The sequence below is a fragment of the Mytilus edulis genome, chromosome 4 (assembly GCF_963676685.1).
Source record: "Mytilus edulis chromosome 4, xbMytEdul2.2, whole genome shotgun sequence".
Taxonomy (NCBI): Eukaryota; Metazoa; Mollusca; class Bivalvia; order Mytilida; family Mytilidae; genus Mytilus; species Mytilus edulis.
The window spans coordinates 54,119,171-54,407,528 of NC_092347.1; the positions used below are offsets into that span (position 1 = coordinate 54,119,171).

Below are 288,358 nucleotides of genomic sequence, written 5' to 3' on the forward strand. Positions count from 1 at the left end.
AACTATAAATTAATATCATCTTTAAATACCGACTCTTTCCTGTTGCAATTTTTCAGAATTTAATCTTGATAAAGAAAGAAGATGTGGTATGATTGCCAATGAGAGACAACTCTCCGCAAGAGACCAAAATGACACAGAAACTAACAATTATAGGTAACCGTACGGCCTTCAACAATGAGCAAAGTCCAAACCCCATGGCATTTTTAAATCAAAACCAAAAGTTTGCTCTCCGCAGAGTGAATACTGCTTTTAAAAGTCCCATTTTAACATAAATAAAGCCTCTGTTTTTTTTCAAACTATTCCAGGAAAAAACAGATCTTATTGCCTATCGAATATAAACAAAGTTTGAAGAAAAACTGTAATGACGGAATAATACCCACGTGTTAAAACCAGGCCCAAGCCATGAGTGGTGTGGTGTCCTCCCTCCTCTTCATCTGTGCAAGCCGGCCACGTAGAGGCTGTCTACCTGCAACAAAAAACTATAAATTAATATCATCTTTAAATACTGACTCTTTCCTGTTGCAATTTTTCAGAATTTAATCTTGATAAAGAAAGAAGATGTGGTATGATTGCCAATGAGAGACAACTCTCCGCAAGAGACTAAAATGACACAGAAACTAACAATTATAGGTAACCGTACGGCCTTCAACAATGAGCAAAGTCCAAACCCCATGGCATTTTTAAATCAAAACCAAAAGTTTGCTCTCCGCAGAGTGAATACTGCTTTTAAAAGTCCCATTTTAACATAAATAAAGCCTCTGTTTTTTTTCAAACTATTCCAGGAAAAAACAGATCTTATTGCCTATCGAATATAAACAAAGTTTGAAGAAAAACTGTAATGACGGAATAATACCCACGTGTTAAAACCAGGCCCAAGCCATGAGTGGTGTGGTGTCCTCCCTCCTCTTCATCTGTGCAGGCCGGCCACGTAGAGGCTGTCTACCTGCAACAAAAAACTATAAATTAATATCATCTTTAAATACTGACTCTTTCCTGTTGCAATTTTTCAGAATTTAATCTTGATAAAGAAAGAAGATGTGGTATGATTGCTAATGAGAGACAACTCTCCGCAAGAGACCAAAATGACACAGAAACTTTTATTATAGGTAACCGTACGGCCTTCAACAATGAGCAAAGTCCAAACCCCATGGCATTTTTAAATCAAAACCAAAAGTTTGCTCTCCGCAGAGTGAATACTGCTTTTAAAAGTCCCATTTTAACATAAATAAAGCCTCTGTTTTTTTTCAAACTATTCCAGAAAAAAACAGATCTTATTGCCTATCGAATATAAACAAAGTTTGAAGAAAAACTGTAATGACGGAATAATACCCACGTGTTAAAACCCTGCCCAAGCAATGAGTGGTGTCCTCCTCTTCATCTGTGTAGGCGGGCCACGTAGAGGCTGTCTACCTGCAACAAAAAACTATAAATTAATATCATCTTTAAATACAGACTCCTGTTGCAATTTTTCAGAATTTAATCTTGATAAAGAAAGAAGATGTGGTATGATTGCCAATGAGACAACTCTCCACAAGAGACCAAAATGACACAGAAATTAACAATTATTGGTAAACTTTAATAATAAGCAAAGCCCATACTGAATGTGACTTTGTCATTTTTAAATTGAAACTCAAGTTTGCTCTCTGCAGTGGTCTGCTTTCACAAGTCCCAATTTAACATGAAGCAGTTTTTTTCCAAAACTGTTCAGAAAAATATTGATCTTAATGTCTATCAAATAGAAACATAGTTTTAAGAAAAACTGCAAAAAAATACATACAGGTTGACTGACTCCTCCTTTCTGCCATGAATCCATCTTCTTCAGTCCAAAGTGGCAACATATATTAAAGAAAAGGCTGTATCTTTAACAAAAGCTATAAATAATTATCAACTTTAAATAGACACTGATTGGTGTTGCAATTTTCCGATTTAAAAAAAATTAATTTTAAATTAGAGCCAATTATGAAAATCTATATTGGTGCACCAGCCATTAGCCTTGCTATCAAATGTTAACAAAATGGTAAATATTTCATTGAAATTTTTTCTATACAATTTCAACGAGCAAACTCATTTATACTCAGGAGAAACTATAAGTCTTGGGTCGAGGTCAATCCAAATTTAAAGGCATGATCATTAATCAATGCAATTATCAAAAACATGATTTCATCATAACACATCAATAAAGAGGTCAATAATGAATATGCTTTTTGAAGGAGCTAGTTCCAGTGGTCCCTAGTCCCATTCAACTTGGATATTTTGTCCAGGTGTAGTGTCTTCAGTCCACATGCAGTGTTTTGGTCTTCAGTCCAAGTGCAGTGTTTTGGTCTTCAGTCCATGTGCAGTGTTTTGGTCTTCAGTCCAAGTGCAGTGTTTTGGTCTTCAGTCCAAGTGCAGTGTTTTGGTCTTCAGTCCAAGTGCAGTGTTTTTGTCTTCAGTCCAAGTGCAGTGTTTTGGTCTTCAGTCCAAGTGCAAGTGCAGTGTTTGTCTTCAGTACATGTACAGGTGCAGTCTTTATGCAATATATAGTATATACAGAGTAGAGATGAGTTTAATTATTTTCAATCAATATTTTCTTCACAAGTTAGTAAAATATATTACATTGTAATATATGGTCTATGACGTAGGATACACTAAGAAGTTAGTGTGCTTATAGGGAGGGATCCATGCTATTCCAATGTTTCGTTTAAAAAATTTGGCATCCAACATCATAACCAGTTATAAAAAAAATGAAAAAGTTATCTTTAATTGACGTAAGCATGGCTATGGTTAATGTTATATAGGAAAAGTTTTGAATTTCTTTAAGTTATGTTATCACTTTATAGAAATGCTGAAAAGAAAAAATATTTATTAGAATTTTGTATGAAGAAACAAGATTAAGAGAAGGTCTACACATAAATTAGCTCATTGAAATAAATATCTTAAATACCTAAATAATTATGATCAAAAATAATTCTAACTAGTTTTAAATGTTTTATAATTGATAATTTATAGTTTTATGTAAAACCAAATCATGAAAATTCAAGTCAGCTGACTTTGGATAAAACAATTATCAATGTTTATCATAAAAATCAATAACCTCAATGTGATTAGAGTTATCTCCCATTGAATACTGGTCTAAACTTCATGAAAACAACCACCTTTAGCTTTTAAAAAATGTCTTGTCTTTCAGTTCATAGTGATTAAAAACTTGAATATCCCTTATTTAAGTATTTTGTGATAAGTCATCTTTCCTTTCTGAATAAACATGCTAGCTCACAGATATATCAAAAAAACAACTTCTCTGGTTTAGGTCTAACTGATAGAATCTTAATAAAGCAATCTTACATATCAATGTCCCCCATATGAAATGTATTTATCAAAGTTGTACAAAATGGAACATGTAAAATGTTGTTTGTTTATAGTTAACATGTGTTTGGTTAAAGGGGCACTAGCTGTCAAATTCATGGTCACCGATTTGACTCAAATTCTCATATTTGATTTATAACAATGTAAAACATTTATCCAAACTATCAAAAGTTTAAAATAAACAGTTTACAGAGCATGGGGTAGATAATATATATGTTCGTTTCGTGTGTATTTAAGTCCAGACGCCATCTAATTAACTATCGATTTGACCTCAGATGACCATATAAGCGATGTAAACATAAATAAAGATATGAATAGATTAAACCAACACGTGCAATTGGATTTTTATAGGTCTGTTTGATTTTAAAAATAGATGTTTCTCATTGTTTTTAACCGTATAAGAATGATTTCATGTGCATCGAATTAGTAATCAAATGATTGACCGTAGTTTCACTTCCATTGTTGACATTCTTTTTCTTTAAATAACCAGTACACGTACAATGCATGCGTTGCCAATCTCTAGCTAGGGGTTAAATTGAAGTTCACATGAATACGAATTTAAAGAGGTCGACTCATTCACTTGCAAGTGAATTACTAATTATCAATTTTTCTTAGCGTAATTTGACAAAATTGAACCTTTTTGGCTGCAAAAAGCGAATTGTTATTTCACTATTTCCCTTTTATTATTGATTGAACAGAAAAAAATCAAACTTCAGATTTTTTATATATCTCGTAGCTAGTGCCCCTTTAATTATAGTAAGGTCAGTTCAATTGGAATATTGAGTTCATGCACAAGTGAACTCAGGTGGTTTAAAGTCATTTGAGCCATTGCAGTCAAAGTGTACATGTGGTAGCATTTTTCAAATTAAATAATATTATTAATCATATTATTTATTTTCAGATTTGTGGACCACAAGTATGGGGAAACCAGTACAAGCGGCTTAATAGCTTTATATATATATATATGAACTTTCAACAATATTATACTCATATTTATAATAAAATGTGCGCTTGTCTCTGCAAGTGGCGTCTCCCATGCAAGAGTTTGTGGTTATTTGATAAATATTTTATGTTCGTTTGAGTTTATGAATTAGAATTTAAGATCAATAGCTTATGGCATAGTTTTATCTGTTTAATATTGAAAACCAATTAAAGATTTGGAGTCTGCACAAAGGAAAGAAAAATGACTGACTAAATGGTTAAAACCTATGTAGCATGGGGTGTGATAATAATAAGATTTTTTGTGTGAACCCCTAAGGTTCAAGCATATTTATAAGTTAGAAATATAGTCTATGGAGGAATATTCGAAACCTTAATTATTGTTCGTTCGGAACATTTATTCTTCTTATCTGTTTTAGCTTCCTGTAATTAAGAGCACCTTAAAAATTGGCAATAAAGAAATTTATACAGATCACTTTATATCTGCTACATGTATATGGTAATGAATGATATAGTTGATAATCTATATAGAAAAAAAATAGATTCCCATACATATAATTCTTAAAGAATAATAAAGATTCAAAACATGGACAAATGTACCTCAGTCTTTCAAAAATTCTTTAAATTAATCTAGAAATAATAAACATGATAAATGAGGCATTGTGAAATGGTCAACCAATAGGAGACATTAATTGATGTTCCTTACGACTGATCATCAATAAGTGTAATTCTCCAACAAGACCCATTGAGAGATTACATGATCTAATATACAATAATTTTTGCATCTGTCTGTCTTATTAATAAATATGTGAGATAGGTTCAAATGCAAAGAAAACATTTTAAAAAAACCACAAAAAATAGACATGTCACATGATAATAATCAAACAGAAAAACAGGCTCCTGATATGACAGGATATTAAGTATTCATTGTGTGTTAATTTGTGTTTTTTTTATTGAGTAAAGCCTTCCAATTGATATTTTCTAGTGTGTCTTTCTATGTTGTGATGTTGTACTATTGTTTCAGAAAAGGGAGAAGGTTTGGCACCATTAAAATGTTTAACCCTGCTGCAAATGATAGCACCTGTCCTAAATCAGGAATCTGATGTAAAGTGGTTGTCATCCATACATGTTTCTCGTTTTTTTATATAGATTAGACCCTTGGTTTTCCTGTTTGAATGGTTTTACACTTGTAATTTTATGGACCCTTAATAGCTTGCTGTTCGGTGTGAGCCAATACTCTGTGTTGAAGGGAATCAAGGTGTAATATTACCTCTACCAATAAACACCATAGAAGTGTCATCCATTGGTAGTAGTTTGACTATTCAAACTGCTAAAAATGAAAGCTAACACCATCCAGAAACGAACTAATGAAATAAACACATCCCTTATCTCCCTTCTTCATATTTAACACCACTCTCGACATGCCATAATTATCCTGATTTACAATAAAAAGAAAATGTTAGCCTCCACACACATGGTAATGAAATTACTGAGATTTAATTTACAATTCAGTTAAAATAATTAGCAAAAGAAAGTTCTAAGGTTCACGTATTGACTTTTTTTTTTTAAAGGCAACTTGTCAAATCATTTATCATAAATAAAAAGCTGACTATACCTAGGGCTACCATAATCTGGCTCTCCAAAATACATCTCATTTCCAAGTAAGGTGACTGCAGGTTTTAGTCATATCATATTCAAGAACTGAAATGAGATGAACAACATAGGTCAATAAAGTAAAATCAAAGCACCAAAGGGTGCTATAGGCAGTTAATCAAAAACCCAAAGGCAAACTTGGCCACGTTCAGATGAATAGGGTAAAGAATAAGTCAAAATATTTATCTCAGGCATTGTTCTCAGCTATTTCTAAAGTATCAAATAATGCTTGTACAGTAATGTTTATGTTATGCAATCCTACCACTTTCAAAAGTTATTTCCAATTTATATTGATAAAGATTCAATGTCTGAGATTATACACATACACTGTCCTATGTTAGGGGAGAGTTTTGTGCCAGTTAAGATGTTTAAGTCGCCACATTCTGTATGTACCTGTCCATAGTGAGGACCCACTAATGCGGTGATTGTTGCTGTATATCACATTTATTTTTCATAATTGTTTTGTACATTTTTTTAAATTTTATTAATTTCTTGTGTATACTTCTGATTTTAGTATGATGTCCAAGTTATTGTAAATGCTCTTTTGTTCCGACGTTGGAAAGTTCCAGGCGGAAAGAACTAACTAGCCGAAAAGTTCTCCAGAACTTATTAACTACATTGTAGTTACTTTGTTCTTCGTCTGGTTTAAAAGTTCCACCTGAACAAGTGACTAGTTGAAATAGTTTACATTTTGTAATAAGAGAGAATTTAACATTACTAAAAATAACTTTTTTTTCAAGTAGTCACTGAACAATGAAAATGAGGTCAAAGACATTGGACATGTGACTGGGGGAAACTTTGTGACATGAGGCATCTATATACAGAGTATGAAGCATACAGGTCTTCCACCTTCTAAAATATAAAGCTTTTAAGAAGCTAGCTAATGCCCCCCGTGGCCCCTGGATCACTATCCCTATGTCAAGCTTTCTGCAACAAAAATCGCAGGCTCAACAAAAATCAATTGAAAAAGGCTCAACTCATCAGATGGACAAAAATACAAATGGATGTGGCCGGGTACTTGTACATCCCAACAACAAAAAGACACTAGGAACAGATCTGAGAGTACTCACAGTTAACTGACAGCTAGTTCAAAGCCACTAACAACTAATAAAAAAATCATGCATCTAAGACTAAATTATCAATCTGCGCACATCCATTAGTGTAAAGACGTCATTAACAGTCAAGAGAAATAAAACATGACCTTGTGCAATGCCAAGATACAGGTATTGACAGATTGTAGATCCATTAATGTGTATATATATGTATATAACCATGGAAGTATTATATTGACAGGAACTAGTACAACCCGACTTCAAACAATTCATCTGCGAAGGCCGGGCGCAATTTAAAGACTTGTTAATTAGCATGAAACATAGAACATTTTTTACACACCAGCACATGGCGCCCTACAATATTGTCATCCTCGGTTGCTTTCGTGATTACAGAAATAAACGAAGAAATCGAAAGTTGTGATATATTTTTAGGAAACAGCAATTGGCAAACCTCGGCAGATTCTGTTTCCCTACATCAGCATGTGTGTGCCAATAGAGTGATTGATGGATTAATGCAAGTCATCATTTACTCTATAGAAAAACACAGACAATGGAAATTTGTACCAAATTTATTGAATAAATAAATTGGGATATACCATTTTCATGACTGTAATGTGGGTCATTTAGACACACTCAAGTGTAAACAAACTGTGTGGCATGATTCTGTATAATAAAGTATCATAAAATTGAGCTGTTTTCATTAAGAAACACATACAAACATATATATACGTTTATCATACAACTCAAAATGTTAACAACCAAACAACCCCTAAAATACACAAATAAAATTGTTATTGAATACACGGTTTCCGCTGAGTTTGTCAGTTGGTATGACTGACATTAGATAAAATAAAAATAGATATGTCAGTTGATAAAATATTCAATAGTTTTTTGTTGGTTGAAATGTCTGAAATGTGATGGGATTATGCAGCACATGTATCCAGTGTACATGGATTCGCTGTACCCTTGCAGTCAATCAAGGGGTGCGTCTAAATTGGCGGAATCTCGAGTACATACAATGCCTTCACCAGTAAGTTCACTGGCTCAGTTTAGAATATAGACTAAAGTTGAGACTTAATGTGTACAAACCTGACATCTAACTGTGTTGTAGAAAATGTGATCATCAACAATTTATTTCACAATATATATGCATTAATCCAAATTCACATCCATTCGTACGGTCTCAATAGAAGAATTTCCCGCGGAAATGTCATGTGATATAAACATTGAATTGTCCACACCGATACACGAAATACGTAGAAAAAGAATTGTGGACACAGCAATAAGATCAGATTTAAGACCCTCATGAGCTCGGTGTTAATTAAAAAATAAGTAAAAATCAATTATTTAATAAATTTGCTCGATTAACCTTAATTTTTGAAGTTTAAAATTTGCGTCTATCGAGTGAACCTTTAGTCTTTAGTCCTTAGAAGTGTCAACTTGACACTATAATCTCTATCTGTAATTTAGATCACTCTGGTAATTTTATGTCGCTATTGTATAAAACTCATTAGTACATTTGTGGCACTGCAGAAAGAAAAAAAATCCTTAGGGCGCACTACGTTTGCGCGCATTTGGGGATTAAATATTTACGTTATAAATAATTGAACAAATTAATAAATAATAAGTATTATGACCTGTATTATATTTTACCTGAGTTTATCTGTCAAAAAATGCGCGCAAATGTAAGCAAAAGCTGCGCGCAAACGTAATGATTTTTGCGCGCAAATGTAATGGTAATGCGCGCAAACGTAATGCACCGATTCCTTAAACGCCAACATAATTTTAAAGGTAAGTTTCGGTAGATCAAAGGATGTTGGCTTTCAAGGGATAAACCGGCCTGTATGTTTTTCTTGACCCATATTTCTAATTAACTTTAAGTTTTCAGTGTTCAATGGTCTATCGTTTGCAGTTATGTGTCTTATCTGTACCCGGGTTTGTCTTTTTTTATTTATTGTCCTACTTTATGACTATAGTCTAAGTGTTGATTTTCGTTTGAAAATCTAGAAATTTTGTTTTAAGCTTGCGTTTATTATACCTTTCGTCTACTAGTAATTAAAAAAAAAACTTCGAATCATTAAATTGTAAGAATATTTGAAATTACGGCTATGGCATCAAATCATTTGGAAAAAAAAACACAATGTATTGCAATATGACCTTTTGCATTGAAGGATTAAACTTGCATTAAGTCGTGTGCAGACCCTTTATACGGTAATAGAAACTAAAGGAGTATTGAGTAAACTTGCAGACGGGACTTAATCGAACACAAACCTAATACTAGTACATAGAAAAATAAAAATTTTCAATGGTCAGGTTTTTTTTCCTGCTCTTCATCTTGATAGTCGCTGGAGTGTCTTCAACACGAAAGAACCATTAATACCATAAAACAAAGCCAAGATGGTCCCTATATATATATATACTTAAAGTAATACTTCAATACTTCCGGCACTGTCACAAGGACGTATAACTAACAATACTGTAAACCAACTTATTTTCGTTAGTTATACGTCCTTGACTGTCACTATATGAAAATGTTGTCCTAAAAAATCACCAAAGTCTAAACATAATACAAGACAAGAACAGACTGATTTGGTATTAATGATTTTGAGGAAAACGATTTTTGCCTTATCCTACATATCGGTCTTTTGAGTTTCTCCCTAAAACCTAAATATCTTAAATCATATTGATTCTATATAATTTGCTTTGAGACCAGAACATTGTTGAAAATAGCTAAAAATTAAATACTTTTCAGAGTAAGAAAGAGTCTGGGAAACGCTCAAAATGCACGATTTAGCTTCTTTTTTTTTTGGATCGAGCTTCTTGGGGCCTTGAACGAATATATTTTGCCTCACTTGTAAAAGAGTCTAGTGATGTTTGTATTTATCAAAGTTGTAGTAAAAATCAGGCCGAAGGTATACATTTTTTAATCGTTTACATTTTTATAATTAGTATTCGTTATCATGTGATTTTGCTCGTTGTTGAAGGTCGGATAAAGGTTTTAAATCAAATTTTTATGGACTTTGATCCACTTTTTAGCTTCCACCTGACGTGCCATATAAGCTGTTGGTATGCTGTTGCACCTACCGCACGTAAACTTTCACATTTTCATCGTCTTTTTGAAATATTTTACCCAATAATACGTGATAAGATTATTATCCTAGTAACCAATGTATTGAACATAAGTTCAAAAAATTCCTCAATACTATATTCATTTTGTGTGTCAATATTTTTTAGGCAAAACAAAACAAAACTGCAAAAAAATCGAACACAAGAGAGATTTTTTTCTTCAAATGTCATGATTATCTGTCCATTTCTAGATCTATGCTTAGTATTTATTTCACTGAGATGACATGGTTTTCACACCCTGGTGACCCTGCTGTTTTTCATAATTATATTCATATACATATAAAAATAAACAAAATGAAGGAAGCTGTATAGGTCAAATTCTTATCATTTGCTGATAAATGTTGCTGGACCAAGTTTCGTGATCTAATATGAATTTTCTGAAAAATACAAGGTAGATAGACATTGGCCTGTTGAATGTTTTACTCGGTAACTCACTCACTGATCCTCTTCGTGCCTGTCAGCACATAAGGCCTCAACCAGTACGGGTCACATTTGCCTGTCTTTTGCCTTCTTCACGATCTCCTTCCATGTTTTCCCAAAAGTGTTTCATCTCTGGTAAGTTTTGCTCTAGCTGCTTGAACTTTTGCGATAAAAACAAAAATTCGAACATACAGTAGCAAATTTACCTGACGATATCTGGATATGGGTATTTAGTCGGATCTTAACACGTACTTGTGATTTGTTTAAAACCGGTTTTAACGAAAAAATGTCAAAATGTTCAGAACTTAATTAAATCTGTTTTTGGGTAAGATGGTGCAAGCATACGATTTTTATTGCGTCTTACACTTTGAGAAGCGAATTATCTTTAGCTACTTTATATATATATATTGTGTAAAAACGTTGATTATGAGCTATGAAAGTCAAGTGGCTCAAGCATTTTACTTTTTTTTTTTTCAAATTCAAAGTTTTATTGCCATATAAACTTTACAGTTTGTGACATAATGTAACAACAACAAAAACAAATAAAGACAATAACTAAGTAACTCAATATATATACACAAATTCAGGTAAATATTAAAGGGTTCCTTGTCCTCAGTTCCATTGACTTTTTTATAAAGGATCCTAGTTTATTCACTTGTGTTGGTGTTGATGGGTTAAGTATATATATAACTTTGTCATTGTCAGTGAGATTAGCAAATAAATTACTTTCTCTGTTAATGCAATCAAAATATGTTAATCTAATATTTGAATTATGAGAACAATTTATTAAGAAATGTTTCTCATCATCTAGTACTTTGCATTTTTTGCAAAGTCTCTCTTCGCGAGGAATTTTACTGAGGAAGTTTTTAAAAAAAATGCAAAGAAATATTTTAACAGTGGGTTAGATTTCATTAGTCTTTACTATCTATAGATTAACAACTTTTGGTTATATTTATAATTTAGAATCATCATTGAAGGTGGGGCGCGATTGCACAGTTAATTAATTATATTGATGTGTCATTTGTATGCAAGAGTGACATTTCGTTGTATTATGTGCCAATTCGAAAAAGTTATACGAGTATTCTCTCCCTTTAACAGGTTCATTATTTTATAATTAAGTTTAGGTTTCTTATATAAATTTGAATAGTTACAAAATGTATCAATTCAATATAATTCAGTTATTGTTATTGGTGTATCAAAAACATTGATGTACGAATATAATTTCATAAATTTGAAACGTTTAAAATGATTACATACCAATATAAAGAACCGTTCATCATTTTTAAAAAAGACTATGATTTAAATTAGTATTTATTATCTTCCCTTCATGATAGATTGATTAGGAAATGAACCAGACTTATCTAAAGATAATCACAGAGAGGGACTAGCAAGCAATTTTTAAATGTAGCTTATTTAACGATAAAACAACTTTCCACTATAAACAAATGTTACTTTATACAAATATAAGGACCTTGTTAGCTAAATCTACAAATTTTATTAGATATTATGAATGTTTATTATAATAGATTAATATGCTACATACAGTGGTCATATTTGTTGATTAATCTTGAAAATGCAATTGGTAACATTTGTTCAAGTAATTTCAGAGAAGATCTTTTTTTTTGATAACGGACGCCAAGTCAATACATGAAGCTATAACTCACACGGCCCCTCAACACAGGTGAGGTTATAGCGAAACGGGTTGATAACCAGTTGATATTAAACCAGTTTTAGTAATAAAAGTTTGTATATTGGAATCGTTTTAAACTGTTATGGCCAAAAGTTTCAGAGACATTCTCTGTATTAAAGACCAAACAGCATATTCATTTCTACCAGTGATTTTTCCTTAAAATATTGTGTGAAGGTATTTCATGATTTTAGGAACAAAATATGACGAAAAAAATTGGGGGTCACCGACTTAGTTTTGTCGCTATAGCAACCTCAGTTTCGTGTTTTTCCGAATATTAACATAATATGTGCTTGTTATATAAACTCTCCAAAAAATACTTTATATCAAACCTACAAGCATAATTCTTGTTTCACGTTAAACAGTAGATTTGTATCTATCAAATACAGGTTCAAGAGTTTTATTTTTTTATCTTTAAAAATATGATTTATTTCATTCCCGCCAAAAATAAAACGTAAAAATGAAAAACGTTTCCAGTTTTAAAAAATATCTACCAGTGATTTCGTCATAATAATTTCAAGAAGGAAAGTGCCATGTGTACTCTATCAGATCTTACGATGTTGTTGCCTCACAATATTAACCTCCAGAAACACCATCCGTCGGAATAGACAATTGTTTAAAATAACCTTTCACGCCGCTTTTGTTAGGAAAGTCTGTTTTTGTCCTATGCCCCTCATTACAAATTATTGAAAATAAAAAAAAGAGATGAAAGATGGCACTGGCTAACTACAGAGTGTTTGACTATATCAGACTAGATGTGTGTGCATGGTTTTTTTTCGCGTCAATTTCAGAAGTTTGCCGTATCGAACTCATTACTTCCTCACGTGTTTTGAATAAACGAGACAGTAAATATAAAATACAAAAAGTTTTCAATTCAAAAATTTATTTAGAAATAATTTGTCTGTTGAAAACTACGAAGTAAGATTTCTCCAACAGGATAAACTATACACATGGAAAAAAGTATTGCAACGCCTAATTGAAATTGAAATTAAAAAAACACTCTTTATTTTTTTGTGATATAATTTGGTAAAATAGAAGTAATTAAACATTATTTAAGTATCACCTGAGTTTAATCAATAAATATCGACTCGATAAGTTTTTATCTGCACATGCAGCTACTGTACCCGTAAACAGCAAAACAGCTGTTTTTATCCTCATTGTTTTCAACACTTTAAATAACCAAGTTTTTTAAGTTATGTGATTGACACCTTGTAATGAGTCCTTGACAACTTTTAACTGCAGCAAGATGGCATATTATCAGCATAACAGAAGCAGGGATGTCGTTGTAACAACTGAACGTATTGTTGGTCATCACCATTCCACTATAAGTCGTTTTGAGAATAAAAATCAGGCAATAAACGCTGTTAAAGACCTTCCGAGATAATGAAGACCCCCTATACCATTTGCTAGGGAAAATCAAGCATAATGAAGGTTGGTCAGAAGGAAACCCATTGTATACAAGACAATCCTAAGAGAGTGGTGGCCATCCAGGAAGCTTTTAACAAGAACTGTTCGAGATCGACTCATCGCTACTGGTTATCGTGCGATAAGACCATTTCGGAGACCTTTGCTAACGAACAGACACACAGGTTTCCGTATCCAATGTAGTGCAGAGCGCGCCAAAGTTGGAAATTAGCATCGTGGAGGAAGATCCAATGTTCAAATGGAATTCGGTGCATCTTCCTTGGCCCGATCGTAGCCCGGATTTGAACCATATCGAGCATATTTGGGACACTATTTGGCGGAAAGTGCGCGAAAGGACACCCCAGTTCAAACACATCATGAAATAAACAATGCCCTTCATCAGAAATGGTTGCTGCTACCTTAGCAACAAATTAGTCGATTTATGGAAGCAATCAGAAGACGTTTAGATGCGGTTATCCGTTTGAATGGAGGCTGTGCACAAAGTACTAGTTCTTTGGCGTATAACGATCAACCATGATGTGAACAGTCATCTGAAGATTAATTTTGAAATGTCTGACATTGCAAAGTTCGACTACAGTAAAAGTTGTAAAATGCATTTTTTTGTACAAATAACACTTCATTTTGTTATTAAAATTGTGGTTATATAAATCATTTTTTTTTTCAAACATTTTTTGTTCGTTTCAATGCCAATGTTATCATAAACTATGTTTCAATAATATTATACACATATTTTATTATATTTCATCCAAAAAAAGAGGCTGATATTCAAGTTTTAAAAAATCAAGGTGTTGCAATACTTTTTTCCATGTGTATATTATAAATCTAAATTGCTAAGTTTGGAAATTAAAACAAAGACAAGGTTGTCGCCGACATTGAAAATCGAAATTTGTTTTCAATCTTTCCGTTCATAGTTGTAACTAAATGAAAGGGAGAGACTTTATGTTGGATATTATTCTTGGCGTAATTGTTTTTGTCATAAGTTAAATTTAAAACAATTTAGTTTTAAACACGAACAAATTTTAATTTTAATTCATATTCGCTGAGTATTAATTTTGTCATACAGCTAATTTCCTTATGTATGTAGGGTGAAACTTTGGTTGGCTTCCTTGCTTTGTTTGTATAAATGTTTATTCAAGCTTTGTAATTAAGATTGACATCTTCATATATAGGTATGTAAACCTGTAGATATGATATTTAAATTCAATTGGACATTATCAAAATATGATTGTACAAAATATACAAACAAAGCAAGCAAACTAACCAAAGTGTTGATCTACATACATTAGGAAATTAGCTGTAAGCTGAAGCGAAATGATTATCATTTCTTCTTGAGACAATTTGAAATGAAACAAATGACAAACAACAATGACCCTTTAACATAATTTTATTTTTATTCTAAGATTTTGTCAAATAAGCAGTATAAATAAATTTTAACTTCATTGCAAGATTGGACGTTATTGTACTAGAGTCATCCAGATTTCAGTTACATGCATACGTTGCCAGTATGTCAAAACTTCTAGGAATAATTTTTTATCGGCCTGACCTTCTGAATACACAATTTATTGAAATTTTTGAAAAATTGACATTAAAATAAGAAGGATCAGATCATAGGGAACATGTGTACTAAGTTTTAAGTTGATAGGACTTCAACTTCATCAAAAACTACCTTGAACAAAAACTTTAACCTTAAGGACGGACGGACGAACGAACGGACAAACGGACGCACAGACCAGAAAACATAAATTGGACATAAAAATAACTTTTACAATTCTAATTATCCCGGTAACCTGTACACAATCGGCGCAAATAAAAGACAAAATCTGCACGTGACAGAATAAAAAAAAAATGAAATGCAGATCGGCGCAAATAAGTCGAGATCAAAATTTATATTTCATTATTTTTATTAGAACGAAGGTTAAATATAATGTAGTATCTTTTGTGTCCATTTGTGTTAAATTGCCACAAGATATCAGCGCAACGCTTAATTCCTCTTTTCTTGGGAGACGTATTTTTAAGCGTACACCATGTTGGAATCAGTGAAAACGCGAAATAGGACGTTATAATTTGACGTTTTTTATTGCTATAAACAACGTCATAGAGCTTTTAAGTCACTACCAAGTTGCGTTAGTTGATGCGCATAAACAATAGGCTGTTTGGTCTTTAAACATTGCATACTAATATTATTGGCTAAATAAGATTTTGCAAGCATAGATAACTGTGCATCTAATCAGCACGACTTTATCAGATGACAATACCAAAAATACTAACAAGTTGCTTTCTTTAAAAAAAGAATTGCAATCGTAAACCCAAAAGCTTAATTGTTTAATAAAGATGTGTTGTTTTATATTAATTTTGTTGTATAAGATTTAGAAACTGACAGTTATTGTTTACTTACTGTAACTTCTGTTCAAAATTGGATTAAATATTCTTGTTAAAAGAATATTTTTTTTCATCTCCTCTCTCCCGAAAGACAACATGCTTAGTCACCCACCGGATGTTCCATTCATTTTTAGATAAGATTTAGTTTTAAGACTAAAGTTCAATTGCAAATGTGAAGAAACCTAATAAATTAATCATGATTATTTGTTTATTTAGCCAGTTTGAAAATAGTTAAAAATTCTAAGCTGCACTTTTTTTGGACAATCCCCAACTAAAAGACGTTTTTTGAAGACGTACCAAACTGGTTTATATCTATATATGTATATTAAGGGTTTATATACATATAACTACTCTTAATATCATAACAAAAATGTCAAATCTGCAAATTGCGAAAGTTAATTTTTGTGTTTTCCTAGCCAAAATACTTATACATAATTTCATTTAATGTTTTCATTTTTAAATATTGGTGTTTTTTTGGTTTTTTTTTCATTGGCTATTATATAAACGATATTTCTGATTAATCAATAAATACTATGGCAACAAACTCAAACCAAGCTTTTGGAGTGAAACAGTATAAGTTATGAACTTTTCCCAACAAATCTCACTTTTTTATTTCTAGCTTATTCTTTTGTAAATTAGCTCTAACAAAAAGAAGCTGTATCTTTGTTGTTTTTAGGCGGCTGGGCGATAGAAACTGAGAAGGAAGCAGCAACGAAAAGGGCCAATGAGTATACATGCAGTTCATGTCCAGTATGTTATTTAAAAAAACAAGTTTTTCAATCGCCTGTCCGTTGAATAAGGATATTAATTTTCATTTTAAGAAAAATAATTTGTACTAAGATGTTTTTTTAATGGTTGTGTTTTTTATTTTATTTTGCTCATAACAATTCGTCCTAATTGTTCGCCAAACACGCTGTGGCTTCTGTCAACTATACCCTCTAACTTGACTTATGAATACAGATTTGCCGCAACTTCTTATTAATGAATCGACGGAATTCCCAAAACTTCCTTTATAAGACTTATAGGACGCAAAGCTGTGTATCTGCTTCATTATGTTTTAACTAGGTTTATTTGGGGAGGGGTCCCTCATGACAAAAACAAAATAATGTTTTTACCATTTATAACTGTATTTGTGGAGACGGTAGTAGACACAGGTCGGTATCCCTTTGACCCCCCCCCCCCCTCCCCCCACCCCCTAAAAAAAAAAAGCAACAACAAAAGAGAAGACAAACGGATCTCTGACTTGATAAGGTATTCATCACTAAATAAGTACGTAAACAATATAGCTTATTTTTTTAAAACCATATACCGGTAGTAATTACAATAGTTTTCGATGGAAAACATTGAGAAATATATCAAACCCCATATTTTGTTTATCGCAATGACCATATTTTTTTTAAAGATTGAGGGAGTCAGTGTTCTTGAGTCGTTTTACATGGATCTGTAGAATAATTTTGAGGATATAGTCTAACGCGTATTCATCAATCAACTGTATTGATATGACATAATTTTGCATTTAATTGGCCAGACGCTTAAAATATTTCACTGATTTAACACACTCAAAATTTGCCTTTTAAATTTCGTCTAATTTCCATTGATAAAAAAAAATGGACATATGCGACGGTATGATTGCAAAGATAAAACTATCTAATAGAGTTCAAATGAAGTGGAGGTGAACAATTACTGGCAACCGTATGGCCGTATTTAATTCTGTTAAGAATTTAAAAGCTGCTTAATTAAATTGACTACGCTCTATTTTTTATTTCGCTAAAATGGCAAAAATTTAATATCATACAAACGCCTTATCTATTCTCTGACAGTCTCTTAAAATTTTATCTCATATTGGAGCACAGATTGTACCTCAGAAAAATTTACACGTCACCTTCTTTAAATTAACTACTGATGCAGGATATCTGTGACAAAATATACAAGTATTATAGTCCCAAAGAATATCAAATATACATATAGTCTCGATAAACACTTATCCCCTCAACAATGGTACGTTTGATTCTAATCAAAATAAATACGCATATATGCACGGTAAATATTATTAGCTTGGGTATTTCATCCAGGTGCAAGGAAGTATTCAAATGCTCATTAACGTAGCTTGCGTCATAATTAATTTCGCATCATATGTAACATATCTCTATAGCAACCTAAAGATGCTAATGCTTATTCAACAGGTCAAATAATAATCTATTGCGCATGTTTATGACGGGTGGCCATAGAAAAACAGATGTATTCCGAATAACATCCGGTGTTCCGAAAGACTACGGACATCGTCCAATATACTCTGAGGGTTTACGCAAAAATCCAGGCTAAAATAAGACTTACACATAGTTATATACTTTAATTCTGTCATGGATCCACGATATCGCAGGTGTGTTCCTTTTTTTTTTTTATTTTAAAAGGGCACTATAGCTACGAGATATTTAAAAAATCAAATATATTATTTTTTTTGCTCAATCATTAATGAAATGCAAATAGTGAAATAATAATTTGCTTTTAGCAGCCAGTATGGTTCAATTTTGTCAAAATAAGCAAAATAACATTGATTATGAATTATTCACTTGCAAGTGAATAGACGTATTTAAACTTGTATGCAAATTTGTCCGCCAATACTTAAAATCACACAGGTTCCTGTAAACTTTGACATCATAATTTAAAATATTTGACGTCACAATTTAAAAGTGATCGTTGCTTGAAGTCAAAAAGTGATTCGGAGTAGATCTAAAGTCATTTGGAGGCAAGATTCAGCTAAATACCAAAAGTGTAAATACGTTTATAATTCACCCTAATTGAATCAGTATTGATGTGAACTTCAATTTAACCCCTTAATTTGAGATGGATAACACGTGAATTGTGTATTTTATAGTTATTTAAAAGATAAGAATGTCAACATTGAAAGTGAAACAAAGGCAAATCATTCAATCCCTAAAAATCATTCTTATTCAGGTAAAAACGATTGTAAACATTTATTTTTCATCTAGAATATGGAATTAAATAGACCTAGAATAATCCAACAGCACGAGTTTGCTTAATCTATTTATATCTATATTTATGTTTAAATCGCTTATCTGGTCATTGGATGACATTAGATGTCAACTCGATAATTAATTAGATGGCATGTAGACAAAAATACACACGAAATGAAGCTACGTATTTTCATGCCAGTGCCCTGTTTATTGTTTATTTTAGACTTATAATAGTTTGGATAAATGTTTTACATCGTTATAAATCAAATATGAGAATTTTATTAAAATTGGTGAATATGAATTTGACAGCTAGTGCCCCTTTAAAAGAAAAGCGTAAATGTAAAATTGAAACTAGTACTTTTTTCTTTAATATGAAAGCTAAAATAAAGCGTTAACATTTAAATTGATTCTAGTACTTTTTTCTTTGATAGGAAGACTAAAATATATTTCTTAAATGAAGAGCATATAATATATACACATAAGAAAAGCATACAAACCCATAAAAAATATCGACATTCTGATTAAAACTTTAAATAAAAATATTATTTTAGTTTTGAAATAAAAAGTAACACCAAACAACTTCAAACTGCTTGGCGAGCGTTACAAAACCAGTGCATTGCTTTTTTTTTAAATTTTCTTCTGAGTCTAGCACTAGAAAGATGCTGCCACTGCAGACATGAAATGAACACAACACTTGTTTCTTTTGCGTCTGCATCACTTTTGCAGACTGAAATGCATATATATATATATATATTCCATATTCTAGATGAAAAATAATGAAAAATATATATATTAGTATTCAGCATTCATAAAACTCATAAAAAAAATGCTGTCAATAGCTAGATTTCTATGCATTGTGGATACAATATATTTTGTTTAAATCTTTTTAACATTTGTCTATTTTTCATGATTTTTTTAATCATGTTTCCTCAGTTACACATAGTTGTCGTATTCAAAGTGCTTTGAAACCTGCTGTAGCTTTTCATATCTGTAAGAAATTATAAAAAATCGAAACTGCAGTACCCATCTTGCAGAAATGTAGAATAGCTCCTTTATGAAGAGGACATAGTGGTAGTCTAAACAAAATTGCAGTAATATGATGCTTGGCGTTCCATTTTCAAGGCATTTACAACTATCTACCAAAGTTTGTCTATGTTTTATATACCATGCCGACTCTAAATAAAGCTTATTTATTTATATTATTTTATTATTATTGTTCAGATCAAGTGGATTTTAAATAATACGAGATGTGTCAAAGAGACACGAATGGCCCCGTCTCAAACAGTTGAAAAATCTGCAATTTCAATAACACATGTGGACACAAACATGATGGTAGTCTCACATTGATATGTTCATAATTATAAATTAACTGTTAACAAAACTCAGCTCAAAATGCTGAAAAAAAGTCTGTATAACTGTGATTTTCAACAATTTTCAAAATTTTGGCAAAAATTAATGGATCAGAACAAAACTTAAACTTGATCTGTAACTTCTCATGAGTAACTCACATACCAAAAATCAGCCCAATATCTGAAAGCATTTAGAAAAAAATTCTGTATAACTATGATTTTCAACAATTTATCAAAGTTCAAAGCCCGTAATTTCGGCAAACATTAGCGGAGCAGAACGAAACCACCACTTGATCTGTATCTCATCATGGTTATCTCACATACTAAAAATCAGCCCAATATCTGAAGGCGTTTAGAAAAAAAGTCCGTATAACTGTGATTTTCAACAATTTATGAAAGTCCAAAGCCCGTAATTTTAGCAAAAATTAGCAGAGAAGAACAAAATTTAAACTTGATCTGTAACTCATCATGCTTAACTCACATACCAAAAATCAGTCCAATATCTGAAGAAGTTTAGAAAAAAACTGCGTATGATGGTTTGTTTCGGAATGACGGAATTTTGGACTTTCAGACAAGGGTAAAACTATATGGCACCGACAACTTTGTTGCAGGGCCATAAACATGAAAAACCAAACTGGTCAATGATCATTTTGGTGATGCAATTAAACAGGCAACTGCAACATATGTGTATGACAACGATATACGAATAATAAAATTAACGGTACCAATTTTCTTGCACCAGATGCGCATTTCGACAATACATGTCTCTTCAGTGATGCTCGTGGCCAAAATATTTGAAATCCAAATCTTATATAAAAGATGAAGAGCTATAATCCAAAAGGTCCAAAAAGTATAGCCAAATCCGTGAAAGGAATCAGAGCTTTGCATGAGGGAGATACATTCCTTAATTTATAATAATTTCTATCATTTTGTAACAGCAAATTTTAATAACACAAAAAAATCCGTATTTTCATGCCAGTACCGAAGTACTGGCTACTGGGCTGGTGATACCCTCGGGGACTAATAGTCCACCAGCAGAGGCATCGACCCAGTGGTAGTAATAAAATTAACGGTACCAATTTTCTTGCACCAGATGCGCATTTCGACAATACATGTCTCTTCAGTGATGCTCGTGGCCAAAATATTTGAAATAAGCTGTACATACAGATAGTTAAACTAGATGTGTCAAAGCGACACGAATGGCCCTGTCCCAAAAAGTTGAAAAATCTGCAATTTAAATAACACATGTGGACACAAACATTATGGTAGTCTCACATATCTAAAGTCATCTCAAAATCTGGAGGCGTATAGAAAAAAAGTCTGTATAACTGTGATTTTCAACAATTTATCAAAGTCCAAAGCCCATAATTGTGGCAAAAATTAGTGGAGCGGAACAAAACTTAAACTTGATCAGAAATTTCACATACCAAAAATCAGCCCAACATCTGAAGGCATTTAGAAAAAAAGTCCGTATAACTGTGATTTTCAACAATTTATGAAAGTCCAAAGCCCGTAATTTTAGCAAAAATTAGCAGAGAAGAACAAAATTTAAACTTGATCTGTAACTCATCATGCTTAACTCACATACCAAAAATCAGTCCAATATCTGAAGAAGTTTAGAAAAAAACTGCGTATGATGGTTTGTTTCGGAATGACGGAATTTTGGACTTTCAGACAAGGGTAAAACTATATGGCACCGACAACTTTGTTGCAGGGCCATAAACATGAAAAACCAAACTGGTCAATGATCATTTTGGTGATGCAATTAAACAGGCAACTGCAACATATGTGTATGACAACGATATACGAATAATAAAATTAACGGTACCAATTTTCTTGCACCAGATGCGCATTTCGACAATACATGTCTCTTCAGTGATGCTCGTGGCCAAAATATTTGAAATCCAAATCTTATATAAAAGATGAAGAGCTATAATCCAAAAGGTCCAAAAAGTATAGCCAAATCCGTGAAAGGAATCAGAGCTTTGCATGAGGGAGATACATTCCTTAATTTATAATAATTTCTATCATTTTGTAACAGCAAATTTTAATAACACAAAAAAATCCGTATTTTCATGCCAGTACCGAAGTACTGGCTACTGGGCTGGTGATACCCTCGGGGACTAATAGTCCACCAGCAGAGGCATCGACCCAGTGGTAGTAATAAAATTAACGGTACCAATTTTCTTGCACCAGATGCGCATTTCGACAATACATGTCTCTTCAGTGATGCTCGTGGCCAAAATATTTGAAATAAGCTGTACATACAGATAGTTAAACTAGATGTGTCAAAGCGACACGAATGGCCCTGTCCCAAAAAGTTGAAAAATCTGCAATTTAAATAACACATGTGGACACAAACATTATGGTAGTCTCACATATCTAAAGTCATCTCAAAATCTGGAGGCGTATAGAAAAAAAGTCTGTATAACTGTGATTTTCAACAATTTATCAAAGTCCAAAGCCCATAATTGTGGCAAAAATTAGTGGAGCGGAACAAAACTTAAACTTGATCAGAAATTTCACATACCAAAAATCAGCCCAACATCTGAAGGCATTTAGAAAAAAAGTCTGTATAAATGTGATTTTCAACAATTTATCAAAGTCCAAAGCCGTAATTTCGACAAAAATTAGCAGATGGAAAGAAACTTCAACTTGATCTGTAACACATCATGGTTAACTCACATACAAAAAATCAGCCCAACATCTGAAGGTGTTTAGAAATACAATCCATATAATGGTTTGTTGCGGAATGACGAAATGACGGAATTTTGGAATTACGGAATTCATAATTACGGAATTTAGGAATTTCGGAATAGGGTAAAACTATATGGCACCGACAACTTTGTTGTGGGCAATGTCGTTTTTATGTATGTTCCAATTAGGTAGCCGTGGCTCTCTCTTGCTTCTTGTCGTCGTTCACCACTTGGGACTTAGAAAAAAAAGTGATATGTATGTTCCAATTATTCATTTATCTAAAGTGACTGTACTATAAGATTCCATCTATTCAGTACTGAATATGTGGATCCTTTCACAAATGCAGGTGGTTTTAACAGCCATGAACAATATTGAAAACAACTGGTGCTCAACTACGTCTGAAGAATCGTCATTTAGGAAAACATTTCAATATTTCAGCAAAAGTCTTTCCCAAAGTCATCAAAACATTACTTGATAATCATTTGGTCAAATATGCAGATACACTCAAATTATTACATTGAGATAACTACTATGCTATTCATTGTAAAGTTACCTCTGTTATGTTTCAAGTACTACATTCAACTTGACTAGAACCATCTTTTTATGTATAAGAACCTTTAATTGTATGCCAGGACCAGTAAAGGAGGTAATAAATGACAAAATGTACAGTTTACATTGGTTGCTTATGTATGATCTCATTATCCATTTATCTACTATGACTATACTATTATGGTACTTATATATAATAATATAAGTACTGTTTATACAAACAGACTTTCCAGCTTACACTTAATAATTAATGTGATAATAAAGATGCTGACATTATGGATACATTTAATTAACATACACATACCACTTGGTATATCTTGAGGTTAAATCCCTGGCATTTGACACTTTGTAGTTACAACTGGAATCTCACTAGGAGGCACACTTTAATCTTTTCTTAATCAGATACATGTCATAAACAATCACTGTTGGTGAGGAAATGCAGATTATGATACCAGATCTTATAAAAATTAATTACACAACAATTAGTATATTATCTAAAGGTCAGTGAGGCCAGACTCCTCCAACTGTTAATTGGTGTACCCTATCTGTGTGTGAAGCCATATGCATGGTCTTTGTATAATCACTTTCTTGGTTCATAGCAGGCTTGACTAGTTGATATAGTTTTACAGTGCTATTATTTAATTTACCGCCCACCATCCACCTTCCTAACACCTTCAATAATGTGTCCTGACAAGGGAAACATCTCAGTTTTTACTAGTGATATATATTTTATTTTATTAATTTCAATTCCTTGATGGAATTTTATCACTGGTTATTTCTAAAATTTCATTCATCCCCAAGCATTTTGGGGGAAAATTTTATCAAATTTATTCCAGCGCCAGTTTGATAGACCCCTGCTACTCTACTAGCACATGGGCTATCCCCATGCAGACCTTGCACACACCGGCTGCAGATGAGACGCCTAGTCTCATCACCTAAGTGGAGAACCCTCGCTTCACATTCCCGGCTGGCGTATTGTCGGGCAGGCAGGTTCTTCCTCACACTGGAGGCTGCAAGCTGACTTGCTCAGGCAGGAACTCAAAATTGTCTTGTATGCTGAGTGTTTCCCTATGGCCAAAACCAGATTAATTAATTGTTTTTTATAATAAAATTATTATTCATTCTAATATATCTTTCTGCTTTAAGCCAGTATGATTTGCTAAAACCATGTTTTTGGTTTACACACAGATATCCCTTATGTTACATTTGGTATTGTTTTTCGGAGCTGGTATTTGCTCAATTACAAGGATGAGATCTAGACTTAATTGAGATTTGCTCTATTATGAGAGTATCACTTTGAGTAAGTGTTTTGATCACTGACATTAGAGGCATAGACAAGGAGTATTGGCAAACCACTCACTCCAACAACTATACAAATAATACAACATCATACTTAAAGTACAGAAACAATATTCCACTTTATGAGACTCAATAAATATACAACATTACACTGAGAAAAATAAATATGAGACTACAGAAAAGAATAACAATATAAGTCAACAGAATACAAACTTGGCTCGTTTGTACAAATATACATATATGTAAAACAACAATATAAGGTCAATGTCAGAATTTTTTAATTTTTTTTCATATTTGAAAAGAAACTATAGAAGAAATGGTAATTACACCTAGCCCTTTCAACTTTTCTAAGCCTCATTCATTTTTCTGAAATTGATCAGAAAATTTATTATTATTTTCTTAGCCTTCCTATCATGCCTAAAAGATTGAATATAAATATAAAGATGCTTTCTATGACACCTTCATACATGATGTACTTTGGATATAAATATAAAGGTGATTCTATGACAACCTCATACATGGTGTACATTGGATATAAATATAAAGGTGCCTTCTATGACACCTTTATACATGGTGTACATTGGATATAAATATAAAGATGCATTCTATGACATCTTTATACATTTTGTACATTGGATATAAATATAAAGGTGCATTCTATGACACCTTTATACATGATGTACATTGGATATAAATATAAAGGTGCATTCTATCACACCTTTATACATGGTGTACATTGGATATAAATATATAGAGGTGCATTTTATGACACCTTTATACATGGTGTTCATTGGATATAAATATAAAGGTGCATTCTATGACACCTTCATACATGATGTACATTGGATATAAATATAAGGGTGCATTCTATGACACCCTTATATATGGTGTACATTGGATATAAAGATATAAGTGCTTTCTATGACACCTTCATACATGGTGTACATTGGATATAAATATAAAGGTGACTTCTATAACACCTTTATACATGGTGTACATTGGATATAAATATAAAGATGCATTCTATGACACCTTTATACATTTTGTACATTGGATATAAATATAAAGGTGCATTCTATGAAACCTTCATACATGGTGTATATTGGATATACATTTTTAAATATAAAGGTGCATTCTATGACACCTTTATACACTTTGTACATTGGATATAAATATAAAGGTGCATTCTATGAAACCTTCATACATGGTGTATATTGGATATAAATATAAAGGTGCATTCTATGAAACCTTCATACATGGTGTATATTGGATATAAATATAAAGGTGCATTCTATGACACCTTCATACATGGATAGATGGACAAATGCAAAATAAGTTTTGGCAATATTATGTGAAAAGAAAAAAGAGTTAATTTCTTTTAAGTATTATTATTCTATCACAGTTTGGTTTACATCATTATTACAAAATTTAAAATTGTCAAATTCAAATAGTTTAATCAGTTCCAATCACGTCTGATCTACATCAATTGTAAGATCTACTTTGGTCATGTCTGTAGGCACCGTCATACCACCACCTCGTAAACCTGCCAGGAATACTGTAGGCTGAGGTACATTTGTGTAGGAATCTGTCTTGGTCTGTGTTGTATGATCTCTGAAAGAAGAAAAAGAGGAATGTTGTCAATGATAATTTATCCCAAAAATGAAACAAAATCAAATGTACTGAATGAATGAAATACTTTGACTCAATATTTAAAAGAAATCTACTACTACCATTTTCTTTTGGAAAGGGTTCTCAAATTTATAAATTAATTTTTTTTTTATAAACTCGTATTATCATTATAGTAAGGTATTATTTTTCTCTTTTTTCTCTGACTTCAATAGAAAACCTTTTTGCTACAATTTAGCAATATATGTTCCAAAATCAAGAAATAGACAAGCTTTTTAAAATCGAAAGGGTAGTAATATTACATTGCAAAAGTTTGCATTTGCATAGCTTTGTCAAAAACATTTTGTGGTTTATTAACATTTAAATAATATTTTTACTTGTTTATTAGACTTCAATACTGTGAATTTTACTTACCACTATCAGATTTTTTAATGATAAAATATTGGCTAAAAACTAAGAAAGAAGCATTTTTATTCTTATGTTTGCATATATATACATACTTTGGAGGCCAGACTTGAATGGCTGTGTCTCTTCTCATATTACTCAGATTGGTTTGTACAGAGTGGGTAATTCTTGTTCTTAAGTTAGCCTGAAATTAAACAAACCAAAATGATAATAACATTTTTGGTGTATATTGTAATGTCCTTTTTGGGTTTTATTGTGCGGTTTGGTTGTCATTGTAACGAAGGATACCCTGTAACACTGTTGACACAAATGTACATATGTACCCAATCTTTGATATATAAAATTATAGCATGTTGTATTTCAGCTAAAACCAACATAAAATGTACCAAAAACTACTAGAGTTCATTTGGGGAAAGACTGTATGGAACCTCTAGTGTTTGGTTGGTGTGCTTGGTGTTCTACTGTCTCACTGAACTTTGCCTTACATATTCTTTTTTCTTGTGTAAATTATTTGAAGATCATAGGACAATGAAAATATTGTTATATTTAGAATTTGTACTGTTTTATGCTTATGATTTTGTCCTCACCAGTTTAATTGCTTTCCGTCGAAGCTCCCATTCATTCCATTCATAAGATTTGACAATATTTGTCTCCATGAAATGTGTATCTGTCTGTGTGCCACTGTCACACTTGGTGATGGGTTTCTCTATCATCCGACCAGCATCTTTGCCCTAAATAAAACAAGGAATATTACATGATTTTAACAGTTAACATTTTCTTTCTTTGAGTTATATGACATAAGGTATAGATCTTTGTTTAGAAAAGGTAAAATTAGGAATCAAGATCAATTTTTAAATCAGATTTGGTTGACCTAATAGATACCAGATACTTTTTCAGGAAGTCATACCTTCAACAGTCTGTTAACATTGACATTTAACTAATACTGTAGCTTTTTACTATACTATATTATAAAAATATTAATATTCGCAAACTATTTAGGTCACAGAAATTCCAAAATATGGCATCAGTAAGGAGAGTTGTACAAATAATGTGAATACACAGAACTCCATCCAAATCATCTTTAGTTTAAAGTATTCATCTTTTTCTATTTTATATGTACTAACAATATTCCATTTTTCTATAATTTCGATTAAAATGTGCCAAAATCTGAGTAAATATAGGTCGAATGCCCCAAATAAACATTCCCTGATTGGTTGAAGCACTGTGGTGTCGATGTAAAGCATAGCAAGCCTTGATGTAAAGCACACGCTTCACAGGAATAAGGACAGCTTTACAAATAATGTGAATACACAGACCCTCAATCCAATTCATGTATTGCTGAAACTAATCAAGTGTTCATCATTTTCTATTTTGATTCTGCTAACAACATTCCATTTTTCTATAATTCCGATTTAAATATGTGAAACCCCGCAATAAAAATAGATGGCCTCAATGGTAAAAGCAACGCTAAAAATATCCGTTAATATGTTAACATCTTGAACTTCAACCCGGGGTTCAAAGGGGTTAATAAACCAATTCACAAATAGAGATCTCCTTGCGCTCAAATGTAATCCTTAGTGAAGTATACAGGCAACTTCGTTTACAGAAATATATACACACTTTATCAGTAATATATATTGTCATGCTTCTGCATATTCACGTATTTTTATGCTGAACTTTAGTCAAATTTAATTCTATACAAATTATGTTACGTAAAGCAATAGGAGTAAAAATATTTTAGCGCCAATTTAACCAGCTTCATAGCCATCATCAAAATTATCTATCGTTTCATTTACATAGGGTTTATTAATATAGAGTAATTTTGGTAAGTAATTGGCTTATTAATTATAAGGTTCTAGAGATGTGCTTCTCTAGACAATTTTGACGGTCAGTTTAATCCCATTTATCTCAATATTATCCCCGATGACAGAAATGTCAACCCGACCTATTCGTGTCAAAAGGAAAAATCTAATCTATTTGATGGACTATAAATTTCTTCTAAAACTGCAAATTGTGACGTCAGTGCACCTTCACGTGACATTATTATTTGTAAACAAACCAGATCCTCATGTAACAAGTGTCTGAATTATACATTCAAAGTGTAATCAATCTTCCAATCACTATTTTATGTTTTTTTTTGTGTCTGTTTTTAGGTTTGCAGCTGATCAGTAGTCGAAGTAAATTAGACATAGTGTCATTGCTCCTGTTCTGAGTTGTGATTTTTTATATAGAATAAGAAGGCAAGTCTGAATAAGTCATTATTTAAGAGGGATCGGAGGGGTCCTGATCCTGAAATCCTGGGCTTAAAAACATGAAATCCAAAGTCCTGAATTTAAAAAATTTCAAATTCAGACATCCCAAAATTAAAAAAAGACATCCCGGATTCTGAAAGGGTCAATAGTACATGGGTTTAAGGTGAGGTTTGTACGCATGAAATCTCTAGTCTAAAAAAGCCAGTTATAGAACGATAAACAGATGAGCATCTGTCTAGGGCCAAGTAAGTGAGGGGGAAAAGCCAGTATTAGTACTATTACGCAAAAAGATAAACAGATGCATAGACAGACCCAGGAGGTGGGAAGTAAATGGCCCAAATTTTAAATTTCAATGCTACAAGATAAAAAATGTTTATATTTACATCCCAATTATGTGAAAATAAGGGATTTTGGCGAAATTTTACAAAATCGGCAGGATTTCAGACAAATTTAAGATCAGGAAACATAGAGCACACTGCTGTCGACAACTAACTATTCAAGTCAGACATGTAAAATGTCATTACAAACATTATTGTCAAAGATCTTTTTTGTCGACGTATGCGCTCTAATTGTTTCCTGTCCAAATATTCAATGGAAATTTGCCCATTTTCATTGTATTTTAGAGGAAAATCAAAATGAGTGCTATTTGTGATGTCATGAATAAAACGCGGGAACGTAAATATGCAACAAAAACTTATTTTCTATCTAGTCACTCATGTATTAACTATTATTTATAATGATATTGGTCAGTTAATCCCAATTGGATATTTAAGCTAAATAAAGGGCCTATTTAAGGGCCTTATTAAACCTACTCCTTTAGTTGATTATATAGGAAATCAACGAAGCATGACAGGAGTGGGCAACCTTCTGGTCAGTCAGAGGCCCCACCCCTTTATGAAAAGTTCTGGATCCACCATTGAGATTTGCAGGTTTTCTTTGTAAAAACACCTTAAAATATCACCAACTCTGACTTAGTACACAATTTGATTCATTTTAGCTCATTAGCTGGGCTCACTTGCTAAAAATTTTCATTACGGTTTACTGACAAATATTTTATGATATTCATGTGTAGAAAAGCCAATTATCTATACATGTGTGTGAGGAGTAGTTATCAAGCTTGCTTTCGTCTGTAAAAAAATGTCATAGGCCAAGTTAGGGAGGTGAAAAAGCCAGTATTAACAAAACGATAAACAGATAATCAGGTTCGTATAGATTCCTTAAAATATCCCCCACTGAGGACACAATTTGATTCACATTAGCTCATTAGCTGCACTCACTCGCCATTAAGTTCATTGCAGCTCACTGGCTTATATGTAAAAAAGCTGATAACATGTACATATATGAGGGTGGTAATGCCCTTTACTGTCAGGCATCAAACGGTCATTCTCGCATACCTTTAGTTTCAAATTGGTTAAAATTTACTTGTGATTAGTCAAGATATCCTTAAGGTGATTTGTCACATGTCTCAAATAATTATCATTACTGTTATTTTTGGAAAACAAATAGCGTGATTCGTCAAATTCAGCTGATTTTTTTATCGTCTGAAAAAAAGTGTACATTTTATCGTCATGTCTACAAATTACACTTAACTTCATTTGGCAAGAATATGTCAATAAGGTACCCCCATTACTACCCTTATACATGTACATGTATATGGTCAGATCATGTTTTCGTATGTCATATGAATTTGTACTTTGCATGCCTTTTCAAATGAAATTGTGACACCAGAATGCATTCTTAATTGCACAATAACCGATGAGAAGAGGATACATATGTCAACCAAAATTTTGCAGCCACGTCAAAATGTGTGAGGACACCCTATCAAGCTTGCATTCATGTTGTGTTTAAACTGTTTTAGGAAGCTGAAAAATACCAACAATAGAACAATAAATAGATAATCGATATTATAAAATATCAATGCGTTGAAAAGCTAAAGATCTACATACATGTATATACATAAATATGTCAACCATAAAATACAACTGATTTAATTTACACCACAACTGTTGGAAAAAACCTTTATGTCTATATAACTTATCTCATTCTAGTCCATTCAACTGAATCTGTGTAAATTTCATGAATTCTTTAATAACATGTATAATCATGGACTATTCCTTAAAGCATTATCTGTTAAATTAGCCATTTAGGGGTCTTTTGCATTTAAAGTTCAGTTTTAGTGGGTTTATTTTGAGAAAAAGAACTCAATTTCCAGATGAAAGTTTACATTTTCTTTATATTTTGTTGTGTCAAAATGACCTAAATATAAAGGACAGTACTGTAAATTCAGAAATTAATGCGAGGTTTTTATTATTGCGAAAAATGCGACTGAGTTGTAAACGCAATAATTTGAACTCGCATTTAGAAATATTTTATATGAATTTAACAGGATTTTTTTCAAAATCGTAAAAATTAAAATCGCATTTAAGTCTAAAATGACAAAATAGCAATAATAAATGCACGCAATAATTTCTGAATTTACAGTATAAAGACCCAAAAATGGTATATTACATTCTACACATGAGATTTTAGCTGGAAAGACTCAGCCATTCATTGGCGTATTTAACCATTGCAACTTTTTAATTTGATCTCCTCCACTAATTAAAGTCATTTAAGTAGAATGTTTAATGTAGGTTTGTCCACATTTTGGAATATATTAATATATACATGTATAGAAATGATGTTGAGTCTGTTCTTAGATGCCTGAGATAGACTTCAATATTTATAATTTATTGAAAATAAATGGAATTATCTTTCAGAAAATTTTTATTCTATGGTAATGTATCCCCCCCCCCCCCCCTTTATAAGATGAAAAGGTTACATTTTCCCCTTATCCCCTTATTTCAAAACCGAAGCTGGAATGTAGTGTCCATACTAGCCCCAACTGTTTAGGGTATGACCTCTGCTGTCGTATAAAGCTGCACCCTGTAGAGCAACTGGTTGTAACATGTACAACAATCAAACATCAACCCACATCAAACTGAATGTAATTGAAAGACACCTAGAGGTCAATATACAGTCTCGAACAGAAGACAAAAAAAAAGGAAAAATATAGTGAATTTTAGAGAATTTATATTATTACATGTACATGCATTTGAAATATTTAAGATATATTGTTTCAATTTTTTTAGTTTTAGGTTCCTCCTAGCTACCATTTTAGAAAACTTGGATTTCAATGCTAGCCTATTAGAGTGATATTTGATTTTCATTGGTTGTAGATATAAAATCTTATTTTGTCATGAAGTCAGAGTTGAAAATGACTTGGGGAATGAAGATGTAGTTAAGACCGAATGTCAGTTTTAGTCATATATGTACTTTAAAATTTTAGTCTTACAATCATGTGTACATATATCACTGATTCAGTGGCAATGGTTAACAGACACTGACAAGTCTTAGATAACATTTTATAGTTTTGAATGTTTCTTCATCAGTTGACTAAAATTAGGAGGAGGTGTGTTCTTATTTCCAACAGAGGGGCACTCAACCTATATCAATTTGTGCATGAAACAAACTGATAGTTGCTAGATACTGAATTAGTATACCCCAATAAAGTTTTAACCTGTGCATATATACTTAAAATACATTAAAAAAAATCATGTCTTTTTCAGGACTTCTGAATCCAACCATGTAGTATGGAGTGTTATTGAGATATGGTTTTGGTCGATGGATGTTCATGAAGGACCTGTAGTACAAAGTATATCACTGGATTTAGCTCTTTGTCAAAGTGTATTATTAAAGGACTTTGCTTTGAGCTCAGTTCATTGTTATGCAACTCATTTTTTGTGAAATAAAGATTTCACAGACAACTCTCATGTACAAGGATTTGTCAAAGTAGTATCACCTCTATGTACAATGTAAGTATTAGGGAGATAAAAGCATTCTATTTCGATTTGAACCAAACATTATATGTCCATTGACCAAATTTAAAAAAAAAAAAAAAATTGCAGGACAATGCTACTCCCGCTACTAGCAATATGATGCTAGGTTGTTTGAATACATCTGTACTGGATACTGATGACTCAGTCCTGAGTGTAAATGGTCCTTCAATTATGTTATAAAAAATTATAAGGCCTATCTAGCCTGATCGATTTCTAAAACTATATTTAATCATACATGTTCAACATTTTTCATTCATTTGTTTATTTCTTAATTTGTGTGAATTAACATTGTTACAGTAAATGTTAATTACTACACTTTCATACCATAACAAATACTGTATTGGTACATGTATCACTTATATTTGTATACATATAACAAAAAACAAGAGTGCACACTCTGAAATGTCTCGCCTTCTATAAAATTGAGAATGGAAATGGGGAATGTGCCAAAGAGACAACAACCCGACCATAGAAAAAAACAACAGCAGAAGGTCACCAACAGGTCTTCAATGTAGCGAGAAATTCCCGCACCTGGAGGCGTCCTTCAGATGGCCCCTAAACAAATATATACTAGTTCAGTGATAATGAACGCCATACTAATTTCCAAATTGTACACAAGAAACTAAAATTAAAATAATACAAGACTAACAAAGGCCAGAGGCTCCTGACTTGGGACAGGTGCAAAAATGTGGCGGGGTTAAACATGTTTGTGAGATCTCAACCCTCCCCCTATACCTCTAGCCAATGTAGAAAAGTAAACGCATAACAATACGCACATTAAAATTCAGTTCAGGAGAAGTCCGAGTCTGATGTCAGAAGATGTAACCAAAGAAAATAAACAAAATGACAATAATACATAAATAACAACAGACTACTAGCAGTTAACTGACATGCCAGCTCCCGACTTCAATCAAACTGACTGAAAGATTATGATTTCATCATATGAACATCAGGCACAATCCTTCCCGTTAGGGGTTTAGTATCATACCATCATAACATATATGAGAAGAACATAACCCGTGTCATGCCAACAACTGGTTTTTGAATAAATGTGTTTAGTTCCGATGCAAAGACCCTATAAGTAAATCAATATTAACGCCAAAATATGCAATCTTTAATGACCTGACAACAGTATCGTAACTATATCCCTTCTTAATAAGTCTATTCAAAGGTTTTGTTAGTTTTTGAGGTGAATACTGACACCTTTGTGCTTTATAAAGAATATTTCCATAAAAAATTGGATGTGAAATACCTGAACGTATAAGAAGTCTGCATGTTGAGCTATATTTACGAATGATGCCCTTATACCGATGATAAAATTTAGTAAATGTTTTGACTAGTTTGTGATATCGAAAACCCTGGTGTAATAATTTTTCAGTAATACATAAATTTCTCTCGTTAAAATCTAAAACATTGTTACATACACGAGTGAATCGTACAAGTTGAGATATATAAACACCGTAAGATGGTGACAAGGGAACGTCACCATCTAAAAATGGATAATTAACGATAGGAAATGAAAAATCATCTCTTTTCTCATAAATTTTAGTATGAAGTCGTCATTATTGAGAGCCAAAATATCATCCAAATATCTAAAAGTATTATTAAATTTGTTTATCAGATGTTGTTTCGATGGGTCTTTGCTTATTTTTGTCATAAATTGTAACTCATAGCAATACAAAAACAGGTCCGCAATATTAGTGAATAAGTGGTGCACAGTTAGTCCCCATTGGAATTCTGATAATCTGACGATATACGGAATCCCCAAAGCGAACAAAAATGTTATCTAGTAAAAATTCAAGGGCATATATAGTATCAAAGCATGTCCAATGGACATAGTTTTTTTGCTTATTGCTACTAAAAAATGACCTAACAGAGTTTGAACATATATATTCACATTCTGATTTTTTAAATGCCCATTTAATTAGGTGTGTGGTTTTTTTCTAATGAGAATGTGAGGCAATGTGGTATACAGGGTATAAAAATCAAAACTTTGAACAGATTCAAAATCACCAATATAAGCATGCAATTTATCAAGTACTTCCAGCAAGTTCTTGACACTCCAAAAGTAATTAATTCCACTATTTTCGAAGGCCTTATTTGAACAATTTATTATCAGGTTTTTAATTGTACCAAGTGTGCTGGTAAGAAGAATAGACAATTTAGTAGTGGAACAATGGCTTAAAGACAAAATAAATCTGTATTTGTAAGATGTTTTGTGTAGCTTTGGAAGCCAATACATAGTTGGGACTTTCATTGTACATGTATTTGGCTCTGCTTGTAAAGCGGTAGCTAATAGTTTATGGTTGTTACAGATATCATTTTCTGAAAATGGAGTCAGTTGGAATGTTGGTGAATTGGTGATTTCTTTTTTCAGAACCTCAATGTAAAATTTACGTCAAACAATAATAACATTTTAGCAGCTTTATCGGCCGGCACAAAAACAAATTTCTTGGCTAGTTCTTTTAGTTTATGTTTGATACGAGAAATAGGTTTATTGTGGTTATTGTTAATAGTAAAATGTTCTTTAAAATGTTGGATACGTATATCAACTATCTTCATTACAGAATTAAAAAAAGAGTCCAAAGATTTTTTGTCAACTTTTTCCCCGTTTTATCCATTTCATACAGTAAGTATGGAGTGAGTCGTGGATGATATTACGACACTCATTCCAATTAATAATTGACGGGGGACGATATTTAGGTCCTTTACTGAGGAATGATTTTAACTCTCGGTCTTGAACGATGTTAAGATCTCCTGTTAAAACATGGGAAATGGGTCCATAAATATATTCGGAGGTACTACAATTACATGAAGTAGGTGTATTTTCACAGATATTAACATCTTTACACAATTGACTATAATTAAACACAAATTTCCGGGTAGATTTCTTGTAAATATAACAAATAAGAGGTAGCTCAGTATTGTCAAAATATCCAGGAATTTGTTCTTTAACAGAATGGTCGTTAAATATACCGGCAATATTTACAAAATCAAAACCTTTATTGACATAATTTATTTTAATAAAATGTTTTTTATGATCTTCAGGGCGATCAATTTTGGGAAATAGTTTAGAATAACAATATGCCATAATAATTTGAACAATTTCATACTTAGGACTGCTATATGAAATTGTGTTGCAATCCTCCAAAATTTTATTTAACTTATTAACCGGTAATGAACAGAGTTTTGTTAATAGATAATGTCTGCCGTTGTTTTTTGAAATAGAAATTAGGTCCGAAATATTGGTATGATTGGTCCGAAATTTTCTCTGATCGGATTTGTTCTACGACTGTGAGAACGGTTTTTACGAACAGTTTTAGAAACTATATCCAAAATGTTAACGGAATTGGTTCTAGATATATTACCAATTCCCATGATATTATCATTAAGACCGAAAGGGTAAACTGTCTGTAATTTTTTAATCCAATTTAATTCAATTATTTATCGTGATCGTACAAACTTTGAATGAGATTCACCAGGCTGCTTATTTACTACTTCTAAAGGTTGAACTGCTAAATATTTAAAAGGATGGTTGTGCTTCTTAAAGTGGTGGTAAATGATACTTTTGAATTTATTGGGTCTTTACTTATCATTGTTATTATGTTGATAGTCCTAAGTACAACTGTCACATAAACTTAACATTAACCAAGATAACTAAACAAAGACCAATGAACCTTGAAAATGAGGTCAAGGTTAGATGAACCATGCCAGGCAGACATGTACAGCTAACAATGCTTCTTTACAACATATATAGTTGACCTATTACTTATAGTTTAAGAAAAAATAGACCAAAACACAAAAACTTAACACTGTGAAATGAACCGTGAAAATGAGGTCACAGTCAAATAAAACCTGTGCAACTGATATAAAGATCATAAAATATTTCCATACACCAAATATAGTTGACCTATGGCATATAGTATTAGATAAAAAAACCAAAACTCAAAAACTTAACTTTGACCACTGAACCATGAAAATGAGATTTTATCATTTTTTTTCGCATAAATTTCGTATAATAGTCAAATTTTTTTCTCAATCGGTCAGTGTTGTTGTGAAAATATTGCAGTTACTTAAAGTTCTTGTTTTGAAGCCGAAGATTAAAAATTGTCACCTGTTTGTCAACAATTTCAACAAAGCATGGATATTGAGCACATGTTTAACATGTACAATCAGATAATAGTTTATTTTAAGGACTACCATGGGTATTGCGATCTCCGGATTTTTACAAGATGGGTCACACGAAGGTCACTTTGCATATGGAAAATATGTCGGGGGAATTGCTTCCTGGAAAGGAAGCAATGAAAATAAAAGTAAACTTCTTCTTAATATGAACAAATTAAAGAATTTTCTTCAGAAAAAAGTATATGTACATAAGTTTTATAATGAAAACTATCCGTTGAGTTATAAAAAACATATGCATTATTTTTTTTTAATTTGAGGTTTCTTATGACTTTAAGTAGATGTTGATAATATTCACTTGACATGCTTGAAATTCTATCAAATTACTTAGGGAGCAGTTATGAGTCTTTGAAGCATGCTCACAAAGGTTCTTTTGGTGAAATCATTTTCATATTGGTCAAAATTTGTATTTGCTTCAACCAGCTTTGGAGGAGATATAATCAAAGAATTGATAAAAATCAGCACAGAAATTTACTTCCTAGCTCATCTGGCCCCAAGCATCATGTCAGGCATTGTCATTATTAAAAACCAATAAATGTATTCTAATCTGAGGAACAATTCGACATTTTAACAAATAATTTTACTGATACTGACGATCCACCACAAAGTAATATAAATAGAACCATACAAATAGTAAGCAAATACATATAAAAAAGATGTGGTATGATTGCCAATGAGACAATTCTCCACAAGAGACCAAATCGACACAGAAATTAACAACTACAATGAGCAAAGCCAATACCACATAATCAGCTATATAAAAAGGCCCTGAAATAACAATGTAAAACAATTCAAATGAGAAAACTAATGGCCTTATTTATGTAAAAGGAATATGTAACACATAAACAAACGACAACCACTGATTACAGGATCTAGATATCATCTCCCATTTAGAAAAAAAAAACACATGAAAAAATGCACCTATTATGTTTTGCTCTCCTAGCTACAAAATGTATCCAAAATCAAAGATGTAGAACTTATTCTATTGTAATCATTTGGTAACTAATGCAATTACTGTCTCCTCCATGCCCATCTTGATCATAAAAAAAAAATTTAAATAAATAACACTCCTAATGCTCAGATTGGTTGTCGTCGTGCAACACAGTTAATAACACCATATAGGAAAAACATAGAACTCCTTTCGTCATAAGACACTGTCCAAACATACTATCCACACTCATCTGTGTCCACACTTGTTTAATGATCAAAATATTTATTATAAATTAAATTTTGGTGATTGTATCCCTTGATATTTTTTAAGGTTTAGAGTTGAAAGCTACTTAATAATTTATGAAACTTTCCTTTGAAATATGAATATTAGTTAAACTATTAATGTCATTCAGATTGACAAAATCTTGTGATTTTTTTTTTATCTCAATAGAAATACTTATCTTAACAAGTGTTGATGTGGTAATTTGATTATCATATAAGTATTACTATCATAACTTATACCTGTGAGTAAGGTGTTATACTGGCAAATTGTGTATGAAGTTCTAATAGCTGTATTAATTCTGGACTTCTTTTGGCACCTTCAGCTACCAGACGAATAAATCTAAAACAGATTTGTTACATGTAAATGACTTGTTTGATACAAGTCATTTAAAAGATTTAATCATAGATTCAAACAATATCCTGAATATGGATATTTCACATTTGACTAATTTTCTTGGAAGAAATTTACAGTATTTTGATTTATAACCAGGAGCAAACTCATTTAGCATATCTGGTGTTTGACTTTTGAGAAGAAATATATGTATTCGTATTAATGTATTTTTCAAAATAATGGCCACTATGATTTAAAATTAAAAAAAAATAAAATCAATCTTTAGTTATGTAGCGTATTTACCTGACAGGATCAGGATATAGGTATTTAGTCGGAGTTTAACATGTACTTGTGATTTGTTTATAACTGGTATTGTTAAAGGTAAATAAACTATGTCGAAATGTTCAGGACTTAATTAAACTGGGTAAGTTGATGCAAGCATACGATTTTTATTGCGTCTTACACTTTGAGAAGCAAATAATCTTTAACTACTTTATTAAAATATTGTGTACAAACGTTAATTATGTTCTATGAAAGTCAAGTGGCTTGAGCATTTTTCTGAGTAAGTTTTAAAAAATTTCAAAGAAATATATTTTACATTGGGTTAGCTTACATTAGTTTTCACTATCTATAGATTAACAACTTTTGGTTATATTTATAATTTAGAATCTTCATTGAAGGTGGAGCATGAATGCACAGTTAATTAATTATATGTATGTGCCATTTGTATGCTGAAGAGTGACATTCCTTTGTATTATGCTTAGATTCGAAAAAATGTGGGATGGTCTCCCTTTAAAACGTTCATTATTTTATAATTAAGTATAAGTTAATGATTTAATTTTGAATAATTACAAAATGTATCAATTCAATAGATTTCAGTTTTTGTTATGGGTGTATCAAAGACATTGAATATAATTTCATAAATTTGTAGCAAATTTGAAGCGTTTAAAATAATTACATACCAATATAAAGAACCGTTCATCATTATTGAAAAAGACTATAAATGAAAGTTGAAATAATTATAGATGGATAGGGAAATTAACAAGAGTTATAACTCGAATAATTCAAGCCCTTTCCGTGTCCGATTTTTTCCCACACGAGGGCTTGAACTCCTTGTGATCATTGGCCGCGTCGCCTGCTCTCTGTGAGAGAGAGCCAATCAGCGGCGATCAGGATATGAGCCTGCGCAACTCTCTTAAAATTGTCTTACCAAACACATGTGTTCAATTAACACAAATCCGATAATAATTAATTAACATCAATTAACATCAGTTTACATCATTTATCATCAATTAACATCCGAAACTCCTCCTTCTTTAGCTGCCAATTTAAATCAAAATTCCCATATTGCAAAGCGGTGTGAATTTTCCGGTTGACGGTCTTGATCGAGGAAGACGTTCAGGCGTTTATGTAGCCTTCGTAGATCAGCGGAATATAACGACAGAATTATTAATCGGGTTACCAGAGTTATGAAGTATTAATCACAGAGAGTGACTAGCAAGCAATTTTTAATTTAGCATATCTAAGGTTAAAACACTTTTCCAGATAAACGAATGTTACTTTATACAAATATAAGGACTTTGTTAGCTAAATTTACAAATTTTATTAGATATTATTTATTTTTATTACAATAGATAAACATGCTAAGTTATTGTATGTTAGCTTTATACCTAAATAAAATGAACTGAAAGTTGATATTGTATTGTAAAACTTACTATAGTGCCTAACAAGATTTTGTGAGGTAGACGAAATTGACTTTAAAAAGATCGTATTGACTTTTGATGTCCAAAAATAGGCAGATCGGACATATTTTGACTTCATATACCTACTACTTAAGTTTGGGAGTTATTGTAATTAACATATTCCAATGAGACTGAATAATGCTTTTTTTTGTTATGATAAATAATAACTATACCTGCCGTAGCTGTGCGTAAAATGTATTTCGGCATTTCTCTTAAGAAAATGACTTGTTTAATGGAACAAAACGTCTTATTTGTAAACTTTCTCTTTTATCTCCACAATAGGCTTTTAAAAAATAATCTATCAACTGTGTAGTCGGAAAATTTTGTGAAAATAGAAGAAGTGGCAATTCTTACCTTTCATACCTTAACTTTCATTGATAAAACATAATATTGACTCGTCCAGTGTCCAGTTTGAAGGTCATTTTAGTTACCGTACACATGCATGCACGTTCTTATTATCAATAGTCATGTATGAAAAGAATAAACAAGTTTGAAGGTAAACTAATTACAAGTTAATCCAATCAAATTGCGTACGAATTAATAACAATGACCAGTCCACATCATAAACAATAATAGGGGTAAACTGGGTAGGGAGAAAATGTCAGATATTTTAAGTTCATTATTTTGCAATAACGAATAAAAATTTGTAAACCAAAAGATTTGCTATAATTCCATAAACATGTCGTTCTGTATTGGTATAGTTTTTGGATCTTTTATTTGCGTATTTAAGGCTGTAAAAAGTTTGGGCTTCAAAAGTCAACATAATTATTGACTTTATACAGAAAATTCGCCTTTTTAAAACATTGAATGTTTCAAAAATAATACGCGACAACAAAGTAAAATCATTTTCTAAAACACTGCAAAAATAATCATACAGATTGATGCAGTGGTATTGTCATAAATTGCGTTGGAGTGAACAGTGGTACAGCAAACGTCGAATTCCCTCACACAATGTTATCACACACTATAAAATTCATGTTTTCTAATACTAGTAATAGTAAATATGATATGCTTTGTAACTAAATAATTAAATGATTCATGGTAAAATATGACTGAGAATAACTATTACTATGACATAAAATGTAACATAATAAAATTTACCCATCTGGATTTTGTGAAAATTCTGTTGCTGCTTGTTTACTGCTGAATCCATAATAATGATCTTTGTATCTAAGTACACCAATATCAGGGTTGCTAGGTAACAGTAATCTGTCAAACTTAGCTAAAGCCCAAGCACAGTAACCCTGTTTATAAATAAAACATAATAATGACCTTTGTATCAAAGACAATTAACCCTTAGACTGCTACGCGCGACTATTGTCGTTCCGATAAAGCAGTCCGCTACTGCTACGCGCGACTATAGTCGTTTTCCGTAACTCGTTTGTTTACACAGTTACCATGGAATGGGCGGGTCAATATTCATGAGATTGCGGCAGTTTCGACTTGTATGGATTCTGATTGGTTAAAAATCTGCATCTTTCGAGTGTCTCTTGACTTTAAATCAGGTATAAGCAATAAAACAGAAAGTGAAAATTTTTGATGAAAAAAGTGACAAATGGCGGATATTATTTGGAGAAATGGCCAACACGTTCAGAAGTATTTCAATGATAACAATTTAACAGCGGCGGCCGATAAAAAGGATTTGGACGAGAACAGAAGATATAATAGATGGAAATAGAAATATTCTATCAAAACTGCGAACAGAAGACTTTTAAAGCGAGAACCACTGGGATTCCCAGACCTTGTCCAAAATGGATGACATGAAACACGATTTTCGATGTTTATCATTTCGCCTTTCAAATGTGAATCAATATTGACTGACAAAGATAGATCCGAACTTTAAGTTTGTCAAGATTATTTATTGATGAAAGCTATAACAATGAACTTGTCGTATAAATATATTTGTACATGGAAGTAAAAGTCGGCGCAGTGAAAGTCCGAGGAAAATACCGGAAAATATTTGCATCAAAAAGGCTGTTGGTTCTAGAAGAAACTTTTTTTTTTTTTGATAATCACAATGGAACTAGTTCTTAAAAGAGATTTTTATATATTGGTTCAATTCTGAAGTCATGGATACTTTTACATTGATGGATTCGTTAATAAAACATGAAAAAAATAAGTTTCCTTTGTTTACCTCTATTTGCACCTGTACAGGTAAAAAATGACCAGAGACTCACACAAAAATAAAATAAATAAAAAATTCAGAATCTAACAATACTTTTTTATATAACTTTTATTGATGAATATTCAATATTTACAAAGATACAGCAATTGTAAGTGAACATGTTTATTTCATCAGTGATTAAAATTTTATTCAGCAATACACAAAAGTACAATAGAAATGAATGCAGCAGTCTAAGGGTTAATGTTAAGGTTACAAAGAAACTTTTTTCAGTGAAACTTTGTCCGCAACAATAATAATCACTGTCATTTAATAATTTAAATAAAGAAATATGACACTGATGTCTAATCAGTGATCTTCACTGTTTAGTCTATTTCTAATATAATTAGAAAAGGCACCATTTTTAGAGTTTGTGATATGTAGTTTGCACTTGTTCACTGGTGAAATGTATCAAACTGACATCTTAATTTGGTTAAATCAAATTATTGTGACTGTCTCTTTATCAGTTGTAAAAAGTCTCCTCTTCTTTATCTTGGCTTTATCTAAATTTCTGTTGCTTTGTTAATTACTTTGTTAAAGAATCTAATTTTGAAAAGAAGATTTACTTTTTATACAATTCTATCAATACTCTTTTAGATGTACATGTTTGCATCTATTTTTGCTTTCTAAATATATCGATAAAACTAGGAATTTGAAGTATTTGCCATGTTAAGAACTAATGAATAGAATTTTCTTGTTCTACATATTTTTGTCTTAATTTTTCAATTAAATTTAATGAAAATACTCACCCTATATTGTAGTGGTAATTTGTTAAAATGTTTTGTTGTATCTGGAAACAACCAATCCAAATCTTTAAAATCACTGGGATTAATTTTTTCTCCCTTTGACTGAAAAATAAAGATTTATCTCCCTTGTCACAATATATTTATGCTGTTGATGTAGATCCTGCTGCAAAACATTGTTTTGTATTCTTCTAATATACATATTGACTTTTCCCATTGAAAAATTATTTGCCCAGATATATTTGGGATATGGGATGTACATTTTTCCATTTAAAATTAAAATAACAAAAAGAAATCTTTATTCTTAAAAACTGAGCTTTGAAATGTAAAATTTTAAAGATAGAATGTGTTCATGTTACTATGTTTACGTTTTATGCATACATTATAAAAAGTGGGAATAACTTTTTGAAGGAGGAAATAAATTTCATAAAATATAATTACTTACTTCTTGAATTCTTTGTTCATCTGATTTAATGATGGCTCCATCTAAGAAGGGAGTCAGTATCTCATCTGTAAATAGTTCTCTGTGACCCTATTGAATAAGAATAAAGGTACATTTATATTATTATATTTTTCTAATGTATATATTATCTATTATCAATTTTCCAAAGCTATAAAAAAAATTTGCATACAACTATGGTTCGTTCAACTTAAACTGAAAGTTTGAAAAAAAATATTTAACTATTATCTTTTATTTTCTTTCAAAATTAAACTGAATAAATTCTTTATTAAATTTATCTTAAAACCATCAATCTTCACATCTTCGATACCTTATAGATTTTTCTTTTACAAACCCTTGTAAAAAATTTCATACATAAATTTATTGCTGAGAACTGAATAATTGAACTTCTCGATACCTTACAGGCATACAAATATCTTACTAAGATGATATATATACAGGTAACTTTCAAAAACATTTTACTGAGAAAAAAATTGTATGGATACCTACCCTTGTAAATGGTTCCAGACTAGCCAATATATTGCTAAGAACACTGAGTAATACCATCTCATCTTGAAAACCACTCCACAACTGTGACAGGTGAATAAACTGAGGCTGCAAATTAAAGCAAGAAAAATTAATGTAATTGTTGTGAACATATTTTGGTACGTGATCGGTGTCCAGTTTTTAGATAAACCACGATGTTTTGAATATAAAATTCAGTGGTGAACGTAGTTTAGTCAATTTAAAATTTAAAACTATACTATTGATGTGATCACGTTGGATTTTATTAGTTTCTATTATTGCTAAAACCTGAGAATGTTAAGTTATTTGGAAAGGCTTACACTTAATAAATTCACCTAAGTAAATTACAGACTTTCATGTACGAGTCATCCTTTTTTGAATGATAAATATTACATGAATAAACCGGTTAAATGTGTGTTCATTGTTGTTTGAATATTGTAAATATTGTATGATAAATTGTCTGAATTGACTGATGTTAGTCTTTGTATTGTTTTAGTTACTTTTAGTACCTATTGATATAAATTCTGCGAGTCATTTGGTTTTTACGGGAAAAAGGGCGTGTTTTGACGTAATCTGTCACTTTGGAAAACCAACTGGGAAGCAAAACTTGAATGCCCAGGTGATTTGATGTTTTTCTGAGAGCAAAGCTTTTTTCTAGATTAGGTATCCATATAGATCGAATATTCAATTATCAAAAGCTTGTTAAAGTACATATTTGTATTTTATTTACAGAGTTCCTGTAAAACGGTGAAATCCGTGACTGATATTTTCTGGAGTCTGAGTCTATGTTATTTAAAACTAGGGGGTTTCCACATTTATATTTGGCAATCTATTGATATTCTATTGATATTCATAACTATTTAAGCGTATTAAATGCAGATTATTTGATTATTTAACTGTTGTATTAAGATTGATTGTTATATTCTATGTTTTCATGAAAGTCTGAAGTAATAATAATAATTTTGAAATTGCAGAACTTTCTTTACTTTTTATTAGCATTTGAATAGTTTTGACAAACCGCTTGTAAAACGCATATATTCAAAAATCTGGTGGCAGCGGTAAATGGGAGTTCTGCAATAATGTGGCATTAAAAATTGCTTTTAAATGTGAAATATTCTTGATACATGTAAAGCAGTTTATGGTCAAGTTAAGGTAATTAAAGACGTCCCACAAAACTAAATACATTTGAATAATATATAAAACTGTACGAGCTAGACCTAATTTCCACTGTGCAAGTTCTGCTAATAACATGTACCAAGAAAATTCATGCAAATAAATTCAATTCACAGATACAAATAAATGTTATGAAAATATCTATATTAGTCCTGAAATTTTCCAGAAAAAAAAATAATGGGAGATATCTGTGTCATAGTCCCTACCATTAGAGCTAGATTATCCTTTATATAAAAGATACTATTGTTTCTGACTTAACCTAGTGTTTGTTTGTTGTTGAACAAAAACTCAAACATATAATCTTTAACTGCAAGAGTGTTTTACAAATAAGTACGTACATAAACTTGGGCTGTAGGCACAGCTGTTTTTGATTGAACTGTGGCTTGTAGCTGCTCCATTCTTGTAGCTAATTGCTTTTCTAAGGATTCTACTTGATGAGCACAGCTAATAACATCGTTCTAAAAGTACAAACAAATCATAAAAATTTCAATTACAAAACAATTTTCTACTTTATGGTATAAAATATGATTTGTATAAGGCAATGCCTGATATCCAATATTTTTAACCATAAAAGAACTTTCATGATTTGCATGTTATTTTTTTTATTTAGACAGGGAGGTTATCATTTATTTAAAGTCAGTGTACTGGGGTTTAAAATATATATTTTGTAATTCCTGTAACATAAAAAACAAGAATGTGTCCCCAGTACACGGATGCCCCATCCGCACTATCATTTTCTATATTCAGTGGACCGTGAAAATGGGGTAATAACTTTAATTTGGCATTAAAATTTGAAAGATAATATCATAGGGAACATGTATACTAAGTTTCAAGTTAATTGGACTTCAACTTCATCAAAAACTACCTTGACCAAAAACTTTCACCTGAAGCGGGACAGAAGGACGGACAGACAGACAGACCAGAAAACAGGATGCCCATAAATGGGGTATAACAATAGATTATAAACAAATTAAATTTCATTTCAATGGAAAAGTTCTCAAAGCAAACATTTAAAGTGTTAACTGTCTCTTATAAAGAACAGCAAAAAAGAAACTATTTCTTTAATCAATTGATTATTTTCTAGTATTGAAGTATGTTGCAGTGTTCACCTTTTATATTGTCCTTGCCTATATCAAAGAATCAGGTGTCTTGATATATATCTACTTACTAATATTACTCTAAGGAAAGCCTCATGTTGTCTTGTATTTATCAGTGATTCCTTTAACAGCTGAGTGGATGGACCTTCACTTGATTCACCAGAATGCATCTTTTCTATCAAAGCTACAAAAAAAAAGAATGTACTTTAGTTAATGCTATAACTTTATTTCAAATGAAAACACAATATCTTAATATATATACAACAAACATTAACTTTTCAAATATTCTAGACATCTTATTACTGAAATTAAGAATTTATTGCGATGTTTTTATTAATTTGAATAATGCTACTGTCAGAGTGAGAATCGTAATAATAACTTGCATTCTAATATCTGATATATACATCTGTATGCAGATTTCCCAGAAATCACAATAAATAATCTATCCGTTCTTCAAAATTTGAAATAATAAAAATGCACACATAAATTTCTGTACATTATATGGTTTAGGTACTTAACCATGATTGAAGGCAGTTGACTGTTCCTTTGACAAATACCTGATAATTGATTACATTTGTAAGGTGTCATATCTTCATAGCACTATTTAGCAGCTATATATTATAAGTTATATGGTTCGCTACTGACCACCTACGGATCCATAGAGGGTTAGTAAAATCCATAGGGGTGAGGCCGGAGGCCATGTCCCCATTAGATTTTATTCACCCTCTATGGATCCATAGGGGTCAGTAGTTAACCGTATAACAAATTTATCGCACACTAGACTTTTTCTGCTGCATTTTGTTGAAAAATAAACAATGAAACACAACATTAATAGATGACGTTACCATTAACACGTCATGAACCCCCTATAAAATTTACTAACCCCCTACTGTCTCATAGGGGGTCACCATGTGACGGTGTTAAACCAATCACAACGTGATAATTTACCTGCGGTGCGATAATAAGAGACAAGGTTACATTCTTTAACTTTAACTTTCAAAAGAAAAAAAAAGATAACATGAGTTGTCCCCCATGTTCATTTGGCCATCATCAATTCTCTATGTAGTACAGTGCTGAAACAGTAATTCAGCATTACATAATTACCTGTATATTTATTGGCAGCACGTAATGTGGCCTGGATTTCTGAATCTACATTCTGTGTTGTGGCTGGTACAGCTTCATTTAAAATGGCTGGTACTATAGAAAGAAAAAAAAAGATACCATGTCAGTTAAAAACTAATTAAAATGTGATGAATCATATCAATGTTATAAAAATTGTTATTATCATTTTCAAAAGAAACTTACTGTTTCACCTCTTGCAAACATTTAAAAATCAATAATATGAATTATATGTGTGTAATTTCAAGCAAATAGATTCTTAACTTTTTAAGTCTTTAAATTTAAAACTCTGCTTAAAAGAATACTGCAACTTAAATGATAGAAATGTCACTATTTAAATTAACTAAGATCAGATAAAATTACATTTGTAAGTATAATACAATTATGTGAAATTTCTTACACATGTCTTACATCTTTCCTTTCTAAAGGTATTAACATGACTTGTATTTGATCAGGCTTAAATGTCTTAAATTTGATTTTTTTCCCCAGATTTTTACATTTATTGTCTAAAATCATGAGAATTTTAATCATTGAAATAATATGAACATCAAACTTACAATCATCAATTCCTTCTCCTCCTTTACCACATTCTTTATTGAACAGTCTAATACCAGTCACAATCATTGTCAATTCCAGGAGTTGTCTTTCTTTGTCTCGCTTTGTCAGAGACATGAAAGTTCCCAATTCTGTTTGTGGGAAGACGCTCTGTAGAGCTGCAGTTGCCTCCCTTACTACAGCTATATCTGTAGGGCTACCTAGACCAGACCGTAATAAAACAGCAGAGACAATTTTACGATACAAGCTCTCTAACTCTTCTCTCGTTCTTGCTCTACTGTCTGTGATTTCACGTATCACTGGTTGCAACCTAGATTCCAAAACTCTTCTGTGTTCTTCTAAAAAGTCAGCTAAAAATTAAATAATAATTTCTTTAACTTTGTAAAAGGTGTTAACCATTCTACTGAAGAGCTTCCAAAAGATATATCTGCTACTCTGATGTATACTATTACATTGTTTCTTAGTTCTGACTAGTGTAACCAATTACTTTCTATTCCATAGATATTCTAACAAGCTTGTTTAGGGGTCATCCATAATTGTCAACCATAATTTTCCAAAGTGTACAAAACTAACGCTTGGGGGAGGGGGTTAAAATATCAACATTTATAGTACTGTATGTTCATAAAACAGTCAGATCTGTTTCAGTTTCTTTTCAATGCAAGTTTCTATATTAAACTAAACTATAATAGACAGAATCTTCTTTTTGTTAAGAATGATTAGTTCTAGTCTTGAAATCTGAAAATGGTTGGTGTACACTTTTTGAGGGAGGGTGAGGGTCTGAAAAGTGAATGTTTTGTACACTTTGGAAAATTGTTGATAATTAAGGATGACTCCTCACCCAGGTGATGTGTCTTGAACTCCAAATGTTTTAAAAAGGGAAAATCATATTTTGTCTAATGCCTTTTTCTTACAAAATTATGTAACACTGTATTAAATATGCCGTTTTCCTAAGATCCTGAGATGTGAACACTGTTATTATTTGCAGTTTTCAGCTGAGGAGATCTATGTTAGCGTAAATCTATACAGCATATACATTCTAATTTTATTCATTCTTGGTTTGTTTTTATAAGAAAAAAATGTCATTGTTTGTTTCATTTACTTTTTTTGCTTCAATGCCATAATTAACTTGCACGAACTTTATGTGCCCTTTTTGCAATGATGACACTGCTATCAAGAAAATTACATTTAATTTTTGCACTGGTGTCCAAATTTCTTAAAAAGTTGTATATTCATAAATTACTTGGATATACTTCCTTAATTTGTAGAAATACTAATACATTTTAAATGTTCCAGAAGAAAACATATTTTGATTAAGACTTACATCTAGTTGTATAATTCATATCAAAATAGACCTGCATTTTAACAGTGTCTAAAGATGGTGTCCTTGTATCCATCAGTCGATCAACGCACAACTGAAAAAGAACAATACAATTACAATATATAAATAAACAAATATACATACTTGTACCAAAAGTAAATAAAAGCTTTACCCCCATCATATGTCAATGTGCCTATTCTAAGTCAAGGAACATGGTTAAACATATGTATAAATCTTATTTTTATTTGTGTTGACTTCATTTTGTTCTGCTACATTGCTGTCTCAATGAAATTTATAATTACATCTCCTTGTTATTTATATTAACTTTATATAAACGTATGTTCCAAAAGAAGAAATTTCCATTGCATCAACAGAAATTAATTCACCAAAATTTAATGATATATTTTTATTCTTTCATTTGTATCCTGTAAATGTAGATCTCAGTTAGTGTATATCTAGGTAAGATACTAGAATTTATATTTCTTAATTAAAATTTATGAAATCATGAAAACAACTATTTTATAAATGTTACTATTCACCTTGATAAGTTTCTGTACATCGTCTTTAGTGAGAGTTCTGTCCACATTAAACTCATTTGCTGGATCAAGCACCACTGCTTTCACCTACACATGTAAAAATTATAATGTAACATTGTATATATTTAATGTAAGCAAGACATGGCATCATCAAGTAATATATATAATCGACATCTGATTTAAGAAATCCTGAAAATTTTAAATTACTTGTTAAAGTTTAAGTTTAAAGATCAACTGCTTTTCAATGAGTTAATATTTGTCACCACGACTTATGTGTTTATGTGTTAAATACAAAGTCCAGGGGCGTAGCTGAGTTGAAATAAAGTGGAAGCATATTTCGCTGAGCGGAGCGAGGCGAAAATTTTTTTGGACCATTTTATGATGAAAATGATAAATACCCTATCTGTTTCTTACTATACCATATTTCAAGAAACGATAGTAACATCCTAGTGGGTTTCGTAATTTGGAAACCCGGGAACAGATAAGACACAAAATGACAAGCAAAAACTTTCAACATTGAAAACTAACTACAGATGAAAAACACGGACCCCGAAAAAATGTGGCGACCTCCGGTGCTCCGAAGGTAAGCAGGTCCTGCTTCTTGCAAGACACCCGTGGTGTTTCTCACGAGGGTCATTTTAAAATCAAATGAGAGGTTTCTACGAGTCTTTCGTTATCCGCTGCCTTCTTGCTAAAATAAAAATCTAGCTTCTTCATTTTTATTTTGATTTCTACCGGGGTTAAACTTTGTGTCGTGATTGTAGTTGCAAGTACAGACACCGCCAGACACGATTATCCGGAAAGACTAAAGACTATCCGAAATTCAATTTCAGGATTTTTTTTTTTTTTTTTTTTTTGTGAAAAACATGTGCAAGCAAATGATTTTTTGCGTAAAGGCAGCTACGCGCCTGAAGTCAATGTATTTAAAATATCATTAACATATATATCACATTTAGATTGAAATATGTTTCAAATCATGAATATTGTATTTTGCACTGTTTGAAGTTTTTTTAGAAAAATTTACATGTTAAAAGGTATTTGACATACATATATATACAGTTTTTGTACATAGTGTTTTCATCTAAAAGTCAGAGTTAAACCATTAACATTAAGTCAAAGTTCAACATGGCTCATAATACAGATTAGAGCAAATTGTTACCTCATTGTTTTGATTTCTTTATATCCAAACGTTTTCTTGCTGGTCTAGATCTACAATAATCTTCTTTTACATTAGTTTTAAAAGGTATACTGTACTCACCATAAATGCCACAAGAGTTTCTGATACAGCTTGTCCTTTGCTGGCACATTCTTGTGCTATTTCTCTGATGATGTTTTTGATCACACTTTCTGCTTGAGCTCTCGACATAGTTAGTTTTTAAAAACCTGAACAAAAGAATAATTATATGAACTTTTTAACAAAAAGAAAAGATAGTAACCTCAACCACCTTGAAAAGGAATGTTCTCCGTTGTAATGACCTTACTTTTGTTTTCAAACAAATTTCCAGGCATAATCTTAGATTTCTGAATGTGGCAGCAAAAATTGCCTGAGTTGACAGCTGCAAAAATTCATATTAGTAGTTGTGTCTTATTTTATTGTTAGTTCATCAAATATCACAAAATTCCAATTTTATTTAATTAAGTTTTGATACTACAAAGTATAGTAGACTTTTTTTGGCATGACATTTTACAGGAACAGCTGTGCTGTACATGTATACTTGCAAACCTTATAACACTTTTTGAGAATTAAATTGATTGATTGATTGTTTTGGTGGACACCACAATGGTTCCTGTAAATTTTTCGTCATGTTACAAAATAAAAATGATTGTTGTATGTCGTCAAAAGTGGCACAGATTTCCAAATGGCGATATTAAGGTGTATGGTGGGAAACATCCATCATGACGAATAACGGTAAAAAATTTCCCAAATGACTTATTGGTGCATGATGATAAAATGCACACTTTAAAAAGGCTTTTGACAGTGTCTGGAGATCAATTCTTAAAATTACAAAAAAAAGGAATACAAGGCAAATTTTATAATATACTGCATGACATGTACTCTAATACTATTCATGTAAATATCAAAATATGTTTACTAAGCCTTTTCTTGCTAATCAGGGAGTCAAACAAGGAGACAGTTTTTAGTCCAACTTTATTCTCTTATCCGGCGTGACGTAGCAGCTACTTAGATACAGCATCCGGGCATCACTGTAGGTGACGCTTTTCCATCGATACGCTGATCACCCTATATATCCCAGGGGTACTTGATATAATAGAACCTGTTAATTATTAGCAATAAACATTTCTTATCAGGTGACAAGGGGTGTGAAAAAGATAAAAAAAAATCTTTTATCTTTGTCAATTGTCAATCTGAATTAACTATTTTAATTCTGATTAATATTTTTTACTAGATCTACATTGAAGTTCTATGTCAGAATGAAGCATGATGAAGTTGATGCACATGTATATTTTTATATTTATCGAAAATTGAGTTAATCTGATTAAATTTACTTCATACCCTAGGACTATTACTCTAACCATATTATGTCCCAGATTAAAACAAACTTTATATATTGAGTATTATATGTCATTTTAAAAAATATTTCGAAAATTTGGTTTCAAAGTCTGGGTAGTCTGGGTACAAGGCAAGCCGTTTTTACAATTGCTTGTATATATTTATTGTACATTTAGAGTTAACCTTTAAAAACATATACTTGTTAAGGTGTCAAATTTTGACTGGTAGATTAATTTGATACAGAAATTTTGGAATACAAGAATCGATCTCATGTACATGCACACACTGACTGAAATAGAACTCACTACTAACGCTAAAAGTAAGATACTCGTTTTACGAGAGGTATCTAGCTTCTATACAGATCAAAATGCACCAGTACTACTTATGTGCCACAATTATGAGTTTAGGTGCACAAAAAATTGCAAAATCAACATGTACAATCATTTCTCAAACTGCAGGAACTATGAAATCGGGATGATCTCACATGTTCGATTTCCGACACTATCACCAAGTATTGAAGTTATAGAAAGGGCTTAAACTTATAACAGTACTGGTATGATTGCCAATTTGAAAACTATCCACTAGAGACCAAATTACATACAACCACTGAATACAGGCTTTTCATTTGGACCAGACACACACAAAGTGTGGCAGGGATAAACATTTTTTTCTGGCGTCATTAAGTCTATTTACCTCCTGAACATGACTGTCATGAAGTGTTGAAGTAAGTACATTGTTCTGGAATATTGTTGAAAGGCATATATTGTCAATGTCACGAATAGCTGATTATGAAAATGCAAGATGTGTGATTGTTCTACACGTCGCTTATAAGGTTAACCATTTTGTTAACTAAACACCTTTGTTCGTAAGCAAAGCTTAAAATAAACTTTACAGTTATCTTCAAATTACGCACAGAAAAAAATAAAATTTACTGACAACCAAAAAACCCCAAACAGTATAGTAAGCTCATATCTCGTTCAGATGCCCATTGCAATGGAGAAATGGGTGTTGTTACAGGCATAGGTGACACAGGAAAAGTTGCTTTATATTTATGTTTCTTTGTTCCTTCACTACATCCCGATTCAACACCAATTTCAAACTTGGTACTGCTAGATCTGGTGATGCGAAGTTGATTTTTTTTTTTAACTTCACATTCATTTTGCATTTTTCCCCCCTTTTGTATATGATATATATGCCATGTAGAATGATTTTATAATCTAAAAACACCAACCCGCGTGAAAAATTATCTTATTTCTCCGTTTGGGGATTATAGTGTTTTTCTTTTGACAGTAACCAAATTATTAAAAAATATGTGAAAAAAAGTTTTTCTACCAATTAATGTTTTCAGATCTTTTGGGTCTTACCAGCCCAGTAGCCAGTACCGGCTACTCCGGTACTGGCATGAAAATACGGATTTTTTTGTGTTATTTAATTTGCTGTTACAAAATATTGAAAATTATTATATATTAAGGAATGTATCTCCCTCATGCAAAGCTCTGATTCCTTTCACGGATTTGGCTATACTTTTTGGAACTTTTGGATTATAGCTCTTCATCTTTTATTTAAGCTTTGGATTTTACATATTTTGGTCACGAGCATCACTGAAGAGACATGTATTGTCGAAATACGCATCTGGTGCAGAAAAATTGGTACCGTTAATGTTATTATTAATATGTACTATATAAAACTTTTTTTTTTTAACATGCGTTTTTTTTTTATTGATGTCCTAAAATCACCTCAATCAATGAATATTCATACACCTTGAGTAATGTCTTCGTTCGCGTTTCTGAATTAACAAATTAACATCAACATTTTATTGTTAATTGATTCGTTTAGGACAAATTCTAGTAGTCTTAATTATCACTGTTATCCTTAACTTCGCACGTATATACCTTGTAATAACCCGTGAGTATGACCAGATGACCAGGTTAATTTATCTTTCTCAACGTTTCTTTGATGTTGACATTTTTATTACCTTACTTAATTTGCACATGACCTCGATTAGGGAAAATTAAACAAGGCATAAGATCACTCACGGTTTTGTTTTCACTGCATATTTTTGTCAAACAGGAATATTCACAAAACTAGATCAAATATATCCCATCTAGCTGATATTCTATTTTTTTTTTTAGATTTTTTTATTCTCAGATTTCTCACACTGCAAGTCCTTCGTTTCTACTACAGTAGAAAGGGAAAAAAATGAAATAATAAGAATGATTTTAATTTATTTTCCTGCAGATTATAATAAAATTACAATGTATATACAAGAGAGTAATTAAAGATTGACAATTTGTACATGTTGTAGCTGCATTTTTAGTGTTATTAAACGATTAATAATTATTTCAACTTTTCAAGTTAAGCGGATTTTTACAACCTACATCACAACAAGGCTTGACAATATCTACACGAAAAAAACATACACATTCGTTCACTAGAAACTTTATTAAAAGTTGTCAATCCGGCCTGTTCTCTTAAAACGATAACAATGTTTCACCGCCTTATCAACGGAAATCAGCGTTACTAAGAAAGGGAGAAAACTGATTTTAAAAATGCCCGTATGTTCGGATAACAGAATTTAATATATTTATTGATGACATACATGTAGGGAAATACTTAGATACAAACTCAACTAGTGCAGTTAATTTAAACGGTAAAAAATTGAACCATTTATTGTATGCTGATGATTTATTATTGATATTGGAATCTGCAGATGGTCTCCAGATCTCTCTTGATTCTTTACAAAAATATAGTACTGAATGGAAACTGGACGTGAACCTTAAGAAAACAAAAATTATAATTTTCTCTAAAAATAAAGTAAATAAAGAAAACTTTTACTTTTATTACAGTTCTAATGCAATTGAAATTGTTGATTGTTATAAATACTCAGGAGTTGATTTTCATAGCTCTGGAAAATTTATACAGGCAGTGTCAAGCCTCTCAGATAAAGCTAAAAATGCATATTTTGCACTGAAGTCAAAACTACCATATAGTGAAAATTTGTCTGTTAAGACTTGGCTCCAGCTTTTTAATTCAATGATAATTCCTATTTTAACTTATGGATATCAGAATTCAAACCAAATTATGAAGCATTAGACAAAAGTAAATTAGAAAAAACACAAAACTCCATATTTAAAAACATACTTGGGGTTCATGGAAAGTCTTCCAATCTAGCAGTGCGGTGTGACTTGGGCACTTTACCCATTTAAGCATTAAATGTTATCAACTTATGTATAAATACTGTATGCGTCTCAGTGATATTTGTGAATGGTCTGGTGGTCCGCATGAAATTCTCAAGGCTGCTTTTGAAATTTGAAGTGGACAAAACTCTTACAAATAGAGAAAATTCATGGTCTAATAAACTATCTGAATTAATGAAATAAATTGGAATACCCTTAAACAAGCATTGTAATAGTAATTCCAAATAGAAACTAGAAGATTTCTACAAAAATAAAATTATATTTGAACTATCTAAGATAAAAAATTGAAACTGTGGTAAACTTTTATTTTTGAGTAAAATTTATACTAAATTTAAACAACAAGAATATTTAAACTTTAATATTCCTAAATACCTTAGAAAAAAACTCACTAAATAAAGAATAAGTGCACACATATTAGCAATAGAAACTGGTAGGTATGCAAGACCAAAAATACCCTCTAATGAGAGATTTTGTAAATTTTGCACAGGAAAAATGAGATACATTTCTTGATTGAATGTCCACAATATAAAAAAAATAGATCTAAATATAAAATTAATGATATTAATTCAAATAATTTGAATGAAAATTTTACCAAAATGATAAATCCTATGTCTGAAAAAGAATTAAAACCTATTTGTATGTATATTGAAGAAGCTCTTGATTTGAGAGACCACGATACCGTTTCATCAGGTAATAATCTTCTACAGTAGTTTGTGCATATACATATATATCTTATATTGTGTGTTTTAAGTAAATTTATGAAAATCTAGAATAATACTGATGTATAAGTTTATCATGGTATCAATATCAGTTTATAATGTAATGACATACATACAATGTAGAATTGTCTTATAACTTGTTGTTACATGCATCTTTATTTCATTTATATGTTGTTTTAATATTATAATTATCTGTATTTGGATCATGCCTCTATGGTGCTCTTTCCAATAACATATTTAAAATATTGTGGGAAAAAAAAAAAAAGAAGATTACAAAAAGTGGACTGATTTTGACGAATCGCACTAATATAAATCCAAAAAATTGCGGTGATGATATTGATAATTATTGAAGTCCTCTGGCTCTAAAATCACGACAAGGATATTTTGACAAATGACGGTAAAGGGCATTAATAACCTCATCATTGATTCATCATTCATTATCAATATTTCATGGTCATGCAAGGGGGTCTCATTGGGGGTTCCGATCCCGCATCCCGCTTACACTACAAATGTATATGTAAGTAAGCAATTTCTCATTTTTTTTTCATTTCCCGGGTCCCGCAAGACCTCATTTCCCGTTTTCACGCCACAATAATTTGACTTTCACGCTTACAAAAAATCGGCAATCCTGTGTCACGCCTAGACCCCAATGATCTTCAATCTTCAATCTTTGTCGTGATGACAGAGTAATCTCTCTTGTAAATTATCCTCTCTTGTAAAATAATTATCACAAATGTAGTTTCTCCTTTGTACTTATATATTGTAGGTGGCGCTTTAAAAATATTATAGAATTATTGTATGAAGTGAAATAAATTTAAAAAATGGTTTATTAGGTTATTGAAATGGCATGAAAAATTAAAAATATAAAAAATTTAAAGAAATTTGTATCAAATTATCCACAAAAACGGTTTGTTTCCTCTATGTACTCCGCTAATAGTTGATTGATATTTTCTGCATTTGGCAAATTGATTGTTAATAAATTGTCTAGATCTGTTGGAATTTGTCCTGTTATGAAGTATATTTGATGAAATAATTTGTCTCTGGCATCTGAATACAGGTCACATTCAAAAAGGTAGTGTTGTACATTTTCTTTTTGTTTGCAGTGATGACAGGTTTCCGAGTTGATGTGCTGGTTTATTATAAATTGGTATGCATTTAATTTAGAATAACCTGTTCGTAAACTGTTGATTATGTTGTACATTTTTTTTGACGGGAAGTCTTTTTTAACTTTATCTTTAACTTCAGGATGAAATCTGAAATAGTGACGTCCAGTATCACTATTTTCCCATCTGCGTTGCCATTTTTTTGTAACAGAATTTCTAGCTGCTTTTTTTACATCTTGTTTTGTAAACACTATGTCATCAACGGCTAGTGTTTCTGCTTCTTTAGCAGCTTCTTTTGCCAAGGAGTCTGCCTCGTCATTTCCTTTTATGTTAGCATGTCCTGGTGTCCAGTTTAGATGGGGGATAGGAGGGGTCTTGATCCCGAAATCCCGGACTTGAAAAAACGAAATCCTGAGGTCCCGAATTTAAATAAAGCAAATCCCGACATCCCGAAATCCGAAAAAAAAGATTCCCGGATCCCGAAAGGGTCAATCCCGAAATCCCGAGCTTAAAAACAACCGATCTCGGAGTCCCGATAAAGGTCCTATCCCCCCTCAGTTTAAGTTTATTAAAAATCCCCAATGAGACCCACATGCAACTGCAAGACGAACTAACTTGAGGATATTTTGCAGCTACATACGTGAAACTACAGCTCAGGAAACTATAGTCAAGTTAACGTCATATCTAAATAACTTTTTTTTAAAATACCTGCTTATTCTACTTCTTTTAACCAAACTGAAAAATGTTAAATGCCGTGAAATTCAACTAAAAATATCTAAAATGAAACTTCAACGTCCATATTGTTTATATCCTTGGATACAGTGCGCGCGCCTAACCCGGAAAAGAAAGTAGAATCACGTGACACGAATGGAAGTCGAGTATCGTCTGTGTACACTTTTATATTTTGTGTAGTGGAATTTTTAATTAAGTTATGATTAATCTTCTGACATGAATAAGCATAAAAATGACCAAGTGGGTTAAATTTGATAGCAAATCAAAACATGGTATAGGTAAGCAACCACATTTGTCATAAAAACTAAGTAAAAAAAAATGTAGAAAATGGATAAGGAAGTGATGTTGAGGAGGTTGATGATGGGATTGACACAGTTACACACACCACTCTTAGCCATGACATTGTTGTTCTGACCATGGTATATCTTATCTTAAACACGTGTTAATTATTATGCATATCATTTCATGCAATCCCTTTGCACATCATTTTTCTAATATTTATTATAAATAATATGAGGCAGGCATAACCTGTGAATGGGGACGAAGTCTGTATGTATAATTTTTTTTACCTCAAACATGTTAATAAAGGAAACGGAAATACTGTAACGTTCCCGATTTCGGTTCTGTGGTTAGGGATTTAGCTTTGACGTTGCTTAAGTTATGACGACATATTCAATGTAAACAAAAGAAACGCTTCCATCAGGTAACGTTTTTTTCAAATCAAACAATTATTAAAAATGAAATTGTATTGAGTTCCAATCTTATATTTTACTAGACTGATACATATAATTTTCTTTTCAAAGTCTCATGCAAACAAGACAGATTTCTGCGCAAATGCGGGGAAAACCGGAACAGGAACTAGATCTGAAAAAAAAAGTTCTGATCTAAGCTTGCAAATGATTCATAATAAATGAATTTTTTAGTTTCAGATAAGATATTAAAAATTGTCAGTCAGGACTCTGAAAAAATCATGCAGTCTTAATTTGTGTTGACAGCACAGGCACTCGTCTCAGATTTTCCCCCCCTATATACCTTTACATAACACAAGGTACTTAACTTGCATTTTAGAAAAATGTCAGGTGGTGACGAAGTTACGTTATATGCCGCTTTATAGGCTGTCAACCCCACTAAAACTTGTTTTATCGTAAATCTAAATTGATTTTCTTTACAATGGTATATAACATGCCTACATTTGTTGTTGAAATCATCCGTAGCAATCCTACCAAAGTATGTCAATCGTAATAATTTTGCAAACTGCTGAAGAATTGGCAATAAACGTGTCACGTCACCTTGTCTACATTGTATCTCGGTTTCCGATTGGTCAATTCTATTGGAAAGTCTAAATGATTCTTGGAGTTATCTGATCTTGTTTTATTTCATACGTAAAGTCAAGAGAGAGTCTGCATGACATTGATGTCATGGGAAAAATTTGTAACTTATTAGACATACCACAAACAACACTTGTTAGATTTTTTTTCACGGTATATTATACAATTTAACTAACTGTATGATAAGTTCTATTCATACGAAAACTAACAGTTTTTTCTGAAACAATTTTTATTATTAATCATTTACTACATGAGACGTGTATTGCCAATTTTGTGTAGGTTGACGAAATAATTACGATTGACATACTTGTGTAGGATTGCTACGGATGATTCCGACAACAACAGTAGGCGTGTTATACACCATTGTGAAGATAAATCGATTTAGATTTACGGCATAACAATTTTTAGTGGGGTTGACAGCCGAGACACGGCCTTTTTAATGTAATTTCGTCACTGTATGACATTTTTCAAAATCGCGAGTTAAGTACCTTGTGTTATATAAAGGTATATAGGGGAAAAAAATTCTGAGACGAGTGCCTGTGGTTTACATGTATTAAATTATAATGTTTATGCCCCTGCACTAGGCGAAGAGGTCGTTAAGGTTTGCCCTTGTCTGTTCACCCTTGTCCTACTGTATGTATGTTTCTAAATTGATTTCAGTTCTCTTACTTTTGTTTCCTCAGCCAAATGTTATGAAACTTGTACACAATCCTTATTTCTGTAAAATGCAAATCTAGTTTTAATTTTGGTGGTGTCGTGTTATTTCCTTTCTCGAGTTATGTCCCTTTATAAATGGAAAAAAATATGAATTTGCTGTTTCTGCACCCTAACTTTACTTTGCCTCTACCAAATGGTATTAAACATATACACAAAATTTATTACCAAACACAGATTAAGTTTGAATTTGGATGGTGCACTTAGTTGCTTATAATTAATTAATGGAAAATTTTCAAGTTATTCTGAATATGTTCATATTTACAAGCCAGCATCTGTATCTCATGAACACATTGTTTTTTTATATAAAAAATATTTGGACTAATCACATACAAATGACATTATATACATGTATTTCCAAAATACATATTTGTTTTGCACTTAGGGCAATATCGAATATGTGCAGTTGTTTCTCCATAGGCGCTAATGGTAACGTTTTTTTCTGTAGCTCAGTCCATATTGTAAATTTGGATATGTATGATGGCTCCTTTCGAAGCTGAGACATTTTTCCGTTAAATTTTCTGGGTACGAAGTGTGATTTATTTTTCCGTAAATTAGCATTCCCCCGAAAAATCCTTTTGTGTTGCTGCTCATCATGGTAAAAAATCCATTTTTTCACACAATAAGTTCTTTTAAAATTTAATACTTTGAATACATTTAATAACTTTGTATTTTTTACACTTTTAAATTATTCTATGGTCCTCTACTTTGATGAAACATGTTTCCCATGGAGTAACAGGAGTGTATACCATAAAAATGACATATTTTCAGCATAATAAATTTGTTAATCTATTGCATTAAAATCTATTGAATTACAAAAAAGTTGAAAAATGGACTCGTCCCAGAAAAATATGACAAGATACATTTTGTAATATTATTAAATATAGAACAAATTTCTTAAGCTTACACCCTGTATTGACCGGCAGAAAAAGATTTAAGTCATCAGTAGGATCTAAGCATCGCCCCTTTGTTGACCATTAAATGTGTTGTTTTTACAGTTCCTTAATAGTAGGGTGCACAGTATTGAAAAAGACATCTAGTTAACGAGTTTAAGTTAATGGATAACACACTGCTATATTTATATGCAAACTATTGGAAAATTATTATATTTTCAGGTCATGAATGTCGTCTTAAGCTACCATGATCACATTTTTCAAAATTTTGTGGTTTTTTTAGGGTACCAAAAAAAACCCCTCTGTATACAGGGGGGTTTGGATGGGGTTAAATTAAATGATTAAAGAATAATGCCCTTAAAAAATGAAGATTAGAGAATAACAGGCCAAAAAAAAGAAGATTAGAGAAAAAAGGGGTTAATTTTTTGAAGATTAGAGAAAAAAGGGGTTAATTTTTTAAAGATTAGAGAAAAAAGGGATGAAAATTTAATGTTTACAGAATAACAGACCCCCCATCCAGACCCTCATACAGGCCATCTTCAGCACAAAAACTAAAATTATTGCTTTCTGACGTCGTGTTATTTGTTCAAATTTTACTTATCATTTAGCTTAAAATTTAAATTTATCATATAACGAAAGCTGAAAAGATTTATATAATTTAAGTATTTATAAGTACATGTATTTCATGATTTTAGTAAGACTTTTTTTTAGCTGAAATTTACCACATTTTGAACGAAAGAAAATTTATTGCGTGTTACTTTCACGGGATTTTTACTCTGATTACATCAATAAGACCTGGTTCATATGTGTTCCAAATATCTTTTGTGTAATGTTGATCGGCAAGAAGAAAATAGCAATTTAAAACAAAAAAAAAGTGATAATTCTGCCTTGATTCAAACACGCCTTTTCTCATGCCGTTAATTGTTTTGTAGCTTACACTATCAGGTCATTAACTAGGACATTTGTCACTAACTTCATTTCTCTTTTTTGCTTGTTGTATGGTCGATTTGTATGTTTTGAATACTGTAGTTAGTTTGAAGATCGTTATTTTGTTTTAGGAAATATTTTGTTTGTTGGTTTTTTTAACTTTAATTGTTTATTTAATAATTGTAATATACAAATCAAATCCTTTGATCATGTTTCAGACCCGTAATATGGCACACATTCACAGTCCTGTTAAACTATGTCCATCAAGCCCTAATCGAAGTAGGAATAAAATAAATGTGTTATATGTTAGGATTCTTCTTCTGAATTGCTTATTAATATGCGAAAAATTAGCACAAACAAAAGCCGTATCAAGGTTCTGGGAGCACGGAAAGATCATATATTTTAGTATATTGCATTATGCTTCAGACCTAGACCACCTACCTACTGATGATTACAAATATTGTACCATGCACCATTCTTTCTATAAATCTTACACTAGCAGACACAAATGCAGTTATTTTAAAGCTGAATCAAGTTCTTGTTCGTCCGTAAAAGTGTTTCAGGTCATATATAGAAGGTCGTCAAATTCCTGACTGGAAAAAGTTTCTTTGAGTCAGTGAGAACCAGCATGCCTTAATCAGATTTCTTGGCGAATCGATTGTTCAGCATCATGGTAGATCAACAGTTACTATGATACATGAGGAAGTCATTTATCTAGCTAGCACTTCCAAGGACCCTTGATCTGCTCAGAAGGAGTATTCATGTTTTAAGAATTATTTTGCTCACATGATGAAGTAGATACCCACATGATTTTTACATGCTATTCATGTAGACTAAGAGTTCGGTGGGAAAGGCATCAAAGGTAGGATAATAATAAATTCACGAGATAGAGATGTACTGATCTTATGCGTTCATTACTTCCCCTCCATGCAGCATCCGCATGAGCTAGGGTTTCAAACAGGCACTATAACTTGCACACAAGATTTGCGCCGCTATATACCTGTCTACAAAATATGGAAAAGTCTCGGGTTTGCCATTTGTAACATTGTACCAGCCGCACATGTTTTAAGATGATGCGATACGTCATCCCTGTTTAGGATCGGTAAGCACACTGTTTTTTTAGTCTTGAAGACAACCCAGATGATTTTTATACGACCGCAAAATTTGAAAAATTTTTCGTCGTATATTGCTTTCACGTTGGCGTCGTCGTCGTCGTCGTCGTCCGAATACTTTTAGTTTTCGCACTCTAACTTTAGTAAAAGTGAATGGAAATCTATGAAATTTTAACACAAGGTTTATGACCACAAAAGGAAGGTTGGTATTGATTTTGGGAGTTTTGGTCCCAACGTTTTAGGAATTAGGGGCCAAAAAGGGCCCAAATAAGCATTTTCTTGGTTTGCGCACTATTACTTTAGTTTAAGTTAATAGAAATCTATGAAATTTTGACACAAGGTTTATGACCACAAAAGAACGGTTGGGATTGATTTTGGGAGTTTTGGTTTTAACAGTTTAGGAATTAGGGGCCAAAAAAGGGCCCAAATAAGCATTATTCTTGGTTTTCACACAATAACTTTAGTTTAAGTAAATAGAAATCAATGAAATTTAAACACAATGTTAATGACTACAAAAGGAAGGTTGGTATTGATTTTGGGAGTTTAGGTCCCAACAGTTTAGGAATAAGGGGCCAAAAAGGGACCCAAATAAGCATTTTTCTTGGTTTTCGCACCATAACGTTAGTATAAGTAAATAGAAATCTATGAAATTTAAACACAAGGTTTATGACCATAAAAGGAAGGTTGGTATTGATTTTGGGAGTTTTGGTCCCAACATAATAAGGGGCCCAAAGGGTCCAAAATTAAACTTTGTTTGATTTCATCAAAATTGAATAATTGGGGTTCTTTGATATGCCGAATCTAACTGTCATGACTGTGTATGTAGATTCTTAACTTTTGGTCCCGTTTTCAAATTGGTCTACATTAAGGTCCAAAGGGTCCAAAATTAAACTTAGTTTGATTTTGACAAAAAATGAATCAGTTAGGTTCTTTGATATGCTGAATCTAAAAATGTACTTAGATTCTTGATTATTGGCCCAGTTTTCATGTTGGTCCAAATCGGGGTCCAAAATTAAACTTTGTTTGATTTCATCAAAAATTGAATAAATGGGGTTCTTTGATATACCAAATCTAACTGTGTATGTAGATTCTTCATTTTTGGTCCTGTTTTCAAATTGGTCTACACTAAAGTCCAAAGGGTCCAAAATTAAACTTAGTCTGATTTTAACAAAAATTGAAATCTTGGGGTTCTTTGATATGCTGAATCCAAAAATGTACTTAGATTTTTTATTATGGGCCCAGTTTTCAAGTTGGTCCAAATCAGGATCTAAAATTATTATATTAAGTATTGTGCAATAGCAAGTCTTTTCAATTGCACAGTATTGCGCAATGGCAAGAAATATCTAATTGCACAATATTGTGAAATAGCAATTTTTTTTTAATTAGAGTTATCTTTCTTTGTCCAGAATAGTAAGCAAGAAATATCTAATTGCAAAATATTGTGCAATAGCAAGATTTTTTTTTAATTGGAGTTATCTTTCTTTGTCCAGAATCAACTTAAATCTTTGTTATATACAATATACAATGTATATTCACTTTTTACTACCAACTGATAAATTAAAATAATCTTTACCATTCAGTGATAACAAGCAGTTTTTTTTACATCTTAATATTTTATGATGTATTTAAATGAGTAGTTATTGTTGCAAACTCCATTAGAAATTTTAATTGAGATTAGTTTTGGAATAAGGGAAAGGGGGATGTGATTAAAAAAATTGGGTTCAATTTTTCTCATTTGAAATTTCATAAATAAAAAAGAAAATTTCTTCAAACATTTTTTTGAGAGGATTAATATTCAACAGCATAGTGAATTGCTCTAAGAGAAAACAAAAATTTTAAGTTCATTAGAACACATTCATTCTGTGTCAGAAACCTATGCTGTGTCAACTATTTAATCACAATCCAAATTTAGAGCTGAATCCAGCTTGAATGTTGTGTCCATACTTGCACCAACCATTCAGGGTTCAACCTCTGCGGTCGTATAAAGCTACGCCCTGCGGAGCATCTGGTTCCGATTTGTCAAACCTTTCTTATTGTGACATCGATGAATCTATAGATGCAGCCCAATATCTTGTTGTTAGTTGAATGATCTCAAGTCAAAACTCAAAATAGATCATTGTGACCTAAACAAAGTGAGCGCAAAATTGGCTAAAATTGTCTGTTCTATGGTCGGGTTGTTGTCTCTTTGGTACATTCCCCATTTCAATTCTCAATTTTACAATTCAAAATTTCTCCCTTGTCAAACTTCCTACTTGTGAATCTACTTTTAAACAATAAATCAGGTGTTTTTATCTTGCTCCAAACGCATATATGTAGGAGAAGCAAGCTATCTAAATGTGACTGTGCATTTTTCTGAAATTTTTGCTTTGACCTTTGACCCTGATTTAAAAAAAATGTGACCACCGTAGACAAGGATGACAACGGCATAAAAATTTACGATGAGGTTCTCCTCTTTCCCATGATATAAAATATAGCTGTGTGTTATTCCGTTAAGGCAAATCGATCAAATTTTTTGATTGGGCACCCTACTATAATACCTTTGTTTTAGTAACCCTTTTGAATGATAGTAATTAATTTACTTAGTTTAAACATATTTATTTATAGGGGATTGGGAAACAAGTTTTATAACTTATACTAATCCCTTTCCACTTTGTGGGTGCGAGTGCTGCCTTGTAGCGGCATTAGCCTATTCTTTTTCGAAATCTACAAGGGTGTCTTTAACGTGCAAGAGATATCGCTCTCTCTTAACACAGGTCAGCCATTTATAGTCCCCTTCCGACGGACTATCATCGTTTCCTCAAGACCATACTCGCAAATGGTGCCAAATTTACTTGATTAGGTTATTGCCAGTTTACATAATTAGTACATTTTGTACATGTAACAAATGTACACTTAATAATGGTTTATTTTTTTTCAGTTTAGACTATTATCTAGTCCTAGGTAATTATATTGAGGGTTTTATACAATAAGACACCGATCAACAGTACATCATAAAATGGGTATAACTCTGTGTTTCTATCTTGTAAATATATTACCGAGCAAGTACTCGAGTATCACTCTGTAAATCTAATGAGTAATCGATTAGGAAATCTTCACCAAGTTGACAGTGATATTGTTGTCTTTTTTCAAAACTACCTCTACCGTTTTTTATCATGATTGGGAAAATGCATATTTTTTATTGAAATTTTCGGAGAGGGGAAAGAAACAGAAACAATGATGGTACTTAATGCATTGAAAACCACATGTGTTACAAACACCATGATGATTCTGATCAGAAAACCGGATCTCAAAAGTGCTTCCTAATATCAAATTAATAACATGAATACGAAATTTACAAACATTACTACCAATGCCATCACTGTTTGGGGAAAATGTAAAACTTTTTGGGAGGAATTTTAAGCCATTTTTTTTAGTAATTGGGAATTTTCTTTTGGGGAAAAAGCCGAATTTCGGCTGTAATATGAGGCAATCAATATCACTGGTTGATATCCCTAATTATTATTATAAGTCAATTTTCTCTGAACTAGTAAACATTTTATTAAGGGGGCCAGCTGAAGCCCACCTCCAGGTGCAGTATTTTCTCAATGTGTTAAAGATCCATTAGTGGACCTGGGCTGCTTTCTGTACTTTGGTCCGGTTGTTGTCTCTTTGACACATTCCACCTTTTTATTCTCAATTTTATCCAGCGTCATAGGGTAATATGATGTTATATTACTTGATAATTTTGCCGTCTGAAATAATTTTCTTATATAAATGTGTTTTGGATTTGATTTTTGGAACAAGGTTATATTTCAAAATTCCTTGTTTAGCCCTCTCAAAAGGGATTCATAAAGGAGTAGGTCCAGTAAGACCCCTTTTTGGCCCCAAAATATAGCAGTTTTACAAAATTGTTAAAATGTAAACTTTTATTTATTTATTGGACAGTAGAATGCTTCTGCTACATAAATATGGCCTGTTTTGACAATACAATACACATATATCGGGTACTAGCACCATTAAGACATGCTAAATTACTGAAATCTTCACTATTCTAGCATTTTGGTTAAATTTTAGACGGTTTTTGTGTAAAACGAAAGTGGGCGCATTCGTGTTCATCCTTAATATTGAAATGTAAGTTGTATTTGATGATAATACATAACATATATGAAGGTTGAGAGTGAATACATATATGCGGCCACTTTCATTTTTGACAAAAAACATCTGAAAAGTGACATTTTTCGCCATATTTGGTAGATTTTTCATATTTGAGCTTGAATCGGGTCGTTTTTAATGACTTAATCAGTTAAAATCTTTCACAGAAACTAATTGATTCAAATGAAATAGACACTTAAGTGTTTAAAAAGTGGTCAAAATCTTTTGTCAGATGAACCTGAAATTTGAGGCCAAAATCGGTCCTTACCGGACCTTCTCCTTTAGGAAATCTATGATAAAAATAACAACCGTTTCCTGAAGACTTACTAAATTATCGCTCCAGTTTATTATAACATGTATTAAAATCTCATCACTTGGATGCAATTTACCTTTAAAATTTGTATATTAAAAACAAATTTTCACTCCTATTGACCTAAAAACAGAAGTTTTGAAGAATAAAGTACTACAGTTTAATTTAAATGAATAGGTTTCTATACTCAAAACACTGCAACAATACTTGGAGTCACACCAGGAAACTTTGATATCTCTCCTTAACCCTTTCCTCCATGGATTTTTTTTTTCTTGCATACTTGATTTGCATAGGATTTTTTCAATAAAAAAAAATCATAAGGTTTAAAGTATTAATGCATTGTGAAAATGAATATTTCATCAATGAAATTCAAATCAGATATTCTTATGAATATCCTTTTCATATTGGATACAATTTTTTTTAAGTCTGATGCAGACATTTTGTAGTCGAAGCGTTTCAACTGAGGAAATTATGAGTGCCATTTCTGATTTTGCATAGATTCCCTTCATCTTTTTTTGTGATATCGACATCTCTCCTAACACAGTGTTACACCGGGAAGTTACTTGCTCTAATCCTTCTTATCTACATGATCTATGCCGACATTTGCAACAGTCAGGGTTTTAAAAATTCTTTTGTAATAAACAATTGTATTTCCTGTGTATATATAATAAGGTATGATGTCTGATTGCCTTGAGCAAATGAGTGTTTTATAATTAAAATGTTTTGAAAAAAAACCCCAACTTTTCTAGACTTTGTACTTGTTTTTTTCTCACATTTAAATTATTATTTTAGTAATGAAAATGGACATACTTTTTTTTTAAACTAACATGAAAATTACTGGCACTGAATAAATGTGTGAGAATTTTATAGAAAATTGTATGTCTCGAACTTTTCTATATATATGGGAATTCATTTTATTATGGGTATAGGAACATGCAGTATGAGTGCCATTGAGACAACACTCCATCCAAGTCACAATTTATAAAAGTAAATCATTATATCTACAGACACTTAAATCAACCTATTTTGAGTATGGTTTATCCTCGAAAAATGGCAATTGATGATGAGTAAAAAGAAACCTTGATAGATAAGGAAGGTATCAAAATCCTCCAATCACATGTCATTGTGAGAAGGAAGTTATTTTTGGGTAAAGAAAACAGATGAGGGGATGAAGGCCTCTATAAGTATGTAAAAGAATTTTTATACAACCACAAACAAATTTTGCACTCGTATATTGGTATCACGTCGTCGTTGTAGTTGTCAGCGTCGTCCGAAGACACTTAGTTTCCAGACAATAAATTTAGTTTAAGTGAATGGATCTATATGAAATTTAAACACAAGGTTTGAAACCACAAAAAGAAGGTTGGGATTGATTTTGGGGTTATGTTTCCAACAGTTTAGGAAAAAGGGACCCGAAAGGGGTCAGAATAAGTAATTTTCTAGTTTCCAGACAAAAACTTGTGTGTAAGTGTATGGATCTTTCTGAAATTCTACCACAAGGTTCCATTCCAAAAAATGAAGGTTGATTTTGGGTGTTATGGCCCAACCTGTTTAGGAACTAGGGGTCAAAAACAATACGTTTCTAATACTTTGTATAAACTGCTTATTTCTTGACCAATTTCAATGGGGTTTTATTCTTGAATTCTTGGGGTTCTAAAATATGCTAAATCCAACCGTGTATTAAGTTTTTGGAATTTGGTCCCGTTTTTAAATTGGTCCACATGAGGTCCAAAGGGTCCAAAATTAAACTTTGCTTGATTTCACAAAATCTAATTAAAAATCGATTTATCAGGGTTCTTTGATATATGCAAAATCTAACTGTGTTTTTAGATTTTAAGTTTTTGGTCCTGTTTTTAAATTGGTCTACATTAAGGTCGAAAGGGTCCAAAATTTAATTTTGTTTGATTTTAACAAAAATTGAATTCTTGGGGTTCTTTGATATGCTGAATCTAACCATGTATTTAGATTTTTGATTTTTGGCCCTGTTATCAACTTGGGGTCAAAAGAGTCCAAAATTAAATTTTGTTTGTTTGCACCAAATACATTAAGGTCAAAAGAGTCCAAAATTAAATTTTGTTTGTTTGCATCAAAAATTGAATTCTTTGGATTCTTTGATATGCTGAATCAATCCATGGCCATGTATTTAGATTTGGGTATTGGACCATAATAGGTAAATTTTAAATTTTTAAGTTCATTAGACCACATTCATTCTGTGTCGGAAACCTGTGCTGTGTCAACTATTTAATCACAATCCAAATTCAGAGCTGTATCAAGTTTGAATGTTGTGTCCATACTTGTGTAGCAACAGTTTTTATTCACCATTATGTAGCAATGGTGTTTTCTACCGTTACTAAGAAGCTATGAGACAGGGGTACTGCCTTGGTTCACTATAGCTCACTCACATATTTATAAAGGTACTCCATTATATAATTATAACTGTTAATTAAACATACAACATATTTCATATAAGACAGATTCACAATAATATTAAATTCCAGCAATAGATGTTTATATGACAAATGCTTTTCTCAAAGTCATCCCAAACTATCAAACTTAGAAACTCTATAATCAAATTAACTGACCCTTTAGCTTATTACTTAATATTCTAAATTTAACTTCTGCATCAAACCTCTGACCTTTTAATTACCAAATAGAAATGCTGAATTAGACAGAACATATTTATATTAGAATAAAGTAGAGGTCAATAACCAATTAATTACAATTTATTACTCTCTAGAACTACTGATACTAAAACCAACACCTGTTGTTTACAACTAAAATCAACACATGCAAAATCTTATATCTTCAACATAAAATAATTAGAATACTGAAAGTTATATAAAATGATACTATTAAATTTGTCAAGTAAATTTACTCTCCTATACTTGCCCCAACTGTTCAGGGTTCGACCTCTGTGGTGGTATAAAGCTGCGCCCTGGGAGCATCTGGTTTACTGTTGTAAAAATAGTCCCCATTTTAAAGATATGGACCCCTGCTTCCTTATATCAAGCTAGAACAGAGTGGTTTTATATATTTGCTGCTTTCAAGTATTCATACATACACAACATATACATTGTAGTGACCCGCCAATTGTGCTTGTGAACTTATTATCACTACAGCTCACAGTTACAGCAATGTTTGAATTTGAACCAGGTACAAGTGTTAGCAAATATCATGCATAATTCCACTCATGACTCCATAATTTTCAAACAGTGGTCTCACTTTTCAAAAATCACATTCAAACATCTGACAAAATATTATGGCATGTGCTTTGTCTCATCCTACAAAATATTATGATACAAGATAAATGTTCATTGAGATAGTTTCAAAATGTATAGCATTGACAAAGCTTTTTATTGACCTATTTAAAGGCAGCAACACCCTCCAATTATCCTACAAAATGTTATGGTACTAATGTGCGTTTTGATAGATTCAAAAGGTAGACAAAGCTGTTTATTGAACAATTTAAAGGCAGCATCACCTTCGGACTATCCTACAAAATATTATGGTACAAAATATGTGTGGGTTGGGATAGTTTCAAAAGGTATAAAATGGACAAATCTGTCTACAACACCCTTTCCTTATCCTACAAAATATAAGTGACTTACAGGGTTTATAATACTAGCTTAGTACCAAAGTATAGGTCCAATATTTGGTATTGATATTAACTTCCTGTATGTTCTAATGTTAGTACCAGGTTTCCTGTTAATTAAACTTCTCCCTGATTTGAATCAATTTGAGGATAAAAATGAATATTAACTTCCTTAATAAATTATATTTGTTGGTTTATGTGTTACATGTATAAGTAAAGAATGTTATCACATTTGGACCTCATTAAGTTTTTGAACTGTATATGAGGAAGGCTGCATAATCTTTTAAACACATACTGTGTACACAGTATGATAAGAAGGCAGTTGTATTGTTAACCGGATTTTTGTGACAAAAATGTCAGTTATTGATTTGGGGATGTACGGCGGGCGGGCGGTCGGGCTGTAGGGTGGGCGGGCAGCAATCAAATGTTGTCCATGCATTAACTCACGAACCGTTCAAACAAAGCTTTTTAAATTTTAATATGTTATTACTGACAACTATAGGAAGGTCAAGTTCAATAATGAAAAATGGAGTTTCCAGTCGTGTCCGTGCATTTATGCATGAACTGTTCTATCAAAGCTTCCGAAATTTTAATATGTTGTTACTGATGACAAAATAGAGGTCAAGTGTAATAATGACGATTTTGACTTTTACCGTTCAGGAGTTATGGTTCTTGAAAGATCGTAAAATGGCGTTTCCATTCACGTTGTTGCATTTACTCATGAACCATTCAATCTAAGCTTTTCATGTTGATACTGATGACAAAATGGAGGTCAAATTTGATATTGACGATTTTCACTTTCACCATTCATCAGTAATGGTTCTTGTGATATTGCCAGGACACAAATAAATGTTAATAAATCCTGTTTGCTGTCGTTGTGACAGCCTCTTGTTTTCTCTTATCAGCAATTAAATGTAACTCGAATAATTCAAGCCATTTCTGTGTCCGATTTTCTCCCACACGAGGGCTTGAACTCCTTATGATCATTGGCCGCATCGCCTGCTCTCTGTGAGAGAGAGCCAATCAGCGGCGATCAGGATAATGAGTCTGCGCAACTCTCTTGTAATTGTCTTACCAAACACGTGTGTTCAATTAACACAATCCGATAATAATTAATTAACATCAATTAACATCAGTTTACATCATTTAACATCAATTAACATCTGGAACTCCTCCTTCTTTAGCTGCCAATTTAAATCAAAATTCCCATATTACAAAGCGCTGTGAAAATCCGATTGACGGTCTTGATCGAGGAAGACGTTCAGGCGTTAATGTAGCCTTCGTAGATTAGCAGAATATAACGACTGAATTATTCGGGTTACAATTAAATGCAGGAAAAATTTAATGTTTAGCCATCATGACCATATGAGATCGATTAAAAGTAATACATAAACAACGTTGACTAAAAATGAGGGACCATGATTTATTGTCATGACATCGTGCAATTCCTTCATATCACCAGAAAAATCTAGATATTTGTCAAGGTTTTAAATGTATGGTTATATATATAAAAAAAATAAGTTGTATTCTCATTTATTTCATGTATAATAAGTATTTATACTAATAGACATTAATATTTCCTCAAACTACCATTTGCTTCATATGAAAACTGCACATACACATGTATACCAGTATACATCTGAGACTATTATAACACTTTCATGAGTCTCTGTACTGAACATAAAGCAAATGTTTTACAAATATTAGTTATTCATTTTACTGTACTTGAAAATTTGCCTTACTTTTTTTTTTTAGCTGTATGCAATTTTAAAGTTGAAAGAGTAGGATTTTTGAAGTTATTTATTGGAGATGTGGTACTCATCTATGAAGAAGGAGATGGTATGTTTACTTATGAAATACTGTTACTGGTTATTTGCATAAGCTATAAATTGCAACTTTTTAGTGGAATGTAAAATCTAATTTAGAATTGATTTGAATGAAAGTACTATCTGACAGCTGAAACAGCTTGTGTCTTGTGACTTTACTCTAACTGTCTGATATCAAAAATATTTTCATATGAATGAGAGTAGATAAAGGTTTCCTCGACCAGACAGCAACACAAGGACAAAGAAGATGAAACATCACATCAATGTCAAACGTTTGGTCCTCAGAAAAAGACATTTTTCAACTCAATTTCCTATGTCAACTCAAAATCCCTAGAACCTAGAATGTGAATGAATTTATTAAAAAGGAGACCATCAGAGATCTTCCTTCATCACCAAATTTCAAAATGAAAAACACCAGTCATAAAGTTTTTACATTTATATTTGATATCAATTTCTTCATTTTCTGTCTCAAAGAAAATGTGGTAAATTTAAAGTATAACACTCCTTAATTTTGGATTTTGAACAATGTAAACTATGTTTGAAATAGTTTTAAAGATATTGAAAATCTGTCAGGCTTAAGCCGTAATCTAGACATCTAGTGCTCATGTACAAAAATTTAAGTTTATAGACATGTATGATGAAATGTTTATAAACCTCACAAAGTATTATATAATATGGTACTTAAGAATTGAGGATGTTAAATCTGATAATACTTTAAACGAATATCATTCTTACTTCCTATTGTTTAAGTTGTTTGCAATATCTTATAATTGGACCAAGTCTGAATAAGGAACTTATGATGTTTAGACAACAAATGTTGAAATACATCTTGTTTGTCACAGAAACAATAAATTTGATGATTTTAAGCTAAAAATCTGCTATATTATCAAATTATTTGATTTTATTTACCTTGTACATTAAACATATCTATTCATATGTAAAAGAGTGTTTTATTTTGTCTTACATTTTTTGTGAAACGGGTGAAGATTTATGGTTCAATATTAACCATTTCCCCTGCAGCAATGCAAACCAGGAATGGGACATAGAAATGCCATTTCTGTCTACATGTTTGCACATTTTTCTTATAATTACTCTGATCCATATAGTTATTTGTGAATTTTGGTTAAATTTATGTGAGAGTCTTAAATTAGCAATATCAAAAAGTACACAGGAAAAACTTTTGGGAGCTATGTCCCTTTTTAATATGAATTATGTGAAATAATGCATTGTTGATCTCTGAGCCTTACATTTCTTCACACTTAATGTAAAAGAAATAAGATTCATGTGTATAATAAAAAATTGTTTTCAAAAGTGTTAAATTATATAATATTTATATGTTTATATTTCAGAGTGGTACAGAGGTCAACTTTCAAAGGACAAAACTAAGAAGGGAATCTTTCCAAAGAAATTTGTTCGTCTTAAAGAAATAGGCATAAAAAAAACAGGGTAGGACACAAGTTTGAAAAGTGTATTGTAATCTGAAAAATTTATCAAAATTAAGCAAATGACATAAAGGATAACATACCTAAAATCAAGCTTAAATATTAATTATTTATTACAACAATAAAGAAACAATGTGCAAAAACTATATTTCATATTGACATGTCACAAGATTTTATTTGAAAAATGTGTATTATCTCCCTTTGAGATCTTAGAAAAAATGCATTGAGGAGATGACTGTTTTGTATTTAAAACTTGGCCTTCCAATAAAGCTAGGCAAACTGATGTTTGTAATAGTTTAACCAAGTTTTTATTTTGAGAAAAAGGGTCCTAAAAAGTTAATAAGGAGAATGATCAGAGTATAGGGTAAGCATTAAGATAACATCTTGGCTATTGATTGTAGGCCTTTTTCTATAAATTAAGGTTGTGTTTTATTTTTTAAAGAGATGTTAATTTAAGTATGGATATTGTTTCGATACAGATACATGTAAGAAATTTGTAGAAATAGTATTAATTGTGTTCTTTTCTTTTCTTTTTTTTACTTAGTTCCTTAGATTTATCAGGAAGGATTACTACACTAGAGCTGCCACTCATTCAAGAGATTACCACTGTACTTCGAGAATGGCACAACATATGGAAGCAGCTTTTTGTGGTAATTATTTCAATTCATTCAGTTTTCTGATGATGATCCTACATTTTGATTTAGACAAGATTATCTTGAACAATATATTGATTTTCTTTATACTTAAACATCATATAACATGCAAATTGATGTCAAATCATAATTATGCATATGAACTCATATGAAAAATAATTTAATTGGGGGAGAGGGTGTTGAGGATAAATATAGACAATCACAAGACGAGGACCTTGTGCGTGGTGGAGACGGTTTGGTGAGATCAGCAATAGTGCGCACAAAATTTTGACTTATAATAGACCAATCGTCAAATTGTACCCACTAGAGATACATTCTAATGACAGTCATGAATCTCAAATACTTAGAAGGAGTGTTCGTTTACAAAACTCCAATCAGAGACTGTAATTATAATTGAGAACAATTTCCAATCGCAACTTGATTCAGAGATAGTTTTATATGTGATTCATAGACTTTAAAGTTTCAAATATTTCATGTCTTTTCAATTATAGATTATTTTCTTAATTTGGATAAATTGCTCATTGAACCTTTAATTGCACAAACTCACGGCCCCGAGTATGTTGAGGATAAATAGAGACAATCACTGTACGCGGGAATCATACATGTACCTATACGCTTTAGCGCTCTCTATTTGTAACGTCATGGTTGCTATGTGTCATTGTATTTCCAGCATTAAATCATCCATGTGTATAGACGTCTTTTTCTCACTTCATAACACAACGCATTCTACAATTATACTATCACGAGAAGGGAATAGTTGAATTTAAATTTATCTCTTGATCTTCTAAAATTGTAAACAACTTTTTTAACCTACATTTTACAAAAAGGTTCAATACGTCCACTCTTGGACTGGAGGCTATTTGGCATTAACAATGTCCATCCATCTGTCTTCCTTCAAGAAATATTTCTATCACACCAGAATGACTGTTTGGTCAGCAGTTTGAAAGTGATTACTTGTATGATGTGAGCAGACACTTGCATCCTCTTTGCCCATGCAGTGAACTTTCTCATTATTTTGGACATGCTGGAATGAATTCAAAATTATTTGTGCTTGAACAATTCTCCAGTACTAATCAACAGAATGACTTTATACATTTTAATTGGTCAACAGCTTTACAGCAATAGGTTTTAATGTGTGAACAACTTATAGGTCTGTCAAATACCTAATCTATGTTTTCTGATACTGGGAAATTTTATTGAATAGCAATTTGTCTTTGTAACTTTCTAGTCATATAAAACCTATTTTAATTCTACTACTGAATAAAAATGTGATTTGATAAATGGAGGTGAAAAGTATATTTCTTTGAGACAGCATCCTGACAAAACTAAAAAACATGAATCAAATGATTCAACAACTCAACAACACATATAACCAAAAGACACCAAGAGGGTAACATTATACAATTTTTAAGAAAAAAAACCAGATGTCTATGCAATACATCAGACTATAGAAGGTTCAGAGTCTAAAATAAATTTAACAGAAACTGGTATAATTGGTTATTTCAAAGTTCAACAGATTACAATTGTATTTTTAATATTTTTCAGGAGAGAAGACACGAACTTATGTCTGTTCAAGACATGATGCAAGAACTAATCGATCAAAGGAGAAAAATAATGTCGAGAAAACTTACGGCGGTAAATATTCTAAAATTTTAATTTATTTCTTCTTAGGCCACACCGATTTAATTTCTTGTTCTACGGATTTTTGGACTCCAAAATTTGGGGCGAGCGAGTGATTTGAAAATTTTAATAAAAAAATATTTAATTTGCAAATTTTTGAGGCGAAGCTTGAAAAGTAAAGGCGAGCGATTATAATTTTTTTTTGTAAACACAAAACAGTAGGTTTTGACAATATTAAAACTTGATTTATCACTTGTACTTTGACATTTCTTTAATTTCTGAAGTATTTTTTCCCTGTTCACCAAGAAATAATTAAATCTGGTCTATGTATGTGTGACTGACAATGAGACAATTCTCCATCCAAGTCATAATCAGTTTGAGGACAACCCCTTAATGGTATAAATATCCCTTTTACATGTTTTATGAGGGATCAATATGACAAAAAAAGTTGCTTAAAATATGATATAAATCTCCTCTTTTTGAGTACAAAAGTCGAAGTTTTCAAAGGTTTTGTATAGAAGAACTATACAAATCCTTGGTATTTCTATTTTTAACCGGATTTTTGTGACAAAAATGTCGGTTATTGATTTGGGGATGTACGGCGGGCGGGCAGCCGGGCGGCAATCAAATGTTGTCCGTGCATTAACTCATGAACCGTTCAACCAAAGCTTTTAGAATTTTAATATGTTGTTACTGACAACTGAATGAAGGTCAAGTTCAATAATGGTGATTTTGACTTTTACCGTTCAGGAGTTATGGTTCTTGAAAGATTGAAAAATGGTTTTTCCAGTCGTGTCCGTGCATTTACGCATGAACTGTTCTACCAAAGCTTCCCAAATTTTAATATGTTGTTACTGATCAGGGCTCACGCTACCAGGCGACTTGGGCGAAGAAGTCGCCTTCCCGACCGTCACTTCCCTTTCCCCGACCCCCAAAAGCGAAAACAAGTCGCCCTGTTCTTGACGATAGTCGCTTTCAGTCGCTTCCGTCATCGGACATTTTCAATATTTACCAAGTTGATGAAACATCAATTTTTTATTGATAATTAAAGAAATTCAGACATAAACGATTCATTATCTTTAGAAAAGAGGTTGAAGCATTGTCTTCGTAGTGTGTAGCAGGTTATTTGATAAAAATACAACTTTTTATCACTTCGTGCATTTCTGCAGTTCCGGTGCTTGTTACTCGAAAACGTACATCAACCTCAAATTCGGCGGCAACATAAGTTTGTTACTTCATTTAAACGTGATAAAAGTTGCCTCCAGTAAATTTTTAATCCATTTATTGCATTAAAAACGTCAGGTTCCTTTCCAAATAACTTGTCAAACATCGTTTATTTTTGTAAATTTTCTTGCATTCGTCCGCCATTGACCGATTTCTGAATTCCGGATCTGAACCGGACCAGCTATGACCGAAATCCGTACTTTTACAATAATTACTACGTACGCACGGATGGAACAGCTGACAGAAGAATATTGATCCCAAAGGGAAAAATTACGCATTCCACACGCATTAAGAGACTTTTGGTAACATCTAATTGATTGGTGTATATAATTCCCTATATTTTTTATGGATTTTTTCAAACTATTGATTAAAGTTGCTTAACTCTGAGACTATTATACTAATATCAATATATTCTGGCCCAGCTTAATAACTTTTATATTTTTTTTTTATGAGAAACACTGAATGTCATACACAAGATAATTTTTAATTAAATTGTAATTGATATATTATAATTTCTTTACATTTTTTTAAATAATTTTTTTATTTTTAGTGCTAGATATTTAGTTGGTAGTTTCTCACAAGAACCTTAGTAAAACTTTTAAACAACTTTTAATTTCAAATGTTACTTTAATTGTAATTTTTTTACTCAGATATGAATTGAACAATATAAAAAGAACATTATTTACATATGGCCCTTTATACTATTGTAAAATCCAAAGATTGTATCACACCGCGCGAATGAGCACTTCTCTTTCAAATCTCACCACTTCTCCCTATCAGTTTCAAAAAGAGAAGTCACTTCTCCCTATAATTCTGAAGTAGTGTGAGCCCTGTTGATGACAAAATGGAGGTCAAGTTCAATAATGACGATTTTGACTTTTACCGTTCAGGAGTTATGGTTCTTGAAAGATTGAAAAATGGTGTTTCCAGTCGTGTCCGTGCATTTTCTCATGAACCATTCAACCAAAGCTCTTGAAATTTTTATATGTTGTTACTGATGACAAAATAGAGGTCAAGTTCAATAATGATGATTTTGACTTTTACCGTTCAGGAGTTATGGTTCTTGAAAGATCGTAAAATGGTGTTTCCATTCACTTTATTGCATTTACTCATGAACCATTCAATCTAAGCTTTTCAAATTTTAATATGTTGATACTGATGACAAAATGGAGGTCAAATTTGATATTGACGATTTTCACTTTCACCATTCATCAATAATGGTTCTTGTGATATTGCCAGGACACAAATAAATGTTAATAAATCCGGTTTGCTGTCGTTGTGACAGCCTCTTGTCTTTTCTGCATCAGTAAAATGACCCCTTGGCTGAGGGAGGGTTGTTCTCAACCTGATAATAACAAACACAAAGTCAAAGTACGGCCTTTTACACAGGGCTTTGATACAGACCAAACAGCAGGCTATAAAGGACCCCAAAATTATTAGCGTACACAATTTAAACAGGAAAACCAACGATCTAATTTATATATCCAAACGGGAAAATACCAATGAACAACATCAACAAACGATAACTGCTGAACGACAGGCCCCTGAGACAATCAGGACAGGTGCATAAACATGCAGCGGCTATGGATAGTTTTGTTTCGCCAGCATACAATATAATTGCAGTTGAAGGCAAATCCTTCAGAAGTTCTTTGTACTTTATTCTAACAACGATCATTTTTTGATAGGGAATATAAGTAAGGGGGAAAGAAACCAAATTTTTTGTTCTTCACGGAAGTACCCGCTGTTATAACTTTTTATCGGAGCACTCCAGGTTTCATGATGAAACAAATATTCTCACAGATATTTACACAGTGTGGTGGGGTGCTTTTATGTTTAAAATCGTAATATACAGGTTAGACTGTGATTTTAAAAACAAATGTTGATTGCTTTTTATAATATTTACACAAAAAAAACGGTGCAGGAAATGGGCATGATTACATTTCCGGATGCGCGAAGCGGGAATATTAAAAAAATTAAAAAAATCTGTTTTGAAAAAAATAGGTGCGGGCGGGTCCGTCGAACAAGGAATCAAATTGGTGTGGCCTTATAAACATTTGATTTCTTAAGTGAGATGTTCCATTAATTTTTACAATATGATAAAACTATCTCCTTTTGGTGTTTGAAAGCAGACATAATTTTCAAATCAGCAATTAAAGTTTAGCTAAAATCATCTGTATTATGATGAATTTTTTTGGTGATGAGAAATTTGAAATATATTTGAGGTTATGGGTAATATTTTACATGAGAAAAGTGGTTTTTAGTTGCAAGGATCGATGCAACAACAGGAGTCATATATTCTTTAGCCTGTAAATCCATCCAATCCAATGTCATCGAAATTTTATTGTTCTGTTTAGCCTTGCAAGGTTGAAATTAAGGTTGATGTTAGATTGATCATTACGTTAATTTTATATCAACATAATCAAATTCATTCATAAATTCATCAAGCTGCAAACTACACATAATATCCATAGTAAAGGATTGTGTTACATGCAGTACATGTTGCAGTGGTAATAAATTGGGTATATATATTAAAGGTAGTTGTGAGTAGAAGGGTATTTTAAAAAGTATGTAAAGGTTATTTTATTTGGCATAGTCAAATTGAAACATGACTGTTAATATGGCACATAGTACAGTGTCCATTGGTCAGATGTATAACTTATAAAGTGCAATACAATTTGTTTTTTTCAGGAAGAACTAAGAGACATTCAGCAGAAAATTGCAACAAAAATAGATTTAGGAAATGCGTAAGTTTATATAGTCATAAAAGAAATGTTTTCAAATAAATGACCAACCTTTCGATTTTATCACCATCTTGCCTGTTTAAAACAGTGTTCACGTAATGTTGAAACATTTTATGATTGTTTTTTGGGGTAAAGACAAACCGCAAATTTAGATTTAACAAATTTTCAACAAAATATTATTAATATATAGGTGTGTATGCACACATTGGCAAAACCTTGAAATCAAATATGTACAAAAATACAATTTTAACTCAAACCATGAAAATTAGTACCCTTAATAAATGAATCCACAGTAACAATTAAATACTTAAGTTCTAAATTTTTGTAAATTAATTTTAATGATGTACTTATCTTGGCTGTTATTATTTTATCAGCTTATTAGGATTAGACTTGGTTGTTAGAGATGAACTTGGTAGTGTCTTGGATCCTGACGTAACCAGTACAATACAGTTGTTTAGACAGGTATGATACTTTCTGGGATGAACACATGTTATTTTCAAGTATTGAAATTTACTTAAGTTTACTGATTTAAAAGTAAAACCTTCAAAACTATTGCATTTGAGTAGACATTTTACCTGTGATTCACAAAGGATGTTGTGTTTCATAGTCCGAAACTTGCATTACCTTAAAAAGTTGAATATTTGGAGATTAAGAAGATTGAGCATGGTCTAAAATCTAGATTAGTAACAGCCTTTTAGAATAAGTTTCAGAAAATTGATAAGTTTACGTTAAAGAATTTATTCTGTATAAGCATTTATTTATTTAAATTGTTTGACCAACATTGTTTTTATCAGAGGATGTAATGGATTTACCATTTATGTTAAAAATTTGATGTTGCCATTTGGAAAAAAAATACATATAACAAAGGATATGGTATGATTGTCAATGAGACATCTCTCCACAAGAGACCAAAATGACACAGAAATTAACAACTAAAGGTAATTGTACGACGTTCAGTAAAAAGCAAAGTCCATACCTCATAGTCAGCAATTGAATTCCCTGGAAATGACAAATATAAAACAATTCAAACGAGTAACCAAAGGCCTAATTTATGTTTAAAAAAAATAACAAAAAAAATATGAAAACACAAACGACAATCACTGATTAACAGGCTCCTGGCTTTAATGTGTAGAATGAATACAATGTAAAACCATTAAGTATTACTGTCTAGTCAACATATTATAATTTTCAATACACATATTCCCAAGTGCTAATTTTGTCATCTGTATTTTAGCACGAAGAAGCCTCAGAAAGAATAAAGTCAGAACAGGTTTGATATTTTTTTATTTATTAAAGTATTATTAAAAGCTGTATGATATGGTTTTATAATGGCTATTTCCATAAATATATATATATTGTATAGGAGAATAAGATGACACTTGTATTGAAATATTTGTACACCACTTAACTTGGAAATATTTGATATTGTAGGAGCTTGGTATTAAGGACACGCAAAGAGAAAAAGTATTTATATATTAATTATATATGCTTAATTATGTTGAAGCTTTGATACAAGATATATACTGATCATAACAGCTTTATATATGAAACTAAATGTTAACTTAGAAAAATAAGCAGAGGGAAAATATCTGTTTTATAATATAGTTTCCTTACCTTTACCTTAATTCTCTCCGCACCAGAAGTCGCATAAGACCTCCATGCTGATATTCACCCTTTTGTATCTTTTGCCACTGTTCTGGCTACGTTCCAACTTGTCCATCCTTGTTGGTTCCTTTCTCTCTCTGCTGTTCTTCTCCATGTAGTGTTTGGACTTCCTCTAGTTCTTTTCCCTTCAGGTGCCCATTGTAGTGCTACATAGCTGTTGTTGTCTCTTTAATGCCTTAATATGTGTCCTATCCATGTCCACCGTCTCCTGATGTTTCGGGTGTTAGCAATTTTGTTTATTGTTTTGTTTGATGTCTTGCTTTGCCATCTTATTTTTAGGATTTTTTTAGGCATTGGTGTTCTACAGTATTAAGTTTCTTTTCTTCAATGTTTGTAAGTTTCCATGTTTCACATCCATACAATAATACAGGTCTAACTCTTGATTTATACAGGTGTATTTTTGTTTTTCAGCTAATTCCTCTTGCATTCCATATATTTCTTAGGTGATTAAATGTCCCTCTTGCTTTCTGTATTCTGTTCTTGATGTTGCTACTTCCTCCTCACTCTTTGTCCATGACAGCTCCCAGGTATGTGAACTTGTCTTTATCTTCTACTTTCTAGTTGTATAGTATTATCAACTGTTTACTCTTTGAATGCTTGGATTTCAGAGTTTTACACTTTTTGGGGTTAAGTTTCATTCCAACTCTTTCCTTTCTGTTGTTAATTTCTGCGTATTCTCATCAAGGTCCCTAAGTTTTGAGGAAAGATATTATAGCTTGGTTATACATTATTTATCATTTGAGAGTTTTAGACAAATGAAATTAAGTGAGAAGCTTGATACATGATAAATTTGCAGTTAAGAATATCTTCTTTTTCTGTTTAATTTTAATTTCTTATTTCAAGACAAGTAAAATTGTATGTATTAAATGATATTTAAAGTTGTATAGATGTTTTCAAATTTCTTTATTCTTTGTTGTGTTTTTGCAGATTGACAAAACTAAAGATGAATTGACTAGTATGAATTGGCCACAGACATTTAACATTTATGTAATGTTAAGGAACTTTGTTTGCAGAATAGGTGAAGATGCTGATTTGTTGATGAGTCTTTATGATGCTAAGCTGGGGAAATTTATCAGGTTCGTAAAATCTTCATGTTAAGGTATTTTAAGATTGGTCCTCAACTCCTTCTTTAATGGTCTTTTTGGAGCAACAGTGAACTTGGTGCTTTTCCTTTGGTAATGATGCACATTGATGTTATACTGCTTTCCATAATTAGATTTGTGGTGCGAAGAGAATATAATTTCACAATGAAAATGTAAAGAAAAAATGAAATGATAATGTTATATATGTGTATTCAATGTGTATAATTTATGAAAGGTATATTTTCTTAAAATTGAATTCCAGTGATATTTTGATTCTAAAAGAATTCCAGTTATATTTATAACGGAAAAAGTTAGGACTGTTCCATTTAAAAATACATTCATAATAAGCATGATTAAGGCGTAAATTTGCATTTGAAATAAGTTAAATATTTCAATGTTAATTTGAATATTAAATGACATTTTTCTCACTGGTCTTATTTTGTGTTTACACTCAGAAGGTTATACCAGAGTGTAAACCAGAATAAATGTAGTAGAAATTTTAGTATTAATACTGATGACACAATATGAAGTTGCCAAAAGAAAAAAGAAAATGATGCTGAATGCATAATGACAGTATTTCAAAAACTGCATTTAACTATATTTAATGTTTTAATTACAGTGAAAACTATGTTGTAAAATGGGGTAAAGAAGGTGTTCCAAAGGATATAGACAACCTGAATAACTTTAAAGTTGTCTTTACTGTAAGTTTAGAATTGATTAGCTAATTTAATATTTGAATAGGATACAATGATCTTTTTGAAATTTTTCATCTTATCATCTATATATTCATATAAGAGATAGGTAAAAATCACTTGATTTAAACATAAGCTAGAAATAAGGAATGATAATTATGTTTTTTTTCAAAGAACAATTCATGTCACAATGTAACGTCTGGAAAACTGCCATGTTGAGATTATTTATTTGTCTAATTGAAAACAAGATATACATCATTATCACTTGAATTATTTGATTTTGTAGGACCTTGGTATTAAGGACAGGCAAAGAGAAAAAGTATTCCTAGTCATTCAAGTGGTTAGAGTTGGTATGTTTGGTTTTTATACGACCGCAAAAATTGAAATTTTTTTTGGTTGTATATTGGTATCACGTTGATGTCATCATCTGCGTCGTCGTCCGAAGACATTTGGTTTTTACACGGAATTTACGTATCCGTTTCTGGTCCATGGTTTACCATTGTCAAGTTAACATCCGTTTTAAGAATGTGATTTTGATAACGAAAGTAAAGTTTTTGACAATGTTTTGCACAAATAAAGAGTCTAATGCAGATATGAGCACGCTGATATGCACACTTCGAATGATGCACTGCCAATTTAACAGTTTACTTAAGAACATCAGTTTTCAAGTTGGTCCAAATCAGGGTCCGAAATTAAACTTTGTTTGATTTCATCAAAAATTAAATAATTGGGGGTTCTTTGATATGCCAAATCTAACTGTGTATGTAGATTCTTAATTTTTGGTCCCCTTTTCAAAAGTAAAAACACAAAAATACTGAACTCCGAGGAAAATTCAAAAAGGAAAATCAAAAATCAAAAGGCAAATCAAAAGTCCAAACACATCAAACGAATGGATAACAACTGTCATATTCCTGACTTGGTACAGGCATTTTCTAATGTAGAAAATGGTGGATTGAACCTGGTTTTATAGCTAGCTAAACCTCTCACTTGTATGACAGTCGCATCAAATTCCATTACATTGTCAACGATGCATGAACAAAACAAACATACTCAAAGAGTAAAAATGTCAAAAATAGGGGTACAACAGTCAATATTGTGTTATCATCTTAATATCACTACATAAACAACAAATGTAACAAAGTAGCACAAAAAGGCATACATCAAATTTAACATTCTCATTTTGCTTTTCTTATACGGCTGAATTTATCTATGTAAAGTCTACCCATAAATGAAAGAAGGTTTTCATTACTGGTGTAAAATTGCGCGTTTGAAATTCGCACAGGTAGACATAAAAATAATTTTGTCATATGGCGGCATACATAAATGCAGACTCACGTAAAGTAGATATAACAAAAAACAGACTTACAGTAAAAATAATAAATAAAATAATGGTGTGGTTCAAAGTATGACGGGACACATAAGTACAGTTTCACGTCAAATACGGCTGAATTTATCTATGTAAAGTCTACCAATAAATGATAGAAGGTTTTCATTACTGGTGTAAAATTGCGCGTTTGATTTTCGCACAGGTAGACATAAAAATAATTTTGTCGTATGACGGCACACATAAATGCAGACTCACGTAAAGTAGATATAACAAAAACCAGATTTAACAGTAAAAGTAATAATAATAAATAAAATAATGGTGTGGTTCAAAGTATGACGGGATACATAAGTACAGTTTCACGTCAAATGTATATCATAAAAAACAGACTAAACAGAAAAAGTAGTCTTATTGAATAAAATAGTTTAGTCATTCATAGTATGTCAAGATCCTTAAGTAAAAGTAATATCAATAAATGAAATAATTTTGCCGTTCAAAGTATGTGGTTTTACGTAACCAGAGTCACTTCTAATGAATATCTAAAAAAGACATATAAAAGAATACTATAATACGTAATTATGATGGTCTATATTAAGGTCCAAAGGGTCCGCAATTAAATTAAGTTTGATTTTAACAAAAATTGAATTCTTGGGCTTCTTTGATATGCTGAATCTAAACATGTACTTAGATTTTTTATTATGGGCCCAGTTTTCAAGTTGGTCCAAATCAGGATCCAAAATTATTATATTAAGTATTGTGCAATAGCAAGAAATTTTCAATTGCACAGTATTTAGCAATAGCAAGAAGTCTTCAATTGCACAGTATTGTGCAATAGTAAGAAATTTTCAATTGCACAGTATTGCGCAATAGCAAGAAATCTTCAACTGCACAGTATTGTGCAATAGCAAGTATTTTCAATTGCACAGTATTGCGCAATAGCAAGAAATATCTAATTGCACAATATTGCGCAATAGCAAGACATTTTCAATTGGAGTTATCTTTCTTTGTCCAGAATAGTAGTTGAATCAACTTAAATCATTGTTTTATACAATATACAATGTATATTCACTTTTACTACCAACTGATAAATTAAAACAATCTTTACCATTCAGTGATAACAAGCACTTTTTTTACATTTTGATATTTTATTATGTATTTAAATGAGTAGTAATTGTTGCAAACTCCATTAGAAATTTGAATTGAGATCAGTTTTGGAATAAGGGAAAGAGGGATGTGAAAATTTTTTTTTAAGTTCATTAGACCACATTCATTCTGTGTCAGAAACCTATGCTGTGTCAACTATTTAATCACAATCAAAATTTAGAGCTGAATCCAGCTTGAATGTTGTGTTCATACCTGCCCCAACTGTCAGGATTCAACCTCTGCGGTCGTATAAAGCTGTGCCCTGTGGAGCATCTGGTTCAGATCATATATTTAAGAAGATGTAGTATGAGTGCCAGTGAGACAACTTTCCATCAAAGTCACAATATGTAAAAGTAAACCATTATAGGTCAAAGTACGGTCTTCAACACAGAGCTTGTCTCACTCAAAATAGCAAGCTATAAAGGGCCCCAAAAATGACAAGTGTAAAACCATTCAAATGAGAAAACCAACTGTCTAATCTATATAAAAAACGAGAAACGAGAAACACTTATGAACCATACATTGAGAAGTAGTACATGTGATCACATGTAACAAATGATAATTAATTTAAAATTTAAAATTAATTTACTCGTATAAGCTGAGGATTAACATGTGAATGTTTGATGAGTATATGATAATTTGTACTAAATAAATATCCACACGCTTAGTTGGATTCTGAATCAGTTACCTTAGCAGAAGTGGTAAGAAACACATGTCACCCTACTGGAAATATCATGCAATTCTCGTTTTCAGCTAACAAGTACTTGCTGTTCCTCCTACTTTATGATAGTCTAAATTCAATAAAAAAACGATTTTTGTAGCCATGAATTTGAGCTGGCTAGTAATCAGAATCTTAATTATTGCACTTTTTGAAGGGTTGTATAATTTTCTAGCTTTATTAACACGCTACGGTTAATGCTTCTTACAGGTGTAATGGATCCAAATGATGTCAATGATAAGAAACAGACCAAATGCTTAAGACGTCCATTTGGAGTGGCAGGTAAGTCAGATTTCTGATTCCACACAGTAGGAAATAAGAGTGGTTGTAATAAAGGTGGTCCAATATCCAATATCATATGGCATTTTATTTGCAGAGTTTCTTGGAAATGTTGAATCATGCAGTTTTTTGTTGAAGTTTTCTATGTGAATAGTTGAATTATGCAGATTTTTGATGAATTCCCATGTGTTAATGATCATTATGCTGCAACTCACTGCTTCAGAATTTAAAGGATTATGGGTAATTAGTTGTTTGTACATCAAACAAAATAAATTATGTCTAATTATTGGTTAATTTTTCCATGTTTATGACGTTTTAAGCTTCTCACATTGTTTTTGTGTATGCTTTTGAAATATACCTTAGAATCATTAAATTTTGAAATTGCAAATTGAAAACAGCTTTTGTAAGAATTATTAATTTTGATATGATGAATTATAATTCATATGATTTAATATTCACTTTTGCTTGTATTGTTATATAATTTAAATGTTGAGATTTGAATTTAATAAAAGGTATAATTTATATATTTTTAGCCACAGAAATAACAGACATATTACAGGGTCTGAAAGAAGTTAATGAAGATATGCAACAGTTTATTCCATTCCAACAGTAAGTTAAAAAGCTAAAGAGATTCATTATGTCTTAGCTAAATAGATTTCATATCAAAAAGAGAAGTTTTAGTTTTTTTGGTTATCAAAACATATCTTTTTTGTATCATTACTGAATAGGGAAAAACATGCATATATTTAAGTCATACATTTTTTTCTCTATTTTCTTGAATCAATAAATTATGTTCAATAAAAGTGTTGTCTTAAATACTGGAAAAATATTTGTATCGTAATATCAAGAGTACTTTTCTTAATCTTGTTATTTAGACCAAGTGGGGAAGAGTTCATGGAATCTTTAATCAAGAAAGTTGTCTCAGCTAAAGAAATCAACCACAAAGGTCAAGGACTATGGGTTTCACTTAAAATCATGATGGGAGACCTCAAACAGGTATGCAGTTGTTATTCACAGGAGATTTCAAGTGTAAAGAAGTGTACAACCTTTGTTTGATACTGCTTAGGAGTTAACATTATTCAAAATATGAAATTAAGTCAGGTACCATATTTTGATAACACTTTTCACAGCTGTTACTTGTGAATATATAATTCAGATGGACATATGAAATACAAGTGACTCAAAATTGATACCGAAAAAATAGAAAGACAACTTATAGATAAAATACCAAACTCTATTATCATGGAAATGATCAAATGATCAACCACACAGATTGCAAAGTGTTTTATTTTTAGTTAATACAACATCAAATTTACTTAATGTCAAGTCATATGATTAATTTGATTTGTTCCCTTATTGCTAAATATATAACAGATAACACATTTAATTTGTTGAAGTCTTTTAGCAGAAAGGTATTTATCCACAATTTTTTTTTATTCGAAGTGTTTTAGACAGTCTTGGATTTTGATGATGGCATTGCAAGTCCAATGTAAAAATAGAGTTTGAAAAAGATATTTTGCCTTTGGACAATTCAGAACTACTGGCCCTTTTTTCACAAATGCATTCAAGTGAATACTAAGAATGTGTTTGAAATGAACATAAATGTAAGGTTTATCAAAATTAAAAAATATACCTACAGAAATTTGGTAAGATGGATTATAGACTGTGATTTGATTTATTTGGACAGTTTGACCTTTTTTTTGTTTGATGGTCTTTCAAACCATTGAAGCACTTAAAGAGGTCATACATTTAATTCAATGTGTAATGTAATACAGTTAAATTATTGTTTTATACATTGTATATGAATCATTTGACCTGCAATATTTGTAGTAAAGTGTGATTTAGGAGAATCAATTGCTAGCATTGACGGAAACTTTATTTTGGTCTTTTTCAGGCAAGAGAAGAACATCCACATTTAGTCACCATGGCAACTGCAGTATCAAGAAAGATGGGATTCCCAGAGGTTATCATGCCAGGTTAGTTTTCTTTAATTTGACAGCAGCCAGAACTAGATATTCATATGATAAAATTGATTCAGACATATTTGATGAATTTTGGTAAACCAAAAGCCATATTTTATGAAATTCTAAATATATTAACCCTTAGACTGCTACGCGCGACTATTGTCGTTCCTATAAAGCAGTCCGCTACTGCTACGCGCGACTATAGTCGTTTTCCGTAACTCGTTTGTTTACACAGTTACCATGGAATGGGCGGAGTCAATATTCATGAGATTGCGGCAGTTTCGACTTGTATGGATTCTGATTGGTTAAAAATTACGTTCTTTCGAGTGTCTCTTGACTTTAAATCAGGTATAAGCGATAAAACCGAAAGTGAAAATTTTTGATGAAAAAAGTGACAAAATGGCGGATATTATTTGGAGAAATAGCCAACTCGTTCAGAAGTATTTCAATGATAACAATTTAACAGCGGCGGCCGATAAAAAGGATTTGGACGAGAACAGAAGATATAATAGATGGAAATAGAAATATTCTATTAAAACTGCGAACAGAAGACTTTTAAAGCGAGAACCACCGGGATTCCCAGACCTTGTCCAAAATGGATGACATGAAACATGATTTTCGATGTTTATCATTTCGCCTTTCAAATGTGAATCAATATTGACTGACATCGATAGATCCGAATTTTAAGTTTGTCAAGATTATTTATTGATGAAAGCTATAACAATGAACTTGTCGTATAAATATATTTGTACATGGAAGTAAAAGTCGGCGCAGTGAAATCGGAGGAAAGTACTGGAAAATATTTGCATCAAAAAGGCTGTTGGTTCTAGAAGAAACTTTTTTTTTTTGATAGAAGAAACTTTTTTTTTTTGATAATCACAATGGAACTAGTTCTTAAAAGAGATTTTTATATATTGGTTCAATTCTGAAGTCATGGATACTTTAACATTGATGGATTCGTTAATAAAACATGAAAAAAATAAGTTTCCTTTGTTTACCTCTATTTGCACCTGTACAGGTAAAAAATGACCAGAGACTCACACAAAAATAAAATAAATAAAAAATACAGAATCTAACAATACTTTTTTATATAACTTTTATTGATGAATATTCAATATTTACAAAGATACAGCAATTGTAATTGAACATGTTTATTTCATCAGTGATTAAAATTTTATTCAGCAATACACAAAAGTACAATAGAAATGAATGCAGCAGTCTAAGGGTTAAATGATATAACATTTTCAATAAAAATGTATTTTTCTCTACTAAAATTATTTAAGATTATTTTTTCATCTACCATAGATGTAGCATATCAAGAAGATAATCTAAATAGAATCTGAATTTTTGGAAAAAAATGATTTTTTTCAGCACTGGGTAGTATATTGGTTAGAAAAAATCGTAGATTTAGTATGCAAGGTAATCATATCTTTGGGAAATGAATGTTACTGAACTGAAATCAAAATTAATGATTACTACTACAACTAATTCATAATTTTTTTTAAGGTCAATATATAAACTAATAACCATTGATACTGTCAAGATTCTCATATTTATCTGAGTGTTGACAATTTGAAGTTTTAATTTCAAGCATATAGAAAGAGTTTTATATTATTTGATAGTTACTACAAAGATCAGCCTCAAATGAAACAGTTTTGAATAGTACATATTTTATACAATATTATTATATTTAAACTATAATCATTTATTTATCGCTTGCCATGGAACAGTGGTAGGTAAGGGGAAATAACTGTTGGCTTTACATGTTTTCACTTTTATTTGATTAATTTTACTGACTTTTAAGTGTGGAACTCAAAATCTCATTTCTTTTATTGATACTTTATATATTATTTTTGTTTATGGACAATATTTTCAACATTTGTTATGATTTTATTCATTCCATCGTGATATTCAACTTTAATGAAAAATGACAGTGGATTCAGAATTTCGGCAGACACTTTAAAAAAACCAAATTTGACCTTTATTTAGAACTACTTTGAGATTTTGAGTTCTGTTTGTGTCTACATCATGTACATGTTGTTATTTTTTAAATTATCACTCTTTAGGAAGGCTTTTATCTTTTTGAAGACAATTGAAAAATATGCTCACATTTGTCTTGCTTGCTTTTGCACTTTTTATTTTAAAGTTCAGTGGTGATATTTAATTGCTTTTATAAAGAAAAAAGTGATTATATCTAATGGAAGTTAGTTGCAAGTAAAAGAAAAAAAAATGTAATTATTTTATTTTTATATGTGATTTTTTTTTTATCAACATAGCCAGAGAGTTTGTATTCATTACTAGCTAATTGTTGGAATAGATTATAACTCGTTATAGCATTAATATATGTAGGTTGAATATTTATTTTATAGATAAGGCTTCATCTTTCAACTTTTAAAATACATTATTCTTTTCTATCAAGAAATATCCCTGGATATAGATTGTAAGGGACTACAATTTATGGATACAATATATATAGCACCTTATGAAGTCCTCTTCAGAAGGGAGAATTTTGGATGACTTGTGGCTGTGGACAGTTTTCATGGTGGTGTTAGCCTCACATGTTTCATTTACTATGAAAACCTGAAAATAGCAAAGATTATGTTTAACCATTACAGGAGATGTTCGGAATGATATTTATGTAACTATCAAACAAGGAGAGTTTACCAGAGGTTCTAAAACAGCTGACAAAAATGTGGAAGTAACTGTGTTAGTGTGCAATAAACAAGGAGAACCATTAAAGGTTTGTTTTCATTGAACAAATAAGTACTAGTAATACTTGTTTTGGCTTTTCAAGAAAAATTGACAGAGGGAAAAGTCTCAAATCCCTTTGTTTTTGCCTTATTTTAACAAACACCTACTTTTTGTCCGATTTTAAAGGAAATTTTATTTTGACTAAAGATATTAATTAGATGTTGACTTAATCAACTCCTAATTAATTTGTAGAAACCCATTTCTTTATTTATTTTCATTTACAGTGTCTTTTTGTCCACTTTTATTACTGTGTTACTGTATTTGTATAGTGACAATATGTCTGGTTTTCTATTTATTTGCATTTGCACTGAAAATGAAATACATAAATGATCTTGAAATTACCCTGCTTACAACATTCAGTTACAAACTTAAAAGTCATATGAAACCTGAAATAAAAAAAAAATTATGTATATGTCTTTTATAACTAAATGGATAGTTTTAATTATAAAACTTATGTACATATACATTTTTCTGAAGAATTTTTTTTGATTTGTCCACATTTAGAAGAAGTTAATTTTTTTTAATTGCTTGCTTCCAGGAAGCAATTTGCCGACATATTTTCTAATGCAAGTGACCTTAGTTTGACCTTTCTCATAAAAAATCTGGTGATAACAATACGCATGGATTTGTCATTGAAATAAACTATTATCTGATTGTACATGTTATGCACTTGCTCAATATCCATTCTTCTTTGTTGATTGTTTACTTTAAGGTGACAATCAGTAAACTACGGCTTCAAAACACTACAAATAATAAGCTGCCATATATTTACATCATAACAGGCAGAGAGAAAAAAAAAATTGACGATTATATGATATCTTTGTGTAAAAAATGATAAAATTGTGCACAGAAGATTAAGTTTATGATATATACATGCATTGGTTCAAGAATTGGATAACCATTCATATGACTTTAAAAAGGCATAAGTAAAATAATGAGAGATATCTTAAAAAGATATAAAGAATAGAAATAAAGCCATGCAGAAATGTTGGAAGTTATATGCTTTACTTTACTCCAGGATAAGATTTGTTATAACATACTAGTTGTCATATGAATAGTTGTTAAAAAAGAGTCATTAAGCCTTAGGAACTAGGATGGGGATTATTTGTATCAGTTGTATGTGTTCACCTGGCAAATAATGGATATATATATATATTTCAGGATGTTATAAGTTATGGCTGTGGGAATGATATGACAAATGAGTACAGATCATTGGTGTTCTATCATGAAGATAAGCCTAAATGGTTTGAAACTATAAAGGTAATAACTTGTTTGTAAATGTACTATGGATGTTCCTCATTTAATATGAAGAGCAATGTACATGTATTTAACTATCTGCTTACTTTACACTTCCTTAGATACATCAATTAAATAGAGTAAATTCTGAATTTATTGCTATGTTTTTCATTACTGGGCTAATGCAACTGGGTGAGGATTAAAATAATAAGAATTTGCATTCTGATATCTGATATGTATATATCTATATAGATATAAGAAGATGTCGTATAGGTGCCAATGAGACAACTCTCCATCCAAGTAACAATTTATAAAAGTAAACCATTATAGATCAAAGTACAGCCTTCAACAAGGAGCTTTGGCTCACACTGAACAGCAAGCTATAAAGGGCCCCAAAAATTACTAGTGTAAAACCATTCAAACGGGAAAACCATCCATTAATCTATATAAAAACAAAAAACGAGAAACACTTATGAAAGACATAAACAGACGACAACCACTGAACATATGCCTCTTTTCCCATTAATTGCACAGATTGTAAGCTTGATTTTACTTCTTTTAGTTGCTCTTACTTGACTGAGTACTGGAATGTCCTTTGAAAGAGAAGGTAACCTGTTAAAAACTATGTACTCTGGAGTCTAAAGTCTGTAAAAGGAAAATTGTCTATTAGAGAAGCCTCATACAGAATATGTAATCTATTATTTATATACCTTTATTTTGTAGATTGCCATATCAACAGAGGAGGAGTTTAAAGGTCTTCATCTGAAGTTTTTATTTAAACACAGGTCTTCCAGTGAAAGTAAGATTTTTTTGGTATAAGATATTCCATTATTGCCAGTAGAGTTGATCATAATTTTGATAAGGGTTGATAATAAATAAATTTTAATCTATGTTTTGAGACAAAAAAAGTCATTTGATTGATAGTTTCTGATTTACCCAAAATTTCAATAAAAGTAGATGATATTTTTAACTTGTTATAAGACATTCAAAGACTTGTTTATTACGATATCAAGTTTGTATCAAATGTTTTAAAATATGTATATTGAAACATTTAGGCAAAGATAGATCTGAGAGGCCATTTGCCATGTCATTTATTAAACTGCTGAACCAGAAAAATGGTACAACATTGAACGATACAGACCACAATCTACTAGTCTATAAGGTAAGAAAACAAGAGGTACATTGAGGAGATATGCGAGATTGGTATTATAAGGTTTAGAATGGGGGTAAGATATGTGGCCTGTTTTGCTAGATGCCAATCAAGGAATGGGGTTAATTCTTTTAACATAAAATTGATGTCAACATCTGATTAGCTAGTTTATTCTGTAATATTGTTACTCTAATGAATAGTTAGTTGCTGAAATATGACATTTTTTTTTCTGTCTAAGCTCTACAATTGAAAACTGGTGAAAAGCTATATTGATGTAGTATTTAGTGTTACACCTACAAACAGAAAGTTCTCTCTATGTCTAGAAACCTGTGGTATTAAGTTCTCTGTTAAAATGTTAAAATATTATATTGCAACTGACTCCTGGCAACACCCTCTGTTTTGCATTTATTTCTTCAACATTGCTTTCTCTCATTTGAGTAGAAATTTAATAAGCAGTTCAAATTAAATCTTTATGTAATACGTTAAAAAGTCATCATGACCAAAAAAACTAGACAATTAATTTGTAGTGTTAAACTAATGTTATGTATAGACTACCCTTGTAATAATTTTCATAAATTTTGTGGTTTTGTTAAAACTTTTATAGTTAGTCAGGAAATAGGAAACTGACACACACTTATGTGATCTTAAATCACAATTTTTTTATTTTTTTTACGAAGAATTTACAACGATTTATACTTGAGTCCATCATTAAAAATAAAATGTTGAAGATATAAAGTTAAATGGCAATACACATATAATTTTCTTAGCTTTGCCTCTATTTCTGTATTCTTGATATGCAGTTATACTTTTATGAAAATGACACAGTATCCTAGGTTTGTAAATAAAGTAAAAAATTGCACAGTGATGAATACATTTGAGGAAACACAATTTAAGAAAATTAAGTGTGCAAGAGTTTCCATTGTAGTAATTTTAGTATGTTAATATTTACAGATTTCCTATTTTTAACTAGCTCTAATTCTGTAATCTAGTAGTATTAGAAATAATAAATCTCTGTCAACTCACATTACAAGACCATGGTAATTAAATTCTATGTTTTGTGTAAGGAAAATGTTGGAAAGTATCCTTTAGACAGAACAAAAACAGATTGTGTTAAACTTAAGGATTTGATTTTCATGTTTTCATGAAAGACATTTTCAAGTTCAGATAATGCTTAATTAAAATGACCATCAGAGTATTGCAGATTACTACGCACCAAAATATCTCCAATTCCTATATATGATGAAAATTTGGTCTAAAAACTATTTGTTTAAGTCTGTATTTATGCAAAAAAAAACAAACAATACAAATATAGATGCAAAACATAGAATATTATTTCTTTGGCTCACTTAGTGCAGACAGGCTACAAATTAAGGATGCATGTGAAATGTTCCATCTTTGTTTCAGAATAAAAATGACGGGGTAAATACTGACATTGTGTTTGTGGTGCTTTATTGTCACGCTAATTAATCCTCGCTTATTTAATAGACTATCATGCTTGCCTTTTCCTTTCATTTCAGTTTACAGTTTAATTTTGTTAAACAGTGACTTGATTGCTAGTGTTGCTGTCCACCTATTGCAGATCATTCAAAACTTTGACCACATTGCAATTTGTTTTATCAATTAAACAGTTCAACTGGTCAAAATGTTTACCAACTGCTGTAGAAGAACCTGAGTGAAGTCACTGTGACTGGTTCAATAAAACAGATTGCAGTTTGTTCAGAATTTTTGAATTATTTGCTATACTATAAATTGACAGCAACATTTACAATTATGTTAAAGTAAAAAGTTGTGTTAAGGATTTTTTTAATTTCCATGTGGTGCAAGATCATACTTTCATTTTCATTTGTTACAGGTTTGTTCATGAATGGGTAATTTTTTACTGGGTTAAGGAATCAATAGTTTGTTTCATTTCAATATGTTGAGTAGTTTAGGTTTTTTGTTTTCTTTTAAATAGATTTCATCCAACATGTCAAAGTTTTTTTTTTTATGGGAAAGTTTTCTTAACCTCATTAACAATCATTTTGTATTAGTTTGATAGCTGTAGAAATTGTGTTTGGTTTATGATGCAATTTAGACATTTATTTGATTTATTAATTTAGAATGGGTTTTTTTCATATTTCTGGTGTAACAATATAACCATTTTGAAAATTATTCTTGATATGATAAATAAGAGCACTTTATAACTGCCCAAGTTTAAGTTGCTGTGATTTGAAAGAACTTTCAAGGACTTAAATGGCAAGCAAGATAGGCACAAACTCATGTTAAAATATTACATTTAAACTGGCATGTATATTTTAACAGCTCACTTATTTAAAAATGCCATTATCATTATTTTTAGTTTACTAGTGGTCATTTAACCTGAGTGAATTTTATGAAGTGTGATATTTGATTAACTCTAGTTTATAACAAACACAGTAGTAATTGTATTCAGTATATTATTTTTTAAACTATAACCTATGACTAAAAATGTATGAGAATTTTGTTCTCACTTTTTCTAAACAAATTATATAAAAATAGTTATTTTTGAATTCTTCACTTTTATTAAGAAAATCTTGACTACAAGAAACAAAGAAAGAATTTGTTAAACAATGTTTTATGTTGGATGATTCTTTTTATGGTTCATTTGATAAAAAAATCTCAAAAAAATTATTATTGATCTTTCCAAGAAGTTATCTTTAATCTGGAACTTCACTGTAACCATTCTTGAATCGTTGGATGTTCCTTAATTACAGACTAACACATTTCAATATTTGCAAATAACAATTAAACATAGACAAGTCCAAAAACAGAATTAAGAATGATTTTTGTTTCAGTCTCAGAGACATTCAAGTGTTAAAAAACAGAGGTATTCTGTATTGTTTGAGTTAGAAAAGTTAGAGAAGGTTGATAATCATAAGGTATAAATACGGACTGAAATGGATAGTAAACTCACACTTTTACTTTTATATACATATGACAAAGAAACAGAATTGTTTTTTCGAAATATTCCTCTAAATTTAAAAAAATAAATATACATTTACAAGTGTGTTTCTAATCCATTTCAAGTCAGGTTTTCAGGGGCATGAATCAATGTTAACATGTGGTTAAGGGAGAGCAATCATTAATTGTGTGTCATGATGTGTTTATAATATCGTATGACACAGTTTTATATATGGATTTTCTGCAGTGGAGTGGTAGTGTGCTTCAAGTAGACACATGATTTAACATTTTTCTCAAAGAGGCTTAAATAAAACACATGGTTTTTGTAGTATTCACAAAGGAGCTTTTAAATAAACACATGGTGATGCAGTATTCACACTGGAGCTTTTACAAATATATTATAATATAGATAATATATAATACGGTCTTCCTCTTATTCTGTTTTCTGCGTGCTAAACCCCTTAGAATTGATTGGACAAATTATAGTCGGAAAACATATAAATATCTATTCCAGAAATATCTTTTTTATCAGTATCCTTAGCTCTTACCTTTCCACTTAGATTCAAAACAAGAAGATTCCTATGTATATCATCCATATTGAAGAATAAAATTGTGATATTCCGTTGGTGCCATATAGATTACAGGAGAGATGGATTGACTATAATTCCAAACATTGAAGCTTTATATAATTATATCCTCTTGATCTTTCTTTCGATTTACAATCCTTAAAAGTTTCTTTATAATTCATTTACTGATGCATTGCAGAAGAAGAGAATTGAAACTTAAATAATAATAACTAATTAAAATTCTTCAGTGCCACTACACTAATTGAACGTGAGGTCCTGCAGAATGAAGGAAACCATTGTTATTAACCCTGTTGTCTTGGTTCTGGGAAGATAAATGCTTATAGGAATTACTCTGCTTAATTAACTTTCTTACTTATAGACACAAAGATGGAATATGTTGTCAAGAAATTGCATTAATGACCTATCTTCAGTTGTATATTAAAGCTGTTATCCTGAAGATAGCAAAATAAAGGTTTAGTTACTTTGTTTGTATAAATGTTTGCTCAAACATTGTAATTAAGATTGATTTGCAATCAGTAGATAGGTGAAGTTTCATCTTGTATCGGCACGTTAGGTCTGCACAGATTGGTCCTACATTTGCGCAAAAAATCCACATTTCAACAAAACATATTACGTTTGAGCGAAATTTACCTGTTGAAAAGTTACTACATTTGCGTGGATTTATACAAAGACATATAAAAAATAAATCTTACTTGAAAAGTAAAAAAAGTTACTTGATATTGTTAAAATTAAATAAAATAAATTTGAACAAATTTACTTAATATAATAATAATAAACTAACAAGATGGAACTTTATTATCTCTGAGACAATGGGCTAGATATTTTATAGTCATTACAATGAACAGTTTTATTCCACTCATCCAACCAACTATACTTGCGTTGAGATTTATCTACAAGTTCAGGCGACTACTTACATTAAAGTTTGCGACAGTGATAACCAAGCCTTTTTAACCGCACAGACAAATAAAAAATTCAGTTTAACGGTAAACAATTTCTTGAAATTTCAAAATGGTGAAATTTCCCGTCAATGCCATCTCAAATCGATAGGATACAAGTACCAGACAATGACTAATCTATAGATGATTCCCATATAGATGTGATCTCCATGTATACTGCGTTTTATTCATGACTATATACTTTGAATGTTCTATTTCATGATAGTCACTGTATTATATTCAATAATATTCTTTTACATAAATGCTGCTTTTTATACGACCGCAAAAATTGAAAAATTTTTGGTCTTATATTGGTATGACATTGGCTCGTCGTCGTCATCGTCGTCGTGTCCCAAAACATTAGATTTTCGCACAATAACTTTAGTATAAGTAAACAGAAATCTATGAAATTTTAAAATAAGGTTTATGACCACCAAAGGAAGGTTGGGATTGATTTTGGGAGTTTTGGTCCCAACAGTTTAGGAATTAGGGCCGGGCCAAAAAAAGGTCCCAAATAAGCATTTTTCTTGGTTTTTGCACAATAACTTTAGTATAACGAAATAGAAGTCTATGAAATTTTAACACAAGGTTTATGACCACAAAAGGAAGGTTGGGATTGATTTTGGGAGGTTTGGTCCCAACAGTTTAGGAATTAGGGGCCAAAAGGGTCCAAAATTAAACTTTGTTTGATTTCATCAAAAAATGAATTATTGGGGTTCTTTGATATGCCAAATCTTACCGTGTATTTAGATTCTTAATTTTTGGTCCTGTTTTCAAATTATTTTACAATTAAGGTCCAAAGGGTCCAAAATTAAACTTGGTTTGATTTTAACAAAAATTGAATTGTTGGGGTTCTTTGATATGCTGAATCTAAACATGTACTTAGATTTTTGATTATGGGCCCAGTTTTCAAGTTGGTCCAAATCGGGGTCCAAAATTAAACTTTGTTTGATTTCAACAAATATTGAATATATGGGGTTCTTCAATATGCTGAATCTAACCATGTATTTAGATTTTTATTATTTATGCCCGGTTATCACATTGGTCCACATTGAGGTCTCAAGGGTCTAAAATTGAACATTATTTGATTTCATTAAAAATTGAATTCTTGGAGTTCTATGATATGCTGAATCTAACCATGTATTTAAATTTTGGATATTGGACCATAATAGGTAAATGTCCAATTTAAAAAATTTAAGTTTTTAAGTTTAAGTTCTTAGACCACATTCATTCTGTGTCAGAAACCTATGTTGTGTCAACTATTTAATCACAATCCAAATTCAGAACTGTATCAAGCTTAAATGTTCTGTCCATATTTGCCCCTACTGTTCAGGGTTCGACCTCTGCGGTTGTATAAAGCTGCACCCTGTGGAGCATCTGGTTAATGTCTATATAAACAAATAAAGACTTGTCTATATATGAAATAGCAAGGTGTGGCATGATCACTAATTTATATTCCAAACAATAATCTAAAAACAAATTACAGGTAAAAAAAAAAAATCTGGTGAACTACAGGTAACTTCGCACAATCGTATTACCATTTCTCTGCACAAATGTAATGTGTGTCATATTAAAATCCGTGCAAATGTAGGTCGCCCTCTTGTATACATTATACTTATAAATGTTATTTGAAGTTAAGCAATGTATACAAGTTGAAGCCCCACCTATCAATTGATTGCAGATTTCAATATTCATTACAATTACAAGCTTTTAAACAAACAAAGCAAGCAAGCCAACCAAACCTTTAACTTGCTGGCATTAGGATAACAGCTTTAATACAGTCATTCTATCTGAAGTATTACCTGCTGGAAATCCAATGACCAAATCTGATGGATCTTTTATGCTCAAACAATTTGACCTGCCCACATGTAATATGTGAGCTATTGCCATCACTTTGCATCTGTCTTGTCGTTTGTCATTTTAAACTTTGAAAACCACTTGACTAATTTCAACTAAACTTGACCTGGATGATCTTAATAGTTTCCTGAAATAAAGTTTGTTGTATCTGTCACCCAAATAAGATAGCCCATCGTTGCTAAAATTTGTATATCATAGTTATATGGATGTTTTAAAGTAACAGTCTAATATCTTGAAAAGTATAATAGAGAGAGAAAATTTGACAATGGAATCATTGGTACAAATCAAAATCTACTGAATTTCTATAAATTGTCAAAATTATCAGATGACTCCTAGTTGGAGTTGATACCCTTAAAATGATTGAATATAAATGGCCAACCCATGGTTAAATTAAAACAAATCTACAGCTGCCATGAATTATTTCTTAAATAGACAGGAACTGCAATCTGCAAAAAGAATCAGCCAAGCAGGATTAAGAAAACTACAAATATGATTTAAATCATCTTCTGACTCATTATAAATTTTTTTTTAACTTTAAATAGCATTTTTTTGGAACCAGTTTTAGTGTTTTTGCTTAGTATCTTTAAAACTATTAGAGATAAACAAAGACTAAAGAGCATCATTACTTTTTACCAACTTTCATGTTTAACCTTTTATCTTGTAACTTTTATATACCGACAAAAAATGTATACAGCAAAATCAATAAGCAATACATGTACAAGATCTACTTACACACAAAGATGATGAATCATTCACTCCTTAAAAAGAAGTTCTTGGCATTAAATGATGATTTTTCATAACTTTTGCTGTAAAGATGTCAAATATATATTCACCAAAAAAAAAAAAATTGACCCAAAGTCTAAAATTTAATTAATATCAAACTAAATTCTATATTAGAATTGCAAAAGTCCCACCATTTATAATGAATGATATCCTAATAAGTATTAACATTGGGGACTAAATGTAATCAACTTAACTTTCTACATGACCGTAGATTGCATATAGGCTTTAAAACTAGGTATTTACTTTTAATATAGATTTTAAAAAAAACATATGTGATAATGGTTTCCGGTATGTAGAAAAAATTATTTACTGAACAGTAGAGCTTTTCAGGCTCTTGGGAGCCTCTGATTTTATTTTTCATGTGTGTTGATTTTTGGAAATGTTTGGTAAATGAACTTATTAAATCAAGTATTTTTGTTAGTATGGTGCCATAATTTTCCTGTATGTTTCAACTAATCTGTATATTCCACATACTACATGTTAGAATTATATTGAAAGTACTCCAAAAAAACTGTTTGTTAGGCAATAAGATATGTTGTATGAAACATATAGGAAAATTTTGGTTTGTTTAATGAATTATGTGCGTATATTGTAATTTTAACTTTTTTATATATGAAAACATATCATGTGTTCTAGTGTGATCCTGTTGAGTGACATTTTGATAATTTTTAGCAAGTCTATATTCCTCTTCAACTGTTCTAAATTATTAATTTATTGAGAAAAAGGTAGAATACCATCATTTAATATATAATTTCATGTATATTCACTTACAAGTTTATAACAACAGTATATAAGACATATCCGACAGAATAAAATCCACATACAATTAACCCTAATAAAACACTGTATCACTGCAAAATTAGTTATTAAGCACTTGATCAATCATTTTTTTTTACACTATAACATAGATTATACAGATATATTGATGAATGTAGTTCTCTAGATTAAGAACATCAATTTATAATTGTTTAAGACCTTTTTAGCTCACCTGGCCTAAAAGGCCATGTGAGCTTTTCTCATCACTTGGCGTCCGTCGTCGTCGACGTCGTCGTCGTCGTCGTCGTCGTCGTCGTCGTCTGTCGTCGTTAACAATTTTTCAAACATCTTCTCCTCTGAAACTACTGAATGGATTTGAATGAAACTTAACATGATTGTTCCTTAGTATATCCTGCACAAAATGTGCGCTTCGATTTTTGATCCGTCAAAAAACATGGCCGCCGTTACTTAAAATAGAACATAGGGGTCAAATGCAGTTTTTGGCTTATATCTCAAAAACGAAAGCATTTAGAGCAAATCTGACATGGGGTAAAAATGTTCATTAGGTCAAGATCTATCAGCCCTGAAATTTTCAGATGAATCAAACAAACCATTGTTGGGTTGCTGCCACTTAATTGGTAATTTTAAGGAAATTTTGCAGTTTTTGGTCATTATCTTGAATATTATTATAGATAAAGATAAACTGTAAACAGCAAAAAAGATCAGCAAAGTAAGATCTACAAATAAGTTAATATGACCAAAATTGTCAATTGACCCCTTAAGGGGTTATTGTCCTTTAATGTGTCCTTTAATGACAATTTTTCACAATTTGTTCATCATATTTGCTAACTTTAAAAAATCTTCTCCTCTGAAACTACTGAATGGATTTGGTTAAAACTTAGCATGATTGTTCCTTAGATTATCCTGCACAAAGTGTGTGCTTTGATTTTTGATCCGTCAAAAAACATGGCCGCCGTTACTTAAAATAGAACATAGGGGTCAAATGCAGTTTTTGGCTTATATCTCAAAAACGAAAGCATTTAGAGCAAATCTGACATGGAGTAAAAATGTTTATTAGGTCAAGATCTATCAGCCCTGAAATTTTCAGATGAATCAAACAAACCATTGTTGGGTTGCTGCCACTTAATTGGTAATTTTAAGGAAATTTTGCAGTTTTTGGTCATTATCTTGAATATTATTATAGATAAAGATAAACTGTAAACAGCAAAAAAGATCAGCAAAGTAAGATCTACAAATAAGTTAATATGACCAAAATTGTCAATTGACCCCTTAAGGGGTTATTGTCCTTTAATGACAATTTTTCACAATTTGTTCATCATATTTGCTAACTTTAAAAAATCTTCTCCTCTGAAACTACTGAATGGATTTGGTTAAAACTTAGCATGATTGTTCCTTAGATTATCCTGCACAAAGTGTGTGCTTTGATTTTTGATCCGTCAAAAAACATGGCCGCCGTTACTTAAAATAGAACATAGGGGTCAAATGCAGTTTTTGGCTTATATCTCAAAAACGAAAGCATTAAGAGCAAATCTGACGGAGTAAAAATGTTCATTAGGTCAATATCTATCAGCCCTGAAATTTTCAGATGAATCAAACATCCAATTGTTGGGTTGCTGCCACTTAATTGGTAATTTTAAGGAAATTTTGCAGTTTTTGGTCATTATCTTGAATATTATTATAGATAAAGATAAACTGTAAACAGCAAAAAAGATCAGCAAAGTAAGATCTACAAATAAGTCAATTTGACCAAAATTGTCAATTGACCTCTTTAGGAGTTATTGCCCTTTAAAGACTTTTTTCACAATTTGTTCATCATGTTGACTTACTTTAAAAAATCTTCTCTTATGAAACTGCTGTATCAATTTCAGCCAAACTTAGGCTAAATGAGTTTCAGAGTTTCAGAGTATCTAGTATAAATTTTATATTTCATTTCCTTGTATGTCAAGAAACATAGCTCCTATGGCTAAAATAGAACATAGGAGAAAATGATTTTTTTTTGCTTTTGAAGAAAATAGGACGATTCAAAGAACATTTAAATAAATTGGAAAGCCAAAATAATCATTGATGAGAGATTAAACCAAAAAAATTCAGGTGAGCGATTCAGGCTCTTGAGAGCCTCTTGTTTTTTATTGCAATGACAGGGGATAACAAGGGGATGGTTACAGCCCTTTTCATTCTCAATTAATCAAATTCTCAAATTATTTTTTGCAGTTTTTATGGCCCTGCAACAAAGTTGTCGGTGCCATATAGTTTTACCCTTGTCAGAAATTCCGTAATTCCGAAATTCCGTAATTCCGTCATTCCGCAACAAGCAATTATACAGAGTTTTTTTCTAAAGACCTGCAGATATTGGGCTGATTTTTGGTATGTGAGTTAACCATGATGAGTTACATGTCAAGTTTAAGTTTTGTTCCGCTCCGCAAATTTTTGCTGAAATTACGGGCTTTGGACTTTGATAAATTATTTAAGTTATATAGATTTTTTTTTCTATACGCCTCCAGATTTTTAGCTGATTTTTGATATGTGAGACTACCATCATGTTTGTGTCCACATGTGTTTATATTGAAATTGCAGATTTTTCAACTTTTTGGGACGGGGCCATTTGTGTCGCTTTGACACATCTAGTTAATATTTCATTTACAATCAACATACAAAAAGTCATGGCATCAATAAATAAGCTGCAAATTAGTTTGTTGTTTTAGATAAAAATGTTATTGTATCTTGATCAAAGTATCTCCTGCACTGTAATCTTTTATTTGACTATTTTGTTAAAAATGTGAAAAGTTGGTGATTTAACGTCTAAGTTGTTTTACTATATGTTAATTCTTTGATGCCAAAGCTTCATTATACTTTCAACAACCGGTCTGATCCAATAAGTTGTAAATTTAATATACTAATACATGTAGTAGCAAGTTCTAGTGTTGATATTTATTATTTATAAACACACAATACTTCCACACTTGTAATGGTCACTTCCCTGAAAATTGGTTCTTTTGTGGAAGAAAAACATTTAAAAGAATTTTGTTATGTGTTTTTATTCACCAGTTCAGACTGAATAATTTGAAAATTACTTTATTTTTTACTATAGTAAACTCTAGCTTAAACAATAAAACCATGTTTGTGCAATTCCTGGCAAAAGCATATACCTATATCAGAGAAACAGGTGTCTTATGTTAATGACTTTATAAAAGTATACAGAGAACTGCATTTATTTAAGAATTATTTGTCATAGAAAACCACACAAATTAACTCTTTCCTATAACTTAGCAGTTTTACATACATTTCTTGGTAGAACGTTTTTATATAGTTTTTCCATTTTTTATTTGATGAAAAATACTGTTATTTTATGGATACCTTTTGGGACATTTATTACAAATATTAGAATGGTTATTGTTAAAAGGATGAAGAGGCAATTAATTTTAGATTAAGTGTATTTAATTTAATTGAATTTAATATATTTTTACTGTCTCACAGTTTGAAGCAGATATAAAAAAAATATTTTGACAAAAATCACAATTATAAAATGATCTTTTGTGTGACATTGAGTAACTTGTAGTTCACCATTTTCAAAAATGTAATTTCAGATAGAGAAAAAAGATGATAAACAAGCACCATACTTAGATCTGCCGTGTACTAGGGATGACCTCGAAGAACAAGGCATACACAAAGACAGTAAAGTGCCTCTGTTTAGTGGACCATTCACTCTTAGTCAAAGAGATAGCTTCCAGATCAATACATTTGTTTGCTCTACAAAACTCACACATAATGGTAATATAAAAAAGAAGATGTGGTATGATTGCCAATGAGACAACTATCCACAAAAGACCAAATTGACACAGACATCAACAATTATAGGTCACTGTACGGCCTTCAACAATGAGCAAAGCCCACACTGTGCAGTCAGCTATAATAGGCCCCGATAAGACAATGTAAAACAATTCAAACGAGAAAAATAACGGCCTTATTTATGCAAAAAAAATGAACGAAAAACAAATATGTAACACTTAAACAAACGACAACCACTGAATTACAGGCTCCTGACTTGGGACAGGCACATATATAAATAATGTGGCGTGGTTAAACATGTTAGCGGGATCCCAACCCTCCCCTAACCTGGGACAGTGGTATAACAGTACAACATATAAATGTTCTTCTCTTAGTCAAAGAGATAACTTCCAGATCAATACATTTGTTTGCTCTACAAAACTCACACATAATTGTAAGGTTCTTCTCATAGTCAAAGAGATAGCTTCCAGATCAATACATTTGTTTGCTCTACAAAACTCACACATAATTGTAAGGTTCTTCTTTTAGCCAAAGAGATAGCTTCCAGATCAATACATTTGTTTGCTCTACAAAACTCACACATAATTGTAAGGTTCTTCTTTTAGCCAAAGAGATAGCTTCCAGATCAATACATTTGTTTGCTCTACAAAACTCACACATAATTGTAAGGTTCTTCTTTTAGCCAAAGAGATAGCTTCCAGATCAATACATTTGTTTGCTCTACAAAACTCACACATAATTGTAAGGTTCTTCTTTTAGCCAAAGAGATAGCTTCCAGATCAATACATTTGTTTGCTCTACAAAACTCACACATAATTGTAAGGTTCTTCTTTTAGCCAAAGAGATAGCTTCCAGATCAATACATTTGTTTGCTCTACAAAACTCACACATAATTGTAAGGTTCTTCTTTTAGCCAAAGAGATAGCTTCCAGATCAATACATTTGTTTGCTCTACAAAACTCACACATATTTGGTAATGTTCTTACCTTAGTCAAAGAGATAGCTTCCAGATCAATACATTTGTTTGCTCTACAAAACTCACACATAATGATAATGTTCTTATCATATCCTTTAAAATGACATACTTTTGAAAATCAGAGCATTTGTTTCACTACAAAATTGATACACTATGGTGTGGAGTTTAATAAAACCAAGGAACTGAATGCAATACTATGCAGCCCCACATCTCTGTCTGTTCTCTTTAGAAAGAGCTTCCAGATCAGAGCTTTTGTTTGTTCTGTGAAAATTGGCAAAAGTTGTTAATTTCTGTGTCATTTTGGTCACTTGTGGAGAGTTGTCTCATTGGCAATCATACCACATCTTCTTTTTTTATACATTATTTCAAGGTATTTTCCATTATTGAAAACGTGTTTGTGGTGGGTAGAAACGGTAATCAAAATGTGTTGGGTGGAAATATTTTTGGGGTAACAACTTTAAGAATTATACAGAATTAAAGAAATTATCTGTGGGTGGCTTAGATTATGTACAAAAAAACAAAAAAATACAGGAAATTTTTTTTTATGGACTATTCATATCTTTTTTCGTCTGCTGTATAAACTTACTTCAGTTTTTGGGCTTAGATATCTTTAAAATTATCCACTGATCCAGATTATACCATGTAAAGTTATCCAGAATTTACTATTTGCTGTTAAAAATTACTGATGTCAGTATTTTTTCTATTGCAGTGGATATTCTAGGGTTGTTGAAGTGGCAGGAATTATTGAATGAGTTGGATCCATCAGCACTTCGACTTCACTTAGAAAAACTGATGCATGTTGACGGAGAGGAAATAGTCAAAGTAGGAAACCTATACTAATATTTTTATTGAATAAACATCCACCTAAATTATGGTATCCTGATAATCATCAAAAAAGGAGTAAAATATTCACATACTGCTTTGTTGAAATTAAACTATACTTAATTTTTAGACAAATGTAATGTTCAGAAGTAGGAAATATGAAAAAAAAACTATTGAAATCTTCCGAAGAAATAGCTGGCATAACATTTGCTTTGCATGGAACATCCAGGTCATCAGTAAACATAGTCAGTAAATGTCCAAGTACCTAAAAACAATTAACCATATCCTTGCCTTGAATGACCAAAAGTGAACTAAGAAAATTCTTCCATTTATAAGAATTGAGAAAATAAATGCACTTCTTCATATATACCATGTATTAATGAATTTTACTTGAATAAGTAAATAGAAATAGTCTACAAACAATTTCACATGAATCGTTGAATAATCATATTTATATGGAAAGTACTTTTTATTGACACAGTTTTCCAAAGGAATAGCTCATTATACGACCGCAAAATTTGAAAAAATTTTCGTCGTATATTGCTATCACGTTGGCGTCGTCGTCGTCGTCGTCGTCGTCGTCCGAATACTTTTAGTTTTCGCACTCTAACTTTAGTAAAAGTGAATGGAAATCTATGAAATTTTAACACAAGGTTTATGACCACAAAAGGAAGGTTGGTATTGATTTTTGGAGTTTTGGTCCCAACATTTTAGGAATTAGGGGCCAAAAAGGGCCCAAAAAAGCATTTTCTTGGTTTTCGCACTATAACTTTAGTTTAAGTTAATAGAAATCTATGAAATTTTGACACAAGGTTTATGACCACAAAAGAACGGTTGGGATTGATTTTGGGAGTTTTGGTTTCAACAGTTTAGGAATTAGGGGCCAAAAAAGGGCCCAAATAAGCATTATTCTTGGTTTTCGCACAATAACTTTAGTTTAAGTGAATAGAAATCAATGAAATTTAAACACAATGTTAATGACTACAAAAGGAAGGTTGGTATTGATTTTGGGAGTTTAGGTCCCAACAGTTTAGGAATTAGGGGCCAAAAAGGGACCCAAATAAGCATTTTTCTTGGTTTTCGCACCATAACGTTAGTATAAGTAAATAGAAATCTATGAAATTTAAACACAAGGTTTATGACCATAAAAGGAAGGTTGGTATTGATTTTGGGAGTTTTGGTCCCAACAGAATAAGGGGCCCAAAGGGTCCAAAATTAAACTTTGTTTGATTTCATCAAAATTGATTAATTGGGGTTCTTTGATATGCCGAATCTAACTGTCATGACTGTGTATGTAGATTCTTAACTTTTGGTCCCGTTTTCAAATTGGTCTACATTAAGGTCCAAAGGGTCCAAAATTAAACTTAGTTTGATTTTGACAAAAAATGAATCAGTTAGGTTCTTTGATATGCTGAATCTAAAAATGTACTTAGATTCTTGATTATTGGCCCAGTTTTCAAGTTGGTCCAAATCGGGGTCCAAAATTAAACTTAGTCTGATTTTAACAAAATATTCAAATTTTAAAGTAAATTTGGATTTTATTAGATAAATACTTACCATCATAAATTCTGAGTGTAACCCCAATTGCGTCATAGGTCAGATGGAAAATCCCTACTAAAAATAAACGTACTCTCACTGGTCCGGACATATACCCCTGTTTGCCCATATTCTTCCATTCAATTTCCTCAAGACAGAAACATAAGGAAAGGGGATGAAGGGGAGGTGGATGGGACCTATAATTTATGATGGTAAGTATTTATCTAATAAAATCCAAATTTACTTTAAAATTTGAATATTTTATAGCTATAAATACGTTACCATCATAAATTCTGAGTAACAGAATCTAACGTAAAGCTGAATCCCCTGTAACAGAAGAAACAGGAGGAAAGTTCAATCTTTGTGCTGAAACTATAGGTCCAAGAGAGTATAAACTCTCGGCAAAAGTAGCCATAGATTGGAGGTAGTGAGATATAAAAGAGTTCTCATTTCTCCAGAAACCTGCAGACAGTACCTCTTCTAAAGATGCACTGTTAAACAGAGCCCAGGATGTAGAGATACCCCTAACATCATGGGCTTTAACATTAAAACTATTTAAAAGTTCTGCCTTAGAAGAACCATAAGCTAAAGATATGCATTTGCATATCCAAGTAGAAATAGTTTTAACAGAAAGATCTGAGATTCCTTTTTTAATAGGAATAAAGAGTCTTGAGTTAGAAACAGAACGTAAACTACACGTTCTTTCCAGATAAATAGAAAGGATTCTTACTGGACATAAAAGTACAGAAATAGAATCGCTAGGGAGTGCAGGAATCACAACTGGTTCTGCACCCTTATCTGGAATCTGATTCTTTGCCAAAAAAGCAGGATCCGTTAAAAGAGTAACAGAAGATTTATCCCTGTTAAATCGAAGGCAAGCATCAGAAATAGAGAAGGCATGGATTTCACTCCTTCTCCGTCCAGAAGCCAAAGCTAAAAGAAAACAGCATTTATAGGAAAGAAACCTTAAATCTATTGTTTCTGCTGGTTCAAAAGGAGGAAGTTTTAAAAAGGATAAAACTAGTCCAAGGTCCCACTTAGGAACTAAAGTTTTTTGTCTTGGTCTTTCAAGACTAAAACTACGAACCAAAAGAGAAATATGCTCATTGATTCCAAAATCTGGGCCATCAGAAATATGAATAGTTCTTGAGATAGCTGATCTATATCCCTTAATAGTAGAGGGACATAATCCTTTGGATTCAAAAAGAAAAACTAGAAAGTCTGCTAATTGTTGTACAGTGACTTGGAAAGGATCAATTTCCCGCTCACTACACCAATCTGAGAAGATTGACCATTTTGCATCATAGACAATGCTAGTGGAGTCTCTGACAGACTTTGTGAGATGCTTGGTTGCTCCTTGATTTGAGACAGAAGGTCTGGTCTCAAAGGTAGAACTAGAGGACAAGCACATGAAAGGCGCAGAAGGTCTGGAAACCAAGACTGTTTTGGCCATGCTGGAGCAATAACTATGATCTTGCAATTTTCCCCTGCTATTTTCTGAAGTACTGGGGAGAGAAACCTGAAAGGAGGGAAGGCGTACCCGAACATTCCTTTCCAAGATAGGCTCATTGCGTCTACCGCAAAAGATTTTGGATCCGGAACCAGAGACACAAATGTTAGAAGTTTGTGATTGAGACTGGTCGCAAACAGATCTATCTGAGGTGACCCCCAATGAAGAGTCACAGCTTTGAAAACTACTTGAAGTAGTTCCCACTCCGTGTTTACTGGAGCAAGGGATCTGGATAGAGTGTCGGCTAGAATATTGAGGTGCCCCGCAATATGTCTCACCACTAGATGAACCTGGAGTTGAAAACACAGAAGGAGAATGTCTCTGGCTATCTGATAAAGAGAAGGTGAATGAGTTCCTCCCTGATTCTTGAGATAAGCTACAACTGTTGTGTTGTCCGTGGCCAGAATGACAGACTGATTCTTTAGAGACATTTGGAAATGATTCAGTGCAAACAGAACTGCTTTCATTTCCAATACATTGATATGCTCTTCCAAAAGATCTGGACTCCAGACTCCCGAGATTGTAAGCCCCTCCAGATATGCTCCCCAACCGAGGGTGGAGGCATCTGTGAATAATGTTAGACTGGGAATTTGAGGGAACAGACATAGGCCCCTCATTACATTTTCCCGTACTAACCACCATTGAAGGTGTGGAAATAAAGGCTGAGTGATTGGAATCAATGCTTCCCATTCTTGTGAAGCTGCAATCCATAACTTGTGCAGATAAAACTGAAGCGGACGAATGTGAAGTCGTCCCAATGGAATTACATCTGCCAGAGAGTTCAATAGACCCAGAAGTTGCAAGAATTGACGTGCTGTGACTGATTGAACCGTCAGGAATAAATGTATTTTCTGACATAGTTTTGTAAATTTCTCCTCTGGTGGGAGGACTAGGCCTACACTGGTTAGGAAATGTTCTCCCAGGAAAACAAAGTCTTGAGACGAAATTATCTCTGACTTTTTCCAAGAGATAAGGAAACCTAGGGACAGAAAACAATTGATGACCAAATCTGTCTGAACCCTCAATTTGATTGGGCAAAATTCCTTGAGAAGGGAATCGTCCAGGTAGGAATGAATCTGAATAGACAGGGAATGTAGGTGAGCTATAGCTGCCTGCATGATTTTTGTAAAAGCCAAAGGGGCTGTAGACAGGCCAAAAGGGAGAGCCTTGAACTGGAAAACTTTGTTGTTCCAAACGAAGCGAAGGTATTTCCTGTAAGTTTGGGAAATGGGAATGTGGAAATACGCGTCTGAAAGATCCAGAGAAGTAGTCCACATTCCTGGAAGGATTGAAGCCCTGATGGATCTGTTTGTTTCCATTTTGAAGTGGGGAACAATAAGAAATTTGTTCAGAATAGATAGGTCTATGACCGGCCTCATTCCTCCAGTCTTCTTTGGAACCAGAAAAAGACGGGAATAAAATCCCGGAGACAGAGTTAAGATCGACACCTCCTCTATTGCAGCTTTTTGTAACATTGTGTCCACTTCTACTGATAGAAGTTGACACTTTACTGGGTCTTGAGTATGAGACAAACTTATTGGAACTGCAGACAGAGGAGGTGGGTTCTTGAACTGAAGTGTTAATCCCCCTCGAATTATTGACAGCACATAACAGTCTGAGGTAATTTTCTTCCACTGATTTAGGAAAAAACTTAACCTCCCCCCTACTGGTATTGATTTTTGAGGAACTTGTTGTAAATTTTCCCCTGGGGAAGCTGTCAATAACGTACGAGGGGGCAAGAACCTAGGTACTAGACCCAGGTTTCTTGGAACCCTTAAAACCACCAGAAGGCTTACCTGAGCTTTTTCCTGAGTTATTGGGTTTGTTCTGCGGTTTGCCGTAGTTATTCTTCCTTTTCTTAGCAGAAGAAGGAGGACCACCTGAAGCAGAAGTACTAGTAGAACTAGATGTAGCATTAACCGACCTCTTGCCATTAGTAACTTGTACACTAACTTTGACTGGAGGAGGGTTTTTGCTGAGTTCCTCTTGAACCCGCTGTAAGGTTCCTCTTGAACCCGCTGTAAGGGTAAACCAAACATCTTGTCAGAGAGTGGAGATTTCAGTAAAGAATCTTTCAAAGGCTCAGCGATAGAAATGTTTTCAAGAAACTCTGCTCTTTTAGATAGGGTGCAATTAGCAATAGAACCCATTAAAAGCAACTGAGATGAACCTAAAGCTTTATCCAGTTGAAGTAAGAAGGATCGTACTTCTGCTGGAACAACCGAATCTTCGCTGTTAAGCAAATGTCCGGTTGCAGCTAGAAAATGTTCGGCTGTGCCAAGAACTTGAGAAGCACTACGAAGGAGATTCTCAGTCTTTGACCAAACAGGTTGAGTGAGACGAAGACCATCTACTGGCTTTTTTCCCAATAAAGATGACATAGATTTGTCACAATTGGGAACAAGTCTACCCAGTGAAGAATCAAAGATATCAAAATCCTTGTACTTAACCTGATCAGAAAAGGATGACATTCCAAATCCTGAGATATTGTTATTAGCAACCTTTTCACTAGCAGAATTAGCCATACCTTCATTAATAAATTGTAAAGCAAAAGCCATATGGCCAGATTCAGGAAAAGAATTGTGAGAAGTCACAGTATCCTGAGAAATACCACAGGAAGCTTCAAAAGTTGAAGAAGGTTTCTTCGGCTTGGAAGGAGAGGCAAAAGGGATATGTGCTTCATCCCTCATCAAGGTATACACCTTATCCCTAAGATCCTTCAAGGAAGGAGGATCCTCAGTCTCCTTGGTGGGAGGTTGTTGAGCTGACTTAGAAGAAGGCTCAGGGGCCGTCTTCGATACCTTGGGAGAAGAAGAACTTTCAACATCCTCATCAGTGAGGAAAGCCCTTTCATGACTCCCAGGGGAAACAGAAAGCTCGTCATCCTCCCTCTCATCACATTCTACAGACTTAGCTGGAGAATGTTGATGAGAAGAAACTCTATTCTCCAGTAGAGTCATACGACTGGATAGAGTGCTAAATTCAGCCTTGAAAGACTCACCAAAGTCCAAAAGTAACTTCTGTAAACCATCCAAAGGTGATGCATGATCAGAAACCTGAGTACCATGAGAAGAACTAGAAGCTTGAGAGTCGGGTACGGTGGTAGAAGGAGCTACTGCAGAAGTCAAAGATACTGCTACGGGTAGAGCAGGAGCTAAAGGTGGTGCAGTAGCTACCCCAGAAGGGGGACCATAGAAATTGTCCCTATAAGGCCAAAAACCAGGTTGGTTTGGCATAAACCCACCATAAGGGTAAGACTGTGGCCAAGGTGGCTGAGACCATGAGGGTAAAGGTTGTGTGCCCGTGTTTGGAAGCATATACCCACAATAGGATAATGGGGGTCTAGAACCTGGCAAGTTCAAGCCCATAGCTGTACCTGGGACAGAACTAATAGTACCCGCTGAATTAACAGGCCTAGATAAAGTATGAGTCACCGAAGTTGACGTAGGTACCCCCCTAAAATGCATGGCCGAACCTTGTGAAAGGGTCGGATAGGTAGCATTACCAGACACCGTTGTCGAAACTCCGGTCAATGTACTGGTAGTTTGGGGGGGACTTAAAGGTAGTGACCCATCTAAGAGATAGTCCGAACCAGGAATACTTACATACGGACTATTCAAATTAAAGTCCATAATAAATTTTACTTTAGTAAAAAAAACACAAATAATTTGTTTAGAAATTTAAACAAAACAAGGGAATATATTTCCAATAAAATACACAATATATATGAAAAGCAATTAAGCTATTCAAAACAAACTAAACACTTCTCTGTTGAATCTGTAAAACTTGATGTGCACGTGTGACCGATGTCGCAGATGGAAATTGAATGGAAGAATATGGGCAAACAGGGGTATATGTCCGGACCAGTGAGAGTACGTTTATTTTTAGTAGGGATTTTCCATCTGACCTATGACGCAATTGGGGTTACACTCAGAATTTATGATGGTAACGTATTTATAGCTATAAAAATTGAAATCTTGGGGTTCTTTGATATGCTGAATCCAAAAATGTACTTAGATTTTTCATTATGGGCCCAGTTTTCAAGTTGGTCCAAATCAGGATCTAAAATTATTATATTAAGTATTGTGCAATAGCAAGTCTTTTCAATTGCACAGTATTGCGCAATGGCAAGAAATATCTAATTGCACAATATTGTGAAATAGCAAATTTTTTTTTAATTAGAGTTATCTTTCTTTGTCCAGAATAGTAAGCAAGAAATATCTAATTGCAAAATATTGTGCAATAGCAAGATTTTTTTTTAATTGGAGTTATCTTTCTTTGTCCAGAATCAACTTAAATCTTTGTTATATACAATATACAATGTATATTCACTTTTTACTACCAACTGATAAATTAAAATAATCTTTACCATTCAGTGATAACAAGCAGTTTTTTTACATCTTAATATTTTATGATGTATTTAAATGAGTAGTTATTGTTGCAAACTCCATTAGAAATTTTAATTGAGATTAGTTTTGGAATAAGGGAAAGGGGGATGTGATTAAAAAAATTGGGTTCAATTTTTCTCATTTGAAATTTCATAAATAAAAAAGAAAATTTCTTCAAACATTTTTTTGAGAGGATTAATATTCAACAGCATAGTGAATTGCTCTAAGAGAAAACAAAAATTTTAAGTTCATTAGAACACATTCTTTCTGTGTCAGAAACCTATGCTGTGTCAACTATTTAATCACAATCCAAATTTAGAGCTGAATCCAGCTTGAATGTTGTGTCCATACTTGCCCCAACCATTCAGGTTCAACCTCTGCGGTCGTATAAAGCTACGCCCTGCGGAGCATCTGGTTTCTTGTGTTTTACTAGTGCCCAGTTTTCATTGCACTTAGAATTGCTTGCAGCCAGTTTTCATTGCACTCAGAAATGCTAGCAGCCAGTTTTCAATTCCTGATGGTGTCTCAAAGCATCACAACATAGCATAAACAATTATTTTTATTATTTTAGATTAAAACACCAAAAGCATACTTTTTATTGTATTGTAGTTTTTACAAGATCTGTTGGATTCCTTATTTAGAATATTGATAGAGAACACAATATCAGACACATATGATAGTCAAGTGTTTGAATGCTTGGTAAGTACTTTGAAACAAATTTTAACTTTTACTAGTTATATAAAACAGAATTATCAGAACGATCCTATGATATTTCATGAGTCCATCAAAGATCTGGCATCAAAGCTTATATTCATAAAAAAAATAAAAGGAAGATTTAACTTCAGAAAATCCCTGACCACTTTTGGAACATTGGAAAAGCATCTGAACATCTGCAGGGAAAAAATGAATAATATATAAACCAGATGCTAGTATTTACTTTTTATTCTGACCATGTAAATGGATTTATTATTATAAACCATTGTGTGTAAAATGTTGTATGTAGATATTTACCACATTTATTATTTAGAGTACCGGTAGTAGGTTTAAGCAGATATTTACATTGTTTCCATTTTAGGTACATATAATTGGTTTGATATCAGACAGAAAGTATCACCAGTTCAGGCCAGTATTAGATGCTTACATTACTGATACCTTCAGTTTCCCTTCTGCTTACCAGTGAGTATTTTTTCAAGCAAAGTCATAGATTTTCTGTTAAAATTGTTAACAACAATTGGGAACCCATGGCATATACACCAAATGTCAAAAGAAAAAAATGAAATTATCAGTCAGATAGGTCTTTTCTTTAGATTATGCTTGTACAGTAGATGTGTAATTTACTTCAGAATAAGTTATAGATTTTCTGTTAAAATCGTTAAAACAACAATTGGGAACTCTTATTGTTTTAACTCATGACATATAAACCAAATGTCAAAAGAAAAAAATGAAATTATCAGTCAGATAGGTCTTTTCTTTAGATTATGCTTGTACAGTCAGTAGATGTGTAATTTACTTCAGAATAAGTTAACATGACCACCATGTTTTAGTACAGGTAGAGGGTTTCCAAATAACTCCCCTTTTCACAATTATTTGCCAATCAATATTATAATGCAATTTAAGTATTTATTATGAAATTTCCAATTCTTCATGCTTTAATACAAATTTTAGCTTTTAATTAGTAGCATGTGTAAGATAACAAAATCATGTAATAATCTTCAAATAGGAGCAATCAATAAACACTTAAGTTTTTGTAATTCTGACAGCTGCTGGTCTTTTCTTAAGGATGTACTTAGGTGAGGTTTTGGAATTTGTGTCAAATGTTCGGACTCCTTGGTGTTTTTCCATACAATACAATGTAAAATATATTGCCCCATAACACCCATTTATTTTTTCACATAAGACTAAATAGCTCATGAAAGGTCATTTACCAAAATTTTAGAAGATTCTTAATTTTCTCTTTTGTTTTGAGAGCCAATAATACCAATGCAAATATAAGGTAAAAGTCCGAGTCAGCCTTTTCCCGCCATATTTTAATTCTCAAATATCTCAAAAAGGAGGTTCATGACCTATCAATATTTTTAGCTTATGTTTATCCTAATTGATGCTCTACCAGCTTATAGTATCAATTTTAACTTCTTAATTCAGTAATTTTCACCTAACCTCACCTAAGTACACCCTTAACTAACTGTATTTCACATCTGTTTACAGAAAGCTAACAACATTACTCAGAGAATATGTAGATAGAGCAACAGAAGTTAATCAGAAGTATCTGGTCAAGGCCATGAAGTCATTGGAATATCTGTTTAAATTTATAGTCAAGTCAAGGAGCTTATTTAATTTGTAAGTTCATTTGTAAAGTGTCTGTACATAATAAATAGATAAGATATGTTTCTTGCTGGCAGTGTTTATTTATATTTAAAAACAAATAATTGTAGTGTTTGTAAAAGGAAATAGAATAGATATGTTTCTTACTGCTAGCATTTATGTAAGGTGATTTTTTAAAACGTTGGAATTATATACATTTATGAAGTTTCAGACAATACAAAAAGTCATAACTTTAATAAATAAGCTGAAATTTAATAGTTTTTTTTTTACCGTATCTATTCAAAGTATCATTTCTAACCATGTTTAGGTTACAATCTTATATATTCAAGAGTATTTTCTGCCTAAACCAGTTTGAAAGAAATTTGTTTTTTGATTGTAGATTGGAGGAGGGTAAAGGGAAAGTTGCCTTTGAACAAACAATGAAACATTTACTTCATGCAATAAGTGGTATGATGTTACACACCAGTGATAACACACTACTAGCTCAGGTAATTATAAAAAAACTACACAAATTAACACAACACAGCACTAAGATATTTACATACAAGTGATAACACACTGTTACCTCAAATTAATACATATGTTATAGCACAGGTGGTTATTACACATCAGTCACAACACACTGCTTATTTAGGTTATTTTTCAGACCAGTCAAAACAGTCAAAACTTTTAAAAGTGTTTATTTCACACGAGACATAACACATGGTCAGGTAAGAAAATTAAACACAAGACATAACGCATGGTCAGCTAAGAAAACTACACACAAGCCATGACATGCTTCAATAATATAGTACTGTGTTAAATCTGATGACTATTTCTTAGTGATAATTCACAATCTTCCAACGAGTGAATTTTCAAAGGAAAAAATAATGTAGCAAAGAAAATATCTTGATGTAAAAATTTAGGTTAATTTTTTCATTCATAAAGCATAAATGGAAAAATGTCTATACACTTCTAGCTCAGTAACCAAAAATCCTCTGTACCATTGTTTTATAAATATATTCATCATTAGTCTGATTATGTCATAAAACATTTTTGTCGAGCCTGCAACTTTTGTTGCAGAAAGCTCGACATAGGGATAGTGATCCGGCGGCGGCGGTGTTAGCTCACTTGCTTAAAAGCTTTATATTTTAGAAGGTGGAAGACCTGGATGCTTCATATTTTGTATATACCGCGGTAGATGCCTCATGTTACAAAGTTTCCATCAGTCACATGTCCATTGTCCTTGACCTCATTTTCATGGTTCGGTGACCACTTGAAAAAAAAGTTCAGATTTTTTGTAATGTTAAATTCTCTCTTACTGTAAGTAATAGGATAACTATATTTAGTATGTGGGTACCTTGCAAGGTCCTCATGCCCGTCAGACAGTTTTCACTTGACCTCGACCTCATTTCATGGATCAGTGAACAAGGTTAAGTTTTGGTGGTTAAGTCCATATCTCAGGTACTATAAGCAATAGGTCTAGTATATTCGGTGTATGGAAGGACTGTAAGGTGTACATGTCCAACTGGCAGGTGTCATCTGACCTTGACCTCATTTTCATGGTTCAGTGGTTATAGTTAAGTTTTTGTGTTTTGGTCTGTTTTTCTCATACTTTATGCAATAGGTTTACTATATTTGTTGTATGGAATGATTGTGAGGTGTACATGTCTAGCGGGCAGATGTCATCTGACCTTGACCTCATTTTCATGGTTCAGTGGTTATAGTAATAGCTCTTTAAACTATATCAACTAGTCAGACTGCTATGAACCTAGACAGTGATTATACAAAGACCATGCATATGGCTTCACACACAGATTGGGTATGTCAATCATATAGAGGAGGAGACTGACCTCACTTGGCCTTCAGAATGATATACTAATTGCTGTTAAATAAATTTATAAGATCTGTTTTCATTCTCTGCATTTCCTCACCAAGAGTAATTGCTTGTGACATATATCTGATTAGAAAAAGATTAATGTTTCCCTGTTGAGACTCCATAACCTCAAAGTGTCAAATACCATAGAAAATATACTCAAGCTAAAACAGGTGGTCAATGATGTTAAAAGTATCAATGATGTCAGCATCTTTCACCAGATATTAATTATACTCTTGTTTGTATAAACAAAACTTATATTACATATAAGTAAGATATCAACTATATTTGGTTTATGGAAATATTTTATGATCTATATGTCAGTCGTGCAGGTTTTATTTGACCTTGACCTGGTTTTCACGGTTCATTGCTCAGTGTTAAGTTTTTGTGTTTTGGTCTATTTTCTTAAACTATAAGCAATAGGTCAACTATATTTGTTGTATGGAAGCATTGTTAGCTGTACATGTCTGCCTGGCATATGGTTCAACTGACCTTGACCTCATTTTCATGGTTCATGTTAAGTTTATGTGACAGTCGTAATAAAGCTTTATATTTAGGAGTATCAACATAATATCAATGATTAGTAAAGAAGGCAAGACATTTCAGTGTGTGCACTCTTGTTATTTATTTTACCAGTAAAATATATTATTTCATTTAGTTTTGAACCAGAAAAATTACACACACGTTGCTGATACATAAACTGTTTTGAATGTAAGTTTTATTGATTGTTTATTTTAGGGTTCAGCATTGAAGTACATGTGTTCAGCAATAAAAGATATTGCTCAGGTGTTTGATTTAGTAGAACTTAGGTAAGTTTGTTGATAAGATGATGATCATTTACAAGCAAGTTTTGGTCAGCATATTATGCCACCATTTTTACTGACAAAATTATGCAGAAGTTATGCCCCTTCAACATTTTTTATGCCCCACCTACGATAGTAGAGGGGCATTATGTTTTCTGGTCTGTTCATCCGTTCGTTCGTCCATTTGTTCGTCCGTCCATCAATCCGTCTGTCCCACTTCAGGGTAAAGTTTTTGGTCAAGGTAGTTTTTGATGAAGTTGAAGTCCAATTGACTTCAAACTTAGTACACATGTTCCCTATGATATGATCTTTCTAGTATTAATGGCAAATTAGAGTTTTTACCCCAATTTCACGGTCCACTGAACATAGAAAATGATAGTGCGAGGGGTGTTCGTGTACTAAGGACACATTCTTGTTTACTGGAGTTTTCATCTTTAATTGGTCTTGTGTAGATGATTATATAATCATTTTAATTCAAAATTTATTTTCTGTGAGTTATTGCCTTTGTTTGTTGGTTTGCAATATGTATTTCAACATGAGAATTCTCATAAAAAATTGACTAGAGATACCCAAAACATGGATCAAAACACAGGTAAAGTGAACAAGTTGGAATATATAAAAGCCACAATCAAAATTATTGTATTCTTCATGCATTTATACCTCTATTTTCTTTTGTTTTCAGTCGTTTAATGGTTGAGTTTATAAATAATGTGCCAAAAGAAAGATTAACAAAACAGAAGTTGAAGTGTATAGATGACCTTGTACATAGTGATTTATTTAAATATCCAGGTCAGTATCACTGTTGTCTTTGATATTATTTAACTGGTTCATGAAAACATTGATCATTATATGCCTTATGTTAATAGTAAAACCCAAACTGTCATGCACATAGGTTTTTAAAGGAGACACACATTTGAACTGTAGATGGATTGTTTCTCCTTACTTGAGAAATTGTATTACATTATGAATTTTACAGAGGCGTCTTTTATCTTCAGGGGAAAAACACACACATAAATTTCTTTGAAGGTAAACAATGGTATGCCTTACCAACACATCCGACCATTTGAGAATTGTATTGAACTTTTTAATTTTTTTAATTTAATATCCTAAATTATCCTCATCATATTGCCATTCATTTATCTCTTATTCATTTTTATCAATTTGTTACTTAATAATATCACTTAAGGTTCTGATATCTCTAATTTATAATATGATTTATTTACAGAATGTCGTAGAATTCTACTTTCCATGATTCTCTCTCACACCAAGTCACTGATGGAAGAAAAGAAGGAGGAATTGGAGGACTGTATACTGGTACTTAGTGATATCATGGATGTCATGTATAGTAAAGATTTTGTAAGTTGCATTTGTTAACAATTAAATTTGTATTCATTCATTCAAATTTGAGGTGACCTTGGTGGACTAGTGGTCTAAGCAGTCCAACTACTGTATCACAAGCCTGTCAACATTAGTGCATGTAACTTCAATCTTATTTACCCAATTTTCCAGTCTATGGACAGTGGTTCTCAAATCAATCAATCCATTCAAATTTTATACTAAAGACACCCTGCAAATTTATGACTAGACTACAAGAAATATAAGATGAAAGCTATATAATGGGGTGGTGTATTGACTGAAAGAACACCACTTAAATGTATAGAAATATAGGCAAAATGAAAACAAAAATCCATTTACAGTTAGCTACTAAGCTAGGACTCAAACATTTTTTATACGACCGCAAAAAATTTTTGGTCGTATATTGGGATCACGTTGGCGTCGTTGTCCGTAGTCGTAGGCCCAAATAAGCATTTTCTTGGTTTTTCGCACTATAACTTTAGTTTAAGTAAATAGAAATCTATGAAATTTTGACACAAGGTTTATGACCACTAAAGAAAGGTTGGGATTGATTTTGGGAGTTGAGGTTCCAACAGTTTAGGAATTAGGGATCAAAAAGGGGCCCAAATAAGCATTTTTCTTTGTTTTCGCACCATAACTTAAGCATAAGTAAATAGAAATCTATGAAATTTAAACACAAGGTTTATGACCATAAAAGGAAGGTTGGGATTGATTTTGGAAATTTTGGTCCCAACAGTTTAGGAATAAGGGGCCCAAAGGGTCCAAAATTAAACTTTGTTTGAATTCATCAAAAATTGAATAATTGAGGTTCTTTGATATGCTGAAACTGTATGTAGATTCTTCATTTTTGGTCCAATTTTCAAATTGTTCTTCATTAAAGTCCAAAGGGTCCAAAATTAAACTAAGTTTGATTTTAACAAAGATTGAATTCTTGGGGTTCTTTGATATGCTGAATTTAAGCATGTACTTAGATTTTTGATTATTTGCCCAGTTTTCAAGTTGGTCCAAATTTGGGTCTAAAATTAAACTTTGTTTGATTTCAACAAAAATTGAATTCTTGGTTTTTTTTTATATGCTGAATCTAAACATGTATTTAGATTTTTTTTATTATGGGCCCAGTTTTCAAGTTTGTCCAAATTGGGGTCCAAAATTAAACTTTGTTTGATTTCAACAAAAATTGAATTCTTGGGGTTTTTTTTATATACTGAATCTAAACATGTATTTAGATTTTTTATTATGGGCCCAGTTTTCAAGGTCCAAATCATGGTCCAAAATTAAACTTTGTTTGATTTCAACAAAAATTGAATCCTTGGGGTTCTTTGATATGCTTAATCAAAACATGTATTTAGATTTTTGATTATAGGCCCAGTTTTCAAGTTGGTCCAAATTGCGGTCAAAATTAAACTTTGTTTGATTTCAACAAAAATTGTATATGGGGTTCTTTGATATATGCTTAATCTAACCATGTATTTAGATTTTTTATGTTTGGGCCCAGTTATCAGATTGGTACATTGGGCCAGTTAATTTCTAACAGGTGGGGATGGATGGGGAGATTTTTTATCATACGTATCAGAAAAAAACATCATGAAAAACTACCTATCAGATCTAAAAATTAAGACCTATCAGATGTAGAGTTTCTGTTCATATTGGGTGAATGGGCGTTCATGGGAAAAAATGACCTATTAGAATTTTTTACTGCAAGGATATTACCCATCAGAATTTTGAATACAATACCAGATAATGCATGATACGAAACTCTCTACATTCCAAAGCACCCCTAAGATCTGACATAGGCATTTTTGTAACCCCTAAGATGTAATCATTTTTAATTATTTACTGCTGCAAGACCCTCAGAAGTTTATTGCGTATAAGTGTACGTGTCAGATGAAAAACCCAAAAATTTCACCCCAAAGATGTATAAATTTCACACCCCTCAGAAAGGACCATCCATCCCCCTTTAGCAGATATTAGCTGGAATGGCCCATTGGGGTCTAAAGGGTCCAAAATTGAACTTTATTTGATTTCATCAAAAATTGAATTCTTGGGGTTCTTTGATATGCTGAATCTAACCATGTATTTAGATTTTGGATATTGGACCATAATAGGTAATGTCCAATTTAAAATTTAAAGTTTTTAAGTTTAAGTCCTTAGACCACATTCATTATGTGTCAGAAACCTGTGTTGTGTCAACTATTTAATCACAATCCAAATTCAGAGCTGTATCAAGCTTGAATGTTGTGTCCATACTTGCCCCAATGTTCAGGGTTCAAACTCTGCGGTCATATAAAGCTGTGCCATGCAGAGCATCTGGTTTTGTATTTTTTTTCTTCTCCAGAATTTGTATCAACACTTATCAACAAACTTACTTTAATAAGAAAACCATGTGTGTGCTTTATTTGTCATTTTTAAAGGTGCAAAATGGATAGCAACATATAAAACCTCTGCTATACATGTTCATGCTTTTTGCTTCATGTATGATAAATTGTATATTTCAGGGTTCTCATGAGGAGGACATAGAAGAAATTATTAGAATGAATTTAAGAACTATCATTCAGGCAGCCATAATTTTGGAGAGAAAATCCAAAGTAGCAGTAAGTTTGTTTTAACACAGGAAAATTTCAACATGTGAAACTCTGGGTCTTTTTCATATCAAACCATCATATTGTCAGTAGAGAAAAAAATAAAAATAATAGCATTTATTGGTTTTTAAATATTTCTTAAATTATTTTAAATTATTTTTTTTGTTATAAGCAATATTCTTGTAATTAGAAAAGAGAATTTATTTTAACCCAATTATGATGTATCAAAAGAAATCTTCATCCAAATTCTGTAACAAATTTGAAGAATCTATGTTTCTTTTGAATAGGAAGAAAAATGCAAATTTCTAGGTTATTTCCAAATCATTTATATAATATTAAACTTTTTTCTTTCAATCTAAAGAAGGTAATGTAGGTTGTATTTAATAATATTGACTATAGAAATCATTTCATTTTTAGTCTTCAGCTGTGTTATATTGCAGGGTAATACATGTATTCCATATCACATCAGGCCAAGTTAGATAAATATTCAGTTCCTCAGGCATTAAAGTAGATTCATTTGTTTTCAAGGATTGAGAAAAAAACAGATTTTAGTGAAATTTTTATGTCATGGTTTTTGCCAAAATCTATCCAAACTAATATAATGCAACTTTGATGTCAAAATGGTTTCTCACAAATAATAATGAATCCACAGTACCTCATAAATTTCAGGGATATTGACAAAACAAAATGGGAATTAGTCCTTGCTGTTTTCAATATCTTCTTAACAAATTTAATTTCTCCTGGAACAAAATATAAATGGGTTTTAGGCTTCCTCATCTGTTAAATATGTTGACCTGAGAATCTGAATGTTTATTATGCAAGGCCATAGCTGTTTCATGTAGTCAACACCATTAGTAGTTGCTGTGCATGTCTCTATGTTCATTCTACATCTCTTGATTATTACTTAAATACACTTTTTTTTCTTATATCAATTTCTAATATCATTTTCAGACACAAACTGTGACAAAGGAAGAATTTAAAATCTTTGTATATTTATCGAAAATATATCTGCATTTCTCATAATATTGTTTTAGTAGATAATGATTTTTGAGAGAAAACACACTATTTTCTTCTGTTTCATTTAAACATGTACATGTATCTCTGTGTATTTATTGTTATTCTTCATTGGAAAGAACATACATATCAACTCATGCATTTAAATAACACATTCTACATGCAGCATATTAACTGCATCCATAATTATGTTAATCATTGCAGAAAGGAAGTTCACAGCATGTTTTATTACGTTAATTTGTGTTTCATTGCAATTGGTAACAATATGTACTAATTGTACTAGAGAATTTATTCTTGCAAGTTTTTATCAAGTTAAATATGATGAAGTGAAAAAAAATATCAAAAAAACTTGAATATGTTTGATGGTACCCAATCTAAAGTATAAAGATGTAGTATAATTATTTTTTGTTAGAACACAGTATCTTAATTTTTAAAAGTACATATTTTAAAGAAACAAAGTTGATTTTACACAATAGTTGTTGAATTCAATCCTACCATATACAAGCTGATAGTCAAAATCCTGAAAGTCAGATGAACAAATCTGACTGTTGTGAACATAATAAAAGAAAGTTTATATTTGTTACTCATAAACCAAGCTTCGAATGAACGTTAACAAAAAGTTGTTCGACAAGTTTAAAAACCTAAAAAAAATCTACTTTTGTTTACATTAGAAATTTATTCTATGAACATATACCAAATGTCTGAGAGGATTCTCTAAGCTTTTAAACCAGGCAGATCTGAATAGCTTTATTTAATATCAGCTAACATGTTTCATTGTAGTTACTGTAGACATTAATCCATTTAATATCACTTTCATTAAAACAAAAGTAATTATAACAGCTTTATAACATAGTCTGCTTTAAATCTCCAAAAAGCTTTAGTAGTATTGCAGTTTATTATTTACCACGTTAAGAAATCATGGCATGAAACTTATTTCTTTTTCAGACAAGTTGTGTTGCTGTGTTATTAAGTGTTTTAAGACAAATGACAGATAGACATTATAAAATGTATGTGGAGGAGTTTTCATACACGATAGACTTACGTGATTTCCTAATGGAAATATTAATATTATTCCGAGTTCTGGTGGAAAATACAGTGTTTCCTTCAGATTGGGTAGAGATGATCATGTTACAGAATAGGTATGTTGGGGTAACATCAGTTCTTTATTGGAAAACATCATTTCTTTTTTGGGTAACATCAGTTATTTATTGGCGAAACACCAGTTTATTTTTTGTGAAACAAATATATCTGTCACACTTAATGCCAGATAATGAACATAGCCACTACATATTTCTTCAGTAGCTTGAAATGAGTTGAACATGTTAGTGATTTGACATCTGTCAGATGTCAACTTTCAGTTTTCTGTATTTTGAATGACATTTAGGGATATGAATGCGTTCTTTTTTGAGCCATTATAAATTGAAGCACATATCTAAACTTCACGTGTTCTTCAGACTTTAATAAGGGCTTTGCTTAAGACTTGTATAACTGTATTAGAAATCATGATTGAATCACACAAATAGAAAGTTGAGAATACCAAATCACCTCTTTGCCTCGCACCTTATTGTACTGTAATAATAGAATATGAGAGTTATTATCAATTTGTTCCATCAATTCGAAAATACATCATTTTGATGAATGTGAAGAAAAAATTATAAAAATGCATGCACATGTGACATCAGAAGTTTTTATTAAAATATTTTCTATTTTGCAGCATAATACTACGTGCCTTAAGATTTTTTGCTCACACAATTCATGAAAAGTTTTCAACAGATTTTGAGGAACAGGTACGTCCAACATTTTATGAATAATTGATTAATGACAATTAGGCTTCAATATGATAAATCCTATTGTGAATTCAATCTTTTAAAATATATTTCTGTCAAATTTGTTTGTTTTACCTACAAGGGTGGACCAGTTTTTACAAATTTCTTAAATAAAAATATATTGTAAAAGGTGAAAGAAAACTTAGACAAAACATCTTTGAGAATAAAATTTTCTTGATTTGTAATTTTTTGAAAATCTCTTATAATTATTTACTTTAAGGGCATATCCAACAGTTTCAGGGGAGGTAATAACAAACGTAACCGTCGTCTATTGTTCCCCGTAATTTCACGGTGTTTCAACGACGTCATAATGGCCGTCTGGAAAGGGCGGTTTCTTTCCTCAAAGGAAAGGGCACGCGGGAATCGGCAAAAAACTCATACAGAATATTAACAGAACTAGAACTCAAAACTTAAAAGATATATTTGTCCTTTTTGTCTATTATAAAAGAAATACAATTATCATAATCATTACTAGACCATACTCACTTAAGTTTCCGTTTTATGAAAATTATCTTCAATACAGTAGAAAGGAAATGCGTAATGATTTATTATTGCATTAGAATGCAACACAAATTGTAATTAGTTCTTTACCAAACTTTTCCGAGAGATTGTCATTCAGGATAAAAAAAAACAACCTCAAACTTTGGTTTTACTTGAGAAAGATGAAAAAAAAAATGGTTTCTTGAGAAAAATAAAATACGGCGTAAAACTAACATTTATCATGCATCTAGCTTTGCGTTGAAGTGCTAATATATTTACAGTAGCTCTTTAAATAAATACGACCTTTAACCGGAAAACAATGTAAAACAAAAGATGACACAGTAATAAAAAAACATTGAACTAGGAAAACATTGTAATATATACACTGACATACAAGTGGAAAATATCTGACGATGTTGGTGTTTACTTATGTATGAGGGAATAAATATAATTTAACAAACAAAAAACCAGTGTAGGTCTTGACTAATTAGACACGCCCTCTTAAGTCAGCGGGTCCATAACAGGATTGAAAAAAAACAGCCATCGAAATACCATAATATCATTATTCAACTTTATCTAGTACGGCATACATTTTACCACTAGTACACTCTTTATATCTTGATAATGTACATTTATCAATCATTTACTTCAGTTCATTCTCGCCTCGTCGTAAATAAGCGTGAGATATTTGCCACTGGAGCACGGGAGCAATCAATTCATCAGTTTCATATAGTGATGCATAATCATTAGTTCTCAACTGATAAGTGTCTCAAACAGTACTCCAGTTTTGGTATTTTATTTTTATTTTATATCTTATTTCTAAACGAAAATTTTAGAATTTCTTTCCGCATCTTTCTCTTTGAATTCAGTTGTTTGAATAATCAATGTCTACATCAGTGGTTACATTGTATGCAGCCAAACTATGTAGAGGGCAGTAGAACAGAAAACAATTTCCCATACCTGTCAACCTCTGAAAATGAAAAGTCAGGTCATGACCTGCATTGAGAAAAAAAATCTCAGGTCATAACGCGTACGACATTTTGCGGGCTCAATTGAAGAACAAAAATATGTTTACATATAATTTATATAGTCAATATGTATATAAAACAGTTAGAACATGTATACAAGTTTATTTCAGACTATTGTTATATTCCATAGTAGCAGACTTGGCATTCTTTAAAAGAACTGCACTTGGTTTCAGTTCATAGCAATGCAAATGTGTATTCATTTTACAAGAAAGAAGAGCACACAGTGTATCCTTATTAAGATCAGCCCTAAACTCTGTAGCTATTTTCTTTACTAAAGAAAATGCCCTCTCACTGTCTGCATTGCTGTTTGGCAAAAAACAGTAATGTTTTAGCAAGTTTTGACAAAACAAAAAATCTTGGCTTGTTAAGAAAAATGTCATGCAACTTGGACATTTCTCCCCAAAATGTACCAATGTCAGTTTCAGGGGAAGTTCATCTAATGGGGTCAACTGATAGTCACTGAACTCATCTTGTAGCTTGTTGAAAATATCGTTACGTAGCTCAGGTAAACAAGTCCTACATTTTGACTTTTGGTTACATTGAAAAAGACTGATAAAACCGAAGGTCGCATTACTTCTAAATACCGGAAACAATTCCGGTCAGAAATCCGGGTGAAACGGGTAATGTTAGAAATTCCCGGGACCCGCCGGGTAAAGAAAAACTCCCGGGTGAGAGGTGAAAATAACGGGTGTCACCCGCAAAAAACGGGTGAGTTGACAGGTATGATTTCCATTGTGTATATATGCAATAACTCATATATTGAAGCGTTATACCACGGCAGTCAGGCTCGTTTATGTGGAAAAATTATTTTTCATATACTTATATATTGTAAATTTGTCATAAAAGCAAAAACACACGAAAAAAATGGCCACAATTTATAATAACATTCAACATTTTCCGGCCGTTTCATTTATTCTCCAAGTTAATGTCTTACTGAACTGTTTTGTTAATCAAAGTATTTTTTTCATCTACAACTGCAAAAGGCGCAACAGATGGGACTTATTTGAAGATTCATGTGACCTTTGTTGTTGTTTATAGATTTTATTCGAAGTTCGTATATCGCTTCAACCATTTATTTAGATGGTATTTTAACGTATAGATAGCGCGAAACTCTCCTTACTCTATGCGTCTGATATTACGACATTTTTATTTCGACTAAACGAGGCTGCAAATTTATACATCTGAGATATATACACGTAACTGTTGTACGGGAGCAGTCCAGAGATGTGAATATTTCTATACCCAATCAATCCTTTTTTTATGAAAAAGATTTTAAAGGTATACATGAATACGACAGCAACCCAACGACACATATAATTCAAAACACTAAGAGTCAACATACAGATTTTTTTTTATAGCTAGAAGCCTGTAAAGAAAGAAAAAAACAAAGCTGCAACATGAATATATAATATAGAGTCGGAGAGATTTTAGACAAGTGTTTGGTTGCAAAATTTCACATGCTCTTTATTGATTTCGATATGTGAAATTATATAGACAGTGTAATATAAATCAGTGTAAGAAAAACACTTCTTTGTAAAGTAACGGTAAAATAAATAATGATTATGGATGACGGACGTCAAGTGGCATATAAAATGAATAATCAGAACAAAAACATCAAATGTAAATATAATATGAAAATTAACCCTGCTTTGTACTATAGACCGACACACAGAAACGGATTTCTAACGTGTAATTCGTTTGTTTTAAAAGGGTGATGAAATACCGTATACCAGAGACGGGGACTATTTTAATAGTTTGTAATTCCATGGTTTGCTAACCCGAATAATTCAGTCCCTCCCCGTAATCGATCTCTCCTACTTGTAATCTTAGATCAGCGGAATATAACGACTGAATTATTCGGATTAATTGTTTGCATGTTTCACAATTTTGACGAACACAATAGTAAAGCTAACGGAATTATTATCTCGTACAGATACTGGTCCATTATAAATAAGAAGATGCGATATGAGTGCTATCGAGACAACTATCCAACAAAGTCACAGTCTGCAACAACGTCGCACTGCCTTTGAAAAATTAGCGGGGAAATATAACGTTACGTCCCGAAACGTCTTAATTTTTGGCGCAATTTGTGAGGCTTACGGAAGGGATATAGTAAACAATATTATATTACTGGATTTTTCTCAAAAACGAGTATGGTGACAAATATTTTTCAAAACGTTATGACGTTCCATTATTTTCAAAGAATAACATATCTTACTTTGGTCAAATCGACACCGTTAGAAATATTTAAAAAAATCTAAAATGTGCATTTCAAATGTACATTTCTTGCCGTTTTGGGGGATAACCATGACTTTTTTGGCTTTATTTGAGTAAGAATTAATTCTTTAAATGGTAAAGTTAGATTTTTCTAACCATCTTGAACTATGTTGCTTCAATTTGAGCCCCATTATATAAGTATATGTTGATTAAAAAATCATATTTATTTTTTTTAAATAAAAAAACGTTTGTTTCTTCAAAATTGCAAAAATGTCCAATTTTCAGCAGTATTTTTTTGCAAAAACGAAATCGACAACAAATATTTTTTTTGGCAAAATTTTATTCTCTGTCAATTGAAGAATGAAATATCTTTACGGGAAAAAATTCTCACCGTCAAAAATAAACTGTTGGATATGCCCTTAATGTCAGTTAATAGTAGTAAATATTTGTAAGTTTTATATTGTAATAAAATCAATGGCAACCTTTCTGTATTGGCAATCTGTGGTGAAATCAATATCAGTCAATGTTGTACATTCTTTATCAAAACCCAACAGAAACCAAAATAAATGAAAATACTACATGGCTTTTTCCTCATCACACAACATCAACAGACACAATTCTGAGAGCTCTGCTCAATTCTATGTATTGGTTGAAGGTTGATACAGCATATGATATTGATAAAGCCAGATTGTTGAAGGCTGTACAGTGACCTATAGTTGTTAATTTCTGTTTCATTTTGTCATTTGTGGAGAGTAGTCCCATTGGCAATTATACCACATGTTCTTTTTCATTGCCATATTCTCAAACAAATGATAGTGTGATATTGAATATGGCATATTATAATCTCTATGCATATAATGATTTCTGACAGGCAATGTAGTTCGTTTTGTATTCCACCAATTTTTTTTTCCCCAATATTTCTTAATGATGTCTATAAACTCGCTCATTTTGTTCTTTCAGTTATGGAACTGTTTCTTTCATTGTGCAATATCATTCCTCACACAGAGAGCATTACAGTTAGAAATGTTCACACCATCAAAAAGAACCAAAATTGTATCACGGTAAGTTCAAATCTTTGAAGAGAGTAACACCTTTTTATTTGAGCCTGCAGAAATCATTGCAGTTTTTCATGTTACACTTGTAAGTGACCTGATAAACATTATTTTTTAAAAGGGCTTGGAATTTTAAAGAATAGATTTTCTTAAGATTGGAATTTGACAAGCAAAATTAATGAGAAAACAACCCTATGAAAGGAAAAACAGAATACAAAAAGTTTTGACATCCAGTTTGGCCATGGACAACAATATTTGTGCTTCTTAAGGCCACATTTTTTTTATTAGTTGGTTTATGGGATTCTTCTTAAAAAAGGAAGGGTAGGAGGTCGGATAAAGAATAAAAATAAAAATAATGAAAAAATATAGGGTAGGAGGTTGAAAAAAAATTAAAAATAAAAATTGGAATTAATACTGTTTTTTTATACCAAAAATAGAGAGAAACAAACAATGACATTGCTCTATATGATAGTATTATACTAACCATGTATGCAGATCATTTCATAATTTGGTATTAATTCTTGCTGTTAAAGTGTTTTAATTTAAATTACAAGGAGTCCAATGTCAATGTAGATTGATGAAAGCAGATATATATATATATATGCCCGTAATGAAAGGGAAGTGTCTTTTCCAATTGCATTTCTTTTTGTTCTGTGTATTTATTTATCAAATTTAGATCAGGGAGTGACAAAATTCCTCATAACACAATACAATCTTATTGAGGAAATACCATGTGCGCTCTGGTTGTCATATGCCTTCATATGTGGTACATGAAAACATGTCCTTTTTAGGCTTTTTAGGCTATTTTACACTGCTAAGTATTAGCTTATATCTCGAAGTGTTCCTGTGATTGTCCCTTTTTATAAATGTCGAAGTGATTTTAATTGTCAGGCATTCTATGACATTAATACATGTTCTGATTTTGTGTTGGGATCTTGTTCACCATATCCCATCTCTGTTCCATTAAATCTTAATGGGTACCGTGGGATGGTATTTATATAATAAGGCCAATATTCAGACACCCTGGCAGCAAGTTAAAAGATCCTTCCCTTTAGTGACGTCTGGTAAGGCTATTTAAAACAAATCTGGGATGCCAGGAAGCCTTGCCAGACGTCAAAATTATTTGGACTATTACCTCATATGTGTAATGGAACTAAAACAGCCCCTTTCGACGGGTTTCAGACTTTCTGATCAACACTTGAACCAAAGTTGACCCGCGTCAACCTCACTGACTGTCTGAAACAGGGGTTCAAATTAGCGGTGGTCCGAGCTTTTAAACCAAAATTCCAAAACGATCTCAAAAATAATTTTCATTTTTATTATTCATGACTGCGATGTTCATTTTGTTCAACCGCTAGATTTACACCGAAAATCTCCAACAATTAATGTGTAAATCTAAGTAAGTATAAGTAAAATCGTATCTGGTCCTCCATTTTCAACTGGTTCCTTTTCACCGCATTAGATCATGATGAAACGTTGACTGAACAGGGAACCGCCTTTCAACTGGTTCCTTTTCACCACATTAGATCATGATGAAACGTTGACTGAATAGGGAACCGCACGGGATTTTAGAATCCACTCTGAGGGTATTCCGACTGGAAGAAGAAAGACCGATCTTTTTTTATCATGTTTTTATTTTTATTTGTACTTCTTCAAACAGAAAAGGGTCGGCGGAATTAAAAAAAATCTTCAAAATCGTTTTTATTTTTATTTTAAATAGTGAAAAACAGGGTTGGCGGATCCGTTAACCAACAAATAAAAAAAAAGTGGCCTAACTGATATTTTCTTATTACTATAAAATCATGTACTGTGGGAGCTAATTAAAAAAAAAAATTGGGGCCACTTTTCATTTATATCCAGTTTTGACAATTCTGCCTACAAGTTTGTATGTTGTTTATACTTCTCAGTCAGAAATAAGTCTACCTATGACTATCGAAATCCACAAAAATTAGTTCCCCACCCATAATAATTAATCCACAATCACAATCCGTACTATTTTATGATATATATTTCAAATGGCAAAAACGTTTTTCTGATCCATTTTTCTCCCTGTTTTTATAGCTACAAAGATATGAGAAGAGAGGCTGGGTTTGAAATTAGACACATGTGGTTTCATTTAGGTAAGTATTGTAAAGCATTACATCTTAGGAAGTCGTCCATGAGTCAAAGACATATACAGAACAGTGAAATGCTAAGAAACAAATATAAACATTTAAAAAATCCAATCAATTTGAACAATGATACTATTAGTAGTCATCTGTAAAGGTTTTTAGCTAATGAAAGAGACATTACTTATTTTATAATCAGAAGTTCTGTAGTAAAGTATTCATGTATTTTTTTTTTATGTCAATCAAGAACAAATGCATTGGGTCAGATAAAGATATTGTTTTGGTTTTTGATGGATTTATGGGCAATGGGACATATTCATTGGTGTAGGATGAATAGTAATCTTTAGATGTCATTTTTGTTGAACTTTTGTTTTGTGATTACTGTTGACCCAATACATACCTGTCAACCTGTGACGATGAAAATGCAGGTCATGATCAAATCTCAGGTCATAACGCGTACGAACTTTTTCGAGCTGAATTTCAGTATTTATGGTAAATTTTCTTATAATGTATATCAAAGATACCAAAACATCAATGCATGTTCACTTGGTTAAGTCATTTTAAATCTTATTTATTATTATTTCATTACACTTTTAAAAGGGTTTTTAGAAACTTGTGTATCACAGTCTTATGTTCTTTACTTTTTGTCATCATCTAAAATTTATTTTTCAAATGTAATTTTAAAATGAGACTACTAGCCTTTAAACATACCATGTAGAGATATTTCATGAATGAGCATTCATCTCTCAATTGACAAGGAAATTATACTATGATAAAATATAGTAATACAGTTAAAGGAAGTATAAATGTAAAAAATAATTTTCAACTTTTTTTTTAAAATTGTATAAAGGTATAAAAATAATGAAAAGTTATTTTTCAATATGTATTTGAATTTTATATTATTATGATTTAATCTTTTTCACCCATAAAACGTAAATATAAGGAATAATTTTAAATGGTGACAAATAAGGGGAAGTAACTCTTAGTTGAAATATCTTTGTAAAACAACAGGGCAATTTATTTACGACCTAAAGCTAAGGTAATTGGTGTTAATCAACAGTGTGTTTGACACCAAAGCTGTCAAATGAAGCCATGCACTTAATGGGTCACTTAATTTGACAGTTTACATAGCTAGATGAACTGCATGTTCATGGAAAAATTACGAATTTGCCGGTATTTCAAAGGAATATTACTTATGTCATGAAAATCAATCTCAAGGCTAAGAAATACGGGTGAAATCGGGTCATTTTCGGAAATTCAGGGTTATTTCAATGACCCGGCGGGTGGTCCGGGTGATCCCTCAGAATTGTGAAAATCTCGGGTCACACCCGCAGAATCCGGGTCAGTTGACAGGTATGACCCAATATCTCCGTTCATTTATAATAACTGAAAAACTTATTATATTTTTAGGACAAAATAAACAATATTTTATACCCGCTTTGGTGGGACCAATTCTGGATATGACATTAATTCCATATATACCATTATTCATTAACTGACAAACTTATTTTATTTTTTAGGACAAAATAAACAATATTTTATACCTGCATTGGTAGGACCAATACTTGAAATGACATTAATTCCAGAACAAGGTAAGTAATGTATTTATTGTATCTGTATTCATTATCCTTTCTACTTTAATAACAAACTGCATGTCAAAATGCAAGGTTTTTATTGGTTTATATGAGGGTGATAATTAACTTTATCAAATGACTTATATTCTATTTCCTTTCACAAGCTTCAGAGATGCTTGATCAGTTGTACGCCCTATTCAATACAAATAGTTGTTAAATATAAGAAATCATTGTTTATTACTTTTAATTTAAATTTTTAAAGACTATAGTAGTTGTAAACTATGTATAATTGATTTTTAATAACACATATCTGAAAGGTCGACAGAGAGCATGTTGTTACCCTTTAAACCATTCATGTCAACCTTGGCTTGGTATTATATATAGCAGTTTGATATTCTATAAATTTTGATAAGTCTCAACAATTCCATTTGAATGAAGTTGTATTATTCATTGATAGTTTGCCTTAAGTTAAGATATGTCTAAATTTTCACAAAAAAGTCGGCAAGGACACTTTATATGTGTTTTGTTTTATTACAGAATTACGAAAGGCTACCATACCAATATTCTTTGACATGATGTCCTTTGAATTCAATGAGATTGATTCTACAACTGGAAAAATCAAAGGAAACTTTTCTCAGGTACTTTTATGTGAATTGATAAGAAATGCACTTGTTGCTGCTTGAAATATTTGTCACTGTAAAACACAGACACACAAATTTCTTCTTTTTATGAACCAAGTGATTTCAGTACCTTCCTGAAATAAAAATGATAGCTGATTAAAAGAATAATCAAAAACTATTAAAAAAAATTATACTGTATTAGTTAACAAGCTCTTTAAGATAAACCTTTAAAATATAGATTTATATAATACTGAATTAATATAATTTTAGTAAACGGTGCAATTTGGTTTGGAATCAAGCAAGTGGTATTGGACAAAGCGATACATTTAGTTTGAGTGTAGAACTTATTTAACTTGTGTTTTTTGTTGCAATTGCATGCATTTAATCTTATGTAAATGCAGGCAATGAAGATGAATAGCCCATTTGCCTACTAATGACACTTTATTTGATGGATTTATATGTTATAAAAATCAGATGAGCAGTTGGCCTTCATAATATTTTGAATATTCCAAATAACATTTAATGTCTATATTTAACCAGGTTGAAAATGAGTTAATTATGAAACTGGATGCTTTAGTAGAAGGTGGATGTGGAGATGAAGAATACAAAGAAATGATATATGTCATGTAAATACTTATTTTATTAATCTGTGGTTAAAAAGAATCTTAAAATTATTTTGCTTTTGTAAACTTCTGTAAGTACACTTTTACATCAGGCTACTCAAGTTAGTCAAAGTGAAGAAAAGTAAAAGATGAAAAATTTATAAAAATAAATAAGAAACAAACAAATAATTTTACTGTCCATGTATACTGTGTTAGGTATTGTTAAGCATATTTTATACAGTTTGAAAAAGAGGTGATTTTGTTTATCTTTCTTTGATATTGATCAGACCATTCAGCAACAATTGTCAATAGTACTCAAAAGAAAATAATCATTTTCATTGCATCTTAAATGTACAAACTGAAGTTCTTTTTTGCTTTTTTCTACCCAGATTATTACAGTTATGTAAAGGTCATTCAGCAATGATGGAATCAGGAGTGAGATTTGTGAATACAATCAAAGAACTACTACAAAGACTATTAGAATATAGGAAGATTATACAGAATGAGATTAAAGAACATCGAATGAGCTGTATTGTTAATCTACTGGTTAGTGGTTCAATAATCTTTAAAATTTTCACTTGTAATGGAAAAATAATCAAATTATAGGGTTGTTCCATGCAGGAATGATAGCTATTTAAAAAATAAGGTAAATGTTAAGATGGAGTTGTCACTTTGTTCCAGTTGGTAAACTTTCCCTGTTTAAACAGCAGTCTTTATTCATGTTGTACAGAAAAAAACTAGTTAAGGAAGGGACATACAACACTTTGTATTTATTTTTCTCATCTAAGTAAAGCATATGAATGCACTTTTTGTCTGTCCAATCAAAGGCCCATTTACCTAGAATAACAAGATGTAATGTTTCTCATGGTAGACAATTAAGTTAAACAGAAAAAAAAGAAGAGATTGAAGATTTAAATTCTTCTAATAGATTTTTTTGTGGACATTCAGAAATCTTCATGAATTTGTGTTCAAAAGTATCAGAAGGTGCTATTGATGAATGAATATATATACATGTATTTTCTTGTACATTTGATAGCTGTAAATACCAACATCGCAGCATATGTTATATTATTATGATTAATTTCTTTCATTTGGTTTGTTTTGTCTGTTTTCAGTATTTAAATCATTATCAAAGAATTAATCTACTATTTTATTGTTTCAGAATTTTTACCATGATATTGAAAGACAGGAAATGTACATAAGATATCTATATAAACTTTGTGACCTTCACCTTGAATGTGAAAATTATACAGAGGCAGCTTATACTATAATGTTACATGTTAATTTACTTCAAGTAAGTATAACTATGACCTTAATAATGGTTTATTGTTAAATTTTATAGTATAGTTATCTCTTTTAGATCACCTGACCCAATCTTTACAAAAAATGTGTCTGATATCCCATCCGACCTACCAACATGGCAGACTTGGCCAAAAATAGAACATAGGGTTAAAATCAAGGCTTCCAAAAGGGTCATGTATTCCAGACATTTGTATAATGTCCGGTAACAGTCTGGCTGGACAAAGCATAAAATTGTCATCTACTTTTTAGTTTTCAAGGCTTTCTTAAGAAATGGTCATTTTAACATAATTTGCACAAATAAAGAGTCTAATGTATGGTTCACACATTGCCGATTATTGCTCCCGTTTGAGATCAGACAGCGATACGACACGAAAAGTGAAAAAGTCGGATTAGTAACCTCAATTATCTGGAATGTCCAATTATTGTCTGAACGCAGTCGTTTTAGTTCGTAACAGATTCCTACTGGTCGGGAAGGGTCTGAATAGTTTGGCAAAGCACGCCGACAGTTAGGTGCGTCCCGTAACATTCAGGGAAACTCAGCCGATTTTGTCTTGGCGGATTACAATCGTGCCTATGTCTTGACAGATTCTGCTGTATCGGATCGAATTCCTAACAATGTTCTGTGTATTCGGGACGGTGTCCTGTGGAACGCGAATTATCTGGAGAAATTTTTCATTGCTGTTTTTCTGCCGATTGAGTCCAGATTGCATCCAGATCTTGTCGATTGCGAACCGTTTTTGCCGAAACCGTTCCGAAACAGTCCCGTTATTAATTCTAAATTTGTCAATGATACCTACGTCAGAGTCCCGACAATTACAGAATACAATACGACTGAGACCAGACAAAGCCGTTTGCAATGCGATAGAGCGGACTGTGATAGGATTACGTTCCGACAGTACCTGATCATCCCGAGTATGCCGACAGTTTTCGATCGAATAACTTCCGTCAATCATTGGGATGGCCAATTGCCTTTTGTTTATTTAGTCTTAAGGGATTAAAATCGGGATAATATATAAAATGTCTGGCTAGCTAAAAATAATTTTGGAAGCCCAGGTTAAAATGCAGTTTTTGGCTTATATCTCTGAAACTAAAGCAATTGTAAATAAAAATATCAGCTGAGCAACACAGGTTCCTTGGAGCCTCTATTTTATTTTTTTTTAAATTTAGGATTTACTTTTTTATATCCACAGACACAAAAGTATACAAGTGGTATATACTTAAATACATACATAAATAAAAGATAACAATTGGTCAGAATTCTCTAGATCTATCTATTTCCCAATTTGTATCAAAAATATCCGTTGACTCTACAGGAGTGATTGGTTTTAAATCACTTTTTTTGACAAATGGTCTGAGACTTATTTCGTAGTGCATTTCTTTTAGAAGATAAATGAAAATTAAAAAAATCCCACCTGCGCTTTCTCAATTAAATTTTTACAGTGTGTTGTACTACTTTTGGGACAAATTATATTAAATTTATAGAAAACTTCATCTGCTCTAACTCAAAATATGGACAATATTATGTTTAGGGCGTCTTGAAATCTTTTGACAGCTTCTGAAGTGCCATTTTCAACCTTTTTCAGCTGGACCAAATCACTACTTTCCTTTAAAATTCTGAACCCAAATTTTTTTACAGTGTAATTTCACCCCCTTTCTTGCAATTTGAGGTATTAAACATGGAGAAATAAATTTGGAAGCGGTATAAAAATTAATGGCAAGTAAACCACTGTCAACACTAGGGACTATAATTGTGAACAACGAAAATCAAGGGACGACAATTGTGGTCTCGAACCAAATGTTCCCCTTTCATCTTGGAACTATAATAGATAGATCGACACTTCAACAGAAAAACAAGATCTATAAAAAATATTCATATTAAAAAGAAAATTAAAAAAATTGAGAAAATTGACACTATTACACAACTTTAATACTAATGTATAACTTTTTAGTGGTCAGATGAATCCTTACCACCGATGTTACAATGTAATTGGCATCTAGAGGCACAGACACAGAGACAGCTCAAAGAAATGTTATACTATGATATTGTAGGCTACTTTGACAAGGGAAAAGTAAGTACATATTATTTCTGTTTATTGATCAAACAAGCTCAAAAGCTTTTCTTCATTCAGGTCTTTTTTTTTTTAATTTATTGTATGAAATTTATAGAAAAAAATCTAAATAATATAAAAACAATTTATATCAACAGTTAAATATTATTTTGACTTTTGGTTATGTAACAGTGGTACATGTAGTAGTTCAGAAAGCTAAGTAAATTCCATAAATTTAAGTTTAGAAATTATTATTGTAATTGGACAAAAGATACATGTGCAAGTTTATTTATAAGATTTCAGGAAATGCTGTATACATATAATATTATCAAAATTTTAATGCAAGTTTTTATCTTGAGACACCCACCTTGATCCAATGATAAAAAACGTGAATTTACAGTAATTATACCAGGATTTAGAAATAGTGGGATATCAGTTGACATGCCAATTTTGAATTTGTTTGTTAAAGATGCATCTTTACTTCATGCTGAAATTTAACCTCATTTATATTTTACAGAGGGTTTTTTTTGGTTTTATTTACAGATGTGGGAAAAGGGTATTCAGCTGTGTAAAGAATTAGCCCAGTTATATGAACAAGAATTGTTTGATTATGAACGTCTCAGTGTTATACTTGTAAGTTAAAATGTACTTTTTCAATTATAAGACATGTTCAATATATCTTCTTTTATGAAATTAATGATCTTATTAAAATAGAACCATGAGTAATTTTTTTCATAAAAATTTGTAAGTCAATTAATGACTACCAGGTATGCAATTTAATAAAAAAAAAATTAATTGAATGATAACCAAACGTCACAAAAAACAAAAAAGCAAGGGTTGCATCTATATGCCACTAGATTTATTTTGAAAAAGAAGAGGAGGAAACATTTCAATGCTTTTTATTTGTACAATGACCATTGATAAACAATTGTCTCAAATATTGTTAATTTAAAAGTAAAAAGTAACATGTTTAAAGACTTTTATGGATGCAATAATAATCCTAATGTCACTGACTTGATAGTAGCTATATCTTCCAGGCCTCATTTCAACCTTGAAGAATACAAACAGGTGAACATTCTTAATATCATATCTATTTCCATATCAGGGAATCTACTAATGATATATACTCAGATATTCAAATTACAAAAGGATGTATATGTGGAAAAATGTACTTGTCAAAAAAACTATGTACTTCAGCACTATAATTTTGGTTTGTTCCAGTTATTATATAAATCTTTAACTTATTTTTTATACGGCCACAAAACACCAAAAAAAATTTGCGTCGTATAATGGTATCATGTTGTCGTCGTCCGAAGACGCATTTAGTTTCCAGACAATAACTTTGGATTTATTGAATAGATCTCTATAAATTTTTACCAGAAGGTTTAATACCACTTACAGAAGGTTTTGATTGATTTTGGGGGTTATGGTCAGAATAGTTTAGGAATTAGGGGCGAAAAAAGGGGGCCGAAAATAAGAATTTTTGTAGTTTTCAAACAATAACTTGTGTTTAAGTGGATGAATCTCTCTGAAATTATACCACAAGTGTCCATACCATGACTGGATGGTTAGTAATGACTTTGGGGTTTATTTCTCAAAATGTTTTGGAATTTGGGGCGAAAAAAAGCGAAATTAGGGGCAAAAAAGGGGAAAAACTAGGTTTTCCAGACAATAACTTAAGATTTAGTAAATGGATCTCTATAAATTTTTACCAGAAGGTTCAATACCACTAACGGAAGGTTCAGATTGATTTTGGGGGTTATGGTCCCAAAAGTTAAGGAATTATGGGGCAAAAAGGGGGCCCAAAATAAGTATTTTTGTAGTTTTCAAACAAAAAGTTGTGTTCAAGTGGATGAATCTCTCTGAAATTAAACCATAAGTTTCCATACCATTAAGGGATGGTTAGTAATGACTTTGGGGGTTATGGCTCAAAATATTTAGGAATTAGGGGCAAAAAAAGGGGAAACATAGGAATTAGGGGCAAAAAAGGGGGAAAACAGGTTTTCTGGTCAATAGACAATTAAGACAATTTAAAAGCAGTGTAAGGTAGGTAATTCAAAAAAACAGTTAGCAAACAATGTTTGGATTTACCTCCCTTACACTACCTGTAAATAATGTATAATGAAATGTATGGTTTTGGACTTGTTGCAAAAAAAAAGGGGGGTGGTAGTAGATTTCAATTTTTGAAAAGTTTGAAAAAGAAACCTTTAATTGCATAATATTGCATAATAGATTTGTAAGATCTTGACATTTGTTTTGTGTCGAGAAACACATATTATGTCAAAAATTTGATCACAATCCAAATTCGAGCTGTATCAAGCTTGAATGTTGTGTCCATACTTTCCCCAACTGTTCAAGGTTTGACCTCTGCGGTCGTATAAAGCTGCGCCCTGCCTGGTTAATCAAATATAACACTTCTTTTTATGCCCCACCTACGATAGTAGAGGGGCATTATGTTTTCTGGTCTGTGCCTCCGTTCGTCCGTCCACTTCAGGTTAAAGTTTTTGGTCAAGGTAGTTTTTGAAGAAGTTGAAGTCCAATCAACTTGAAACTTAGTACACTTGTTCCCCATGATATGATCTTTCTAATTTTAATGCCAAATTATAGTTTTGACCCCAATTTCATGGTCCACTGAACATAGAAAATGATAGTGCGAAGTTCAGGTTAAAGTTTTTGGTCAAAGTAGTTTTTGATGAAGTTAAAGTTACATCAACTTGAAACTTAGTACACATGTTCCCTATGATATGATCTTTCTAATTTTAATTCAAAATTAAAGTTTTGACCCCAATTTCACGGTCCACTGAACATAGAAAATGATAGTGCGAGTGGGGCATTTGTGTACTATGGACACATTCTTGTTATGTTTTATTTTTTCCCCAGAGACGACAAGCAGACTTGTACAGTCATATCATATCAAAACTCAGACCAGACCCTGAATATTTCCGAGTTGGATATTTTGGCAGAGGGTTTCCATCATATTTGCAAGTAAGAAGGATATATTGGAGAATCACAAATTCACATGTTTTTTCTTGTTTTAGAGATTATTATACTTGTTTGATTGAAAGTCTCATTACCACATCTCCTTAATTTTATGTTTAATAATTGCCTATAGGTATATAAGAAGATATGGTATGAGTGCCAAGGAGACAACTCTCCATTCAAGTAAAATTTGTAAAAGTAAACCATTATTGGTCAAAGTAAGATCTTCAACATGGAGCCTTGGCTCACACCGAACAGCAAGCTATAAAGAGCCCTCAAAATTACTAGTGTAAAACCACTCAAACAGGAAAACCAATGGTCTAATCTATATATAAAAAAAACGAGAAACACTTATGTACCACATCAACAAACAACAACCACTGAACATCAGGTTCCTGATTAAGGATAGATGCAAACAAATGCAGAAGGTTTAAATGTTTTAATAGGTACCAGCCTTCACCCTTACCTGAAACAATAGTGTACCATCACAACACAGAAAGATGCACAATAAAATATCATTTGAAATGGCTTTACTCAATTAAAAGACATATTAACACAAACAAGTGAACATACACTGAACGAATAAATTTGATTTATGACACTATGTATGGTTTGCTACCACAAACACCTCCTGTCTTCTCTTAAAAAAAAACAAATATGACCTGGACCATTCATGTTATGTTTTCATAAAAACAGATGCACTGGGAGTTGCTATAGTGTAGCAAGTTTTATAATCCTGATCATAAACGATGTTCATTTCTGTTGTATAAGTAGTTGTTTATTTTATTTCAGAATAAAGTATTTATATACAGAGGTAAAGATTATGAAAGGTTACCAGATTTTAATGCCAGGATGCAAACATTATTCCCTAATGCAGAGGTAACTATTTATGGTATAATGAAATCACAAGTTTGAACATTTAAAGACTTTCTTTATTGAGTTTTGCTGACATGCCTCGCTTAAATTTTTTTCTTGTGCATAATGTTGGTTTAAAAGAAAAAAGACATTATAAAACCATCTATGAACTGAATTATTTATAGAATTGAAAAGTTACAATTCATGACACATAATTACTACATACTCTCATGACAAAGTAAAATGCATTGGAACTGGGCTTTTGATTGGTTTTCTTTTCATCTCAAAGTCATTATGAAGTTTTACACAAAGTAAAAGAGCAGGCCTAACTGCTAGTTTAAGATTCCCCTAGCATTTGTTGGAGAAGATGGTTTTGCATGATATCAATGCTTTCATATAAGTCATAGCTGTGGATAATAGCAACAAGTTATGACTATGACAGGATTATAACTAAAGGAACTTTTTCCAGAATCAGTTTAAAGGACTTAGGAGATTAGCAGATTACATGCTTGACAATTTATTCAAGGAATAGGCTGTATCCATAAAATATGTTTCAGCAACAAAATATATGTTTTTTTTTTATTTCAGTTGATGAGATCGTTGCAGCCTCCTTCAGAGGAGACAAAGGAATCTGATAAAGAATGTATCCTAAATAATGGAGTGTTTCAATAAGGACAGAAAGGTTATTCTTGTATGCAATTCAAATATGCATACACACACATATGTAAAATGCATTTCATTTGTGTTATTAAGCATACATCTTATCTTTGAATCATTTATCATGTGGTTCTTGGTAGGAAGCTACATGCTAAATACAAAAAGGATGATGAACATGCATGAAATATTTTCCACTGGAGATAAAGCAAATACAAATGTATCAATAAATAATTATGATTTTTTTTTTTTTTCCTATGGTTACTTCCTGTCTGTTAAAAATTTGAAAAATAAGAAGGGATATTTATTTATTTGATATTCAGAGATATTTGTTACCCTCTATGAAAACAAGTTCATGAATCCTCTTACCTGTCTTTTGCTTCTTTCATCAATTTGGGATACAATTATTTGCTTGTTTAATTTTGTAATTGAGTGTTATATCTAATTCTTTCATATGAAATGATTTGAATCAGTCTCATTCTGAACATTTTCTATGAATTTGAAGATTTATATGGTTTATATATAATTCTTGAAAATTTGGATACATATAGGCCTTAACTAGTTTGTAGACCTCCAGATTAATTCTGTCTCACCAGTGTATGATCTCCATGTAAGATTTGGTGAGAAGCATGTTAGTGAGAGAATTCAACAGTAAGTTCTAATACATGACTAAAATGGTCAGTTGACCCCTTAAGGTTGCATTTCTGTAAATATTGACAATGCAATTTCCCATAGGAACTCCTTTTACGGCTAAAACTGTACCACTTTTACTATGAAGTTTTGAAAATAATCTTATCCTAGAATTGAAAGTTCATATGCACTACAATTTTTTTCAAAGGTCAAAATATAGAGCTGTGCGGCATATTTTCAACGGTTATATGCCCTGAACTTTTCAGAGTTTAAACAAACACTAATTTTCTTAACTACCCCTACCTCGAATGAAGGGTTACCACAGATTTCAATGTAAACAATATGCACATGTATATTTAATGGTAACATTCCTGAGTTATGTCTCTATAAGATGGAGCACAGAGAGCATAATAGGGAACCAGAATGTAAACAAAATTAATTTTCTATGAATATTCTAAATCTCCCCAAAAGAGGCGTGGTTTGAGAATTAGCTGTATTTACAAAGTGCAACCTTAAGGAGTAATTGCCCTTGATAGCCAATTTAAAAAAAAAATTGTAATCTTTTACAAAAATCTTTTCCTCTGAAGCTGCTAAGACAAATTTTACCAAACTTGTCCACAATCACCATTAGGGTATCTAGTTTAAAAAATGTGTCCAATGACCCTGCCTGTGAACCAAGATGGATGACATGGCTAAAAATAGTACATAGGGTAAAATGCAGTTTTTAGCTCATATCTGTGAAACCATGCATTTAGAGAAAATCTGTTGGGGATAAAATTGTTCATTAGGTCAAGATTTATGTGCCCTGAAATTTTCTGACCAATCGGGCAACTTGATGTTGGGCTGCTGCCCCTGAATTGATAATTTAAGAAAATTTTGCAGCTTTTGGTTATTACCTTGAATATTATTATAGAAAGAGATAAACAGTAAAAAGCAATAATGTTCAGCAAAGTAGGATCTACAAATAAGTCACCTCAACCAAAGTGGTCAATTGACCCTTTAAGGAGTTATTGTCCTTTCCAGTCAAAATGTTTAAAATCAAATAGTCAATTTTTAACAATTTTTCATAAATTTTGTAAATTTTTACAAAAAAATTTCTACTGTCACTTCTGGGCCAATTTTCATTATAGATAGAGATAGTTGTAAGCAGCAAGCTTGTTTAATAAAGTAAGATCTACAAACACATCACCAACACCAAAACACAATTTTGTCATGAATCCATCTGTGTCCTTTGTTTAATATGCACATAGACGAAGGTGAGCGACACAGGCTGTTTAGAGCCTCTAGTTTTAAGTATTCAGGGTTATTTTCTAAATTTAATCAGAAAGAATTTGGTAAGCTATGAGTCATATTTAGTATGCCTGCCTTACATGAAAATGTTGTAATGGTTAGGGTTAATAGTATGAGCTGTTGGTATGGCCCTTTTGATAAAAATTTATGAATCGAGTACATTTTTCTTTTATAGATATTTTACAAAAAATGAAGTGAGTAAATTCCAATACTCTAGAAAGATGGAGGATTCTGGCGGTGATGTAACTGTAAGTACCCTTTATACTCATTATTCATATGGATCAGTTTTGGATACTATCAGTACAATGTTGTGGTCATGAGTTTGATTTATTAATTCATAATTATACCCCTTCTTTTATACCCCCTCTTTATGAAAGAGGGGGTATTCTGTTTTACCTCTGTCAGTCCATCCATCTGTCCCATGAATATTTTTGTTGCATTTTTCTCAGGAACTACTCTACAAGGATTCTGAAATTTGGGTTTAGGGTTTATATAAGTCAGTTATACTGTGTGATATGGTTTCAGTTTCATCACTCAACAACTTCCTGTTTACTGAACACTTGTATCATTTAACACATGATAGCCAAGTTGAAAATTTTTGTCACATTTTTCTCAGGAACTACAATACCAGGATTTCTGAAATTTGGTTTCAGGGTTTATATAGGTCAGTTATACTGTGTGATGTGTTTTCAGATACATCACTCAACAACTTCCTGTTTACCGAACACTTTTACCATTTTACACATGATTGCCAAATTGAAAACTTTCTTCACATTTTTCTTAGTAACTACTATACAAGGATTTCTGAAATTTGGTTTTATAGCTGACTATTTGGTATGGACTTTGCTCATTGTTAAAGGCTGTACTGTGACCTACAGTTGTTAATTTCTGTGTTATTTTGGTCTCTTGCATACCTGCCAACTTTCACGATTTAGGCGTGTAGTACAAGATTTTGACCCCTTTTCACGATTGCACGATCGTGATCGTGAAAAAACCTCTAAAACACGATTTACATGAAAAATTTCATTCTTCCCGATTTTGAACTGTGTCCAAGGGAGACAATCCTGTTCAGCCAATCAAATTCAGTGTTTTTTTGTGATCAAATTAAAGAGCCAATCAAAAACATTTTCTCTCAAGATTATTCTAACATGCTAGACTTTGAACTTGTGTTGTAGAATTGTCAAATCATGAACATGGGTGATTTTTCACCTTCAATGAGGTTCTTACACAGATTAAGAATAAAAGCATGTCTGATTGACAAAGTTCAATGATGCAGTACTACCATAAAGATAATAAATAGTAGTTTATTCACTAATTTATTGACATTACACTTGCTTTAACATGTGTTATTTATCTATTCAATTACATAATTTACCAAATCATTTAATAGAGTACAATGTATTATTCTTTATTTTTCACAAGGATCAATCAAACAGGTTTTGAACAACCCCAACATGTTGGGTATCCCTTAAATGAGGGATTGTCCCTAAGATAAAGGGTCATTTTACTATTGTTAAAAAAAAATTAGAAAAATTTAGATAATGGGAAAATTCATTATATTTGGAAAAACTTTTCTAAATGAGGGGTCCAATTATTTTAAGTCTAAGAACATTTCAAAATTATTGTATTGTTGACCATATAATACCATATAGATCATAAGATGTAAACATTTGTAGTTCTTTGGGAAATTTCTTCAGATAGTATGAATATGTGCTCATTTGTTAAAAAGTGGGTTTTAATGGCCTTACATTGAGGGGTTACCCCTAGGTGTTATTCCCAACTTGATAAAGGTCCTTCTTTGTGCATAATTTTGAATTGGAAAAGCCAACAATCATTTGATATCTCTACACATGAAAAAAAATCCTGGTCTTATACATGTAGCTACATGTTCATCTTTTCTACTAATATAATAATCATGGAAATAAACTTAAGAGAAAGGCTTGTAAGCTCATCATACAAATATGACACTTTTTCTAGACCATAAAACAGCACGTGCAAAATACGTCTCAAGAATTTAACCTTTGAAATTGTTGTCACGCAGTAAAACTCCCATGGTCACTTTAAAAAGTTAGCAGGTATGCTCTTGTGGAGAGTTGTATCATTGACAATCATACCACATCTTTTCTTTTTATATTAAACATCATGCAATCAATCCTGATTTTGTGATAGGCTACAAAGCAGTCTTTATCAGATTTTAAAAATATTTAGGGTTTTCTAATTATTTTTATTTTCATAATTAAACCATTGTTAAAGTTCTGGTTATGTTGACGTTGCACAGAATAATTTTTGAATTTTTTAATATGCAACTGTAAATGGTTTTTATAAATGATAATAATTATCGTATGTATATTTCAGAGTTTGTGGTTAGAGAGAACCTTTTTAACAACATCATATGAATTTCCTGGCATTTTATGTTGGTTTCCTGTTATAGCTGTTACAACAGTAAGTCTACTGGGAAAATTCACTAGATCCCTTTTAGAAAAACATATTTTGTAATTACTCTGGAATTTTTATTTTGATGGTTATAAATTTTTGTGGATTGGTTAACAAATTATATTATCATTTTGCTTTCATGGTTTTGCTAAACTAAAGTCTGCATATCAACCTACAGAATTTTTTTACTTCATTGAATATTTGGTTAACTGTTACCTAAGAAATTGGTATACTAACAATTATAATGAATCCACTGTAGTTGGATCAATTTATTAAAAAAAAAAAACATGATGAAAATACCAGTCACTTTCGTTTGCTAAAAAGTAACAAAGTTACAAATACTACTCAAGCAAACAAATGTATTTTTGGTAAATGTATGCACAGTTCTTTTGGTCATCACAAATGTCATGGTTGATGAGTTTTTACCTCTTTTTAGCTCACGTGGCTTGAAGGGCCAAGTGAGCTTTTCTCATCCCTTGGCGTCCGTCGTTGTCTGTTAACTTTTACAAAAATCTTCTCCTCTGAAACTACTGGGCCAAATTTAACCAAACTTGGCCACAATCATTATTCGGATATTTAGTTTAAAAAATGTGTCCAGTAACTTAGGCAGCCAACCAAGATGGCCACCATGGCTAAAAATATACCATAAGGGTAAAATGTAGATTTTGGCTTATAACTCTGAAACAAAAGCAATTAGAGCAAATCTGACATGGGGTAAAATTGTTAACCAAGTCAAGATCTATCTGCCCAGAAATTTTCAGATGAATTGGACAACTGGTTGTTATGTTGCTACCCCTTAATTGGTCATTTTAAGTTAATTTTCTGTTTTTGGTTATTATCTTGAATATTTTTATAGAAAGGGATAAACTGTAAACAGCAATAATGTTCAGCAAATTAAGATCTACAAATAAGTCAACATGACCAAAATGGTCAGTTGACCCCTAAAGGAATTATTGCCCTTTATAGTCAATTTTACCAATTTTTCTTAAATTTTTGTAATCTTTTAAAAAAATCTTCTCCTCTGAAACTACTAAGACAAATGTAACCACACTTGTCCACAATCATGATAAGAGTATCTAGTTTAAAAAATGTGTCCGATGACCCTGCCCACGAACCAAGATGGTAGACATGGCTAAAAATCGTACATAGGGTAAAATGCAGTTTTTGGTTTATATCTTAAACTGAAACATTTAGAGCAAATCTGACTGGTGGCAAAAATGTTCATCAGGTTTAGATATATCTGCCCTGAAATTTTCAAACAAATCCAACAACCTGTTGTTGGGTTGCTGCCCATGAGTTAGTAATTTTACGGAAATTTAACATTTTTTTCCTAATATCTTAGATATTATTATAGTATCTAATAATATCTTATTCTGTAAATAATGATTTTAACCTAATTTTACATGATTTCTAAAGCATCAGTAAATCAGGTGAGCGACACAGGCTCTTTAGAGCCTCTAGTTTGTTTCTATTTGCAGTATCAAGTGAGTCCATTAGAGAATGCATTTGACACCCTGGACACTACTAACAAGAAAATCAACAAAGAAGTAGAGCATCATATATCAGAGCCCTCAGCTAATGTACAAAACCTTAGTATGTTGTTACAAGGTGTAATAGATGCTTCTGTCAATGGTGGAATCTCAAATTATAAAGTAAGCACACAAACATAGAACAACATATATATAGATTAAAACTGACCTGGAAAGGTAACACTCGGCCGCCGAAAGCATTGTTTTTATGAAGCCCAGGTGGTCGTGTGGTCTAGTGGGCCAGTTACAGTGTAGGCAATTTGGTGTCACGATATCTCAGTAACATGGGTTCGAATTTCCGGCGAGGGAAGAACAATTAAAAAGATCTACAATTGTTGGGTTGATGTTTAGACGAGTTGTACATACAAAATATACACCGCCATGTATCACCATCACTGCTGGTGATCCGATTAATAAATCTGTTGTAGAATTGTCACTGGTTCAGACGTACTTATAAATATTATTATTTCTGTGACTGTATTTTACAATAATTTGTAGGATCCTTTACTACAGATAATTTAGCTCAGTAGCATGGGTTTGAATCAAGGCGAGGGAAGAACAAAAAATTTGCAAAAGAACACATATATTGATATATTGATTTTCATTCATTCATTAATGATTTATAGATATTTTATAATGATGATTATGGAGATTCCATAGAGGATAGAAAACTTGTCCGGAAACTAAAAGACTCAACCAGGCATCAGTTGGTGCTGTTAAGAGAGGCATTGAATATATTTAAGCGCAAAGCTCCAGAAGATCTCAGACCTTTTAGTGCTCATTTGGAACAGAAATATGAAGAAATGTGTGTTCAAATAAAACAGGAATATAGCCTTAAAGTAAGTATGATCCTGTTTTATTGGCAATAAGTTGCTTTTCTCATCCTTTTCTGATAAACTTTTTGCAGAAATATTAAACCAGTACAAATTTTTGTGGATATAAATTCCAGAAGTTGTGTTTCATTGATTTTAAACAATTGTTTCGTATTATTTTATTCTTCACTAATGGTTGTTATGTACCAGGAGTCCAGGATCTGAATCAGCTTGATCTGTTGAAAAAAGAAATAGAAGAAAAGATAATATGTATGATATAAAGCTATGTGTAAGGAACTTTTGTTTGGTTGTATAATAGATGTTCATTTCAATGATATCAGTTGAATAAAAATGTACAAATATTGTATGTATTTTAAAGGCTCCTGACAATACCTCAGTGAATACATTGAAGAGATACAAGTCTATGTCAGCTGTCAGTCTGAGTCGAGTCAGTGAAGCTTTCTATTCATCACAGAGTACCAATGAGTAAGTATATTATCAATTCACTGTGGTTCAATGTTACCGTAGTCTACTTCTGGTATCTTAACTGTAGATACTGAGGTTCAAAAACAATAAATAGATATAGGAAGATGTGGTGTGAGTGCCAATGAGACAACTCACATCCAAATAACAATTTGTAAAAGTAAACCATTATAGGTCAATGTACTGCCTTGAACACGGAGCCTTTGCTCACACCGAACAACAAGCTATAAAGGGCCCCAAAATTACTAGTGTAAAACCTTTCGCACGGGAAAACCAATGGTCTAATCTATATAAAAACCGAGAAACGAGAAACACATATAAATTACATAAACAAACGACAACTACTGTACATCAGATTCCTGACTTAGGACAGGTGCAAACATTTGCAGCGGGATAAAACGTTTTAATGGTACCAAACCTTCTCTCTTTTTCTGAAACAATATCATAACATCACAACATAGAAAAACACACAATAAAGTATCAATTGGAAGGCTTAACTCAATCAAAAAACGTAAATTAACACACTATGAACGAATAAATTAGATCAGCCATAATTGAATGCAAATGCACAGTTAATAAAATATTTGGGACAAACATTCAAGGCCAAAAAGCAAACAAACAAGTCCAAACAAAGCCATGGCAAGACACCACCGCGAAATATTTAACCCTACGAAAATAATCACTTTGAAAAAAAAAAAGGTTTTAATAATATATACAGGTCAATGAAAAATAACTTTGTAAAAATAACTTTAAAAATAAAGATTGTTTACTTCTCGGTCCTCAATGCTCTTCAACTTCGTATTTTATTTGGCCTTTTAATATATTTTTGATTCGAACGTCACTGATGAGTCTTTTGTAGACGAAACGCGTGTCTGGCATATATATCAAATTTTAATCCTGGTATCTATGATGAGTTTATTAAATTGCTGTATGGAGAAATTCTGGAATAAGTTGTTCTTTGCTATTAAAGGACTCCAGTTATATGCTTGTTATTAAAAGTGAGCAGGTGATTTATTAAGAAATGAAAAATTATAGCTTCTTACCTTTTAAATCTTTTTCCAGGTTCTTATGACTGTAGTCTGAAAAAAACACTTTACCCAAAAGTTAGCCAAAAAGATTAAATTACAGCATAAATGAAAAATAAACAATAGTTTAATACTAATTCTAAAGTTGAGCAATAATATTATGATTATGTTTAACATAAAATGTTATATCTACAGTAGTGGTCGTTTGGTCAGAAGGTCAAGAGTGACCTCCCCTAATAATTCCCTATATGTAAATTGATAATATTGGAGATTAATCAGGAATAATTGTAAAATGTACACAAACAATGATTTGGTTGATTTTCAATGTTTCTTTGAAGCTAATCAAAACATTTTTACATGCATTATATAGAGAGAAATAGCCCACATTTTAAAAGTTTGACCTTTTTTTCTTGGATTTTTTACATGACCTATAAGAATACTCTACATGCCTTGAGCTACATAGCTACATGTTTATAAATGCAGTTGTCTTACTGTAATAAATATTTGCATTTATTCAGCCTGTTTATTCAGAGCTGGATTTGTTTTTATCAATATGAATAATACCAATTATGATTTGGTAGTCTTTGAACAATAGTCTTATGTATCTTTATTTCTATACATATTTATGTCCCAAACTCATATATTGTGGATAGGGACATATAAGTTCATAATTAAATGCTATATATTATCCATAATCCTGGTAAACATTGAAATTTTAGATACCATGTTGTTTCCAGAAATTATAGCTACACCTTCATAGTACAGTGTATAAGTCATAATATAGCTAATAAGTCATAATACAGCATATCTTTTGATATAGCATCCCTTTTCAGCAATATATCATGTTTTTACCATGACGCTGTATATAAAAATGCTCTGCAGAGAACATTGATTTAATTTTAAGAAAGATTAGGCTTCCATTTCTGAAGTCATGGTATTTGGTCAAAACAATAGAACTCAGCTTCAAGTGAAAATTAAACAATTACCTTTTTTTTAAATATTTGATCTCATTCACAGATAGGTTATTGAAAAATGCATATTTAGTCAAAAGTTCTTTTAAAACTAGATTTAAGAATACGAGAATATAAGAATTGAAATTTGTTTGAAATCATGAGTCTAAAATTAATATTTCAAAAAAATAAATAATTAATGAACATTGCATCATTTCAGAATAAAATAGAAAGTTTAAAAAGTATCTACTTTTATTGCATTTCAATGATTAAACTTAAAAGCACAGAAAACAGTCTAAAAGGCATATTTAATTTACCTCTATTTGTTTAATATGGTGTCTTTTAGTTATTTCCAGAAATTATGATATATTTTACCCAATACACAATTTATATATGGATGCAATTTATGTAAAAAGTGACTGACGTGCAAAGTTTGTAACAGGTATTGCCTAAAGATATGTCGTGATGTTAGATCAATATTCTGTTAGGAATTTGCTAGGAACTTGCTCAACTTACAGTTACCTTTTTAAATATCTTTAAAAAAAAGAACATTTTCAAAATGGTATAAGGATTCCTTTTTAAAAAAGATCAATTCAGCTCATTATCTAATACATTTATAAGTAGATATAATGTTTTTATCTTTAAGATATATATTCAAATATAAAAATAGTTATCATTCATGTTGGTCCATTGTTTGTTTTTCTATGAATGAAATTTACCTTGATGGGTTGTTTAAAAAAAAGTTGGAAAATAGAAAAGAAATCTTAAAAATTAAAACTATAATCTTGAAATTTGATTTAGTGTATAAAGTTTAAATATGATTTAATTTACAGTTAAGTTTGTACTTCCTTGTTCACATAAAGACATTCAACTGATCAAATGACAAGACATTGCTCTTAGGCAAAAGTACGACATTCATGACAAGGATATTATCCTCTAATATAGAATTAATAAGTTTATTCAACTATATGAAATAAAAGGTTAAAAATGATCAAAAAAGGTTAATGTTTTAACAAATTCTTCAAAATCAAAAGAGAAGTTTGTTCCTAGATACAGTGGATGAGATGTTATAGTAACTAGGTTATTCAGAACTTAATTATACATTTATAATTATTGAATTATATATAAGTAAATACATGTAGTATAAAAAAAAGAATAGTTAGTTCCTTACTTCAGTGGTTGATATGTTCTAGCAACTAGATTATTCAGAACTTTATCATATATGTATGATTATTGACATACAAGTAAATAGTTGATATTTTCACCATTTCAGTCTGAACCGACTTAGGTAATTTTATTTATATGTGTATGAGTATTAATAACTGTAGTGAGCTAGCTAATGTTGTAATATATACATTTGAATCTTGTTTTAAGCACACTGTGTCATTGTGATATTGAAGAGTGAAGGCATTTGATAATAAAATGTCATGATTTTTCAAGATCTATCAAACACTTTAATAATGGGAGAAATAATTAACTTTTAATGGTTTTATATATTAAAAACATCTTGCTACAAGATTCAGCTGTACTTTATAGAGTTATTGGGGTTTCTTTTTATAAATATTGTCTTTTTAATTTTATTTGTAGGAGGAAATATTTTATTTAACTGTTTTGTGTTCAATTTATTGTGTAACAAAAGGAAATAAAGAAATTAATAACTATTAAAGAATTTTTGCGTCAAAAGTAGCTTAAAAAGAATATGCCTATAAAAAGCTATATTTAGATGCTTTCTAACAGACTAAACAGTTATAAATGTATTTGCTTTACATATACTTTAGGAATTTTTTTTTATGTTACATCTTTGACATTCCATTGGATAATTTCGACTGGTGTTGATTTCAATGTGTTATAGAGCATACCATCTGATGTGGTCATTTTGCCACAGTTTAAGGCTAGATGTTTATATTTTTGTCTACTTGTGTTGTTAGGTTACCACCATCTTGAGCTCACTTTATTTCTGTATACATTTTGACCATTTGTTTACTGATTAAAATCATTTGAAGTGTATAACTAATAAACCTGTAATAAGTATATTAACTTATTACATTACTTTTTTTTTACTATTTAAAAATCTTCTTTGTGATTAATTACTTACAAATTACTAAATAGTTTTAGTGTTAACAGTAACAAAAATCTATAACTACTACATTGGTTTTAGTTTTACTGCAATTCTTATTACACTTTTTGATATATTCTATTTATTTATCCAAATCTTTATATTTAATGATAAAGAAACGTATGCAAATCTATATTTAAATTTTATATTATTGCTAAGAGAAACATGTCTTTAATTGTATGCTACATGTATTTGAATTTTAATACCGTATTTCTTTATATCAACAAAAGTAATATTTGTATTGTTACACATCTAAGCATCGTTGTAAATTTGATGTCAAAAGTGTTTCAACCTGTTATTACAACATCATTATAAGAACAACAATATGAATATTTTAACCATGGCCTATAGTAATCAGCTTGTCGGTGCATGCTTTAAACACATTACAGGTTTGGGTTTAATTGGTGGTGCTTCAGAAACTGTCTGCCTTCCATGGGTATAGGATAGGCTCTGTTTATATCAAATAACCCATAATAATGTACTTGTTAAAAATTATTGTATCTGCTTCTATTTTCAGATCAAATTATGCCACACCAGTGATACGTACACCAGCCACCCGTACACCATCAGTGTTCGTCAAAGCTGACAGATCAAACAGTATATCACCGAACAAGGGAGCAAAAGTCAGCAACTTATTCAAACGCACCTCATTTGCTGCTTCTGATCAGAGTAGCGAAGGGGGTAGCAGTAATCGTAACTCGCTTGAACAACCTATTGAGTTAACTGAGCAGGCATGTACCCTTTATGTTTGGTTTGCTGCTGTATGCGACATCAGTTTTTTCCAGATCTTGTATAAATAATGAATACTGTAATTCATTCATTAATTAATGAAAAATGCATTAGGATGTTGCATAATAAAAAAAAATCATATGGAATTCTATAACAACATTTACATAATGGACATTAATTGATTTTACATTATTTTGGGCTGTTGAAAATCTGTACTAATCAGAATATTTATTAAATTTTTAAATTACCATGTATAGATTGACCTTTTATGTAAAATTTGAAAGGAAAAAAGATAGAAAAATGGTTAGAATGTTGCTCAACGAAATATTAAATAGCCATTAGAAACTGATGTTGACATGCAGAATTGGATATCTTATTTTTGCTACTCAAACTACTGATTTTTAATTGAAAAAAAGTCTATGAAACAATAGTGTATTATATTTGTGTGTAAAAAAAAAATGCAAATGCAGAATCTTTGTTTACGTTTTGGATTAATGTAGCAAAAATAAGGCTTTTTATTTGATAATTTTAATTTTTGTTTGTTTCTATCTATAATTTATTGTGTAGCTTTTCATTATAGTGACCATTTTAATGTTGCTTACAAATCCATCATTCATATTCTCATGGGTTCTACATTCTCAGGGACAGGTTTATATAAAAATAAGAAGATGTGGTATCATTTCCTATGTCTATGAGACAACTTTCAATAGAGACCAAATTACATAAAATTAACAACCAAAGGTTACTGTACAGCCTTCAACAATGAGCAAAACCCAAAACAGCATAGTCGGCTATAAAAGGCCCTGAAATTACAAACAATCTGAACGACAAAACTAACAGCCTAATGAATGTACAAAACAATGGAAAAAAAACAAATATGATAAACAGCAACTACAAAAACACATACGACAGGCTCCTGGCTTGGAGCAGGCACATACAGAATTAGAATTTTTACTTTTTAAACATGTCATTTTAATTTCTGTAACAGATGGGTCCATGGACAAATATACCAGTAAGTATTTGACCAGACTGCATGAATTCTTTTCTGGTCGTCGTCACCATTTCTTACCCTTTTTATATGATTTATTTGGTCAATGTTATATATGCTTTATTAGTACTAATTGTTGTTATCATTGTGAGAAAATGTCTGAATGGTACATTTAAAATAGTTCTTTCCAAGCATGACTTTTTATTCTATACAAAGTTCAAATCAAACCAGCATTTAATATGTAACTTGTAATTGGCATGACTAGTAAAACAAACTTCATATTTTGTGTCCATCTATCTCTCTTTGAATCAATCTACTTTGAAATGATCTTCAACAAGCTACATATGATACAGGTATAGTCTGTTTGTGCCATGAAAGCTTATATGTTGATATCAAAAACTGATTATAGTGAAAATGAAATATACATACAGTTTTATAACCATAGCAATAAAGTCCATTATTTAAAAGTGATACGGTCTATAGCTTGCTTCTTGTGTAAAAAAAACAATCATTTCATGTCAAAAATTAAAAAATCACAGAAAAAACTACTGACAGGGATTTAAAAAAAAAAGTGTATATTGGTCAATAAAGAAAAAAAAGTCAGAAGGTTTCTTTATGCAAGCTCAGTTCCGAAAATCTGGTACTAATAAATTTCTTAAATATACCGATTTTTGTGTATTGCCTGGACAAGGGAAAATACTCCTGCTTATGTTTTAATGAATTATAACTCATTTGATTTAACATTTTGGTGGCATTGATCGATTTATTGAAGAATATTTTTTTTTTAAGTTGGATATTGATTGGTACTGTAAATTTAGAAATTAATGAAAGTTTGTTATTAATGCAAAAAATGCACCTGAGTGAGAATCACAATAAGTGTGATATTCCATTCATATAACTGTATGCAGATTTTCTTAAAATCTCAATTGTTAATCTTGCATTTCTTAATTATTGCATTATTTTTTCTGGTCTGTGCGTCCGTTCGTCCGTCCGTCCGTCCGTCCGTTCGTTCGTTCGTTCGTCCGTCTGTCCTGCTTCAGGTTAAAGTTTTTGGTCAAGGTAGTTTTTGATGAAGTTGAAGTTCAATCGACTTCAAACTTGGTACACATGTTCCCTATGATATGATCTTTCTCATTTTAATGCCAAATTAGAGATTTTATCCCAATTTCACGGTCCACTGAACATAGAAAATGATAGTGCGAGTGGGGCATTCGTGTACTGAGGACACATTCTTGTTGTTCTTTCTTTAAAAGTCACAAGAATAAATGCTCACACAGTTTTCTGAATTTCCAGCACTTTAAAAAAGGAATCATGCATGTATTATAAAGTTAGGAAATGTGATATGATTACAAAGGAAACCATAATCCACCAAGAAAAGGGCAAGAATTCTTCAACATCCTTCAACTATGAGCGAAAACCATTCAAACAGTTATTTATGAAATGTGAAACAGCAAACAAAACAAAACATGGCTTGATTTATTCTAATAACATAAAAGCAAAAAATATGCAGGCAACAACTTAAAAAAAAAAGACCACTGAACTCTGGGCTCTGCCCTTGGACAGGTACTTAGAGAATGTGGTAAGGTTAACTTGATGTGAGTAAAACGTCCCCCTTACCAGGCAGGGACAGTGGAATAGCAGTACAGCTTAGAACAAAATTTAAAATTCAGTTCAAAAGGACTGGACTAATCAGATTAGTACTGTACCCTAAACAAAATGACAAAAGATACTAGAGAACTAGCAGTATATGAAAGCCAGTTCCAGATGCAATGTCCAAAAATATCAGTTCTCCTTCAACAGATTTAATGTACAAGTATTATCATAAGCAAGTCATAATTGTTAAAAGTTATTGAAAGTAATCAAACATCAATTTTCAGAATTCATTACTTAAAATGATGGATCTATGGCTTTATTATTTTATTGATTTATAATATTAGATAACACCAAGACGTCCACTGCGACCAGATGCCAATGACCGCAGACAGAATCGACCAAGCAGTAATCAGTTTGCCCCATCAACATTGTCATATCTTAATAATGCAGGCAGCAACTCATCTTTGATAGGTTAGTACCAATTGTGCCTAAAATTGAGTGGATTTTTTTCATTTATAATGAGCAAATATGAAAATTTGTCATTATAAAGCATCCAGCATCCTCTGTTTTTCATAAACTTAAAGAAATTAAAACCAAAAAAATCTTTAAAACTGGGTTTGTTTTGACAGTCTTAATTATTCTACTTTCTTGTGCAAACAGCTTTGCTTTGATCACAATTTCAAGATATTTTCGTTGTTCGTAATCAATAGATCAATAAACTCATCATAGATACCAGGATTAAAATTTGTATGACAGACACCGGTTTCATCTGCAAAAGACTCATCATGGGATGCTTGAATCGAAAAAAGTTTTTTAAAAAAGGCAAAATAAAGCATGAGGACCCAAAATTTTTAATGTTTTTTTGTCTTATTATCAGTGTTGTAGTATTGACTGGCATTACATCAAGGATATATTTTGCCTTCACTGAAATTGGTCGTTAAAAATGAAAGTTGCTATTATAGTGTTATTGTTCTTGCTGGTAGACTGATAGTATCAGAATGTTCAACCGGCGAAGATAGCCAATGTATAAGATTTTTTATTTCAACAAACGTATTTACACTTTTGGTATTTAGCTGAATCTTGCCTCCGAATGACCTTAGATCTACTCCGAATTACCTTTTGACGTCAAGCAACAATCACTTTTAAATTGTGACGTCAAATATTTTAAATTATGATGTCAAAGTTTACGGGAACCTGTGTGATTTTACGTAATGGCGGACAAATTTGCATACAAGTGTAAATACGTCTATTCAAAAGTTTGTCTATAAACTCTCCCCCAACCACAGTTGTTCAGTGATCTTGAATTTGAGTACAATAGCATAATTTATAAAAGAAAAATTTTGAATCAAAAGATCAGAACACAGTGACAGTTGAACCAAATATTTTCTGTGTTGTTTTGCTCCAAAATGTTTTATCTACGGTAAATGCTTTTTAATTAAACTACTGGTCTTAACATAGCTAATGCTGATTATCAAAAGACATATCAGACAAAGTGAGACTGTATCATATGTTTATATTTAGACATATTGTGATCTTTCAGACCTATCAACCTATGATCAGAAAAATAAAGAATTAAACACAAATATCAACCTTCCTGATATTTGTATATTATACATGGTAACCACTGACATTACTTTTAAGTGTTGAGATTTCGTTGAAGAGGTCTTGTGTAAATAAAAAGTTATGTCCAAAAAAATATATATTGTCATCAGGTTTAAGTAACCAAATAAGAAGAATCATTGTATGAATAAAAACAAATTACGCAAGACAGTGCTCCAGAGACAGTATCACAACCACTTTTATATTGCCATGTTAAAAGATTAGCTTTAAAAGACCATTACTGCCATTTAAGCACAAGATGACCTGATGCATACATGTATTGCTGTGAATTCCTTTTTTTAAAGTATTTAGTCTAGGTAATTGAGTTTTATAAGGGTCCGGTCAACACCTCTCATGGGGGATATACCCCATAAATACGAAAAGTTGGCAGGTCTGAGGGATAGTTTTAAGTTTGTGTTTGTTTTGTTGACAGATAACAACAGTGACACAGATACATCAGATGAACCTCCGCCATTACCTGACAAGTGTGCCGATTCTACAACTCCCGTTGAGACACCACCAATACACAATCGACAAGCTGGTCACAGAAAGTCTAAGGTAAACAGTTTATTCACATTTCGTCGTAACAGCAAGTTACATGTGACAATAGACAGCAGGTTACATGGGACAGATCATATCCTCACAAAGAAGGAAGAAAAGGGACGCCGCAAAGATAAACATTGAATTTTATTGATTTATTATTTTCATGTCTAATTATGTTATGTTTCATGAATTATTATTTTTTAGGAAAACTTGTTTTTTGGTGTGTTTTTTTTTTCAAAATGTATTTGAGTGTCTAACAAGTACCATAAATTGCTTATTGTTGATATCTGTTACCTTATGATTTTGTTTGCTGTATCAGTAAAATTACATGACATGCATTAAATATGTACATCACTTTAATGTACAATGTAGAATGCATAATTTAGAATAAAGTTTTTTGTTTGTTTTATCCTTCATTCTGAATTAAAAAAAAAGAAGCTTGTTACTTGATCATTCCAAAACTCTGAAGAAATTTTTCAAAGAGAAATGTGCATTCAGGTACGATACACGAAATACACACGTGACTGAGGTAAAAATGTCAACCTTGTCAACATTTTTCTTTAACATTTGGAAGGAGTTAAAATATTACTATCTTCAATCATGTAATCATATATTTTTTTAAAGATTTTTATTCAAACATACTTGATATTGATCAATTGGTGATTAAAATCTTTAAAATACATAAAATTCACTAAAAGCATATACCCATACAATTATAGAAAAATTCTTTCACAACATTTTACTCATTCAGGTTCATAATTTTACCTGATGGTAAAGCCATTTTACTTCCTTAAGAGTCTATATGGAGCCAGCTTAAAAAACAATACTAAGGTCTGACATGTTTCAAATTTAATTTGCAATATGAACATGAAGATTTAGGAAGCATGTTTTAAGTACAGATGATGTATAACTTGTTTATAATGAAAACAACTTTAATTTAGATTCCTTCCATGTATTTAAACATCGGGTAAATCTATGAAAGGGTATTAAAGGGTAGATATATAGAAACGAAATCTGGCAAGTTCTTGAAATAGATGGTATATAGAATATCAAAGAAGGAAAATAGCTTGAATGTTAAATAAATCTGATGTTTAACATCTGGAAATTAGCTATTTAACACCATCAGGTAAATCTATGAAAGGTTATTAAAGGGTAAATATATAGAAACAAAATCTGGCAAGATCTTGAAATAGATGGTATATAGAATATCAAAGAAGGAAAATAGCTTGAATGTTAAATAAATCTGATGTTTAACATCTGGAGATTAGCTATTTAACACCAATTCCAATTAAAATTTTGCAAAATAGTTTATGTTTTCTTTATATTGTTTTTATCTCCAACACAAATTAACATTGCATTGAACATTCAATACTTTTATTTTCTTTCATCTTTGTATGTAGCATGTATTTCATTACTTCAAAACTTTTTCACATTAAAAAGCTTCTTATGATCTTCATGTATGCACATAACATCAACTTTTTTTCATCTATAAAGTTAAATATATCTTAATACAAATTTTTGTTTGCAATGCATATACATTATTATGTATATATTAATACATAATACAACTCAATTCAATGCTCGCACTACAATGTAACAGCATGTGTGAATGCTCTTCTTTCTCTTTTCAGCCTATACCTCCACTTCCGAATGAAGGAGGATCGCCACCTCCTGTGCCTAAAAAATCTTCAACACCGAACTGCAAGTGATTCAACTGCCGCATGGTGGGTTGTCTTTCTTTGAAGAACTCTTCAGTCTTGCCTTATATGATGGAATGACTTTATATATATGTGAATGACTTCTGAGGGCATATTTTTATACAACCGCAAAAATTTTAATTTTTTGGTCGTATAATGCTATCACGTTGGCGTCGTTGGCGTTGTCGTCGTCGTCCGAATACTTTTAGTTTTCGCACTCTAACTTTAGTAAAAGTGAATAGAAATCAATGAAATTTTAACACAAGGTTTATGACCACAAAAGGAAGGTTGGGATTGAATTTGGGAGTTTTTGTCCCAATATTTGAGGAATTAGGGGCCAAAAAGGGCCCAAATAAGCATTTTCTTGGTTTTCGCACTATAACTTTAGTTTAAGTGAATAGAAATCTATGAAATTTTGACACAAGGTTTATGACCACAAAAGGACGGTTGGGATTGATTTTGGGAGTTTTGGTTCCAACAGTTTAGGAATTAAGGGCCAAAAAAGGGCCCAAATAAGCATTATTCTTGGTTTTCGCACAATAACTTTAGTATAAGTAAATAGAAATCAATGAAATTTAAACACAAGGTTTATGACCACAAAAGGAAGGTTGGGATTGATTTTTGGAGTTGAGGTCACAACAGTTTATGAATTAGGGGCCAAAAAGGGGCCCAAATAAGCATTATTTTTGGTTTTTGCACCATAACTTTAGTATAAGTAAATAGAAATCTATGAAATTTAAACACAAGGTTTATGACCATAGAAGGAAGGTTGGGTTTGATTTTGGGAGTTTTGGTCCCAACAGTTTAGGAATAAGGGGCCCAAAGGGTCCAAAATTGAACTTTGTGTGATTTCATCAAAAATTGAATAATTGAGGTTCTTTGATATGCCGAATCTAACTATGTATGTATATTCTTAATTTTTGGTCCTGTTTCCAAATTGGTCTACATTAAGGTCCAAAGGGTCCAAAATTAAACTTAGTTTGATTTTAACAAAAATTGAATCTTTGGGGTTCTTTGATATGCTGAATTTAAAAATGTACTTAGATTTTTAATTATTGGCCTAGTTTTCAAGTTGGTCCAAATGGGGGTCCAAAATTAAACTTTGTTTGATTTCATCAAAAATTGAATAAATGGGTTCTTTGATATGCCAAATCTAACTGTGTATGTAGATTCTTAATTTTTTGGTCCAGTTTTCAAATTGGTCTACATTAAGGTCCAAAGGGTCCAAAATTAAACTAAGTTTGATTTTAACAAAAATTAAATTCTTGGGCTTATTTGATATGCTTTATCTAAACATGTACTTTGATTTTTGATTATGGGCCCAGTTTTCAAGTTGGTCCAAATCAGGATTCCATATCAAGTATTGTGCAATAGCAAGAAATTTTCAATTGCACAGTATTGCACAATAGCAAGAAATATCTAATTGCACAATATTGTGCAATAGCAATTAATTTTCAATTGGAGTTATCTTTCTTTGTATAGAATAGTAGTTGATAATATATGTTGGAAATTTGCCAGACATGACTATGATGTCATTTTCTATTTTTATTTGCCAATAACTTTATGTAAATAACTTCATTGGAAATTTGCCAATATAAAATGTTGCTGATGAAGCTTTTTTTCCTTATCTTATCTAAAATGTTTTTAGATAATGTATGTTGGACATTTGCCAGACATGACTATGATGTCATTTTCTATTTTTATTTGCCAATAACTTTATGTAAACAACTTCATTGGAAATTTGCCAATATTAAATGTTGCTGATGAAGTTTTTTTTATTGTTTTATACAATAAACAATGTATATTCACTTTTACTACCAACCAATCTTTACCATTCAGTGATAACAAGCACTTTATTTTACATTTTAATATTTTATGATGTATTTAAAAGAGTAGCTATTGTTGCAAACTCCATTAGAAATTTGAATTGATATCAGTTTTGGAAAAAGGAAAACGGGGATGTGAAAAAAAAGGGGGGGGGGGGTTAAATTTTTCTCATTTCAGATTTCATAAATAAAAAGAAAATTTCTTCAAACATTTTTTTTAGAGGATTAATATTCAACAGCATAGTGAATTGCTCAAAGGCAAAAAAAAAAATTTTAAGTTCATTAGACCACATTCATTCTGTGTCAGAAACCTATGCTGTGTCAACTATTTAATTTTAGATTTAAATAAGTTAGAAGAAGAAATCTTTAATTGATTTGTAAAATCTTGATATTTGTTTTGTGTAAAAAAAACATGTAATGTCAAAAATTTGATCACAATCCAAATTCAGAGCTGTATGACGCTTGAATGTTTTGTCCATACTTGCCCCAACTGTTCAGGGTTCGACCTCTGCGGTCGTATAAAGCTGCGCCCTGCGGAGCACCTGGTTTTTTCTTTATCAAATATTGATAGATGATATAGAACTGTTTGAAAAAAAATAGAAATGAAGGATTTTCAAAAAATATTGATATTAAGTTTGTGGATGTTGAAATAAAACGAACATTTTATTATACAATTTGTATTATAATGTTAACTTTAAAAGACTATAGACTTTTTCTGATGTGCAGATATAAGGATGGAAATGTATTTTGATATTCTAAATGTTTATCATCAGTAAGCAGTTTTGAACTTTAATATTGTAGAATATCTTTAAATGTCTTTTTTTAATACAGGTGGGAAATGTTTAATAATCTTAGCAAGAATAATGCTTATTTGCTTCTTTTTGCATTCTTTCTTCTTTCTCTTCGTTTTAAGGTATTTGAATTATATATCAACTTTTGTTGGTGACATTTAGTTAAATTCCATTGATCTAGATTTTTGTAGCAAATATATAAACAAAAAGATAACCAATATCTCACAGTCACTGTATAAAGATTTATTTCATTATTCAAATCCTATTTTTCCAAAGACATAATTTGGGTTACATTAAGGTGTTTTTTAACCAAAAAAATTGATGGATCGTCCCTCTTTGTGAAAAAAAGGAAAATAAATGGATGCCATGATCTTTTCTCTGAAGACAGCTGTATAGATATTAGGAGAAAGATAACTGTTGCCTTGCAGTATATTCTCAGAGGATGGTTACACAATTATAAGAAAAGATTTGAGTGGCCTTGCACTCTAATTCTGTGATAAGGATGTGTTCATTTTTACTGGAGTCATTTTGATAAATTTTATGCTGTTATTGTTGTAGCTATTTGTTAATTATCATTTATTATGTAATTATTCAACAATGAGATGTTTATAATTTTGATTGATATTTGTGAAGCAGGAAACATATGATATTTATTCAATCATGGTTTTATTCAGAGAAATCAAAATTTCTTGTCGTTTTCAGCTATGAAAATTAAATTTTGACAATTTTTTTTTTAACAAACAAATATGATATGTTGTTAACAAAATGATATTTTTAAAAATAACAGCTTAAAAGAAGTAAGGGTAACACCATTTAGGGTAATAACCCATTGCTGTACTGTCAAGTGTCAGGCATACTGTAGATTCAGAAATTATAGAGATATTTTTAGTAATGACAGTAATGTGACTGGCTGAGTACCACAATAATAAGAATTTGCATTAATATGATATTTAATACATATATTTCAATGCAGACTTTCATGAAATGGCAATAATTTATCGTACACAATTATTTTTGAATTTACAGTAACTAGAACCATATCAGATTATCACTGTTACAGAAATATGAACGGTTTGTTGATTATACCAATAGCTAATTAAATGTAGAGGTACTTCTCTTTGTCTAATGGCAATGCTAGATCCTTGTCCTTGATCATGTAATTAAGAATATAAAATTATTAATACAATTTCCCTCTTTTTGTATATACAATGGTTTCCTGCTTCACATTTATCTGTTTCAGTAGATTTTTTTATATGCAAATAAGTCAAGTATGTGACCAATTATTTTTAATATGCTGCTGTGTATATGGTGCTTTTACATTTATTTGCTAATATAAATATACATTTTGTAAATTCTTGTAAAATTTCTGAAATTTATTCTATTGTATATGTTACAGCATTGCTGAAACTTTTTGTAATGTTAATGTAGTCAGACTCCAGATTAAGAACTGTTCCAGGGATCCATGATTTTTCATAATTTTTCCTATGTACTTTCCAAATTTTAGTGTCATTTTATAAATTTTTGTGTAATCTTCAGCTATACTTCCATATAAATCACCTTATCATGGCTATCATCATGTTGAACTATTTGATAGCTTTATTTTAGTGTATTCCTTTAATAATGTTAACCTTTAAATTAATAATCAGGAGGAACTAAGTCTTTTTCAATTGAAGCTCAAATAAAATTATATTTACACAATCTTCTTTTCTTAAATCATTGTAAATATTTATGGTCAAATATAATCAGTTGTAGTGCAGAGCATTCTAAATTTTGAAAAATATTTAACATTCGTAATTCTGTCCTGATTGATATCCTGAAAGTTCATTGAAAATAAAACATGGATTTTATGTAAATATTTCATAACCTCAATTTCATAATCTGACCCTCAGACTGAATTATTTTATACACTGCTTCATAAAGAAGTGAGAAAGGTGGAGGGGATATCATATTTAGTTTTTGTAATACTTGGTTCAAGGTCTCAAAATTCTGTACAAAAAAATGCCTTACTTCAGAAAATATATGGAATAACAGTTTTTTTTGTTTTTCAAGCTGCCCATTCCATTTTATTTTGAATTTTCAGATAATGTATAACAATCTCATCTATACATCTTTGTATTCCTTTTCATGTAAAAGACTTTAGTGTTAATTGATGATTTTATCTAGTCATTTTTATGCCCCACCTAAAATAGTAGAGGGGCATTATGTTTTCTGGTCTGTGCGTCCGTTCGTCTGTCTGTTCGTTCCTCCGTTCGTTCGTTCGTTCGTCCGTCTGTCCCGCTTCAGGTTAAAGTTTTTGGTCAAGGTAGTTTTTGATGAAGTTGAAGTCCAATCGACTTCAAACTTGGTACACATGTTCCCTATGATATGATCTTTCTAATTTTAATGCCAAATTAGAGATTTTACCCCAATTTCAGGGTCCACTGAACATAGTAAATGATAGTGCGAGTGGGGCATTTGTGTACTGAGGACACATTCTTGTTGTTCTTATGATGTGTGTGTGTGACACCATAGACAGATTAAGAAAAAATAATTTCATTAAAAGTAAAATTACATATTTCTAAATTTTATTTTTGCTGCTTGCATGACAAAAAGATTTCCATCAAACCTATACTAAGATAGACATTGAATTAGCATTAAAAATAGTTTTCTTCATTTTTATACTCAACACAATCAAATTCTATTTTAAAACAGGACAAACCAGACATACTTAAATTACAAGTAGGGGAATATATCCTTATTTTAATGTTTTGCCTGTTATGCTGCATAATACAAATCTTGTCAGAGTTATTTTGCCAGTATTTTTGTCTCCACCCTAACAATTACTTACTAATTTGCAAGAATATTTCTGTGCATCATTTGTTATAGCTTATTATTACTGTTATGTTATTATTTTTGTATATTCTGAAATCATTTTATGACAGAGACACTGTAATAAATCTTTAATACTGATGCTTTCTAGTTTTACATCAATGCCAACCTGAGTATACCTTACATCAATAAACCACTTTCTAGTCTTGTCACCAGAAAAAAGCTTGCCTTTATGACGTCATTTACCAGATAGAGGGGATCGCTTTATCTATGTACTATTAACGTTCATCAAGCCTCTTAGTGATCACCATTGTGCAGGAATAATTCAAGCAATTTAGCATAATAGTTTTCCAACCACTCGCTCAACATGGAAAGTGATGATGCCCCTAAACGCACGAATGATGTTCACTAAAACTAAAGTTTTTGAAGGACTTGCATCGAACTCTAAAGTTTCCAAATGAAGGATTATGGTGATTTTCAAAACCCAAATAAAATTCTTGACTTTTTAAAGGCTTTTTAAAACATTAATGTCACAGGTTCATCAGTTGATAACTTAAAAGGCACTTAGCTCTTTTAAGGCTGAATGAAAACCTTTAGTTGTGACCATCAATTTCCCAAAATACTGCATCAAAATAAGATAGTAAGCTTTCTGAGAGTATTGCATGGCAATACAAAGTCCTTTACTGTTAAAAATGCATTGTACTGGAACAAAACTTGATCTTATACTTGTCACGTGTTACACTATAAATAAATCTTAATTCTATACACCTGGAAAAAAGTATTGCAACACTTCCATTTAAAACAAAGTAAAATGACATACCGGTAATTGTAGAATGTGTATAATTTGGGTTTTACCAAATACTTTAAATTCCATTATGGTTTAAAAATAAATTTGTGTTATTAACTTACAATTCATGCAAAATTAAGACAAGAGAGATGCATCATTAGAGCTGTACAGAAAAAGTTATTCAACTTTTGTCTTTTCTTCTATACCAACATTTTATAAAAGAAATTTTTTCAACAAAACTCAACATCTGACACAGAAAATGTGTGTTAAACTAGGCATTTCAAACATTTCTAAATTAGTTTAAGGAATACAAAATCTGTATTTAATGCAGAACTAATGTTTTGGAAAAATGAGTCTTGCACAATTTGCATTTTTTTGTGAAAACGTGAAAAACTAGTTCTGTGCAGCTGTTATGTCCTATCCATGTAGCATTAATATTGGATGAAAAGTAAGTTAATACCTTGAATTCAATTTTAAAACAGAAACTGATTAAAAGTACATTTTGTATTTGTTAAAACCCAAATTATACACATTCTACAATCATGTCATTTTACATTGTTTTCTATGGAAGTGTTGCATATTTTTTTCCAGGTGTATATATGTTTAAGCATGATGAAAAAAGTGTGGAAAACTAATTATTGGCATGAATTTTCGAAGGCCAAGGTGCCATAGGGAACATGTGTACTAAGTTTCAAGTTGATTGGACTTCAACTTCATCAAAAAGTACCTTGACCAAAAACTTTAACCTGAATCTGGCACTTCCATTTTCTTTGTTCAGTGGACCGTGAAATTGGGGGCAAAAGTCTAATTTGGCTTTAAAATTTGAAAGATCATATCATAAGGAACATGTGTACTAAGTTTCAAGTTGATTGGACAGCAGCTTCATCAAAAACTACATTGACCAAAAACTTTAACCTGAAGCGGGACTGACGAACGAACGCACGGACCCACAGACCAGAAAACATAATGCCCCTCTTCTATCGTAGGTGGGGCATAAAAAGTGTGGAAAACATATTTGTAAGATGACTGACAGATGGACAGACAGACAAACAGAGTGCAAACCTGTAGTCGCCTTCGACTTTGTCATAGGGGGCTAAAAAGAGGGTAAAGTGATGTTTCAAACAAGAATGTGTCCAAAGTACACGAATGCCCCACTCGCACTATCATTTTCCATGTTCAATGGACCGTGAAATTGGATAAAAAATATAATTAGGCATTAAAATTAGAAAGATGATATCATAGGGAACATGTGTACTAAGTTTCAAGTTGATTGGACTTCAACTTCATCAAAAAGTACCTTGACCAAAAACTTTAACCTGAAACATGCACTTTCATTTTCTATGTTCAGTGGACCGTGAAATTGGGGTCAAAAGTTTATTTTGGCTTTAAAATTAGAAAGATCATATCATAAGGAACATGTGTACTAAGTTTCAAGTTGATTGGACTTCAACTTCATCAAAAACTACCTTGACCAAAAACTTTAACCTGAAGCGGGACAGACGGACGAACGAACAGACGAACGAACGGACAGACAGACAGACAGACTGACGAACGAACGCACATACCAAAAAACTTAATGCCCCTCTACTATCGTAGGTGGGGCATAAAAATTAAAACTAGAGGCTCTAAAGAGCCTGTGTTGCTCACCTTGGTCTATGTGCATATTAAACAAAGGACACAGATGGATTCATGACAAAATTGTGTTTTAGTGATGGTGATGTGTTTGTAGATCTTACTTTACTGAACATTCTTGCTGCTTACAATTATCTCTATCTATAATGAACTTGGCCCAGTAGCTACAGTGGAAAATATTTTTTTTAAATTTACAAAAGTTATGAAAATTGTTAAAAATTGACTATAAAGGGCAATAACTCTGTAAGGGGTCAATTGACTATTTGATCATGCTGACTTATTTGTAGGTCTTACTTTGCCCTTCCTTATTGCTGTTTACAGTTTATCTCTATCTATAATAATATTCAAGATAATAACCAAAAGCTGCAAAATTTTCTTAAAATTTCCAATTCAGGTTGAGCAATCCAACAACAGGTTGCCTGATTGGTCTAAATTTCAGGCCAGGTAGATCTTGACCTTCTTCTTCTTCTTCCAAATCTTCACATCCTTTGTAGGACAACCACACCGTTAAGGCATGTAAAACAAAACCCACCACCATACAAGTAGGAATATATTTACACTATAATTTGAATAATTCCATCCTCCACCGCTATATACAGGATCACTTTTGTAGTTTCACATATATCTTGTTGTATGTATTTAAATAATTAACAGTTTGATCCTTGTCAGATTTGCTCTAAATACTTTGGTTTCAGGGATATGAGCCAAAAACTACATTTTATCCTATGTACTATTTTTAGCCAAGTCTGCCATCTTGGTTCGCCGTAGGGGTCATTGCACACATTTTTAAAACTAGATACCCTCATGATGATTGTGGACAAGTTTGGTTAAATTTGTCTTGATAGTTTCAGAGGAGAAGATTCTTGTAAAAGACTACCAAATTTTATGAAAAATTGACTATAAAAGGCAATAACTCCTTAAGGGGTCAACTGACCATTTTTGTCATGTTGACTTATTTGTAGATCTTACTCTGCTGAACATTATTGCTGTTTACAGTTTATCTCTATCTATAATAATATTCAAGATAATAACCAAAAACAGCAAAATTTCCTTGAATTACCAATTCAGGGGCAACAACTCAACAATGGATCATCTGAAAATTTCAGGGCAGATTGATCTTGACCTGATAAACAATTTTACCCCTGTTCTATTTTCAGCCATGGTGGTTGGTTGGCCCGTTATGGACACATTTTTAAAACTAAATACCCCAATGATGATTGTGGCAAAGTTTGGCTTAGTACTTTCAGAGAAGATTTTAGTAAAAATTAATGACAATGGAAGTCGACGATGGACACTAAAAGAGAAAAGCTCACTTGGCCGATGGACCAGGTGAGCTAAAATGTATACAAATATTTGATGGAGATGTAACTATTTGAGAGATTTATATTTCCTACTAGACTAAAGCTTGATTTGAGTCACCAGGTTTCACAGCTTTGAGCTTTCAGAAACTATAAGAATACATGGATATTACCGGTATTAAACATTGTCTTTTTTATAACAGAATTGAAATGCTTTTCCTGAACTGGTTTTTCTTGAATATTCTTTTATTGGGTCATCCTTGTGTTTAGTTTACTGATGATTAAAAAGAGGTAGAGGGTTGAGATCTTACAAACTGGTTCTAACTATCATGAGACACTCACACACTCCCTCATTAGACAAAACCAGTCTAGCTCTGTTTTAAGTTCATGCAAATCCTTCAGTTTTTGTTTTTATTCTGATTTGTATATTTTAGATAGATTTTCCTTATTTGAATATCAGTCAACTATTGTTGCCTGTTATTTAACCCTGTCACATGCTCACGAGGAAGCCTCGCTGTGACTATATATCATATCTTCATGTTGTTTTGTTTTATGAAGATTTTGTGTTGATGGCAAATACATTTTTTAAAGGTTTATGGAACTTCTCCCATTTTTTGTCTCACCTGAGACTTTCATTTCAAAATACAACTTGCATAGGAATTTCAATCCAGCTGCAAAGCGGCAATGGCTTAAAATATTTGTATAAAGCTTTATATGTCAGAAGGTAGAAGACCTTTATGCTTTAACAACACAAGAAGATGTGGTATGAGTGCCAATGAGACAAATCTTCATCCATGTCACAATTTGTTAACGTTTTTTCATATGTCCATTGTCCTTAAACTAATTTTCAAGGTTCAGCGACTGCTTGAAAAAAAAACGTCATAGTTTCGTGAACAATGTTAGTTTTGTTGCTTTGTCTATTTCTCATTAACTAGAAGCAAAATATATTTGGTGTATGGAATGATTGTAAGGTGTACATTTCTGGCAGATTTCATATGACCTTGACCTTATTTTTAAGGTCAGTTTAGTTTCATGTCTTCATCAGTTTATCAGATACTTTAAGCAACATGTCAACTATATTTGGTCTAGGAATGATTGTAAGGTGACCATGACCTCATTTTCATGGTAAACAGACTATGTTTTGTTTTTGTGGTTTTGTCTATTTCTCAGATACTGTTAGCAAAAGGTCCTCTATATATGGTGTATGCAATGATTGTAAGGTGTACATGCCAGTTTGGCATATTTCATCTGACATTGCCTATTTTTTTTCTAGGGTTTAACGTTATTGATAATGTTATGTGATACTTGTTGACTTTTATCATAAATTCAAAAAAAAATAAAGCAGGCAAGACATTTCAACATGTGCACTCTTGTTTGGTGTATTGTAGTATTGAAACTTAGTAAACACAACTGCTTTTTTCTCTGTGTTTAAGGCCTCACTGTGAATTTTAGATGAAGAACAGCAACAAAAGCACTATTCCTTTGCTATTTTTTCATGTGCACATAAGAGATTTTCACATCCTGTTCAAAAAATCAGAACCAATTACTACAAAATGTGAATAAAAACAACATAATATCAGTTTTTGCCAGTTTATTTGGGTGTTTGAAGCTAGACATCTATATATAGCTTTGTAACAAGTTACCAACCCAGTGTAAGTTATAGGGTTACCACAGAGACAGAAGGCATAAACATTGACTAGTGGTTAATCTAAAAATATAATGCTGCTCTGCTGTAAGGAAGAACTTAAAAAAAGGAACCAGCATGTTAGTAACAATACTGGTTTCTTGTAAAATAGGAAGAACAGGTATTCAGTATTCTAGAAAAAAAGTGAAATTTTGATTTAAAAAAAAAACCAAAAGAAAAATGTTTTTTTAAATGCATAGAATAAAAAGAAATGACAAATCAAAACTATCAGGTTTTAGAGAAATAACAACAAATAGATGGAAGTTTTGAATTTCAATTCAGTTAAATTTCCAAAGAAGAAACAAACTACCCTACCTATATATTCCCATCCTTTCTTTTTTTTCTATTTTGCTTATTTGTAGCAACTTTAAGCATATTTATAACGTGAGGTTATATGATTACCTACACTGAGTTTACATCATTCAAAGCATTCTATCTCAAGTCAACATCTATACACCAGTCAGACCAATGTACAAAATCAATCATAGGAAATTCTACTCTCATATCTGTACTTTGACTTCACTTTCAATTAATTATACTTTTGTATTCTAAAGGCAAACACAACTTAGATCAACAATAACTAAAATTGAGACGGACCTACATGTAATTAAATTTGTTCATCTACAACTTAAAAATTCTGGACATTAACTCATAAGAAAGATTTGTGACATTTCATTCATAATAAATTATGACTTTAAAATTGTTATTGACATCATCGTGTTTTACGAAAACACTGTGAAAAGCATACATAATCTTAAGTGAAAAATATATTCTTCTAAAAGTCAAGTGTAAATCACAAGTTAAACTGGCTTGTGAAAAATACTGTATTTTCATGTAGGTTCTTCACTTGAGAAATTCTGCTGCTGGTCAAAAATAAGAAAATTGAAGATGTATAACTTATATTAAATGGCTTGCTGCTGATAATTTTTATACCAAAATTATTTCAGCATGTGTTGTTTAAAGGCTGCAGTCATTAAATGAAAAATCATAAGATAAATTTTACATGCGAGTCATAACTTACTTAAACTATAAATGATTAATTCTAGATGTAAAATTTAAAACTTAATATAAATTTGAGATGTAAAATTTTATTGAAGTTTTCACCAAATTCCAATAGACAAATCTTACAGAACTTTTGAAGTGAAGAATCAAACATGAAAATTGGAATTGTGGTAAAAATTCTACAAACCAACTAGCAACAAACAAATAAAGCACCATTAAAATCTATGTATAAAATCTGTCATATAGACAGAACATTGCACAGAGCCATAAAGACATTCAAACGTACAAAAAAAACTATAAGCAGGTTGTATCATTTTCACCTGACTAGACCTATATGTTAATAAATATTATAAACAGAAGTCTGGTTATGTGAAAATATATAGTAATAATATAAAATATCAGAGACAATTACAACCTGATGAAAAGAAAAATTATTAAATATCAGATAAATAAATCAAAACTGCATATGCTGAGTGTTATGTGATACACATGATTTGTATGCTGTAATAAAATACACTGTTCATATAGTTTAGCTTAAATTGGTTAGTGTTCAGCCAGGACATAACATTGTTAAGCCATGACACAACTTTATAAAGCCATGACATTACATTGTATAGCCATGACATAACATTGTACAGCAACGACATAACATTGTATAGCCATGACATAACATTGCACAGCCACGACATAATATTAGGCTTTTATTTCTACTGGTATCCTTAGTAGGATATCTAATGCAAATGATTCTAGTCTGCATATTAATGATTAACCTCATCAATATTAACCGGGGTTGAGAATTTTGAACTGCATATTCATTATTCATCGTGTAAAATTGAACCAAGGTTCAAATTCCAATCTGCATATTTTTTAAATTTCATAAAATAAAAAGAAAGAAAAAAAACCCAAAAAACATGCTTTATATACTCCAATTGCTATGTTCTGAATGCATAATAGTGTAAATATTTTTAAAACATGTTTTTATATCTTGCAATCTAAGCTAAGAAATATTGATTAGGCATACATTCACCAACACATGTAAACGGCTTGATTCATACAGTCAGTACATACTCACTGGGGCACTAAGACTACACAGTTAAATGCCCACAAATCCTTCATATACATGTCTGTAAATTTACACCCTGTTTGCTTTTTAAACAAAACAAAACAATATAAACCCTCATTATTTCATTGTTATGCAGAGCATAATCAACTATATAAAAAAAATACTTGCAGCAGAATTTTTTGTGACTATTGTGAGATTTTTTTCAAATCACTGTAATATTTAAAATTAACAAAGAAATAAAATCTAAATCCTCAATGTTCCCTTTTCTGCATTTATTTCTCTCCATATATTCAATGCATAATAGGGAGATGTACAGCTTTTTATTGCTCCAGATTTATGATGCCTTCGGCCAATCAAAAATTATCTCCCCCTTATTTTGTTGTTTTACTAAAGGGAGATAATCGACTACTATGATTCAACAATGTGAGAGTATCATACTTTCATTATAAGCCTTAAATCAAACATGACAAAACAGGATAAAACGGGGGAAGACATGAGAGAAAGAAGAAAGTGTTTTAATCAACACTATTGTCCTCACACATAAAAAAATCTAACATAATACAAGCAAAATTACATATAGTAAAATTTTCATTCTGTAAAATCTAATCACAAAATTACTTTACATGCATGCTCTGATTACTCAAAACCTTGTAGAAGATAACTCACACTTGACAAACATATGGACACTCTCAACCCAACAAGGAAGTAAGATATTCACTCTCACATACACAAAGCACACCTTTTTTTGACAGCAATTATATACATCATGCATTTAATATAAAATAACAATTGCACATTCTGATGACATGATAAACTGGTGATTAATTTATATAAATATAACATTTCACAGACCATTAGCTTTTCTATACAATAACCGATTAACCAAAATTAACTTTTATCAAGGCACAAAGCATTTGATTTTGATTATGCAAAAATTTCATCTCCATGAAAATTTCGCTAAAAGTTTATCTGGGGATTTTTCAGATGTTCTCATTTGAATAGAATTTACCAATTAAATAAAAGCTCTATAGTTTTGTACTTTAATATGTTTATTCTATACCCATACAAAAAAGAGACTAACATATGGAGTATTCAAAATTTGACAATGGAGACATTTTTCGTCTTTTTTAAAGATTTTTAAACATATCCATTTGCCAGACGTGAGGTACAAATCGAAAGCAAACGCTTTTCCATTGTAATAAGTGTTATTGAAAACTTGTCAAAGTATCAAGAAATCATTTGAGAATCTCACATCATTTTGATATACCAAAATGATGAAAAATATTGTGAAGTTATACAAAAACATTTTTCAATCTGTGAGATGGTTTGAATCTTATTTAATGTACTAAAGAAAATAAAGAAAAGCTGTTAATATTAATTCAAAATCTTGCTCAAGACAATACAAAAGAAAACATGATTATTAATATTGATAAAATTTGATAAAAATTGAAACGTAACCATATGTGATTTCATAAGATCTATATTTATTTTAATACTTGCATAAACATCAAAATGTAATAACAAAGAGCTAGTTTTGATTTTTTTTTTACAGAAAACTATTTGCCACTGTCCCTTTGATTCATGATAACTATTAATAAATATCTCTGTTTATATACGGTCAACTATTAATATACTAAAACTGATGCAAACCTAAAAGTGCACAACCAAATCTACGAGGTGATACAATAAATAAAAATAACACAAGCCCTTTAAAAAAAATCTGTAAACCTGAGGTAAAAATACAACCAAGCAGAATACCCTAAAATTTTAAATAAAAATTATATTCAACAAAATAACAAGGCTACTATAAAATTTAGAAATTCATATAATAATTTCAAATAACAAAATAGTATTTCAATCTACTAAAAAAAAATAATATTGATACACTTGTATAATGCTATGCATGAACAACTTTTTCACTATTTTGTATTTCTATAGATTTTACTTTTGAAGTCATTTTATATACTGTAGTTTCATTATTATTCGTAGGATACCAATTTTCATTGCTTTTTTTTGTTATTGGGACACTACAAATTTAAAGGTAGACAAAGTATAAATTGTCTATAGGTTTGCATACTTTTGCAAAGCCATGAACTAAGAATCAAATATCCACAAAAATTGGTACCAAAAAAAATAGTGAATCCACAATATTGTATTGTATTTCCTTTTTATATTACTATTGGGGCAAACATCTACTTCAAATAATGGATATTTGAATCATGATGTTCCATTACAAAAATCTAATTCATCCCAACAAAATAATCATAAATTTTTTATTAAATTGATGTTTTCCTGTTGAAGGGGGAAAAATTGGAAGAAAATTGTTTTCGATAAAACCTCCTAGATTGAGCAAAATTTAGAGTTATTCATGCATGGCACAATGACTTGTGTACCTATATTTTCTAATTAACACCAAACATTCATGTAAGTTCGGTTTGACTGTTTTTTTTTATCACCTTTGCGAATACTTCCAATGTGCAAGTCCATTTGTTTTCATCAGATCCTTATGATAATGAATTGTTACGGAAATTTTTCATTAGTCTTCTTATGTTTTACTTCTAATTTCATCTTTTTAACTTTCATATACTGAATGACTTTGTCTTCAAACTTTTCATTCTCATTATAACCATCTATGAATTCAAACAAATGAAGTCAAAAATTTCATCGAAAAATCGAAACCATTGGAAGTTAGTAACCCCTGTACTGTATACATTTTTAAAAACAACCTAGTATTTTCTCACAACTCATTACTACAAAAAAGGTCAAAAAAGTAAAAATACTAACAATAAATATATTATCATAAAACAATAACTTGTATAAAAACAGCAGATCTAATCATTTAACTGTGGTAAAAATATCTCAAATTTTATACTAAGGTTTTTAACATTCAAAATCTTAATACAGTTTCATTTGAAAACAAATGACCTATTTCTTCACCAAGGTTTATTGAGTAATTTTATCTCCTTCGAAATTGGCTGGCTACAGTTAAATAAATCAAGGAGTTATTCTCTATTTGTGTCAAGAGAACTGAACATAATATAAACCTCCTTTCTCAATAAAAGATAATTTGTGGATAGTTATTTGTTTTTGAAAAATATCCAATTGTTTTTCAGTACATTTTTAAATAATTTTTATTTATACAGTAACTAATATTTTAAAGGTTTCTCCTTGTATTTCAACCTAGCAATACTTTAAAAAATTCTGTCTGGCAGATGTAAACAGTAAATAAAACATATGATTTATGACAGAAATATACGTTTTCAACAGGATAAGAAAAATGGTAAAGCTTGGTTCCAATTGTCTGTACTGTACAAAAGCACTAGTTATCTTTCTACTAATATCACTGATCACATGACCCCATCATCAAATGATATGTCATATTTTGATCACATGGTTCTTAGGGATGATAATTTAAAATAAGTCCACTTTTTTTTTCATGTCATTTTGTTTCCATAAAGGCAGTCTATAAAATTCATTTCTTGGTACTTCTAATATATTCTGAAAGTCTTCTTCATCTAAATGTATCTGTAATGAGATAATTTTTTGTTAATAAAAGATTATCAGAGGAAATGGCAGTTTGAGAGTTTATATTAAACAATATCTAATGGTATCTATGACAAACTGAACAGGTTGTCTACCAAATGTTTAGCTAAAAAGCATTTATAAATTGATACCTGTTTAAACAAAATTGATCAAATTGAACTCCTGCAATATCTCTCATTTTTCTACTTCCTCTATTCTGATTTATAGTATAAAAAACTTTTGTAACAATTTAAGCAGATGTTACCATTTTCAGGTAAGAGTATTTACTGTAAGAAGCTGTACACTGCTGTTTTTATTTATTGTTTGTTTAATTTACTACATATGGTATTGATATGTAATTGTGTAGATTTTTATGCATGCAAAACTACTCCACATTTTTTTACAAAGTCAGACTGTCTGGACCATGTGTTATTTGTACGTCTTTGGAGTTGAGTGATGGTTCCTCGATATGTGTATACAAATGTTAATGCATTTACATACATTTTAGTGAGTTTCAAAAACTCTTCATTAACCAGATGCTCCGCAGGGTGCAGCTTTATACGACCGCAGAGGTCAAACCCTGAACAGTTGGGCAAGTATGGACACAACACTCAAGCTTGATTCTGTCTGAAATTTGGATTGTGATCAAATTTTTGACATTATATAGGTTTCTGACACAAAATAAATGTGGTCAAAAATCTTACAAATCTATTACTCATAACTGTCAGTGTGCAATTAAATATTTCATCTTGAAAACTTTTCAAAAATTTGAAAAATTTTGAAAAAAAAAATATGAATCCCTTTTAAAAATTGTAAACAAAAAATGCCCCAACCCAACTTATTGAAACCCCCCTTGGAGCAATAACCAAAAAAATTAATTCCAGCATTTCCTTGGTAGTTAGGAACCTTGAAGTACAATTTCAGAGAGATCTATACACTAACACACAAGTTATTGTCTAGAAACTAGAAAAATGCTTCTTTTTGGCCCTTTTTGGCCCCTAATTCCATAATGGTTAGGTCAATAAACCCCAAACTCAATCCCATCCTTCCCTTTGTTATATAGAACATAGTGGTACAATTTTAGAGTGATCCATACACTTACACACATGTTATTGTCTCGAAACTAGAAAAATGCTGGTTTTTGGCCCCTTTTTTGCCCTTAATTCCTAAACTTTTTTTGGCCCCATAACCCCTTAAATGTATCCTAACCTTCTACATGTGGTATCTAACATTGTGGTACAATTTCAGAGCAATCAAAATATTTATACACAAGTCATATCCTGAAACTAGAAATATGCTCGTTTTGGGCCCCTTTTGGGCCCCTAATTCCAAAACAGTTCGGACCATCATCCCCAAAATTAATCCCAGGCTTCCTTTTGTGGTATTGAACCTTCTGAAAAAAATTCATAAAGATCTATTTACATAAACTAAAGTTATTGTCCGGAAACCAATGTGTCTTCGGACGACGACGACGCAGACAACATCATACCATTATACGATCCCGAATTTTTTTTTGCGGTCGTATAAAAAGTGCTGGGTGTCTACACCAAAAAAATATGTATCTTCTTTTCCCTGCAAATCAGACATTCACTAAACTATAACTCTTCATTAAGTGCAAGCTTTGCAACCACCAGTAATAATTTGTGGTAAAAACATTCATTAGAAAGAACCCACGGTGAAGCAGTGTGAAATTAACAATCATTAGAAACTCAACAACACAAGGTCTATACCTGGATCTATAAACTTACCTCTAAACGATTTAAATCTACATCCCTTGGTAAATCAAAATTGGTGATTTTTAATGTTTCATATGGATAAATCTGCAAAAATAAAGTAAAACAATTAAAAATGTTGCATTTCTGTTTTTTCTTCTATCAGCATTACATTTTAATATTATATTCTTTTTTTGGTAACAGAAAGAAAAATATCATTAATGATTAAATAAATTGCTTACTTCAGCATTGAATGAAGGACAACAATTTAACCTTATGTTTTTAGACCAATGGACACATTCTGAAATCATATCTTTTTTTCACATCAATGTTCGAGTTTCTCATCAGTTAAAATCAGAGATGGGTCCGATTACTTTCAATGTAATTGATTAAATTACAATTACTTTGTCATTTGTACGATTAAATTAAATTAATGATTACTTCATTTCTGAAAGTGTCTGATTAAATTAATGATTACATTGGCAAAGTAATCATGATTACATCTGATTACAATGAATTAAAAAAAAAAACATTTTGAATGATGAGAATGAATTAACTTTAATATAACGTTAGTTCTTTTTAGAAAGAATTTTGTTTTATATATATTTTCAAACTTCATCTATTTAATAAACCACAAAAGTTCACTACAGACATACATGAACATTGTGTTACTCATTACACTTTATTATCATTGATCTCTGAATCATTTTGACTTCAATTGAATATGATTATGGCTTTATAAAGAGTTTGCTGTTTGTCTTCTGACCTCTTCTAGACTTTATATGTATTTCAAGGTGCATTTTTGGAAGTTTAAATATGGATGAAATAAAGTTAACAGATAAAAATCATGAAAAAATTAAACAGAATTGTTTAAACATATTGTAAACAAAATACAAGTACTATAAGTCAATGCAATTTACATTTTGATTTACATGTCCAGTCCAAGTACATACAAAAATTTGCTTATATTAAACAAGATATTTGTCCAACTTTTAATTTAGTTTGTGCTAATTAGATAAATTTTCACATGTCTGATTAATCTTTTATCATATATATTGTCCTACAGCTATACTCAATTGGAAATTTCAATAAAAACAAACCTTAATTGGTTTCCTACTTGTCAATTCAAAGTTTACAATAATCACAATATTAACAAAAGATTATAATTCAGGGTTAAAGAAAAATATAATATTGCTTAAATATAACAGTTTTTTTATCAAATATATATATGTACATCTTTAAATTGTGAATATATGTACAATATCTTTTACTAAGGCCTTCTTCGGCTAATGACATGATGACTTTTTTAATATTGTAACAGTTTATTTTTTACTGAAGTATACAAATCAATTAACATGCTTGATAAAGTAAACCAAACTATCTTAACTTCATAACTTGTTAAATATCTATTACATAAGAATAACAAAAAGGTTCATTTATTGCCCATAAAACAGTTCAAGATTTTTTTCATTGTAATCAGAATGTAATCAAAATGTAATCAGGATTACAGGGTATTTTGAAAAGTAATTGATTAAATTAAATTACATGTAATCAGATTTTTGGCTGATTAATGATTACACTGATTACTTGAAAAATTGTAATCAATTACAGCTGATTAACGATTACAATTACAATTACCCCAAGTCTGGTTAAAATATACTTAAAACACACAACCTTTAAAAAGATTTCTTTATACTGCACAGCCGTGTATTATTATAATTAATGTTTTATTTCTTCCCAAGTCTAACATACATTTTATCTTTTAATAAATCTTTTATGATTTGTATAATTATACATTCTTTACTAAGATTGGTTACCAGTGCTTCCTAGAGTGATTTTTTTAGGTAGTTTAATTTCTTTTAATTCAATAAAAACATCATGGTCCCTTGAATTAAGTCCCTACATATGAAACATGTTAACATTATTTACAGTTTAAAATGGTAATATATTGATCATTAACTACAGTTTTTTTACAGTAAAATTCTTGGATAAATTATTTCAAACATTATCAAACAAGTTATATTTTATATTTTCATGTCTTACCTGTGGTTCAGCCTCCGTATGCCAACTACTTTTTTGTAATGTAAGTAACGACACACCGGGTTTGTCACTAAAACTATAACCGAATGACTCTCTCTGTAAAAGAAAATGCATTGTTTAGTATCAAAATGCACATGTAAATCAAGAAAGGAAAAACTAATATAGAAAGAAAGTATGTATTTACTGACTGCTAAAACAATGTTGTATTATGGTCAGATGATCAAAAGTTATATGGTAATACTAACTAGAAGATCAGTTAGTACGTTTAAAATATTGAATAATTGATCTGTATTAAAAATATCTTGAATAAATATGGACTTTCAAATATTTGGTTAAATCAGAGTAACTTTAGTTTTAATCCAAAATGGTTAAAGATGAGCATTAAACCGAGAATTTTTGACCAATTTCAGCAGACATGGAAATCAGAAATGGAAAATTCTCCCAAAGCATTATGTTTTAACTTTTTTTTTTTAAACTTTGAGTTTGAAGAATATTTAGACTTATTAACTTATAAAGATAAGATAATGTTATGTAGGTTAAGAACTGGAATGAACTGTTATGTGCATTAGCTTCCAGATATAAAAAAAAAATTATATTTTTTTATTGTTAAATCATTAATAAAAATGATATAGTGAAATTATAATTAACTGTTAGCAGCCAATCTGGTTCTATTTTGTTAAATTAGCTGCGAAACAAGGTTGATGAGTTGTGCATTTGCTAGTGAATATCTGGACCTCATTGAATACGTATTCATGTGACCTTCAATTCAACCCCTAGCTGGAGATGGGTTATCGATGTATTAAGCTATTACAATTGTAAGAGTTTTGCAGAACAAATAGTCTCGCCTACTTTTGCTGTTAATTGCAGGCTCAACAAAAATGAGGAAAAGATATTAAAATTTTCCTCTAGATACTATCTTTTGACTAGTACTGTAAGAAGCTTCTGTCAAAATTGGGTAAAAATCCAGGATGGTTTATAAAATCTAATGTTTTAAAATCTTTAACTGCAGAGTGTATGTAATGTTAACTGGGAAAAAAACTAGGTCATTTATGATGTTTATAAGTAATATAGGGAAAAAAAGGATTTTTTTTACAAACTTTACTTTCGGATATTATCTTATGATCATAAACATTTAGCTTCTGTCCAAGTTTGGTAGAAATCCAGGATATTTGGAGAACGTTATTTTAAAGTTTTAAACCACAGTGCATGATTGAGATTTTAGTTTAACAAAATTATGAAAATCAATTTTGGATTGATATCATTGTCTTGCATATATAAATGCATATAGTGACGGAGTTACAAGACCTATAAAACAACCATTTTCCAGATTCAATTCACAAACACTAAAGAGTATGCACTTTTGATGTGCCTTATATTCCTACATCCTTAAGTAAGCTCCTTTAAAATCCCTACCCTTTACTTTCTTATTTGGTATCTTGAATTATGTTTTTCATTTTAAAACAAAAACATCAAGTTAGTAATAGCTGTAAAAATGACCAAAAAAAATCAGTAATTACCAGTAATCACTGAAACAACTAGTAAATACATGTATTTACTAAATTGGCTAGTAATTACAGGTATTTACTGAAATGTTTAGTAATTACGTGTAATTCCTAATTTCACCTATTTACTGTAACATATACACATTACAATTTGTTTACTTGCATTCCTCTCAAATGATGGTATCATTATTTCTAACATGTCTGATATTGTAACTTTATATTTGCTTTCAGTTTCAGTTTCACTTGTTTTAGAAGTGTCACACAACATTGAAATTAATCATAACACATTTTTGTTTCAAATTTTTAAAAATGAGGAACTGTTTTATTTTTAACTTATTTTTAAATGAAGAACTATTTTTGAAATGATTTTTTTTTTAAATAATGAACTTCTTTTTAACAACCTTACCTCTGTGTTCATGGTTGATGATGATGTATCTGAAACAAAAATGAAAATGTTATGATATAAAACGAATAAATCGAGTTTTTTAGTTTTGATGCAATATGAACAATGTTTTGACAACACATATCCTTGTATGATATCAGATGCGTAAATTTGTTGGATTAATTTCCCATGTGAAATCATCAGTTAATTTACTGGGAAATCTTTGTATTTTAGTGCAGCCAATCTAATAACAAGTGGTAATGTACTTCCAGTGTCATCATACAAGTTGTCCTTTCCATTCTATCATATTGCAAAATCAAGTGATGAAATGTTTAGAAATACCTATGTATATCAAGGTATTTATAATTTGTTATTATTTGTGCTTGCCATTGGCTTCCACAGCACAGGAGATCCCTATGGATTGTAGATTGGGTTTGTAATGCTCAGTCTTTAGTTTTCTATGTAGTAATTTATATTGATATTTCATTTTCTGTTGTTTTTAATTTTTAACTATGGTATTGTCAGTTTTTCTTTTGACTTGATTTTATTTACATTATCCTATTTGTATCTATTGCTTCTTTTTTTTACTCCAAAGATAAACTTTTTGATATAAATAAAAACAAAACGACAGTAAAAGAAAGTAGTCAATACTTACATCTACTAGATCTATGTGTTTCAAAATCAAAATATCTCTGAAAATATAATATATATCACATTTTACTTTATTTGAGAGCTATAAATAGACCATTTAAAGCAATACAATACTACCTGAATGTATAAGACATCAGCTCTTTAAAACATTACAAATTTCGTTAAACATTTTCCACTAAATATATTGAGGAGTCGATTGTGAAATTAAGAAATTGTAAGAAACTGGCGGTACTTTGAATTGACACTTTTTCAGTGCTGTGAATCATTAGTTGTACATAAAATTGACTTCTTATAGCAGTACTTCAACAGAACAGAACAAATATTTTTCCTACGTTTTTTTTGTGCTATAAAATAATACTTTCAAGACAATTTTAAATCTTTAAATTCTTTTCATTGTATACACTGCATCATAACTTAATAAAATCTAAATCAGAAAAGATTTTCATTACGATTACTTACAAAATCTATATGACCTCCATACATTCCTTGCAGGGGTAATGTGTGGGCTCTTGGTTCCATACCATAACCTGGCTTAGCAACTGTAAAAACAATAGGGTTCAAAGTTAAAAATGTAGATGAAAAATATACGAGATAAAGTTTATTTAAAGTGCAAAGAGTAGTCTAAAAGCCTTTCATATACAAGTTTAGTTTCTATGTTATCTTTTGTCTTTTGATCTCTTCAATTTTTACTACGGCGTTGTCAGTTTGTTTACAACTTATAAATTTAAATGTCCCTTTGGTATCTTTGGCCTCTTTTTTTACGAACCATGCTGAAGAACAACTATGTACTGTGTGATAATTTCAACAGAGGTTTTTTCACGGGAGTATTTACTGACAACTGTCTAGACTCAAATAATGTTGTCTATTGCTGAAACTGATATGGTCATGTTTAAATGTTTATTTTAGTAAATCTTGTTTCATAGAATTTTCCCACATTTCTTTTTATTCATAGTTATTTAATAATATTGTTAATTCGTATATTTTAACAAATTTGATTCGTTTAGGGATAGTCACATGTTAAACTATAATTTCAAAGGTAGATAGAAAACCGCGGATAGCAAAATGCATATTGCACAGCAAAAAGCATATTGCACGGTTATTTTTAGAATATCTAAAAACCGAAATACTTTGTGACGTCATGTAATGAATTTCAGGATATTGTTAAACGTTTTGAAACAAAGGATATCTGTGATCGATTATTTGACGAAAAAAATCTTCAAATACATAAGAAAAAATGTAAATGAAATAACAACTTATATGCTGGTATTGTTAAGGAGACAATATAATATCTATAAAATTCTAACAAAATCAAATGACGATTTTGAAACAAATATGGTTGGAAATTAATAATATAACAAATATAGCCTTTGTATGAGGTCAATACAGGATATATCGACCCAAAGAAGTATATCGACCTCGGACTTCGTCCTCAGTCAATATACTTCTTTCAGGTCAATATATCCTTGTATCGACCTCATACAAAGGCTATATTTGTATATTGATACATGTGCATGTTACATCATATCTGCAGTGTTTATTATCACATCTATAGTGTTTTAATAATATATGTAGTGTTAATTTTCACAGAAACTAAAAATCTGCATTTTATTTTCACAAGAACTTGAATAAAACAATATTAGAAAACACATTCAAAATCAAAATGAAGAAGGTCTTAAACAACAATACTTTAGCCATTGCTGCAATCATTAAATAATATAAGGTCACAGTTATCAGGATAAAAACATATAGATAATTGTGCATCATTACAAAATATGGAAGTGATAATTTACATGTTATCAAAACCATGGTGGGAATTATACATAAAGAGAGAGACAGTATGTGAGAAAGTTAACTCTCATCTATAACACGAAAAATTAGTTAAAAATGTCTAAAATAAGTCAGTAAAGGTAGGCTGAAGCTCATTGGTTTGATTTTTCATTATTTATTATGTCTTTATTATTAATTAAGTATATTACATTGAATATAAACTAAGGGTGTGGTATGATTGCCAATAAAGTTTATTGCCAAACACCTTTTTCTTAATTATATCAGCTGTGAATGCCTTATAATATCAAATGCCTTTTTCTTCTTCTTTCGAGATCATTTAAACCTGATGTTCTTTTGTAGCAATTGCCTGGGAAAAACAGTACCAAATATTTCACAGCGTGACTTAAACAACTTTTGTGACTTAAACAGCTTTTTTTCTAACTATTTATCCATAACACTATCCCACCCAGATCCTCCCTTATTATGCTGTATATCTGTCAGTTGTACCAATAACCAGTATGCTATATCTTTGGTGCCCTGACCGAATGCTGAAGAGTTACAGTGCAGATGAAAGCACCTGATTTACACTTAACAGAGTTCGGTTAAGGGACCAAGGAATGCCAACTGGTTATAGTATGTATAAAGGAATAAAGTAAACAGACACAGGTTTGGGAGTAAGAATCACAGTTTAATATTTTCTTTGCATATCAATATAGCAATAAACACATTTACAAAGAAAGCAAAATCAAGTTGAAAAACTGTGTTACTCCTAACAAAAAGTACATAATAACTGTGAGTTCTTTGAACTAGAGGCTCTAAAGAGCCTGTGTCGCTCACCTTGGTCTATGTGAATATTAAACAATGGACACAGATGGATTCATGACAAAATTGTGTTTTGGTGATGGTGATGTGTTTGTAGATCTTACTTTACTAAACATTCTTGCTGCTTACAATTACCTCTATCTATAACAGTACTTTCTGTGGAAAATGTTATTGAAAATCTTCAAATTTTAAGAAAATTGTTAAAAATTGACTATGAAGGGCAATAACTCATTAGGGGGTCAATTGACTATTTTGGTCATACTGACTTATTTTTAGTTCTTACTTTGCTGTACATTATTGCTGTTTACAGTTTATCTCTATCTATAATAATATTCAAGATAATAACAAACAAGAATGTGTCCTCAGTACACGAATGCCCCACTCGCACTATCATTTTCTATGTTCAGTGGACCATGAAATTGGGGTAGAACCTCTAATTTGGCATTAAAATTAGAAAGATCATATCATAGGAAACATGTGTACCAAGTTTGAAGTAGATTGGACTTCAACTTCATCAAAAACTACCTCGACCAAAAACTTTAACCTGAAGCGGGACAGACGGACGAACGAACGAACGGACGCACAGACCAGAAAACATAATGCCCCTCTACTATCGTAGGTAGGGCATAAAAAACAGCAAAATTTCCTCAAAATTACCAATTCAGGGACAGCAACCTAACAACCGATAATCCGATTCATCTGAAAATTCCAGGGCAGATAGATCATGACCTGATCAACAATTTCACTTCCTGTCAGATTTGCTCTTAATGCTTTGGTTTTTGAGTTATAAGCCAAAAACTGCATTTTACCCCCATGTTCTATTTTAAGCCATGGTGGCCATCTTGGTTGGTTGGGCAGGGCACCAGACACATTTTTTAAACTAGATACCCCAATGATGATTATGGCTAAGTTTGGTTAAATTTGGTCCAGTAGTTTCAGAGGAGAAGATTTTCTAAAAGATTACTAAGATTTACGAAAAATGGTTAAAAATTGACTATAAAGGGCAATAACTCCTAAAGTGGTCAACTGACCATTTTGGTCATGTTGACTTATTTGTAGATCTTACTTTCCTGAACATTATTGCTGCTTACAGTTTATCTCTATCTATAATAATATTCAAGATAATAACCAAAAACAGCAAAATTTCCTTAAAATTACCATTTCAGGGGCAGTAACCCAACAACGGAATGTCCGATTCATCTGAAAATTTCAGGGCAGATAGATCTTGCCTGATGAACAATTTTACCCTTGTCAGATATGCTCTAAATGCTTTGGTTTTTGAGTTATAAGCCAAAAACTGCATTTTACCCCTATGTTCTATTTTTAGCCATGGCGGCCATCTTGGTTGGTTGGCCGGGTCACCGGACACATTTTTAAAACTAGATACCCCAATGATGATTATGGCTGAGTTTGGTTAAATTTGGTCCAGTAGTTTCAGAGGAGATTTTTCTAAAAGATTACTAAGATTTACGAAAAATGGTTAAAAATTGACTATAAAGGGCAATTACTCCTAAAGTGGTCAACTGACCATTTTGGTCATGTTTACTTATTTGTAGATCTTACTTTCCAGAACATTATTGCTGCTTACAGTTTATCTCTATCTATAATAATATTCAAGATAATAACCAAAAACAGCAAAATTTCCTTAAAATTACCATTTCAGGGGCAGCAACCCAACAACGGAATGTCCTATTCATCATTGGTTGGTTGGCCGGGTCACCGGACACATTTTTTAAACTAGATACCCCAATGATGATTATGGCCAAGTTTGGTTAATTTGGCCCAGTAGTTTCAGAGGAGGAGATTTTTGTAAAAGTTAACACAGGACGACGACGGACGACGACGATGGACGCCGGACGCCAAGTGATGAGAAAAGCTCACTTGGCCTTTCGGCCAGGTGAGCTAAAAATACTACTCTACTAAATTAAACAATACAAAAAGATATATGAAGTTGATGCTTCTTATCAATAAACATATGTATTATACGTATACATGCATACAGATCTTTAAGCAAATAAATGTAATTGTCCTTAAGGGAGTTGGAGGGTGGGAAGAAAATTTTTTCCCAGAAAAATAATAATGGCTCCTGCAAGCAAGCGTTGCTTCCGGAATAGTTGAGCCTGTGTGCATAAAACAAAAGCCCTACTAATTAAGCGCTGACTGGTTAATTCAAAATTAGCTATGAATCTCATTGGTTAATTAGTATGATCTCGAAAAACAATTAGTAAAAGAGAAGCAGATGAGGCAGTGACTGGGAAACCCCATTGCTGATTGGTTAAAAACCTAGACATGCAAGTGCCACCAAGTAACTACTGACCAGCATTCCAAAACATATTAAGTATTAATACTCTATTTAAATATAATAGTTCCATAACCATTAGCATGCAGCTGATTATACAATAAAATTGTTTTTATAAATGTGTAATTCATACAGAAATTTCTATCTTCTTTACCATATTTTATTCATAAATAGTCTGGATAATTTATAAGTTTGATCACATAAAGAACAAGAGAATATGTACCTGGATAATTGGACAATGTAGTTATAGTTCTGTACCCTCTAATATCACTGTCGTCCCAACTTCTCTTTGGTCTATCTACAAACCGTGAAGGTGCTGTAATATAAAAGTAAAAAATCAGCATCAATTTTTTTTAACTTTGTCTATAAAATTGCATTGCAACTAACTGGTTTAAATTTTTTGAAAAAATAAAGGTTTCAAATGGTGTATTTACAAACAAATACATATAAAAATCCATATATTCACACAATAAGCTTCTAAACTTACATGCAAACATTGGTGACTGATATCTAGTACAATATTTAGGTTCATGATCAGCACCAGGTACTCGGGAGGCTTTCCATGGATCTAACAATTTCATTGGCTGAGCTTTCCTTTCAGCCAACTCTTTATAAATAATTTTGCCTATACCAGAAGTGTCTTTAAATTTAGATAATTCTTCTATTTCTCTTTGAATTTTCGGATCTTCTTGGGGAGCTTCATCATCACTGTCCTCATCTTTCTCTCCTCGACTCTTCCTCCGCTGTCGCACTTAAATTGAAATATTTATATATACAATGTATTATTAATTATTTTCTATGTAAAGACAGCTTTTATAGGAATAAATAAATATAAGGGGTAAATCTCAAGGAAGAGCTTGTGAAAATTGAGGTTTCAGTATTCAATTAATCAGTTGAACCTAACTACCTTTTTTTAATGTACCATGTTCAATAACATCCATTTATTATCTTTTTATTTTTAGGTACAATGCATATAGGAGAAAGTATAATTTTGAAGTTGAATATTGACAACTCATACTTATTAAGATAGACAAATGGTGTAGAAATGCAATGGCTGAGGTTTGTGTGCATGTAAAACATTTTGTTTTGGTACAAATTCAAGATATCTAGACCATGTGTTTTATCTATTTTTTTGAAGATGAGTAAGGTGTTGGTGCTTTTTGTGCTGTATATTTGGTCCTTTTTGTGCATCATTTTGTAATGGACTGTGTGTGTATGGATGAAAAATAACACAAGGGAATTGAAAACTATGGCATGTAAGAATCTATGAACGACTTTAAATTTAAGTGAGAAGATTGCTAAGCAACGTGATTCAACTTAAAACTCTGTACAAATTCATTTCTATGTAATAATGTATCAAATGCTTGTTTTCCAAGTTTTTCATATATAACTTGATGGCTTGCACCATTCATATAAATTTTTAGACAAGTGTGGTTATACATGTACACATCATAACTTGAATATTTGAGTATATATTTCATTGATAAATTTCTTGAAATGTTCATAAAAAAATGCACTAAGTTTGTTTTTTTTTTTTTTTATCTCAAAAGTGATAAAGCCATGAAAATTGATAACTATCATTCCAGTCACCTGCAGTTTTGATTGCATGAAATTATCTTGAAATCGATAAAATGACCTACTTAATTCAGGTAATATAGAGGCTAAAGCAGGAGGTGCTGGCCAGTCTTCTCGTTCTATTTTTTCTAATTCATTAGCGAGTGGTTTCTTGGCACTTGGGTACATGCTGAGACGTATTGCTTCATTATTCTTGAGATCTGCAGGTGAAGATGCTCGTCTTGTTCTCTTCACTATCACCTTACCACCAGATGCTGAAAAAAAAATATTAAAGATTTTACTCATCCTTATATAAACATTTTTCAAAGGAAAATATTTGTTTGTTGCTGTATACATATTGCAGTAAATGAGGTGAATCCTCAATGGTTCTACCTTTTGTCCTGGTGGACATCATATATATATAATTTCAAGCATGATCAAAATGTTTAACACTTACATGAAAGAGGTCTAACTCTTGAAAGCAATGATTTAAATAAACACGAGCATGATGGTTAAAACATGTCCAGTGCACATTTTCATTTACAGTCTTTATAACTATTTTTTTCATAAATACCCTTTAAAACAAATCATAGAACAGTACCACAAATATATAATCAAGCTACACTGTTTAATTTTTATATAACTATAATTCATAAAACATCAGTTCTGGATGATACAATGTCAAGCTCTCATTTGCAAGGAAGTGGAATTGAGTACAACTAACAAATGGAGCCATAATTCTAATTTAAACCTTCAGAAATTTAATTAGTTAACAGTTATATCATTCAATATATATTTAACAGATTTCTTAAATATATTTGTATGACGCTCATCATATCTACATCAATCCCCATTAACCCACTTTTCATAAACCATGCAAATGAAAAAAAATAATATGTTCTTTGAATTTTATACATGATTTTTAATCCTTGAAGACTGAATTATATTTCATTTGCTATTTTAAATTCTTTTATTTTGGCCAAAGTACTGAACTAATTCTTACTCAGATTTTCATTTGACACAAATTAAGTTAATAAGCTGATTTTCATAACCTAGAAATTAATCAAAAAGACATTTATAATCTATAACATATCTCAAGACTCTAGAAATTATGAATACTTTCAGATATCTCAATTCAAAATACACTTGTAAGAATTAATGAGTTTTAAAATATGGTACAATTTAATCAGTAGGTTTTGTTACATAATGATTTTTTCAAATCAAAAAACTAATTGCAGAATATTGATTTAAGAACCTAAAAAATGTTCTTAAAAGTTCCACTTTTAGTACTTTCATGTTAGGGGATTACTTTAAGATCTATTGTTCTTCAGGGATCAGCTTCAAAGTTGTATTCAGGTTGATTTCCTCCTCATTTGTGTTATCAAAAGTTTTGTCAAATCTGTTTCTGTTTCTACATGGTCTATCTTTATTTCAAAGCTACATCACAGCTAAACTCCTCTTTCCCAATTAAAAATTACCCTTTTTGACCAAGTGAACCTCAAATTCAATAATTCTTCCCTGATGGACACTGTCAACCCGTGTTTGGTTAGGATCACATTTCTTTATTCAAACAATGATTTGAAATTAAAATAATTGCATACTGGCAGCTGTCAGATAAACAATCTGGAGGGACATCATTCATTTTATATGTACGAGCCAATTTTGATGAGAGTCAATTACATGAAATATGAAACTACCCTTCAATTTGGAGAATGATTCTTTTTAAAATCAAAAAACCAAAATATTATATATCCTGTTCCTTAAATGGTAACTTAAGAATTCAGAGGTAAAACATGTGATGCATTACTTTTTGAAAAGGGTCACACATTTATACAGCCTTTTCATCTGTCGACCCAGTAAAGTGTTATACATACCCAAAGCAGCCATTCCACCTAAAATAGAAACAAATAGAGGTTAAGGTTGAATTCCATATAAGGATTACAATGCTGTTTTGAAAGTCTGGTGCTCTTTCATAAAAAAAATCTGCCACCAAAAATGGATTGCAAGGTTATCTCAAAGAGTTATGATTATTTTTTCTTGTAAGATTTTTTTGTGAAATAAGTAACTGTATTTCATATCTATAAAATTTGCAAACAATAAAACATTTAAGTAAACTGATAATTTACTATTACTTACTATGCTAAAACATGCTATATTCAATATATATTGAAGACATATACTACATTTATTGGCCTATTCTTGTCAGAAACAAAAACATCTGTGATTGTGACAGGGGAGATAAACTTTGCACAAATGTGTTACAATTCAAAGGGAGATAATAAAACCAGATAAAGTGTAAAGAAATAATCAAAATTGTATATTCTAATAGTGAAATAGAAAGAAAACAAGAACATTTAATCCCTTTTCATTTCATTTTCAAAAAAAAATCCCCCAATTAATGATGCCCTTTCCTATGTGTATGTTCATATATATTTATAGATCTATTTATTTTTATCTATATTTTACCCAAAATATTATAATGATATAAACCTCCAATATCCTAAGGAAGTAAAAAGGAGATACAGTACAAACATGCCACAAATATAACTACTTGTTATATTCATTTAGTTAGTTCATATATTAAGCATGTGTTACTACTCAATCAAACATTGACTATCAATCTAATCAAGCATGTGTGACCACTTAATCAAACATTGACTATTAATATTTCATTTTTATTCTCTTGATATGATGAAAACCTTTTAATCAATAATACAATTGATCTCAGGAAATAAAAATCTGTTAACCTAATTTAACTCGGTGCTAAAATTTCAAATAAGTTTTAATCTTTGTTTTCCACAATTAGATTTCGATTACATATCCTCTTTTGGTAATAAATGTACAAGTTTGCTTATTAGGATTTTAGCCCTTCACTCAAATAATTTATATAACCAAGAATTTGTATCATGATAGTTATCATACACTTACTTTTGTTGGTTGATTTGAGATACTGTGGTGTGCCTTTGTTATAGGAGAAATTTGCTGAAAAAAAAATATTTGCATATATGTATTTATTATGAAATATGTTATTAAATATAAGTTGTGTACATGAATAGTATACCCTACAAGAAAATTTTGTTATACCAAAGCATTCAAAAAGTAAGTTTTGAGAACATCATAACAACAAGGAAATGTGTTAGAATCTAATGTATAAATCAGACCTTTTTTTTTTACCAGAGATCAAATGCTGTGCATGAAAATAACTACAGGTCACTGTACAGCCTTCAGCAATGAGCAAAACTCATACTGTAAAGTCAGCTATAAAAGGCACCAACATGACAAAATGTAAAACAATTCAATTGGGAACCAGATGCTCCAAAGGGCACAGCTTGATACGACCACAGAGGTTGAACCAAGAACAGTTGGGGCAAGTATGGACACAACATTCAAGCTTGATACAGCTCTGAATTTGGATTGTGATAAAATATTTGATACAGAATAGGTTTCTGACACAGAATGAATGTGGTCTAAGAGCTTAACAAAATTAAATTGGACATTTACCTATTATGGTCCAATATTAAAAATCTAAATACATGGTTAGATTCAGCATATCAAAGAACCCCAAGAATTCAAATTTTGATGAAATCAAATATAAAAGTTCAATTTTGGACTCTTTAAAACTCAATGTGGACCAATTTGATACAGGGGTCCAAATATCAAAAATCTAAATACATGGTTAGATTCAGCATATCAAAGAACCCCATATATTCAATTTTTGTTGAAATCAAACAAAGTTTAGTTTTGGACCCTGATTTGAACCAACTTAAAAACTGGGCCCATAATAAAAAATCTAGGTACATGTTCAGATTCAACATATCAAAGAACCCCAAGAATTCAATTTTTGTTAAAATCAAACTAAGTTTAATTTTGGACCCTTTGGACCTTAATGTAGATCAATTTGAAAACGGGACCAAAAATTAAGAATGTTAATACATGGTTAGATTCGGCATATCAAAGAACCCCAATAATTCAATTTTTGATGAAATCAAACAAAGTTTAATTATGGATCCTTTTGGCCCCTAATTCTCAAACTGTTGGGACCAAAACTCCCAAAATCAATCTCAACCTTTCTTTTGTGATCATAAACCTTGTGTTTAAATTTCATAGATTTTTATTTACTTAAACTAAAGTTATTGTGCGAAAACCAAAAAAATGCTTATTTGTGCCTCTTTTTGGCCCCTAACTCCTAAACTGTTAGGACCAAAAACCCCAAAATCAATCCCAACGCAGACGATGACGACGTGATACCAATGTCACTGTGCTTAAACGGCTGTGGGTAACTTAAGTTACCCACAGCCCAAGATGGAGCCGCCTTGCGTCGGTTAGATACTTTTCTTCTATAGAATAACAATACCATGAATGCATCAATTAAACAACTGAATTTAAAAGTTGTATTAAACGTTTAGGGAAACCCCTCAACTGGAAAGGTGATTAAATTCTACAAAATAAACGATCACAGCACGATTTAAAAAAACACTTAGGCTGTCCGTAACTTCAAAACAACTTAACTTGTCCGTAACTTTTTTCATCATACCAATAGAGATGTCCGTAACTTTCAAAGAATCGACATACGCGGATGTAATGTTTAAACTGATGATAGAGATTGCATTGAATACATATTCACAAAACGAAGTAGATGTCTAGTATGATATAATTCATTGTATCGATGGAAGACAAAATTGGGGAAAATATGAAAAAAATCACGATAAATCCGCAAAACTCGGGTCTCATTTTGTATAACGTCGGGGTACCCGAATCACCTAGTTCAGAGGGTTGTTTCCGATCATAGCAGATAAACTGTTGAAACATCATTGTTCGTTTTTATTTTTGAACAAGTTAACTACACAATTATCTTTTATACATACATGTAGCATGTATACACTTACTGATTTTCTGCCAGCAACGACAAGGGTAGCGTGAATCCGGGATTTTGGAGGGGAACCCAAATTGCCCAGGCATGCAGTGGATAGACTATACGAGACTTAAGTGCACAAACTTCTTTCCGTCTTTTTGAAAAAGCCAAAAACACTTTTCTCTCATCCCCACAAAAACAAATCCCATCAGCATTGACAGTAAAATAAAAGGGGTGTCAATCTGGACACACTGGGACGTTGCGCACGGTGATATTGCGGCACCCTGGCCAAGATTTGCAGTAAATGGGAAAACTTTAAAAAAAGGACATTTTGTATAAATGAATAAACCTAGTTTTACAGCTAGCTGCATATTTCATTTGTACGCAAGTTGCATTAAATCTCATTAAACTGAATAAAACTAAAAGACACAATAGGTAAAAGTCAATGACAATATAAATACCGAGCCGCGTCAAAGAGTATTCATCAAAATACACATAGAAAGAAACAGAGGTGAAGGTAAACCGCAAACATATAATTAAACTCAAAACATTAAATAGTATGGAAAAGCCTTGGTCTGAAGATAAGACGCACATCAGTAAATAAAAGTTCAAACCATAACCAGGATGGAGTACCACAAACCCCACATAAAACTTCTGTGGTGTAAGTATGATGCGTTAATAAAATCACATTTGGTGGTGAATGAGTAGTATAAACGCTGCGAAGGTTACAAAGTTGATGTTAATTGTCTTCTAATTGTTGAAATTATAATTCTTAAAATTTTAAATCAAAAGTTACCCACATCTTAAAATAAAGTTACGGACAGTCTGCTTAGTTTCGATCAAAAAGTTACGGACATCTTATGCATTTTTTAAAGTTGGCCTTGCGCTTTAGTGAACTCTATATTAACAAATTTATGGTAATTGTTAGTCATTTCTTCATTCAATAATCATATAAATATTTACATTCTGCATGAAAAACGTCGCAAAAGGTACATTTTGTATGAATTAAATATCAACAAGTTTAGAGTCCGCCATCTTGGGCTGTGGGTAACTTAAGTTACCCACAGTGAATGTACGACCAAATTTTTTTTAATTTTTGTGGTCGTATAAAAATTACATTTCCAAAACTTAAATTAGTAAAGTTTGGTCAATACTTAGTGTTAGATCACATAAGATCAGAATACACACTTATTGTTTAAAAGGTTCAAGGTTTTGAAGAAAACAAAATTTGTTATAACAAACAGAAAACAAGGATATAAATTATATTTTTATGATTTTATTTAAATTTGATAGATCCCTTAACAGATACATTATTTATTTTTCATATCTCATGTCAATGACATTAACTTTAGGTTTTAAATTTTTTGTGATCTTAATCTTTTTCAGATCTGAAATATTTTTTAAAGACACAGATTGTCAAAATAATCTTTATAAATACATTTTATTATCTACAACAAATACTATTTAATTTATTTGTGATGCCATGTGTTGATAATTTTACTGTTATAATAATTTTCAATTGGTCACTCTAAAATCAGAATAATTGTGTAGTAGGAGAGAAACTGGCATTAAAATACTCTCAATGTGCAGTATATGAATTTTAAAATAAAGATCACATCTGAGCCTATTTGTGTAGTAAGGTTGCTGTCTAATTGATGTACATCCCTGACAGAAGAATGAAGATCAGCAACAGACTCCCCTCAAAAAGCTGGGATATACTGAGGTGCTTCAGATAAGACATGCAGTTCTTTTTCCAAGTCTGGTACCCTCCATGTTACTAATTTCATTTAAAATTCTGTTGAAATAATATATGAACTAACTGGTCTATGAAAATGTGGAGATTTTTTGTCATTTGTAATATTATTGGTACCTTCCAGGGAAATGTTTGGGCTATTTGTGGTATGTGTGGTACCTTCCTAGTCTAGGAATATGTAGAGATTTAGGTAACTTTGTATAATGTGTGGTACCTTCTTGGCCTACAAAAATGTGTAGAATTTTTGCCATTTGTATTAGGTGTGGTACCTACCTGGTCTGTGAAAATGTGGAGATTTTTGGCCATTTGTTGTTGGTGTAGTTGTGGCTTTCTTTAAGTAAGTTGCTTTCTGTAAATAACTACTGTTGTAAAATTTCCCAAAACTGAGTGCAGATCCTCTCTCATCTAAAGAATCCTGAAAAGAAACCATGATAGTTTAAAATAACATTAATACAACAAACAAGTTACTTTTGTAATTTTCACCATGCCCTGAAAAGAATGTTTTTGTTTTTTGTCCTGAAATGTTTCTATCATTTGTTGTTTAATGTATAAGAAACTATTTTTTTTCAAACAAGAATGCCTAAGAAGACACATGAAAAGTTGTAAGTGGGTAAATAATAATCGTAAATTGTTCATTAAAACTAAATAAAAATATGTATTTGCTATGTTTTTCATATGTTATTCGAAATAACAAGGGTCAAACATTTGAATTGATCATTTCTTATCATTAATTGTTTGTTCATAGTTAATATATTGTTTGTAGGTTGATTCTTTTCATTTCAGTTAAAACTTCCTATAACGGATAAATCTTGTAGTTTTACATGTAACATTTGTTTAAATATCTCGTAGAAGGGTGATTTACTTACTAATAAAAATCTGATAACAACTTTTTCATTCAGAATTTAATAGTGTTTTACCACCTTTCCTAAATTCAAGGAAAACTAATATTTTTTATGATTTTTTTTTTATAAATCATTTATGTTCATAAACTATCTACCATTTGTCTAAGATACGAATCAATGGCCACTAAACATACAGTCAAGGTTAATATTCATATCTGATGTTGACAAAAACATTTTGAAACTAGATGTGTCAAAGCGACACGAATGGCCCCGTCCCAAAAAGTTGAAAAATCTGCAAATTCAATATAAACACATGTGGACACAAACATGATGGTAGTCTCATATATCAAACATCAGCTGAAAACTTGTTTGGGTTTTTACTAACTGCCACTCCCACAGACAGGGTCCATATGAAAAATAGGAAAGGCACTAGAAATTCCAAAAATATGATCATGTCTGCTTTAGATCACGTTATATCTTCAATGCAATCAACACTATGTACAATACAACTAATAACAACAAAACGAGATAACTGTTCAAAAGAAAAGCATTCCACCTATTTCTTCATTATTTTGTGACTGAACCAACACATTATTTAAATAATAATGTTTGACTGTGTTATGTATTACTGAAATTATTTTGGCTTTGCCTTTTACATGGTACACATATTACAAATTACTAGATGGAGTTCATATAGTGTAAAATTTGACACTTCTGTCTATCATTCTGTCAAATTAATGTTCAATAGCAGACAGCCTAATTGTGAACAACCTCTTTCACCTCTGTCTTCAAAGAATCAGAGCTAGAATATCTAAACACCTCTTTAAAGTAATGGCCTCTTAAATACATCAAATAAATATTACATATATAAAATTCCCACAACAAACTTACTATTAGTGTTTTATCATGCCCCATCTCTTCAGTTTTATATTTTAAACAGGTACAAAATTGTATATAGCTTCAAAACTTTGATGTTAACATTAAACTCTTGGCTTTTTATTGTTATAGTCTTGGAAACAGATATTTCTACGATATTTCAAACTGTGAAGTTCAACACTATTTATGTTACAAACGGCCATTTATTCAGTCTCACATTTATAGGTAAATCTTGCCTTAAGGAGATAATGTTAAAAAATAGAATGAATTACATGCTAAAGATAATTTTCCCTATAATTTAACATGGTATAAATAATGTGAGTAAATATTTTATCGGGCAATAATCAACAGAACTTTACACCAATGAATCAATATATGGTACAACTTTCTTACAATATCCAAAAGATTTCTGAAGACAAGCAATTCAAATGAGTTTTACTTTTATCAGTTCACTAGTGGCAACCATGTTTTGTACCCCCTTGCGCAACAAAATACCTGATAACGGGCTCTTTTTCTTTCATTGTCAAGTTTGTGTATCAGTGCTATGTTTGAAAAAGTGAGATGGACGATATCTAAATCCACAAGTCGATGACAAACTGACAAGGCCTTTGCAAAACAACAAAACAACAACCAAAAGACAAACACAACAGAAAACTAAAGACAAATGAGATCCACCAAAAATGGGGTGATCAGCTCAGGTGCTCCAGAAGGGTAAACAGATCCTGCTCCACATGTGACACCTGTGAAGTTGTAACCTCTTCTTCACATCATATTCTTTATACATTTCGATCTTAGTAATAGTTGGTGATGCCCAAAAAAACACAAGAAGAGACAAAACATAAATATGTTAACTATCCACCTACATAATATAAACATAGGTTGATACAGTACAAATCAGTTGATCAGTTATGTTGGCAACAGCAGCTGGCCTAATTAAATTAAATATTTGTTTACATTCTAACTTCTTCCTGTGCATATTTTGGAAAGAAAACAACTTTCTAATTTTTGATGCTGGAGTACACTTAAGACATCTGACAACAGCACAAACACAAATTAAATTGGAACACACGAAATGTATACAAAAATAAGATGATCGCCAATATGAGACAATTCTCAACCACCAATGACAAAGAAGCTAGAAAACGAGCAAATGAAATGTATGAATGTTCTGAAATAGATAGACAGATAACTTGATATAAGCTTTTGATCAGTAAAAGAATCAACTTTCGACTTTTAACATTTCCGTAGGCATGAAGAGTTTTTAATAAATGGATTGAATCCTTTTCGGTCATTTCCGTATGGCCTTTCTACACGTTAAATTAAAAATCAACATTTATTGATATTTTCTATTTTGTTGCAAAATGCTCGATTTGTAAAATATTTGCTTCATTAAGTTATACATGTTCAATGAAAATGTAAAAAAGATGCAGCTTATGTGACCTTGCATTTAACAAGATTATAACCTAACCTTACCAAGGCTATGTCATTGCACTGTTAACAAGGCAAGCAATAAAATCAATTATAATATAACTTTATTATTTATTTACATGTATATTTCACCTGTGATGACTTGATGTTGACATTCTCCAGCCTACAACATGGCATTTAGGGATTAATTGATCTGACAATAAACCTTTAGTTAACTAATACAATTTCCTTCTATTTTCATGGGACACACAGATCTAGGAATTCATAATATAATAAGGTGATGATTTATTGCATTTTTCCCCAACTTGATTGAGAAAAAAACTTTATTAACTGATGCTTCTGTTATTCTCTGTGGTTTACAAAATGTTTTTGAAACACATTATATCTGGTTTAATCTTTTCCTTTTCAAACTGAAATATCAGATCATAAATTCAACAAGAGTGCACAACGGAAATATCTCCCTTGTTTTATGATTGAATTTATGTTGAAAGTCTGAATGAAAAAAGGTTTTACATGTAGTACAAGTATCTCATAAAGTTAACAATATTATCAATGTCAAATCCATGAAAATGAGGTTATTCAGATGAACATTGCCAGACCTATATGTACACCAGACACTAAATACAGTGGTCCTATGGCTTATAGTACTTGAGAAATAGATCATAGCTCAAAATCTAAACATTGACCAATGAATCATGAAAATGAGGTCAAGGTCATATGAACCTGCCTAACAGACAAATACACCTTACAATTATTCCTAACATAAAATATAATTTACCTATTGCTTATAGTATCTGATGAATTGACAAAACCATGAAAACTTTTTGTTGACCATTGAATCATGAAAATGAGTTCCAGGTCATATGAAACCAGCAAGAAAAGACATTTGCCCCTTGCAATCATTCCATACTTTAAATATAGTTGCCTACTTTTTATATTATCTGAGATACAGAATTGATCACCAAAAATGAACCTTGATCACAGACCCATGAAATGGGGTCAAGGTCAATCCTGTGTGAGAGTCATATAGAACTTACAAGGAACCCATATAACAAGTCCTTTTACTCATCATTTTACAGAGATCATGACTGAACCATGAAAATGAGGTCAAGGACAATAGACATATGACAGAAGGAAACTTGTGACATAAGGCATCAGCATACAAGGCATGATGCTTTTTTATGGTTGTCTACCTTTTGAAATATATAGCAGCAGCTTCATACAAATAGTTTACGATCACTTCATTTACGCAATCCCTGAATTGTAATCCCTATGTCATTCTGCAAAAATGATCTGCATATTCATGAAATCCAAAAAGAATGAAGTAGCCTCAGTATTGACTTGTAATAATTAGTAATACATTGTATTGAAAAGTTTTCCACATTTTGTTTTGAACTTTGCACTAATTGATTAAACTTGTTAACAAAAGGGGGATTTTAATTAGAGAAGGGCACCTGGCTTTTTCAGTTAAACTTGTGAAGTTTGTATAATAATTAACACAGACTATAAAGTTTATAACCTCTATCATTAAATGAATAAAATGGACAGCAATAATTGACATTATCCAGATAAATTGATTTTCTCAAGGTAAATACTTCAGGTAATTACACAGAAGTTTCACAGTTCATATTTCCAATAAATTTCCCACTGCTTTTGTAAACATGACCTAACCTTGACTTAAAAAATAATACATCTGTTCAGTGTAACTAGGAATTAAAATACAACTATGTTAGATGTTTTCCTGAAATTTTCATAAGAACTTTTCACAAACTTGCCAAGTAATAGTATGGCTTGTTAGCTTGTAGCTTGAAAATACACACCCCATTAGTTACAGTACATTCAATGCTATAATATATTAGAAATAGTAAGCAAATGATGTTTTCCCTAAATTTTCAGATGAACTTTTAACAGTCTTGCCAAGTAATAATATGACTTATTAGCACTAAGCTTGAAAGTTACCCACCCATTAGTTACAATACACATTCAATGCTACATTATATTGAAAATAGTAAGCAAATCACTAAATAGCATTACCAGGACTTCATGGCAATTTATATGACAACTCACAAACTTTACCTAATTTCAAATCAATGTTATGCATAGTAGCTAGGAAATGTGTTTAAAAGTTAACAGTACAACAGGCAGTAGAAATATCAAGAACAAACATTTTAATTCATGAGCACAGAAAATTAAAATGCGATACCAACATTATAACTTCCACCCATCATACTTGATGGCAAATTTTCAAGAGTTGAAATATCAACTAAGGCAAATATTGTCAACTTATCCAGGAACTTTTATTCAAAAAGTATTTAACGGATGATTGAATTTCCTACCAAATAATCAATTGCTTTCCAGTCAAAATACTAAGGTTTTTTTCTGGTTGACCCAGTTACAGATGGCTTTATTCTATTGCATTGTTGTTTAATTTAGTTCTATCCTGAAACTGCTTGAAAAATCAACTTACTATCAAAACTTGATTTGCCTAAAGAACATCAATGCCATAATGAAGAAGACTTTGCTGGGAAAAGCTACCCACATGTAAATGATTAAATCAAGCATAAAATGTAGGTCATGATTATCAAAGTTTAAAAAACTAATTCTTATGTTGTAATATGATGCAGTGGTATACAGCTATGGAAATTTATAACATGGTCTTATGTACTAAGTATCTAAAACATAAGTTGCTTGACCTTCAGAAAAAGGGCATTGTCACCCAAATGTTGATTTTGTTTATATATATATATAAAACAGTTACTGATATAACATCACATGTTTCTATGACATAAGACTTATATAAATACAAGTTTCACCAAAGTTACTCCAACATAAAATATAGGTCCTGGTGACTCAAATGCAACTAGGTGCCTTGGTGGCTGATGATCAAAGTAGTTCAACAACTGTTTATCTGGCCTGTCAACTATGAGATTGAAAGTTCCAAACTTGTGGCAGGTGCATTAAGAATTCAAGATTAATTGCTAGGATTATCGTTTTTCCTGTCGAAGGTCAGGGGTTCTCTCTGGGCACTCTAGCTTCCTCCACCAATAAAAACTTAACGCCACTATATAAATAACAGTGCTAAAAGTGACGTTAAACAAATAAACAATTAGTCAAATGTAACTAAAGATTCTTCTAACAGCTTTTGCCAGTTATCTTGAGGTTAAAAGAAAAAGATTGTGCTGAATCTTTCTTAAGTGGGTCTCATTGGGGTCTAAGCGTGACGTGGGATTGCTGATTTTTTGTAAGCATAACATGTGAAAGTCAAATTATTGTGCTGTGAAAAAGGGAAATGAAGTCTAGCGGGACACAGGGAAATTACAAAAAAATGAGAAATGCTTACGTACATAGTGTAAGCGGGATACAGGAATCTGACAAAACAGTAAGCGGGATCTGGGATCAGAACCCCCCAATGAGACCCCTCTCAACTAAGACAAAGATGTGTGAAATGGGTATAAATATTCATTGAGATATCTTGGATTATGATATGGTTGTCACCAAGGCATCAGGTATGTGAAATACTACAAACAATGTAAATATCTCAGATAAAGCGGTAATGCTTCACAAATAGCTCTGTAAACAAACAACATTGGAAAGAATAAATAATCTATCTGTGAGATGTGTTAAACATCTGGGATAAATAGCTTCTTAAGTATTATATAAACCTGTGTTAATTATTTCTTCAGGTTTGAACTTAGGGCAAATTGAACAGAGGGCCTAAAAATAGGAAAACTCTGGTTAAATGTAAAGACATAATTCGTATTGACAATTAGGAAAAGCTAAGAATCTGATTTTTCCTATTTCCAATAGCAAACAACCATTAAAATAGCATATATACCAATATAAACTCTCTCTTGAATAAAAATAGGGAAACGATACTAATAGCAAAGGGACGATAAAAATAATAGCACCAAGGAAAAAATGACAAAACAACTTTAAGATAAACAGTCTATAAAACACTAAATCCCAAACAGAAATACTTAACAACATTAACTCGCCCAAAAATCTAGGTCATCTCATGCTTCAGAAGAGAAGCAGATTATGCTCTGAGTATTTGGCACATGTCCTTCCTCATGGCAACTACAAATTAAGTGATAAGTCTTATTAGGAGATAAGTGAGACATAGCTTATTCTAAAGTTTGACTTCTGAAGAGAACCTAACTTGTTGTTTATATTGGTAAACAACAATAATCTTGATGAAGAAAATTACTGTGCTTGAGGAAAAATTACACTGATTGCGGATGAAAACTACTAGACGTGATGCTTATCTATAGATTTGAGTACTGCCTTATCTCTTTGTATATTTTCCAAAGGAGTAATTATCGCTATCAATAATTTCTACAGCCAATTATATAAAACGTCAAAAATCAGCAATAATTTTCTGAAAAAGTGTTATTTTCTTAGACAGAAATCAATAGGAACTGATAGAAGTTTTGTTTTACTGAGCCCCTATAGTCTAAAACAAATAATAACAGAGGAAAAGATGATGGTTCTGTATTATGTAATTTTAAGGTACCAGTACAGAGTTTGGTTACATAATCACCAAAGTTACCGAGTGCTATTGCTTGCAACTGAGACTACTATAACTTTATAGTAGTCTCAGCTTGCAAAAATAAACATTCAAAAGTAAAAATCGTTTCATGTAACATATACCTGCAATACTTAATTGCACTCAGCAGCATGTTTAACCTTCAACAGTGAAATCAACAATTATTTGAACTTGTATTTTAGAAAATAAGCAAACTTTTCCAAAGAATAGCATTGAAAAATCTGAGCCGGATCTCCCCTACCAGATCACCCCAGTTTGAGTTTCTTTGTTTTGCATGTTCTGTAACATTTTGGCGGGAATGTCAAATCCACTTAAAAACTTATAACTAATTATACGGAAAAGACTATCTATCAAAATTTACATAGAAAAAATCCAGTGTCTATGCTGGGATTCGAACTCAAGACCTTTAGCATATCAGCCAACTACACATACCACTTCACCAGGACAACTAGATACCAACAATTAGTAATTTAACATACTTAAAGGAAGCAAACTATTTTTATAAATGGGGCGAGTTGACAGACCTTTATTCAGTGGGGTTTAAACCCTTATCTTTAATCAGTAAGTTGTCAGATTGATTGTTTAATTCGATTTTACACTTTTTCAAAAGTGAACAAGAGTGGGTCAATTCTTTTATAAAGTGGCGATCTAGTGTAGGCCAATTGGCCAGTGGGGCGAGTTGACATTGTTTTATATCTACTCATCGTGTTCGGGGGTCATAAAGGGTATACATTGTACAGTAATATATAAAGTATATTATAATGGTTGTGTGGCGGTCTAAACTAGATTTTATGAATTGTTAATGGTTTTTCGTCTAATCTAAAACAGCTGGAATGTAAAATAGTTATCCCACTCAGACTTGGTGTGTCAGTGTCAAATTTGTTATATTTCACTGTATATATATCTTCACAAATTAAAGCAATGCGCAGTACAAGTGACGTAAACTTCAACGTGTTGAAGGCGGTCATTATATAGTAGAAGTAGAAGAAAGTGTTAGATCACCCTCTGGCCTCAGGCCATCGGGGTTATCTGACACTGACAAACCGCGTCCTCGTGGGATAACTATTACTTATTACCAAGACCACTAAATATTCCTGTATGCACATCCTCAGGTAGCATTATACAATGCTGTTAATTTGACTAGCTCCCTTGAAGATAACCTGTAATCACATTCTTGGATACTGTGAATTTATTTATTTTCGTTGATTGCTGAAAACTTGCATATTCGTCTATATTTGATTTCATGGTTTTGCCAATCTCTGTATACAAAGCCTATTGAAAATATGTTATTCGTTGAACATTTGAATTCGTGGTTTACCTGTACCCACGAAAATAGGTATCAAACGAATAATAATGAATCCACAGATAGCTAAATGAGTAAAGTTTCATAATAATGTGTCTAAGCCCTGAGAAGCAATGCTTATCACAAAATATTTCAATATTGAGGACAATTTCCTCTTTTTAACATGTGTTGGACAGTTTATTTTCCTTAAAACACATACTCTCCATTCACCCATTTACAAGGAGTTGGTTGCACGTACAAGGAACAAGGCACATTGACGGACAAACTGAAGGACAATGGGGTCTCTATATCCCCCTAACCCCTTTCAAAATCTGTAGGGTATAACAAAATGTGATTAAATTCTGAAAAGAGGTAAAAAAAACCACAAATACAACTAACAAAATGACAAATGCAGCATAGAATACTTTAGAAACATAAACCAGAAAAGCTGTTCGAATGCATGAAATTCATAAAGTGTTATTTTCATTTCTTTACTGAAAGCTAGTTAAAAGCCAAATTTCAACTAATAAAAGACAATGTCTTCCAAGTCTAAATGGTATCTGTTGTTTTCAAACCAGATAGTAAAATACTATTTATATCTAAGAATTCTTATAGAAGTTCTATAATAACAACAAACATGAACGCCTGGATCAAACACAATCATATCAATCTTTTTTTTTACTGTTGATTAAATACCTCTAGAATTTCATGTCTAACCCACTCAATCACCATAAATGTTATAGATCAACATCTTTCACCTCATAACAAATTACTCACAGAATTTTGTTACAATAAAAATATACAAGATGATTCTTGTATCTCTTTGTATAGTACAATATATAAACATATGTAAGGTACCAATTCAGAAAACACTAGACTCAGTAATTATTATATAATTATAAGTAAAAAATATTGTTCAATGTCTTGGAATACAGTATTCGCCAGTGTTATGTTAAGAAAAGAATGCAATGCTTTCTCATGTGTTCTTACATATTTCGTATTTCGTAAATGATCTCTAAAAAAATCCTGAGCTTTACAGAAATATTTTTTGGTAAAAATCATAAATTTTGTACATAAAGCCAGCATTGAGAAAATTCTGTTAACCTTATCTTCTTCATATTAATAAGGGCATATGGAAGGGGACCCAGACATTTCCCTGTTTTGTTTCATTTTTGTTATTGAAGTGCCTTTTTTTTTAATATCCTACTAGAACACACCCGTGATATCGCGGGTCTGTGGCTGAATTAAAGAATATAACTATGCGTAAGCCTTATTTTAGTATTGGTATTGTCATCTGATAAAGTCATGCCGATTATAAGATGCACAGTTTTCTCTGCTTTCAACATCTTTCTATTTGAACCCGTCGACCTGGAACTTATCAATTATTGGTATTATTAATTTTATTTGGAAAACAAAAGTCCCTGAAAAGGAGTATGTTTTAATCAACAGCATTGTCCTTAATGAGTTATAATTAAAGTTGAATTCTTTGATTCGCTGTTTTACGTCATTCCGGCTAACAAATTGAAAACTGTACATGCTGTACCTATACGCCTTATTTTAAGTCCAGAATTATATTATTCGTATTGTCATCTTAGAAAGTCATACTGATTAAAATACTACAATCGGGAACAATGTGACAATGAATGAATTTAGTAGTGTCAACCCTGTGATTACGACCCGTGTATATAGCAAAATCCTAAATACAGCGTTTGGTGGTGCGCCTGTCAGATGCGGAACGTGCAGATAAGGTAATAGGTAACAGGTGAATATACTATTGGTATCGGTATCGGATTCGACCCGGAACTTCTTAATTATTGGCGATATTAATTATATGGGAAACAAAGGGGTCTGGAGTGGTGTAATTTTTAATCAACAGCATTGTACTATATTAGTTAGATATAAAGTTGAATTCTTTGATTTACGTGATGACGGCTGATAAATTGGACCTCGTAATTTTAGTATTATAGATATTTTACCGCCAGATTTCTTTTTTAATCTTATGTGTCTCCTCTGGAAACTAATCACAAACTTTAACAATTTATGTTGATGATACATGTCTACTGAAGAGTTTCAAACATAAGAAATAGCATGTTTAAGTCTATAGATCTGAAGAAACTTTCATCATAGGCATCCCTTTAACTAGTTAATAAATAAAAATAACCATTTTGGTGCTGAGTAAAAGAAACACCTGTTTGACTGTCTGTTTTTATAATTTATACCTGTAGTGAGTGTAACTTGCTTTTAAATACATTGTATTGGTTTAGTATGCTTAATTCATAAACAACATACAAATAAAACAAGACAACATAAAGACAATTATGTTTAATGTCTGTAATCTAGCTAGATGTAGGTATAAACAAACTGATCAACAACAATAAGACAACATTAGGACAAACCGGTTTACTGCATATAAACAAATATGTAAGCCAGCAAGGTTGTAGGCATACAACTAGTACAAAAAAAACCACATTTAGACAAACCTGTTTACTGCCTGTAAACAAGTCTATATATGTATAAGCCAGCATACAAGTATACAAAACAACATCAAAACAAATGTGTTTACTGCCTATAAACAAGTCTATAAGCCAGCATACAAGTATTGTTACAAAACAACATCAAAACAAACCTGTTTACTGCCTGTAAACAAGTCTATAAGCCTGTAAACAAGTCTATAAGCCAGTATACAACAAGTATACAAATCAACATGAAAACAAACCTGTTTACTGCCTGTAAACAAGTCTGTAAGCCAGTATACAACAAGTATACAAAACAACATCAAAACAAACCTGTTTACTGCCTGTAAACCAGCTAGGCATACACATTCCAGTAAGGGTTTGCATTAAACTCTAAAACAAGCAGTCATCATTAGCAAAATAGACAAAATTTGGGGAGAAAATCATAAATCAACAATATAAAACAAAACCGTTTAATTTATTTATTCTTTTATTTTATGATTTTCTATTAATTCCTTAAGCTCTTTCTATGTTTAATAGACCAAAAGAAAGGACAACACTTGATCATCTTAAAATAAGAGCAGTGTTTCAATTTCCCCTGTGCATGCCAATGCATATTTCATCTGTCGAAGACAATAACTCAATGATTTTTATTTTTAAATTAGCTAATATATCCTACAAAAAAAATTTTGTTTCCATAAAATTTCTATTTTAAAGTGACATAACTTTTTTAAAAAAAAAAAGAAGATTTGATACACTGATAATTATACTCTTCTAATACCTTGACGACAAAAACCTATGATTAAAATTCAAAATCAAAACTGGGGCAAACAAAAATTCTGACAGGATACATATATTTCACCCAACTGAAACCAGATGCTCAACAGGGCGCAGCTTTATACGACCGCAGAGGTCGAACCCTGAACAGTTGGGGCAAGTATGGACACAACATTTAAGCTTGATATACAGCTCTGAATTTGGATTGTGATTAAATAGTTGACACAACATAGGTTTCTGACACAGAATGAATGTGGTCTAAGAACTTAAACTTAAAAACTTAAAAATTTTAAATTGGACATTTACCTATTATGGTCCAATATCCAAAATCTAAATACATGGTTAGATTCAGCATATCATAGAACCCCAAGAATTCAATTTTTGATGAAATCAAATAATGTTCAATTTTAGACCTTTAGACCCCAATTTGATAACCGGGCCCAAATATTAAAAATCTAAATACATGGTTAGATTCAGCATAGTGAAGAACCCCCCATATATTCAATTTTTGTTGAAATCAAACAAAGTTTAATTTTTGACCCTTTGAACCTTAATGTAGACCAATTTGAAAACGGGACAATACTGTGCAATTGAATATTTCTTGCTATTGCGCAAAACTGTGCAATTGAAAATTTCTTGCTATTGCGCAATATTGTGCAATTAGATATTTCTTGCTATTGCGCAATACTGTGCAATTGAAGATTTCTTGCTATTGCACAATACTGTGCAATTGAAGATTTCTTGCTATTGCGCAATACTGTGCAATTGAAAATTTCTTGCTATTGCACAATACTGTGCAATTGAAGATTTCTTGCTATTGCGGAATACTGTGCAAATGAAAATTTCTTGCTATTGCACAATACTTAATATAATAATTTTGGACCCTGATTTGGACCAACTTGAAAACTGGGCCCATAATCAAAAATCTAATTACATGTTTAGATTCAGCATATCAAAGAACCCCAAGAATTCAATTTTTGTTAAAATCAAGCTAAGTTTAATTTTGGACCCTTTGGACCTTAATGTAGACCAATTTGAAAACAGGACCAAAAATTAAGAATCTGAAAAAACGGTTAGATTTGGCATATCAACGAACCCCAATTATTCATTTTTTGATGAAATCAAACAAAGTTTAATTTTGGACCCTTTTGGCCCCTAATTCGTTGGGACCAAAACTCTAAAAATCAATCCCAACCTTCCTTTTATGGTCATAAACCCTTAATTGTGTTTAAATTTCATAGATTTCTATTTACTTTTACTAAAGTTAGAGTGCAAAAAACCAAATGTCTTCGGATGACGACGACGTCGACACCAACATGATACCAATATACCACCAAAAAATTTTCAATTTTTGCAGTCCTATAAAAAGGAAAAATTTAAGTTTTAAAACACCTAAATCAGCAGATAATCCTTATCTTATTTTACATAATTAATTGAATAATATTGCATATCAATCTAAAAAAAAAAGTTGCTGAACTTTGATTTATACACATGAAAATTGTAAATCAAAGTTAAATTATAAAGTTCTGGATAATAAACAACTTTAGTTTCATTTGGGATACAATGAATAGTGTTAGGGTTATATTAATGTGTTATAAAAAAGGATAACGAGTCTTACTTCAATTCATGACACAAAATTAATTCATGCACAGCAACAAAAAAACACATAAAGCAATGGCACAGAGCATTTATTGCTGTTACCAAGTCACAATATGTTTGCATTATTCAAGTCTTTCTCATGTTTTCTATATTTCTTTTCTATATCCAAATAATTTAATTTTTATTATACATTCTGTTCCAAATCAGCTGTAGTAATTATTCTGAAGTAACTCTCTCATTAGGTTTCCTTACAAAAATAAGGAGCTGTGGTATGATTACCATTACAGCCAATTGCATTGAGTGTGTAGGCAAAATTAGTGTCTTTGGTAAGCAAGCTTGCTAGCTGAACCGTGAAGTCATTATTAATTTATTACGTTAAGTAAACTATAGCTACCCTCCTACAAGAGTAAACTAGTCCGACAAATAACCAATCTATCTGTCTGTTGGACTAGGCTACTTCAAAAGGAGGGTACTATACCTAATCTAATAATGACTTCACCGTTCAGCTAGCAAGCAAGCTAACCAAGATATTACCTTTTCCTATACACACTCAATGCAATCGGCTGTAATGGTAATACTCCATTTGAGTTTCCTACTACTATTCATGTCTCTTAAGAGTCCTCTCTATGAAAATAGAATTCATTTGATGTAAAATCTTTTGTACTGATTACAATGTATTAAGTACCATGTCACATGGTCAGGTCAGGTCATATAGAAGATTGTCATTGATTTGACCAGTGAGGCAGCATGTCACAATCTGGTCAAAGTTAAAAATGTCCATCAAATCAATAGAGAAAATAGTTGCTTAATATTACTTATATTTTTAATATTCTATCAATAATAATACAACACAAATTCCGAAACAAGAAAAAATGTGTGCAGAGTTTCATACTATGTACATAATCAAATCAAATCAAATCAGTTTATTTCTGAAGGGCATATCAATAGTTACTAAAAAAGAGAATAAGATAAAAAGACAGATATACAGATTCATTTTCGACAAAACATTCATTAAACGTTATATTTGATTTATATAACATGTACAAAAATAAACAATTTGTGAGAGGAAGCTTTTTTTTAATAATTGTTAAATTTTAACGAAATAACCCACATAATTGTTCAGTATTTTTATCTCGTCCAATGTTGAAATTCTACTGAATTCTTAAAGCTCAAAAAACAGAAAAAAATTAAAACAAGGGGTTAATAAACAGAAATCAGCTACCAGCCAAAGAAGTTGCAATGCATGCACCAGAAAAGTACACATGGGCGTAAATCTGCTATAATAAGGGATGCCAGGGGTTGATTTCAGTTCCCTATCTGGAGTTTTCATGATCACCCTCCCCCTCACATCTGGAGTCAGTTGTTAAAAGACATTTTGTTTTCCAAGCCCATTTTATAACTTGATAAATAAAGGTACACATTGTATTCAACCGTTTCACATCAAGCATTCTAATTTTATTCTTAAGTTTGATTATTGATACACAGTGAGTATCAACAAAATGAAGATTTCCCTCTCCTTTGATAATAACAAATAGTTGAAATGATCTTGGTGAAACAACAAGTCCAAAAACAATATCTTGAAAGAATAGTTTTGACAACATTTTTTGAGTAATCTGGCCATAGGCACGTAACTCCTGATACGCAGGTACCAGTTCAACCACTAACGGCAACACACCAGGAAAATCTGGCAGCGCAACACAATAATCTGGCACAGTTGTGTGTTTTGTATCTGTGCTATCCCCTGTACCGTCTGGTGCTGATTCAGCTGACTCCAGATTTAATGATGACAGACTTAATAAAGATGAAGAGTTGCTAGGGCCACCAGAGGGAACTCTAATGTATGGTGCGTCATACTGCATTTGAGTAAATATGCTTTCTAAGTCACCAAAAATAGTTTCTACTAAAGTGCTGGTTGTATCATGAAGACATGGAACAAAACCTTTTACATTTGGCTTTGAATTATCACTGTGAAGGCAAGTAAGAAGTGTTTTAACCAATTCATGTATCCACATTTTAGCCTGACCATTTTCCATATCTGTTGCCATGGCTGTTACAAATGCAGACACATATTCTTTCTGTTCTGTTGACAGCTTTCCAAATGCTTCTTTCACATCTTTGTCTGTCTTCAAGCTTTTTTGGGATGACCACAATTCTTTTGCACAATTTAGGTCTAGTAACTTTATGCAATGGACTATCTCCTTCCAGTTTTCCTCTGTTATTTCAGAATGCTCAAATGTCTCCAAAAAACTGTTTATAGATTCATAAAAATCTTCTATAGTTAATCCTTGTAGTGAACTATCACAGTCATAGTGTGAAGTCTCAGGCCAATCTTTAGTGAAAAATTTTACACTATCAATTTTGTTTTCAAGCGTAGAATCGTATAGTGTCCTGACCAGTAAGGATCTTTGATTGTAAGTTCCCATCCATGCATAATCTAATTCATTCAGCAGTTCTATTCCAACAAGATCAGTATTATGTCTTTTCCCTGGGACAGATTTAAACTGCCTGGTGAAGCTGTGTGATGCCATCTTTATCTTCACATCCTCAGAAAATACAGAAAATTAAATTACCGGGGGTACTAATACCTTTTTTAAAAGATTTCCCAGGAACAGACTAATTTGTATGGTAATGATGTCTGGATATTTATGTTATATCCAAAAGCAAAATGAGGAACTTAAAACATCTAAGAGAACGTCAGGTGGGAGTCATGAATGAATAGATGAACCACAAATTAAAATATTCAAGAAGGTATTCTAAAAATTTTGGCACACTTTGACAAAACCACAAAATCAATGATCAAGAACATTAAATTTTCTTCAATCCACAAAAATAGGTACCCATGAAAATAAACAAATCCACCTTAGACTGAATAATAGATGCCATATATTGTTGAGTTAAGATGATTTATTGTACAAAAGTGGTAAAATCTTAGCATCCTGTATACATTTTTTGTAGTCACCATAAATTTCAGTACATGGAGCAAGGTTCAAAATACATGTACTTGTACATACATGTACATGTAGAATATTTTTTCAATCAAAAATAAATAAAATTTCATCTACATTTATGCACAACCCTTACCTATATATTAAATTTAGAAAATTCAAAGGCAAAGAAGATTACTGTGCATTGTTTCAAAGACAATGGGAATTCTGTAGTAAAAAAGAAAGCCAAAGGATCTAAGCAGTGTGCGTCACAACATATTTAAATATAGGATAGGACCATACACCTAATATCATTATTATACAGTATTTACAATTTATTTGCACTGTATATTAGCCTTGGGAGTAACAGCAAATAAAATCATTACTTAATCATAATAAATATGTTGGATTAAAACAACTACTGATGAAGCCAATTACATCTTAGCATTCTGTCTTTTAAGTCTAATTCTCCATGGCTTCTTCTGCCCTGGTATAATCAAAGTTACTGGCAGAGGTATAACTCGGTTAACAACAACCTACTTTTTGACAAAGCTAAAGTACTGTAAATTCAGAATTTATTGTGAGGTTTTTATTATTGCGCAATAATGCAACTTGGTGAGTATCGCAGTAAGAACTTGCAATCTTATATCTGATTCATACATGTATATCATTATGGAGATCGATATTCCTGAAATCCCAATAATTAATATTATATTTTTGTACATTCTTAAAAAATTGCAATAATAAAATGCACTCAATAATTTCTGAATTTACAGTACCTATAACCAATTTAAAATAAGCTGTTTGCCCTTCCTGGTTTCATGTTCATGATTTTTCTTTTCTCATATTCTAAAATTCTTAAGGTTATTTTATACAATCAAGAAATTAGGGAAAATAAATGCCTCGTAAAAAACAAAATTGCTGTTTTTCATTTAAATACATTTAACTGCATTCGGAAAGAGGGCAAGCTTATTTTTAGTTTTGTTAAGTATGTTTTAATAATTGGAACTTGGAAATCCGGAAATATCGGATTATGAAAATTACATAATTCTGAAGTAGAGACTTTGCAGAATAATGTGATGCGCTTGTAGTGTGCCAGATGGTGCCAGATAACTCAAATTTCAAGTTAAAGATTGTAAACTTTTATAGAGTGTTACACAAATATTTATGGTTTTCTCTATTGTAAAATGTTGTTAACTTATTTATCAAATATATTTTAAAGACTAAAAGAGGTTAATAATTACACGCATGTGATGACCTCTACATAGCAATATCAGGTTACGAGACATGCAGATGAATTGTTACACCTTTTATGATAATTCCAAAGTTGTAAACAACCTTAAACATTCAACCTAGTCCCAGATTACTCAATCTGACCGGTCTGACAGATTTATTTTTTACAGATGGCTTTTAATGTGTCTGGATGCATTTAAAGAACGATCACCATGATGGGCCCTATGATAAAGAAGTTTATTTTTTTTTTATCATGGAAACCAAATTAGAATTTATTTTATGTGTTTAAAAGCTTAACAGTTCTGAAACATCTTACACCGTATGCTAAGCAATTTATGTTTCTGTTTCTTGTTTAATTGCATGAAATATTTGCCATTGGACTTTCAGTAAACAATAAATCAAAATATATGATATTTTTTTCGGATCAAAGCTCTTTAACCCCGTCCACCCCCCCCCCCCCCCCCCCCCCCCCCCCCCCCCCCCCCCCCCCCCCCCCCCCCCCCCCCGTTTACTTTACATGAGAATTTTATGATTTTCCAGCCTAACACGCATATATGTATATAATAGTTATGCGTGTTTAGCCAACGGCTCTCTCATGAATGAAAATCTTACTATTTTAAAATTGATTGCAACTTAAACTGAAATGTTTATGGCTTGTGAGTATTTTACTCTTTATTTATTTTTTTTTTTTTTTATTATTTGGTGAAAACAGTTGCGGGGATTTCGTTTCTTTTCTTTTTATTTGTTTTAAAGCAGCAAAACCCGTAAAAACTGACATATTTGTCATTCACATGGTCGGTAAATGTCATTCCCTTGACAATTAAGTACACATCCGGTTATTTCGGTATGTTCCGTAATTACGATCATTCACGAGGTTCCAAAAATTTGATTGGAACCCATGCATTCATAAGACATGACGAGTTAATTAACAGATACTTAACGATTTTGCTGCATCGCACTATAAACGTTTGAAGTCCGCTTGTTGGAATTCCTGTCAATATAATACTTCCATGCTGTGACATTGTCATTGGTAGCTTATATATTCTCAGCTGACAAGAATTTTGCATTTTATTGGGAAATAAATTCTATTATTAGAATTTATTGCTATTATTGTCTGCCAATCAAGATTAGGGATTCTTGTGAACATACATGTAATGTAATTATGATCAGATAAAGGATTATCATTATCAGCTTCTTCCAAACAACAAAATACTATTTTCAAGTATTCTAGTTTTGAAAGTCTTTTTGCATGTAACTTTCAAAATTCATTATCTGGGGTAAAATACACTTGCAAGTTAACATCAAGTTTGTATATTTAGTCAAAGTTTAACTTGTGAATCATTCTAAACTTTTAAACCAAATTGTAAGAAAAACTGTCATTTTATGGTCCAGATTTCAAGAAAGTCTTACTTCTTATCTAATTTACATACAACAGACATGTAAATCAAATAACTGACCTACCACCAACCATGTATTGATGTCTTATTAATGGAATTTGAAAAGTACTTGTATACTATATATATATATATATACAAGTGGTAACAGATGACACTCAGTTTTATACCTGATGTGACTCATCTGTTTACATGTGCAACTGCATAATGCACCTTCACTTGTCACAGATGTCGTACGTTTCACTTCATTTACATAAATGTTTGTTGAAATTTAACATCTACACAGAAAAGTGTTGACATTTTAAATAATTTTTCTCTCCCAAAATGAGTCAAAATTTAACTGGTACTTATACATGTGCATTCAGCATATTTAACATGCATTTAAATACATGTACATATATATATTCAGTCCATCTGTATGAATCATGAAACATTACAATTACAAGGCCAATATTTTGTCAGTCTACAACATTAACATGGGATTCTGAGACAATCTGTCAATCAATCAAAAGTAATTATGGGAAATGGCAGTCGATGAAACAATTCCTAATTAATATATAACCTCCATACTTATTATATAATATTACCCAATCACTACATTTGACTTTCAATATCAAATAAAATAGTGGAAATATGGGTAATTTTTCTCATGTCAATCAAGTTTAATAGCTAATATCAGACTTTTCACCATCATTACCTTAAAAACAAACATCATATTCTTTTTTATAACTACATAATCAATGTTTTAACGATCAGTTCCCAAAATGGACTTCAGGCAAACATTTCATATCAATTTATATGGCAGTAAAATCTAATTAACAGTACAAAATGTTAGGAAAGCTGAGAAACATTTATCCTCAAGTCTTAGTTTTCACTGCACTTTTAACATTGGACTTAATTTCATACATTTCATATTTTTTCAATCAAGGCCAGGATATGTGTTATATAAACAGTGGAGGGCAGGATAACCAAAGTCAGATTCAGGGTGACCTAGAGGGTGTATGTCCCCTCCCCCTGTCAACCAAACAAGGAACCTACCCTGATTATATCATTTATCCATAGTTAAAATTATCATTTTTCAGAACAACAATTTTAATTTCAATAGTTACATCATCACAATTCGCGAGATCTATCATCTGACAGATATACATGTCCAGTTTAACATGTCCACTGAATTTTAGATCACTCTGTCTGATGCCCTTGCATATACACTATAATAAGTATAATGCTGGATATTAATTTTATTTGTCAAATATGTTCCTTCAAAGGACAAGGGGTAGTAAGGGCCATTTTTGGCCCCACCTTCAAATTTAATTTTAATTATGGTACTGTAACCCTATACTTAGTACAGTCTGAAAATGGTGTTATTTTGAAAATGTATCATATATTATGTTGCTTAGCAACGATTAAAATGCATAACCTTTATCAGACAAAAGAAATTACCAGTGGTTAAATTTCTGAGCTCCTTCAAACATTCAAACAAGCAAGAAATTATCTAGTCCTGACAGTCAATTTTCCTATCACATTCCAATCAAAATATTTAGGTTATCTAAAATGAGCTGTCCATCTTCATTAATTTGTGAAATAATCTTTAAACAAGAATACAAAAAACAATTTTTGTTTGTCTTTGATAAATTGTAAATTCTTTGGTATCTCACAGAATCTCTTTAAAGATTAATTCCCTACTGATTCATAGATGTCCGTATTGACAGACACTTTAAATAGACATCAAAATAAGTTTTTTGTGTATTCATAACAATAGAGGATTTTTTTCTTTAAAATTCAAAGGAGAAGAGGATCATGTGAAAGAATTAAGAGTTTAAGCAACTCTTCTCTAAAAGTGGTTCATGGTCACTCTGTTCTATATCAAATTAATAACACTGTTAACATAAGAGTTAATAAGCTCTGGTCATATAACCTGTATTTCTGACACCCCAACCCTCCCCCTGGTTTTTAATTTGAAGACCATAAGTTGAGTCTCATTGCTTTGTCCCATCACAGTTTAGTGGATGATGAAAACTAATTTGTAAACAATTTCCCTCTAACCATCTTTTGGCAATGTCACTCAGAATAAACAATTTATAAATAGCTAACAATTAGGATTAGAATTCTTAGTGAATCACCAATTATTGACAAACCTTGCAAGGATAAACAAGAAATAATTGACTTGATTCTATGCAACACAAATTGCAGAGATTGTACCATAATGCGTCAAAAATTTATTTTTCCTCCTTTCTGATTCACTCACAAAAAAAGTATCCAAATCCATTTGGGGATAGTTATCTCCTTGCAAATCTCAATATTTTTATATTTTAAATTCATGATTACGAATAAAAAATTCAATTCACATGAAAATTTGAGAGTATCAGTTTTTAGAAAAGGAGACTATCACATGTACAGACCACTTGGAAAGACAAATGAAAGAATTTTAAGTTGAAAAAGAAATAAGAAGAAATATGTGCAAATATTTCAGGATTTTAATATATTTCCTTCTGATGATACAGAACTTAGTTGTAAGTACAATTTTTTTACTGGAATTCTATTGCAAAAGTAAATGGAGACAAATATTCAGAATGGATTGAGATATGGTTCATCATTAAACCCCATATCAAAATAAGACCTCAGAAAACTTGTGCCAAAAATTATTGGTATGTACAAACAATGGAATGACATAACAATTGCTGTTTAGTAAAACAGGCAATAACTTATTAATTGAAGTGTATGAAAATTGCCAAGGAATCCCTCTTCCCCAGGTGGTTAACAATATTATCTGATTTACCTCCCCTTGAGGAAATCATAAATCACCAACCCCCTGTGTGTTCAAACTGATAATTTCTATAATTGAATTAAGACAAAACATTCAGAAAATGACAGAATCATTCCTATGTGATGATAGAACTTAAGCTTTACAGCAGCAGCCACATTGATTCATCTTATAATATGACTAGTACAGAAGGTCATGTTCAGGACAAGGTCAAGGTGACATTAAGACACAATGATAAGGAAGTGTTTGGGCTGTAAGTTCAGAATTGAACTGTTTATCCATGATACAGTACAAAGAAGAGACCATCAATTCCTGCAACTCTTTCTATATTCCATAGTTAGCCTTGTTGCTTGTTCATAAATATAGGAAAATGTGGTATGAGTGCCAATGAGACAACTCTCCGTCCAAGTCACAATTTATAAAAGTAAACCATTATAGGCCAAGGTACAGTCTTCAACACAGAGCCTAGGTTTACTCTGAACAGCAAGCTACAAAATGTATAAAGGACCCCAAAAATTACTAGTGTAAAACCATTCAAACGGGAAAACCAACAGACTAATGATAAATCTATATAAAAAACGAGAAACAGTGGGCATTTACCATCCCTATTCCAATTGGTCATGCTATTTTACAACCAACATGATTGATTGCTAGATGTCAGTTGCAAATATTTCATGCATGCTCAGAACCAACACATTCTTACTGATGCCCCTCACCATGAGTTGTCTTACTATTCAACAGAAGAAGTCCAGAAAACCATATATCTTCCCCCTATTTCCCTGGGAAGTGACAAGACACTGAATAATAATTTCAATTTTAAATTATACCCGTTATAACAACTGCATAGGATTAGATATCAATTAACTATAGTTGTAAAAGATTTTTTCTTTCTTATTTTTCTAAGGTCAATATGTAATTGAATATTTTTATTATATACTGCCAGGTGTAAAATCTATAACTGAGAAACATTTATAGGACAATACTTCATCCCTTAATTTCAAAGATATTAGTCAATATAACTTAATAAACAGGATCAAAATATAAAATTCTAATCTAGGTCATAATGATCAGTGCCAATTGCTGACAGCTGTTTATCCTTTTTATATTTTGTGGAATACTGATTTATATTTTAATTAAAAAGTACAATCATAAAAACAGGTGTTCATCAATCATAACTGCATCAACAGTATTAGATTTTCTGATGGAACACATATGCATAAACAAGATAAAATTCTGTCAGGTTACTGAATTTCCAAACTATTCAATTGGTAGCCCTGTATAGTAAAAAATTAACTGGTGGTTACTGATCTCCATGAATATTCAAAGTATTGGTATCATTGTACGTAAAACCCTAATATGCATGATTTCTGTCAGCCTGGTTACTAATATCCAAAGTATTGGTAACATTATACAGTAAAACCATGTCATACATGAATTCTGTCAGGTTACAGAATATCTAAAATATTGGTAGCACTATATACAGTAAAACCCTATGTTACATGACTTTTGTCAGTTTACTGTTGGTAACACTGTACAGACCGGTAAGACCATATCGATTTCCAACGTATTTACAATGTTATCTAGTAAACCCCTTATTATATATAATGATACAGTATATCAGTACAAATGAAAACTTTTTCTCTAGATCTTCGATTCTATGCACACAGTTTCAGAAAGGTAGTAAAAAGTTGATTTTCTTAATAGTTGAGTATTTGTACATATGATGCTGATACATTATAGGTTAATTTGATGTTAATATAACATACAAAACAAACTGTATAGTTTTTATTGGTAGTGTGTTTGACTGAACTGCTTCACATATAACCATGTCTCTTACTGGTATGTCAATATATATGTGAATTCAGGGCATGAGATTCAGGGTAAGGGAAAACAACAATAATTTCCATGCAGGTTCTCATACATACTTGGTATGCAGTGCACATTTATAAGTGTTCAATAAAAGTAGGCCTATCTTTATACTTTAGACAAATAATTTGTAGCTGTTGTTTGAAATCCAAGTCAAAGCACGGATAGAATAACTGCAAAATCATCATTTCTTTCTCAAACCATATTTTTTTCCTAACAAATTTCAATGAATCATGGGTATATACCCATCATACATTTTTTTAAGAAAAAGGAGAAATAATTACCGGGGTACTTGTATAGAAAGTAAATATAAACTAAAGTAAGCAATTCATAAGCAATGCAAAAATTTAAAAGTATGCCAAAATAAAGCTTGAAATTACTTATTATAGCTAGTTTGACTGAGGTATACTTTCATGAGACAGAAACCCAATAACACAAAAATTTAAAGTTTTATGAAATTTCTTTATCAAAATACAAACCGATTGAGCTCTACGCCAGCTATTTGTTGTTGACCTTGAAGCAAGAGAAGCAGTGCTTAGACTGGGACTGTTACCAGGAAACTGGAATACATACAAATAAAAGCACACACTATAAACAAGGCAAAATATAAACATAAGCAAACAACAAATATACAAAATATAATAGTAGCATGCAAGAAAGAAAATATATGTACAAGAAAATAGAGAGTAAGTGTCAACTAAAAAAGAACAAAAAATATGATTTCTAAAAACGTTCAAAGAAAGGTACATTTATCACGATTTAAGCATATAAAATTGTATATATTATTAATTTCAAAATAAAATAAAAACACTTTATTTTTTTTTGTTAATGATGAGCAGTAAATATGATATGAAAATGTGTTTTGGTGAATTACATGTATATTGGTCATGTGTACAGAGTCTCAACAGTTTAACCTTTATCTTCTATTGGAAATGAACCTGTTTGTAGTCTAGTCTGTGCTATTATATATAAACTAATTTTATAGACTATCTTATTGTAACATTAAATTTATATATGTATGTTCAAGTACTACATGTACATACAATCAGTTCTTATTTCCAACTTCTGTCCCCAGATATACACATGTACATAAAGAGATGGGGCATGATTGCCAATGATGCAGCTAGCTACCCATCAGTGGCCAAAGGACAAGAAAGTAAACAACTATGGCTCAGACTGCAAAATCAAAACCATAGAGTAAACTACATGTATAAAAGACAGTGGGATGACAAAATGTAAATATAAACAATTAAAGGAGTCTAGAAAAAGGACAAAAGAAGTCTGTTTAGTTTGATCATGTAACAAAGTTGCTAATTTTGGCCATGGTTGCCCCATTTATTACTGTTTTTAATGCAATGTGTAATGGTATTGCTGCATACATGTACATGTACAAGTACATTTAAAAAGGAGTAGGTTCAGTAAGACCCCTTTTTGGCCCCAAAATATAACAGTTTTACAAAATTGTAAAAATGTAAACTTTTAGTTATTTATTAGACAGTAGAATGCTTCTGATACATAAATATGGGCTGTTTTTGACAATACAATGCATATATATCCGGTACTAGCACCATTAAGTCATGATAAATTACTGAAATCTTCACAATTCTAGCATTTTAGTTAAATTTTAGACGGTTTTCGTGTAAAACGAAAGTGGCCGCATTCGTGTTCATCCTTAATATTGAAATGTAAGTTGTATTTGATGATAATACATAACATATATAAAGGTTGAGGATGAACACGGATGCGGCCACTTCCATTTTTTCCAAAAACCATCTGAAAAGTGACATTTTACGGCATATTTGGTAGATTTTTCATATTTGAGCTTGAATCGGATCATTTTTAATGAATAAATCAGTTAAAATCTTTCCCATAAACTAATGAATTCAAATAAAAGAGACACTTTTAAAAGTATATAAAAAGTGGTCAAAATCTTTCGTCAGATGAACCTGAAATTTGAGGCCAAAATCGGTCCTTACCGGACCTACTCCTTTGACCTGATCTTTTTATAATATTAACTTACAATGCACATGTATCTATTTTTATTTTATTGTATACACATGAAGCAAAAACTATTTCAAACCTGGCTTAAGAAGGACATGTCTTTTCACCTGCACTTCTCTAATACATTTACCCATGACATACAATTTTTTGAGGATTTCCCAGTGAGTCAGTTTTTATACATGTATTGTATATTGCCAAACAAAATTTATAAATACGTTCATGGCTCATTTTACAAAATCAAGAAATCCTGTCCTTGAATCATGATGGTAATAAAAGATGACCAAAATAATAAAAAGGCAAAGGAACGGAAAAAAGATAACATTTCAGTAGTTCTTAAAATTACAAGAACTTGAAGTAAAGTCAATAGAATCTTTAAAATGTGAAAAGCAGTAAATACGGAAAAGGTAAAAATTACTATCCTTTACACATACAAGCAATTCAAGACCCCACGGAAATGGGCTTCTTTGGTTAAAAATAAACCCTTTCATACATTACTGTAAGTGACTACTTTAAGTGAATGATTCAATGGAAGGTAAATTGTCAGGTGATAACAATTTTACCTGAGAACACCTTGTCAAGGTGAATTCAGGGGACAGTTAATCTGATGTATAACATAACATTTTTGGTAATATTACATATGCTTTAACAAAACGAATCTTTTAAAATTTGATGTCTCTATTTATCCTGGCCATCATAATATTAAATATAATTAACATACATTGTACAATGATATATATGTGTTTTATGATTTATGTTTAATGATTTAAGTCTAATTTACAAACTACAATGTACTATGAAAATATTTGTTATGATCTCCAGTAAATGAAACCTTTCACAACTGCATGTAAGAAAAGATATAGGTCATCCCTCCATCCCCCAAAAAACGTTATCATACATGTGTGTAGATGTACATGTATTACCTATACATATATACCCATCTATGATGACAATATAATCATCCCAGAGTTTAAGAACTTAATGTTAAATCTTTTAACCTTTAGAAATAGGATGATTTATATCAGGATATGAAGGTGTAATGCATGTGCTAACCAGATGACATGATAAGTGCATTTAAATGCACATTTGCACATACATCTACTTGTAGAAGTCCTCTCTATTAAAAGGATCCCAAATATTCAATGTTTTAGTCATTAAATTCATCTACGGTTTTATAATAATAATAATAAAATTGAGAAAGGAAATGGGGAATGTGTCAAAGTGACAACAACCCGACCATAGAGCAGACAACAGCCGAAGGCCACCAACAGGTCTTCAATCTAGCGAGAAACTCCCGCACCCGTAGGCGTCCTTCAGCTGGCCCCTTAAAAAATATGTACAATGTATACTAGTACAGTGATAATGGACGTCATACTAAACTCCGAATCATACACAAGAAACTAAAATTAACCAGATGCTCCACAGGGTGCAGCTTTATACGACCGCAGAGGTTGAACCCTGAACGGTTGGGGCAAGTATGGACACAACTTTCAAGCTGGATTCAGCTCTAAATTTGGACTGTGATTAAATAGTTGACACAGCATAGGTTTCTGACACAGAATGAATGTGGTCTAATGAACTTAAAATGTTTGTTTTGCCTTTGAGCAATTCACTATGCTGTTGAATATTAATCCTCTCAAAACAAGAATGTGTCCATAGTACACGGATGCCCCACTAGCACTATCATTTTCTATGTTCAGTGGACCATGAAAATTGGGGTTAAACCTTTAATTTGGAATTAAAATTAGAAAAATCATATCATAGGGAACATGTGTACTAAGTTTCAAGTTGATTGGACTTCAACCTCTTCAAAAACTACCTTGACCAAAAACTTTAACCTGAAGCGAACGGACGCACAGATGGACGGACGGACGAACGAACGGAGGCACAGACCAGAAAACATAATGCCCCTCTACTATCGTAGGTGGGGCATAAAAATTTAATAAATAGCAATAACTACTCATTTAAACACATCATAAAATATTAAAATGTATAAAAAGTGCTTGTTATCACTGAATGGTAAAGATTGTTTTAATTTATCAGTTGGTAGTAAAAGTAACCAGATGCTCCGCAGGGCGTAGCTTTATACGACCGCAGAGGTTGAACCCTGAACGGTTGGGGCAAGTATGGACACAACATTCAAGCTGGATTCAGCTCTAAATTTGGATTGTGATTAAATAGTTGACACAGCATAGGTTTCTGACACAGAATGAATGTGTTCTAATGAACTTAAAATTTTTGTTTTCTCTTAGAGCAATTCACTATGCTGTTGAATATTAATCCTCTCAAAAAAATGTTTGAAGAAATTTTCTTTTTTATTTATGAAATTTCAAATGAGAAAAATTGAACCCAATTTTTTTAATCACATCCCCCTTTCCCTTATTCCAAAACTAATCTCAATTAAAATTTCTAATGGAGTTTGCAACAATAACTACTCATTTAAATACATCATAAAATATTAAGATGTAAAAAAAACTGCTTGTTTTTACTGAATGGTAAAGATTATTTTAATTTATCAGTTGGTAGTAAAAAGTGAATATACATTGTATATTGTATATAACAAAGATTTAAGTTGATTCTGGACAAAGAAAGATAACTCCAATTAAAAAAAAATCTTGCTATTGCACAATATTTTGCAATTAAATATTTCTTGCTTACTATTCTGGACAAAGAAAGATAACTCTAATTAAAAAAAAATTTGCTATTTCACAATATTGTGCAATTAGATATTTCTTGCCATTGCGCAATACTGTGCAATTGAAAAGACTTGCTATTGCACAATACTTAATATAATAATTTTAGATCCTGATTTGGACCAACTTGAAAACTGGGCCCATAATAAAAAATCTAAGTACATTTTTGGATTCAGCATATCAAAGAACCCCAAGATTTCAATTTTTGTTAAAATCAGACTAAGTTTAATTTTGGACCCTTTGGACTTTAGTGTAGACCAATTTGAAAACAGTACCAAAAATGAAGAATCTACATACACAGTTAGATTTGGTATGTCAAAGAACCCCATTTATTCAATTTTTGATGAAATCAAACAGTTTAATTTTGGACCCCGATTTGGACCAACTTGAAAACTGGGCCAATAATCAAGAATCTAAGTACATTTTTAGATTCAGCATATCAAAGAACCTAACTGATTCATTTTTTGTCAAAATCAAACTATGTTTAATTTTGGACCCTTTGGACCTTAATGTAGACCAATTTGAAAACGGGACCAAAAGTTAAGAATCTACATACACAGTCATGACAGTTAGATTCGGCATATCAAAGAACCCCAATTATTCAATTTTGATGAAATCAAACAAAGTTTAATTTTGGACCCTTTGGGCCCCTTATTCTGTTGGGACCAAAACTCCCAAAATCAATACCAACCTTCCTTTAATGGTCATAAACCTTGTGTTTAAATTTCATAGATTTCTATTTACTTATACTAACGTTATGGTGCGAAAACCAAGAAAAATACTTATTTGGGTCCCTTTTTGGCCCCTAATTCCTAAACTGTTGGGACCTAAACTCCCAAAATCAATACCAACCTTCCTTTTGTAGTCATTAACATTGTGTTTAAATTTCATTGATTTCTATTTACTTAAACTAAAGTAATTGTGCGAAAACCAAGAATAATGCTTATTTGGGCCCTTTTTTGGCCCCTAATTCCTAAACTGTTGAAACCAAAACTCCCAAAATCAATCCCAACCGTTCTTTTGTGGTCATAAACCTTGTGTCAAAATTTCATAGATTTCTATTAACTTAAACTAAAGTTATAGTGCGAAAACCAAGAAAATGCTTATTTGGGCCCTTTTTGGCCCCTAATTCCTAAAATGTTGGGACCAAAACTCCCAAAATCAATACCAACCTTCCTTTTGTGGTCATAAACCTTGTGTTAAAATTTCATAGATTTCCATTCACTTTTACTAAAGTTAGAGTGCGAAAACTAAAAGTATTCGGACGACGACGACGACGACGACGACGACGCCAACGTGATAGCAATATACGACGAAAATTTTTTCAAATTTTGCGGTCGTATAAAAATATACATTGTATATTGTATAAAACAATGATTTAAGTTGATTCAACTACTATTCTCGACAAAGAAAGATAACTCCAATCAATTGAAAATTTCTTGCTATTGCACAATATTGTGCAATTAGATATTTCTTGCTATTGCGCAATACTGTGCAATTGAAAATATTTGCTATTGCACAATACTGTGCAATTGAAGATTTCTTGCTATCGCTCAATACTGTGCAATTCAAAATTTCTTGCTATTGCACAATACTGTGCAATTGAAGATTTCTTGCTATTGCTGAATACTCTGCAATTGAAAATTTCTTGTTATTGCACAATACTTAATATAATAATTTTGGATCCTGATTTGGACCAACTTGAAAACTGGGCCCATAATAAAAAAATCTAAGTACATGGTTAGATAAAGCATATCAAAGAAGCCCAAGAATTCAATTTTTGTTAAAATCAAGCTAAGTTTAATTTTGGACCCTTTGGACCTTTATGTTGACCAATTTGAAAACGAGACCAAAAATTAAGAATCTACATACACAGTTAGAATCGGCAATTCAAAGAAACACAATTATTCAATTTTTGATGAAATCAAACAAAGTTTAATTTTGGACCCCCATTTGGACCAACTTGAAAACTGGGTCAATAATAAAAAATCTAAGTACATTTTTAGATTCAGCGTACCAAAGAACCCCAAGGATTCAATTTTTGTCAAAATCAAACAAAGTTTAATTTTGGACCCTTTGGACCTTAATGTAGACCAATTTGTAAACAGGACCAAAAATTAAGAATCTACATACACAGTTAGATTCGGCATATCAAAATTCGGCATATCCCAATTATTCAATTTTTGATGAAATCAAACAAAGTTTAATTTTGGACCCTTTGGGCCCCTTATTCCTAAACTGTTGGGACCAAAACTCACAAAATCAATCCCAACCTTCTTTTTATGGTCATAAACCTTGAGTTTAAATTTCATAGATTTCTATTTACTTATACTAAAGTTATGGTGCAAAAACCAAAAAAAAGGCTTATTTTGGGCCCCTTTTTGGCCCTTAATTCTTAACTGTTCGGACCTCAACTCCCAAAATCAATCCCAACCTTCCTTTTGTGGTCATAAACCTTGTGTTTAAATTTCATTGATTTCTATTAACTAATACTAAAGTTATTGTGTGAAAACCAAGAATAATGCTTATTTGGGCCCTTTTTTGGCCCCTAATTCCTAAACTGTTGGAACCAAAACTCCCAAAAATCAATCCATACCTTCCTTTTGTGGTCATCAACCTTGTGTCAAAATTTCATAAATTTCCATTTACTTAAACTAAAGTAATAGTGCGAAAACCAAGAAAATGCTTATTTGGGCCCTTTTTGGCCCCTAATTCCTAAAATGTTGGGATCAAAACTCCCAAAACCAATCCCAACCTTCCTTTTGAGGTAATAAACCTTGTGTTAAAATTTCATAGATTTCTATTTACTTTTACTAAAGTTAGAGTGCGAAAACTAAAAGTATTCGGACGACGACGACGCAGGACGATGACGACGCCAACGTGATAGCAATATACGACGAAAAATTAAAATTTTTGCGGTTGTATAAAAATCATACAAGACTAACAAAGGCCGGAGGCTCCTGACTTGGGACAGGCGCAAAATTGCGGCGGGGTTAAACATGTTTATGAGATCTCAACCCTCCCCCTATACCTCTAGCCAATGTAGAAAAGTAAATAATAAGACTACATACATGCATATGTAAACCTTTGATAAATCTTAAAATGTGTCTGGTTAAAGAAAAGAAATTTTATCTAGGCAACACCAATACAAAGACAGGTCAAACACCTCCTCGCTGCATGAGGTCTTAGATAAATGTGATGCTTCACAATTGTGCACCAATTGTAGAACAGTTGGTATCTAAATAGTATAAAAGTATATTGATAAATCTTTCGTGTTTATTAATTTCACCTGCTAATTTCAGGACTTACCATAATAACTTGGAAAGGAAAACATTTTAATAATTTTTTGATAACTACTAGAAATTCAGATAATTTTCAAACATGTATTAAAGCATATGTGTGTTAGAGAACTTATCTCAGTATCAGCACATTGAGCACAAATCAAGATTTTGACTAATTCTGCCCTGTATTTATTACATTAAACTTGAACCAATAATCATCTCCATTTAATAACCAAACAGGTAAAGTGAGGACAAATATATAAAGATGTACCAACTTCGACAATTGGTCCAATTCTGAATTTTATTTTTTTATTTTCTATTTGGCATTTAAAAATACAGAAAAATATTTTTATAGATTTCTTTAAAAGTTCATGTAAATTGCATCTTTTATCAGCTTTCAATCAGATATACAAAATGTATATAGAGTGTGACTTGGTCAAGATTTTATTTTCTGATAATATTGATGACATGACACTACTGGTACAGGGATAAATATGTAGTTGCTTTCATTATGTTTATACAGAAGTACATTTGTTTCAAATGGGTTCAGATATTTTTCCATTCAAGAAAGTTAATAAATTAACATGCAGGCTTTGACAAGCTACATGTATTCTGAATTAAATATTCAACTACAATGTATTGAGAGGGAATACATCATATAACACATAAGCATTTAGAAAATAGAAAATTTGTTTTTTCCCCATACATTTTCAGTGTAAAACCTGTGATTGAAAGGGACAACAAATGCTCTGTCTCCAATATGAGGCTACTTATTAGGGCAGGTACAAAATGTACATGTTTTGATAAAAAAAAAAAAGATACATGTACCAATCACAGCACTTGAAATTTTTGGTTGATAATCAAATCAAATTTAAAGTAAAAAAAGCTGCAAATCAAAGCTGTGGCAGAAATAAGCTCAGCTACTTTGCGTAAAATTCTAAAGATAAAAGACACTACTGTTATATAAGCCTTTGTTTACAAACATTTCGTAATGTTTATATCTACATATGTAGGTAGGTGCATTTGTGTGGAAATGTGGAATTCATAGATAAACTTCCAGTAAAAACAATGATCTGAAAATAGCATTGTAGATTAGAAAATCTAATTAGATTCTGATGTATTATATCAGGTGAACAGGAAACGCTTGATTTAACCGAGCCTTGCAGGTGATTAAAACCTGCTGTTTGGTATACAGGTGGAGCTATATTCTTTTGTTGTATACTCAGACAGAAAATTGTTCAGAATTCTACCTATAAACAAATTCCACAATCTAATGCCTTACGCTTGTTATGCAAAACAAATAGGAAACAAAAAGCTTGTGTTCCTAGCTTACATTTAGATATAGAAATATAAAGGAAACTGTGGTTTTCTGTATTATGATTATAAAATATAAAATGAAATATATAAAATATATATACTTCTATACTGATGGAGATTTTTCAAAAGAACATACAAAGTGTACATGTACATTGTATTTACTTTCATGACCATTTTAATACAAAAAATATACATACTTGAAGATGTACAAACACTAATAATAGATACCAGAATACAAATTTATGTAAACAGAACCTCAATATTTTTGTAATAAGAATTAAAGATTGTGAAAATCAACTTTACTAAAAGTACATTTAACAACAAAACTAAAACATATTATAAAGATACATGTGACACTCTCCATGCTACATCAAGGGAGGTAACTTACTTGTTGTTCTGAAGGAGTAAATGCTTCATCATCACTTTGATCTGTTTGATCTTGATCTGAGTCTAAAAATAAATATTTTGGGTTTTATTTTTCAAAAATAAAATTGCTTGACAGTACGTACATTTATTAATGTGCTAAAACTTCCTTTACAATTATTTCATTTAAATTTAATTATATATATTATCCATCTACAAGTTAGTACAAATATGGTTTTCTTTTATGATCAATATCAGTGGCAAATCCATGAATAGGAGGTGAATGAGGTTTTTTCCTTACGGAATTATATACATGTACAATGTATATACAACTGTACTTGTATGATATCAATGCATAGACATTTTACCACTCTAACTCCCAAAATATGTTGCCTTTTTCAAAATCCTGTATCCACAATTATAGATTAGATATACATGTACATGTATACGTATAGGTATCATGTGTATAATACAATGCAAATTCTCCAAATCTTCAGCACAGAAGGACAGAACAAAGGGGCTATTGTATCAAAACTTAACTTTATCATATTTGTAATTTGTATTACAGACTTGGTGTTATATTTCATTTTCTATATTCATAACAGAAATGATGATAAATTTGTTGACATTATAATAGATAATTATCTGGGATAAACAAGATATATACATGTATTTGTCATGATTCACTTCAATTAATGCACTGATGTAATCCTCAAGTGTGCATTTATTTACATGTATATTTTCAGCTTTCTGTTTTCATAAAACAGAAAAATTCTTGTCTATTTCCAACATTACAAAACCATGAAAACCAGACTTATTTATCCTCAACCAGTATGCTACTGAAAATTGTAAGTGTTTCACCATCTAGAAAATCTGCAATTTTTTTTTAAATATGTTCAACAAATCAATGTTGAACCAGCCTTCACCAAGAGTCAGAGACATACTCAGTCTCAATGTACATTAAAAATATTTTGAAAGCAATAAAAGTCATTTCTACTTTCCTTGTTCAGATAAAGAAAATTTCTGAAAAAGATCCTACATGTAAGAGTAAAAGAGGCTTTAGAAATTACTGAGGCCTAAAATAAAATATTGTTTGTTTCCCCAATCCCTACCCACCCTGCAAAAACGGTTCGACTCATTTATTGTCAAAAGTAAGTCAAATATTATTTTATTCATTTCTGATTTTCAGGCTTGCCAGATAGACAGATATTGTTCCAGCATTTTGGAAAAAAAAAATTATTTCCCTACTTACCTACCCACACCTGGCTTGGCAGGGTCGGGATTTGGGAAACAAACAATATATTAATTTAGGCCTGTCAGAACAAAACACCTTTTTTTGTATATCACAAATATACTTTTTATAGCTGACCATATGGTAGGTTTATTTTCTCATTGTTGAAGGGCTGACGATTGCCTATAATTGCTTACATCCACTTTATTTGAACTTTGGTGGATACTTTTCTCATTGGCAATCATAATACATCTCCTTTTTCTTATACATGTATTCCTTTCAGTAATGACTGAGAATATTATTTTGAAACCCCTGAATATATTTACACTGAATGGCTACTGCTGTGGGCCTGCAAATCTAGACCATTGGTCAATGAATTCTGTAACTGAAACCAGTGGATGCCAGCCATCTACATGTATATGTAACACTTACCAAAAGCGTGTCCATTGGATTGTCCTGAACTTATTATTCCATTAGGAGCTGGCGTAGATGTAGCTTGTGGAAAATGATTCAATATACTAGAATCTATCAGTTTTTCTGGAGTACACACCTCCATTTTTTCATTTTCGTTCATTTTTGGAGGAGTTCTAGATAAAGTTTGATCTGGAATATTTTCTTTTTGATCATAATCCAAACTAATTCGAGGAGATTCATGTTTAGGAATTGTTTGTAAAGACTTTTTGCTAACGGGACTTATGGGTTTTTCTATATCTGAATATGGCCTTCCTCCTCCTCCAGGATCCCCTGAACTGGACTTCTCTGAATGAGAAGGAGTGTGTTCTTTACTGGATCGCCTTCCCCTATGTTTTGAACGCTTTGGTGACTTTCGAGGCGAGGGGGAAGGTTCGCCGTCAGCATCTTTGTGTTTTGTTGCTTTTTGTCCTGAAAAAAAATCAGTTTATAATAATATATATGAATATATACATAAAGCCCTCAGTTCATGATCAATGTTCATGATTGTACTTTATAAAAATTCATATGTTGTCTGGAAATTTAAAGGCAATGTTTTTTTTAAATTTTAAAAACCATAAGTTAATTCAATACACACAAATTAAAAATCCTGAGCACTGCAGATCTAAGCCCAATACAACATTGTTTTCAATAAAAGTTGAGATTGATCTGAATTCTTAATCATCTCCAAGCTTTTAGAATTTCTTTAACAGAGAAACAAATAACCTGATATTAAATTTTGATCCAACATGTTGAGTGTTTATAATAACTGTGAAAAATCTACAAATCTTAGTGTCATGGTCACACTGAAAGCGTATAGGCATTTTCAAAATAGAAAGTAAACAAACTGAAATTCTAGATTAAAATTTTTCATATCAGCTAAGTAACAATGTCATTTGCACCTATATTTCACCTCGCTCCAATACACATGAAATCTACAATTGTACATGTACATATATAAAAACTAATTACATGTATGCAATACATTGTAATGGGCAGGTAAATCACCACAAATTAATACTTATCAAAACATCAAACTGTTATCAGCGTTTTTGAAGGCCTGTCATTTGTGGGGTCTAGTGATCTTTGGGGTCAGCAGGTTATTACCTTTATTTCAGGATTTAAATCAAATTGTCAAATAAACAAAACCTTTGACAAAGCCAACAATGATAACAATTACCTACATTTGTACATAAAGGTTACAATGTATTATCTGAAGAAATCAACACTTTGCTAAGGGTTATATATACATTGTACCTGTTATGTGTACATGTATACTCAAAATGTCAATTGTCTCAAAAAAAAGAAAAATGAGATAAAAATGTATATATATATACGTATATATACTGTACATATCTAATAAATATACAACAAAAACCTCCAATCAGTTATAAAATTGTTTTGTCAGCAAAATTTAAACTCTTAATTCTATTAAATTATACAAATGCATATACATGTACATATACATGTTATTGTGCACACATTGACACAGACTGGTGAAGGGTTAGATCTTTCAAAATTAGAATAACTTAAATAAACTACTTTAACATACAGTTGTGTGTGTACATGTTTAAACCTCTTACAGCTGTTGGATTCCTTTTCTAATTTGTCTATTCTACGTTTACTGTAATCGGCTTTGCATAGCTCATACCTTCTTCTTGCCACAAAAAATTCAGGTGAAAAAAACTATTAGAAAGTGGTCAAAATTGTAAAACTCTGGTTATATCAAATTGTATGTGTTCCTTGGTGGTATTTTCATGGAAAACCCTGTTTTCGGTTTTCCATCATTAAATACAGGTTGGAAAATAAAAGAGTGGACTGCATGAATACAAGCCAGAATTTGGTATTTCAATGATTGACATTTCATAATTTGAGAATTTTTTATGCATATAGATTTTGATTTCATGCAAATCTACCAAAAACAGGCTATTATTTGAACTTGGAATTATTTTTAATTATGGAATTTGCATAATTTCTTGTGTTTAAAATTTTTAATAAATTCCATGTTTATTTGGAATTATAATCTTTTCAGCGGTTAATAACACTTTCCATACAATGAATTTTGGTTAGACAGTGTTGTGCGCGGCACAGTACATTCTATTGAAAATATACTATTTTTTTTGTAATAGAAAGTGTTGTGCGCAGCACAGAACATTTCAGTACAGAATAAACATGGAATTTATTAAAAATTTCAATAACCAGAAATCAAGCAAATTCCATAATTAAAAATAATTCCAAGTTCAAATAATAGCCTGTTCAAACCTAATCACACACCTTTTCAGAATAAACATGTACATGTATCATAAATTGTATATATAGTTGTTAAAAATCTTACTGAATTTACCTCTAGTGATGTGTACTTTTTTTTATCATTTAAACAATATTAAAAATAATGCATTGTGTAAATATTGACTTCTATATATAGAGCTTATACATAACCAGTACATGTACAATGTTTAGCACTTCATTGTACTGTGTAAAATAAACATTCCACAGCATGGACTTATACTGGTTAAGCAGCTTAAAAAAACAAACATTCTATGTTTGAAGTCCAGTAATCCAATAATGTAGTTAAGTACCTGGCCTTGTTAAATAAAAATGTTGATGGTATTAAACAGTGGGACACTTCCTTTGTCAAATGTTCATCATATATATAGTAGTTACTGGGGTATAAAAACCACTGCTATAAATTCACAATTAACTTTTACCAAGCATCCAAATACGCATTAAAATTATTTTTGAAGAATATTTGCATGCATAAGGCACTGACAATTCTATAAAAAAACATATAATTTATTTCTGAAGAGAAGTGTTCAAAATAGTTTTACTTCATTGAAAATTAGGGGAGGGGGTTACAATCCAATGAGATTCAAAAATAGCACTTTAAATTTGTTGAAGATGGGATTAAAGTGTACATTTATGTGTATCCCTTGTTATACAATGTATATATATTTACTTCAAGAATGACAATGTTATGAGATGAGCCAATAATTTAGGCAATTCCTGTTACATGTAGATCAGTTAACCTTTTATGTGTTATGTACATGCACAAATCATGAAAATGTACATATAAAATTCTACATTTTCTATACATAGCTTACTGGCACAACTTTAGATTTAATATGCAGTTAATAATTAGTACATGTAAATGTATGTAATGCATACCAGTGGTCAATTATTTTGGGAATTCTACAATGTAAATACATTGTTACTACATGTACAACTACAATTGTCAATTTTTTTTATGTACCTGTACATTGTACAGTATTTATATGATTCATCATACACAGTGATTTATCAAGAATGTAGCCTTACAACTGTGTTATGTTTTATTTATTCAGTAATCAGGCTAATTAGACCTAAAGTAGTTTCATGCAGTTCGGAATGTTACCAGCATCTCTTCAAGGAATCAATGAACCTTCATGCTTCATCAATTTGCCAAACCGCCATCTTGGAATACATTTGCCAAAACATTTTGTCATATTTGCTTCTGTATCTGTTATGTTTTTATTTTTCATCGTAAAATGTCAATAAACTTCATCTCCTCAGGTAAGTGCATCGAAAATGAACCATTGGTGTGTGATTACTAATTTTACCACACATGCAACCGGTCTCCGAGACGCGTGTTGATTTCAGACCAAATTAAATATATACTATTCCATAAAACTTACCCATTTTCTGTGTTCTTTTGATCTACTGGAGTTTAACACAATTCCTTACAATACGATAAACATCTCCGTAACATTTTCATTCGAGCTTGTTTGGGAGAAGTAGGCGAAATGTCAATACATTCATTGAATAGGATTATTCCAATATGTGCAAGGTGCTCGGTGATAATAAGTTTTTCCGCAGTAAAAAGGAATGTAGTTTACACTGAATTTCTTTTCTAATTTTGAAATATTCAGATCGATTATTATTTTGAAATAGTCATTTAGATGTCTTTTGCAATAAAACATTGTCGTTACATTTATTTCAATGACATGCGTGCTATTCTTCCCTTCATAATCTTGGTATCACCCAAATTATGCTCCGCCCAAATACCCACAATTCAATAACATGGTTTACTACACATGTTAAAGTTTACTACGAAAACAGTTGTGAATGAAATTTTAAGAACGTACCAACAACATGACATCGTTATTGTTATTGACTGGAACTGGTGTAGCTGCAACATTACTATTGGTTTTAATTGTTTTGATAATGAACAGGTAGGATAATTATGTTTTTTAAACGTTGGAAAAAAATACAAATTTATATATAATTGGAGATTTTTTTTCTTAATTTTTTCTCCTCAATTATATATATTGTTTTCGCAACCAGTTGTCAAAAGTGAAAAGCTTCCATCTGATCTCTCGCAAACTAAATTAAATGATGATATGTATTGAAGTTTTTCGTGAGAAATGTTATTTTGATATTTAAATTATTAGCCGCTAATTCGGAGAAAGCGGTATTTGTATAGTATATGCTATAAAAATATGAATATACAAATACTTGTAGGCTTGTTTTAAAAAATAAAATATCATTATCAAGAATAATTGTTGATGCTTGACAGCATATTTAGACATAATTCACTGTTTTATATTTCTATTATTCGCAATAAATGCTTTTATTATTCCTCGCATAATTGAATTTAGGTCAAGGTGCAGCCAACTGACCAGACGTTGACCATAGACAATGTTAACCTCGGGCCAAGTGGACAGTGTCATACTGTCATATTGAAAAGCGTCTATCAACTTTAAACAAAATTAAAACATGTATGCAATGTATTTAACGTTGTGTAGAATGTCTGTGCAATTTCTATAGGGGAAAAAACGCGACCTAATGCAATTATATGTTTCTGTCACATAGTTTGCCGCGTGATAAACATATTGTATGTCACATAATGTTTATCATTTAATGAAATTTCTGTTGTTCTTGGCACGAAGAACACCATATGATCGAATTTTGAATCAACAGAATCATAATATCAGCCGGTAATCATTATGCTGCAAAAAGGCCCTGCTCTTCACGGAAGCCCCGTGAGTTCGCCGTAAGGGTTTTCAGGTCAGGTTCGTGTTACTCAATCATTATTTTTCTGTGTAGTTTTTTGTAAACTATTAGTTGCCTGTTAGTCTTTTGAGCCTTTGGTTATGATATTGTCTTTCATTCTAAAGAATATTGTTCATGTTGTTTTGATTGCTCAATTGTATTAATAACGGTACCAATTTTTATGCACCAGATGCCCATTTCGACAATCAGTATCTCTTCAGTGATGGTCGAGGCCAAAATATTTGAAAAACCAATGCGTTTTAAAAGACATGAAGATCTATAAATTAAAAAGGACAATAAAGTTGGACAAGGAATCAGAGCTTTGCATAAAAGTTTAATAACAACAACATCCGTATTTTCATGGCTACTGTGCAGGTGATAGATACCCTCGGGGACTATCACTCCACCAGAAGTGTTTTCTCTTTAAATTTTTGATGGGAAGATATATTTGTTTTGTGTGTAGTATTTTAGTGTTCATCCCATATATTCGAATTCAGAATCTATCTAGGCTACTTCATATATACTTGAATTTGAGCAGAAGATTTTGGGATACGCCAATGAGAGAACAACATAAGAAACCAATAAAAAAATTAAGTGGTTAATATTTAAGAAATGTATATATATATATATCCGTTGAAAAAGACGAACGGGTGAAAGCCAAGGGATATTCAAATTCATAAATCGGGGACAAACTGGCAACGCCATATCAAAAAAACGAAAAACGACCAATAGACAAACAACAGACTCAGCAAAACGAATCTGCCAACTAAAAAAAACGGTATGGTCTCAGGTGCTCTTGAAGGGGAAACAAACCCTACTCTACATATGGCACCCGTTTTTTTCAAGTGCTCGTGTAAGTACAAACTCGGTGATACGTCTAATTAGGTGATCTCGCATTATGTTCTTACACTTTTGTGAAAATCTGTTAATTTGAAAAAAATAAATGCGATACTGAAATTAAGGATTTTTTTGTCACAATGGGTTCGATAAAGATATCTCAAAATCAGTCCCCCAAAGATAATAGTTTTATTGTAAGTATACAAAGATAATTGGAACCTTTTGTGGAAAAGAAAATTACTTCAACCATGATACTGAACGATTGAACAATTCGTAAACGTTTTTGGATGCTCAAAATAAGTTTACGAAGTATGGATCGAGTTTGCAGCTCATTGTTGAAGGTCGTACAATGACCTGTTGTTGCTACCTTCTATGTCACTTGATCTCTGGTCCATGAAGAGTCCAGTGTCTTATTTGCAATCATACCACATCTTCTTAGTTTTATAATGAGATACAAGGATATGAAATTTCAAAAAGCAATGAAAAGTAGACCAGAAAATGAAATGAATCGGTCACCTTTGTAAACATAATCTAGGCAAAGAATATCAGTCTCTCTTTAATTATAGTCACATCCATGTATATATATACATAATATATATATGCCATTTGCAGTCATATTAACAGCTTTAATTTGTTTTTTATTCAAAACGAGCAATTTTCTGTAAAATCGGTTATTACTGATGTCTCGACAAAATTTATCGTTTTGCATAAACATCAAAAGTAATAAAAATATCTAGTCAGGTGATGATTTATTGTATAAATGTTATGTATGATGTAACAAATTACACTTGATTTGTCAAACCAATTGTGTGATGTCGTTGTACAGTATATATTGTTGGTGTCAGGGGCGGATATAGGCGGGGGTATGGCGGGCGTGCCCCCCCCCCCCCTAAAATTTGCAAAGCATGGGGTGTTTTCTAACTTATTTAAGTATCAGAAGAGACCATTCCATCTTTCTTAACATTGAAAGTATATAAAACAGTCAGTTTAACAGAATCAACGTGATTATCAATCAACTGACCTACGATTTATTTAAGTTCTATAATATATACCTAAAAGGAAGGTGTCAAACGCGGAGCTGCGTTTTGATAACAAATAAAATAGGGTTTTAGCAGTCAAATTACAAACAATTGTTACATTGTATTTGCGGTTTTTATAATCAATTTCTTTGATAATCGAATTTCCAAAGCATCCCTAACGGCCCTATTACTCACTTTCACAATTTCATCATGGCACGGGCCAAGAAAACAGTCCAGGTGAGATTCTTTCTTAATGTAGAAATACTGTTTCAAGCGAAAGGTTAGTTTATAATTTGTATCTCTGTGTCTTTATAAATTTCTTAGTTGTAACCTTGAAATTTTTTCCGAATTATGTACCGCATTATTACATGCATGGGATCCTCAGAAAATAAACATAACTACGTAAATGCATCACATTCTAATTTTATGTGGTTTGTGTCGAACACAGTATATATAAAGTCTGGCACGACCTCCGAAAATCGAAAAAGTGAAAACAGATATCTTATGAAAGGACAATTCAAAATCACGGAGTAAAGTAGAAATTTTCGTTTGCAAAATCTAATACAAGTATTGGTCAGGTGAGCTGTTGTGATCTGTAAAATCGTCTCACCTTGCCCGTCTATCTGTCAACTCTTCACATTTCCGGGAGTGTTAAAGTAATTGTTAAGGTGAACCGATTCCATTTCACATTATTGAAACCATGTACAATCGGCTTTGACACATTGACCGGCGATGTGCAAACAAGGGTTATTTCTTTTTGTGATGTTTCTGTATTTCTTTTTGTCACAACTACCAGCACCATGTCTTTCAAGGATTAGTTGAGATATTTATTACCTGATATTGCTATATAGATCATCTTACAATAAGTGCTGGTGTCTTGATTGTAGATTGGTTTGCATAGGAACACAGAATCAAAATAAAATGTTCGCATGGTCTTCAGATTCTGTTTTGGGGCTGCAGCTTTATAACTGTAGCTATATAAACTCATATATGCAATATGAATCTCTTAGTGCGTAAGTTAGGAGTGTTAGAAGATTGTTGTAGATTTTTTTAATTTGTAGGAGACCTTTCCATCATAACTTGAAGTTCTTCGCGGAACAGGAACATATATATATACATATTGTTTTACATCTGTCCGTCCATCCGTTAGTCAGTCACTAGTGATTGTAGATTGTTGACAGGGTGGATTTAGGCGGTTTCTGCTAGAAACTTTAATTTCTCGCTAATTTTACCTCACAATAGTTCGATATACCTACATTGCAACCCTTTAGAAGAATATTTCAATAATTTTACCTAAAAAAAATTGGCGCCCCCCCCCCCCCTAATCTGAAATCCTGGATCCGCCCGTGGGTGTTGCAGTCAGTCACATTTACATTCACATTAAACTAGGGCAATTTTGATTATGGTAGATAATTTGCATTATTATGATAAATGACTTGTAGACTGAAACATTTTATCAGACGACGACGAGGGTGTTTTTTACGACCTTGACTACCCATGAGAGTCTTGCATGGTTTGACAGTGATCTGACTAAATGTATCGAGAAACAGAAGAGCAGACCAGTCCCCTTTCAAATGATAAATGTGCAGATTGGATAGAAATATTACAACGGTAGTGTTTCAAACAGTATAAACAAACATCCGCAAATGTCTTTCCATCTCAGCTGCTAGAAGTGTTAATAATTCTAGCCTTTTAACTTGTTTCCTGACTGCTATTTATATTGATGATCTTGTTTTAGATTTTGCAATAAATCATATGGAAATAAATTCAATGGAATTATCATTTTTGGAGTGTTAAAAACTCTTTGAATATTTGTGATAAACTACTTTCTGTTATTTATAAAAATATGAAATAAGAACATCAATTAAAAAACGAATGCGACTTATCACTGAATTTATACTTGTCATGAATAAGTAGATTGTTGCCATGAGGGAGCAGGATCTGAGATCACACCGGTTTTCGTTTGGTTCATGTTGCTCAGTCTTTATATTTCTATGTAGTATTTTGTGGACTGTTTTCGTGATGAATATAATAAAAATGAAGTCTTAATTTAAAGTGCGTTTCTCAATTAAAAGCTGTATAGTTTTCAATGAGACCCTAAAACAAACTATACATGCATGCATGCAGTACACATTCAACAGCAACGTACATCATGCAATCGGGGTTTTGATTTTTTTCGCAATTTTTTTCATTTGCGCCATTTTCTTCACTTTCGGCAATATTGTTTTTCGCTTGTGCCAATTTACACGAAAATACAAGTTATGATACATTTAAGTTGTACAGAATTTATTGACATTATGAAATAAAAATACCCCTTCCATCTTTCCTCGGCTCACCATGGGAAGTTCATGTAGAAGTTTGATTTCGTGCAGGATAAGTTAATTGTATAAATTTATAAAACTATAGTGGGGTGCTCATTTTCGCCATAACTTTCCGTGTTTTCTGCAGTTAATGTTCAGGTCTTTATGTTTTTGAAGTATAATGATATTTCTATATGAAGATAACATCAAAAGCAAAATATTCTTTACTGTAATACGCGTTTCTTTGAAAAAAAAATCATCTGAAAAGTTAGATTAAAGTCTATTTGAAATTTCCTGATGTTTTGTCAAAGGGGGACACATATTCGCCGTTTTTACACATCTATTTAAAACCAAATAACTGCAGCTTTAAACAATATTTATCAAATCAATTTCATAATAGATGAATAGCAGACATATCAAAGGTGTAAATTACTGAGGCCTAAAATAAAATATTGTTTGTTTCCCCAATCCCTACCCACCCTGCAAAAACGGTTCGACTCATTTATTGTCAAAAGTAAGTCAAATATTATTTTATTCATTTCTGATTTTCAGGCTTGCCAGATAGACAGATATTGTTCCAGCATTTTGGAAAAAAAAAATTATTTCCCTACTTACCTACCCACACCTGGCTTGGCAGGGTCGGGATTTGGGAAACAAACAATATATTAATTTAGGCCTGTCAGAACAAAACACCTTTTTTTGTATATCACAAATATACTTTTTATAGCTGACCATATGGTAGGTTTATTTTCTCATTGTTGAAGGGCTGACGATTGCCTATAATTGCTTACATCCACTTTATTTGAACTTTGGTGGATACTTTTCTCATTGGCAATCATAATACATCTCCTTTTTCTTATACATGTATTCCTTTCAGTAATGACTGAGAATATTATTTTGAAACCCCTGAATATATTTACACTGAATGGCTACTGCTGTGGGCCTGCAAATCTAGACCATTGGTCAATGAATTCTGTAACTGAAACCAGTGGATGCCAGCCATCTACATGTATATGTAACACTTACCAAAAGCGTGTCCATTGGATTGTCCTGAACTTATTATTCCATTAGGAGCTGGCGTAGATGTAGCTTGTGGAAAATGATTCAATATACTAGAATCTATCAGTTTTTCTGGAGTACACACCTCCATTTTTTCATTTTCGTTCATTTTTGGAGGAGTTCTAGATAAAGTTTGATCTGGAATATTTTCTTTTTGATCATAATCCAAACTAATTCGAGGAGATTCATGTTTAGGAATTGTTTGTAAAGACTTTTTGCTAACGGGACTTATGGGTTTTTCTATATCTGAATATGGCCTTCCTCCTCCTCCAGGATCCCCTGAACTGGACTTCTCTGAATGAGAAGGAGTGTGTTCTTTACTGGATCGCCTTCCCCTATGTTTTGAACGCTTTGGTGACTTTCGAGGCGAGGGGGAAGGTTCGCCGTCAGCATCTTTGTGTTTTGTTGCTTTTTGTCCTGAAAAAAAATCAGTTTATAATAATATATATGAATATATACATAAAGCCCTCAGTTCATGATCAATGTTCATGATTGTACTTTATAAAAATTCATATGTTGTCTGGAAATTTAAAGGCAATGTTTTTTTTAAATTTTAAAAACCATAAGTTAATTCAATACACACAAATTAAAAATCCTGAGCACTGCAGATCTAAGCCCAATACAACATTGTTTTCAATAAAAGTTGAGATTGATCTGAATTCTTAATCATCTCCAAGCTTTTAGAATTTCTTTAACAGAGAAACAAATAACCTGATATTAAATTTTGATCCAACATGTTGAGTGTTTATAATAACTGTGAAAAATCTACAAATCTTAGTGTCATGGTCACACTGAAAGCGTATAGGCATTTTCAAAATAGAAAGTAAACAAACTGAAATTCTAGATTAAAATTTTTCATATCAGCTAAGTAACAATGTCATTTGCACCTATATTTCACCTCGCTCCAATACACATGAAATCTACAATTGTACATGTACATATATAAAAACTAATTACATGTATGCAATACATTGTAATGGGCAGGTAAATCACCACAAATTAATACTTATCAAAACATCAAACTGTTATCAGCGTTTTTGAAGGCCTGTCATTTGTGGGGTCTAGTGATCTTTGGGGTCAGCAGGTTATTACCTTTATTTCAGGATTTAAATCAAATTGTCAAATAAACAAAACCTTTGACAAAGCCAACAATGATAACAATTACCTACATTTGTACATAAAGGTTACAATGTATTATCTGAAGAAATCAACACTTTGCTAAGGGTTATATATACATTGTACCTGTTATGTGTACATGTATACTCAAAATGTCAATTGTCTCAAAAAAAAGAAAAATGAGATAAAAATGTATATATATATACGTATATATACTGTACATATCTAATAAATATACAACAAAAACCTCCAATCAGTTATAAAATTGTTTTGTCAGCAAAATTTAAACTCTTAATTCTATTAAATTATACAAATGCATATACATGTACATATACATGTTATTGTGCACACATTGACACAGACTGGTGAAGGGTTAGATCTTTCAAAATTAGAATAACTTAAATAAACTACTTTAACATACAGTTGTGTGTGTACATGTTTAAACCTCTTACAGCTGTTGGATTCCTTTTCTAATTTGTCTATTCTACGTTTACTGTAATCGGCTTTGCATAGCTCATACCTTCTTCTTGCCACAAAAAATTCAGGTGAAAAAAACTATTAGAAAGTGGTCAAAATTGTAAAACTCTGGTTATATCAAATTGTATGTGTTCCTTGGTGGTATTTTCATGGAAAACCCTGTTTTCGGTTTTCCATCATTAAATACAGGTTGGAAAATAAAAGAGTGGACTGCATGAATACAAGCCAGAATTTGGTATTTCAATGATTGACATTTCATAATTTGAGAATTTTTTATGCATATAGATTTTGATTTCATGCAAATCTACCAAAAACAGGCTATTATTTGAACTTGGAATTATTTTTAATTATGGAATTTGCATAATTTCTTGTGTTTAAAATTTTTAATAAATTCCATGTTTATTTGGAATTATAATCTTTTCAGCGGTTAATAACACTTTCCATACAATGAATTTTGGTTAGACAGTGTTGTGCGCGGCACAGTACATTCTATTGAAAATATACTATTTTTTTTGTAATAGAAAGTGTTGTGCGCAGCACAGAACATTTCAGTACAGAATAAACATGGAATTTATTAAAAATTTCAATAACCAGAAATCAAGCAAATTCCATAATTAAAAATAATTCCAAGTTCAAATAATAGCCTGTTCAAACCTAATCACACACCTTTTCAGAATAAACATGTACATGTATCATAAATTGTATATATAGTTGTTAAAAATCTTACTGAATTTACCTCTAGTGATGTGTACTTTTTTTTATCATTTAAACAATATTAAAAATAATGCATTGTGTAAATATTGACTTCTATATATAGAGCTTATACATAACCAGTACATGTACAATGTTTAGCACTTCATTGTACTGTGTAAAATAAACATTCCACAGCATGGACTTATACTGGTTAAGCAGCTTAAAAAAACAAACATTCTATGTTTGAAGTCCAGTAATCCAATAATGTAGTTAAGTACCTGGCCTTGTTAAATAAAAATGTTGATGGTATTAAACAGTGGGACACTTCCTTTGTCAAATGTTCATCATATATATAGTAGTTACTGGGGTATAAAAACCACTGCTATAAATTCACAATTAACTTTTACCAAGCATCCAAATACGCATTAAAATTATTTTTGAAGAATATTTGCATGCATAAGGCACTGACAATTCTATAAAAAAACATATAATTTATTTCTGAAGAGAAGTGTTCAAAATAGTTTTACTTCATTGAAAATTAGGGGAGGGGGTTACAATCCAATGAGATTCAAAAATAGCACTTTAAATTTGTTGAAGATGGGATTAAAGTGTACATTTATGTGTATCCCTTGTTATACAATGTATATATATTTACTTCAAGAATGACAATGTTATGAGATGAGCCAATAATTTAGGCAATTCCTGTTACATGTAGATCAGTTAACCTTTTATGTGTTATGTACATGCACAAATCATGAAAATGTACATATAAAATTCTACATTTTCTATACATAGCTTACTGGCACAACTTTAGATTTAATATGCAGTTAATAATTAGTACATGTAAATGTATGTAATGCATACCAGTGGTCAATTATTTTGGGAATTCTACAATGTAAATACATTGTTACTACATGTACAACTACAATTGTCAATTTTTTTTATGTACCTGTACATTGTACAGTATTTATATGATTCATCATACACAGTGATTTATCAAGAATGTAGCCTTACAACTGTGTTATGTTTTATTTATTCAGTAATCAGGCTAATTAGACCTAAAGTAGTTTCATGCAGTTCGGAATGTTACCAGCATCTCTTCAAGGAATCAATGAACCTTCATGCTTCATCAATTTGCCAAACCGCCATCTTGGAATACATTTGCCAAAACATTTTGTCATATTTGCTTCTGTATCTGTTATGTTTTTATTTTTCATCGTAAAATGTCAATAAACTTCATCTCCTCAGGTAAGTGCATCGAAAATGAACCATTGGTGTGTGATTACTAATTTTACCACACATGCAACCGGTCTCCGAGACGCGTGTTGATTTCAGACCAAATTAAATATATACTATTCCATAAAACTTACCCATTTTCTGTGTTCTTTTGATCTACTGGAGTTTAACACAATTCCTTACAATACGATAAACATCTCCGTAACATTTTCATTCGAGCTTGTTTGGGAGAAGTAGGCGAAATGTCAATACATTCATTGAATAGGATTATTCCAATATGTGCAAGGTGCTCGGTGATAATAAGTTTTTCCGCAGTAAAAAGGAATGTAGTTTACACTGAATTTCTTTTCTAATTTTGAAATATTCAGATCGATTATTATTTTGAAATAGTCATTTAGATGTCTTTTGCAATAAAACATTGTCGTTACATTTATTTCAATGACATGCGTGCTATTCTTCCCTTCATAATCTTGGTATCACCCAAATTATGCTCCGCCCAAATACCCACAATTCAATAACATGGTTTACTACACATGTTAAAGTTTACTACGAAAACAGTTGTGAATGAAATTTTAAGAACGTACCAACAACATGACATCGTTATTGTTATTGACTGGAACTGGTGTAGCTGCAACATTACTATTGGTTTTAATTGTTTTGATAATGAACAGGTAGGATAATTATGTTTTTTAAACGTTGGAAAAAAATACAAATTTATATATAATTGGAGATTTTTTTTCTTAATTTTTTCTCCTCAATTATATATATTGTTTTCGCAACCAGTTGTCAAAAGTGAAAAGCTTCCATCTGATCTCTCGCAAACTAAATTAAATGATGATATGTATTGAAGTTTTTCGTGAGAAATGTTATTTTGATATTTAAATTATTAGCCGCTAATTCGGAGAAAGCGGTATTTGTATAGTATATGCTATAAAAATATGAATATACAAATACTTGTAGGCTTGTTTTAAAAAATAAAATATCATTATCAAGAATAATTGTTGATGCTTGACAGCATATTTAGACATAATTCACTGTTTTATATTTCTATTATTCGCAATAAATGCTTTTATTATTCCTCGCATAATTGAATTTAGGTCAAGGTGCAGCCAACTGACCAGACGTTGACCATAGACAATGTTAACCTCGGGCCAAGTGGACAGTGTCATACTGTCATATTGAAAAGCGTCTATCAACTTTAAACAAAATTAAAACATGTATGCAATGTATTTAACGTTGTGTAGAATGTCTGTGCAATTTCTATAGGGGAAAAAACGCGACCTAATGCAATTATATGTTTCTGTCACATAGTTTGCCGCGTGATAAACATATTGTATGTCACATAATGTTTATCATTTAATGAAATTTCTGTTGTTCTTGGCACGAAGAACACCATATGATCGAATTTTGAATCAACAGAATCATAATATCAGCCGGTAATCATTATGCTGCAAAAAGGCCCTGCTCTTCACGGAAGCCCCGTGAGTTCGCCGTAAGGGTTTTCAGGTCAGGTTCGTGTTACTCAATCATTATTTTTCTGTGTAGTTTTTTGTAAACTATTAGTTGCCTGTTAGTCTTTTGAGCCTTTGGTTATGATATTGTCTTTCATTCTAAAGAATATTGTTCATGTTGTTTTGATTGCTCAATTGTATTAATAACGGTACCAATTTTTATGCACCAGATGCCCATTTCGACAATCAGTATCTCTTCAGTGATGGTCGAGGCCAAAATATTTGAAAAACCAATGCGTTTTAAAAGACATGAAGATCTATAAATTAAAAAGGACAATAAAGTTGGACAAGGAATCAGAGCTTTGCATAAAAGTTTAATAACAACAACATCCGTATTTTCATGGCTACTGTGCAGGTGATAGATACCCTCGGGGACTATCACTCCACCAGAAGTGTTTTCTCTTTAAATTTTTGATGGGAAGATATATTTGTTTTGTGTGTAGTATTTTAGTGTTCATCCCATATATTCGAATTCAGAATCTATCTAGGCTACTTCATATATACTTGAATTTGAGCAGAAGATTTTGGGATACGCCAATGAGAGAACAACATAAGAAACCAATAAAAAAATTAAGTGGTTAATATTTAAGAAATGTATATATATATATATCCGTTGAAAAAGACGAACGGGTGAAAGCCAAGGGATATTCAAATTCATAAATCGGGGACAAACTGGCAACGCCATATCAAAAAAACGAAAAACGACCAATAGACAAACAACAGACTCAGCAAAACGAATCTGCCAACTAAAAAAAACGGTATGGTCTCAGGTGCTCTTGAAGGGGAAACAAACCCTACTCTACATATGGCACCCGTTTTTTTCAAGTGCTCGTGTAAGTACAAACTCGGTGATACGTCTAATTAGGTGATCTCGCATTATGTTCTTACACTTTTGTGAAAATCTGTTAATTTGAAAAAAATAAATGCGATACTGAAATTAAGGATTTTTTTGTCACAATGGGTTCGATAAAGATATCTCAAAATCAGTCCCCCAAAGATAATAGTTTTATTGTAAGTATACAAAGATAATTGGAACCTTTTGTGGAAAAGAAAATTACTTCAACCATGATACTGAACGATTGAACAATTCGTAAACGTTTTTGGATGCTCAAAATAAGTTTACGAAGTATGGATCGAGTTTGCAGCTCATTGTTGAAGGTCGTACAATGACCTGTTGTTGCTACCTTCTATGTCACTTGATCTCTGGTCCATGAAGAGTCCAGTGTCTTATTTGCAATCATACCACATCTTCTTAGTTTTATAATGAGATACAAGGATATGAAATTTCAAAAAGCAATGAAAAGTAGACCAGAAAATGAAATGAATCGGTCACCTTTGTAAACATAATCTAGGCAAAGAATATCAGTCTCTCTTTAATTATAGTCACATCCATGTATATATATACATAATATATATATGCCATTTGCAGTCATATTAACAGCTTTAATTTGTTTTTTATTCAAAACGAGCAATTTTCTGTAAAATCGGTTATTACTGATGTCTCGACAAAATTTATCGTTTTGCATAAACATCAAAAGTAATAAAAATATCTAGTCAGGTGATGATTTATTGTATAAATGTTATGTATGATGTAACAAATTACACTTGATTTGTCAAACCAATTGTGTGATGTCGTTGTACAGTATATATTGTTGGTGTCAGGGGCGGATATAGGCGGGGGTATGGCGGGCGTGCCCCCCCCCCCCCTAAAATTTGCAAAGCATGGGGTGTTTTCTAACTTATTTAAGTATCAGAAGAGACCATTCCATCTTTCTTAACATTGAAAGTATATAAAACAGTCAGTTTAACAGAATCAACGTGATTATCAATCAACTGACCTACGATTTATTTAAGTTCTATAATATATACCTAAAAGGAAGGTGTCAAACGCGGAGCTGCGTTTTGATAACAAATAAAATAGGGTTTTAGCAGTCAAATTACAAACAATTGTTACATTGTATTTGCGGTTTTTATAATCAATTTCTTTGATAATCGAATTTCCAAAGCATCCCTAACGGCCCTATTACTCACTTTCACAATTTCATCATGGCACGGGCCAAGAAAACAGTCCAGGTGAGATTCTTTCTTAATGTAGAAATACTGTTTCAAGCGAAAGGTTAGTTTATAATTTGTATCTCTGTGTCTTTATAAATTTCTTAGTTGTAACCTTGAAATTTTTTCCGAATTATGTACCGCATTATTACATGCATGGGATCCTCAGAAAATAAACATAACTACGTAAATGCATCACATTCTAATTTTATGTGGTTTGTGTCGAACACAGTATATATAAAGTCTGGCACGACCTCCGAAAATCGAAAAAGTGAAAACAGATATCTTATGAAAGGACAATTCAAAATCACGGAGTAAAGTAGAAATTTTCGTTTGCAAAATCTAATACAAGTATTGGTCAGGTGAGCTGTTGTGATCTGTAAAATCGTCTCACCTTGCCCGTCTATCTGTCAACTCTTCACATTTCCGGGAGTGTTAAAGTAATTGTTAAGGTGAACCGATTCCATTTCACATTATTGAAACCATGTACAATCGGCTTTGACACATTGACCGGCGATGTGCAAACAAGGGTTATTTCTTTTTGTGATGTTTCTGTATTTCTTTTTGTCACAACTACCAGCACCATGTCTTTCAAGGATTAGTTGAGATATTTATTACCTGATATTGCTATATAGATCATCTTACAATAAGTGCTGGTGTCTTGATTGTAGATTGGTTTGCATAGGAACACAGAATCAAAATAAAATGTTCGCATGGTCTTCAGATTCTGTTTTGGGGCTGCAGCTTTATAACTGTAGCTATATAAACTCATATATGCAATATGAATCTCTTAGTGCGTAAGTTAGGAGTGTTAGAAGATTGTTGTAGATTTTTTTAATTTGTAGGAGACCTTTCCATCATAACTTGAAGTTCTTCGCGGAACAGGAACATATATATATACATATTGTTTTACATCTGTCCGTCCATCCGTTAGTCAGTCACTAGTGATTGTAGATTGTTGACAGGGTGGATTTAGGCGGTTTCTGCTAGAAACTTTAATTTCTCGCTAATTTTACCTCACAATAGTTCGATATACCTACATTGCAACCCTTTAGAAGAATATTTCAATAATTTTACCTAAAAAAAATTGGCGCCCCCCCCCCTAATCTGAAATCCTGGATCCGCCCGTGGGTGTTGCAGTCAGTCACATTTACATTCACATTAAACTAGGGCAATTTTGATTATGGTAGATAATTTGCATTATTATGATAAATGACTTGTAGACTGAAACATTTTATCAGACGACGACGAGGGTGTTTTTTACGACCTTGACTACCCATGAGAGTCTTGCATGGTTTGACAGTGATCTGACTAAATGTATCGAGAAACAGAAGAGCAGACCAGTCCCCTTTCAAATGATAAATGTGCAGATTGGATAGAAATATTACAACGGTAGTGTTTCAAACAGTATAAACAAACATCCGCAAATGTCTTTCCATCTCAGCTGCTAGAAGTGTTAATAATTCTAGCCTTTTAACTTGTTTCCTGACTGCTATTTATATTGATGATCTTGTTTTAGATTTTGCAATAAATCATATGGAAATAAATTCAATGGAATTATCATTTTTGGAGTGTTAAAAACTCTTTGAATATTTGTGATAAACTACTTTCTGTTATTTATAAAAATATGAAATAAGAACATCAATTAAAAAACGAATGCGACTTATCACTGAATTTATACTTGTCATGAATAAGTAGATTGTTGCCATGAGGGAGCAGGATCTGAGATCACACCGGTTTTCGTTTGGTTCATGTTGCTCAGTCTTTATATTTCTATGTAGTATTTTGTGGACTGTTTTCGTGATGAATATAATAAAAATGAAGTCTTAATTTAAAGTGCGTTTCTCAATTAAAAGCTGTATAGTTTTCAATGAGACCCTAAAACAAACTATACATGCATGCATGCAGTACACATTCAACAGCAACGTACATCATGCAATCGGGGTTTTGATTTTTTTCGCAATTTTTTTCATTTGCGCCATTTTCTTCACTTTCGGCAATATTGTTTTTCGCTTGTGCCAATTTACACGAAAATACAAGTTATGATACATTTAAGTTGTACAGAATTTATTGACATTATGAAATAAAAATACCCCTTCCATCTTTCCTCGGCTCACCATGGGAAGTTCATGTAGAAGTTTGATTTCGTGCAGGATAAGTTAATTGTATAAATTTATAAAACTATAGTGGGGTGCTCATTTTCGCCATAACTTTCCGTGTTTTCTGCAGTTAATGTTCAGGTCTTTATGTTTTTGAAGTATAATGATATTTCTATATGAAGATAACATCAAAAGCAAAATATTCTTTACTGTAATACGCGTTTCTTTGAAAAAAAAATCATCTGAAAAGTTAGATTAAAGTCTATTTGAAATTTCCTGATGTTTTGTCAAAGGGGGACACATATTCGCCGTTTTTACACATCTATTTAAAACCAAATAACTGCAGCTTTAAACAATATTTATCAAATCAATTTCATAATAGATGAATAGCAGACATATCAAAGGTGTAAAGAACGGAAATTTAGGGCAATCAGTCAAATAATTACTAAGAAATACTTCTTTGAAATTGTGTTTTTCATTCAGGAAATTTGACCGAAAATCCACGGCGAATATGAGCGCCCCACTCTATATGCATTACACGTAAATAAGCCTTTTGTGCTAGATGAAAACGACAACACTATTTTCGATGAAAGGATTTATTGAAACTTTTTACATTGCTTGTTTCAAAATCTATGGGAAAAGATGCTTGAGTCATAACCAAATGTTTTTGCTGACATTTTAGACTGCATATTTGAAGTTCCACGTGATACGATAACCTTATTGTCGGTTTTGTTGCAAATAGGGCATTCAGAAGAGAAACGTTGTTACCATATCCACGAATGGTGTACATCTGATAAAAATATTTTGGTGTTGATGTGTTTCCCTCGGTTTTAGTTTGTAACCCGGATTTGTTTTCTCTTAATCGGTATACTACTGTTGCCTTTATTGGACAGCCCTTGATAGTTTCGTTATAAATATTTCTTTTATATCCTAACGCATCCATTTTTAACTTAAATAATAAAAATAATTATTTCGCTTTCATGTCTTTGTTTTGACGGTCACAAAGCTGATAGATCTGTGAACACCCTGCCTAGTCTTTGGCAAAATTGCATGGGGTATCTTTATGTCTCTCCCTGTGAAGCATTCCTTAAATCTCTTGGTTGAGGGAGATTTTCCAACATTCGCCATAATAGCGTATTGTCCGTATTATATCGACTTGTGTTTTTTTTTTTTTTTGTAATTTGGTATATGTTTTGTTAAAGTCAAACTGAAAGTCTTTATTTATTTTAACATTGGACAAAATGTTTCTTTTAAAATGACATTGTATATTTGAGTGTAGGAATCCCAATATTTCAAATAAATATATCCAACGTGAAAGGTGAAATTTGAAACTAGGAGAAAAGTTTTTGGGCTGTATCAGTGATCACAAACGTATTAATGTTACACTTTAGGTCGAACTTATATGTGCCAACTTTTCCTTTCTTGAGTATTTTAAATTTTAAATAGATAGGAAAATAGATAGAATTTACAGAATTTGGCAAAAATACATCGATTAAAAAGAAAAAAATAACATTTTACTCGGATTACCTTTATAAGGATCAAAGTTAGATTCATTTTTTTTCAACTTTGGGTTAAATACAGTTTAAGATACAAGATCAAACATATTCTTTGGAAACAAATACGAAGAATGGAAACCAAATACAGTTGTATTGATGAAGTCTTACGGTGACTTATAGTTGCTTTCCTCTTCATCATTTCGACTCTGCTGAATAGTTTATCCCACATCTCTGTATTTTATACAGTGTACTATACGTGTACTATTTTACCAATTATACATAAAGGAATTTGTATCGAATTACATTATAACTCATTCGTTAAGCTATTATGGGTAGATCATTCAGACATGTCTATATCTATTGGTAACATTGAAAAATATTCAAATTTAAAACAAGAGTGATCAAAATAATTGCATACTGAAAAAGACATGCAAGAGCCACCAAACTCGTAACTCGAAAACAAATAGACAACGCCATGGTAAAATAACGAAAAACGACATAAAGACGACCAACGCAACGTAGAAGACTAAAGACTGAGCAATACAAACCCACCCAAAACCAGGGGTGACGACAGGTGCTCCGGGAGGGAAAGCAGATTCTATACCACATGTGGCACCCTTCGTGAAGCTGCTTGGAATCTGTATAATCCAATTTTTAAGAACGTTATTTGCAACTTTGTAGTGCATCCCATTTTAAAACAGCTAGTGTTTGTTTCTATACCCAGCTGGTCATTTCAATGATATCATTGGATAACACACAGGTACGTGTTGCATATAAAGCCTTTTGATTTTAGGCTGATCAAAAAGGCCATTAAACCTTGCAACCCATTAAAAACAATAAATACATATTTAATTAAATTAATGAATCAATTTTGTTCCCTTTTTTCATAAACAATATGTAGGAAAACCCCGTGAATTTCGGTTAGACTTCAAAGGGCATGTTTCTTCGTGACGTCGGTCACAAAAACAAAATTGGAGGACAAGAATTTGAATTCATTGTTGAGTTTTTCGGGGGAAGATACACAGAGCATAGCCATGCTTATATAACATTCATATTATGGCTTTTTTTACTAAAGGAAAGAAATGCACATTTATACCCCGAGGGGTTGAAGGTATATTATAAAGATCAGATCAGTTTCACTTACAAATTGCAACTAACTAACTAACTAACTAATTTTATTCAGTATAAAATCCAGTTCAAAAGGATCATCGCTGAAACACATAAACACATATAAAAAACATATCCAAAACAAAAATAAAACATAATAGACAACAATTTTGACACTTATAACAAGCAAGAGACAAAACTCACATTTCAATATTATGCAATTATTCCCACTGATGAATGTCTAATCAAAATATATTTGTCTATAAATATAAGAAATCTGGTGAGAACATCAGTCTCCGAACAGTTCATTAAATATTAAAATTTATCAAAATTATCTAAATTGCAAAAACATGGTATAATATTAACAATGTCATCATAAAACTTTTCCCTCTCCTCGTGATAGAGGTTGCATTCACATATGAAATGAAACTCATCTTCAATTTTGATATCAATACAATGTGTACATATTCTTTGATCCAAAGGCGTTTTATTATATCTGCATTTTTCAATGTGTAAATTGTGTAATGTAGCTCAAATCTGGGAAGTCAATCATTTAGTTGTTATATATAAATGAAAATAATTATAATTGGCGCAAATTAGATCATTATTTTATTGGCGCAAATGATACCTATAGTTTTGAAAATTAGGTGGCGCAAAAGAAGTATTGGCGCAATTAATTTGTGGCGCAAATGAGTTACTTTTTGGCGCAAAAAGATATCGCCCCAATAAACACTGATTATCAAGCAAGGACTGGAGGTTATATAACCTCCTTATAACTATTGGGCGATATCTTTCCGTTTATTGACCATGTAGTAGAAATAATACCGTACCCAATACGAAAAGAAAAAGAAAGCAAGTGAGTGATTCGCCAATTCAAAACTTGAAAAAATAGAGAGAAAAAAAATAAAAGAGTAATCAGATTAAAAGTTATAATAATGACGTTTCACAGTTTTCACACATAAAGCATTTACATAAAAAGAGGTTAAAAGATAAAGAATAATTTGAGGTTCAGGTGGGAGAAACATTACATAAATGATTTCATTGCTTATAGTTTCAAATGGCAGTTCCTGTAAAATGGTGTTATTTATTCTTTTATTAATTTTAGACATCACGAACGGTTAATTTTGGCTGCTTAACGTGAAATCTTTCATTTAATCAATACTAAATGGTAATTAGATTAATGATGTTGCCGTCAGAAACTTAATACCATGCATATATAAATAATAAATGAAAGTCAGCCTACATTCGGAAAATTAGTCGGCTGTTTCTTCAATATTTAGAATTGAACTTTATTCAAGAAAGATACTGCATGTGCTTATATAAACAATATTAACTTTTGTCAAGAGCACCATTGAAATTAAACAGCAATATAAAATACCGTATAAAATAAGGAGGTATGATACGTTTGTAAATCTGACAACTATCCACAAGAGACCAAAATTCAGTAGATATTCCATAGTAACTACAAGTCACCGCACGGATTTTAGCACTGAGCAAGCTATAAAAGGCCCCGACATGACCAAATGTAAAACAATCCAAAACAAGATTTATGTACAACATAAAAAACGAAAAACAAATATGATATAGCAACAGACGACAACAACCGAATTAGGTCCTTGTGACCAATTTCACAAAAAAGGAATTTCGACTAAGGTTGATCGTAAGTCATGGACAATTCAGTAAACTAGCTTACGATCATCTTTAGTCGTTTTTGAGAAACTGATCACCGGACTTGGGACAGGCCCATACAGAATGCGGCGGGGTTAAATATGTTTTCAGGCGACAAATCTTTCCTTAACATAGGACAGTGGTGTAACAACACAACATAAGAACAAGCTGTAGTTCATGGTGTATACACCTTCCATTAAAGTTATAAAATTGTAGCAAGGTTAGTAGTCCAAGCATGAAGTTTGACTATAATTGTCAGTGAAAGAGCTTTTACGGAATCTTTACATAAAAGAGCTATTATAATTCTTAATTCTTAATATCTAGCACTAGATACAAAAAACTCTATCCGTTTGCATATTTCAAAGGTAGACTGCAGAAGTTTGTTGTCTATGTAGTGCTAGCGAATTAAATGTATTGTAATGCATTTTTCTCTACGTCATGCAGATAAAATGCCTGATATTGAGCACGTTTTCTATATACAAATACATGTGTGGTTTCCCGCCCAATATCTTTCAAATTTAGAACGAGTTTGAAACATTTTTTCTTTACATTTTCCTACGAACACTGCATAAGTCCACATGCCTTATATTAAATTCTATTGTTTTTGATAATCATTTCGCTCATGTCAGTTTGCATATCTTCTTCATCAAATTCTAAAACAATAGGATATCTATGCTGACTTGTGAATAAAAGTTTTACTTATATTGATGTATTTATTATATTTGTAAGTATATATATCTTTTGGGTTTGTTGTTGATTCTCCCTTTCAATAATGTAAACAGCCTTGAGAGCTATCATCTCATGCGTTAAGAAGCATGCACTGGGTGACATAGAGTAGAAGTTCAAGTTGACCTCTAACCTGGCTATATTTCCCTGTGATTCACATGGCTATTTAATTATCCAATTAAGTTCGAGAAATTTAAGATTAATAAGCGAGAATTGAATTGACATTAGAGAGTTCATTTTCATTTTTTTTTGTGTCATTCTACCTTGTTTTCAGCAGTTTTTGTGTATTTGGGTTTTCATTGGGAGTCCAACCTCATTTCCGTTTTGGATATGGAGGATACCGGTACCATACTAATTAGTGCTTCTTGAAAGAACGAGTTTGAAACTTGTTGAACGTCATTATTGAGTTTTTGTCAAAGAAAACTTCATAATTCACAAAAGAATAAAAGACAGTTGAACTACATACTTAATCCACTCTATATCTTTACAGCCGATTTCATTGAGTGTGTAGCCAAACGGGTAATATCTTTGGTTAGCTTTCTTGTTATCTGAACGGTGACATCATTATTAGGTAAGGTATACTCCCCTCCTTTGGAGTAGCCTAGTCCAACGGACAGATAGATTGGTTATCTGCTGGACTAGTCTACTCTTAAAAATGGATAGTTTACCTGACCTAACAATGACTTCACGGTTCAGCTAACAAACAAGTTAACCAAAGATATTACCTTTGGCTTCACACTCAATGAAATCGGCTGTAATAGAATATCAAAAGTCAGTGCCACTAGGTGGTGTGTCAGCAACTTTGTCTTTTTACAGACATGCATCCTTCCCCATGCAGCAGCATTAGGAAATTGAGGCTTCACTTACTTGGTTCACAGTGCTACATGCCATCATGATAAAAGGCAAGTGGTGATCCCCGTCTTTACGATTTTCATCCACATACATTGCTAACCTTATAATTTTGGAGGGTGTGTTTGTACTTTCGACCATAACGTAAGTTTGTGGTCCGACTTGCCTTTTTCTAAAGGAGAAATGTCCCCATAATTTGACTGGTAATGCATTTTCAGGCACAATGATGCTTTGATTTACTTGGCTACTTAATTCCATATTGCAGCTTAACATTAATTTTGTTTACTAGTAATTGGTTGAACATACTCTACTTTAAAATTGAGAATACTACTTTTAATTTTGGTTTTACGAGCGAAGCGATTTTGGCATTAAAAAGGATAATCACATTTGAATTCAGCCAAATGTTCTTAGCAACCTTCTTGATTCCATAAAATTCCACAGTATCTTCACTTCTACAAAAATATCCGAAAGGCATACGTCAGTACAGAATCTGTACGATGGACCGTAACACAGACATTGTTAAAGGCCGCATAGATTTTTGATTTGATCTCAATATTTGCAACATCTATATCAAATCGGCAAGTTCAATAGATGCTCTATGTTATAATGGAAGGCTGTTCTCAAAATACCAAAAATTTCCCAATATCAAAAACAAAACGTGAAAAATATTTCCGCATAAACAAAGTTAGATCTTTGTTATACCCACGTTAACCAACACCCTTAAGAAATGATTTGCTTATATTTTCATCTCCTTAAAAAGTTTAATTTTCACATCTGATCCTCTGTCAATAAACATATTATTTTCTGTGTTAAATAACTATTTTGATCTGAGGGTCACTGATGAGTCTTATGTAGACGAAACGCACGTCGTCGTATTAAATTATAATCCTGGTACCTTTGACAACTATTTAAACATTACAACATTCGTATACCTGCAATATTTGGATAAATGAGATACTAACATCGGTAAATACTGTACAATTTACTTTAACATAACATATTTAAAGACGGCCTTGCAAAGTTTTCAAAAGTATTTGGACTGAATTTGTGACCAACAACTGAGTTCGAGCTAATTTGAATTATCAGACTCACCATGATCTACATACAGTCTGAATTGAGAAATATTTCTACATGATAGAAATAGATAACAGGTCACAGTCATAAGAGAATGTCATTTTTGTATCTTTTGTTAAAACTTCAGTTTCATCATCTGATTCAACTAGTAACCATTAGACATGTACATTCATTAAAAAAACATAAATGTGGCGTGGTCAATTGCAAAAAAGAGTTGGCTAAAATCAATTTAATTATCTTTCATCTTGATTAATGTTGACATTTTAACACGGTACGCGGGATGCGCTGTAGAGCTGCAATAATATAGATAGGTTTATCAAAATATTCAGTTACAAAAAGCAAGGTTTAGTGTAAGATAAACAACAGTTGTTAAAATTAATGATTTGGAGGGAAAGAAGAGACTGTTTAGTTTTAAGCTAAGCATATCAAATAGACACACGGACTTCCACTAAGAGATTATATTTTTGATCCCTCATTGTATATTTTACATGTTATATGAATATTAAAGATGTATACATTGTTCAAACTGGATACATATGATAACTACTTTAGAGGATTAATATGAAGAAATCTGATGTAGACGTTTAGAACTGTTTCCTTTTATTGACGGATAAAGACCATACGATACAAGTGTTATATTGACCATCGTGACCCATAATCCAAAAATGAATATTATACAGTAACATCTGTGCGATGGAAGCTAAAAACCTCGACGTAACGTTTTGAGAATGTCCTGGCTTGTTCTTATGTGAAAACACTTGAGCTCGTTGTACGTCATTTTACTATTTGGATGGAATATCTAAAAAGAATGCATGACGAATTTTATAAACTGCTTTTCAAAAAAAATAACGAAATAATGCATGGCTTTTTCCAAGAAGGAACTAATAGTATTTAATTCAAATATGAAATTACCATGAGAAAGTAAAATAACAAAAATACCGAACTCCAAAAGAAATAAAAAAACGTCCACATCAAATGAATGTACATATATTGTTAGTGTGATGGACGTTAATGTCATTTCCCGATTAATTAAGATAATGTAAGTATTGTCACTCATACAGAATGAAAAAAAGTGCAAGTTGACCAATACAGATTTCCATAGCAACTGCATTATGGTTTTAATCAATTGTTGATCAGTATATAGACTACACTGAACTAGTAACATATTTCTTTAGGGCCATCTGAAGGACTCCTCTGTGTGCGGGAGTTTCTCGCTGCATTGAAGACCCACTGGTGGCCTTCGGCTGTTGTCTGCTCTATGGTCGGGTTGTTGTCTCTTTGACACATTCCCCATTTCCATTCTCAATTTTATAAACTGTCGTAAAAACTAGGAAGTCAACACGCCCATCTTGCTGTTTTTATTATGCCCCACCTACGATAGTAGAGGAGCATTATGTTTTCTGGTCTGTGGTTCCTTTCGTTCGTTCCTCCGTCCGTTCGTCCGTTCGTTCGTCCCGCTTCAGGTTAAAGTTTTTGGTCAAGTTAGTTTTTGATGAAGTTGAAGTCCAATCAACTTGACACTTAGTATACATGTTCCCTATAATATGATCTGTCTAATTTTAATGCCAAATTAGAGTTTTTACCCCAATTTCACGATCCACTGAACATAGAAAATGATCATGCGAGTGGGGCATCCGTGTACTTGGGACACATTCTTGTTGGAAATATTTTGTAAGTAGAAACAACTTTATTTACTTAGAGAAAGCATATTAATGACATTTAAAAAAATAACCACTCTATTGAGGCTTGCCTCATTCTCAAGGAGCTAATGTGCAATAAAATGCATGGATAGCAAGTAGATGCAAGTATCAACAGTGTTATTAAAAAGAATAAACTATTTGTTATTTTTAAATTCCCTAAATGAAACCAGTGAATCTGTAAAAATTGTTCTCAATTATGTCAGTGATTTTGTATATTCCATGGTCCGCAAATTAGGGGTTTTATGAATTCCATAATTAATTCAGTTAATCACCTGATTTTACAAATCAACTACAACTTTTATTTTTTTAGAACATTATGAACAGGAGAACTAAAAAACTAAAAAAGACCTTATAACAAATATTTATAAGCTAACTTGCATATTCTCATCCTATCTAGTTAAACTGACAAAACGAATTTTTGTTTCATAATAAGCAATATGGTTCTGCAAATGTCATAGTTAAAATGTTAGCTAAACCAAATGAATGCTCTTCATATATGTATTTTAAACTTCTATGTCTTCATTGCAGACGTAGACCGAAAAGTAATGTTCCTCCCGGAGTAGTTGTACTGTATCAGATAGGAAGGGGCAACTTTGCGCCAAGTATCTCACCATTCCCGCTGAAATTAGAAACATTCCTCAGAATGACAAAGATTCCGTATATGGTATGTTTAGCTAGTAAGAATGACAGAGATTCTGTATATGGTACGTTTAGCTAGTGAGGATGACAGAGATTCCGTATATGGTACGTTTAGCTAGTTAGTATGACAGAGACTCTGTATATGGTACGTTTAGCTAGTAAGAATGACAGAGATTCTGTATATGGTACGTTTAGCTAGTGAGGATGACAGAGATTCCGTATATGGTACGTTTAGCTAGTTAGTATGACAGAGACTCTGTATATGGTACGTTTAGCTTTTAAAAATGACAGAGATTCTGTATATGGTACGTTTAGCTAGTAAGAATGACAGAGATTCCGTATATGATACGTTTAGCTAGAAAGAATGACAGAGATTCCGTATATGGTACGTTTAGCTAGTATGAATGACAGATATTCCGTTATATGGTATGTTTAGCTAGTAAGAATGACAGAGATTCTGTATATGGTATGTTTAGCTTGTGAGAATGACAGAGATTCTGTATATGGTACGTTTAGCTAGTAAGAATGACAGAGATTCCGTATATGGTACGTTTAGCTAGTAAGAATGACAGAGATTCCGTATATGGTACGTTTAGCTAGTAAGAATGACAGAGATTCCGTATATGATACGTTTAGCTAGAAAGAATGACAGAGATTCCGTATATGGTACGTTTAGCTAGTATGAATGACAGATATTCCGTTATATGGTATGTTTAGCTAGTAAGAATGACAGAGATTCTGTATATGGTATGTTTAGCTTGTGAGAATGACAGAGATTCTGTATATGGTACGTTTAGCTAGTAAGAATGACAGAGATTCCGTATATGGTACGTTTAGCTAGTAAGAATGACAGAGATTCCGTATATGGTACGTTTAGCTAGTAAAAATGACAGAGATTCTGTATATGGTACGTTTAGCTAGTAAGGATGATAAGATTGCATATGGTACATTTGGATAGTTAGAATGACAAAACAGTCCGTTTGTGAGTGATAGGTATAACTAGTAAGAGTGACAAGTTTTTCATGTATGGTACGTTTGGCCGGTAAGAATGATAAAGATTTCGTATTATATGTATACGTTTAGTTAATGTGAATTAAAACGGAAGGAGAAACCCCATCATCATCTTCAAATGCCTAAAAAAAGAGCAAATATGTTCCACAAAAACACTGTGCTCTGTACAAATTACAAGATAGAATAAGAGGAGAATATTAGAACTTGTTGTCTATTAATTAAAAATCCAAGACTAGTGAAAAAATATGTGTTAGAAATACATTGTAAATCTTTTGCTTGTATGTAGTCAGGTTCGGTAAAGTGACACAATTGAAGTAATTCGTGAGCAGAAGAAATCATTATCAATTCAGAATTGAATAAACTGACAAACATAATTAAGTTAGGCGAATACGTGAAGGTGTCAATAAGAAATAGCCAAATTTTAGGAAAAGAAAGCACAGTTTATGAATCAACTAGAAATGAATGGAGTGCATATACATCGTCTAGCAAAGGTAGTAGAAAAAAGAAAAGACTGAAGAAATTTTACAGAAGATGCATGCATAAAATGTGAATAGGTATCATTCACCTAACACTAAAAATGCTCATGTAATCTTTTTTCATAAATATTATCTTTTATACTCCGTAGAATGACCACAGTGGTAAATTTTCATCGAAAGGCAAAACACCCTGGATGGAGTACAATGGAAAGCCAATAGCTGATTCGCAGTTTTGTATAGAATATTTGAAGAAAGAGAAAGAGGTCGACGTAAACATACACTTGAATAAAGACGAGATCAGTATAGCTAAAGCTTTCCAGAGACTTACAGAGGAAAACTTGTACTGGTAGGAATAACTGAAATTTACATGCTTAAATAGAAAAACAGACATGATTTATAACACACCTTTATAAAATTGTCCGTTCATTTAGTAAGAAAAAGTACAATAACAAAAATACCGAACTAGAAGGAAAATTCAAAACGGAAAATCCCTTATCAAATGGCAAAATCAAAAGCTCAAACAAATCAAACGAATGGATTACAACTGTCATATTCCTGTGTTGGTACAAGAACTAAAAGATTCAATTCCCTCAGACATAGTTTACATTAGGCAGATTTGCAGGAGTTCGTGAATGTGTGTTTGTGTAACTTGCATGTTAAGTCTTTTAAAGTATCGTCTTATTCTAATAAAGAAACTAGTCGGACGTATGAAATACAAAAGTCGTTTTGTAATTTTTATGTAAAACTAAGTGCTCAAAGAATCATTCTAATCAACATAAGAAAATCTTAACAAAATAACGTATGCGTATAGAAGCACAAAACTGATGATTTTGTACACACTATTTATTTACTTGGACGAAATGACGCACATCAGAATCCATCCCAAAGATGAATTATCCTTAGGTCCTGTCTCAAATCTCGCATGAAGTTAAATAAATGGAATCATAAGAATCATGAGCTAACATATTTTTTTAATCAGAGTATATAATCAAAGCGGGCTCAAGAAAACAGTAAAAGTAAGCTAAAGTCAAGGTTGTTACAATCCCTTCTAAACATGATGTGCAAAAATAACAAAATATGTTAACTATTTTTGATCGCATACTTATAAGACTGTTTCAAAATTGCTAATCATTTTCTGAATTTTACCATTTTATTTTCCCTATTTTAAAAGAAATACACTTTATATTAAAAAAAGAGGCGAAACATACCAAATGCATAAGTGAAAATTAAACTGACAACACCATGACAATAAAAATAAAACACTACCAAAAGGCAAATAACGATTTGATAAAACACAACATTGAAAACTAAAGAATGAGTAACATCTACCTAACTAAAATCGGGAATTATCTCAGGTTCTCAGCAAGGGTAGATCTATTCTGCTAAATATGTAGCACCCGTCGTGTTGCTAATAAACGAACCAGTACTAAACTGGTGATAAGTTTAATTTTGTAGATCACATTTGGGGAGAAAAAAAAAGGACGGGATTATGGTAACAACAACAGGAACATATCCGTCGTCATCTGTGAAATTGATTTTCCATAACGTTCAACCAGCTCATGTTGGTGACCGTTAAATTTCTGGAGGCTAATTTATTAAGTTCACCACTTAAAACGCTTGGATTCAATTTTCTTTGTGAACATAGCCGCTCTATTAAGGAAACCATGATAGGAAATACAAGATGTAGAGTTAACTGTATCTGTTGTATCCTTTATTTCAAGATCGATGAATAGTTGCGTTAACATAGTCACCAAGCTTTGAATTATTTAGTGGATATAGCAGAAAGTGAATTAAAGGATAACACTAGCTTCTTTCTCTTTCTTCTTAAGGAGCACCAGTTTAAAGTCAGCCTCATAACTTTATTATGTTATGCACTTTATATTGTCCTACGAACTACTTTATACAAATAATTTTGACTAAAAGTGTATAAGTGATATTCATGAAGATTTAATATTCAGTTCATAATGTCTAATGACATAATACGTATATAAAGCACACTCACCGCCGTCTATCAACTCATGTAGATTGCTATTTTTTTTTTATAATATTTGTTGAATATTATGTTACCACTTTCATGTAAACATTACATATATTATGTCGACTTTTGAATATTGTACAATATCGTGTTGCAGTTATGCATTGTTTGGTGGCATTAGATCCAATTTTTCGTAATTGTAGCATAGTTTTTTACCAATGCATATTTTCTCATGAGAAAGATGTACATATTGCATACAATCGGTCGACTTTAAGGAATGTATTCTAATGTCTAAGTCTGTCAGATATATCATAATATTGTGTTACGCTTTTACATGTGATTTATTGTTTTTGTTTACTTTCCAGGACAATGTGTATAGAATCATTTGGGGGAGATGTGTCAGCAGTATCATCAATCATACCTTATACAGGCCTTAAATTATGGTTAACGGTAAAGTTTTTACAGAGAGTAATAAAACAGGAGACATGGGGACACGGAATGGGGCGACATACACCTGACGAAGTATGGGAAATCGCTGTTCATGATATGACTGCTATTAGTAACTTCTTAGGTAACATTCTCATATTAGGCTATAAAGTTTCATTTGTATTCCTCCATGTAGAAGGAGGATGTTAAGATATGTCTATAAAAGAGAGAGAAAAAAACAGCTAAGAGGGATTTCTATTTAAATTGTTTTACCAAGGGTAAAAGCTTTTATTTCAAATGAATAAGATCTTAATAAACATCACTGATATAAAAGAAACTTTTGAATTGACAAGTAAATAAAACATACATCGATAACACACCCAAATATTTAACTTGGAAAGATGCGCACTTTGGACGTTGCATAATTCTTGTGAGTTATTTGCTTAATGACACGCAAATGAAATACTTATTAAACAATATAACTTAGTTCGTTTGGAGGACGAATTGTAAGTAAACACAATTTAAAGATGACAAGAGAAGTCCCACATTTAATTAAAAAATTAGGACGTAATCTTCAGTCACAAACAAACACTCAGTGCAATCAGACAAAACTTACAATAATATAAGTGTTTGAGAGAGAGAAAATGTAGCAGTAGAATTGTTAATCGTAAGAATACTTCTTACTAAGATGAGTTAGTTTTTTATCCGTCATACATCGTATATTTCTGTTGTAGGTGTAAAGAAATTCTTTATGGGTGATGAGCCTTGTGAAGTTGATTGTGTATTATTTGGTATGCTGGTCATGATAATATACAATATGCCTGGATCAAAACATCAAAAATTTGTTACAGGTATTTATTCAACAGTAATGTTAATGTAAGGATCAATCTATACTGAAGCTAATCAGTGTAAAAAATGAAAACAACACTTTAGAATTTTATGCATCCGGTCCCAATCGCTCTTCTGAAATAACCATTATTATGAGTACTTGATTCCGAACAATTTTTAGGTCAATGGCAATATGTATAAATGACCTACCAATAATATCCAAATTCAGAGAGACATAAGGTGAACTGAAAACTTCAGAGATTATATCAATCTCAACATGAAGATAAATAAGTTACGTCGATGGTGTAATCTAGGCAATCTGAAGATAGTTGAATTTTTTAAGATTAATATATGTAATCATTGAGCGCCATTGATGAGTCTTATGTAGATGGGACGTATGTTTGTCGTATTGAACTGTTAGCCTTGTATCTTTGACGAGTTTTTATAACCAATGGAGCGAAGACAATTGTTGTGGACGTTTCATTACCCCATGCAAAGATTTCATCAGCCACGTAGTCATTGCTATGCTGAATTGATTTTAGTACCAAGGTCTTTATTTATATATATAAACTGTTCATATCATCTTTTTTCTACACCCTTGCAAAAGCGTTTCCTTTTAGAATATTTAATTTTGAATGCTCTTAAAATGAAAAATAACACAAAAAAATGACATACACAAAATGTGTGTCTGAGGCGTTTTTCTGTGTTAACCTTTATCAGGAATGATCAAACCCAATTTTTTTAATGATAAAATCATAAAATATAACTAGGATGTTTTACTCTCAGTCAAATTATAGCACTAGAATGGTTTCGATCAACTTTTTGCATTTTTCTATGTTATCTTTGCTGAGTTTTTCTAATCTAGTTATGTGAATAAATAACCTTTCCTCTTTATCTCGAAGGGCATACGATACAGTTACAGGGGAGATAATGACGTTGCTAACGCAAATTGTTATTTTCGCGACGTCAAACTATGACTTATCGGGAAAAGATTCAGTTTTCGACTGATTTTTATCATTCAAACTTATCTAACTTGAAAACGAGTTCATGGACCCCTCTTTTTAAAATTCCACTTGGTTTGGTTACGTAAGAAGATTATGTGTGCCAATTTTCATGAAACGTAAATAGTGCAATTTTTTTCAATTTGATAAATATACAGCAAAAAATGACGGTTTTTTTTCTACATTCGTGAACATTTGATAGATATGATTTATTTGAAAAACAAATTGCACAAATTTAAAGGACATTTATATAAAACAGAATTTACAAATAATTTAACAAAAAACAGCTTGTGTTTATCTGTTTAAACAAAAAAGTTATGTATTTCTGTCGAAAGGAAAATTACGTTCACAAAACCGAATTTTGAGCAAATATATAAAATTTGGACCTCATTTTACTCAAAAAGTAGATAAAAGTAGCACATGAAGGTAATTTTTTTTATAACATATTTGATTTAATCGGGCAAAAAATAGCCAATATGCAAATTGTCAGCAAAATTTAAATACGGGATCAAAACTGTATCGTATGCCCTTAAGGTATTACACAGATGTTTTCTCTAGATGAAGTCATTTTGTTCCAATAATGTGCATGTGCCAACAGCATCAGTTATTTCTCTCGAAATGTCAACTGATGCATTTTCAATCACTAAACCACCAAAAACAAACGGGAGGGTTCTGAGGAACTTAAGGTTTCAACTGCGATTGCCTCTGTCAGTGTCAAAGTGAAACGAAAGTACAAATTCGCGGACAACATTAATTCAGTGATGCCACAATTTGAGAAAACAGGACTTGATTGTGGCAACATACAGCAATTGGAATATTTCCGTTGTCATCTGGAGCACATATATTCCACAATGGCCAACCAACAATGAATGATGTTCCGTAAACACAATTAAAAATGTCTCTAATCATAAATACTCTATTTACGTTGTTGATATTAATAAGTACTACCAAGGGAATAATTCAAAGGAAACTAAAGTGACAGGAAATGTATAAAAATTAATTACTGAGAAGCGAGTAGGCGAGCATTTAAATTATACTCGAGTACTGATTGCCATTCCTAATATACATGTATGTATATGTTACAGTAAATAGGTGAAATTAGGAATTACACGTAATTACTAAACATTTCAGTAAATACCTGTAATTACTAGCCATTTTAGTAATTACATGTATTTACTAGTTGTTTCAGTGATTACTGGTATTCACTGATTTTTTTTGTCATTTTTACAGCTATTTACTAACTTGATATTTTTGTTATAAAACTAAAGATATAAATCAAGATATCAATTAAGAAAGTAAAAGGGTAGGTATTTTAGGGCGAACTTAATTAGGGATTAAGGAATATAAGGCACATCAAAAGTGTATAATTTTTAGTGTTTGTGAACTGAAACTGGAAAATGATTGTTTAAACAGTTTTGAAACTCCCTAAAAATCATGTTCAGCATGCAAAATTATATCAATCCATTATTAAGAAATGCATTAAATTGTGAGAAGTTTATAGGCAACTTCGTGACCTCTTTTTGCTGATAGACATTCGATAATGCCAAATTTGGTTGAATAATTTTGATAGTTCTTAAAATCTCATAATTTCTTTAAATCTAAATCTCCATCAGACATACTTGCCCAATGACACAAATTAAATTCCTTTTACAAAATAAGTTTATTTAAGACTTCTTTTGTCAGACTGTTGCGATGAAGCTGACATTCTTCTCAAACAAATTTATACACTTTGATGGTGTTAAGCGTTACATTTCATATTTCTGTGTTTCTTTTTTTATGAGATTTTCAAGACCTCCAAACTTACGCTTATAAACCTGCAACAAAATTTTCTCATCGTTTTTACTTGTATTAGAATCATCTTTTTGTGGATTGTAAAAGTCAACTAATTGGTCCATCCCTTTTGTTTTACTTTCAATGTTGTCATTCTGTTTCTTTTTGTCGAAACTGCGACTATTGTCGCAAAAGCGAGACATAGCAAACCCTTCTGTCGTCAGTAGCGTCCACACATATTCACTATGTGGATAAAGTTCTTCACATTTTGATAACTTTCTTAAATTATCCTGGATTTCTATTAAACTTGAACAGAAGCTTGTTTATGATCATAAGATAATTTTCAATAAGTAAATTTTGTAAAAATAAAATTATTTTTTCCATATTTTACTTTAAAATGGACTTAGTTTTTATGTCAGTTAACATTACATTCACACTGTGGTTAAAGGTTTTAGAATTTTAATATTTTCTCAAAATATCCCGGATTTCTACCAAGCTTGGACAGTAGCTTGTATATGATCATAAGATGATACCCATAAGTAAAGTTTGTAAAAAAAAAATCCTTTTTCGTATATTCCTTATAAAAGGACTTCGTTTTTCCCCCCAGTTAATATTACATACACTCTGCAGGCTTTATTTAAACATTAATAAGATTTCATAAACCATCCTGGATTTTAACCAAATTTGAACAGAAGACCCTTACAGTACTTTTCAAAAGATAGTTTCTGGTGGAAAATTTTAATATTTTTCCCCATTTGTGATGAGCATGCGACTAACAGCAAAAGTAGGTGGTTACTGGTTCCGCGAAACCTTACAATTTTAAATCTGAATACATTGGTAATATATCTCCAGCTAGGAGTTGAATTGTAGGTCACATGCATACGTATTCATTGAGGTTCAATTATTCACTTGCAAGTGCACCAGTACCAGATTGATTGCTAAAATATAATTTCACTAATCTATATCATTTTTATTAATGATTGAACAAAAAAAAAATCATATTTTATTTTTTGTATATCTCGTAGCTAATGCTCCTATAACAAAAAGGTACATTTTAGGCTTATCACTTTTTTAAGAGTACTCACTGATGCTCTATAGTTGGTATTACCATAACTTTTAATCAACTGACCATATTACAACATTGTATTAACAGTTAGTAAATAGGTGTAAAAATTCATTTTAAAATTAGTAATTACTGGTAATAACTAGGCCATTTCAGGAATTACTTGTATTTACTAAGTGCATTGGGGATTACATGTAATTCCTAAATTTTAGTAATTACATGTAACTCCTAATTTCACCTATTTACTGTAACATATATATGTACAAAATCAACAGACAGGAACTACTGGAAAGGTACACAGTCAATTTTAAACATCGGTTATCTGTTATTGACCCCCAAATTACTTTTGTAAAGTTAGACAAAAAAACCTACTACACTGATAAAAACTGAGCTACAAGTCGATCGTAACTGCATGTTGTATCAATTAATGTTTCCGCCACTAAAACCAAGCCTTAAATATCAAACAAATTCAGATATCAGGTCATCTTCTGTTTTTGAGAGTAGATCGTGCGACAATGACTGCTTGTACAAAATATGTATCGTATATGCACTGAAATTAGTATAATTTGCTTCTTCACTCAAATACCGAAGTGAGGCAAATCGCCGAGCGGGGCGAGGCGAAAATATTTTGAGCCTTTTTTTTAGGGGGGTTCGGGTGCCTGAAACGGGAGAAGCTTATTTCAGCATTACTATTTATAATAAAAAACAAAAAAATATAACTGAAATGCGTTTTTTTCTTATATTAGCTAGCCTAGTAAGTAACAAAACAAGTTTCAATATTAAAGTTAATCTCTGTTGGTCAACCAAAACTTTCCGATTCTCCTGTGACCTGTACTATCGAAAAGCTTCAACACACGTTCTTATGTATATATATTTATTTATGTCCAACAGCAAGTTATAAGCTTCTAAAAGACGAGAACATGTAATAAGCATCAATTAGGATATATTTATTATACATAATCATTAACCATAAGAATAGGTACAGAGAAGACTAGACCAACCTTGTTACTTAACCGGATTTTTGACGTTCTAATGTCACAAGTGATCACAAGTTATCTGTAAACATTCCGCTGGAAGACATATCAACCTACATGTACATTTTTACCTGGACACATTATTCTACCAATTTTTAAGTCATTGGTTTGACCTACCGGGGTTCGAACCCACGACCTACCGCACTAGCACGCTAGCATACAACCAGACAATGCTGATCATAATCAGAAAAGAACCACGAAAAAAAGACTTTCAAACAGTACCAACAAGAATGTGTCCATAGTACACGGATGCCCCACTCGCACTATCATTTTACATATTCACTGGACCGTGAAATTGGGGTCAATACTTTAATTTGGCATTAAAATTAGAAAGATCATATCATAGTTAACATGTGTACTAAGTTTCAAGTTGATTGGACTTCAACTTCACCAAAAACTACCTTGACCAAAAACTTTAACCTGAGCTTCACACTATCTTCTTCTTTGTTCAGTGGACCATAAAATTGGGGTCAATACTTTAATTTGACATTAAAATTAGAAAGATCATATCATAGGGAACATGTGTACTAAGTTTCAAATGGATTGGACTTCAACTTCATCAAAAACTACCTCCACCAAAAACTTTAACCTGAAGCGGGACGAACGAACGGACGAACGGAGGCACAGACCAGAAAACATAATGCCCCTCTACTATCGTAGGTGGGGCATAAAAATATATTTCATACTTTTGTTAAAGATAAATGAAAATCATGAATTACCTTATACAGTAACATTAAAGACTTCCATAGAAAAGGCGCTTCATGATTTTGTTTAAATTAATTATAAATAATTATTATATTTTTGGTCAATGAATTATTTTATCGATTAACATTTGTTGTTCAGTGAGTTGATAGTGTAAACATTGGTAACTAAAGCTTTATCAATTCAAAAATAAACCAAGGAAAGTAATAAGCCAGCATACTTACAGGGGGTGTTTATACTCATGAGTTACCCTTTTCTTCTTTTTTTCTCTTTAAAGAACCCGTCTTCAACCAGTTTTGTAACGACATTAAGATTTGTTTCAATTTTTTTATTTTGATTTGTATTCAGAACACTTATTTCTTTACCGTCACCGCTATGGTAAAAGCTGCAATCGCTGCTGCCGATTGGACACACTATATGTAGTGTGCCGGTAGATAATTTGAAACTCGAAACTCGCATATTGATAATGTAAAATACATATTTAAAAAAAATGACACTTCTAAAGTTTGGTCGTCGTTTCAAAAGTGAGGCATTTGCCTCAGTTGCCTCCATTACGCTACGGCCCTGAAATTCAGAATTGAAATATATTGTTCAAGAAAAATAAGCCTGCAAACACGTCAATATCCAACCAACTGAGAAATATGAAATATGGGTATAATTTAATGATTATACTGATATGAGAAACGAATTCCGAACATATTAACATAAATAATTTTTGCAGCATATATATGAGAAAACTGAAATCATTAAGCATTTCATACAAAAACATCTAATACTGTTTTTCTGGGTTTCTTTTTGTTGGTTAAATATTGTTAATTTTTTGCCGTGATATAATATTGCTAAAATTGCGGTCGGAAAGGTTTCGATAAAATAGAATCTCGCTTTTTAAAAATTTACAGCATTTTCTTATGCAGCATTTCCTGAAATCCCTCATGTTTGTGCATTGTCAAGGATCACAATTTCGGATGCACACAAAGAGATGCTTATTCTGTTGATACTCATGAGCTGTTTTACTCCCATTTTTTAAGTAATTATAACTGTAGGCATTTTAATAAATCCTCTAAGAACGCGCTTATATATATATTTATATGGAATTTTCAAAAAATTCAAAAACTAGAATCGGGTTTCGTACTGTTGCCAATTTCTATGTAATGGACGTGCAGTTGATTTTTTTTTTTAAATTGTCAATCAAAAATGTTTTAAAATTATCCGTTTGTTTCTACAAGTTTTACGGACTCTCTACTTCAACCTTTTTACCAGAGAAGGAAACAAAACTCATTGAATATATATATCAACCACCTAATAGATGTTTCCTAGAAAAATTCAAAGCAACATATTGCTCCATATATTTCATATTGTTCTATTGAAATGAAGAAAAAGAAAAAAGTATGATTTAATAAAATACATATTATGTCAGATAAATTAAATGCCATGTACACGGAAACCTTGAAATTATATTGTTATCCCCGTCAAAGCGGGACGGCAGGGAAGACACATTATAGCAATAACTTATATGATTTAGACTTCAATAAATTCATTATTTAAATTCCGCAAAGAAAAAACCATACATACTTATCTCATTACAATTTCATTTTCAGAAGCGCTTGGTAATTTAGTTTCTTATTGTGAACGAATGAAGAACAAATACTGGCCGGATTGGAATGACAAGCTTCTACCAAGCCCTACATATAAAGACGATAGTGACAAAATCTATTGGCATAAAACAGATAACTCTACACATTCGTAACCAGAACTGATCATTTGCAATTGATACAATTTTTGCAATGGGTAACCTCATTGACATGTTCATACTTAGTCATACTTGTTAGGATTTCTTTAAATACCATTTATTATTGAGGTTGACAATGCAAAGATGCAACGCGTCAATGAGTCATTATATATTTTCTTGGAATTCGTTATAGATTTGTGAGAAAAAACTATTGTATGTGTATTATCTTTATAATCATTGTAAAAAATGCAACATTTGAATCTCTCAAAGATATTACTACAGCTTGTATATGCAACGAATATATAAATCACAAACCTGAAATGGCAGATTGTACATATAACTACGCATCACCATATATAGTGTTCTCTTGATATATTGTTATAAACTTGTGTTGGTTCATATCGTTCAAATTTGTTTTTTGTAAATTGTTTTGTTATAAAATTGGTCGTTAATTTTCTCGTTTGATTTGTTTTACTTTTCTAATGTCGGTGCTTTTTATTGGTTTCTAAACGGTGTGTTTGCGGGCCCTACAAATTCTTACTATCACATCTTCTAACTGTGGTGGATAGTGTTTATTGGCAATCAATTTTCTTACCACATCTCCTCATCCTTATAATGGCGACCATCATAATACTACTCTGTAGATCGCTTATACTTATAAGATTAGGTAATTTGCATTAAAGATATTTGAATCTTTTGTTTTTCAAATGAAATTAAAACAACACCAACTGAAGAGTTATATGACTAAAAAGACATAAACAGATAGTCTAATCTATCTAAGGTAAACTTTGCCAGCGGGAGTTGGAACCTTTGTTTTATTTTGTATATTAAAATATAAATTTATAAATGGACAATTGAGATAGGTTTGTTATGAATAATATCTGACAACTGAGATATAATTACCTTCAGGGACTGATAGTCCACCAGCAACAGTATCTACCCGGTGCTGTAAAATACGAAAACAACCCATCATAAATTTTATGCGTCCGTTGCCCTTTCTGGTTTTGCTTTCATCGGGACCACTCAATGTATCAATTGTTTTTCAGCAAACATGTGTCATGGCTGTCAAAATGAGCTTATACATTTGAAACGTTTCTCTTGATATATTGTTGAAATTCTTGATAAATTTTATAAAGATGTCCAGGGATGTTCAATTTCTCTGTTGTTGGTTGATTAGTAAAACTTGCGAATTAGTTTATACTCATCAACATTTACTGAACGAAGGGAATGTTTAATCGCTCGGAAGTTTGATTTATGTTTGGGAATAAGAACAATTCTCATTTAAAAAAGGATGTGACATAGTTATGTAAAAATAAAATATTAAAGAAATAATTGACAACATTATATTCTCACTTGTTTGACACTTACAAGGGATAATCAGGTTATAATCCGGTACTAATATTCACTAGAAATAGTTATAGCTTTCCAATTGTTATCATCATTATTACTAGGATTTCTATTATATAGGTCAAATATGTTTGACCATAGTAAATCTTCATTGTAGAAATGCTTTTAAATTATTTTTTATAGTTAAAACGATCCCATTTTGTCAGAAGCGTGGGATTTTTTCTTGTTAAAAATGTGTTTGTCGCCTTTTTTTTTTATTGCGAAAAATTTATAACAAAAGACCACTTGTAATTCTTAAATTAACAAATAAAATATATATGTCACTTAAAATATGGAAAAAAACAGTTTATAAATTTCATGCGTCTTATGCGCTCAGCTGGATTCATTTTCATAAGGAACTCCTGAACCGAATATTTGAAAGACCAAGCACGTATAAAAGCAATTACAGTTTTAAAGCTTTATTACCAAAACGGACAAGAAATAACAGCCAAATCCATCTAAGGTCTTTGACTGAGGGAGTTGAAACCTCAGTTTCATTATATTTGTTAAATTTATAAACGGACAATTTAAGAAAGGTTAGTTATACATCATGTCAGTACCATGTACTTTCTACCAAGCTGCGAGACCATCGGGGACTGATATTCCACAAGAAGCGTATCTTCAAATTAATGAAATCAACAATACATAAATTTCATGCGTCTGCTGCGTTTTTCTGAATTTACATTCATCATGAATGCTAAATACCGATTATTACTAGTAACATTTTAAATCTGAAAGTCAAACATTGAACACAAAATTGCTGCAGATATAGTACAGTCATATTGAAACAGTATCACCCGAAATCATAAAAATAGAATTTTTATAATTTAATAAGATTTCGATTTCGAATTCGATTCTAAGTAGCTAATACAATATTGATTCAATTTCGATAATTTAATACCCCATAGAATATTAATTTATTACTCCCAATTTCTATTAATTGTTCATATTAATGTGGCTGGAAATAACATATCCATTGGGAAAAATAATCTGACAGCATTACATTTCTTCAAACAAACTGACCGAAAGTGAGAAAATGCAGCATCATAGAGTGAAGATATGTCCATTATTCTGACGGTCATGCCGAAGCCAACTGTAAAAAATAGAAAACAACACGTTTAATAATTCCATGCGTCCGTATAAGTACCGAAACCGTTGAAGAGCTATATAACAAAAATAAATAGCTAAATTCATCTAAAGTCAACCTTAGTTTCTTAATAATTACAAAATTTATAAATGGCCAATTTTAGAAAAGTTTGTTATATCATGTCGGTACCGAAGTACTGACTACCGAGCTGATGATACCTTCGGGGACTGATAGTCCACCAGCAGAGGTATCGACCCAGTGATTGAAAACAACACGTTTTATAATTCCATGCGTTCGAAGCGCTTTTCTGGATTTACCTTCATCAGGAACGCTCAAAGCCAAAGAATTGAAATCCGAGGATGTATAAGCCAAAACCGTTGAAGAGCTATATAACAAAAATACCTAAAATAAATAGCCAAATTATTTTTACTCGTATTTAATTGCTGAAAATTGCGTTATCAGAATAAACTAAGTTATCTCTCTTTGTTAAGTGACACTTAATTTTAATAGGAATATAGAAGATCGGATATATTCATCTCCCATGTATTTTTTTTTATCCTCACGACAGTGTTATTATTCTTATAGCTGCTAAATTCAATATATCACTCTCGAAAAATATTCGTAATCTTCAACGGGTACCTTATTTACTTAAATTTAATTGTTAACAAGGAAGTAAAAGTTTTTAAATAAGTGAATATTTTAAAGTTAATTAACAAACATTTTGTAAATAAAAAGTGACTGGTCTGTGTTTATCCAAAAACATTATGCTGCCAATTCACCTATTTTATTTGTTGGAAGAAATAACTATTAACTAATAATATATCATTACAAATTTATATGCAGCAACTTATTCAAAGCATTTTCTGTATTTAAAATGTAAATATGATAGATATAACAACTTTGACTGAGAAGATTTGACAACAATAATGTACGCTTCAGCAATACAGTCTAGTGTCTGGTTGTAGGCATTCCTATTGGAACAAATCACACCTATTTTATAACAAACTAGTCCCTGTGTTGTTATGAATAAAGAATGTATGTCCAAACTCAGTAAGATCTATCTTAATGATAAATCTAATATCTCTTACCGTTACCTTGATGATATTTTTCTTTCAATAATCAAGAATTTTATAACCATTCTGCGAAAATCTAAGACAGGGTACTTACTTTAGATAAATCTTAATATGTCTTATTTTTCTGGATTTAAATATTTCTGCTTAACAAAAATTTACGACCAAAGAGATTTTCATTCCTTATTCCCATTTTCAGATAGCGATACACCCTTGGTCCCTTCTTACAATGCTTGTATTTTCTTATTCGTGCGATTTGCCTACTATCTGAAGTAATGTGGTTTTTTTAAAATCTTATTTCAACGTACGTTATGTTTTTATACCTTGTAAATTATTAAGCCAAGGCTCTCGTTACAATAAATTGTTTACAACGTTTACTATAATTCTTTATTAAATTCAAAGATTTTGAATTGTAGTTTGTGTGTATCTGTAGAATGTTTTAAAAACACCACAAGAAACTACATTTTAGTTTCTACGTTAATGATGTTAATAAAGAACGTAAAGTAAAATACTATACACGTATACTTATTGATCCTTTCAACAAACTAATTTTGATTGAATACCATTTCAACATCGGAGTTATTTTGGTTTTTATCGGTATTAACAATGATCTGGTTTTTGATGAATTTGAAAAATAACTGAACAATGAAAACTGTTTGCCCTACATACACAATATTATGCACTTATAATTTGGTATTACACAAAAGTCACACTTTTCTAAGACTTTTTATGATGTCTTTGTACACAATGCCTTTGTTCTGATTAATTCTCTAATATATTTGTTGTCATTTGCTTTAAATGAACTAGCCATCAGTGAATGCGAGTTCTCTTAGATCGATACCTTTTTCCTTTTGTCGTCAAGTTTATATTTTTTGTGCTTGCGTCGATCGGATGAGTCGAGATATTTCCAACTGATTTTTGTCATTTTCCTAGGTTATGGGAGGGTTGCTCATAAACACATTCTTAGTGCCTATCTCAATTCAGTTGACTGGAATACTTATCAATGAAATTTATAAAACAAAAAATGATTTAGGAAATTGTACAAAGCGATTTCATTGGAAAAAAGTATAAAAAAAAAAATACCGAAAATTCTAAAAGGGGGAGGTTATAAAAACAGAAAAATCAAACGGAACAAGGAAATACAACTGCCATATTTTTGACCTCACACGGAGCACCTGTTGTGTTTTGTGAACTGTTGCTAGTCTGTTTCCTTTTTTAGCCATTGCTTTGTCAGTTTATTTTCACTTATGTCCCTTTTGTATCTTTCACCATTCTTTGGTATGGCCATTTTTGGGAAAGAAAATGGTGGTATAAACGTGGTTTTATAGCTACACAAGCTTCCAACTTGTATGATAATTGTTTATAGTTCCATCAGCCTAACAAAACAGACTTTACCTAGACCAACCATTCAATCCACCCTTTTGTCATGAATATGGCATTTGTTTTTAGTTCGTCCGTTGATTTATAACTTTATAAAGTCAAGCGTTTGGTTTTGTCCATGCATTTTTTTTAAAGTTAGTTCTTATTTTGTACTATGGCCCGGTTCGTCGGATGTTTTATATCGCCTGCAAACATAAAACGCTACCACATTATATATGTTCCTGTCAGTGGTTGTCGTTTGATGCTCTCTATGCCGTATTTTTGGCGTTTTTTGTTCAATCATGCCATTGGTTTTCTTGTATGAATTTTTCTTTTACATTTTGTTATTTCGAGGCCTTATACAGTTTACTTTACCGCTTATTATTTAATTGTCTCAAGTGGAAAGTCGTCTCTTTATTGAACGTATCAAATCTCCCATTTGGTTTACTTTAAACAGGAAACAAAAGAATAAATGTTCCACATGTTTAATATGTACTCAAGACAACAACAAAAAAAAACCACAACCAAACAAATAAAAACCCAGAAAAAATTGAGTCAATTATGTTTTTCTATTGTATTATATAAGTAAATATCTACCTCACAAAGGCAAAGAAAATAGAAAATATATGTAGTTATAAACTCATTTTATTTTGAAATAAGATATCCAGAAAACATACTGGAGTCTGTTCCTGATTCATTGTAAACAAGTTCTGATTGAGAATTACCATGTCTGATATAAACTCGGTCGCCTTTCTTCAGATCTAATACCATGTTTAGAGTAGCTGAATTGAAGTTAGCAAGGTTAGGGTACAGGCCTACAGTTTTCTGCTCATTTTTCCACAGACGAACACGAAGTGTTTCCCCTGAGGCACCCACAACTGTACAAGAGATTTGATACAGTCCACCTGTGGGCACAGTAAACACTCCAGTTTGAGTGCTGTATCTTTTCCCTACATAACTCCACACTTTATCAAATAAAACGTTTGTATTGGAACCCAAGTTCTGCGATTTACTCAATGATGCTGAAAAAGCTGGTATATCGCCGTCATAACCTGAAAATTTACATAATTGTTCATAAATTTGAATTCAAGCAAAACATACTTTATTTGACATCAATTAACAAGACAATAAATTCGACAATTTTTAAATAAAAGATTGAAAAAATGAAGTAAATATAGTATTCCCTGCTGACAATATACCAACAATAGTAATTAATACAAATATGCATTGAGACATTTGCGCCACTGTTTTGATCGGTAAGAGCTCCATAAACAGTGATGGTCATATCATGGTCGTCTTGGACTTAGAATAATGCTTTCGGTTAGAGAAAATAGGCGTTAAACAATCATTCACCATGTCCCACTAGTGGCACCTATCGTGTTCTCGTGGCAAGAAAACCAATTTTATGATAAGTAGCTTTTGGTAACGTCAAATAAGTAAGATCTTTCAAGATTTGATATAAAATATTTTACAGACCTTTTAATTAATCCTCTGTTGAGTAAGTTATACTGATGATTCTTACCTGAAACTCATCATACCAATCAAGTCTTCAAAAAGATCATGTTCTGTAAAAACATACAATAAATATGAAATAATTTAAAATAAATACCAAACAAATACGTCTAAGTGACGCACAGCAATAAACAAACTATAAAGTTTTATGTTTTAGAAGTGTATGTCTTCTATCATTCATTAAATTAAAGTATTTAAAATCTTACCTATTTTAGGACTACAGTTTGCATGATCAAATTTGGTGCTCACAATTAAACATATAGCCGCACACACAATATTGCAGATGCCAGTCATCGTTGAAAGCAATTTTTGACATATGCTGCTATATTGTTTGTGTTATAAATACTTTAGAAACTTTAAATTTCGTGACAAATGTTATTACTGTTATTTGATACCTGTTACATATATGTTGTTTTTTATCAGGAAGTTAATCAGATTTTTATTTTCAAAAATTTCCAACAGTAATTAACATAATGGCCTAGAAGGTTTATGTTTCATAATTTTGTTAGGTTTTAAAAAGTCTTTTGTTTCGTTATCTTATTTCTGTATTTTTTTTGTCTTTTGTCTTTTGTCTTTTGTTTTTGTTTTTTTTCAATTTTGATTTCGTCATGATAATGTAAAAAGAATCGCCAGTTATTTAATATGTACAAATGTGCATTTCTTTTTTTTTTATATATATAATCAACAATTAAAAAAAAGGAGACGGGTAGTTTAATAGATTTAATAGGTAATTTCCGACATAAAGATTGATAATGTAAGTCATTATTTGACATTGTACAATTGACGTGTTTAAAAAAATGTCACAAGATAGCATAACATGATTTTGATGTGAAGAAGTTTTGGTGTGACGTTCATTTTTATTAAACTAGTACATATGGAAGTGCAGTAAAAATTGTTAAAAACTAAACTAAACGAAGAAATTGTCTCAAGATAAACCACAATCTTACTTATAAACGTTTTTTTTGCTACAATGTTTTGATGTGAGTAAATATGTATTTGTGTCTGATGCTTATTGAATTATTGACACATATTACTTATACCAAAACAAATGTGTGAAATTGCCATTTTAAGTCAAAAAGATCATTTCTGCATGCTTTCGACGCACCGATGATCGCATTACTGATATTTTTGCACAAACTGTCCAGATTAAATCTTCTAGCTCACGTGTCAATACAATAAAGATTATATCAAAAGATAAGTAATAATTACCGTAGCTTCATGAACCTCCTAATATGCGATTTTGCATAAAAAATAGATAAACTCAACACAATATGCTAAAGAGGTATGATTTTCCTATTAATTTTAGAATAATTTAAAACACAAAGAAAGCCAACAACAAATTTTGAGCAAAGTATAGACAGAAGATAAATTATGTATTATTTAATTTATCACTTTGCACATTATTTATATAACTACAACTTTTTGGTCCAACAACTATAGGTTCGGCAATATGCGTGTTCTGATTTTTCTTAGCAACACAGATTTCGTTTTGATATCTCAAGGGAGGAAACAAAAGCATTGAAATAAATCACTGACCTAGTCAAAATAATGAATCGAGATCTGTGTATCAAATAACCACTCTAGTGAAGTAGATAACATATCCAATAAATTTCCGATGGGACGATTGAACCTTGGCGTTTTCAAATGACTTGAGCGACACCCGAGTCTTTATCATAGAAATTATCCAAGTAGCCTGAACTAACTATCCATTTCCCTTGGATAGGGAGTCCTCCGACAGCCAGGAAGCATTGTATAAGTTTCATTAAACAAAAAATTAACCTGCAAGGTTTCTGTTGACGAGGTTTTTTTTACTGGGTCTATACCTCTGCTGGTGGACTATCAGTTCCCGATGGTATCTTCAGCTCCGTCAGTACTTCGGTACTGACATGATTTGATAAACTTTTCTAAAATTATCCGTTTATAAATTTTAAAATTATTAAGAAACTATGGTTTCAACTCCCTCAAGCAAAGTTGACTTTAGATGAATTTGGCTATTTATTTTATGTATTTGTCAGCTCTTCAACGGGTTCGGTACTTAAACATCTTCGTATTTCAAATGATTGGCTTTGAGCGTTCCTGATGAAGGTAAATCCAGAAAAACGCTTCGGACGCATGAAATTATTAAATGTGTTGTTTTTCATTTTTTGTTTTGATTCGGCATTTTGTGCATTTAAATCTACAACAACTAAAAATTACTTAAGGTTTCAAAATTTCTGTTTTGACACAAATTGATTTTTTGAATATCGTTTGGAATTTTTGTTCATCAAAATAAAAGGTATTGATACCGACATTGATTTGTATTTAAATAATGTTAGTACATTTGAAGTTCCATATTTTTTCATTAGAATGCGTCTAATTGAAAACCTGTGTAGGATTTTTAATTATATGGGGACTTTTAAAAGCATGAAATTTTCAGAATAAAAATATAAAGATAGATAATCTGTTACAAGATATGTATTATTCTATATTTTCTCATTACGAAAATTCATCAAATCGGTATCCATTGCCCGACAAGACGCATTCATCATGCCATAATCCATTTGATATAAATGGCATAAGTTACAACGTTCTGCTGTTTGGATAGTTCACTTCTGTTTATTGAATGTTCATTTAAAACATTTTTGTACATTATATAATTATTTTTACAAATTCTATTGCAAGTAGCTTTATATCATAAGTAAACTCATCGTCCACAAAAAACTCATCAGTGACGCTTGAATAAAAAAAACATGTTTAAAAAGCCAAATAAAGAATTAAGTTGAAGAGCATTGAGGACCAAACATTCTTAAAGTTTTGCCAAATACAGCTAAGGTAATGCATTGTTGAACTTAAAGGCACAAAGTAATAAACTCTAAATTTGGTAGGTGCAAATCATTTTAGATTCCGTTGAAAACTTTTTCACAGAGACAGTCGGGAACACTTCTAACATTTGGGTGTGTTTAAGTACAATGCTAAGTCCATTTATAAAAATAAAGAAAAAGGCTAAATGTTGATATAATACAATTAAAAGTTAAAATAGCTAAAACACTAAATTGATGGGGGCAAGTGCATTTTGTAACCGGTCATTATAATAAAATTAGTCCACCAGCAGAAGCATCGACCCAGTGGTAGTAATAAAATTAACGGTACCAATTTTCTTGCACCAGAATATATATAATATATATAACAGAGTATTTGTGTTTGAATAATACAATAACCATATGCTGTTATAATTGTAAAAACTTGAATGTGAACTCTCAACTCGCATATCGTCACACTGTCAAGATTAAATTAAGTCTTATTATGAAAATTTACTTTACATATTCTTGGTTTGTGCAAAAGCTGTTTTCACAAGGTTCATGTTTAAAACAGGTTTAGTGTTATTGCAGTTTTTTGTTTAATTGTCGTAAAACCTGTTTAGTTTAGTTAAAAATTCAAATGAAAGGTTTTGAACAAGAACAATGTTATTATCCATCAACTGTAAAGATATCAAACTAAAATTCCCTAATTTTAATTCAAGATTATTGGTCTGTTAGACTCTCCAAATATTTAAAGCCAGATGTTTGAATGCAAACTGAACTAATTATCTTGGTTGTCCTCCATCTTGTTCGAGACTTCAAAGGTGGAGTTTATCATAATTTTGTATTGTGAAGAATGATTAACACCTGAGGTCCTTAATACATTCCGTCTGACACTGGAAAAGGCTTATCTTCATGTTTGATATAGAATGTTCATACTAAAATAGTATATTCCAAATATTTGATGATTTATTGTGACGTATTTAAAAAAAATCTTATCTGTGAAATTACTTTTTATATCTATGATGAGTATATTTAATCAAAGAGAGTAAATGAATCAACAGGATAGCGTTGTTTGATATATTTTTTATTGCAAAATGATAAAATGTGCTTGCACTTGGTTCCAGGACATATGATAATCTTGTATCATTTTTTATGCAAATTTTCTCTTTTTATTCCTTTGCTTCTCGGAAAACGTACTAGCAACTTTCTAATTGACTGTGTTTTTTTCTTTATTTACAAAAGAATAATTTAATTTCAGTATTATCTTTACTGCGGTACACACTTCCTGTAAATTCTGAGGTATTGTTGTAAAACTGATTCCGTATTACTAGCGTGGATCAAAGGGTGCACTAAATTCAATAGGATAAACATGTATTATGAATGATACGTGAAAGACATGCTCGCATAGGTTCCAGTACATAATTATGAAATTGCCAGATTCTCTATAAGTAGGAAATCGGAAAGTTATTATGATAATCTGGTATTTTTTTTATGCAAGCTATATTTGATGATGCTTTTGATACTTGCTTGTAGCTGTATGTTTTTTTTTATTAAGAATGATTTAATTTCAGTAACATTTTTACATTTTTACCGCTGTGTGCACCTTTTTAATTTGAAAGACAGAAAAACAATGTTTGCCTGCGTAATTATCTACATATATCTGATATTGTTCGCTTATCGTCGTTATATTTATTTTTTATCAATGGATCGATGTTAATGACTTGTTAAGTCTATACAGGTGAGATGTTTATCTAGCTTTAAAACCAGGATATATCAATCATTTTTTACATAATGAATTCCCTGTACCAAGTCAGGGACTTGACAGTTGTTTTCCATTTTTTTAGCATTTAATTTTGACCTTCCGTTTTCAATTTTTCTTAAACTTCGGTAATTTTGTTAATTTACTTTTTGTCGTATTACCAGTTATCGTTCTGCAATTTAAAAAGATTAATTCATTTAAATTTCTACATAAATGATATGATGTATATTCATAAAAAATTAAAACAACACGTTATTTATTTCATTTGTCCAAAGCGCTTTTCTGGATTTACTTTTATATACTTTTACCAGGAACGCCCTAAGTGAAATGATTTAAAGCCGTGGATGTTTAAGGATCGAAACAATCAAAGAGCTATGTGACCACATTTATTGTTTCATACATTATGGGATTTAGACCAAAAACCCACATTTTTGAATTGTAGCAAAAAAGTTTGATCTGGAACAAAACGTTACGCGTTGGTGTTGATTTTACGTACGCGAACTAAAATCAAAGTGTGGTATAGCCAACGTCTGGAAAATAGGATTGAAAGGCCATTCTTCTAGTTCTAAACCAATTAATATGTGTGATTTATCCGAGCTAAGTTCTACTCAGTCGAAGGTTGGAGGTTTCTCCTATAACCCAAACACTCTCATTCAATAAAAGCTAATTGACGATAAAGCTTATGTAGATGAAAATGGTTTGAAAACCAACATACAAACGTAATAATTTATGATATCTTTTTCGTTTTTTTTTTCAATCACTATAATAATTTTCTTCATACTAAAATTCGACCAAAATTTGTTGTTATTTTTTATAACATTATAACTGTTCATTCACTATACACAAACAAGAAAATAACAAAACATCTTGATTGATTTTAAAATGTCAAAATATAAATATTTATTCGCTAAAAAATATAAAAAATAAAAATCTAGAGGCCTGACATTTCCATTTTGGAACTATTTGAACCACAGGGAAAAGGACATCGGGATGCAGAGGTTTGGTAGATGTAAAGTTAACTATCAACATGATAGCAACACGGATCGATGTGGATGCAACAAATGTGATGCTATTTTTTTGTAATCTTAGTTTAAATTGATAGTAAGGTTTTCAAATATATTTTTTTCAGACAAGCTGTATGCTGAAATAAAACGCAATGCATGTTATTGTCTTAATTGGTTTTTATCCAAAGTAGAACTGAAAATATCACATGGATATGAACACTAAGTAATGTGAGAGATTAAATAAAATTGTTCATTTACTATATCCAGTATTGGCCAATTTACAACAGTAATGTGCAATATCTTATGCAAAAATCTATACATTAAGAGTATTTGATCTGTCTGCACTTTAAACCAATTAATCATGATCACAGTGACATTTTTTGTTAATTAATAAGATTTACTGTTTCATTTTGATTTGGAAAAAAATCTTATTGAAACATTGATAAAAGTACCTAACTTAACATAAAAAGTAAAATCACAAAAATACTGAACTCCAAGGAAAATTCAAAAAGGAAAGTCCCCAATCAAGTGGCAAAATCAAAAGTTCAAACACATCAAACCAATGGATAACAACATATTAGACAATTTTCATGGGAATGTGCATTTTAGAATGATCAGACATTTCCAGAATCAATGTGAAAAAACCCATTGCGTTAATATATCGAGCTCGTAGCATGTAGAGAAAATAAAAGGACAATGACATCTATTAATGGAAGCTTACATGTTAACTTTAATAAAAAAAATTAACAAGTATAGAGATTTTACAAGTTTATTCCATTAATTGTAATTATAGTTTAGACTTGTTTTTTGTGTTCAATTCCATGGTATGGTAAACGAAAATATATTCAAAGTAAGTTTGAAATCATGAATTTACAGCTGGTTTCAAGATTGTCATTACTGGATTGAATTTAACTACATTTTATAATACTACGTGCTGGAACTAAGTAATGTTAAATATCATCTATATGTTTAAGAAAGCTGTATAAAGTATAAATATACCCAAGAGAGATGAAAGATACTAGAAGGAGAGAAAGTCTTAACTACACTACAATAATAACAAACACAAATTGCATTTAGCCGTGCAGACTAACAGAGCCGGCTTTTAA

General features: G+C 31.5%; 5 protein-coding genes, 2 long non-coding RNA genes and 1 pseudogene across 29 annotated transcripts; 2 read left to right on the top strand and 6 right to left on the bottom strand.

Moving 5' to 3' along the window:
• Nucleotides 1-2,083: 2,083 nt before the first annotated feature.
• Nucleotides 2,084-8,179, bottom strand: LOC139519951 (uncharacterized). Its single transcript, XR_011663769.1, has 3 exons — nucleotides 8,076-8,179; nucleotides 5,897-5,982; nucleotides 2,084-2,824 (listed from the first exon to the last, which is right to left on the bottom strand). It is a non-coding gene; the product is annotated as an uncharacterized lncRNA (long non-coding RNA).
• Nucleotides 8,180-26,264: 18,085 nt separating this feature from the next.
• LOC139521921 (cilia- and flagella-associated protein 206-like) lies at nucleotides 26,265-58,539 on the bottom strand. Its single transcript, XM_071315674.1, has 16 exons — nucleotides 58,423-58,539; nucleotides 51,442-51,566; nucleotides 50,187-50,270; nucleotides 49,651-49,741; nucleotides 48,332-48,679; nucleotides 47,760-47,852; nucleotides 46,727-46,839; nucleotides 45,897-46,016; nucleotides 44,371-44,475; nucleotides 43,867-43,953; nucleotides 43,428-43,526; nucleotides 41,619-41,761; nucleotides 38,685-38,784; nucleotides 27,511-27,654; nucleotides 27,019-27,107; nucleotides 26,265-26,503 (listed from the first exon to the last, which is right to left on the bottom strand). The coding sequence occupies exons 2-16, from the start codon at nucleotides 51,547-51,549 to the stop codon at nucleotides 26,359-26,361; spliced, it is 1,869 nt and encodes a 622-aa protein (XP_071171775.1). The 5' UTR covers nucleotides 51,550-51,566; nucleotides 58,423-58,539; the 3' UTR covers nucleotides 26,265-26,358.
• LOC139521918 (dedicator of cytokinesis protein 1-like) lies at nucleotides 58,523-169,096 on the top strand. 20 transcript variants are annotated; one of them, XM_071315657.1, is made up of 59 exons: nucleotides 58,553-58,724; nucleotides 73,209-73,292; nucleotides 74,629-74,725; nucleotides 75,266-75,371; nucleotides 76,920-77,009; nucleotides 80,907-80,962; nucleotides 81,334-81,421; nucleotides 82,194-82,229; nucleotides 82,391-82,423; nucleotides 83,552-83,700; nucleotides 84,326-84,407; nucleotides 84,685-84,748; nucleotides 87,794-87,865; nucleotides 88,396-88,471; nucleotides 88,738-88,858; nucleotides 89,757-89,838; nucleotides 92,442-92,566; nucleotides 93,739-93,837; nucleotides 94,537-94,612; nucleotides 94,869-94,975; nucleotides 96,368-96,382; nucleotides 97,777-97,860; nucleotides 106,406-106,589; nucleotides 108,293-108,405; nucleotides 116,449-116,538; nucleotides 116,915-117,015; nucleotides 118,045-118,176; nucleotides 118,541-118,649; nucleotides 120,755-120,825; nucleotides 121,502-121,608; nucleotides 122,045-122,175; nucleotides 124,671-124,766; nucleotides 125,172-125,195; nucleotides 126,714-126,907; nucleotides 127,483-127,555; nucleotides 132,280-132,380; nucleotides 134,433-134,491; nucleotides 136,000-136,071; nucleotides 136,591-136,691; nucleotides 137,214-137,299; nucleotides 137,665-137,821; nucleotides 138,438-138,569; nucleotides 140,527-140,646; nucleotides 141,169-141,258; nucleotides 143,506-143,610; nucleotides 144,397-144,483; nucleotides 145,048-145,102; nucleotides 145,683-145,764; nucleotides 147,209-147,281; nucleotides 149,389-149,475; nucleotides 150,945-151,118; nucleotides 151,622-151,834; nucleotides 152,187-152,293; nucleotides 155,539-155,553; nucleotides 156,899-157,112; nucleotides 158,099-158,122; nucleotides 160,036-160,162; nucleotides 161,724-161,848; nucleotides 163,465-169,096. In XM_071315657.1, the coding sequence occupies exons 1-59, from the start codon at nucleotides 58,679-58,681 to the stop codon at nucleotides 163,540-163,542; spliced, it is 5,697 nt and encodes a 1,898-aa protein (XP_071171758.1). In that variant the 5' UTR covers nucleotides 58,553-58,678; the 3' UTR covers nucleotides 163,543-169,096. The 20 variants fall into 20 exon arrangements, with proteins under 20 accessions (XP_071171766.1, XP_071171768.1, XP_071171769.1 ...); XM_071315649.1 differs by lacking the exon at nucleotides 163,465-169,096 and having other exon boundaries at nucleotides 161,724-162,242; XM_071315650.1 differs by lacking the exons at nucleotides 155,539-155,553; nucleotides 163,465-169,096 and having other exon boundaries at nucleotides 161,724-162,242.
• Nucleotides 169,097-174,248: 5,152 nt separating this feature from the next.
• LOC139521922 (dematin-like) lies at nucleotides 174,249-238,548 on the bottom strand. Of its 4 annotated transcripts, none has more exons than XM_071315676.1 (16): nucleotides 238,266-238,412; nucleotides 234,577-235,026; nucleotides 232,939-233,000; nucleotides 223,741-223,821; nucleotides 199,551-199,692; nucleotides 195,601-195,654; nucleotides 194,547-194,564; nucleotides 192,759-192,947; nucleotides 191,606-191,869; nucleotides 191,342-191,434; nucleotides 186,690-186,769; nucleotides 186,235-186,271; nucleotides 185,604-185,632; nucleotides 183,699-183,791; nucleotides 181,692-181,763; nucleotides 174,249-179,946 (listed from the first exon to the last, which is right to left on the bottom strand). In XM_071315676.1, the coding sequence occupies exons 1-16, from the start codon at nucleotides 238,267-238,269 to the stop codon at nucleotides 179,833-179,835; spliced, it is 1,782 nt and encodes a 593-aa protein (XP_071171777.1). In that variant the 5' UTR covers nucleotides 238,270-238,412; the 3' UTR covers nucleotides 174,249-179,832. The 4 variants fall into 4 exon arrangements, with proteins under 4 accessions (XP_071171777.1, XP_071171779.1, XP_071171780.1 ...); XM_071315678.1 differs by lacking the exon at nucleotides 223,741-223,821 and adding an exon at nucleotides 211,038-211,097 and having other exon boundaries at nucleotides 238,266-238,404; XM_071315679.1 differs by lacking the exon at nucleotides 223,741-223,821 and having other exon boundaries at nucleotides 238,266-238,548.
• Nucleotides 238,549-244,443: 5,895 nt separating this feature from the next.
• On the bottom strand, nucleotides 244,444-248,632 carry LOC139521439 (uncharacterized). Its single transcript, XM_071314912.1, has 3 exons — nucleotides 248,494-248,632; nucleotides 244,805-245,254; nucleotides 244,444-244,454 (listed from the first exon to the last, which is right to left on the bottom strand). Exons 1-3 carry the CDS (start codon nucleotides 248,495-248,497, stop codon nucleotides 244,444-244,446), a joined length of 465 nt encoding a protein of 154 aa, XP_071171013.1. The 5' UTR covers nucleotides 248,498-248,632.
• A 230-nt stretch (nucleotides 248,633-248,862) lies between these two features.
• On the top strand, nucleotides 248,863-275,747 carry LOC139521925 (failed axon connections homolog). The gene is made up of 6 exons (XM_071315686.1): nucleotides 248,863-249,030; nucleotides 263,170-263,305; nucleotides 264,917-265,113; nucleotides 267,108-267,313; nucleotides 267,903-268,019; nucleotides 275,165-275,747. Exons 1-6 carry the CDS (start codon nucleotides 248,951-248,953, stop codon nucleotides 275,311-275,313), a joined length of 885 nt encoding a protein of 294 aa, XP_071171787.1. The 5' UTR covers nucleotides 248,863-248,950; the 3' UTR covers nucleotides 275,314-275,747.
• Nucleotides 275,748-280,824: 5,077 nt separating this feature from the next.
• Nucleotides 280,825-281,810, bottom strand: LOC139518468 (uncharacterized). Its single transcript, XR_011663362.1, has 2 exons — nucleotides 281,720-281,810; nucleotides 280,825-281,249 (listed from the first exon to the last, which is right to left on the bottom strand). It is a non-coding gene; the product is annotated as an uncharacterized lncRNA (long non-coding RNA).
• A 6,544-nt stretch (nucleotides 281,811-288,354) lies between these two features.
• LOC139519953 (integrase/recombinase xerD homolog) overlaps nucleotides 288,355-288,358 on the bottom strand; it is a 2,333-nt pseudogene continuing 2,329 nt past the window's right edge.

Coding starts and splice junctions, on each gene's coding strand:
- LOC139521921 (XM_071315674.1), bottom strand. CDS start 51,549: ATGTCGAGAGCTCAAGCAGAAAGTGTGATCAAAAACATCATCAGAGAA. Junction 41,762..43,427: donor AATTACCACTACAATATAGG/GTGAGTATTTTC, acceptor ATTTATAAACAG/GGTTACTGTGCTTGGGCTTT. Junction 27,655..38,684: donor GTATAACACCTTACTCACAG/GTATAAGTTATG, acceptor TGTTTTATTTAG/GGCAAAGATGCTGGTCGGAT.
- LOC139521925 (XM_071315686.1), top strand. CDS start 248,951: ATGACATCGTTATTGTTATTGACTGGAACTGGTGTAGCTGCAACATTA. Junction 263,306..264,916: donor TGACAAAGATTCCGTATATG/GTATGTTTAGCT, acceptor TATACTCCGTAG/AATGACCACAGTGGTAAATT. Junction 267,314..267,902: donor TGCTATTAGTAACTTCTTAG/GTAACATTCTCA, acceptor TTTCTGTTGTAG/GTGTAAAGAAATTCTTTATG.
- LOC139521922 (XM_071315675.1), bottom strand. Junction 233,001..234,576: donor ATCCAATGGACACGCTTTTG/GTAAGTGTTACA, acceptor ATTTATTTTTAG/ACTCAGATCAAGATCAAACA. Junction 215,624..223,740: donor GCTGGCGTAGAGCTCAATCG/GTTTGTATTTTG, acceptor GTATTTTCTGAG/GATGTGAAGATAAAGATGGC.
- LOC139521918 (XM_071315649.1), top strand. CDS start 58,679: ATGACCAAGTGGGTTAAATTTGATAGCAAATCAAAACATGGTATAG. Junction 84,749..87,793: donor CATTCAAGTGGTTAGAGTTG/GTATGTTTGGTT, acceptor TGCTTCTTACAG/GTGTAATGGATCCAAATGAT. Junction 151,835..152,186: donor AACAGGAATATAGCCTTAAA/GTAAGTATGATC, acceptor TGTATTTTAAAG/GCTCCTGACAATACCTCAGT.